This window comes from Haliotis asinina, chromosome 9 (genome assembly GCF_037392515.1).
Source record: "Haliotis asinina isolate JCU_RB_2024 chromosome 9, JCU_Hal_asi_v2, whole genome shotgun sequence".
In the NCBI taxonomy this organism is placed as follows: domain Eukaryota; kingdom Metazoa; phylum Mollusca; class Gastropoda; order Lepetellida; family Haliotidae; genus Haliotis; species Haliotis asinina.
This window is the reverse complement of record NC_090288.1, coordinates 57125377-57374471: the sequence shown is the minus strand read 5'-3', so window position 1 is coordinate 57374471 and position 249095 is coordinate 57125377. Positions and strand designations below refer to the sequence as shown.

Here is a 249095-nt window from a genome sequence, read left to right as displayed (position 1 = left end):
GAGCCATTGGAATGCTTGAAACCGGAACACCCTAGGTTTAAGTTGTACAGCAGTTCACGCGTGTAGGGACACAAAACGCCGTCGTTGCAAACCGTGCCCGACGTGGCCGTCCACCTGTAACCACGACACATAACGATCCCTGATTCCGAACCATACGTATGCACCTGTTGCCACGTGCGCCAGTTCCTGCTGTCAACAGGATATCGCCACGGGACATTCGCCGGCGTCTGGCTGCATACAGTATACGTCCTTGAGGTCCTTCCAGACGACACATTTTGTCATTGCGTTACTGCAGTGGTGCACACAACATCTGAGCTGGAGGACACTGACTGGAGATATTTTCTCTTTACTGACTAGTCCAGATTCGTCTTACACCGCATGATGGCCGAACCCGAGTTGTCTTGCGAGGTGGTGACCATTATGTTGGAAGCCGATGAGACCGACCGTTTGGTGGAGGTGGAGGAGTCCTGGGGTGGGATAACGACGTACTTTGCTTGTCATCAATGGGTCTTAGGTACAGAGGCGGCCGGAATTGTTAATCCAGCCGAAATACCGTTCTCCAGCCAAAGGAGAACAACGCCAGACCACCCCAGAGTGATTCATCGGTTCTTAGCGCAGGGCCATGTTTACGTCCTTTCCTGGCCCGCTTCATCCCGACATCTATCCCCTATCGAACACGGAAAGGAAACTAAAATAGATTGAAACGGTGGTCAAATACCCAAGTCACGCCTCGGGAACTAAGCCAGGTGTTTCCACAGGCTTTCATGTCATTTGTCGAAGCATCTGGCGACGTTTGACCGGCTCTACGTATATGATACGCTGGTGCATGAATACTCATGGTCGACATACCAACAGTTAATGACTGACGTGAACGTCATTTTTGAAAATTCTGTCACTGTGATCTCTTTAGTATGTGTCTTCCAGAAAAGATAAAATCTGCTATTGGCAATCCTGTTCAGGATTAATGTCTCATCATAAAATGTTGTTAATTCACATATCTAACTTCAAGTCAGTCACAATAACTCTTGCGACCAATATTAGCAGCTTATATAGGCCATTTGGTTTTCATTCAAAGTGGTAACATAAGGGGCGATTTGTTATTGTAAGCGTTAAATATATATATAGGCCGTCAAAAGTCGTATTTCATTTATTATAAGATAATTTTGTAATATATTTTAATGACAATTTCAGATGCTTCATCTGCCTAAACATACAGGTATGATTAGGAGGCGTTCTCAACGCTCCAAGGCTACGCCTCAGAGAAAGTGATAGATAGTATCTAGTTTTGTAAATGGCATGCCCCACCATACACCATGGGGCCGAAATAAGATTTTGTGCGGATCAGTGACCCGTATGAGTGTAGAAGATTTCTCTACTCCCGTCCCCACTTTGAACAAGAAATGACTTTCAACAAATGAACTGCCTTTAAGCATAAGCATTAAGCTTTAAAATATTTCATATCTAGCAAGAAGTTTATATCAGAGTCAGAAATGAGACCTAATAACTTGGCTTACTTGACATCCTTGATAGGTGTGCTATTTAATGATGGGTCCGGGTCTTTGAATTTTCTGTAAAACTGTATACAATTAGATTTTAATTTTGAAAAAAATAATCCATATCAAGGCATCCTCTACGAATTGTGTTGTGGCAGATTTGTAACTGTCTCTCTATGGTTCGCATATTTTTACAACGTCAAGAAAAATTAAAATCATCGGCTAAAACACTTAAATCCTTTCAAATAATATACAGAAATTACAAAACGAGTGGTGTTGAATGTGGGAAATATTCCAACGAGATATATTTAAACATTTCCAGGAGTTTAGTCATCTATTCATTACACGCAGGACGCGCAAACACTAAGACCCATGACAACCAATCAGGCCGACGATACCGGGTGTAAACAGAACGAACGGATGATAACTCGGTCACTATTATTATATAATATTTATGACAGAAGTTAGATATTCAGCTGAAACAAAGCACCAATCCCAAGGATACCGAAGCTGAAAATGAATTATTCACAAACCAAATGTTTTGTTTGTCATTTTTGGTAAAAACTGCTTGAGTGGAGTTATAATATTAATTTTGAATTAGGTGGCAACGGAAAGTTCAGGATTATGACATTTTAATCCCTTTCTTAGGTTATACAAGACTCGTTGGATAACTTTCATCTGGTTACACAACATCTCTTTCAAATAAACGAAAAGATATTCAGAACACGTTTGTGATAAATATACTTATACCAAATAGCATGACAGACAAAATACTGCCTTGTGGAACACCGTCATCCTCATAATTATGATTAGACGGGGTTGGAAAAAGTGTGATATAAGATGACGTAAACGACATTTCAAACCAAAATAATGTAATTCCTGTAAATGCTAATAGTATGTTTCCGGACAGTATCATATTCTTTCTCTAGATCAAAGAAATCGTATCTTCTTACTAAATGAGTAATAGCACTTCCACTTGTGCGGATAACATAATCATATATGTTTGTAATTATATGTTATTGGTTTCCAGATACCAAATTAATCTGTTATTCACCATTTGTTCCATGGCTTTAAAGACACAGCTGGTTAGAGATATGGGTCTGTGATTTGATGGATCTGTATGATCCCGAACACGTTTTGGTATGGGGACCAACACCATAGGTTTCCGTCGAAGGGTGTAACTAGATGCTGGAATCATCATTAGATACATGAAATATTATCAGAAATAAAATGTTCAGTAACCTTGCCTTACTCATTTATACTTGTACTTAATCAAAGAGGGTTTTGCCCGTTTAAATCGGCCATGATGATCCATCATCCGGTAGCTGATCATACAGATTCTCAAGATGAAATTGTCGAAGAGCAATGCAATGTGCAACATAAGGAGAAAAAAAAGCTAGAAGATGGGTATATAGATGAACATCACTAAGAATAGTATTCAGTCTAACGCATATAATAGAGCCTCCAGTCGCTTTAACATCCTGAGGAGAAAATAGGCGATGGTATACTACTCAAAAAAAGAAACGCATAGCTGAAAATTGTTATCAGTTTATACACGTAAGGTTCAGTAATAGAGGACAATCATGAAGAAAACCTGAATGAACATTAACGGCTCAATGCTGCAAGAAACTGTACGTCACAAATGACAAGTGTTCCAAGGTCAACGTCGCAGAGCAGGCAGGTCGCTTGGCATCGGCGTCCCATAGACTGGATCAGATTCCGGATGAAGTGCCCGAGAATGAGTTGGTACTCCTCCCTCAAGGCCACAAACAGAGCAGGTAACGTCTGTGGCTGAGGGTCACGCTGTCGCACACGACGAACCAATTTGTCCCACAAATGTTCAAATGGTCAAGACCAGGTTATCGTGAGGGCCAATCAAGAACCTGAACGTTGTTCTGGGCAAGGAAATCCCTGGTTATTCATGCAGTATGCGGCCGAGCGTCATTATGAAAAATGACGTTCTGGTGGTTCATGAAAGGGAGGAAATGAGGCCTGATGATTTAATCACGGTAATGTCGAGCTGCGGTGATTACGTGTTAACCTGGTAGCGATGACAAAGTCTTGCTATGGTACTCTGTGACACATTCAGATGCCTTGCAATCATAGACTGAGACTCCCCTGCCCCCAAATGACCAATCGCATTGCACTGAGCCTCAGCAAGTCTAGGCATGACTTTGACACCAAATTTAAGATTAGCTGCTGTCGCTAGAGCATTGAAACTCCCCGACTTTTATAGGAAATGATGGATGGAATATTCGTGCAAAAAGAAACGCATGAATTTCTTCCTGTTCACAATTTATTGCATTTATTGAGGAAAACAGATTTTGATGCGTTTGGGCGAGTTGTCCTCAGTTACAATGGATTCAAACTCGGAAATGTTTGCAGACAGCGTTCACCATAGATATACTGATTACATAGACACCAATATTCAAATTTCGAAAAGTTACATGGAAAAATACTACCTATCCGTTTCTTTTTGTGTTTGTGTAGTTTATTTGTGCGGCCTTAAATCAAATGTTTCCGTATGTGTAAGATATGTCTCTTGGGGATAGAATGCTGACGGTTTAAACTCTTTTAGTATCAACTATATCGCATCAAATTTCTCCTCTGAAATTCCATGGAATTATATCAGCTTAATTACGGATGGTTGTTCAACAGGTGGCCTCTCACGTGAACGTGATGATGAAGAACTGACAAATCTCTGACGATGTGGTAACTTCAATGCTTAGAGCACTATAGTACGGAAGCGCTGAAGGGACATGAGCATGAGAATGAGTACGATATAATATAGCGTGCGCACGATATACGAAAACGTGCGCACGATATAATATAGCGTGCGCACGATACACCAAAGCGTGCGCACGATATGATAAAGCGTGCGCACGATATAATAAAGCGTGCGCACTATATAACATAGCGTGCGCACAAAATGAAAGGAGACACGTATTTTTAAATGTTAAATCGTGCGCACGAGATACTATAGCGTGCGCACGGTATAGTATAGTGTGCGCACGATTTAACAAAACGTGCGCACGATTTAACAAAGCGTGCGCACGATTTTACATAGCGTGCGCACGATATGATATAGTGTGCGCACGTTTTAGTATCTCGTGCGCACGAAATATATATTAAACAAATTCTCATACTCATGTCCCTTCAGCGCTTCCGTACTATAGCTGTTCTGGAAAGACATCTCTGAGAATGCGACATTCCGTGGGAACTGTTTCCTATTAAACTATTTTCTTTGTTAAACATAGTTATTTTGTAGCTTTTATAAGATTTGTAGTGGATTGAGGACTGCTAATGGCTGTATCTTACACTGCGCAAGATGTTCGAAATTGATATCTCAGTAAGATAAAGTTCGGTGGCAGGGGTAGTTAACAAGGGTCGAACAGATTTGACGTATGTCTGCACAGTCTGACATGACACATATAAAATCTGAATTGACCTCGTGACATCAGGAGAAGAATACGAAGTTCATTTAGCGTTGAATGAGAGTTTAAGTGTTTCTAGCTTCTCCAAGTGTGGAGTTTTTTCACAACTTTTTGGTCTGTTTAGAGGATACCATGTGTTGTCCATCATAGTTGACACATTTCATGACCTGTTAGCAATCAAGCAAAGCATAGAGTGATTCAGGTTCTTATGACCATGGCCAGTATAAAGACGGAGTGGCAGATGCTTTGCCAGAGGTTGCTACAACATGGCCAGGTACTGATGTTGTCTCCAGTACTGTTTCATGCAATCACAACAATCACAGAGACCACTGGGACAATGAGATTGGTGGCGTAGGAGTGGTAACCATACTTTGTTGATGTTGTCTCCAGTACTGTTTCATGCAGTCACAACAATCACACAGAACACTGGGACAATGAGATTGGTGGCGTAGGAGTGGTAACCATACTTTGTCGATGTTGTCTCCAGTACTGTTTCATGCAGTCACAACAATCACACAGAACACTGGGACAATGAGATTGGTGGCGTAGGAGTGGTAACCATACTTTGTCGATGTTCACGTTTTTATCCATTCCGCTCATATTGTCAGAAAACTCTCGCCATTTGTATTTTTCAGCAGTTTGTTCAGGAAGTAATATAATGTTACAATCACCATTATTATTACGCTGAATTTGGTTCCAAAGGATTTGAACAAATAACATGTGTTTTCTTATACAAAGATTAAATGTGGGTGGTGCTTGATAAATGCACACCTGTCTATGTTCAAAGTTATCCACGGGGATAGCTAAAGGTAGTTTTATTCATATCATTTATCTATTCTGATGAGTGACAGTCTAACCTTATCGTGAATATCGGATTTCCTTTTAAATAATTTAAACCTAACAAGCCATGATGTAAAAGATAACAAAACCTGATAAAACGTGGTAGACCGCCCAGCTACATGAACAAAGAATTCTGCGCCCTCCGCCAGACAAGATGAAGTTTGTTTGGGTGGCTGTCGTCGTCTCCGCCTTGCCTTTGGTCGGGGCCATCTTTACTGACGTTGGTCCTTCAGCCAGCTTGAATTGCTCAACACCGTTTCAGATCATCAGCAGAGAATCGGACAATCTTGCCTCATACGTTCGTTGTCGTTTCTACATTCCCCGTCAAGAGACGTGTCCTCGACATCAGGTCTTAAGTCTGCGGGCTAAGCGATGCGTATATCCTTCAAGCCTTGTCAGGCTGTGTGATCGTGAGTACCAGTTTTATTCTTCAGTGAATTTCATATTTGAGTGATTAAGTGAGCGAGTGAAGGTGTTGTTAAATTGCCTTTCGGTATCCAAAGGAGATATCACAACACAGGGCGCCAGAGATGCGCTTCACACATATGCCTATGAGGAAATCGAACCTGTTTAGTCCGTATGACGAGTGAAAGAATCTAACAGCATGGCCATATCAAAGTTTTTAGCATGCGCTATTGCCAGTAACCCACTTCGTTGACACCCCTATACTACACGGTTTACTGTTGCGAGGAGCCATTGTCTTCTGAGTTTTATTGGTGAAGACATTGGCTGTGGGTGTCCAAGTCAGAGTCAAAAAGTGTGGTCCGTGGATGTCAGTAGGCGTTGGTATCAGTGTTGGTGTCGCAGTCTCGTCAAACTGTGTAGGCGGAGATATAGATGAGAGTGGCCAGAGATAATGTTATTACGATTATATTATTATCAAACTGGATATTGTAGCCTTGCGTACAAGTATGGGTTAAAGTACGCCTGTGCTTGAAGTAAAGATGTTTTGTGCTTAAAGTAGAAGTGAAGGGTTTTTACTTCGTGTCTCATTTTTTACAGCCATTTACAAATTCCATCCACCCATGCCTAACTCGGTCATAGGACGCACCCCAGGGATTGAATGGAAAGGGTAACGGATGACACAGAATCTTAACTGGGCCCCTTAATGCAAACATGGATCCTTACCTGATGGTACCTCTTATTCACATTAATCTGTTGGAATATCACAGCTGCTACATTGTATTTACTGTTGTTGTATTGTGTTGTATTAAAGTAATCCAAAATCCGAAAAAACGTACGCCACCTTTACTCTTGCGTCAGATAACATCCGGCGTGTCTTTATTTATGGTTCCATGCAGTGTTTCAGCGCCTGCTAGCACTCAGCATTTCAGCACCCACTAGCACTCAGCATTTCAGCACCCACTGGCACTCAGCATTTCAGCACCCACTAGCACTCAGCATTTCAGCACCCACTAGCACTCAGCATTTCAGCACCTACTGGCACACAGGGTTTCAGCGCCCACTAGCTCACAGTGTTCGAGCGCCCACTAGCATACAGGGTTTCAACGTCCCTTAAGCTTAGCACAAAACAAACATGCACTTCAAGAAAGTCTGCAAACTTACAATTGGTCTGGGCCAATCGTGAGGCCTTACAGTCGACCAACAATGCGTCTACGAGGATGTTTTGTGAAGAATAGGACGGGTTTGAAGAGGAGAACGGGTTTTCGGACTGGAGATTCTCAGTGACAAGGGTACACGAGATAGAAGGTTTGACACCAACTCCTGGAGTTTGGGAGGAAATAGGTGTAATAGAGTAAACTGCATTCTTATATTATTTGCTTTTAATCCACTGGAACCATTTCACAAGCGGCATTAAAGGAACAATGTCGCACACATTCTACAATAATTTGACTTATGATATATACACATTAATACATTAATATAATATCACATCACATCCCACCCGAACCCCTATAAAAGTAACAAAATAACACGATATAGGCTAAAGATATATCGATATAATCTACATCTGCCAGTGAATGATGGTACTTCTGTCCTGTGATGTATTTACATGAAGATCACAAACAGGTATATACGGATAGTTACTGTTTACAAAGACATGTTTCCATTTGTTAACAGTTGTACAAACATTGAGTATACATTCAAGACATATATTATCACCTAGGGAGATACACTATTCCTTTGGAAGCACTGTGAGTAGGAAACATAGTCAAATATTTACCAATGTTCCAAAGGCTAGACATGAAGATCACAAACAGGGATATACGGATAGTTACTGTTTACAAAGACATGTTTCTCCTTGTTAACAGTTGTACATACATTGAGTATACATTCAAGACATATATTATCACCTAGGGAGATACACTATTCCTTTGGAAGCACTGTGAGTAGGAAACATAGTCAAATATTTACCAATGTTTCAAAGGCTATAAAATGCTCTGACGTCTGTGGTGGACGTCTTGTCAGTTCGCAGAGCATAAATAAACATCTTTGACAAATCGTAGCCAAATGTGCCACACATACACTCATTTGATTCAGTATGCACAGTACTGATTTGCATCAAGTTTGCAATGCAGAGAAATAGACCAGGTCGTAAAACAGACACTGGCTATAGTCTATGTATATTCCGACCTCGTACTGAATAGTATGCTGATATTTTTAGCATCATGAATTGTTTTCCTAACATGGATATTCCATTTTCATTTACTAGGGAAGCTAGCAGACACGATTCATGTATTTACATTTATTTATTTGTTTTCATGGCAGCATATGGTAAGTAGGTGACGTTGTAGTTTTAGCTCCTATAACATGAATGAATTAGGTACTGACTAAATCTGTAGTGACTATGTTGACTATATCTGCACATTTTTTACTACAAAGTTACTTCTTCATAATTTGCCAAGGATCAGAAGGCAACGTTTTTCTATGTACGCCTGTGCTGAATCAGTGACCATTGAGAGAGACCCTGGATATGTTTACAGATTGTTTCATGTATTTTCCAGTATGTCATAATGTTTAGATGTTAGTTTACACCATAGTTCACAAACAAGCACTGCACATGGTGACATAAGTCTGCCCCATACTTCACCAGCAGACTTTGGGTTTAGACGACCAGTGAACAAACCATTTCAACAGTTTGTGTTGGCTAACATTCTAAGTTTATACAAAACATGCAGTGGTTATGCACAAGCATACAAAACACGATCTTTTTGTGTTAAAGTTTTCTCCTCAATGACAAAGGATGGACATTTTGGGGGTATTACCAAACAGTAGGAATACACTTTTGTTGACGTTGTATTCAAGATGCCATTCACAGAAGCATTCAAAATACACATGTAATGCGCACTGTATTCTATCTATGGCTCCACTTACAACAGTCATCTGCTAATAAGACACATGGCATATTACCCCATGGAAGGATTAAATCATGTTGTATTGTTTCCAATGCGTATACTAGGTCATTAATATTCAATGAAATTAGACGAGCTGACAAAGCGCAGCCTTGACCAATACCCTATTTAACAGGAAATGATGAAGATTGCATTGTAGTATAGCTAGTAAGTAAGATCAGCCAAGGTTTACCATTTATACCAAGGTAATGGAGTTTGAGTCATACTCTATCAAAAGCCCTTTCTTTGTCTAGAAAGACAGAGTACATAGGTAAGATTCTTTAATTGTAATAAGTCATGCTTTTTACCGATGGTAATGCAGCTGTTTCAGCGCCAGCACCTTTACGGAATCCAAACTGATTCTTGTGAGGGAAAGGTTTACCGCCACAGCACCAGTATTCTAGTATTTCTAAGATGTCACATTGGAATACTTTGCTGAAAATAGGGATTAAACTTATTCCCCGGTAATTTGTACTTTTACCTTTACCCTTGTGAATGGGGAGTATGAACCAACTCAGAAACTAGATATTTATAATGAGCAGATATTGTACAATGCTTCAACTATAGGTGATTAATAAGACATCTACCAGCGTACATGTTCGTTAACAATACCATCGGATCTAGGTGACTTGCCACTCTCACGTCCCCGAACAGTGCATAACAGTTCATCAAATGTAAAAAAGGCACTGGATCAATTTAGAAACGTCATCATGAGTATGACCGCATGAGTATTCTCATGTTGAGACACAAATTTATTTACACTGTCAGTAAAATCTGAATAAAAATTAACATGTGAACATGGCATAGAGACGTCTCTGAAATATTTAGCAAACAGATCACACATACCTTCTTGAGTATTATTACTCGATGTGTGTTTGTAAGAGAGGATTTATGAGTGAGGATATTTCTTTTAAGCTTGTGTGTTTTGGTAGCTTTAAAATACTTATATATACATTGTCTCATATATGCTTTTGAATTTATTTCTTTGACTGACGATGTAGTTTTCTGGGCTTTAAAATATCCTTCTGGAGAAGTGTACTGGAAATATTCCAATTCAACATTTCTAAAATAATGTTCAGTTTCATAGTTGCAATGAGAGATCAACTTGATTGGATTTTCGCCACTTGAGAAGTGTACCACCGTGTTGATGGGCAAATGGTGAGACACAGCATAGTTTATGTTATTGTCAATAGCATAACCCATGAACTTTGTCTCAAGATAGTGAAAAAACAGTTATTAAAATTAGTACTTCGATGTACTTCCACTGACAGTTGTCATGAGGTTATACACAGACAGATACTACATCCTACTTGTTCGCCAGACTGGTTCTCTGGGTCTGTTGCGCCTTCGTTACGTAACGGAGGCGCAACAGACCCAGGGAGCCAGGCTGCTTGTTCGCTTCCTTGTCTTGGTTTTCAAAAACGTCGTCGTTGTACCAGTCTGTTTGGAATCCAGTCCCTGCAGTTTACGTCTTCTGGCCAGAAGATCTCGTCGTGATATATAATATCGGAAATCGTCGTGACACTGTTATTCTGATGGAGTATGTTGGATTACGTCCCCTTTCCAGCGTTTCATCGGTCTTATATTGGAGATGTTAAAGATCACATATACTCTAGTAGGGTAAAAATACAACATCACTTGCTGACATCGCTATAAATGAAACCCAGCCATTAAAACTACTCATTTCGACCTTTAATTAACTTAAATCGACCTTTTTGTCAACAGTGCACAATTCTCAGCCGCAAACGAAATTTCAACCAATCAGAGCGGCGCGTCTCCGTGACGTAATTGTAGGTATAGAAATGAGGGTCTGTGCAGTATTCATCTACATTTCAGGGGTTAAACTATTTCGTTTACAGGTTTGTGCAAACCTGAAATCGCTAAAGCTGTTGAGAAAAATGAAAGCTATATGTTCTCACAGTCTACTCTCATTTAGTTTTGCCTCCTGCTTTGCCTAGTTTTCGAGTTACAACCCTTGTTTTCATAGACGATTCTGTTAAGATCACTTGGCGTCGCTAGGTTCTATTCCGTGTTAGGTGGTATAAACCTACACGTTATTTGTCATCATTCACTTGATGCTCAGTTAATGAATTTATAACAGGTATAATTAGTGGTAACGCCACTTAAGGCCCCCCATTTGGCATTTCTTTTGTCTGGATCGATCAAAGGATTAACCGATAACACGCTGATTGATTAATTAGTTTCATGGGGATTTAAATGAGGGATTTGTCAAAAGGTAATGTTTATATATGTACATTTACTAATCCATACTGGATGCACTCTGTCGTGTCTGTATCTATGTACAACACCCTTCTTTCAAAGTATTAACCGCCAATACATTGATTGATTGCTGATGGATGGCTAACTGAATAACATTTTTAAGAGAATGACGTACATTATGCAATCAGTTGCCAGATGTGCTGTCTTGGGTGACCAATGAGACTATACAGCGATGAGAAAAACCTGAAACGATACATCACGTTTTCGTATGTTAGACTGTTAAAAGACACATAGCTTGGGAAATCTGCAGATAAATTATATATCACTCGTTTTTGTGGATATTGATGGATACATTCCTCGAACAAGGTAAAAGCCTGACATTGCTCCTTTAACTTTAATTTTAATATTTGCATTTTTGTTTTTATTAAGTTGTCGTAGCTTTCAACAGAATCATTGTTTTGTTTGATTGGCATTACTAGAAGCTGGTAAATGATAAGAGGGTAAGATTCTTTATGGACAGGGATAAAGTAATAACAACATGTAGGTATGAATCAAAGGTGGGGGGTTAACAACAACAATGGGTGGTAGTAATGTATTTATTTGTAGGCAGTTGGGATGAGATATCCCTGATCTCTGTTGATTGGCTACAACACATGTCTCTATCGTGTTCTGATGCCCATAAACATCAGAATCAAAGAACACTTATCATCTACAACCAAATCAGATCGGAAATCTGCTATATCCGACCACATCATCAAATGTCCCAATCACAGCATAATTTGGGACAGTGTAGAGATATTATCCACAAGGACTTCACCCAAAGAAAACTGGCAGAAGCAGTTCAAATCAGGAGACACAAGCCCTCAATCAACAGAGATCAGGGATATCTCATCCCAACTGCATACAATGAACTCATAAAAATAACAGATTAAAGCTCACCAGCCACCATTACTAATTACCCTATCAGCCATGTATACTTTGTCACAGCTACAGCCACTATTGGCTTCCTCTTATTGTCTCATCATACTACCACCCATTGTTGTTGTTAATCCCCCACCTTTGATTCATACCTACGTGTTGTTATTACTTTATCCCTGTCCATGTATATAAGTCTGTTCTGTGATGTATTACTCCACTCTTGCTTGACAACGGTATAAGGATCCATACCGAAACGTCGCATCATATGCAATAAAGAAGTTGTTATCCATAAAGAATCTTACCCTCTTAGAATCATTCTTTTCGTCGTGAAGTGTAATGATGCAGACGACATACACTAGGGCGTGCGTGCGAATTATGATTCATATCGGCAAACTATGAAATGTCTACATATTATATTCCTGTTATACATTCGCAGATCGCTTCTTTCAAAATGCATACAAGTATGATTATAAAGTAATTAGGATTCTGAGACCAAGTATAAAGACGTATGTTGACAAGGGTCTACATACTGGTGAGTGAACGTTACAAACCAAGTAAATTTAGCAAGTGAAGAAATTTATCGCGCAGTATTTTTACTTCGACACCGCCCTCGTTAAGGTTGTGTTACAGGTTGTGTCATGCAAACTCCTTCTGGTAATGATTCAAATACATATTTATGTAGTTTTGATTTTCTAACTTGATGAAAACAAACCATAATCTCATTAATTCAAATGGATTTGACTTCACGATTTTCAAAAATGGCGGCGCCCTGTCTTAGGATGAAAGCTATTATAACATAACAATTTCACTCTAGGAAGTGAGGTGGAGGTCAAATTGATATTGCTTGCAATATAAATGTCACTTCGACCCCCACCTTGCTTCCTTGGAAGAAGTCCTTATACTAAATGTTGTGTCATGCAAAATCCATAATCTCAATAATTCTAACGGACTTTAGCTCGTGACTTCACGATTTTCAAAAATGGCGGCGCCCTGTCTGAGGATGAATGCTATTTGTTTTCACCTTACAAAATCAAAATTGCTTTTCACCGGTAGTAAAATATGTATTTTATTGATGGACATTAGGATTTTACATGACATTGCTTATAACATAACAATTTCACTCTTGGAAGCGGTCAATGTAAGAGGTCAATATAATATTACTTACGATAATATTGTCACTTCGACCACAACCTCGTTTCCGAGGAAGAAAGCGTTATATCCATGCAAAATCCTTTTGGTCAGCAATGTGTAGTAAGCAGTCTTGATTTTATAAACTCGATGAAACTTGAACTCCATTTTCTCTCCTGGAAGCGTGGTAGGGGACGAACCATCCGATTTAGTATATACCACCACTACAAAAATGACTTGGTTTCCAGAAACCTGGAAACCATCCGTAATGTGGGTAATTGCGGAATCCAGTTGGTTTCCATTCCCTGAAACTCACTAACTGAGTTTCCAACTAGATTCCATTTTGGAAATGTGATTTTGGTATTCCTGTAAATGGAAACCAAAATGAAACTAAGTTCGGGGCTTTCTTGTTGGTTTCCATACCTGGAATCTGCAACTCTCAGATCTCACTAAATGGAAACCAACATAAAAGTAGAAAATGTAGTTTCATGTTGGTTTCCATTGCTGTTTTGAACTAAGTAACATAAAATGTGTAATTGTTTACCATCCTGACATCCAGTTGGTATCCATTCAGTAAAACTGGGTGACCTAGTTTCCAAATAGAATCCATAATGGATACTCTAAGCTCCGGTGGTGGAAACTGACATGAAGCTATGGTCATGTGTTGGTTTCCATTCCTGACTTAGCTTTCACGAGGTGTTATAATTCAATCTGAATGTGCCTGGGGAAGGAATAGTAGATTCGTATCATTGCTTAGATGAACAAGACAACAAAAGTAAATTGTTGACGCATCATTCTTTGGATATCACAATATTAAATGTGGCTTCAAACTGATGATACAAGAACACAAACTATACACTTTTTTTCCTTCACATTCTTGTTTATTCGTAATGTAATGAAGCATAATATTCCAACTACCATGCACACAACACAAACTTCACAATAACCGTACTAAACATGCAAATGGTGAAAGGAGGTGAAAGGACGAATGGCTATAAATGGCCTTTGCCCAGCTATGTGCGCGAGGCACACTTAGTTCTGTTTCTCTAGATTGGGATGAATGGGGCAAGTCCAGGTTTCTGTTGTCTGCTTTGTCAAATTGAGAATCATACGCTTTCTTTATCTGAAAAGAAATAATAAAACAGTGATATCTATATACAAGAATAAAAGGTGAGTTGACTCTGCATAGAAACATTGCTCAAACTTTTATTATATATTACTTATAACTTATTGGATCATTGAGTTGTGTACGGACTTGTATTCCTTTCATATTGTATTGTATAAAAATAAATAAAATTAAAGCCACTTTAGCAATAGCAATAGTTCAGATATATATTAATAATTAAAAGGTAAATGATGCAATATATATAAAACAGGCTATAGACTGCCAACTCCTTGGAATGTGAAAGAGTATAAGCATTTAGGAAGATTAGTATAAGTCATTAAAACAATTGTCAGTTCGGTACTTACATGATGCTATTTATGCAGAATATACGTGAATTATACAATAAACTGAGGCAGTGCGTAAAGTTTTGCGTTAAAAGCATTTATAGTTGGCATACTTTGACACTGAGTTCAAATACTTGACAACTAATCAGTGTCAGGTCATTAGTGTGTCGGGGTTCGTGTGTCGGCTTCATTGGGGCAGTCCCCACTTAACAGGCTCCTATTATCAAAATAAGCTAAGCTGTAAAAACAATAGAACTTACCTGAGTTAGGTGTTGACAGACAAAACCGGAAGTAATGAACCGGTAATCCATGGGCACGCGAACTCGTGACATTTTATAAAAGCAACAGTTTTATGTACTGAAGTGGTGGTTTTCAGTCTTTGTCTTAAATCACATCCAAATTGGGTCAGAGAAGGATTTCGTGCCTGCCAATCGAAAAAGGATCAGGTATTTCTTTTTACCCACAATGCCCCTACGCACGGTTGCCGCCATTTTGTCACTTGATCCCAAGTTGTTTTGAGACGACTATTTTGAAAGCAGTTCTCACCCGGTATGTCCAGTAACGACGACAAGGAAGTCAACACAGTGCAGTCTTCCTACGTTTGCCCGTGTTATCTGATTCAAGAGACTGGCAATGAGATTTACAATAGAAGCTTTGGAGATTCGGATACATGAAAAATTGAGAACAGCAGCAGTCGTCGATCGCAGCGGGAGAAAAGGAACATTCCACGATCTGGTCAGGTACAGTGTTATTTTCTTGAAATAAGCAATAGCACATGTTATTCGTAATGGTTAACGTAAATAAGTAACTACTACAATACATATGAAATTTTAGACTTGATGGACCTCGGTAAACAAAGGCGTGTCGAATTCTTAGCAAGAGAAATGTATGGCTTCCTTCACTCAGCACTCGGTTAATTCAAAAACTCAATATTACTGTGATTTGGATCAGCTCACACACGATTAAAATGGTTCAATGTGTTAATGAATGAAAAATCATCTTTGCAAGAAAAAAATAAATCACAAATATCTCTAGCATATTATTGCTTATGTGCTTGTTACGACTCAAAATAACTTCAAACGTATTTATAAATGCGAATATTTATTTAAGAAATCCTTTTCATATTGCTTTTGATATTTGCACCTTTGAAAACAATGTAGTTGGGGATAGTGTGTCATTTTGCATTTGTAGGTTAGGGATTCTCTGACCAGATTTGGTGCATTGTTTGAGCATGTTGAGTGAAATTTCAAAATTGAAATTTCACAATGTTTTGAAACTAATATTGAATATTTTTATATTATTGATTTATGAGATAATTTAGATTTGCCATCTGTTGTAAGTAGTGTTATGCTTATCATATCAAGATTTAACGAACTCTGAATGAAGAAATGTGGATTGTGTTAGTCCCACAGAAAAGGTTACGAAGAGTTTTTGATAAAAAGAATATATGGGTATACAATGATGGATTGCCAACCCAAAATAGTATATGAATTTGCTGACCTGGATTCTTTTCATCTAGCATATTCTACACTTTGCAAATTCATATTTATTGTTATTCGACACTTTATTGTTATCAAGAGTGCAATATGACAAGTTCCTGACTTTTTTTAATGATGCATTTCTACGTTTCCAGCATAATGGAGGGCAGTGTTGGAAAAACTGAAGAAGGCAGTCAGGACCAACTCATTTTGACATACAAAAGGTATGTATAACCTGAACCGTCCAGTACATAATGTACATACAACATAACCAAATAATGTAAATCTTAGGAATCAGTAAGAATGCATGGCGCATGTCACTATTCTTGTAACCTCCAACTGGAAACATGTTTCACTTATAGTTATGCATCATGCACATGTCTCCTTTCAGAAGCTTTTTGATGGGTTTGGATGAACAAGATGGATCACTTAAGAAGGTGTGGGGAAAGCGGAGGCCCACGGCTTGTACGCAAAGAAAGGCAAAAAGTTCAGAGTAAGTAAACGTATTCTAGTCATTTTACATCTTGCAGAGATTAAACATTTTAAGGAAACCTTTACAATATCAAGTTAATTTGGATTCTTTCTATGTACATTAAAGGAATTTCAAAATGAACACTGTTTAAAAAGTGCAATTTATCCTTTGAAAAATACAGCTTAAAAAGTTTTAAATATTTTGCAGCACATTATGCTGCAGCGTTTGCTTGTGACCCCATATTCATAGCTTGTCTGGATGAATGACTCCACGTTATTGGTTAAGAAAACATGTCTTTTCACAATAACGGATAAATCGTAGTTCTATACTCATAATGTGCATTGTAAGTAACATTCAGAAAATAAATTATGGCTTTCAAAGGCGGATATCTTCATGTCTCTGCACTCTATCATATATCAATAAGCTGTTCTGCGATTGAAACTTTTGATGTCAAATGCTCAGTTTATACTTTTTGATCTCTTCGCTTATCGGACATGGGGTTCAGTGTATTTCACCTCAAGCAATGTTTGACCGTTTTCTTTTCTCTAGCCATGGATATCGTAGACAAATGCTTGTTTGTACTGATAGTTTGTTTTCTAAATTTCAGAAGCTGGAAAGGAGGAAGGCTGTGAAACGATTGACTGGCCGGAGGAGAAGAAGCACACAATTATTCCTCTCTTGGGGAAATAGCTAACATTTTTCAAACTGGGAAGCCAAGTGATATGGGCTGGTCTACAGTGTGTTTAAGAAAAATATTCTGTATTCACTGCTAATTATTCCCTTGCTTTTATTTCATTTACTAACTTGAATAGTCCCCATATTATTTGTTTACAAACATATTGTTGAATATAAATAAACTTTTAATGAATTTATGTTTTATTCTGTTGTTTGTCATCCTGAAGCCTTTTACCATTATGCAATTGTATAAAATACCTGATTTGCTACATGTGAGACATGAAACAACATCTTTTCCGGAGGACCGGGTAAAGGGCCGACACGAGCAAGTTTCAGTTCATGGAAACTAGGTATTAAACTAGGTTGGAAACTGCAACACGGAAACCAGGTTGAAACCTACAATAAACTCATACATGGAAACCAGGTTGAAACCTGCAATAAACTCATACCTGGAAACCAGGTTGAAACCTACAATAAACTCATACATGGAAACCAGGTTGAAACCTGCAATAAACTCATACCTGGAAACCAGGTTGAAACCTACAATAAACTCATACATGGAAACCAGGTTGAAACCTACAATATACTCATACATGGAAACCAACTGGATCCCGCTTGGAGTAGTGGGTAATGAAACGAACTGGAAACCATCCTGAAATGGTGCAGTTTCAGTTGCATGGAAACCACAATGAAACTATAGGAAACTCCCTGGAAACCAACTGGAAATGTTGGTTTCCATGACGTTTCCACTCGGTTTCAGTGTTCCGGAAACCAGCTTATTTTTGCTGTGCACAGGCTTCCACAACGCTCACTTCGCACACACTAACAACAAATTTAAGCACAAACTACGGGGTCCGGTGGAAATCTGTGCACAGTGAAACCATCACCCGACCACAAGGAACAATTGACGGCAACACAACAATTCGGCATGTCTTTGGTGACTTCGAGAAATCAGCAAAATGACGAGCTTCCTACACATTTTCTATACATTTAACTGAAAATCGTTCCTACTATGACGTCACTGTAGGGCTCTGGCGACAGAGTTACGTAACCTGTCCGCGGTTTCGTTTGCGGGCGAGAGAGAAGCAGACGGCTTTCTAGCAACTTTTGAGCGCTTGGTATTAATTGACCACAAGGTTTTTTTAAAAAAAAATATGGTGTTCCGTTTATGACTAACCAGAAGTCTTTCATATGCAGTGATAAAAAGAGTACCAAAAATTGAATTTAGTTGTTCTTTAATGCCACTTTCTTTTGCATATTCACAGATGACTTCGTAAGGTTCATCAGCACGGACATAAACTCAGCATATGTTTCTATTTAGGGATACTCACGAGAAACGTTTTCTTCAGTTAATGAAAGTTACATTTCTTCTGTCTGTTGATTGGTTTAAACACCGTAGAACCAATATAAACTGTTTGGGACTACTTGTGGAAACTCAATCAGGAATGGCAGAGAACTTAAGGTTTAATTGCTAGTGTTAAGAGGGACTGGCAGTTTTATATGTGCCAGGGGTTTCTACATCAGGTACTGATTATCTCGCTAGTACTGTTTCGTACAATCACAACAATCACAGAGAACGCTGGGACAATCAAATAGGTGGCGTAGGAGTGGTAACTAGTATTTCCGGCATTGTCGATGTTCACGACTTTGTCCATTCCGCTCATATTGTCCGAAAACTCTCGCCAATTGTATTTTTCAGCAGTTTGTTCAGGAAGTAATATAATGTTAATACAATCACCATTATTATTACGCTGAATTTGGTTCCAAAGGATTTGAACAAATAACATGTGTTTTCTTATACAAAGATTAAATGTGGGTGGTGCTTGATAAATGCACACCTGTCTATGTTCAAAGTTATCCATGGGGATAGCTAAAGGTAGTTTTATTCATATCATTTATCTATTCTGATGAGTGACAGTCTAACCTTATCGTGAATATCGGATTTCCTTTTAAATAATTTAAACCTAACAAGCCATGATGTAAAAGATAACAAAACCTGATAAAACGTGGTAGACCGCCCAGCTACATGAACAAAGAAATCTGCACCCTCCGCCAGTCAAGATGAAGTTTGTTTGGGTGGCTGTCGTCGTCCCTGCCATGCCTTTGCTCGTGGCCGTCTTTACTGACGTTGGTCCTTCAGCCAGCATGAATTGCTCAACACCGTTTCAGATCATCAGCAGAGAATAGGACAAATCTTGCCTCGCTACTTCAACAAACAATGCTGTGCCTCCGCCTGTCAAGATAACTGTCGTCATCTCCACAATACCTTTTGGTCGGGGCCATCTTTACTGAAGTTGGTCCTCCAGCCAGCGTCAGTTGCTAATAGTCTGAGGGCTAAGCAATACGTAAATCCTTCAAGCCTTGTCAGGCTGTGCAATCGTGAGTACCAGTTTTATTGTTAGAAGAACTTTATACTTGAGTGATTTAGTGAGCAAGTGAAGGTGTTTGTAAATTTCCGTTCGCTATCCAAAAGAAATATCACAGCACAGGGCGCCAGAGATGCGCTTCACACATATGCCTATGAGGAAATCGAACCTGTTTAGTCCGTATGACAAGTGAAAGAATCTAACAACATGTCCATTTCAAAGACAAGTTTTTAGCATGCGATTTTGCCAGTAACCCACTTAGTTGACACCCCTATACTACACGGTTTACTGTTGCGAGGAGCCATTGTCTTCTGAGTTTTATTGGCGAAGAAATTCGCTGTGGGTGTCCAAGTCAGAGTCAAAAAGTGCGGTCCGTGGATGTCAGTAGGCGTTGGTATCAGTGTTGGTATCTCGGTCTTGTCAAACTATGTAGGCGGAGATATAGATGAGAGTGGCCAGAGATAATGTTATTACGATTATATTATTATCAAACTTGATATTGTAGCCTTGCGTACAAGTATGGGTTAAAGTACTGTTGCGTTATCTTCTAAAAGACGTTGATATAGATAGGATAGTTCTGTGTTTAAAATGTTTATCGCTTAGAGTGCAAGTGAAAGGATTTAATTGGTGTCTCATTTTTAAAGCCATTTACAAGTCCCATCCACCCATGCCTAATTGGATCATAGGTCGCACTCTAGGGTTGAATGGAACGGGTAACGGATGACACACTACCTTAACTGGGCCCCAACGAACACGGATCCTTAGCCGATGGTATCTTTTAGTCATAGTAATCTGTTGGGATATCTAAGCTGCTGTTTTGTGTTTCATTGTGTTGTGTTAGAGTCAGTAGTCTACGGGTAAAATCTAAATAGCGTTGTAAGTCACATGTACTCACGCATCAGAGAACATCCTGATTGTTAATATTCGTATTTCATGCCGCACTTCACAGTGGTTGAGCCCCACTAGAATAAAACAAACAAGCGCTAAAATTATTATGATCGCCATAGTCGCCAAGCTAAGATGTTTGCAATTCTCATGCAGTGGGAGATGAATTTCGTTATCTGTTCAAGTGAGATGCTTTGTTACAGTATAGACAAAAATATTCAACACGTCACAATTTAATTCTGGACTCACAATAGTCCAGAAACTCTCCGCACTGTGGCCGCTCTCTCACAAGAGATTTGGCAAAAATAAACATGCAGCTATTATGAATATGTGCTAAGGATGAAAAATTAAATTTTTTTTTTTCGAAAACTGAAAATTTAAACTCGCTCGCCCATGGGCACGCCCATGGGCTCTTGTCATTTTAGATTAAGAAAGAATGTTCTCCTTACCTATAGTAGGTGTCAGACACGGTTTTGTCGGTTGGTAACGGCACACACCGACTTGTCGTCCATTCGGGCTTTTTGCTTGGTTATGAGCATTCCTTCAAATACTCATCAGGTACGAATTCAGTATCCCTGTGGAAAGTCGTCAAATCTTGCTGTGTACATTAATGTAATATTTAAGTCTACAAAGATATCTTAACGTTTGGCTCTTTTTCGCTCTTTATCTGCCATCTTTTCAATATATAATATTTCTTTGTATTCTCATGTACCACCGTTGGTGGTGTTTTGAGTAATAAAATAAAAATTGTAAGGTGCAAGCAGAACTTACAATTGGTTTGAACCAATTGTCAGGCCTTAAAGTCGACAGTTTTGAAGGAGGTCAGGGTCGACTTATTTCAGACTGGAGATTCTCAGTGACAAGGGTAGATGGGATGGCAAATGTGGCACTACCTCCCCGAGTTTGAGCAAAACAGTCGTAATGGAGGACACTGGATTCGAATAAATACTATCATATCCACAGGAACCATATCACAACCAGTATTAAAATGAACTACATGACAGAAGCTGGGTGAGTAGATGGAGGGATACTTACACTTTAAACGAACACAGTTCATTGGTCAAATACATTCCGTTGGGACATAACCAAATTTAGCTCCGTAAGAAACAGTATATAACTGTTATAAATACTCTATGATACATGGAGGTCTTTTACTGCATAATCTGTACTCTGAGCACTGTGCCAGACAATGTGCAGTTCTCAGACCCTTATTCCCTTCCTCACATCATGTTTAAGTCCCATAAATGTGAAGGAATGCTCATAACCAAGCAAAAAGCCCAAATGGACGACAAGTCGGTGTGTGCCGTTACCAACCGACAAAACCGTGTCTGACACCTACTTTAGGTAAGGAGAACATTCTTTCTTAATCTAAAATGACAAGAGCGTTAACAAATGCATAAATATATGTTTATATTTTGAGATATGCCTGAATACAAATATATTTATATGAATAGGTTACATACGAACTTAAATATTTTTGTTTACACTGTCAGCAACGAGACGTATTTTACCTTAAATAGTAAATTCTACTTAAACGTACTTTATTCACAAAAGTGTCAAAGGATAAGGCAAATAAAATCATTTATCACAAATTGTGAGGCCCCTCTTTACAATCAATACAGTTAGGTATAACAATGCACAATAGGGATCAGTAGCTTCACATTAGGATAGTTGCAGGAAAGTCTTAAATACGTTTTTGATCACATGTATTTACGCCTTGTGTAGTCTCCAAAAATCTATTAATAGATTCCATGACAATAATTTTAGTTTCAAATATTTAATTCAGGTTCACTAATGTTGTTGCCTGATGGTCTTGTACATGTCACGACTGCGATAACAGCCTTTCCGTACAGACCTCTGAGGCCTCCCCTCCAGCCTTTTGGAGAATCTACATTCAAGAATTACCACAAACTCTTCCTTGCTGGGCATTTTATTTCCTTGAGTTTTGCATGATAACAACACAGGAGTCTTTATCGAAACGTCGCATGTTATATCAAAGAACTTGCATATCCATAAAAATATCATCATTCTTCATCACGTTAACCAAATGCCATTATCAAATACCACATTTACCCATTACGACATATTGACAATAAACATATACCTCACAAATCGCAAGAAAGCGACTATATTTTACGAAGTAACTTCTTAATGTAATGCATTTCAAACATGCACTATTATCAAAGTGAACAGTTTGGTTAATGTGTTTGATCTTCTTATATCTATGCATGCAGGTTCCGGTTCCTAGTACCGATGGTAAGACAGTAACTATTAGAATTACACAGCGGTACTCAGACGTTGAAAGAACATTTGGCGTTCTAAAATCAAGATTGAGATGCGAAATACGTGTGAAAAAAATAATTCAAATTTCTAATCCGGCCGACAATGATTTCTCAAATCTAGATTTCAAGCAGTTTTAGAAACGGAACAGATCTAGGCTAGTTCTAAGACAGTTCTTGGAGACACACTGAAGACTGTTCTTGGAGATATAATGAAAACAACTACAAGTAAAGAGTGAGTGAGTTCAGTTTAAAACCACACGCAGCAATATTCCAGAGGCTTTCTGTAGATAATCGAGTCTGGACCGGACAATCCAGTGATCAACACAGTATTAGCGCAACTGGAAACAGATGACATGTGTCAACCAAATCAGCGAGTCTGACCACTCGATACCGCTACGAGAAGCATAAGATCACTTTCCATACACAGACAAGTTCTATTAATCACGCCTGTATCTGCTGACTCATGGACCAGCAAAAATATTCTTTTGCTATGGGTAATACTATCAAATTATTTTAAAATACATTTAACTAGCGTGAGTTTGTTCGATGTGTGCCCTACATCGTCTCATACCGCCAATTCATTGGTACTGCCCCTAAAATAGAGAAGTGGCAATTGTTTGATGACGAAAGGGTTTTTTTTTAGTTTCTGAAAAGGTATCTGCTTTTGTGAAAAGAACCTCGATACAGCTCTATAGAAATACAATCACGCTGTGAAATGTTATGCAGACTTATTGTTTCTGTTCCAATTGTTCATCACTGGATGGGCTGGTTCAGAACAGATTAGCTGACAAGTACCAGCACCTTAAACAATCACTAGTTGCATGGATATCTATATAAATATCCTATGATAATAAATATCATTTAATAATCTGTATTGTATATACGGTGCATTTAAAATTGTAAAATGTAAAATTCCCTCAAGCCTCGGTTTCCTAACCTGTAAATATAAGCTGGTTGTTTTATCACCTCCACCCTTGAAGAGTTTGATTTTGGCTAATAACCAGCGTATTGTGCGTATCTCGATACTGAAGTCACGACACGATACATATCGCGATGCATAACATTACCATTGTTACCATGATCGGATATTGTCTGGTGTTGAAACCATAGTTCTGGTAGAGATTTATAGTCATGAGCACTTGTCTACGCATTTTTGATAAATGACATGATTCACGTGAGACATCGAGATTTTAGTCTCAGGAAAGAATAGGGTTTCTCCGAGACTAGTTCCAACCCTCATCACGGGTATGTCATGCTGCCAAACGGACCGAAGCAGATAACTCAATTCGAGTCTTCCCTTGGGACAGATTCTTGTCGCTGGGACGCTGGGGGTAGTCTAGTGGTTAAAGCTTTTGCTCGTGACGCCGAAGACTCGGGTCGATTCCCCGCAATCGTAGAATTTGTGAAGCCAATATTTGTCCTCCCTAACTATACCCAGTCAGTCTCGATGTAACGCAACTTAACAATGGTATGTTCTGAAATTTTAAACAATGTATATAACTGTTTGACAAAGGACATACTACATGAATAAGCATATGCTGACACGAAAGAATAAACTGTGGCATACGCCGCAAGCAGTAAAAGAGGAAAGGTCATATCTGTTTATTTATTGCAGCTAATAAAACCTAATGTGCCATAGTATCCAAGATAAAACGTTTCCATAAATTTGCCAGTTACCTTTACGTGGCGCATTTCCCCACCCTACCTTCAAAATGAAGTACCTCTGGGTGGTTGTCGTGTCCGCATTCTCTGTGGCTGGAGCCATCTTCACTGAACCGCCGCTAATGGCCAACATGAATTGCACAACACCGTTTCAGATCATCAGTAGGAACCCGGACAATCTTGCCATGTACATCCGCTGTCGTTTCTACATTCCTCGTCAAGAAACGTGTCCTCGATATCAGGTCTTAAGTCTGCGAGCTAAGCGATGTGTTTTTCCTTCAGCCGGAGTCAAGCTGTGTGATCGTGAGTACCATTATCTAGTTGTATTCTTGGGAAAGTGAATCAGATTTCAGTAAGTGTAGCACTGAAGACCGGGTTCGGTTCCCCACATGGGGAATTCTCTTGAGGTACCAGACACTCAAGTGATTTATATGTATTTTTGGACCCCAAGAATCTCTGCTGACAGCGGAAGCCATTGTATGTATCTTAAACAGGAGTTTGTGCGTAACAATGAAACACCTTTTTTTCTTAATACTTTCACTCTGATGACGTTGAAATAGGGCGGTTTGGTAGTTCGATTCCCCACATGGGTACAATGTGTGAAGCCCATTTCTGGTGTCCCCCGCCGTGATGTTGCTGGAATATTGATAAAATCGGGGTTAAACCATGCTCACTCACTCACTCACTCACTCGACGTTGAAATTGTCGTGAAAATATGTCATATGTACCTGTGTTCTATTTTACAGCTAAATTCAAGTTTAACCCACCAAAGCCTAACTCGGTCATAGGACGCCTGGCAAGGGCGTACTAGTGAAGTGAATGACTATCAGGCCTACCTCCACCACCAACAGAAAACCATGATATATTGCATACTGCCCAGACACCTGTGATTATCTTCAGCTGCTACCCTGTATTGTGTTGATATAAAATTGTTTTACAAACCTTAGTCCATTTTAAGAGTCTGCTTTGCGGCTTTTTTCACGAGTGTGAAAAGTCAATTTGTCGGATTCATTGACGTGGATCGTTGCGTGTGCGATCAGCCGTAATGTTCCCGCTAAATGGCGACGATCTGTAAATAATGAAGCCTGGACCAGACAATCCAGTGATCAAACAACATGAGCATCAATCTACGCAGTTGGGGATTGCACTTATCCCGTTATTCGTCAACCACCAACTCGGATCTTCACGCTCTCTAGAACTTTGGGGCAGCAGCGTCGCACTGTCGACTTTGCTTTGCAAACATATATATTTAAACAGGGGTCTTGATTAATAACTTTAAGTCTGAACAACGGAAAATACTAGATAATACATGCACAATGGATGCTGGGGTTGTTCTCGGGGTTGAACGACCAGAAAACGTTCACCATGGGACTTACTGGGCGTCGTCGCTTGTCCTACAGTTGTTCACGACAGCCCCACACCATCGGGTTAGAGTGAGTGAGTGAGTGCAGCTTTTTGCCACTTTTAGCAATATTTCAGCAATATCACGACAAGGACACCCAAAACAAATGCTACCCATATGGAAAGTCGGACCCTGGTCTTCCGCGTGAAGAGCGAACGCTTTAACTCTGGGATGTAACCCAGCCAGCGCCTTCGGATTAAAATTTGGATCAAATTGTCACGTTAGTTGACTTGGTTGATAATTGTGGCTGTGTCATAGACTAGTGATTAAAGCGTTTGCTCGAGAATCGTTTGATCGAATCCCACTTCTGCACTTTCCCGCCTCGATATTGATGGAATGTTGCTGAAAGCGGCTTAAAACCATGATCATTCGCTAGTGATGTCATATCTTTGTCTCCGGGAAGCATTGTTCGTCGATCATTTCTCCAATGGATGGTGAAAATATTCATAGCTAAGGTTTTGCTGATTGTGGTGTTGTGGTGACTGTGTTGTGAATGGGTGATTTAACTACACGTTTACGTCACAAACGCAATATTTCAGCAATATTTCCGACCAGAAAACGAATCTGAATACTAAACGTAGTATGAAGAAGAATCCCGCCATGGAAGACAGTGTATAAACTAGAATATCACACAGATACAACTAAAAGTCATTTGATATCAGTTAAACGAAAATTTTATTCACCAAAAAGACGATGTAAAATGGACTAGTAATCGCCAACAGCTGAAGGTAGGCCACCATACTAGGCAGTCTAAATAAACTTAAACCCAGTGTTTTTCCTTACACTCCTACGCTCTAACAAAACCTAGTAGGAGGTCGCGTAAGGCAACCTTTGAGCAACCTATCACCGTCCAATCAATTGCAAGATGGCTAAACGGATTTAACCAATAAGACAATGACTACTGTTTAGGGTTTGGTAGGACTTACAAAATACGCCGGTCACTGACAATGGCCTCTAAACAAACGAAAATCCGCATATAATACTGATATTTGACCTGCAGTATTTGATCCGCATATAACACTCAGTCTGATATTTGACCTTTTCGGTTTCTGTTGACATGGTTATCATTAACTAATATTTCCGCTGACGCTTTGGATATTGCCAAAAATGCTATTTTCAGCGACTGTTTATCCAATGGTGTGGCGCATCACCTGGAAGCGATCATAGGGAAAATAGCATTCGGAATCGTTCGGGTAAAAATCTTTGCGTGGGTAAAAGTTCAAAGCTGTGCTCTGACTGATCCACCTCTAAGGTTACCTAACGCGACCTCCTACTAGGTTTTGTTCGACCCAGTGTAGGAGCGTAACGAATACCACTGGGACTAACTTTACTTACGACCTTAATTCCTCAGTGCAGAGTTTCGTCCCTTTTTCCACGGGGACGTACCTCTGCACAGAGTAAAACTGAGGTTATCGTTTCTGAACATTGATTGACCCTGTTATGTGTTTTGTTTTGTTGGTTGTTTATCGTTCATTAAGTTTACTGCAGTATTCTCAGTCTGTTAATAACTGAGTCTGGACGAGACAATCCAGTGATAACCAGCATGAACATCTATCTACGTACAGTCCGTTTGAATCAAAAGCAAAGCAGTGAATTTCAGAATTTAAGCCACAAATTACAAAACGTTGTTGAACAAACTATCATTAAATCATTGACATAGTTCAATATTTGTTACGAGGGGGATTGCAGCGAAGGGGACATCCAGGTTTGCCAGAAAGGATGGAGACTCCACAGCACAGATTAAAGCCCTCTTACCGGCCCGACCTCGTAAAGCAGGTCGTAGACCACCTCGTATTTTTTTACCCCGTTCCACAAAGACCTCGTACATTTACAGTGTGTCGTAAACAGCCACAAATGCTTTAGGAGGTCGCAAACACTACTAGTACAAAGATGATTACTATGATTATTTGATTTAAAAATAACATGCTAACGATCACTGATATCAGTTCTTCATGTTATCTCCAATGATAAATCTGAAATGCAGCCGATGAACCTAGAACCGGTTGGGCTGCTTTCGAAACTATACTCACGCGAGTATATGCGCTTTCCGTCATATTGGATAGTGTTTACAAAATCTCGTTTCGCGAAGGCCGGAATTAGCCTCCTATTAAATCACGAATATTCCACAGTCATCTGCGACAAATGCATCACTGAATTACCGACACATGTTAACATGATATTACATCTGGTTTTTGCCACCAATACCAACAGAGACAAAATACAACGAAACATACTGGGGGTGAAGACAAAGACAGGGCTAATTTGAAACGTAAACAAACAAAAATTCCGATTTTACAGTGTAGCACTTTATAAACAAATTCCGACATCCAACCGGCTCTCAATTTCCTTGAATGGCTCAATACCTGTATGCATAGAAAGAGAAGCATAGCAGGAAATTAAAAACAGATACAATTCAAAGATTTGATACTTCATAAGTAATTGTCAAAATTTTCCTGCAGCGTGACGCCATAACAGAAACAAAATTACGCAGAACAACGGTAATTATCAGTGTTTCTGGCATCTTCTCTTGCTTACAGTGAAAACGATGAAAACATATAACAACACACTGATAGTTAGAGTCACGCTGATTACTTACATATCACATTTATGCATAAACGATCCCATAAATGAGGAAAGTGTCCTCACAAAATCCTGTGTACCCTTGTCAGCGAAGCCGCCATTTCGTAAGAAATCGGTCATTGGTTGTGATGTCATACGTCAACATTGTTGTACATATTAGGCCATTTCTTGGAGGTGAAGGTCGGATGGACAAGACTAAACAAAAAAGTTTCCGAAAACACTTTCAGTACTATGAAGTATGTTTAGCGTATGGTCCAGATATGTTTTCATGAAACCAGTATCTACCTTTAGCCTTGTTCAATATCACAAATATGTGGATATAGGTTTTACGGTTTTATTCTTTGTAAGTTTTTAATTGATTGAAACAGTTGACACGTTTAGTGTAACGGACCACGGTTAAACCTTTACACAAGACTAGTGTTATTAGATCAAACGTAGACGTAACGGCAACATGGTTAATGGACAGCGATTAATTCAAACCTTATACTTAAACTGCTAATATTAATGGAACTGATTTATACATTTTATCTTGTAATTTTCAATGGAATTTAGTGAGAGAATAAAATTATTACGATAAGATAATCTGCGCTATCAATTAAAAACATGGCATTTGCACTGTTATTGAACCTGTGTTTCTATTTTGAAATACTTCGGGAATAACATCATACGCAGGTGCCTCTTTGGTCTCGCTGTATGCGTTGCTATGCAACAAAGTACATCTTAAACGATGTATGACATGGATGTAGGACCCCGTGGTACGACATGGATACGACGTCTTTGTGAAACGATCGTAAAGGAGGTCGGAAGAGGGTCGTAAACAAGGGCGTATGGGCTACGACCTCCTGAATTTAGGAGGCTTTTGTGAAACGCAGCCCTGGTTGTCCCTTCCTCTGCTCTCCATGAAATAGGTGTTCAGACTCATGAATTTGCTACCACTACTGTGTCAGATACTGCACATATACCATGAGGTCATGAGGCCCAAGACTGAATACAGGCCACTTCCATTTTCGTCTGTATACTCCAGAGTCGTCACTCTGATTAAACGTATTTCCGTGCACAATGTTCATAATTGAAACACGTTGTCTCCACCTATAACTATAGGGTCCTACTATAGTACCTACAGCGGTGTGGTAATTACTCTAGAAACTTGATCAAAGAAACATACATTGGAATTTTCTTTGGGAATATATCATCAGTAGTTTGTTTAGAAGTGCTGAAAATAATTCAACACACGTCTAAACAAATATCGCTTATTTCTGAAAAAGGTTTTCTCCATATTTGGTCATGTTACCTAAGAGCTAGTCTGCAGTAGCTTGAATTAATTTTGAAGATTACAAAGTATAGCACCGTTACCAAACTACAGTTCATCAGGTTAATGGCAACATGAAAGTGGAAGTAAAAACGTAACGTGTTACAGTTTTACTATTTTATTACAAGGTAATACAACAAACAAAACATTCAGTAGCAGCAGAAGATATCACAGTTCTTGCGGAGTACGAATAGCATCAGATGGGGGTGATCCTCTCTTGTGCTGGGGCCATGTTGCCCTTACCACTTGGCGCCCCCTATGGCAGAAATCGGCCTGGCAGAATGGGGCTGTATGGGGCTGTAAAAAGAATTTTGCAGAATTTTGTTTTTGTTTCTAATTTTGTCGCTTTTCACTTCATCAAAAGTGTAACGCAAAGATCAACATTGCAAGAACGTATTTAAGGGTTTACCTGATTCCTATCAGATACAACCTGTATGGTGAGTTAGGTTTCGTCAGTTGCAGCAACATTCAAGTAACCATGACGACAGGGGACACTAGAAATGCTGGAAACCAATCGTTTCCGTTGATAATTTATGGCTAGGGATGATTATTTTTATTGAAAAGCTTGTAGAATGTGAATGCCACCCTAAAATGTATGCACAAAGTAAGTGATCCCCATTTGCACATCCTTTACAAAATCAACTACCAACCAGCCACACGCACGCACACGCACGCACGCGTGCGCACACCTTCCCTCAATATTCAAGCACATTTTCTTAATTCTTTCATAGTTTCATGTACAAAATTGCAGATCCCTCTACCTCCTCAGAAGAAAAAGGGCGAAAATCCTCCATCCTACAATCACCACCTCCCCTGACCCCCTGCCTAGCCATGAATTATGAACGGTCCCCTATCAAATGTATTCAATCATAAAATGCCATTTCATTATGTACACAACATGTGAATCAAGATTTGTGAAACTCAGTTTCTTTAAGAACACACAGAGTTCTAAGAGGACCGGAAGCAGCCTTCGTGTATGAACCTATGTTGTAGTCCTCCTGTTGTGTCTGTATTTCTTTCATCACAAGGGATAGAGAGTGAATTATCTTCACCTTGTATTATACATTAACCACTGGTGTAATCGGTAGTTGGTTTACTTCGATGTACTTCATTTAAACCTCCTTGGGTGTCCCATTGCTAGAACAAGAATATACCGAGTAATCTTAGGTCTATAGTCAGTATAAGGTATTAGAAGTTTTGTCACAGATTTGTTGAGTGTTGCTGATGCAGCAAAGTCGGTGTTACTCGTGATTCCAACATGGCTGGGTAACTAACGAAAAAGGCACTATACTGTCCAGTAATACGATCATTCTACATTCCAAAACTATCAGTTACAACTGGATGTCTAGACGAAACGTTTCTAAATATGAACTGCTTTTTAGACTGGTTATTTAATTTACAATTTTGAATTTTTCCAAATTGTGAACTAAAAAGATTTAACTATGCATGGCCTTTTCCTTCCCTTCCTGTTTGCAGTCATGGGTGAACCATGTTTTTCGAATGTGTGGACCTGTCGTGGTGACATTAGTCACCAGGTAGCAGTTAGTTGGTAAGCATTAAGTGAGACAGTGTCTGGCTTTCGCCGCTTTCATCAACATTCCGGCAATATGAGGAACACCAGATATGGGCTTCACGTGGGTGTCCATGTGAGGAATTGAACGGGTCTTGGACGTGACGAAAGCCCTATAGCATCATGGTGAGAAGTTTGTAAATTCAAAAGGTTCAGGGTTTAAGTGTGGTACAACCTAATGTTCCTTTGTAACGCCAGTTAGCTTCCCTCATGAAGATTCTGTCCTCGTGGTCTGACCACTGATATTTATTCAGCAGGTTTGAGTCTGCAGCATGAATAGGTTCCTGTGCCAAGATGGACATGTCAATCCTGTAATTGAAGCCATGGGATAACATGTGTTTATGAATCATAGTTAAACAGCGGGGATACCAGGTGTTCGGGAAAAGGGAACTTTCGGCTAACCTTATGGGTAAAGTATTGCCACGTTGCAATTTGTTCCATAAAATTTGTGGATATCAACGAATTTCAGAATGTATACTCCCAAATTTTTTGTTGCATACAACTTGTGGGAAGCGAAGAACAATTGATTGCATAGCAATGATACACGCGCATACTCACGGCCGTGTCGCGAGACTTTATTGCAACGGCTACATCTATTCCATTTAACGTGTTGTACGCCACAAATTGCACCGTGGGAAAGCGCCGTGCTTAAAGTGTTCGCTCGTGACGCTCAAGGCCATGGTTTGATTCCCCTTACTGGGACAATGTGTGAAGCCTATTTCTGGTGTTCACCGTCGTGATGTTGCCAGAACATTACTAAAAGCGGCGTTAAACCATACTCACTATGTGCGAAAAGGTGCGGTACCCTGCCCCACCGGTTAGTACTCGTCAAAACATTTACAAAGGTCTGACGACTGTTCACCTGAAAAATATTGTGAAAGCAGCGTGTAAGGTACGACACACTGTCACAACATGGAGATATCAATAGCAAGTGGAACAAGTTTATGGATAACATTGAAGATCATCCTGTTACCCTATCACTCTGAATTCTGAATTTGGGTCAAGTTCGCCAAACAAATGATTCCAGTGATTCTTATGTTGTTGATATCCGTTGTTTCAAAACAAGATAGTATTTAGAGAAAGATGAGTGATCTCCCTGACATTATTAAGAATCCATGTAACAATTTTCTATTGTTTGTCTTTTCTCACCACAGTAAGTGCACCTAGATCTTTCATCCTTGGGATTACATCATGACATTCAGACATTTCAAGGAATAATCAATGGCTGTTTCTATGCTTTTGTTTTCTTTGAGCAGTGGCTGGGAGGAGAATAGCGACTTTTAGTAGGTGAGATCGTGGTCAAATGTAACATGGGGCATTTGTAACAAGGGCGAATACTCTAAAGGTTTTAGTTTAGCACAGTGTAGGTGAATAGATATATTTCCCCTTGCTTTCCTGTGGTACAAGTTCAGTCGTTTGTTCAGCTGCTCACTCATGGCGAGATACAGTAGAGGAAACAGTCGTTTTTCACATCGATAAGTAAATGTTTCACAAAACGGAATAATACCTTCTTAGTGCAATAATTCCTGCCATGCACGAAATTAACCTTTCAAGTGTAAAACTGAGATACTACGACACATCTTGAAGTAGAAATACTTGAGAATCCCACTGCAGTTAGCATGTGACGTGGCATGCAATATGGCAACAACCATGGGGGGCAATTGTAACACTGTAACAATTGCCTCTATGCAGCTTGATGATGCAAATTAGGATGAAACTTATATAATAGTTATTCACTAGTTTCAACACAGTAGAACATTTTCAGTGTTGTGTACAGTAGTTTTAGCCCTCGGGTTAAAGTTGGTTAAAAAAAGATATATATCAATTTAAATTCAAATAACGGGGAGGATTATGATGAATTATTTTCAGCTCAGGAGCTCTATAGCACTCTTGGGCAAGCTCATGGTATTTTGTTGACTTTCCAAATCACGTTGCTTTTGCTTTCGTCAGCACTCAGACACATCTGTGGCCCGACTCCTTATTTCCTATAGTGATTATAGGCCTGTAATGACCTATTACATCCGTCGTCTGGTACAGAATTAGTGTGATACCCAGGTAGATGTAAATAATTTACATGTATCTACATTAATTAGCATTAACCCTCGGTTACATCTTGGCTTCAGTTCAGCTCAACCTGATGAGGGGGCTAGGATAAACCCCGAAACGTCGTAAAATAAATTCAAGAAGTTGCTATCCATAAAATTTGTCCTGTAAGTTTTGTTTCGACCGAAATTGGTCTTTTCGGGAGCAGAACTTTACATCCGTTCAATATTTCTTTACCAGACTTGGCACATACATAGATCTGGTGGTGAACTGCTTTCTTTTGGTGTTTTTGGATTTCAGAATAAGACATTTGTATGCGTTTCCATGGATATATTGCTATTTTTGTCTATGACACGTGCAACGTACATCAGTGAAAATGATGTAATAACGATGATAATAATGATGTTCCGCAGAGCTCGGACGAAGTGTGAGTAAAGTTTGTTTATATAAAATGTATCCTACAACTGCATAACTGCCCTATGTCAAGTCTCAATAATGGCGGAAATACTCCCGAGGTAACTAACATTAGACTCTCTCACCGTCTGGCCCAAACCAGATATTCATGCACACGAGTACTATTGAAAATGAAACGTTACAATAATTTTTGCCTCTGACTATGAATCCAAGGGAGTATTATGTTGCATCTGATCTACCCATTCATGATAAAAGATAATCTTGAGTTCATAGCTACACAAATCAGCACCATCTATGAGAATATCCAAGAGTTGGTATCGTATAGATTCACAAGGATAGAACCACATAAAAACCCAACAATACTCACGCTTGCACAGTCTGACAGCTGCTGATGGGTTCACGCATCTCTTGGTACGGAGACTTAAGACCTGATACCGGGGACATACTTCTCGACGGGGAATGTAGAAGCGGCAGCGGACGTACGAGGCAAGATTGTTAGTGTCTCTTTCCAGGATCTGAAACGGCGTAGAACAATTGAATCGTGCCATGTCACCTTCATTGAAGACGGCCCCGACCATAGATATGGCGGAGAGTAAAACAACCACGCTCAAACCCTTCATGGTGAAAAGGAGAGAATGAAGCTGTTTTCTGGTAGCATAGATATTTATATTTTCAGCTGTAACTAGTTATCTTGTGTTCATGCTTTCTTAGGTTTGGTGTATTTGGGGGATTTTTTTGTACCCCGAGGTCATATATTCCTATTTGTACACACCGCTGTACCACTCTAGAGAAACGCCTCACCCATGGATTTCAGATAGCGTCATTTTTTTATTTATGCTCTTTCTAAACAAAGCAATGAAAAAGAACATAATTGGTTCCAGGCAGAGACTAAATGTTCCAGACAGGGAATAAATGTTCAAGACAGGGAATATATGTTTCAAGACGTACGTACATCGCAGATCTTTGTCAAATGTAACCAAAATGACAACTGCTGTCTGTGAAACAGAGGGGCTAATGTCTTCCGTGTAACAAGATTAACTGTGTTTTGCAGGCTATTTTAACTAGCTATCATGCAACGCTAAACCAGTAGCACTGGTGTTTTTTTTTTAAAAAAAGTCAGTAAAACCAGCAACTGAAGGCTGAATATCTGAATACCAAAATCAGATAATGATGAGATTCAACTATCTGTATTTAATTAAGTGGTATAAAGCACAGAAACTGAAAAGTGATGTAATTTGGGTCATCTAGGAGGAAAGATTTGATGCAAAGTCTAAATCAGTAATCCGACTGACAAGCATAGATCTACACCGGAAGCCACGAGGACAGTCCGTATGTAACATCCCACCCACTAACTCCTGTGAGGTTCAAACCGACACTGTACACTTAGAAAACCAAACCAAGAGCAAATAAGTAAGTTGATAAAATTGCTTTCCTTAAGATGATTTATAAGGTAAGATGGTTCCAGACGTTGTGGAATGAATCTTAAAAGCCTCTATCAACCGTTGCTGACCTTTAGGTCGGAAGTGACAGTGTTGTGTCGCTATGTTAATGTCTGTTCATTAAAGATGACCCCGATTACAGAGATGCCGACGGCTAGAGACTTTATGATATTCGACAACATCTCTTTGCAGGTAGCTGGCGTATTTCTAATTTATGCAAAGTCTCGCGATCTTAATGTAATGTATATCTCTGCCACTAGGCTCTGAACTAATATACCATGAATGTGTTATGATCCAATACATTATATACATAATTTGATAAACCCCAAGGTTATACACCATGTGCCCTCCCATGAAATAGTGAGTGAGTGGTTGAGTGAGTGAAGTTTCAGAGTGATTTGGGCAGTGTTTGAGCTGATATTATCTGCTCTTGCTATTTGTAATTACAAAACTTTAAAGCGCTGAGTATGGATTTGAACTTTTATCTTGACCTTAGGCTATGTAATTTCATTAGTGGGAGTAAGTTAGAGTTACCTCCCCTTTGTTTTGCTTCCGGTGGACGTTGTAAGCTAAGGGATGATTCTAGTGTAGTAAGACTTGTGCTAGAAATATCCAGAACTGTATAATCGGTATATAAGGGGTTGTTGACGGGATGTATTGAGGGACTACTTTGGATTTATGCTCATCTGTCTGCTAACACCGACATTTCAAGACCATCCCAAGACTCCACGTCTATACCGAACTGACAACAAACTTTAGTCAGTACTTCTTGAGGAATCACGACCATAGACATTTAGATAATATGTCATATTTGTGACCCGACAGTTTAAAGGGAACTGTCAGTAATTTCTAACCCATAACAATAATTGACGGCTCACCCAGAATAGAATTCATTTTACATCTGAGACCTTTTGTGAAACATATATTCAGATTTCTGTATTTTTGTAAACGAGTTATTTGTGAAACCAGCCAAATGTTGTTTAAACTGGAGGAGTTGCCCAGGTTTCCTACCCCTGAGGCAGTCAAATTGCAAATTTCAGCGCATATCCAAGCTCAGGCCAAACTTGCTATGTTCATTTTGAAAGTTGTGCTAAATCACCATATTGATGAGTAAGTTTTGAACAGTAAATTTTGGTTAGAGAAGACTATCATTACAATCGGGAAATGGAAAAGAAACAGTTGAGGTTCAGTTGGAACCAACAGGCTCGAAAAAGAAATAGTAAAGAAGCGAGCTGAAAATTTTGCAAAAGTTGAAAGAAGTAGCATTTAGAAAGCATATTACATTTGAAATTTGAAAAAAAGACAAAGGAAATTGAACTGGACAGACTAAGAAATCCAATCCTTCTCAGACTTGTACCCCCTTTCCATGTAAAGAACTAGATACGATATGATATCTTGCGCCATTTGTGTCAAGATTGTTTTAGTTGAGAGTTAGAAAAGGCTTTCAGTCGACTAGTAGAAATAACAATAAAGAACTCGCAGGTGTCATGAGTGGTGACTGATAGACCAATCACCCATGATTATGTTTAGATGAAGTTTTAATCGACTGCATGCGATGGTAGTCGGGGGTCGTCTCAAAATCATATGAAAAAAATCTTTAATCCTCTCAATGACACAAGCACGTGGTGGGATGTAGCAAATGCCATGTGCAGAAATGTCAAGGTGACACAGCAGTCAATATCCTGTGTGACAGCCATTAGCATTAATGGATGCTTGGCATCTGTGGTTTCATCAAATAGATCAGAATCTGGAGGAACTGTGTGGGGATTTCCTGATATTCTTCCTGCAAAGTCCGAAAATAGCAGCTTAAGTTTATGGCTGCGGATCACACATCAATTCAGTACTTCTCACAAATGTTAGGTGGTATTGGCTTTGATTTTGAAGGATATTTTGCCTTTTTCTGATGGGTGAACTCGGATATTTGGCTTCAGGGCATAGGCAGTTCTTCTGCTTCTTTCCATTTTGTGAATTTGACTTCAGATCTGATTTCTAGTGGGGTAAACGTTGGTGTTCTTGACTGTCTCCTAGTTCCGGGTGTCAGAAAATCCCTACCACTCCTTTAAAACCTGTACCAACTTTTGTGGAACCTTTCCGTTATCATTGATTGTGTTGGTCCTCTAAGACTAAGTATGGTAATCAGTATCTTCTCACGTTTCACCTTAGTTATTTGCCAGATGATGTTCAGTCTGATCAGGACGAAACTTTTTTGTGATTGGTTTTTCAAGAAGTTATGTACAGCTTGACCTGGTCAACGGAATACTAATGAGTGAGTGAGTGAGTGAATGAATGAATGAGTGAGTTATCTTTTATTCCAGCTACATGGCACCGGTCTGTAAATAAATGCGTCTGAACCAGACAATCCAGAGATCAACAGCATGAGCATCGATCTACACAACTGGAAACCGATGACATGTTAACCAAGTCAACGGGCCTGACCACTGTTTCCCGTTAGTCGCCTCTAACGACAAGCATAGCTGTCATGTGTAGCAAACATGGGTTGATGGAGACCTATTCAACCTAGTGCATTGCAAAACCGTTTCACAACTGGCGGGGTCTATTTTTGTGAAGGGGTGCACCTTTGTCGCCTCTTAACAATCTCTGCTCCCCTGCTCTCTGGTGTACTAGTTGGGTACTGAGCATTTTACGTCTTGTGCTTACCATCCAGAGTTACAGGGTTCTTCAGAGAGGTTTCAAATGTTGAAGAATATGATCAATAGTTATTGTATTGTTCTTTTGTTGCTTTTTGGTTTAGGGGTTATTCCCCTTGAAACTTGCATCTGGTCATAGTGTGCACGGGCCACTAAAACATCCAACAGAGCAATGGCTCAATCACAGTTCTCAGATCAATCATTTGGACAATGTTTCTATATTTCAGAACACATTCTCAAAGGCATTTGAGTTGGATATCAGGGTCCATATGTTGATGGCAAAAAGGTTAATAACGTTCGTCGTAAGCATGTAATCATGATTAAGAAATGCCATGACAGGGTAGAAACCAAACATGTCACTCTCCCCAGGTACTGCTTGTGCTGTTGTGAACATGTTGACAATGTTGATGACCATATTTGCTCACGTGTTTATCTCAGTAAGTGTTTGAACCGTAACACTAGCACGCAGCAATACATTTCTGTATACAACAATACAATATAGAAACCTGCGATTCAGTGCCAACAAATGAAGGTAGATTACTGTAGTAGACTCTTTGACTCACGATTCGCGGCACATCATTAAAGTATTCATTAGACCAGCTGTTAATAAGTGTCTCTGATATAATTTAAAGATATTAGCACTGCTAACAAAATGTTTCGTCACGCATATGGTGACATGAAAACGTACTGTTTTATTACAACACATCACAACATACAAAAATATTTAGTAGCAGCTGAAGATATCGCAGTTCTTGACGAGTATCAATTGCATCAGTTGGTAATGTTCGTCTCTTGTACCGGGACCTTGTTAAAGTTGTAAGCTACCATCCTATGAGTGCGTTTGACCTGGATAGGTAGAACTTGTGTATGGCTGTAACAAATATGTTTGCAGAATTAAGGTTATATGCATCTGGTTCATTTTGTCTTCAGGATTGCTGCCAAAACATTCGACCCGAAAACCATTATTACAAAACTGTATACAGTAATCTGTTTTTACAGGGACATCTAAATGTTGTCCAAAGATAACAATGTTCTAGATTTCCTCATCGATACAATCTATGTAACATTAAGGGATTGCATGTTTGGCCATTCATCTCCATAGGCACGACTGTGAGTTTCTGCTCTGAATCAAAATAAGGAAATATGTCCAAGCGATTAATTCTATCTACAAATATCTTGACACAGATTCAACATACCCAAATGATCTAGACATCTAGACAGGTGGCAATTCTTATAAATCGGGAAGGTGTTTGGAAGGGAAGAAGTATGTTCATCTATCCTTATATCATAAACGCATCCTTCTATGGTATGATGGTATGATGATTGGCTACTAGCTAGACAGGTATACTGTAACAACTGGGATAGCATAGATTCCCAAGAATGGAAACACATGAAAGCACTGCAATACTAACGATTGCACTGCCTGACTCCGGCTGTTGGAAACACGCATCTCTTGACACGCAGACTTGGGATCTGATACCAGGGACATACTTCTCGACGGGGAATGTAGAAGCGGCAACAGACGTACAAGGCAAGATTGTTTGAGATCATTTTTAATTTATGCTCTCCCTAACCGAAACGATGAGCAAGAACTGTATGTGCAGTGAAACAAAAATATGGCTCTAACTTGTTATTGTTAGATGCTAGCTATGGTAAAACAGTTATTACTTATGGCAAAGACAGTATATTAGTAGCGTAATTTTTTTCCTCTTTGAATTTATGATCGGGGCTCAGCATATGTCTCATCATGGCATAACCCCCTATCATCAAGTTCTAAACCTTATAACCTATTCATATTCTCTTTTTAACGTGTTAACGTTTTTTTCCGTATGTTAGTGTAATTAACATTAGTAAATGTGTTGTTGTGGTTCCCATCACCTAATATTAAAACAGATAGATACACAAATAAACCTAGACATCACAGGTTACGTAATATGTGTGATAATTGATATACTAAAAACAAGTATCAATTTCTTTTAGTGTTGACTGCATTCAGTTCTTTCCGCATTAAAACATTTCTGGCACGTTTTATATAGACCATTCTTTGCCACATTTCAAGATATAGATGTCCTTAAACAATACTTCTGTAATAAGAAATGTCGCCTTGCTTATTTATTATGCTGGAAAGCATTAGTTGTATAGAAGAGTTTAGCATCGTTCAAGCGTTTACTGATAGTATGACTGATTTCAAATGGCTATTTCATGAAGATTCCTGCATAGTATTGGTTCTCAGTTCATGAATTACACTGAAGTTGTTATCCCTTGTTAATGGCAAATCAGATATAGCTTTAAGTAGTATTTGTTTTACATCAGATATAGTTCTGGAATTCGATGTACCTCAATGAACTCATCCATACAGCGATAATCATCTTAAAATATTCAAATAATTGTTCAATATATAGTTCAATATAGTTATATTTAGATCAGTCAATATTACTTTAAAAGACATCTTTTCTCTGTACAGAGAAAATGACTGCGGCAAGTCGAATGCACGCAGATATTCCAAATGACATTCGGCATCCACCAGACTGTATACTGGATGGTACACTTGATAATTGTCTCACCGCCAATACCTGTAAAATTGCTGATGGAACGTTAACCCGTGAAGATCCGGGTTATAACTGATCTCCAGTAACCCACGCTTGTTTTAAGAGGCGACAAACGTGATCTGGTGATCAGGCTTGCTGACTTGGTTGACACGTCATCGTATCCCAGTTGTGTAGTTGTGTGATCAACGTTCGTGCTGTTGATCACTTGATTGTCCAAATTCGGCTGTTTACACACCGCCGATATATAGTTAGGATATTGCTGATTGCGGATAAAACTAAACTCACTCAATCTCTGATGCATCTTTAAGCAATTCCCCTTTCAGCCGACGTGCAGTGTGTAGATAAACCGAATATTTGAAACCTCTGGGCGTAATTATTAAGTTTACAACGCTGATCCTTTTTTATTTGGGTCAGAAGGTTATCAGTCTTCAATACCTAACAACCGATGACTTGTTTTTACCGCGTCATAAATATCCCTGTAACTCCAACCTGACAGACGTCAGTGACAGATTTCGTGCCCGTGTTTGCTAGTCGGTGTTACAAAGGAGTGTGACTCTCTACGCCCAGTGGAAGATCCTACTATGAGACGATCGATCAATACCAAGCTGGACTCGTGTACACAGACCCCGGCAGCAGAATGGTACGTAGTGCCTATGTTGATCAGCTGTAAGACGAGTGTAATTTATCACAGAATGCAGATATTTGTTAATCAAACTAACGCCTTATGATTTACAAACGGTGTATTTGCCGCCGTTCATTTTTATGACAAGCATTTTGAAGTGAAGGAAGAGCACGCTTTTGTTTACCACTGTTTGCCTGTTACCCAATGAAATATATCTTGCTGGACAGTTTAAACTGGGTATTCTCTGATGTTGATCTCACATATGTCTATTACTTGTACGTGGATATTGCGACAACCGATATACCGCTTGTATGCTACATTTCAAACAGAACTAAGTTTTCACATAAACAGGTTGTCATGTTTACTTACTCTCTTCCCACATGGGTACAATGTGTGAAGCCCATTTTCTGGTGTCCCCCGCCGTGATATTGCTGGAATATTGCTAAAAGCGGCGTAAAACTAAACTCACTCACTCACTTACTCTCTACATCTACATTGTTAACTTCCTTTTTCTATTAGAAACATTTAGCGTTGAGTAGGCTCACACGTTCATTCGTTGCAGACGGACCTACCGCCTCACCTGGCCTCCCATTCGTACACAGCAAAAAAGACGGTGGCAAAAGGTTTCCTTGACTTAGCCCTGTTACTAGCCAACACGTCTCAGCTGAGGTCAGTTCTCGAGGTACCGTCTGAGCAGAGGACGTGGACATTCTGGCCGCTGGTGGTGATGCTTGGGCTGTCCCTGCTGCTGCATTTAGTGACGGGAGTCATCATGTACGTCATGGAGACGATGATGACTGATACCGAGGAGGATGAGAAGCGGGCTAAAACACTCAACAATGTATCAATCGGTCTCATTGCTACTATAGCCTTCCTCAATACCTTTATAACAGGATTCGGGATCACGTTTACTGAGGACATATCAGAATAACACATACAATGAAGATATCTTGAGACATGACAATAATCGGGGCATGTTGACCTCTTAATAGTCGGAAAGTGCATATCAGATGAAATCGAGTTTGAGCTGGTCCGTATGTACATCGACGTTAAATGGAATATGTTCACGAGTTAAAACGCTGTGTACTCATTTTTCAGTTTCTTGATATGAACAAGATTCATACACTCGTATGTTCAGTTTCACAATAATATCTTCCATGGACGATATGATGTATATTCATATATGAATCTCATGTAAATAATTAATCAATATCTAAAATGCTGTATATGTTCATCAATTTCACATTATCATGCCAAGATAGAACCCACTGGATTTCAGATACAGGCATACGTATCAGCAGGAACTGTAGGTCATTCATACCAGTCGGGGTTATAATGACTGATGAAATATGTGGTCTTGTTTTCAATTAAGTAATATCTCATTGCTAAAAGATACATTGTATTATTTTAATTCATACATCTCTTTTGCATAATTCTCGTTTGAATGTGTACATTGAATAAAACATTACATACAGTGAAATGGGAACTGGTGTCAGCTTTGTGGAACATTTCACCAATTAGCCTATCTGAATTGTAATTCTGAGATCTCGTGTAATTTTACAAATTTTACCAAATTCAACAAAGAATGAAACCACGGGTTACATATCACGGTAAAAGCAATACATCAAGACGAATAATCAAGCCCAGTAAGAAATATTCCTGTTCTTCTATTACTTCAAGAGGGCAAACTTTGGGTTGGATCAGTGGAATGAGATTGGCCATGGAAGGAGCATCATTTACATGTGTTATTTGCATTGTTTATGGGCTAAGGTAAATACGCTCAAATTGCTGCATGTACATTTGATTGCCATACGGGGCGACTAGATGGATCGGGTTGTTAATCACTCAGTAGTTTGTATTGTCTATACGCTATTATTATTGATGCCTGGAATATAGCAGAGCGTGACGTTCACCAGCCAATAATATACCTGCTTCCTAGTGGTGCTCATAATATCACCCATTGATGTGTTTTGTGCCGACACATTGCTTGAATGTTTTGCTGTATTCAGACAATGCAAGGAGATTTAGCATTGTGCGTCCATGGAGATTCGGATTAGAACTGATCTTCGACGTAAGAGACGATCGGGTGGTCAGGCTCGCTGACTTGGTTGATGAATGTTACCGTATAACAAAAGTACAGATCGATTCTCATGATATCAATCATGGGGTTGTCTGGTCAGGACGGGATATTTCCGTATTGTCGCCACATAATTTGCGTTAAACAATCTTGTTTTTTATTTGTATTTACGGCAACATTTAGCAATATTACAGCTAAATTTATATGCCTGGAAACAAATTAAGCAAACAAAAAAATTGCAGAGGACGATGACTGGCGATTCAGATCATAGATCCATACATCACATTCCAGGAACAACAAACGAAACAACAATGTTAAACATTATAAAATTTTGAATTACCAAAATAGCTGAGAGATAATGTTAGTCGACTGAGAGACATTCCAGTCCTTCAAACTGTACATCATACTGCCAGTCTGTTACTAACGCGTTGTCTATTCCATGATCCCTTTAGCTGGACCAACGTACAAGTGTTTTATTACTTTTTGGTTTGGTGTAACCTCCCGAGGGTCACGTTGTAAGTTTCACATTGAGTGAAGGAATGCCTTCAGTTGATGACGAAACCCAAAAATACCTGTCACGTGATAATCATGGTTACCTCACCATCAGTAGAAGCATAACACATGACAGTGTTTGACAAAAATACACCACCGCAGCCACGATCGATGAAGACGACAACACGTAATCTGATAAAGGAGAAATTTATGACAACACTTTGCCCTGCAAGAGAATTGTTCATATAAATCTGTGTTATCAGCAGGGCACTGAGGGGTGTAAACAGGTCAAGTCTACCCCAGATTTACAGTTTTATCTCGCCCACTTTCAACAGTTTCGAACTGAAGCTTTACATTGCATGTAATGTGTAATTTTAGCAGGCCTGTATTTAGCGACAGGGTGTAACAATCTGTGATATCACCTCGTAAGATCAGGAGTGTATCTGTTAAATGTCGCCTTATTGATCTGAAACAAGGTTTCTTTCGTGTGAAATTTTGAACCACTGAGAATAATTCAAAATCAAGAAGTCAGTTGAAGAGGTTCACTGTGGAAGAAAACCTGTCCGGAATTTAGATAATATTCTTATGATTTCCTGATGGCAACAGTCGGAGCACCGGATCTGCAAGGCGATCAGAAGGTACGTCAACGCTCGGAATTCTGGGATTCTCTGTAATACCTGAACTGACATTCAGTGTCTGTATAAGTTAAACATATTGCATTTGACCAAAACAAACTCGAGAGATTTGGCTGTCTTGACACGAGACAGGTTTGTGAAATAAGTGGGAGTAGCGCATACTGGTATACTATGTCTAACATCCAAATGTTTGGTTTATATGTTGCCGAAGTGTTTGTATACATTTTCACACCGTGATATCTGAAGGTAAGGATATGATCGCTGTCCACATTCTCTCTTTGACATATATACGAGCATAGTAATGTGTCTTTTAGTACCATAACATATATAACGTATCTGGTAGTTCAGATGTAATGTATATTTTAGTAGTAATGTATATTTTAGTAGTAATGTATATTTTAGTAGTAATGTATATTTTAGTAGTAATGAATATTTTAGTAGTAATGAATATTTTAGTAGTAATGTATATTTTAGTAGTAACGTATATTTTAGTAGTAATGTATATTTTAGTAGTAATGTATATTTTAGTAGTAATGAATATTTTAGTAGTAATGAATATTTTAGTAGTAACGTATATTTTAGTAGTAATGTATATTTTAGTAGTAATGTATATTTTAGTTGTTAAGTGTGCAGATTATACAATATAACAGATGCTAGACTTCCTGAAAGATAACATCTGTTTCACGTTTGGGGACATGTCATTTAGGCGATTAAATGCGGTCCTTGTTTGTTTGTTTCTCTACATATTTATCGGATTGTCCTATTGACCTGTTAAAATCAAACCGTGATGATACAGGTCGAACAGACAGTCAGATCCGTCTTCTGCATACAGTTTTGTCACTCTTAGTCGTTGTTAGTTAGGTCTTAATGTGAAACATGGATGCTACATTTCCAGCTCTACCCGTGAAGATCCGGGCTAGAATTGGTCTTTAGCAACTAAGTAGCCACTAACGGATCAGATGGTCAGGCTTGCTGACTTGGTTGGCTCATGTCACCGTATCCCATCTGCGTAGATCTATGCTCATATTGCTGATCACTGGATTGTTTGTCAATATTTTTGAAATTGTGTCACTCTTGATAAGTCAACAGATATTGTGACGACCGAGTCCAGTTGCATTAGTTTACAAGTCTCAAATAATTTTAGTGGCTTTCGTAGATTAGCTGTCTCTGTATGTGCATTGTACCTGAGGGTTTCATGACTGAAAGTAACAGATTACAGTTGCCTGCATGTGTTGAGGCTGAGGTAACAACGTACCGTGGTTGGTATGTATCAGGGGCGTATCACACACATATTTACCTAGCTGTCCATGCTGATATATATCCTTAACGGGTGGATATATAACGCCAGTTTTCATGTTGTAGATCACGATACGCCACGACTGGTTTGTTTACTGTCTACTTGACAGCATCAAATCTTTACTTAATTAATCGGTTGATTGAAAACACTGAGATATATATCAATGCAATATTCAGATAAACGCAAATCTTATTTTATTTAACAACATACACAGTAAGAAGTTGGCCTCTGGTAACAAAATCGTCGTGCAGACTGAAACTAATTTCACTCTCTCACTCATGCACCAAACAATTCCCCATTCCCCCGACGTGCAGTTAGTTACACCGAACGTTTTGAAACCACCAAAAGTATTCACAAAGCTGATCCTGTTTCATTTGGGTCACGAAGCTTATCAGTCTTCAATACCTACCAAGCGCTCCCACATAGCTGGAATATTGTAACAAACAAACAAGGTGTACAAGCTGATATCTACCACTAACTCTCTGTCTCTTCAGATTGGTGATGTACCACCCGGGTACACAAAGCGAGCTTACGCGACAAGGAAGACGGTGGCAGAAGGACTCCTTGACTTCGCCCTTCTCATGGCAAACGCAACCCAGTTGAAAGCACTGTTGGATCTTCCCGAAGGAGACGCCCGTAACAGCTTCTTCTACACTACGTTGTCGTTGCTGGGGGTGTCTATCGCACTGCAGGTCATCACTGGCATCATCATCTTCGTGCTGGGAACGATGGAGGTGAAAACTGAAGAGGAACAGAAGAAGGCCAACTCTTTGAACAATGCCTCGGTGGCCTTGATTATGTTCATTACCGTAGTCAATGTGTTTATTACGGCGTTCGGTATCAAATACACAACGCCAGTTTAGGACACGTCCTTGACGTGATACTTAGCAAATCAAGAACATTAAGGTACTATGAGTTTTAGTGTATTTTTCAAACATGTGACCATTCAGCTGTCAGAAATGTACATACGAATGTCACACAAGAGGCAAGAGAAAACTATAGACATTGTTATGTTCATAAACAATCGATCGGATTCCGGATGAGTATGAAGGCATATTAATGCAAATTATTTTGAGCATTGGCAATAACCGTTTATGGTTACATGTGTATACACTGTAAGCCCTTATTTTTGTGAGTGATCTTGTTTCCTTGAATGTTTATTTGGGAAAATTGGTAAAAATAGTAAAAGGTTTCAACAGCATTACCTGCAACCCAGTGATACCGTATCGCATCTTTTGTGCTTGTGTCGAGTTAGTGAGCGAGTGAGTGAGTAGGTGAGTGAGTGAGTTTAATTTAAACATTTAACAGAGATTAAGTTTTTTGTGATTATCCAGAAGGGGGGCATAGACTCGTGTGAGATGGTTTTAGGTCACATTAGCAATATTCCAGCTTTATCACGGAAGGGGTGGCCAGAAATGGGCCTCACACATTGTACACATATCGGGAATAGAACCGGGGTCTTCGGAATGACAATGGAACGCTTTAACCATTAGAGTACCCACAGCCCATCATTCATTATGATTTGAGTAGCCGTACGACTATGTTTCGTATTTATTTGGCATGTTGCCTCCGTTATCTTATTCACATTTGGTTCGTTACATATTGGAAATGACCTCATCGAACCGGTTTATTCTGAAATTGCCTTGGAATATTTTCGTTTATATAAATTAATAATTGAATGAAGAAACTGTTCTTGTACATCATTCTGCAATCACATTTTTAATCCGACAGTGAAAGTGTCTTGCTGTCTGTCAGTAACGCGTGAAGATACGAGTGAAGGAGAGTGTCCACGAGAGAGTAAAAAAGAGCGACGACACCCCTTATCATCCATATGAGCATATTGTACAGCTCCGACAAATAGTTATTATACCAGATGTTCAGGAAACGATGAGCATATCTGCCTGCCATCGACAAACGTCATAAATACATGCAAAAATTTGTCAATGTTTCACAGTGATGTGCGAAAGTACGTGCCTTTCACATATGATTCTCTATAACGAACAAGTGAATCGTTTTTTCCAAAAGGGAGAATGAATAACACTGGTTCAAAATCATATTGATATCCTGCCACGCATACTCAACTCATGGTCTGTCAGTTACAGTCTCAAACCTACTGAATGAATATGAATGGTCAATGCACGACGACTTAGATGACAAAGACCTTGGTGACATTACAATACGAAACTCTGAGAACCCTTCTCATGTTCTCATCTACAAGATAAAATTTAACAAAAATGCTTATTGGACCTTATTTGAAACACGGATTTTAGAGACTTAAACGCGAACTTAATAACACTGCTAATGAGTTAATCCCTAGGTTCTCCTCAGTTGTAACCATACAAACACCAAACACCATGGATCCACGATGACTGCAAGCCAGCTGAGTAAAAACAGAAGTACCATTTAGTGCATTTGAAATAGTTTGTCAGAAGTAACACAATTTAAAAAAAACCCCAGAATTTAGGAGAAAACACTGCATGGAAATTTGTGAGTTTAAGCGATTTACACAATTTGGTATCGCGGGGACGTTTGCTTCAGTTTTTAAATGACAAGAGGCCATTTCAGGTACAGGTGATTTAACCCAGTCTTGTCATCATTATCAGGGATCCCACAATCACATTACTAACCATAATGAAATATTGTTTATCAAAGGTGGTAAACGATTCAATTGATGGATCGCTGTTTGAGGATAACTTTAACATTTCTTGTCGCAAAAACATGCATACTACTAAAAGGCAACTGGAGTTGTGATAAATATTAAATTAAGTTTAGAAAATGGATTCAAATTTCCAAAATGTAAACTTTAACCTATCCGCATTTACTTTTGCCAAAATTATAACCATCACAAGAACCCGATGCTTAATTCTAGATGGTCGCCCAACTACAGTTATTGAGGAAGCCAAAGCCTTGGGTATTCGGCTATTGATCTTTCGTCCAAATATGAAACATAGTCGTTAGAAGGCATATAATATATTACAGGTTGTTTCCACCTCATGCAAGTGGAGTTTATAAGCAAAACCCCCACCCGATGTAGAGAGCCTGGCCCATTCTATACTTGATAACACCATTTTTGTAGGAACTTGTTAAGCAGTTTAGAATAATTAAATGGAGCCTTCAGAACATAACCAATTTGTGGTTTACAAGTGGGGGTTTTTGAACCCTCACTAAACCTGCGCCGTCTTAATTTATCTTGGCAGTATGTTTCGTAATTCACGTTCTACTGAATCCAATCCTGCATCTGATAGTGTTTTTAATCCTCTTTTAAATACACCAGCTGTTCCAATATTTTGAATGTGATATATCTCGATATAATTGGGTTTAATAATATAGCTCCATCTCGTCTTTTCTCTTCTCGGCCATGTCAGTTACTAAGACCAGATGTGGACCAAACAATAACTAACTTAAAACAATCTGAAACAATCAAACCTATTCACCAACAACACTAAAAGAGCAAAGATAATGAACTAAAAGGAAAACAGATAATGAACTACAAAAGTCCAAAGATACTGAACTCAAAAGATCAAAGCTAATGAACTGCGAAAGATCAAAGATAATCAACTAAAAGACCAAAGGTAATTAACTACAAACACCAAAGACACTGAACTATAAAAGATCAAAGGTAATGAACTACAAACACCAAAGATATTGAACTACAAAAGACCAAAGATATTGAACTACAAAAGACCAAAGATATTGAACTACAAAAGACCAAAGATATTGAACTACAAAAGACCAAAGATATTGAACTACAAAAGACCATACTGAACTACAAAAGACCAAAGATAATGAACTACAAAAGACCAAAGATATCTACAACTCAGGTTTTCACAAATGGCTACAATAATGGGGATACAGTTGCTAATGCTCGAATGATATTTTAATATTACCAAATGACAGCTCCATTTAACAGCTATATGATATGTAAATAACCACTTTACATACACAGAGGTCGTCCTATTTTCCTATTCTCTCTCGTGTCCTCGGACTATGTAAATCCTGGGATAATCTACACAGTTAGAGTCTCCCGGTACAACATAATATTTAAACATCCACTTTTATTTGAAGTTCTTGAATTATTTGATGGTTTTGGTACTGGCAGATACGACATCGTATTTTGCTGGTTACCCAGCCATGTCAGAAACTCGAGCAACATGCTAAAGCAGCACCCAACAAATCTGTGACATCACTTCTCATCCCCTACACAAACTGCAAGACAATCATTAGAAGTTACATCAGGGATCTAATGCAAACTATGTGGAACATGCACGTAGATCTGAACATGTTACATCAAGCTGAACTACTTGTCACAAGTGCTTGTGTTGTCAATCTGGATTTGAAGAGGTCACGTTAAGATGAAACATTGCCATATTGACCATTCTCAATACACTCGATGATTTTATGTTGAATGGTAAATATCATCCATTTTGTATCCCTTAATTTGTGATGGAGGAATTACAAACAAAAGTGTCAATCTGAATATATGATATTTTAATTCCCTATGGAACGGATGATGTACATACAGCATGCTTTAGGGAGAACGCTAAAGTAGGGTAAGTCTCCAATGTTTCTAGTATGACGATATACCTCTATTTGCCAGCGATCCATAGCCCGTTTTCATAATTGTCGTGCACTGAAATATTGTTTTATGGCCACTCGATAGTTTTAAACGTAAGTCTGTAATTTTTGGACACCGATATTTACATCATCTAAGTTCGTTTTTTGTTTTGTTGTTTTGGTTTAGCCTTCATTGTCACAATATAACTAAAATTATGGCAATGCAACTTATATCCTAACACACTCATTCCAAAGACATGTCTTCGAATTTCAGATACTTGCATAAATACTTATTTCTAACATTATTCATCGCATCGATTTCATAAGCTTCGCCAAATCTTGTCTTTTCTTTGCATATTTGGCTATTTGTTTGGAAAAACCAAACAGTTTTCGCCTATTATTTTGATTTTGAGTTTATTTAAATCTAACCGAATATCGATATCACATTCCATAATGACGTAATGTTTATTCACACACGAGAACAGCTAGAAGCCTAACATTCTAAAGAACCAAATCATCAGCCGGAAAAGTGCAATCACACACATATGTATCGAAAAAGGCAGCTAATACCTTTTGTCGTAAGGAAAGTCTAACCAAAACAGTCTCAGGGTCTCATGTCGTGTAGATAAATATCCTTTTATTTTTTTCCTAGATATAACACAAGGTTGACGAATGTACGCCTCGCTCCTTCCATAGCAAGCTTAAAGTGTTGCGGTTTTGCAGACTTGCAGTGTATTTAGCGATCACATTTTAACATCTTTACAAGTCGTCGCGTCGCGTGATACAATATGGTTTTCATGTTTGGCCTCTCTTTACTCATGTGTTTATCGGGATTTCTCCAGTAGTCTAAACAAAGCGACTGTGTACATGCACTTGTTGTTTCAGTTTGCAACGAAAAGTAAATATTTTATCATCAGCTGTTGTCTCCCTTTGAATGACGAAAATAATTGGGTTGCTGATTTAATTTATTTGTAGTTGTTTAGGCTGAAGTGAGCGATGCTTAATCGCTAAACTATCATGGTTTGGGGTTTATTCCTCGTGGTTCGGTCACCATTATCACTTAAACTTGCAATGGCTCCAGAACGCAACGTAGAAGCGGGCACCTCGAACAGACGAAAGTCGAATACAGTAAGTAAACTAGTCAGTAACAGCAATCGGCGACGACTGTGTAATTGTGTACGTGTATACAGGATACAGTTTGTTTCATTGTGCTATAATGGGTTGTAATATCTATAACAATCATAAATATAGGAACTTGATAGTTATCTGACACATTTCAACTTTAATCAACATCAAGCTTGCTAAATGTAGCGTACGTTAAGATAAAGGTTTGGGAACGATCTTATAAATGTTAAAACGGTTACCATGCCAGAGGCTTATTAGCTGCGAGGTAATGACATGTACTTGTCACTAGCTGTTCATCCTTAAAGATCATCAAATTTCTCCTGTGAGATTAACTTTCCTCTAGTTCATAATCCAAGATTTGTGCGACGTCGATGTCAAACCTTGTCTCTCTCAAACAGACTGAAACACTTACATAAATATGTAGTAAACACTTAAATAAGTTTCATTATTTGAGAAAGAAATATAAAGGACATGGGTAACGAGGATTAGTTTAAGAGAAGCGTTTGTTTTATAAGAATATATATTGTTTGGTAATGCAGTGAGGTAGCAGGGCATTTACAAATATTTTGGCGTCATAGCTGAAATGACTCAAACAAATTCACAGGCGTGAAGGAGTGGGGGTGAGGGTGAGGGTGAGGGGTGGGGTTGGTCGTCGTCATCAAATACATATGGAGCAAGTGAAACGAAAGTAATTGAATCAAATCTTTAGTGATACCTCAAATCGTCTTCCCCTAGTCTACAATAACACATTATAAACATTATTGACGGCTTGAATATTGAAACCTTGATCTCACGATGAAGCATAGAAGGTTATGAAAACAACTTCTTGTTTGTTGCATAGATCATAGATCGGTCTGCATGCTTCATCACAGACTCACCAACTTCAACAATGCCGATCTAAAAACTTGATCAATAGGTATATGAACAAAAGTCACTTTGTAATTTTGATAGAAAGAGCATGCCCGCTTCTATCTAAACCGCTGTGAAATGTAGACACAATTGCTGCGGGAACATAACACATCAAGTGAAAGCTCACTGGTAAGATATAGTCATTCCACTTGCAACAGTGTTGTGAGTGTCTCGATGGTATAATGGTATTTAAGTAACAAATGTGGCGATCTCGCTGGTTCTCTGTATGAACGTGTGTTTATGTAAATCAGTCGAATCATTATCGATCCATGTCAGATCATCTATACGCCTAAAGCTTACCACAGAGTAGTATGATTGGGCTTTGTCTATCCTGGCAGAAATTCTGATAGACATGGTTGAAGAAACAGATTATCACGAACGAGAGCACAGTAGACGCCCGTGGGGCTGCTTACTACTTCCTTAAATGTCTTAAAGCCTGAAATATATGTTTTCACTCAAGACGAAGAGTATTTCACATATAATTTCTCAGTCACTTTTACAGCCAATAATAGGCCAATAGGTTACCTTGCGTGTGGTACGTATGAGCATCGTCAGTATTCCCGGATGTGGCTGCGTGGTTTCATTGTAACACCAGGAACAGGTTCGATTCCCAAGTTAGACCAGGCGACTAAATGACTTGAATGAATATTTGGAAATATATGTAAACAAAATAAAAATTGGGAATGTATTCCAAACGTGTAATCTATTATAATACGGATGACGTATGGCACGTGCGTTAGGTTGGCCTGGGTTCAGTTTCCATAGGGGATAAGAAATGTGAAATTTGTGTTAGACGCCATGTGTTATTGCTCAAAGTCAGGTTAAAACCACTTGTTCTTGCTTCAGAAAACAGTTTAATCAGCAATTACTTTCACATGTTTCTCGTTAATTTAGCTATTTCTTAAAACAAAACAAAATCAAATAACCTGCGGCCAAAAATCACATTAATGGAATATATGATCTCTGAGCGACTTATCAACACACTGCGTTGACTTCAACAATTTCTTTCCACGTTGACTTCAACAATTTCTTTCCACCATCAAACATTTCTACTTCATGTGCCATACGATTAAATACATGTTTAACAGGGACGCCGGGAAAGGCCGATCGTTGTTTTACACCACCGTGAACCGGCTGTTTGTAAATATGACATCACCAGTGTTTTTACCCTCCCAGCGTTCCACTGCAAATACACAAGGCCTTTTCGCTGGTGCTTGAAGTATTGATTCTGTTGCTTCGCCATACTCCGTCTTCTGTATCATGTGTCACTTGATGAGAGGAATGATGAAAATGTTGTATTGTTGGTTAACATCAGCCAGGGAATCTAGTAGGAATCGTGAAAATTCAGCCGCAAACAGTGTTGAAGAAAATCGAAATCACGCGGAGTCAAAAAAAACCAGAAGGTTTGTTCCAACGTTCCCGTTACACGGATGTTTATAAGACTTTGTACGAGTTTGTTGTTGTTGTGAAAAAAATGAAGTAAAATAGTGGAAGAGGAGACTGACAAAAGGATATATTGGAAAGGTTCAGATGTTATTTTTTTTCAGTTCACACAAAAACATATTCCCGACGCTTGGCAAGAACATTATATTGGGAAATGGAAAGGATTGATATTTGTACTTAAACTTTTGACGTCAGCAAAGAATATATCTCGGGCACTGAGTAACATGTAGACATATTTTAACTCGCTCAGACACACACACACAGAGAGAGAGAGAGAGAGAGAGAGAGAGAGAGAGAGAGAGAGAGAGAGAGAGAGAGAGAGAGACGGGGGCAGAGGCAGACACAGACATACACAACGGGTGGTCAGGCTAGTAACTTTACCTCGGGCATAGACAGAACGAGAGAGACAGACAGACATACAGAGACACAGACAGACACAGACACAGACAACGGTAAGTCAGGCTAGTGTTACGGTTAAGAATTTACCGTGACAAACTATTTCAGAAATCCCCTTGTAAACCAGCAAAACAGAACAGAGACAGTTCGTTTACGTTCAAAATTCTGTTATTATGCAGTGAGAGCAAGGTAGACAAAGTCACAAGTCAATATAACAATGCAGATTTCAGGTACAATTCAAGAGAAACAAAATCTAAGTCAGTGGGTCGCACAATATGTATAGTAGCAAACGCACCAAAGTCTTGGCGTGAGAGAGAATCAACTATGGCAGAATGTCAGCGATCGGTGCGACAGCAGATAATGTAGGTCTGGCGTTGACGGGATTTCAAGCGTGGCAGAGATGTAAATGAGTGTGAGTGTCCCCCTCAACACGGCTACCAGCCTTTATACAGATATTTAGGCACTTCCCGAAAGTTCGGGCACAAACGAACATCGTCAACACTGTAGAATGGTCTCGAAACAGTATCCCGGAAGTGAACATCGAAAACTAGGAGCAGATAAATTCCGAAAACCAGAATCATAAAAGTGTTGACCAGCTGTTAAAACGAAATGTGACCCATCATATTTAATATTCAAAACACTAAACACTGTGACCCAATAATAATTATTACTTAATTAATAACAAAAATATACAGAAAATACACACTCGTAACACTAGTAACGTTACTGTATGGCAGAGTCAATGTTCCTGATGTCTATCACTGATTGTCTGGTCTCCAGATATAGCCGGGATATTGGTTAGAGCAGCAAAAACAATTAACAAACATACACACACTCTATCTCACCCACAGGCACAGACAAAGAAACACAAATTGAAGTTAAAATGGGCGTGCATATATATGTTACATTGAAATTCAATAAACATTCACGATTCATGAGACCCGTTATGATCCGGGGTAAATAGGTCTTTTATGCCATAAAATGGTTGCCATGCTTGTGACAGGTTTCTAACAGGATCGGTTGGTCAGGCTCGCGGACTTGGTTGACACATGTCATCGGTTCCAGTTGTACAGATCGATGCGCATGCTGTTGATCACTGGATTGTCTGGTCCAGATTCGATTATTTCCAGACCGCTGCCATACAGCTGGAATATTGCTGAGTGTGGCGTAAAACTAAACTCACCCATTCATGATTGTTTGATAGAAATTCGCAAGAGTATGTTTCTTATGGTGTGTATTGTATAATGGACTCCCCTAGAAGAGATTCATTAGTACCATGGGAAGAAGTCTGTTATTTGTAGCTGTCATAAGCATTAAAGCGATAAAACCATATCCATAGTGCAGAGTCATAGTGCGAATCACATTATGTTATGATCACCCGTTTAAAGTTCCCTAGGCCTCCAAGAACATCCTGGGCCATGGCTTACACATCTTGTTGTCCGCCAGCACGTGCAGTAGCGATAAAGTTTTGGCAGATTTGTGAGTTAAGGCGTCCTCTGGCTCTTACAGATTTTCAGCTCAAGCTTCTTCAAATATTGTGCTGACACGCACCTGGTTTACACCGTGGCAGACTCTGTATTCAGATGGAGATAGCTTCTTGTCTTCCCCACTAACAATAATTGTAGTACTTTCGGGTAATCTGGTTTCTAAAGCGTTCACAGACGGGATTAGATGCACTTGTTCAACGTACAATGGACATTTATAACAGCCCCTGCTCACGAAACAAAAGGGTTGACAAGGGTTGATTCTTAGTTGTCGATGATATAGAGATCCATAGTGATTGACTACAAAACGGAAAAATCAGCTGTGACCCTGTTTGACCAATGATTTAAGCGTTCATCCTGTGTGACCGATGGTTTAAGCGTTGATCCTGTGTGTCCGGTGGTTTAATCACTGATCCAATGTGACCACTTGTTTAAGCATTGACCCTATGTGACCGTTGGTTTAACCACTGATCATATGTGACCGGGGGTTTAAGCATTGATCTGGTGTAACGATGGTTTAAGCAATCAGTATGTAAGAGATGTAAGGGTTTACAATCCACTGCGACCAATCGTCCTTGAATGTTCAACCTTTGTGAAACCCTGAAAGCCTTTGTGTCTAGATCTGTTTAGGGAATTTCAAAGATCTCCGAATGTGTGGGCCTAGAGATGGAAATGGGTCCACCTGTGGTTCGTTGGTTACGGTGGATTGAAATGTTACCTAAAAACTACAGTTGACAGTGGGATGAAGCATATCCTCAGCCTTTGATCAGACAACATATTTGAGAAGTGTGTCCATCTTCTGTCGACGTCCAGACGCCATCGTGTAAAAAATATGGTTAGAAGCAGATATCCCCCCATATTTTATACTGTATTTGGATGAACGCATTCTCTCAGTTGATCCGTTTTCCTCAAAAGTTTAGATAGAGAAAAACTAAACATTTGCAAAGAACAAACGGAACCGAATCAAAGACACGATGTTTGTTCAAATAAAGATGTTATTTGTGGGTTTATGATATACATTACGAAAGCAATTTGTACTGACACAGCATTACCGCCTCAAACTGGGGGAATTCTATGGAAAAGCAAGGCAAGCCGATGTAACATAATACACCTTGGGTTTATACAACGACGAATACAATAAAGTATATATATTACATATGTCGATATTGGTTAGAGAGCTTTGATTTTGTTGTTTGTTTTGGGGGCGTTTTAAAGTTCATGTCATCAGCTTTGCACCTTGGGCACTTCTACGGTCATGAAAACAATACCAGTATAAATTTCATATTGGTACGAAAATGAATATATTTATGCATCACACATGAATACACACACACACACACACACACACACACACACACACACACACACAAACGCACGCACGCACACAAACACACGCCACTCTACAATATTGCTGGCGGGTTGCATATAGTAAACATATGCATAGACAATTTTATATGCAATTTTATGTCGATGTCAAGCCAGAGACTGATGACATGGGAGAGACATGTATTAAATCACACGTTTTGTTTTCGGAGTTCACGTTGTTGGGGTAGATAGTAGCTTTAAACAGATATGTTGCGTTATAGCAGGTTTTTAAAGTGCCATGATGTTTGGAGTCATTCTGTTTAGACGGGAAATACATGTAAATATCTTTAAAAGTAGGTCATTCAAACATTCATGTTATACAATTGTGTACACGTACTTGCTTGACAGGTAAAAACATGGCTGTTACTGTTTTTACATGTTGACATTTTTGTTTATTAAAAAAATGTATATGATAACCCATTAAAATATTTACATGCTTAAAGGTCTTTTAAATTTCTTGGTCATTTCAAACTAATTTTAATAATTTAGTGACTTTTGACATTAATAGTTTTCTATGAACCATCAAAGATAAATACAAATAATTGTATAGTTTATTTATCATATCCACCAGAAATATGTGTATTTCTGTTCCTGTCATTACAGTCTGGACAGACGGTGTTAGCCTCTAAGACATACACGACCCGGAAGACGGTCGCTCAAGGCATGCTGGACATTGCTCTGCTTCTTGCCAACGGTTCCCAGCTGAAGGCGTTGTTACAGACGCCGGACAGTCACCGCGACGTCCTGTACGTGCCACAGTTAGTGCTCATCGGGCTGTCGGTGACGTTGCAAATATGCGTGGGCGTCATCATCATCATCCTCGGCAATATGGAGGCGCGGACAGGTGAGGCACAGAAACGGACAACTGTGATGAACAATATCAGTGTGGCTATGATCCTCTTCATCACCGTCATCAACGTCTTCATCTCGGCGTTCGGGATAAAGGTGTCTGGGCATGAGTTGGTGTATACGAACGTGCCGTCAGCGACGACACAAGAGATGGACCTTGAGAGCATCTTTGGTCAGGTCACATCCGGGGCACAAATGATGGCCTAATGGACGGTTTGGTAACCAAACTAACTTGACTGACACAAAAGTTTTAGTTCGAAACTTGTTGAAAGATTTGATTATTTTCAAAGTGTCGTCTTTATTGAATTGTCATCTTGATTGATTTCTCAAGAGATTTCGTCACGATCATTTAATATCCCGGCCTTGTTTCTCGTCGTTTCATCGATGACACTACAAGATATACGAATATCCAGCGACCATTACGTCAGAAGGACCTGTTTGTGTCGTAGGGCTAGTGGTCTGTGCGGCTCTGCACAGATCTGTGTGAATGCCTTTTTCTATACATTAACTACCTTCATATCCGTCTGTTTTATTTGTGGAAAGAGCCAGGCGCGTTAGTGGAAATCAACATATTTTGAGATTCGAATTTCGCATATTTGGCTATAGTTAACCATAGATATAAATAAATACGCTTTGAACATATATATGTAGGGAGTTATTAAATTATTACTAAAATTATTCTAATTATTATTTGTATCCAAACTATCACACAAACTTTTAGTACCATGTTCACAGTAGGCTCGAACCTGTTACATTGCAAATTGACAGACAAATGCTTGAAAGTTGTACGGGTGGTGAGTAAAGCGTTTGCTCGTCGCGCTAGAGGCTCAAGTTCCAATCCCCACATGAGTGAAATGTGTGAATACCCTTTTCGGCAGTCCCGGGGGTTTACAGCTTTAAAGGACGTCAAACCTTACTCACTCACCCTTAACTTGTATATATAACTGAAACAAATATCTCTTACACTGGAATACGTTATGACTGTACATTATTGTAAACTACACGGTATTATTTAACTGTACAGTTACCCGTACATTATCCAGTGGGCAGCACAGACATAAAGATATGATCAGGACGAACCATTTCTTTAACTTACCGAATGGGTCCCCAGGGCGTATATTTGAAAACTGAATCCTACATTAAATTCGCCTGAATTCTGAAGATGAAGTGATTAGAAGTTGGATTTGTTATTGAGATTCGTTCCTGTATTTATATTGGTTCATTTCACTCTATCGCTATAGAATATATTATATGCGCATGTTTTTTCGATTAGAGTGCTTGAGTACGTATTACACAGTATGCAGGATCAATTCGATGGGCGCCCCCTTGTGCAATTGTTATATTTCAGAATCGCGTGATAGTGTAAATACCAGCTTCGTTCAGTTGCAGCTTTAAGTCTAATCGCTTGTGGTTGGAAAGGTATTGCAATAAGACAGATACAGCCGAAAGTAACAGTACACATACAATGTGCAAGAATATCAGCTGTTATTTCTGGCATTACTCGTTGTCCCATGTCCAGACGTCCAGGATGTTACAGGTCAAATGTACCAGTAAAGTGACAAACATAAATTGTTTCCTGAAATGTTTCCATTCAGTTTTCTTTTTTGAAGAGCAACCCTTTTGGACCAGAGGCTCAGCTAGGTAGAAACTCAGATTGTTTCATGAAATATTTCCATTCAATTTAATTGATGTATATGCGCATTACTAACCAGTCTTAAAACACAACACCAATACTATTATTGAAATGACATTCTTGTTAAACGAATAGTAAAATTCTCCAAATTTTCCAGTGCAAGAAGCGAATTATATGCTGTGAAGACCCAGAAACAGACCCAGGCTTTGGCCTAGGTCTAACCTTATCCCAGACCCAAACCCGCGCACTCAAACCTCCATTATGTGCCATACTTTAAGCAGCAGTGATTGTCATCTGTCAAAACAGTGTTTGTAAATAAACTGCTTCTTTCTCTGTAAATACGTCCGTGTGTTCAATTAACAACCTCATCCACATGCACATCAAACATAACAATATCATGTCGGTGTAGATCGACATCAGAGGGGTGTAGACATCAATACTAGGTAACTGGCAACGTTCACGAAATTGCCATTAACAGATAAACATCCATAATTGACAGAGGAACTGAAAACACAAAAAGGAGTAAGAAGAAATGATTTATTATCCTTCGGTGTCAACCTCTTAACCTCTTTCCATGGCAAATATTTTCAGCGATGGCGGTGAACATGCAGCGTATTGGTGAACCTGCAGGCCTTTCGGGGCGTGGGGGAAACCCCGCAACGCAACACAACGCAATGCAACGCAACGGAAGAAAGTTTCTTGGACACAACATGCATAACTAAACTACCTCTATAAAGAACCAGAATATGAGTTCACTCCAGTCAAAAGTAGTGAAATGCGTCTATCACAATTGTAATACCGTCACTACGATTTAAAACTTTGAATTAAAAAATACACCCATGTTTATTCACTAATTAACTAAAAATAGAATCTTGAGTCAAACTGTAACTAATCGGTGGTATGTACAAATCATAACATTAATACATTTCAACATAAACAGGTATGAGAGTCACGAGGTTAATCTCGGCGTGGTGTTTCTTCACTAAAATTACGGCTGTGTTCACATATCCCCATTTGGTTATTGATCTCCAGACTGAGTCCTGCTGGGCTAATATTTGTCATTTCAAGTTCAACACACATGGTAACAGAGACGGCTGGTTTGTGTAACAGTCTAGCTTAAAACTCAAAAACACAACATCCTTGTGCCAGGGCACCATGAGCTCTTCATAAACCTATTATATACACATAATGGTGGGAGACTAGAAGCCAACATTGATCACAGGAAAACAGTAACGGTCATCAACACTGACAGTAATGTGATTACGTAGTGATGTCATGATGTCATGATGTCATGCACTTATGTCATTCCCTAACACATCACCCTTACACATCTTGGATGACATTGTAATCTTACCCTTGTTGGAACCCTGCTTTTAACACTTACTGACACCACATAACATTAAACATTAGAAACATTACACTTTCTATGCCATTAAACAAAAGTAGGGGACATTCCATTTTGTGAGCATACCATTAGCCAATGCATATGAAAAACCCAATATATGTGTCCAAACAGATGAAACATATCTAAAGGAATGAAACTAAGTGTCACATTTCCCTCCAATTCTCTTCATCATCTGTTTCCTCCTTGGCTTCATCATTTGCATTTTATCAATCTTGTCAATCCAATATCCCCTACATATATGAATGGTATATATTATTTTTGGGAGGATTATCAACAATAACTGAGGCATTGATCTTCAACAGACATGATGTATAACTGTATAATCAATGATAAGAGTATTATACATTGTGCATTCTAGATAATTCTTGAGTGGAGGATGAAAATTGATTGAAGCTTTTCACAGTTGATAACTATATCATAATCACAAAATGTTTTATCGAAATACGAGCATATGAAGTTATATGTCACCTCCAATTTCCCATAATGCAGATGCATAGACGCTGTAACTGTAATTGCCTTTGAACCCTTGATTGTAATGAATAAACAAACAACATTTATGATTTGTATTGGGCTTGTAACAATTTAGACTCATTCAGTTGTTATACCATACAAAGCTTTAATATAGCTTTCAAAACATTCTATGACAGACTTGTGAAATAAATTTCCGATTTTGCTACATCACTGGCCAATTTCACAAACTGGAAACATTTCGACATGGATTCTTGTACCCTTGACATTCCGTCTTGACAGCAGCAAAAGAATCTGTATCAAAACATCACACTCTGGTATAAATGAAGTTGTTATCCATAACGCTCATCACTTTGAATTTCCCAGCTTCTATACTGCCACTCAAAGAGGCAATGTACAATACTATGCCTGATGCAATTCCCTGACTTGACATGTACCAGATGTGCCTGTATCTGTTCCAGAGAACAACTGCCTTGCCTTTTCATATCTTTGTTACCGGGGACACCTTGTGCTTTGGAGCCAGTTAATATTCTCTCAGTAACTGTATACAATGTTTGATCCTGATCCTGTGTAAGACTCACTACATGGACATCGCTGAACACATCGTCATTGGACGTTATTACATCGTAAACACCAAATAAACATGGAGTAAATAGTGTGGCCTGGACAGTGCCAAAGTCATCAAAGAGGTACCTTATAAACATGATAACAACATTCAGCTCTGATATCCTCTTTGAGCTTATTCCGATGTTTTCATTTTATCATTTTTTCATTTAACAATGTCACACAATTTTCCAAACTATTTGACAATGGAATGTACATAAGTAAAGAGGTAAACCTTCGAATAATGTGACCTTATTACATTGAAACACTTCGCAACACATCACAGGGAATGTTCTAGGACTACCCACAGAATAGTATTCTGTGTTAACATGTAAAATGGATGGACAATGAATAAACCTAAGCACCACTGTCAATACCTAAACAAATGAAATCATTTTTGATATTTTGATATTTACTTGATATTATTTGTGACCTTTGGGGGAATGAAAACATTTACCAGTTTTGATACTATTCTTGTATAGTTTGTCTTCACAATCAAGGAATGTTACATCACAGATATGTGCATACTCAATATCGTTTGTGACCATATTGATGTATATTGTCTTCTGATTGTAAAAAAGTAAACATATACATAAAAACATATAATCCAAAACAAACAAAACTGTTACATAGTATGGATATGTATATATTATACAATAACAAAGCAACGATAACAACTTATGTACAAAAAGTCACCTCTATCAAGAAAAGTAGAATACACCAGTATGCAGTCATCCTACTGACTGAGAGTGATACCCACATCGTAACATTAAGAACATTATATACCTGTGGTTACAAAATGAATTTAATTTGAATTTAACTACATTATTAATTTTTTTCATTGTTCTTAATCATTTGACTGAGATCAACCATTGTCAATACTTAAAGGTCTGTAGACACTCGGAATATTATGGAATATATTGTTTAATACTTAGAATAACTGATGATTGTGATGGGGTATGATATGTTGAAAGCATGCTCTAGTTTCCTCTGTGTTAAATCACCTGTAACCATTATGGCAGATTGTTAACACTAGTAACATTACAGGTAGTGTCAAGTCAGTCAGGACACCCGAGTTTCAATATTTCATTTGACATATTCCATTTAAAAGGTACATTTGTACTTAAATTAGTATGATGACCTGAAGTTTTGACTTTTTGCCAGAATTAATGTTCGGATGTAAATGACTGGTCAGGATTATATGCAATAATAGAATGGTTGCCTTATGATAGTGAGTTAATCTGGGGAAACAGATCACACGTCTGATAACGCTGGTTTAATGTAACACTATATGCAATAATAGAGTGGTTGCCTTATGATAGTGAGTTAATCTGGGGAAATAGATCACACTTCAGATAACGCTGGTTTAATGTAACACTATATGCAATAATAGAATGGTTGCATCATGATAGTGAGTTAATCTGGGGAGACAGATCACACTTCAGATAACGCTGGTTTAATGTAACACTATATGCAATAATAGAATGGTTGCATCATGATAGTGAGTTAATCTGGGGAAACAGATCACACTTCAGATAACGCTGGTTCAATGTAACACTACATGCACTCTACAACAACAACTAATGCTGTGAATAAGTAGCACAACAGCATTCCGGGAACACCTTGCACCATGGAAACACTCAATTGGAATGCTTTGCAAACTCTATGAGAAGACTGGAAACATCACATAACTCTAGCTAAGGAACACTTTTAAAGCAGGAAGTATTTAACACAATATGAAAGCAATCACTACTCAGTACTAATACATACTGTATCAACACATTTCATACAAAAATAACACATGCTGTTAAAACAGAGCAAAACACTCATCAACTTTGTCAGTCGTTGACACCATCTTTCCTTATTTACACAAAGTTGAAATGAAAATTGGTCAAATGTTTGCATAACTTGTCAACTGGACAGCTAAAAATGAAACATCTAGAGGCTCAAATATTACAAGGGTGTTCAGCTTATTAAGTAGTCTAACCTCTATTAAGACATCGACAATGACATGCAACGGTGAAACCTTCATTATCAGATTTTGACATTATTTGCAAATAAACTGTAACAAAATTATACAGAAACATATTTAAGTAGTTTGTGATATTATGTCATTATTTATGGAGTACCTTCACAAATTTTGTTTAGGATCAGGTGATGTTTGACGCTTATGGATGGACAAGCGATACTGGGAGTCGTGGAGGATTCTGTGGCTACTGACCTTGACCTTTACACAGATGAAGGATGAAGATGAACCTTGCAGTGACCTCCTAACATGTAACACTGTTTACATACATTGCTTAATATTTATTATCTAACACATTGTTGCAATTCATTTTTGTTTTATGACAAACTTATTTCAAACAATTTTAAAACATGTATGCAACAACTCTGAAACATGATTCTGTAACAAATATCTGCATTAATGCACCAATTTTCAATTTTTATCATAAAGATATTAAGAAAATTAAAGAAAAGGTGAAGAAACTTTTTTAAATGTGAAACCAAAATGTTCACATCATTGCTGGAAGCAAATTCTTTTCATGTTTAAGAATGTTGCTAAATGATACAATAAATAATTATGAATATCCTCAAGTAAACACTTCCTCTGATAAGTAGTGAGGGTTTCCAAAGTTTTCTTGCACAAAATGTTCGAAAAAATTTATTGCAAGAGTCCACAAAAATAAGAAACGAATATTAATTACTACTTAATTACACATTTATTATTGAAATGACAACACTTACGCTGTGTGTTAATAACACCAATGGTTCTTACTCTCAGCATCTAATGTTACAACTAGTGCTGTCTACAACTACATTAGGAGATAAGAAATCATTATGAAAATTGATTATGAAAAGATGACATATGAAATAAAATGCACATGACCACATAAATATTTACAAAATATCTCGAATCAGAATATACAACATGTGAATGCAGACAACTGAAGTATCTATTTTGCATATATCTAATCCTAGTCAACTTCTATATAAGTTCTATGAGCAAAGATTAGCATGTTTATATACACTGCAGGGTTCAATTCAAGATACAAGGAAACAAACTGCTTTTTGATTAAATATAAGATTCATAAAAACTAATTAGATTTCATACATATTTGTCTTTTATTAACTCTGAATCTTTCCACGTGTCTTTTACAGTAAAGCCTTTTTCTGTGGGGCGTTGCAAGAGTTAACTCCCCTGTACTACTGCTGACTCAACATGTTTTAAGGTGGGATCTCTGAGCAATTGATTAGTACGGTTCATATGCCACAAATGTAATCATGTAATTGTATATCACTAAACCATGCCAGTTAGGAAACTAAAATCCTAATTGTTTATTGTTAATGGACGTAGTAGTTATGTTCTTTGAAGAAAACATATTTTACCTCACAAAACTGACCAGTATTTATAAATCATTATAAGCAAATTTGAATCAGCAGTTGAGAATTCAAGAATATTGGTGTTCACAAAATGATCAGTTTTACTACTGCCTTATCAAAGTAACTGTTTCAACAATATAAGGTCTGCCTAAAGACTTGTTTTATTGACAATTCTTAAAAGTTGATGGATAATGTAGATTATATTAATTTCTCTATTACACTATAACAGAAGACTTTCCAGATCAATCCTACAGGTACCTCAAACCAGTAAATGGGATTACATTATATAACTGATGGAAGGAAAAGATAATTCATTTTTTCAAAATGATACTTTCTCAAATGATCTATACAATGATAATAATATATCATGTTAAGTTTATGGACCTCAAGAAAAGAAAGCTTTCACAAAGATGGCATAGTAATATCACAAGATATATGTACCTTCATTTGCAAATGCTAACATGAGATTTCCATCTGTGTCTCAGGAATACTAGGGGTGGATTTTAGTTGTAACTGATACTCACTACAGCATCATGTGTAACACATACTGCACCTACACACGTGGAGCTGGTGTACGCCTACGCCATACGTTCATCTACTTCACCATTGCCTTCACACTTAAACTTTACAGTGAAGACATAACAATTCTAGTTCAAATAAACGTCAATTGAAGCACCTTGATCAAGAATGTATTCCTCTAAGAGACACATCCACAATTATCATACTGACATCCATACACATTGAAGAGATGTTGTCTGAAGTGAAGTTCTGTAAATACATTTGAGCTAACTTGAGCCTTGAGGAATAAACAAAATTAATAATCCTGTTTAGATGGTATCACATGACCTGCCATGGTTTCTGATCAGCTATGTGCACTACATTTTATAAGTTCTTTCATTAGGTTCACAACAATTTTCTGCCAGGAATGCAGCAATATTTTGATATCACTGCATCACATTTGACGCATTTTCACGATAATATCACAAGCTTTCACAATAAAACCATGTCTGACCATTGCAAGACATCGCTACAACATTCCGCACTACTTGGAAAGAACTTACATGATGTAGCTCACCTGGAACTAATTACATGCAAAAGGAAAATTTCCTTCAAAGATGCGATTTAGAATTTGAATTTTGTAACAAATAAGCTGTAACAGGTTACAGTATAGAAACAGCAAGATGGGGAGAAACCCAGTAAAATTGTGTGACTATGCTAATCCATATGGAATGTTGACATATTGATCAGTTCTACAAGGGCTGAGACAGCCCCCACGTAAAGATTACATCTTGCAACAACTTCAAAACTGTAGAGATTCTATACTACATGATCAGTTTGTATCTGAAGGGAGCCTTAAAGTTCACCTTTCAAATAACCATTTTCATCTCATCCTTTGTATTCACCTACATATGCAAGAACTGTTTGTTTGCATTATAATAAAGTTACCACAAAGGTTCCAGATGAAATGAAAACATTTGAAAAAATACAACTTTGAGGATATCCATGGACTATATGACTACATCAGTAATACATGCTAGTCTAACACAACTGTTACACTGAAGATCAGATAATCTGCAGGCTCTGATGCAGCGGTATTGCAGCACAGTGACAGTTCCAGTGCAGTGCTCCAACAGAGCTGTTCCTGTGCACTGCAGCACAGGCTGAACACTTGTGAATCAGCACTTTTGAATGGCTGTTGTGCCAATGACTGTTGTCCCGGTGCAGGTCTGTTAAAGGACTGTGACATAGTCCCATTGCAGGTCCTTTCAAGGAATGTTGTTGTCCCAGTGAATGTCTGTTCAGGTCTGTTATAGGACTGTTGTTTTCCCAGTGCAGGTCTGTTGAGGTCTGTTGAAGGACTGTTGAAGTCCCTTTGCAGATCTGTTGAAGGATTATGTTGTATGCCTGTTGCAGTTCTGTCAAAAGACTATTGCAGGACCATTGTAGCTCTGTTGCAGCACCATTGCAGGACTGTTGCAGTGTAAATGTGACAGTTTGTCTAGGGCTTTTCTTCATGTATGCCTGGTGGACTAACGACATACTGCTGTGTAAGACTAGTTCCTCTTCTTACATATCACCGAAGATTCCTGTCAACAAAGAAACAGAGGAAATGCATAAGTGTAATAAAATATGATAGCCCCTGTGTTTAATAGCTGCAGAATGTTTTGGGAGTTTTAGGGTTGAGGCTACGTGGGTTTTTGTTTGTTGTTGTGACTGAACCCAAACTAGAATCCAGTGATTAATATTGTGAGCAATGATCGACATCTGATGACCCATCCATTACATGCCACTTATGCTACAATACTGAGGTACCAGAAGTCATTTGAAAAGACCCATGAATGGGTCACCAAAACCATACGGGGTAAGAAAGGGAAATGAAAGACATTGATTTTGAATGAGCCCATCCCTTGCGATTGTTTCCCCTTCTCAGACAAGGGCCCTTTTCACAGCACATGCTGTTTCTGTGAGGATCCTGGTACTGTGGCCAACTTTTAGTAATGTTTCTGACCTATTTTCCAGTCACCATGGTTTAGTGTCTGCCTTTTTATTAGTGAGTGAGTACAGTTTTATGCCGCACTCAGCAATATTCCAGTCATATGGCGTTGGTCTGTAAATAATCAAGTGGGACCAAGTGAGGGAGTGAGTTTAGTTTTACGCCACACTCAGCAATATTCCAGCTATACGGTGGTGGTCTGTAAATAATAGAGTTTGGACCAGACAATCCAGTGATCAACAACATGAGCATGGATCGGAACTGATGACATGTCAACCAAGTCAGCGAGCCAGACCACTCGATCCTATTATTTGCCTCTTATGACTTGCATAGTTGCCTTTTATGGCAAGCATGGGATGCTGAAGGTCTATTCTACCCTGGACCTTCATGGGTCTCAAGTTGGACCAAACATATTAATCCAGTGATCAACACCATGAGCATCGGTCAGGTATATGATGACATGTGTCAACCAAGACAGTGAACCTGACCACTCGATCCTGTTAGTCGCCTCTTACTGTCTTTTTATTAACGCTTCTTCCAAAATACGAGTTTCCTAACTTTGGATCATGTAGCAACCCCAGGACAGTAGTGTTTGAAATAAATGCTGGACCAGCACTGGTTGCTAATTTATCAGGCTGGCAGTTCCACATATTTGCAGGCCCTTGTGGCCTTCAGTAAATTATTTTTTCTTAACTGTAATCTTTTCCATGTTTTATTCCTTTATTAACATTCAGAAATCAACCATGATCCATCATGTTACGATAACAGTTTAGCTTCCTGATATCTAAGCTATTTGCACAATGAATGTCAACAATGGCTTCAACAAATAAATAAACTTGTAAATTCTGCTCCACAGGCTTTGCTAATTGACTTTTTAGAAACAGTTTGAAACTGAGTACAGCAACAAATTGGGCCTGCAGATTTCATTTAGGGCCTATAAATTTCAATGCCTGCAGCAGAAGCAGGCACTGATGGCCAACTAGCAAATTAAAGTATTACACTGATGGACAGGACACCCACCTGCAAATGTCTTCCTTAAGTTCTTCATCGTGTCTTCTTCATCCATGCTTTGGTTTCGTCCAACCTGAGGCACCGGCATGGGGGAGGAACCCATCTGACCTTGACCTCCAATTGGCATCATTCCTGGTCCTCTGGCATTGGCAGGATTTCCCTGTGGACTAAATAAACACAGGGAACATGAGGGAGTTGTTTGGGGAAACTATCCTCTATATCTCCATGGCTGGCATAAACCTGCATTAACCTCTTGATCCATTCCCACTTACTATCTCAAATTATCTGCCCCTTCATCAATGAAACAAACCAATCAGAATGTGAGTTACAAACCAGCCTTTGTTTTATTCACAATATCAACAGTATGACAACCAGTACTTTTTTTCTGATCAAGAAAGTTTGCTATAAGACACTGATTTGCATAATCTTTTGAGTAAGGATGTTCCAGTCTTTAAAAACCAATGGTACATTTGAATTCTAGGAAAGACTAGCTACCTTACTTGACCTCTTCCTTTTTATGGAAATTGGGTGGGTAATTTGTGACCAGAAGCAAGCTAGTGATTCATGGACTACAGTAGGTTTAGAAATGTAAGCCCTTGAGAAGTACAGGATGAGAGGAGATCTGATCCCAAAGTCTGGAGTCAATATGCTTGCAAGAGCTTGAGAAACCATATTTTTCCTGTGCATTTAGGAACTGCAATCACTAATCAGTTCATTGGAAAAGTGTTGTTTGACAGCCAAACTTGCTGAAGCTATTTTGTTTTATTATGTGAATTTTTACTTCGGTTTGAAAAATGTTTGAAAGACACAATATGCACTACTTTCATACACCAATTAGAGTTACAAAGATATGTCAGTTTCCTGCCACTGACTTGTTGCCTTGTATCTGGGACATCTGCTGATTCTGTTGCATCTGCTGCTGTTGTGGTGGCATCTGTGGGGTGGGACCCTGGCTGCCGTTCATAGCGTAGTGCATCAGTCCTCCTGTACTTGACGTCTTGCTGCCAACAAAATACACAGGCATGTAGCCAGTACATGCTTTCCATTTAATTATTGTGATCCCCAACAATACAGAAGATGACCCTTACCCTCTAAATAACCCTATCCTCCTCTCCTCCCACTACTGCACACTTCGACTTACCTCATTGTTGGCGTGGGTCGACAGTAGATCTGCATTTTGCCGAGGACCAGCTCGGCTATGTGTCTGCGGTCTTCCTCTTGTGTCTCGCCCAGCAGGGTCATTGATGACCCATTCACCTGCAGAAAGTGTTCCACAAGTTACCACCATGTTATCTAGTATACAACACACGGGTCTTTCTAATATACTACCTACAGAATGGAATATTTTGCAATATTTATTTCAGAACAGTTGCCTGAATTCAGTGGCTATATTTACACTAGTGAGTATGAAATTTTGATGGTTAGTATGTACTCAAATGTACAAATTTCAAACTGAATAACATCCACTGACCATGATGCACTCTCACATCATCCTCTATCAAGCAATATATTTCTCTCCCTCCAGCTCTTTTCACATATGAAACACAATCTACAATGCTCTTCCATCCACAGAACATCAGGTAACACTTGCTAAGAGGTTGTACAATCAAGGTTACAATGTTCAGAATGGCCTCAGAAATCACAGAGTATTATTGCAGGCATGTGCATGACAATTCCAATTTGATACATATCACTAACAGAAGAAGAAAGTGTCCAACATAATTCTATATTGTCACTAATATAACATCTTCCTATGTTTTTCAGGTGAAAAACTAATATATCTTTGCATTTGTATGTAATGACTGCTCATGGTGGACAAGATACATGCAACACTTGGCATTATCACTACTTGATGGTGACTAATAAACACTTGCTCATTGGATATTATCAGAACTGTACAGTCCAACTCACCTTTGGCCACAGATTTGTCATTGGTTTGGAAAATCCAATGTTACTTCTATAAATGAGTTGTAGGTTTTTAAATGATATGCTGAAATCTTACCTGTACAAAATGTTAGCTCACTCAAATTACTTAAAGAGTTAATCTCATTGATTATTGAACTGCTATGATAATCTCACCTCAATGATGTACTCTTTCCCATCCTTGCCTTGTATTGCTTCCACGGCCACCATGTCCAAACCTCCAAACATTTCTGCACATTCATCTGCCCATGTTTTGAATCTACACAAAGAACAGACACATCATCTGACATGTCTTGATCTAAACAAAGGGCATACACCCAAATACTGAACCTACTCTATGGACAAATGCATTAATGTAACCATAATTTGAATCTACTCAGAGAATGCATGCAATCTGTTGTCATGCCAACCAACCTTACATTTATAGGCATAAAATTGCAGGTGTAGTATGCCAACAGCTTGTTTTTGTTAACAATCTCCACCAATCACCTAATAGCACTTTTTATATCAGGATTAGGAAGCTCCTAAAAATTTCAGCCAGACCACAGGGCTGGTTTGATGTAAAACTTGCCAGCCCTGACCAAAACTTACCTGTCCTTTAAATTTACAAGCGGTGTAGTTTATTCTCCAACTGGAATTCATCACTTAATTTTACAACTAAATTAATAATGGCTTATAATCCTGAAATGTCAGGAATATCTTCATATACATGTCTAAATTTTAATCTGACGGTCGGGCAAGTGAATTTGAGAAACTGGCAGTCCATGTTGAAAAAAAACATCTTGGTGGTCGGACAGGTAAGTATTTCAAACATTGGTTTTATCTTACATTACACATCCCTCACCTCTCATTCATGGCAATCTGTTCTAACATGGCTGATCCTGTGTTGGCCTTCCAGTTCCCTGATATAGACTTCCGCCTGGAGACAGGAAACACTTGGTTAGTGGAAGCAGTGTTCAGATAAACAAAACTTGGCACAGTGAAACCATCACAGCAATGCTGCACTCAGTACTTGAAGAAAAAGTTTACACAAGACTGGCTTTATCTAATAGATAGTTTTAATTAATGCGCCACTGGTCTAATCCCATGTACACTGGATGACACGTACACACATCCGCTGTTGTGCAACTTTAATCTCTATTTGTCACTGGAGTTATCAATGGAAACATTTTCGGGTTAAATTAATAAACAATGCAGAAACTGTTTTAACAAGTTTGTGATACTTCCAATAAACTATATATGTTTCGGTTGAACTATTACAAAAAATATTCTACATAAACTGACACTTACTAAAACTGCAAATAACATGAAAACGTGACATAATTATGAACATTATTTAAGACATTATTGTAATGTCATCATTGCTAAATATCAGACGACATTACCGTAACCATTTTTGACATTACACTGATGATATTACAGGATCATTTGTCATAACATCTATCTTATAACATTTATTATTCAGTAAACTGAGGCATAGGAAATATTCATCATATGAAATCAATCTGGGTGAGAAAAAAGCGATGAACCAAGTCTCAGCAGATCATGCAAACACATTGATGTTGAAAGGATTAAACACGTGTGCAGTTGAATATGAATACAGTGACGGACAATGGGATTGATGATAGTGATGATGCATTACCATAGCAACTGTGAAACAGAGAAGTAACAATTACATAAACAAACCAACAAACAACAGCAGCAATGTACTATTGCCTCTGCTCAAGAAAGAGCCGTTACAAATTTATTTGTATAATGACATTCATCATACAATTTAATATCGTTAATGATACTGTTAATCTCCCCAAATTTTGTCATGCCATTAATAACACCTTGAATTATCATCTCATATTCACAAGAGAATCTGCCTTTGTGGGATCACTAGGAGATATTGCTGAAGTGAAATTCTGATACAAATTATAATGTCATAGGATACTATGATGTAACAATCAGATGACATCACCTGTACTTTTCATGCTCCAGTTTGAACCTTGTAAAGGGGAGGTAACTCCTCACACGTCAGCAATATTCATCCTGGAGCATATTCATGTTATATGGAACTGAGTTTCAATATTTACTCTGCTCATAATTGCTTTATATCAATTCTCATGCCGATGACATGATGTAATATATAGCCATAAGTCTGCATACATCACTGGCTACCAAGGGTCTGTTCTTCTCCAGAATCCAAAAAGTGGAAAACATGTGGAGCTGTGGGCTTATTCGGCCCTACATGAGCATACAGGAAAGTGGACCTGTTCTGCCCTGAGGATCCCATCGCAAGACAATTGTAGAGGACTAGTAACCTAGATTCTGTCCTGAAGATCTCACAGAGAGTTAAGCTTAGAGGAAAGGGATAGATCTACTCTACCCTAAGTATCCCACAGATAGACAAGCATGGAGAACAGGGGACATATTTTGTTCTGAATATCTCACTGAGAGATGATCTTAGAGGGAAGGGGACCTATTCTACCCTAAGTATTCCTCTGGTAGACAAGCACAGAGGAAGGGACATGTTCTTCCCTAAGAATCCCATGGCAAGACAGGCATAGAGTACAGGACATAGTCTGTCCTGAGGACCTCACAGGTAAAAGCACAGGGGGCAGAGGATCTTCTGCCCTGAGGATGCAAACAGAAAGACAAGCATAGCAGATTGGCTGCTTTTCTAAGGATTTCCTGTTTCAGAATCCTTAAGTGACAGGGGTGAATAAAAGCAAGCATGTATTGTCATCTATCAGAATTTGTGTGACATTCATGCACTTAAGATGCGGCATGCATTTGATATTATTTGAAACGTTATAATTGGGAATCACGGTAACATCATTATCATACCCATTACTTTATCCAGAATTTGTTCAAAAACACAAATACCAGATAATTTGTTATGTTTCTACCCAACTGTAACTAATAGTGTTACAAGCCATCAAAGATTTAGATGGATGGTGAATGTTATCAGAAGTAAATACCATTTATACAGGTTACAGTCAAGTGTTTGACTGACAAACAACTTCCTCTAGTCTAGTGGCACCACAATGATGACTGTATTCTGTCCAACAAAGCTATGTGAACTACTGCTACACAGTGCATTCAGGGACCACACCAATAACAGGCAGCTAGAATGGTGACCGACCTTGACCCTTGTCATAATTATCATGCATCTTTAGCTTTTATGTCAGGAATGAATGACTGACAAATACTTAGTCTGCATATAGTAACAGAAATACCCAAATGACAATTGAATGTAGGAAAATGTTAAAAAATGTTACATAGTGTAATAATGATTGTATTATTCACACAGCTCTATTACCAGCATAACATGAAAGTACATGTACCATTTTGTTAAAAAAAATCAAGGTTAAACTGAATACCTTGCACAAACAAATATATTTTGATGATATAAAAACTGATAAAAAAAGTGTACAAATAGTATTAGGGATTGAGTTCAGTTTTCCTGTGCTTTCAGCGATGTGGCAGCAAAAACATGGTGGGAGACACCAGGAATGAGTCTCACATATTGTATCTGTGTGAGGGAATCAAACCCATGCCTTCAGTGTGCCAGGCAGATGTTTCACCCATTAAGCCACCACACCATACCACAAAAAGTATTAAAGAAAAGAATTTAGCTAAATATCATATGTGAGTGAAATATAAAAAATAGAAATGGAAACTTAATTTCTATCACTAATTCAATATCCCACCTGCATGTAGGTCTACTTATGTATGTCATAGGTTGTTTGTTTTCCTTTACAATGGAGTTAGTCCCCTTAACCAACAATTTCGTTTCATCCCATATGTTTTAACAAACATGACAGATATTGTAATGTACTGTAAAATACAGATTACATTATCTTATACATTACTTTCCCTTTAATTTGTGCTTTGAAATCAAAGAAACCATGCTGTACTTACATGCAAAAATAACCAATAAACAGAATACATATTCAGTTAAAGCCCATACATTGTGCATTAATATCAAAACAAGGTCACTTTAGGGTCAAGGTTACATAAAGGTCAGGCCCTTTCACCATGTAACTAGGTCAAACAGTCATGGGACTTACATGAATGCCTTGTACTTATTGCCTATCTTCTGAATGTGAAGGTCGTATTTGCTGTCAATGTAGGGTTCTGTTGTGGAATAACAGGAGGTAACAGCTACCACCCCTGCTATGTCTTGAAAATCATAATGGCTGCCTAGTCTAACCTGAGCAGAGAGAAGGCATATGGATGTAAAAGGCAAAATAATGAAATAAAATCCCATGCACCCATGCAAAACTTGGGAAAAGCTCTTGGGATATGTGATGCCGTTTTGGAAGTAACAGACCTGTAACTCATACAAGTCAACATATAAGTCAATATTCAGTATTGGATTAAAGCCAAAGAAAATTTCATGAATGAACTATCATTTTAAATTGACCTGTTTCAAATGTCTGAGAGATAATGAAATAAAAATTTATACATACTGATGACAAGGTTGAAATTACAGGGCTGTATTATCCCATCACACATCCACAACATACTGCACAACTTCTGTCACAAAGGTGCACCAATCGGATCAAAAAGGAAAGATGGAAGCACCAAACGTCCTATCATGTCTCTATATTTTAGTCAATATAATAAAAGAAATCTGATGAAATTTTTGTTCAAAATTTTTAAAATTTTCACAAGTTGTCAAAATTGTTAAAATAACTGTTCATATGTGAATGCTATGAAATGACATTTGATTCTTCCATCTTTAACATCTGGTGGTGATAAAAAACAGTCATGGAAAACACACACTGGAGAACTTACAAGTAGGCTTTGTAATTGTTTCCAATTTTCTGAACATGGATATCGTATTTGCCTTCAATAAACTGTTCAGTAGTGGCATATGATTTAGTGACGGCCACCACGCTCGCTATATCTTGAAATGAATGAGGAGAGTCTATCTTCACCTAGGCAATAACAGAGCAGTAATTGGTTAAAAAGAGGGGCTGACAGCTGTCAGAAATGATAGTAATTACTTATAAATGTCTTTGGTATAATAACCCTTATTTATGTTCCCCTACTGCATCCAAATGATGAACAACTGTAACATCCATATAACGAAAGTAACACCATTGATGTCTTCGATTTATATATTCTAAAATTATATTGAGCATTTTGTGTGTTTTTATCCTTGGTTCCTACATTCAACAATATGCCAACTATATGATGGTGGTCTGTAAAGAAGTCTGGACCAGACAATCCAGTGATTGATATCATGAGTATAAAAAACAAATCACCACTGGCCCATTTCATCACCTCTTACAGTTTGTCTGTCTGTTTGTTGTTGAACTCCACACTCTGTAATATTCCAGCTATATGGTGCGGGTATGTAAATAATTGATTCTGTACCAGACAATCCATAGAACCTCTTACAGGAAGTATAGGCTGCTGTGGTCAGAAGGTCAAACCTAGAATGACCATGAGATTAACAGATGACCATTACCAACAAAGAAAGATTGCAAACTTTCAGAATTATTTAAGGGACTTAGAAAATAGCCTGTCTAAGTCTCAATATCCAGCCATTTAACCCATCACATTTTGATGTTGAGAATAATATTTTTTCTTCCGAACAGAAACCAAATGTAAAACTAAAATGTAAACCTTTTTTAAAAAAAATGCCTCCTTTTAAATAATATTTTCCACATCACTTGCATCATTGCATTGCAATTTTTCAAGAGTGAAGAGTTCAAACCTCGAATCACAAGACTTTGGAACGTAAAAAATATCCTTTATCCTTTCATTATTGTAGTTGTTGTAAACGAGTGGTAAAACTCATGCCATGTATAGAAGGAGCATGCATGAAAACAAATGTAAAAATTCTGAATTTGTACATTCTTTGAACTGTTTTGTTTAAAACATATTCATTTATTCGAATATGAAATGGATTGAGCACTAGTTATCCAACCCAGGAACATGCTCTACCAGAAGTTACACATTCATTAAAATCCAGTGAATTTTTTTCTTGAAAGCTAGAAATCTTGGTACTGGGATCTATTAAAAAATGAAGCCATAGTAGTATATTTAAGAATATGTTACACATAAACTTTGCGTAGTTTACAATACATTCTACAGGGATGAACCTACCACCAGTATGAACCTATCACAGCTGATCTATAGTCAGAAGCTGGGAATATTTGACAGCAATAGAGTAAAAGACACTGCAGAAACTGGGATTAAACTTTTGAGAAAAACACCAAAAACTGCTTTTCAAGTATGCCTCCCAAACATTTCTCACATATACTGTGCACATTATACATCTATGAATAGGATAAACTTGAAATAGAATAAAGAAAATTTCAGCTTAATACCAGGTATATGTTAAGACGAGGCTTGAATCATTGTGAACCAATGAGCATCATCTATAGTTCATGAGTGACTGATTCATATTATAACATGGTTTTATTGATTCAAAACTCCTGCATTTTGACCATCACAGATATAAATCGATAGCAATGTCTGAAAAGAAACACGATAACTATTGATTATTGATTTGGGTATTTTTAGATTCTAACACACGTTCCTTATTGAGCTGCTCTTCCATTCAATAGTTTTTCCAATTAATCTTCACAATCGACTTTGGTAGTGACAGTAATGCAGTTGTAAGACAACAGCTTTGTTGCTTTTTCACATTTGCTTTTTTCAGCTTTTGATACAGATATTGGGATATTTACAGTGGTATACATTTTTTTTAAATACGTCTGTTTTTTGGAAAGTGAGTGTGCTGAGTTGAAGTAGTATTTCAGTCACATCACTGGATTTGTGAGTGATATGTGAAGAAAGCCTTAAATGTTACTACCTTGCTGAAAGCTCTGTATTCTGCATGAAGACCTAAAACTGGTGGTTTTCTAATGATCGAAAATAATAGAAACTCAATAGAAGGAAGGATTGAATATGATTATCCATTGCAAAAAACATATATGAGAATTTTGCTGTGTTAGTATGAAACAACTGAATGAAGTAAACTAGCCATTAAATTGGACAAATATTTACAAACAAACATGCACTCCACAGTGTAAAGCTATGTGCACACTGTAAAATTTTAACCATTTTTATTGTTTAATTACAATACTAGCGACATCATTGCATTTCATTGCATGACAGTATTAGTCATAAGAACATTAATTAGATAAAACTAAAATTAAAAAATTAAAATTTGTGATTGCATCAAAAATGCATATATTTCAATTATAGTCAATAATCGTTCACCACAAGTTCTCTGATATCGCACTGTGTATTTGGTTCTAAATTCTAACACTACCTAAAACCTAAAACCATGAACAGTCAAACTTACTATGACATATTTCTAGCATGGCCAAAGGGATGTTACTCTGCTCTGAGAATTCTGGAGTCTAGAAAATTTGAAATAAATCCGAAACAAAGTCAATAAAATGTTATCTTTTAAATCATTTCTGCAACATCACCACACTGATACTGTTTCCAATTTGATGATCAAAATAACTCTAGCAAGAGTTGAGTGCTATTATATATTGATAATTGATTTACCGCATGATATTATCAAATATGAAAGTGTATGAACCAGGGGCGTGTATTATTTTGTTTCAACACTACCATGAAATGATGTACTCCAGGACAAGCTTGATTTCAAAATTTATACCATACCCTCAAATATTACAGTACCAAGGCTGCTTTTTGGATACCAAATCATCAGTTAACAGATAAATATAACTAATTAGCAATAACAAATCTAATGTTATTTTCAGCTATTTCAAGAGAAGTTAGATGTAAAGAAATGAATTCTGAAGGCAAGGGTTTTTTTTGTATCTCACCTTTCCCAGGCCTGAGTGGGCGTGGCCTATTTTCACAACCACCGGGAACTTTGGCGTTATGAGCTGAAACATACAAAAATGGTAAAAACATCCCAATAACAGACTTTTATCTGGAAGAAAAGAACACAATTACTGATGTGCATTACTTCACATTCAAAACATGAGTTACATTTTCTGACATATATCCATGCTTGCATTCCGACTACGAAGCTTCTGATCCAAGGATGGCAATCTTGGTCACATGACCAAACAGACTATCCCTTGTCAGCGAAATGACATCGTAAGTATGCCATTAGTTTATATCCCCATGTTCAGCCACAAATGTGTTCAAGATTATTGCACTTATATAGGTGACATGTCTACATGTGTGTATTAGGCTGGAGGGAACCCAGGTTTGTAGTACTGGCCCCGTCAGATACCATGCAGCAATTTAACATGGATACCCACACTAGACTGACACCAGTCGGAGCAATATTTGTGTAATACCATTAATAACTGTGAAGCACAGAGTAAAAACAATAGTAATGCTCTATCGAATAAACCATTGAATAAAATGGACAAACACTGTATTTGAGTATTTAATAATATATATTAATATTATTGAAGCATGTTTCAGTTTGTATATTGTTCATACAACAAAATGATACTGATTTTGGAAAGAATCAAATACATTTGATGGTGTATTCCATATAACCTTCTTTTTCAAAGATTTGCCTACTGTTGTCTTTTCTGAATATTGGAATATTGGATAAAATAGATTTTGCCAAATTGTTCAAGTATCCTGTGATTACAATGCACACTGGTGATATGTTTCCATCTACAGAACAGTGGAGGTTGGTGAAGTGGAGGTTGGATAACTTAAACAATCTTAGCAATGGCAACATGGATGTTTGTGTGACTTGCTGCTTGTTTAACTGATGTTAAAACGGCAAACTAACAGTGATTGCAGCTCTTATTAGTCATGTACATGTATATTGTATAAAGCCTGTCACCATAGCTAGCAATTAACTCATGCAATAACTTTATTTTGTCAAAGGACGCACACGTTGCATTTTAAATTTTGTGCAGCAGCCTGATGTTAAAGTGTTTGCTTGTCACTCAAGACTCGATTCCACACATGGGTACAGTGTCTGAGAGTCCCACCATTGCGATATTGGTGCCAAAGATGGTAATATAGATGGTGTAAAACCATACTCAGTCTCTGCTTATTTTGCGGTATGTGATTGTATCTGTATCAAGTTCAACTGCACAGAGATTCTGTTTTGTGTTATATTCTATTCTTCAACAATGGTGTCTGTCTCTCATCAACAATGGTGTCTGCCTGTCACTAACAATGGTGTCTGCCTGTCATCAACAATGGTGTCTGGCTCTCATCAACAATGGTGTCAGCATGTCACTAACAATGGTGTCTGCCTCTCATCAACAATGGTGTCAGCATGTCACTAACAATGGCGTCTGCCTCTCATCAACAATGGTGTCTGCCTGTCACTAACAATGGTGTCTGCCTGTCATCAACAATGGTGTCAGCATGTCACTAACAATGGTGTCTGCCTGTCATCAACAATGGTGTCTGCATGTCACTAACAATGGTGTCTGCATGTCATCAACAATGGTGTCTGCATGTCACTAACAATGGTGTCTGCCTGTCATCAACAATGGTGTCTGCCTGTCATCAACAGTGTTGTCTGCATGTCACTAACAATGGTGTCTGCCTGTCATCAACAGTGTTGTCTGCATGTCACCAAAAGTGATGACTGATGGTCATCAACAATGGCATCAGTCAACAGTAGTGTCTGTCTCTCATCAACAATGGCATCAGTCTGTCAACAGTAGTGTCTGTCTCTCATCAACAATGGCATCAGTCTGTCAACAGTAGTGTCTATCTCTCATCAACAATGGCATCAGTCTGTCAACAGTAGTGTCTGTCTCTCATCAACAATGGCATCAGTCAACAGTAGTGTCTGCCTCTCATCAACAATGGTGTCTGCCTGTCACTAACAATGGTGTCTGCCTGTCATCAACAATGGTGTCAGCATGTCACTAACAATGGTGTCTGCCTGTCATCAACAATGGTGTCTGCATGTCACTAACAATGGTGTCTGCATGTCATCAACAATGGTGTCTGCATGTCACTAACAATGGTATCTGCCTGTCATCAACAATGGTGTCTGCCTGTCATCAACAGTGTTGTCTGCATGTCACTAACAATGGTGTCTGCCTGTCATCAACAGTGTTGTCTGCATGTCACCAAAAGTGATGACTGATGGTCATCAACAATGGCATCAGTCAACAGTAGTGTCTGTCTCTCATCAACAATGGCATCAGTCTGTCAACAGTAGTGTCTGTCTCTCATCAACAATGGCATCAGTCTGTCAACAGTAGTGTCTATCTCTCATCAACAATGGCATCAGTCTGTCAACAGTAGTGTCTGTCTCTCATCAACAATGGCATCAGTCAACAGTAGTGTCTGTCTCTCATCAACAATGGCATCAGTCTGTCAACAGTAGTGTCTGTCTCTCATCAACAATGGTGTCTCCTGCCATCAAATATACAGGCTGCTGAGGCCTACACATTTGCCTCTGAGCTGGATGTATTGTGTATTGATGCATTCACAAGATGTCGAGAATTATAACCATTCTAAGTAATATAATACTACTGCACAGATACTCGATGTCCTACATACTGCGATGTTAGACAAGATACTTGTCATATCCTGCACCAGCAGATATATGAGTATATCCTGTATGCATGTGCCCACATCCTGTATGTTTGTGTTCCCACACTCCAGAAAAGGAGTGATGTCTCTCATAAACGTGTCTACATGCACGTGCTACACATTCCTCTCCTCCTGGCACTAAAACTGTCTATTCTTGCTTCTTGTTTTGACTTTGTAGAGGAACAGAAACATTTTCAGATATATCTGTCTTCATCCTGTTTCCACTATAAAAGAACTTTTTGGTTTAATTCAACTTAATGTGGGTGGAAAGTATGAAATGACCTTGACCTTGATGAAAGTGTTGAGCACAAGTATGGTGTGGGCAAACCAAAAGTAATCAGGGCTAATATTAATGATTTTGGCCACGGTATCTCCTTTGCACATACTACTATCTATGAACAGATCTAAAACCTTAGAAATTATGAAAATACACTTTTGGTTCCATGTGAACTGATTGACAGAACAGCTTTATACATCATATATACTTTAACACCAACTTGCTGATATTATCTCAAGAAGGACTGCATCTCAGCCATGTTTTGTGGTTGATAAACCCACTTCCTACTTCCTCACTATGTAGCTGTCTCCAGGCAGTGTGGGGGGATAATGTAGTGAGTGGGAGCTACACAACAGCATACAATCTCTCCTCCTCCTCAGTTCCTCAGATCATACACAAGGATATATGGCTCCACTATAATTCCTGTTGAAGTAAAACTATTTCAATAATTTCCTTGTCATTTTCTCAGAAGTAACCATAAGTGTACATAATACTTTCAACAATAAGTAGCATTCAGCATCACAGGCGTTGTTTGTGGTACGTTCACAAGGATCAAATAATAAGAGCCTTGTAGGAGACAGATCTATAGATGTAATAATGTAATTCTATCTCGCAATCACACACTAACGTTTGTATTTCATCTCACCATCACAGACTAGCAATGTAACTCCATCTCATCATCACAGACTAGCAATGTAACTCCATCTCACCATCACAGACTAACAATGTAACTCCATCTCACCATCACAGACTAACAATGTAACTCCATCTCACCATCACAGACTAACAATGTTTGCATTTCCATCTCACCATCACAGACTAACAATGTAGTTTCATCTTTCCATCACAGAATAACAATGTTTGTAATTCAATCTCCTCACTGCAGACAGGTTTTCTAATTCCATCTTCTCATTGCAGACAGCAATTTTCTTCACAACATTCAGAACTCACAGATGGACAACTCCATCCCAACATAACATCCTTATGATGGTCATAACTCCACCTTATCATCAGAGTATTATGATGGTCAATAACTCCATGCATCATCACAATCTTATGATGGTCAACAACTCCATCTTATCATCATAGACTTATGATGGTTGTCAGGTCCATCGTATCATCACACACCTACAATGGTCATAACTCCACCATATCATCACAGACTCATGATGGTCAATAACTCCATCTTATCATCACAGACTTGCAATGGCCAATAACTCCATCCTATCATTACAGACTTACAATCGTCGACAACACCACCCATCATCACAGACTTACAATCGTCAATAACTCCACCCATCATCACAGACTTACAATGGTCAATAACTCCACCATATCATCACAGACTTGCAATGGCCAATAACTCCATCTTATCATCACAGACTTACAATCGTCGACAACTCCACCCATCATCACAGACTTACAATGGTCAATAACTCCACCCATCATCACAGACTTACGATGGTCAATAACTCCATCCTATCATCACAGACTTGCAATGGCCAATAACTCCATCTTATCATCACAGACTTGCAATGGCCAATAACTCCATCTTATCATCACAGACTTGCAATGGCCAATAACTCCACCATATCATCACAGACTCATCATCACAGACTTGCAATGGCCAATAACTCCATCCTATCATTACAGACTTACAATCGTCGACAACTCCACCCATCATCACAGACTTACAATGGTCAATAACTCCACCATATCATCACAGACTTACGATGGTCAATAACTCCATCTTATCATCACAGACTTGCAATGGCCAATAACTCCATCCTATCATTACAGACTTACAATCGTCGACAACTCCACCCATCATCACAGACTTACAATGGTCAATAACTCCACCCATCATCACAGACTTACAATGGTCAATAACTCCATCATATCATCACAGACTTGCAATGGCCAATAACTCCATCCTATCATCACAGACTTACAGTCGTCGACAACACCACCCATCATCACAGACTTACAATCGTCAATAACTCCATCCCATCATCACAGACTTACAATGGTCAATAACTCCATCCCATCATTACAGACTTACAATGGCCAATAACTCCATCTTATCGTTACAGACTTGCAATGGCCAATAACTCCATCTTATCGTTACAGACTTGCAATGGCCAATAACTCCATCTTATCGTTACAGACTTACAATGGCCAATAACTCCATCTTATCGTTACAGACTTACAATGGTCAATAACTCCACCATATCATCACAGACTCATGATGGTCAATAACTCCATCTTATCATCACAGACTTGCAATGGCCAATAACTCCATCCTATCATTACAGACTTACAATCGTCGACAACACCACCCATCATCACAGACTTACAATGGTCAATAACTCCACCCATCATCACAGACTTACAATGGTCAATAACTCCACCATATCATCACAGACTTGCAATGGCCAATAACTCCATCCTATCATCACAGACTTACAGTCGTCGACAACACCACCCATCATCACAGACTTACAATCGTCAATAACTCCATCTTATCATCACAGACTTACGATGGTCAATAACTCCATCTTATCATCACAGACTTGCAATGGCCAATAACTCCATCATATCATCACAGACTTACAGTCGTCGACAACACCACCCATCATCACAGACTTACAATCGTCAATAACTCCATCCCATCATCACAGACTTACAATGGCCAATAACTCCATCTTATCGTTACAGACTTGCAATGGCCAATAACTCCATCATATTATCACAGACTTACAATGGCCAATAACTCCATCATATCAGCACAGACTTACTACATTCACAACTCCATCATATCAGCACAGACTTGCAACAGTCAACAACTCCACTGTATCAGCAAAGACTTGCAACAGTCAACAACTCCATCCCAACATGACACACTTATGATGTTCATAACTCCATCATATCATCACAGAATTACAATGGTCAATAACTCCATCATATCATCACAGACTTGCAACAGTCAACAACTCCATCCCAACATGACACACTTATGATGTTCATAACTCCATCCTACATCATGACAGACAAAACATAGTGGACAGGAAGCTGCTGGTGTCCGTTGTGAAGCCATACAGTATTACCACCAGGCACATAACGTCACTTGACCTGATACGGTGTGATCTGTGTCCGCATTCATTTAGAGGCTCTACATCATACTTAGAATTACAACAGATTTGTATCATCAGTTGAAGATGTAAACATTTTAATCATTCAGTGAGACTGCTAAATAATATGTCGAATATATTATCAATTCCTTTAACAACTATCAAACTTGAGTCTTATCAATATCTTTAATATCATTTATTTTTATATAAATGAACTAAAATGTAAGCTCTTTGAAATGCAATCAAAACCTTTCATATGGGATCTTAGAGAAAACTGAAATGGCATAAGAAATGGATAATGCCAGACCATATCTATAAGAAATATTACTCTTTCTTGTGGGTCAGAACGCGAAAAATCAAGTTGGAGTGAGTGCATTTAGTTTTACACTGCATCATCACTGTGGGGAACACCAGAAATGGGCTTCACATGTACTTATGTACAAAACATGACCGTCATGAATTAAAGTTTGATAAAAACTAATATTTACTTGCTTATTATATTATACACTTACTTTTTCACAACTCTACACATACCCTTTTAAAAACTTCATGGTCATTTTGCACTACACATATATATCCATATGACATGAAGCAGAACCTTTTGTACAAATAAATTTCATTTTGAAGTACATCAATTCATCCTCTTAACCCTCCTGAAATGCACTAGGACATTTCCGAGACTTCCCAACCAACCACAGCCATCCCCCCAACCCCTCTCAAATACCACATACGCAAATATGTGATGTACACAATGGAAGGGCATGGAAGGTGGGCGTTGATGTGACCAAGGAAGTGCTGCTGTCTATACCAGGATTATAAATACTGAGCCTGATTTGTTGAGTGGTAGTGAAACATTGGACACTCACTCGACAGAAGGTATGTATGTTACCGTGTCAATTTACTTCCTTAAATCATTACAACATTTTCTTTAACACAAAAATTGAGATAACCTTGTGTTGTTGGAATCTTCTATTTATTTCACTTTAAAATGTTTTGGGTTTTTTAAAATGAAGTTCTCCACCATGCGGTTTTCAGTAAAATACAACATGTTATACATACATATCTATATTGTACTTTCAGTCTGAATATGAAATGTTTAAAGTTTGTGAGTTTAAGGTTACCCTAAATGGTAACTTTCTTCCATTCTTCAAATTGTTTAATCAAATATTCATCTTGATTGAAAAGTTATTTCATTAACTGATAATTGATATTAAAACTGCATCCAGGTTGTCTACTATTAACAACAGTTCAAAATATCAAACCACTCTTAGTCATCTCACAGTGAAATAGCCACTAATGAACACATGGCATATAAATCTGTCACAGTTGTAGTGTTCATGGATCATGTATCTTTCTGTATGCATCGGATGTGTTTCAATTTGAAGGCCAGTCCAATTTTATTTCTTGTTTTATGGAGTTTGGTCCTCAGAAAACCTAAAGGCAGGAGGGGCTAAAAAGACAAAAAAAAGTAGTATTCCTTTTAAATGCTAAAATACTTGGCAATTTATGAAGTGTAAATGAGGCAAAGTACAAGAACAATGATGTCTTTTGTAAGTTTTCACTTTTTGCCAATAAAAACTCCAAGATTTTATAGTGGAGGGACTTTTTTTTTATTTACTCTTTATTGAAAAGATTTGTTATTATTATTTACTATAACATATTTATACAGCACACATATCCAAGCAACAAGTGCTTGCTCAAGGCTCTGAAAAGATATGACTAGAGGATTCGTAAAACATGAAAAAGAATTAGCTCTGTCCAACTGATGTTCATAATTCAAAATGCTGACACCTGAGTGTAATTAACTTAAGGAGTCAGAATTTTAAGACAATTTTGTTTTGTATTTCCAGCAAAATGGAGTTTTCACCAGCTGTGCTGTTTGTGATGGCAATGCTGTCAGTTGTCATGGAAACTGAGGGGTGTATGTGTGAATTCCAGCCTCTGAGGGACTACTTCTGTCGAGCCGATTTTGGTAAGAGTTTGAAACTATGCTGCAATGAAATTAGTGCCTTGATTGAAGTTTGTTTGCTGTATATGTATAAAACCAAGCCAACTAAATCTGTGAAGTCTGTGACTGCATGTCATATCAGCTGCATATATATCAATATTCATGATATTGACCCCAGTCTGATACAAACTTGATTAATTGAAGACTATCACCATATTGCAGAAACACAGCCATATCAAACAGCAGCAAATTCATTACTTTTTGCTTTGCAACTTCCTTACATTTTGCTTTACAACTTCAAGCAACCATAATACTTAACATAAAGTCAGTTTAAATTTCAGAGTAATGATTAAGCATGTTATATATATCACACTTCACCAGTAAAGTCAGTGACTTAACCCATTCAGGCACAATGGCTTCCACACAAAAATGGAGAACTGGTCATCTAGATCACATGCTTTGTGTACTCCTCTGACATAAATGAATTAAAAAATGCATTAGGACAGGACAGGAAATTGAATGATCCCAAATATCTTTTTTCAATTTAGACAGTCATAATACTTCAGCCTGATTTGGAAATATACCTACCCTCTCACAAAAACCAGAGACATTCAATGCAACAGACCATCAAACATCCTCAATTACATCAAGAAATATCCAGTTCTAAACTCAAGAAATAAACAAATATATTGTTTTTCTCTTTATATCTTCAGCATCCTTTACTGTAAGGAAAACCAGTTTGAAGTTTAGAGCAGTGATTAAATGTGTTATATTTGGGATTGAACTTTCTCATTTAAGTAAATGTATATTTCTTATGCTATGTTGTCACTGACTGGATATATTGTTTCAGCAGTAAACATGCTATGTTGTCACTGACTGGATATATTGTTTCAGCAGTAAACGTGCTATGTTGTCCATGACTGGATATATTGTTTCGGCAGTAAACGTGCTATGTTGTCCATGACTGGATATATTGTTTCAGCAGTAAACGTGCTATGTTGTCCATGACTGGATATATTGTTTCAGCAGTAAACGTGCTATGTTGTCACTGACTGGATGTATTGTTTCAGCAGTAAAAGTGGTATGTTGTCCATAACTGGATATATTGTTTCGGCAGTAAACGTGCTATGTTGTCCATGACTGGATATATTGTTTCAGCAGTAAAAGTGGTATGTTGTCCATGACTGGATATATTGTTTCAGCAGTAAAAGTGGTATGTTGTCCATGACTGGATATATTGTTTCAGCAGTAAAAGTGGTATGTTGTCACTGACTGGATATATTGTTTCAGCAGTAAAAGTGGTATGTTGTCCATGACTGGATATATTGTTTCGGCAGTAAAAGTGGTATGTTGTCCATGACTGGATATATTGTTTCAGCAGTAAAAGTGGTATGTTGTCCATGACTGGATATATTGTTTCAGCAGTAAAAGTGGTATGTTGTCACTGACTGGATATATTGTTTCAGCAGTAAAAGTGGTATGTTGTCCATGACTGGATATATTGTTTCAGCAGTAAACGTGCTATGTTGTCCATGACTGGATATATTGTTTCAGCAGTAAACGTGCTATGTTGTCCATGACTGGATATATTGTTTCAGCAGTAAACGTGCTATGTTGTCCATGACTGGATATATTGTTTCAACAGTAAATGTGCTATGTTGTCACTGACTGGATATATTGTTTCAGTGGTAAAGGCTATCCCATCCAACTGGACCACTGATAATGAAGGACACAGTGCCAGGTCGACCTTCACTCTCCAAATCGTTCACACATACAAGGTGAGAAACCTCTCTAGTAACTTAGGAAGCCATTGCTGAACAGATATTTCTCTTTGGTTACATCTGAATCAGTACAGGTGACCGATGCTTCTGCACTTTCCTATCTTGTCCCTTACTGCAATCCTGTCATTCTCTACTTAGTCTACCTTAGTCTACATGTTCATACGCTCTTCCTTACTCTACTCACCCTAGCATTGTCTACTCACTCTACTCACCCTTGTCTACTTCCCCTAGGCTTGTCTACTCACTCTACTCACCCTTGTCTACTGCCCCTTGCCTTGTCCACTCAAGCTCTCCTTGTCTACTCACCCTACCCTTGTCTATTACCCAATCCTTTTCTACTCACCCTACCATTGCCTCCTCACCCTACCCTTGTCTACTCACCCAACCCTCATCTACTCATCCTACCCTTGTCTATCCACCCTATCCTTTTCTACTCACCCAACCCTTGTCTATCCACCTTATCCTTGTCTACTCACCCAACCCTCATCTACTCATCCTACCCTTGTCTATCCACCCTATCCTTTTCTGCTCACCCAACCCTTGTCTATCCACCCTATCCTTGTCTACTCACCCAACCCTCATCTACTCATCCTTCCCTTGTCTACTCAAACTATCCTTTTCTACTCATCCTTGTCTACTCTCCCTACCCTTGTCTATTGCCGGATCCTTTTCTACTCATCCTACCCTTGTCTCCTCACCCTACCCTTGTCTACTTACCCTTCCCTTGTATACTCACCCTACCCATGTCTATTCACCCTATCATTATCTACTCATCCTACCCTTGTCTCCTCATCCTACTCTTTTCTACTCACCCTACCCTTGTCTACTCACCCTACCTATGTCTATTCACCCTACCATTATCTGTTCACCCTACCCTTGTCTACTCACCCTGCTCTTGTCCACTCACCCTACCCTTGTCTACTCACCCTACCTATGTCTATTCACCCTACCATTATCTACTCACTCTACCCTTGTCTACTCACCCTACTCTTTTCTACTCACTCTACCCTTGTCTACTGTACCCTGATCAACTCACCTTACCTTTTCCTACTCACCCTACCCTAGTTTACTCACTCTATGCTCTCACCCTCTTCTGAATAAAATAAATGTATTTAATTTGATTGGCTGATGTTGCAACACTCATATCTTATATCTTGTATAAGCATGCATGTTTTTCCTCAGATTCCACTTTTCCTGTCCAATGAGACAGAGCTCACAGTCAACTCCTGGGCAAGTGATGGACTCTGTGGCATTAACCCTGGTAGACCATCACCATATGAACAAGAGCATCCACGGCCACAAAGACCAATCTTTATTACAGGTAAGACTTGTTTATCATGTCATAATTTTAACTGCATCCCATTTACTCTCATTGACAATGAGTTTGGTTTTATGCTACATTTAGCAATATTCCAGCAATATCGCGCCAGGGGACACCAGAAACAGACTTCACACATTTTCTACCAATGTGGGGAAATTAAACAGAGGTTTTTAGTGTGCTTTAACCTCAAGGCTATCCCACCATCCCAGAGATAGATAAAATAATTGATAACAAAAAACCTGAATTATGAAAAGAGGAAATAAGATTTTGTACGTGTTGGATTGGAAGTTGAATATGTGATACGACAACCCTTAATTTAACTGATAATTATCGACAATATGAAATTTCTAGTTTTATACGATGAATACCACTGACCATATCTTCATATATCCAAAACAGTCAGCAGGTAAATAGTTCTAAGACAATAGCCATATGAAAAGATGAGGGAGAGTATCATAACAACCTAATTTAAAATCACACATTTCATTTCAAATTAATTTTAGCACCTTCATGCTCCTCCCTGACTTAGGTTGTAATATGTTTTTGTGATCTCCCTCCTTCAGTTTGTCACTTTTTCATGCCTACAATGGTCCTGATTTATCACAGATCTATTGAGTTGAATCTTGTTCCTGGGATCAAATCTATCTGTAATTAATATGTATGTCTATAAGAATCTGTTCTCTTGCAGGCAAAGTCATGGAAGATGGTTCATTATGGACAGAGTTGTGTGATCATATTGCTCTGTCATGGAGATGGCTGACAAAGCCAGAAAGACGCATGATCCGGAATTTTCCAAACCTGACATGTTGATAAGCCATTCGGATACAAGACCTGCAGTGCTTGGTTAATCAACATCAGTTACCCTGTATGACCTTAAATGCCAAGAAAGGCATCATGGTTTAAATGCCAGTGTAACAGACAGAAACCTGGACTTGTCAACAAGGTGAATGTGCTACTCTCTTGTTATTCATGAAGACATTGCACCAACCAATACACTCTTGAAGACTGTGAACATGTTGATGTGTTGGTCAAGTGGTCTGACTAATTTACTGGCTGTGTATGGATGAAGTGTGTATATAACGAAAGGATTGATTATATCACACAACCCTTTGCTTTTTGAATGAGTAATGCAGGAACAAAGGACATACTCATGTGTCATGTCAACAAAGTGTGTCGTGACAGAAGTTGACTGAAGAGAGCAGTCACTGATTACCCAATCATTACTTGCATTGCATGATGAGAATTTGCAGGAAATGTCAGCTGAAATCAGTACAAACTTCTTTAAAAATATTTGTTAACTGTAAACAAAATGTCATATGGATCAAAATTTCCTGTTTTTACAGATTTAGAGACACAAATATTTGAAATGATGGAAAAAGTATTCTTTGATGATTCTTTGTAAAACATTCATCTCATCATAAAAATATGTTTTCAAATAAAAGACTTCCACATTATGATGAAGTTTGTAATGACTTGAAATTGGCTTTTCAAATCATCTTTATGCCCTGCCATGCGAACATTTAGAGCAGAAATCAAAGTATCCTGTATGAAGATCTGTGATCTTTATCTTGAACAAAATAAGAAAAGGTCATTTAAGTAACAGCAGTTCGATATTTTTCTAGCTGTGTGCGTGATATGTTGAATTCAATATTTTGTTTCATTCTGAAGCCATTTGAAGAGAAACCAGTATGTGAATGAAACATATTGCTGAATAAAGTTGAACTATTTTTTCATAAACATTTTTTACTTTCTTTTGAAACATAAACTACATGAAACTATTGAGGTGTGAGTGTGTGTGTGTGTGTATGTGTGTGTGCGCACAAGAGAGAGAGAGAGAGAGAGAGACAGTGTATATGTGAGAGAAAATGAAAGACTATCGATAAAGGGTATATGTGTGTGTGTGAGAGAGAGAGACAGAAAGAGAGTCAGTGTGTATGTGTGTGTGATTGTGTGTGCGAGTGTTATTTGTGAGAGTGTATGTTTGGAGGTATCTACTGTATGAGGCAACATATGACCACTCCCTGCTTGTCCCTCAACTGACAAGTGTCAGGCAAAGAAAACCAAGCAACATGTTCTAACAACTTCAGTCTGCAGAACCTTCTTTGTGTTGACAGATACTCTGATCTCCCTGGATACCAGTAACATTGGTTTGGTCTATCATACCACAAAATAACATGTGTTGATATTATCCAACATATAATTTTTTCATGTCAGTGTATATTTCATACAAGATTTACACATAAATATGAGCCCATATGATGTGTACACTACCTGCTATCTATTCTTTACAAGTGTAAAATCATATGTTACTGCATATTATCTAAAATAGGTTGCTTCAATCTGTCTCTAATCTCCCTGGATACCAGTAACATTGGTTTGGTTGATATTATCCAACATACTCTACCCTTCCCAGCTACTCTACCATACTCTCCTTATCTATCTACTCCACAATATTCCACCTATATAGTCTACAATACTCTACCCTGTCCATCTAACTCTAATATTCTACCTAGCTAAGTTACAATACTCTATCTATCTACCCCTACAATATCCTATCCTATCTAACTACAAATTTGACAAAGACAGTGTATACATTCGATCCAGAAAACGTAAATCCTGGTGTTAGGTGTTAAGCTTAATTTCTTATCAGTTCCTTATTACTTAGATAAATTTGTAATATGTAATTTTGAAATGAAGTATAATGGAGTATGCATTGTTTCATCCAGTTGCCAGAGCTAAGATCCTAAATATAAGGAAGGTGAATCACCATGTCTAAAACTGCTACTGTTACTTTACATTGTAAATGTATAAGAATGAAGATTTTTTATGGATATCAACTTCTTTATGAGAGAACACAACGTTTCGGAGTTAATGCTTACTCCTTCATCAGGTGATTGAGAAAGGGATACAGAGGTGTATTTATATGTACAGGTAAAACAATAACAAAGTAACAAGTGGAATGAGTTAACGAAAGCTAGTATAAACAAGCACTGATAGGAAGCCGATAGTTAAGATAACAATGATGGAAGCCAATGGTAATGCATTACAGTTGATGATTGGGGATAAGGATGGAAGCCAATGGTGATACATTACGCATGATAGGATGATGTACATAACACACGATAGGGGGTGAGCATGTTACATGAGGGTTGGTGATGTACAAACACAAGTATGTACTCGGGTAGATAGGCTATACATGAATTACATAGATAGAATGTACACAGGTAGATGAGATTAATTTATCAATAAGTCCCAGGCACTTGGTAGGTGCACTCCTTGGTCGCGGTTGATGGCTGGTTTCTGTCTCCGGATCTCGATGGCCTCTTGCAGTTTCCTTTGGCGCCAGTTGTTGTTGTTGGTAGATAGTATCCTAGTGTCCTCCCATCGAATTGAGTGTTCAGGGTTCTTGAGAATGTGTTCAGAGATGGCCGATTTCTGGTCGAGTTTCCTGACTGAGGTCTGATGTTCCTTCATTCTGGTGTTGATTGGTCTCAGCGTTTCTCCAATGTATAGGTCGCCTTTGGTAAAGGACCCAGCTGTGAACACCCTAATCCGAGAGGATGCATCTACCAGATCCCTTGCAACTGTGGCGACCTATACATTGGAGAAACGCTGAGACCAATCAACACCAGAATGAAGGAACATCAGACCTCAGTCAGGAAACTCGACCAGAAATCGGCCATCTCTGAACACATTCTCAAGAACACTCAATTCGATGGGAGGACACTAGGATACTATCTACCAACAACAACAACTGGCGCCAAAGGAAACTGCAAGAGGCCATCGAGATCCGGAGACAGAAACCAGCCATCAACCGCGACCAAGGAGTGTACCTACCAAGTGCCTGGGACTTATTGATAAATTAATCTCATCTACCTGTGTACATTCTATCTATGTAATTCATGTATAGCCTATCTACCCGAGTACATACTTGTGTTTGTACATCACCAACCCTCATGTAACATGCTCACCCCCTATCGTGTGTTATGTACATCATCCTATCATGCGTAATGTATCACCATTGGCTTCCATCCTTATCCCCAATCATCAACTGTAATGCATTACCATTGGCTTCCATCATTGTTATCTTAACTATCGGCTTCCTATCAGTGCTTGTTTATACTAGCTTTCGTTAACTCATTCCACTTGTTACTTTGTTATTGTTTTACCTGTACATATAAATACACCTCTGTATCCCTTTCTCAATCACCTGATGAAGGAGTAAGCATTAACTCCGAAACGTTGTGTTCTCTCATAAAGAAGTTGATATCCATAAAAAATCTTCATTCTTATGTATTTTCACTTCTAAATGACATTCAAAGACCTGATTGTAAATGTACATCATATGTATAATAAATAAGGATTATCATAAAAGTAAATATAAAAGCTCATATTAAAACTGGCATGAAAATATCAAACTTGTAATAAAAGTGAAAAAGGCAATATTCTATTTAGAATAGAAAAGATAAAACGACAAATGTCATGACATTTAGCATCAAATAAGTCAAAATAAACATTCTACCATGACACTTTAGAATCTCATTTCTGCATTGTATACCTGAGGTGTTTAATCTGTATTGGACAATGATCTAGTCCGATTGTGTGAACACCTTACCACAAAAGAAACCAGTAGTATTCAGCAGCATTTCTTTCGAAAACCAAAGTATCAAAATGCTGATTTTTCTGATGAAAAAGTTCAAAACTTCTCAGTCACAGAATCTAAGCTTATTACAGCAAGAGCGACAAGAGAATTCAGATGGAGTGAGTGAGTGAGTGAGTGAGTGAGTGAGTGAGTGAGTGAGTGAGTGAGTGAGAATTTAGTTTTACACCACTTTCATCAATATTCCAGCATCACCATGGCAGGAGACACCAGGAATGTAATTCTGGTGGAAACATGATGAAGACACATACCTATGACTAAACTCAGCAACATGAACACAGTTTGACCTTTGATCCTACTCGATGACATGCCATGACGTGACATGACATCATCATGATAGGACTTCCTCTCTGAATGACTTTCAGAACTTTATGACTTTTAAATAAAGGTGTGCACTTTAGAATAATATCTCACTGAGGTTCCTTTGCTTCATGGATGTAGGTTTGAATAATGCTTACCGGATAAGTGCTTATGTGATTTTATTGCCTTAAAAAAGCTGTCAGTACAACATATGGTAAAAATAATGGTTGGGGTTTATAAATCAACCACATGCTGAGATATGACTTTGGTAAATCAACTAAACAGACACATACAAAACTGTTCATCAGAGAAAGCAGCTTTTTAAAAATACACCCAACTAGTATTAGGCATAACGTATTCCTCATCACTAACTATATCAGCATTAGCTAAAGGATTCATTTTCTGTCATGGTAGAAGGAAAATAAACACAGAGTGTCTTAAATTTAGATGTTTCAAACAAAGATTCAACTATGTTAATCTTCAAAATCAAAATCTAAAGCTGTCGTGTTTGATTTCAAAACTTACAGTTTTAATCTTCATATCAAAACATCTAAATTGAATAAACACTATGTTTATCTCTTAATTGTGAAATAATGAACTAAAAACAAGCAAGATAAAAAATATCAAATCACAATATTTACAAAGACATAATAGTATTACCACAGAGCTAGTTTACATTCAAACCAAGCTGAAAAATACTTCTAATCCAAAGTGAAACTATTCATAAGAGAATTATCTCCCTTTTTCTGAAGCTACTAGGAATAATCAAATTCAAATATTGAAAATGAAATAATAAATACTGAAAATACGAAAAATATAAAGAAACCAATTTTGTTGTATGTGTTTGTAAGAACATGCCATAAATGGTTGACTTTGTTACAGACAAATCACCAGATGTGCTAAGTTTAAACTGCCACAACACATAAAATTGTGAGGTACACGTAGTAATGAGTTTGCCCAAACAATGGTTGTTTCTCTGCTTCTCAACTCCAAACAGATAACTATTTGTTAAGAATATTGATCTTTTACAACTCAAGTGATTATATATTACAATAACACCCAATCCCAAGAGAGCTTTGACTAGTAACAATGTTGGATCAAAATATGTTTACTAAAAATCATAAGAAATATGAAAAAGTATGCAAAGCATCATACTACATGATAATGAATTTTCGCTATCATGCAAGGACAATCACTATATATATCATGTAAGAGACAAAGTCTGGCATCAACAAAGTGTATATTGGTTTATCAATCATGATGTGGAAATGATATCTTTGCACCATGCAAGGTTATATGTGTCCATAAATTCTGGAACAGAAATAATCTTTGCATACATATATCTATTTAAAACAGATGATACAAAAATAATCATGGGTGTCACTCAAGGATATATATATATTTATAATGCAAGGACATACTTGTATTTATTTATAACACATGATACACAAATACCCTTGGCATCATGCAGTGATATATTGTCCATAATGCATTGATATATTGTCCATAATGCATTGTTCATAATAAAAATAATCTTAACATCATGCAAAGATACATCTGTGATTGATTTTCATATTATACTCAAACACGTCTCCATAGCATATGATTGTCAAGACAACTTGGTATCATAAATGGATGAATCAGCCTAAATATTAAAAGCTTGAGAAATCGTCATGGTCATGCTGAAATACATCAACAAGCAGTGCATGACAACACTAAATTTAGACATTCCTTAAAGAAATAACGGTCTTTAAGTCTCAAAATAATATCTTTGTATAGGGCTTGGCTATATCTACTCATACTATGTACTATGGAAGTATATAAAATAACCATGACTATATTAAATAACCATGAAATAATGTTGGTATTATATACCAATATCACAACAAAAAGAAATGACCTTGGCATCATGACGGCATGCAAGGACATGTGGTACCAATATGGTAATAATCTTGGTATATGACATGCAAGGTATTGGTATATGGCAAGCAGTGTATTAGTATATGGCATGCAAGGTTTTGGTATACGACATGCAGTGCATTAGTATATGGCATGCAAGGTATTGGTATACGGCAAGCAGTGTATTAGTATATGGCATGCAAGGTATTGGTATACGGCAAGCAGTGTATTAGTATATGGCATGTAAGTTATCATACTCTGATGTTGCAGTCAGTATGAAATAACATGGAATTAGTCCTAATAATACTTGGTATCATTCAAGGTATATGTCAGTAAGTGTGGCATAAGAAGGAAATTGTCTTCAAAGATCATGACATTATGCAAGTAAATGTCAGTCAGTATGAAACATATGATATAGAAATAATCTTAATTATATCAATGTATCATGCAAGAATGTATCAATCAATATGAAACATGTTATAGAAATAATGTTGGCACATCATGGAACATGCAAGGATATATATGTCAGTTTCACATGAAAGGGAAAACGTGTTGATGTCATCTTGGTATCCTGCAAGGATATTTCAGCCCACAGGATGTGTTGGGAAATATGGGTGATTATACCATGGGATCATGCAAGGATATGCCACTCTAAGAGCAAGACAAGACAGACGAATAATTTTAACTATTTCAAGGGACCATGCAAGGATATGTCATTCAATATAACAATACAAGACAGGGGCATTACCTTTATTACATGTATTTCATGGCATCATGCAAGGATATGCCATTCAATGTAACAATAACATTGGACCATGCAATGACATAAAAGTTTACAACATGAAAACAAAATTAATATTTCATGTTAATACACCAATATATACTATGATGAGAAAACACCAATGGTGATCTGTAGCTCAACTTCAGTGCTTTGCAAAGTCACCTTTATTAGATATTACCCAGAAGGTGCTGACATTGTTAAAATATGTTTTAAAGACCAGTCAACATCTAAAAAGCATCTAAAGTGGTTGATGGTACGATCATACCCTCACCACCGTAGTATATCGGAATTTGATAATGGACACAACTCTACTCTCCAGACATTACTATCCATGTCTCATACCATGCTATGATCAAACCCATTTTCCTACCAGTGCACATTTTCCATTTCCCATGTTCACATCACCAGCTAAAATAAAAAGTTTTTTCATTCTATCAGCTTTTTTGTCTGTTTAAGGCAACACACACTTGACCTACATAATACAGCAGTGTATGAAGTATGTGGGTCTAGATTTGACAATCCAGTGATTACAGGACAAATTTTATGGATAGCAACTTCCTGAATTTATTTTACGACATTTTGGGGCTTATCCTAGCCCCCTCATCAGATTGAGCTGAACTCAACTCAACTCAACTGACAGCTCAACTGGAAGGTCAACTGAACTGGTTCAGTTCAGCTCAACCTGATGAGGGGGCTAGGATAAGTCCCAAAACGTCATAAAATAAATTCAAGAAGTTGCTATCCATAAAATCTGTCCTGCATTGCTACGCCAACTTCTAAATGCCTTTGAAGAATCACAGTCAAGTGATTGATCTTCAGTTTCTTCATTAATGCAAAAACCTGCGTGTTTCATGCAAATACATCTACATTTCATACATGATATTTTCTACCTATGTGTTCTGAACGTAAAGCATTTTGTGTTCTGGGAACAAGTACCCTAAAAACATATTATCCCCAATATATTATTATAATATATTATTATGAAAATAATGCATCACAAATTTAATGCGAGTGTGAGGGTCTAATAAAAAATGTGTCATGAAATCAATGTGAGCGGAGAAATCTGTGTTGATGATAAACCGTGACATTGTGACATCTTTGATGTTAATTTTTACACTTATTATGTACCAAATAACCTGAATTGGGGTTGTTATGTAATAACTGGATATGAGCTGAAGATGTTTTGATTATGCTGTCATGTTTGATTACGTGATTTGCTTTCTACACATTGTCTTATGACAACAAATGTAATCTGATTTGAAACCCTTCAAAGGTGAGCAATGATCGCGACATAATCCTGCGTGATTGGAAAATGTGTGGTCTGGCTGATGTGCTTGAGTGACCTTAAACAATGACCAGTGATTGTAACCAGTGATAATTACATGTGACCTGAGATACCTGTAAACAGGGAGTCACCTCTTTTGGTGTAATGTGTAGTCTCAACACTTCCATTATTGTTACATATTAGTAATTTGCCAATGGATATCAATTACCGTCATGGAAATTAGTGTTCATTTGTCAACTGATTTTATGAGAGATGTCTAAATTGTGGTACTATTCTGTATTCTTGTGATGAATGCTAACCTAAGACAATAAAGACGACAAGAGTTTAACATTTTTTGTCTTAAAGTTGTCAAACGTAGACTTGGTCAGATGGAAATGCCTCTTTGTAATAGTGCAAGAAGAGTAAAGATGCATTTTCTGCACTAATAAAATGCTCACATTGATTTCATGATTTATAGTATATACATACTGAAAGGCAAAAGAAACGTAAGATTGTGTAGACGTCCAAATGGCTTGCTGTTGATCTCACGTTAACCTAGCCATAGCTACTGTGTTCAGAAAACAAGTTAATGGTTGCTATTCAGCTGGCAATTTATGTCTGAGTGCATGCATGATGCCCATGTACCTAGATTTCAATGTTGTGTTTGTGTCAACTCTTCCTTTTCCACAAATAAAAAACATTTCTAACCTCAATCCCAAACAATTTTTATTGGATTAAACAGGTTATATTACAACTGTTCATGATTTCATCAAACTTGACTATATTCAGTGGTATATATTAAAAAACATTGGTTCACACTGTTACACTGTTGATACTTACAACATTTCTTTGGCCTTTCAGTATATATTTTCAAGAAGAAGTAATAATGCTTACTCAACTCAGGGGTATTACAATGGCTTTTAGTGAATTTTGAAGCCTTGTCAAAGCCTTTTGAAGCCTGCTTAAGGATTGTATGGAAGTTTCACTAAGTGACAGTTAGTGTCAGATGAGAGGTAGTCATTGTGTCATTTGCCACACGTGAAAAAAAGACCATAACTATTGGACAAGAAACCATCACATTTGCCCACAAAAACCGTTGGTTCCAGTGAGGGAAAAGAAAAAATGAAATTTAACTTGCTAAAAAAACATATTTTGTTTTGAACATAATTGAATCTAAAACTTATTAAAACAAATAAGGGTCTTTGTTATACTGCATTTCATGAAACATAAACTGTTACGGAAATAAGCTCTCTTGGGGTTGTGGCTGTAATCTGAGCGAGAGCTGCAGCCACCAGCCTCCTTCCATCACACTACTGTACATACGTAGGCTGCAACTACAATGCCAGTTTGTACAGAAACATCAGCTCCAATCACAATTCAGGATACTCAGACATAGCACAAACTTGGCATTCAATTTTCTCATGAAATCAACACTAAGTTGCAATAAAAATACATTTTCAAAATGCAGAGGTTGTGATTATAAGTAAAGAAAAATACATTTTTGTGGCACTTATAAATGTTAAAGTAACATAAAATACCATTTTAGTTTAAAGTAATATAAAATACCACTGTGACAATATTTCACAAATTGATGATTTCTGAATTTGAATTTGAACATTTTCACCAAGTGACAGTGTGAAAGCTTGGGGTAAACAGATTGATAGTGTTGTTCTACGAACTGTACTCTCCTCACAAAGTAGTATTGTGGCTGCAGTGGAGTATCTGTGGTGATGTGTGGAGGGAGGGAGGTGGTCTGCAGCTCCTCTTGTTTTAGAGAAGAGAAGGAGAAGATGTGAAACTCACCCAGAGGTTACTCACCATTTCCTTGTGGTTGGGGTAGTATGCTTGCTCGATCAGTGGAAACATCTCTTTTCCCAGCCTTTTCTGTATCATTATCAAATGTGCAAACTGAAATGGAGACATGTGGAATGATTGCTACACTGCTCTGAGCGTTACTCCTTCTATGTCATGTTGAGCCAGCAGTGTGAAACTGGAAAAATAGATGCTGTCACCGATACTCGTATTTAGTGATTTACAGAGAGCATATTACTGACTAATACCATGACCTAAGTATTGTCAAGGTGGATTTTGATACACAGCAATTATCAAACCAGAGGAAGAGGGTGGAGGTGGTGATGATGATGACGATGACAACGATGACAACGATGATGACGATGATGTCAAAGTTAAGAGGGATGGCAATGCTTTTGATTCTGTTACAACTGAATAGTCATGACATTCTAGAAAATCTCCAGTGTTTCGTGGTGCATCATAAAAGTATTTATCATCATATGTCACTGGCTTTCACGAATTCTTTACTTGAGATCTCACACTAATTTATCCAGAATGACCGGAGACCCAGAGGAGAATGTTTATCAGGTAACATGTTAACAAGTTGAGACATACTAATGTAGCATGCTCTGGTATTAAAACTATAATTGCAAAGAATTTGTTTTCTAAAGGATAATTAATCTGAGAATATATGTGAAAAAATACAAAAAACAATTCCTCAAAGTTCATAATGCTTAATATGTTTTGCTCAGTTTAAGACTAAACACAAGGCATCATCAGTATGGTGACAAAGGCATGTCATCATGGGAATGTGGGGAGATGGACTCTCCTGCCGTACCACTACGTACCACCCATGGCTTGTCCAGGAACTGATACTGGGAGTGAAGGGCATTGATGCTAGGCACTCCGCCATACTGGAAGCCTAGCAACAGATTTCTCCAATCCTCGTGTGCGTCTCTGACATGTTGTCTCACCAGCAGGAAGTCTGGTTTGAAGGATCTGTAATGAAAATCATGACTTTGACAAACATGTACAACACCAGAAGAACATTGCATTGTCACCAAGCGAGGATGTCATGCTTGACTTTTCTGATTCACAAGACACATGACTCCCAAAGAACATGTTGTTCAGATGAGATCATATCTTGCTTGACTGTCTGCAATAAGACCTGTATCATAGAATTATGACTGATGAGCTTAAATAAAAGCCATGCTTAAAGTGATCTAACCAAAAACCTATCCAATACTTAGGTACTGGATGGTTAACACTGGAAATTCAATCTCATCCCACCCGGCACCCATCTACAGCTGGGTGAATAGTGGCTTCCCAAATATACCCATATCCTGCAGTGTAAATCAGGACTAAAGGTACAGAAAATCCCAGGAGGAGACAGGGTCCATACTGCTTAACGTTGCTTGTCTTTTGGTCTGTGTGCCATTCACAAGATAATGTGCTTTTCACTAGGCCATGTGTTGATCACTAGACCATGAGTTGATCACTAGATCATGTGCTGTTCACTAGACCATGAGTTGGTCAATAGGCCATGTGCTGTTCACTAGATCATGTGTTGATCACTAGACCATGTGCTGTTCACTAGATCACTTGTTGATCAGTAGATCATGTGCTGTTCACTAGATCATGTGTTGATTACTAGATCATGTGCTGTTCACTAGATCACTTGTTGTTCACTAGACCATGTGCTGTTCATTGGAGTATGTGCTGTTCACTAGACCATGTGTTGATTACTTGACCATGAGTTGATCACTAGATCATGTGCTGTTCACTAGACCATGAGTTGGTCACTAGACCATGTGCTGTTCACTAGATCATATGCTGATCACTAGACCATGTGCTAATCATGTGTTGATCACTAGACCATGTGAGGTCTAGTTTCATCTCTGATCACAAAGGTGTAACTGTATACAACTATGACATTTGGCACCATTATGGTGAACATGTAAACTATACCAGATCTTCACGTGGTGGGCCTGCTGCATCATTTAATTACATGTGATCAAACATATGCTAGGAATACTATTTAGTAAATTAACAACTATTCCATTGTTGGCTTCAGTAAAAAAATTATGTGGTTTCACCCAAGGTAAGCATGTTCATAAATTGTTACAGTTCACCCAGCAGTAAATGGGTACCTTGTGGGATAATTCATATGACTGTTAGCCTTCTAAGGACTGAGTGAGTTAATATTTGATGTCACATTAGTCATATTTCAGCCACAGCGTGACACCCTCTAGTGCCTCACAACCATTTTAATCATGTGTCACTGTCTTGAGCATGCATAAGTGTGTGGAAACAGGTGCTTTATGAATAGGCACTAATTTTATTAGCAATTAATATTACATGCTTAGGCCACACCAATTTTATTAGCTGTTTTATGGATTTTTGTCCTGGAGAAACTAAAAGACAGGAAGGTAGTTTTGGTTTTTTAATCACCAAAGTAATATTCCTTTTAAATACTAAAATTATCATATTTTTGGCAACTAATGAAGCATATATAAGGCAAAAAACAATGAAAAACAAATTATGTGGCAAGTTTACATTTTTGGCCAATGAAAACATTAGGATTATATTTTTTACTGGAGAATTTTTGTCTCTTTTTCTTATTCTTGAAAAGATATGACCGCCAGGAAACATAAAAGAAGAAAAAGAATAGGTCTGCCTTATTCCCAAATTTCCTACCTTGTCAAATGAATACCATGGGCATTTCATTTAAGCCTCAAACCAAAATTCATTAGAAATTATTCTAGATATAGAACTCACACCACTGAGATTAACCACATCAAAGGGACAGCTGGCGTAATCACTGTTTGTTTATTTTTTCAGTGAACACACTTTGTGGAATATGTTGCTCAGGATTCCTGGAACACTCTTGCTGGTGTTATAACCTAAGGTAATAGAATCAAAACACCGGTAAAAAGGTTCCAAATAGTAACGATTTTATGTCGTCTCCTATTAAGAAGATAAAATTAAATCTGACTGGTCTCCTGAATGTTATAAATTACACAGTTAAGTCCATTAAGCTGACGGAGGACAGCAAGGTCGCCTTAATGAAGAGATAATCAAAGCATGTTGGTGACACTGACTAAATACGTTAGACTCCCTGGGGGATAGTGGTCAGGAAGTGTACTGAGTTGGGAGGAGACACCTGAGGAAGGTAATTAATATGACACAGTGGCTGCTGAATAAGAGACAAATCCTCCACCGCCAGCATCAATGAGGCGCTGCTGGGGACACCATGCTGCAGTTACTGGCAACATTATCCCAGCTGCTCTTTTAAGCAATATGGTTTTGGACTAATTACTTACTAATTTTATTTATTTTTATACTATGATTTCTGTTGTAATTTTAGTGTTGTAAAGACTTTACATACATAACTTAGCTCATACATGTCATGCATAGAATTCTATGTATTCTTTATATTTTCATTGATGATGTAGCCAAACTTTTTTATTTGAAAATAAAGTATTTATCATATGTTATCTCAGCCAAAATTCCATTGAATGATATTCTCTTCCTGTCATTTACATTGTTTCAACACATGAATAATAACCACGAAAAGCACAGGACAGTTGTATATTGGTTGATGTTGACTTATTTGACATGCAGAGTTACATCCCTTTGGTGTGCTAGAATGTAAGTGGTCTTTTAGTATCAAATAATGAAGACTAAGGGAATGTTCATGATGGTGTTTAGGGGGTGGTGATGTGTTGAATTATTTGACATGTAGAGTTACATCCCTTTGGTGTGCTAGAATCCTGTGATATATCTGTAAGTGGTATTTTAGTATCAAATAATGAAGACTAAGGGAACGTTCATGATGGTTGGGGGAGGGGGGGTTCCTGATGATTCTTACGGAGAAGCACTTACAACATGAATGACTTCATTGAAACTTTATGTGCAGATTAAGTGATCCCTCCCCTACATGTCATACACAAACTTATTCAGCACCCCCCACAATTCTTTAAGTATAATTTAAAAAATATTATTATGCACAAAACTGACCCCTTAGTATGTGTACAAAATTGATGCCCCCTGCCTCCCTAGAACAAAATGGTGACCCCCCAACCCATCCCTCAAAATCATTATCACCTTCCTTAGTGAGCCATACATCACAATTGTAAGAATATAATCAGTTGAAATCCACAAGTACCAAATCTGCTTTTTTCGTCTCTCAGATACCCATGATGTGATTGAATCAATTATGTACTCTGTATATCATTACTGATCTGTTTCCATACACCTGTCTCAGTTCTGACATGGTTTCTCAGAAACGAATGAATAAGAAATAGACACATTTTTTTTACCCAAATGGAATCCCTATGTCATTATCCTGATGTTCACATGAAAGGTTTGTTATTATGTATTGTGAAAGGGCTATCCCATAGACACTGTAGTACAGCATTCCTAAAACACAAGACATGTGAATACTATCTACTATAAGTTTATAGAATATGAACTGGTCATCAGAGGTTTCAAATCATAATAACACACTGTTAGGTAAACTGTATGATAAACTCCATCATTTTTCATGACTTGACCGATTTCCAAAGGAAGTATCCTCAGCATAGCTCTATGACTCCAACACAGTAGGCATCTTAAAATATCAGCAGTACCTATAAATATTTATGCACTACTGATGATCCAATAACTATCTTTCATTGGACAGAATTCTTAAGATAGCCAATGAACACTGATACATCCCTTGGGATAACCAATCTATTCCACCCAAAAAGACTTCAGGCATCCTCTGCTTTTGTAAGCCGATCAAAACAGCCTCTCTTTTAATTATACCAATTAATGCCCTTGCTATTGATCGAGACAAAAGACCAGTTTTCTAAATGAAATGTTGACTGCTGTTATGCGGTAGCCAGGGTGATATTTCAATTCCCTACTTTTCAGGACCTATTTACAAATAATTCAAAGTAATGCTATTTATCTAGGTACCCCTTGAGATCACATTTGCATGCTGAGACTTGTGGCTATCATCTGGCAGTTAAATATCTCATGTTTGGTATTTCATACACAACAAGTGCACACTGAGACACGCTATTGTCAAATTTTATGTGCTATCCTGATGTTTCACAACGAAAATACTGAATCAGGTGGTGACCTTGACTTGGCCTTCAGTTCATTGAGTGATAACCAACCTTTGAAAATTTAATCTGTTCTTTCATCTTATATTGATTTTCTAAAGGCTGGAACAACCACATGAAACCTTTCTGCTTGAATAGTCTCGGTTCTGTACATTAACCCTATTTGGGCTAGGAACAGTCACATAAAATCTTTCGGTTTGAACAGTCTAGGTTCTGTCTAGGTTCACTCATATTGAGAAGAGATTCACTGTAACGTGTGTCATAAGTTGTATATGTTGTACATGCTATACACATATATTTTGTACATAGGCCACTGGCCTTCATGCAATATAATGATTGATCGATCGACTGACTGACTGACTGACTGACTGACTGACTGACTGACTGACTGATTGATTGATTGATTGATTGACTGATTGATGTACCTTAACCCTCTTTGGGTTTGGAATAAACATATGAAACCTTTCTGAAGGAAATATAGCTTCTGTACATTAACCCTTTTAAAGGTAGGAAAAAACACATGAAATCCTGCTGTCTGAACAGTCTAGATTCTGTACATTAAGGCTTTGGGCAGCAATAAACCCATGGAAAGCTCCTCAGCTCTGCACGTTATGAACTGTGAGAGTAACAATCTTTCAGATTTTCAAAGCGTTTATGTGAATTATTTTGATAAGGAGGAATTACTGTTTATGAGACGATATCAAATTTATCATCAAATATCACTCTGCAAACTTTGTAGTTTGTGAACTTTAAAAACCACAGTGATTTAGGTGTAAAAGATACATCTAACACGCTTTAACAGCAGACACAAGTAATGCCATTTGATTCTTTTGCCATGGTAATTAATGATGTCACAATGGCCTGCAGAGCTTATAATTATAGAAACCAACTTATTCTAAACATCTTTGCCCTGTAACATGTATTATATATGGACAATGCTGGATAGCTTTTAGACAATACTGATGCCTAAACACGAAACATGACAAACTGAGGCTTCCTTTGAGAGTGCATGTTTTGCATTGCTATGTGTTCATGTCAGTCAAGAGTGGCCTCACTTTACTCTTCATGGGCAACCTCAACAGCATGGCCTACAGTTTGTGATGTCATTTGAGACTGCTGAATTACTCACTAGTACAAAATCTAATAAATGCAACAAAACCAAATTTTGCAGTAACATGAAATCAGCAGACCAACTCTGATGATTTGTCTCACAATTTTGGACATCTGAATAGAAAAATGTTCAGCAAATGATCATTAATTTGTTGTCACATTTCTCTTCTTCATACAATGAGGGACCACATGCTGGTAGAACATTCATGTGTGTGAGTTGCATGTGTGGAATTGAAAATTCACCACACACACTTGTTTTGTTGTTTGTTTTTGTGTTCGCATTTATGTGAGTGTGTGTGCGTGAGCGTGTGTGTGTGCATGCATGAGCGCGCATGTGTTCATTCTTTCATACATACATACATACATACATACATACATACATACATACATACATACATACATACATACATACATACATACATACATACATACATACATACATACATACATACATACATACACAACAATTTTAACCACTTACACTAAATTTTAGGCAAAAATGCTGTAAACCAATAATATCATTAGAAGGCCTATACGTCTTACTTAAAGTACAGAGCAACATGTTGTAAGCTCCATATAGTGCCTCCGTGCCATCTACAAATTAAATAATACCCAATCTCTGCACAGTGTCATCCAATTCCCAGCTGATTAGATGTCATGAAAGTGTGTCATGAATGACATGCTGTCTTTCTTAATGCATCTGGGGCATCATGGCACTGCATTGGATAATTGATCCAGATAGAAAACAGACTTGAAAATAAAGAATTCATGCTCAAAGTATTTGTTAAATGATTATAAAAATTTTTTTTGCGGTTAAATTGTCCTGCTATTAAATTATAATATCTATATGTTCAGCAAATAACTGGTGAACACAAGATTTCTCAACGGCCATATAGGAAATATTATAATTGCTTGGGTTATCACATATTCTGCTGTTATCTGCTGTCTAGTTATGTGTATGTACATGTTCATCAAACGTAGACACACCAATTCTCAGTTGCCACATAAGAAATGGGATGATAGTTTGGGCTAACACATCTTCCACCATTATTGATCAACAAAACTTCCATTTACACATTTAAGAATCCATCATGTCGAAAGACGTTTTGGTAAATAAGTAATTGTATTGATAACAGCAGCTTGACCAATACTCTTGAGACAAAATAACTTCCCGAGACTTCAAGCAATTTGTTTGTGTCTTTTTTCCTATGTACAGTTCCGCCAAAGTCAAAGAAAAAAAATTTCCAGTTGAATTTTTTTCATGAACTCTGAGACAAATAATCACTCACTTGAAAAAAGATTGTCCTGGAGGTACAGAGGCTGACCTATATTCATTTTTTTTTTTTGCTTCTTGTTTACTGCTGAAGTCAGCAATATTCCAGCCAGATGGCAGTGGTCTGTAAATAACCATGTCTGGACCAACAACAAGGAGGGTTCTATGGATATAAAACTTCTTTAGTATAGTTATTATGAGCAATGTTTCTGTGCAGCTACTAACGTTGTTATCAAGCAAGTAAAACCAATGGAATACTCCTCATTGTTCAAAACACCAACTTCTAAATGCCACTCAGCACTCAGAGAAGTAATCTGGACTAGGCAGTCCAGTGATCAACAGCATGAGCATCAATCTACACAACAGGAATATGATGACATGTGTTAATAAGTCTGACCTCCTGATCCTGTTACGCGCCTCAAACAAACATCTGATGCTGAATCCTAAACCAGATCTTCACAGATCCTTTATTCAGCAATCTAACATTATAGTGAGTGAGTGAGTTAAAACAAGGGTTTAATGCCTCTTAGAACACTATTCCACTCATATCATGGTATGTCAGATTGGAAGTGAGATGAAGAATGTTTACCCCTTTGATGAAAAATAGGATTTGGGTCAGATGCAAGTAGAATCATAATAATGGATCACTGGATCATAGGTTTCTGATCTGCCAAAGGGAGGCAACCCTGTAAGGTGACTTAGTGAGCAGTCCTTGGAGTAACATATGAGTGAGTATGATTTTACACCGCTTTTAGGCAAAAATATGTTATGGTCCCAATTACTGAACTGACCTTTGAATTCTGGTGCCAATCTAATTTTTTTAAAGCGGTACGAAGAAAATAAGCTTTCAGATACCATTGTGTTTCCACAGCACCAGCGGATGTCGGGCTTTCTGATAGAGAAAATTGACATGATGGCCAGAAGCTTGCTTGAAAAAACAATTGATAACAATAAATATGCTATTAGTCCATACTTTACTTCCAGAATAAAAGGTAACAAAGAATCCTACTTACTTATGATAAATTTAAAGAGGTGTAATCGAAATCACAACATTTTTACTTGGTTTTTGCAATATTCCAGCAATATCACAGAAGAGGACGCCAGAAATGGGCTTCACCCGTGTACCCACGTGGGGATCTGAACCCGAGCCTTTGGCATGACAAGCAAATGCTTTAACTAGTAGGCTACCCCACCGTTTCTACAACAGATGATGATGATGATGATGATGATGATGATGATGATATTTCAATCAGAATATTTTGAATAAAAGGCACATCACCTGTCAGTTTGATACAATGTTGCTTTCTCAAAATGGTGCCCTAAGAATATGTTCTAAGAATATCATTGTTTGAATGAGATCTGGTTGTGAAACAAAAATGAAAACAAGCCATTTAAAAAATTGAAAAAATATTCTATAGACTTTGAAATCAAATCTGTCCATGATAAAAATATCACAACACCTTCCCAAACGGTTCTGAATCAAGATCTGACATTTCATCGACCCGTGGCTGTCTATGTTTTAATGCAGTGTTGCAGCGAGTAACTGGCAGACATGTTTAATGTGGCATATGGTCTGCTGGTGGTCTTGTTTCACAGATCAGTGCCTCCTGCCGCATGCCTACCTGACAACTTTAGTCCCATTCCTGTTGACTTGAATATCAACCATGCACCCTGAGTCAGTGTAGGCAGCAAGGTTTATTTCAGAAAATTCAGCCTGCAAGTGAAGAAAATTCATGTTAAGCACAAGTAAAATATACTTCATACAAAACATAACAACATAAATCGACACAATTAAAGAACTCTTACATCTTGTATCAGTGTAGTTGTAAAGATGTATTTCAGAAAATTTAGCCTGCAATTGAAGAAAAGAATTCACAAGTTAAACAAACATAACATAAAAGCATAAAATTAGATAAACTTCACGCATCTTCTGTCAGTAAAGGCACTGGTTATTTTCAGAAAGTTCACCTTGAAAATGAAGAAAACAATTCATGTTTATCACAAGTTAAGTAATTCATCATATACCCATACAATTAAATAAATCTCATACATCTCACATCAGAGAAGGACTGGTTATTTTCATAAAATTCAGCCTGGAAGTGAAGTAAACAATTCATATTAATCACAAGTAAAGTAAACATAATGTACTTTCCCAAAAAAGTAACACATATGCGATCTGCATTTTAAACATCTATTAATTACCTATTGTCATCAAACAATCGTCAAAATATGTAACACATGTATTGATAACATGATTTTACACAATTGCACAAATAAAAAATCAGTTTAACCAGAAAATGTTGATATTGATGAGAATTTTTACAAGGATTAGAATGGCATTACCACAATGCACCAGAAATCACCTTCCAGTTGACACTGTGCAACAAAGAGCATTCACTGTCTCATAATGAAAACCCAGATTACTTTCAGAAATTGGTATTCGTTTTGAAGGAGTTTCAAGGTCAAATCACTATGTTGGACATCTTGACTCTGCAACATGGAACATCGCCATTGCAAGAATGCATGCTGGACATTGCCAATATTCTCTTGCCAGGCAATTGAATGTTAGTCTGAGCACCTTGTTGCAACCAAACAGGTATAACAAATGACTGTCCCCGTACAGGTAGACCTCGGGTTACCACTGCAGCCCAAGATCAGTACATCTGGGTACTGCAGTTTCGTGATCATACTGACATGGTTCACACCACAGCAGCCAGGGTGCCTGGACTTCAGAGAATACCCAGTCAAACTGTTTGGAACAGGTTGAAAGAGATTGGTCTGAAAGTCAGGAAACCTGACGTCGGGATCGGGCTATGTTACAAGTCACCATCGTGCTCATCGTCGCCATTATCTAAAAGTATACACTTGGTTGTATAGACATTACATTCTTCTAAGCTGGTGTAAAATTTTATACACTTAATAGTCTATTTGTGGATGAGTTATACATGCTTGAAAATACAACATTTTCACAACAGATTTCTCGTCTACATGTGTCTTTTTTTTGATAGTATATAAAACATACAATTAAAAAAGCCTCAGACATCTTCAGTGACTGAAGGCAGTTATTTCTGAAAATTCAGCCTGCAATTGAAGAAAACAATTCATGTTAATGATAAGTAAAAATGCATCACATAAGTCCATACAATTACATAAACATCATACATCTCATGTCAGTGTAGATACCAAGGTTATTTCAGAAAATTCAGCTTGGAAAAGGAAACAGCAGTTTATTTTGATGACAGGTATAATCAGCATTTGTACTTGTTATTGCCAGAGCAGCAAATTGAGAGTTCACAAGTGAAGAACCAGCAGGATATATAATGATAACAGTGACAGAAAGCCTGAAGATATAGATTTCTCAGATGTTTACTATTTTGGCAAAACCAATAAGCCCTAATAGTGAAATCAAAACCTAGAAACATAATCTGGGCATACCATGATTAGAATCTATAATCACAGGTACAAGTCAACCACATGGGGAAAAAACAACATCCTATACACCTTGGCCACTTAGATCCCCAAATTCTGGAAATACAATAGTTATGTGTCCATTTATGTAGTGCCTAACCCCACAATAGGTATGCTAACAATGAATAGCACAGCACATTATTACCCTGGATAACCCAAGCTGGCTGTTTGGGGCTAGACGGTTATTGTCACATGACTTATTCCACAGGTACGCATTTCTCTCTGAGGTGAGACCACATGTATGAAAAACAAGCAAATAAACAGAATCATTTTGATATTAAAATAGATACTGCTCTTCTCCTCCTTTTACCAAACCTAAACTGGGAGCAGGGGCAAAGCAAGATGCATACTTATGTCGCTGGTTTTGAGTTAAGAGGGAGCTATCAAGTGATACCCAAAGAATGGAGTATCAATGTAATATGTGACCTGAATTATTACAATTGAATTTCCTCTATACACACTGCACAAGCCTCATGGTTTCCATTCAGTTGTGAGTTACCTTTATTATTCATGTTTATTTTTGGAAATGGAAGTTAAACAGAAAGTGGCTGTCTGCATAATTAATAAAAGGCCATATCATTCAACAATTATCTCCTCTTAATAAGGAAGCAATATTGCTAATGTGAAAATGAATTTCAACAGAGCATTTAATTTCATTTCAATTTAATCAAATATTTTTTCATATTTTCACAGATTTGGGAAAATCAGAAAGTTCTCATGCATCTTTTTAGCTGCGTAGTGATGCATGGTTTCACGATATGATACACACCTTGACATTAACTATGAAATCAGTGAAATACTAGATATCATATTGTATGTGTTAAATACATGACAGTACATATTTGTAACAAACTATAATAGAACTAATAATCTAAATGTAGCAATCATTGTACATTTGTGATACCATGGCAAGACACCTGAATGAATTATCTACACACAATGACGTTTCATATCCTTCACAAACTATATGTACCTTACCCTGGGGTGAAAGTGTGTGCACATGTCGGGAAACGCACAATCATGAATGTTCTTGAGCTAAATAAGGCTTAAAAACATCTCCATTTAGACAGTACCTCCAATGAACAGACAAAATGGCAACTTGTGATTACAACTGATGGTATGTAAGTATCCATGGTTGTTCAATTACAATGTTGTTTCACTGGCCTCATGTTTGTATTATCTTTTCAGTCTTCAACGTTGTTAAACAAGTTTTCTCTGTTGTGCCTCTGGTATGTATATATATACACCCCCTTGATTTTGACATAGCTTGGCCAACTGGTTAGCTAAAGTTGGAAACTATTTCGCATACTGACTGAAAGCACTGATTATTGCACAATTCTGACTGTGCCATAAGTATACAGTTATAAATATCAATTCAACAGTGGCCAATGTGTTAAAGAAAAACTAAGCAAATCCTGCCTCACAGATGGGATACTTCATAAACACATGCACAGGCAAGTCAACTATACAACTGACAAACATGTGAACATATGGTAAATAACAATATGGTATCTGTCAGACTTATTCCTTTAACATATGCATAACATTTGTGTCAAGACCTTATAAACAAAACCAAAGATTATCTAAGGCTAGCCATATGTGGTACACTATAACATATCTGTGAATCAACCATTATAGGCGTTTAGACTATCTGAAGATATCAGGGAGCAATATAGCGATTGCTATATCAACCATGATAACTATTTAGATAAATTGTTGATGGCTATAAATGTCGTGCCTTATCAATTTGTTTTCTGTCAAATGCCAAGATGACAATTTGTCAAAATGAAATGAGCGATTGATATGCCATGAGGGTTGATAGGGAAATATTATTGAAAAAGTAACATTTCAAAATGAGATATTTTCCATCACATAACACTTTGTTTTTCATAAAGGATAGGTTCCATCACACCCGAAATAAGAAAAGAAATTAATTGATCTATATACTATGAGAAGCAGCATTATTATCAACTTACCTGTTCTACACGTATATCCCAGTCTCCAAATATCTTTTTACCTCTAAAGTATTTTGACCTGCAAGTAAAATGTCACCTATTAAAACATTAAATAAAACGTGATGTAATGCGGATATGATAATACAAACACAAAGGAACTGATTGTCAGAATCTCATATATGTCATTCCTTGTAAAATATTCTATAGTAACAAATATCATTAAGACCTAGTTCTGGACAAACAAAATCAAATATTTCCTTCAGCATACAAACATACACTGTCCAGACAATGGTTTCCAGCCATCATTTCATCTAATGTCATTTTAATGTCAACGTACCTTTGCCATTAAACAAAGAGCTAAAGTGACGGTAGGCAGAAAAACTAAGAAAAAACATACTCCAGTTTCTCTTCAGACAAGTATTTTTACATGATGGAAATCTAGAATCAAATAGGATGAAAATGATTAAGTGTCCCAAGCTCAAATAATGTTCCTTTTACACTGTAATGATCTGTGGATTCATATTTTCAAAGTCTCACACCAGCTGTGCGTCTTGTTATGTTACACTGTCGAAAATTACTGTGATGCTCATGCTGACTTAATGCCATGGTTTCAGCAGGCAAAATGGAGTATCGATACTCAACATACTTCTTAATTTCAGTGTATGACATGTGGTCAGTTTAAATGTAAATACTATTTTGAAAATAATTCATTCAAAGTTCCAAATATTTGTTTCTTAGTTTCTCCACTCCATGAGTAAAACTGTTAAATTCCACATGTGGAATAAATGAAGATATAACATCTACAACACAGGATTAACTTGGATGCACTTGTTCATCCTGAGGAAAACACGTTAAGCCACTAGCAAGGGGAATGACAAAGGTAAATAAGCATATTGAGAAAATAAACTTCCATTTATTACCTTAATTTAGACATATACAATCATAAATATTTTGTTGATTGTAAGTCTGTCAAATCTAAGAATGCTGTGATGCTATATCACTTTCCTAAAATGTGGGTAAGTTTTCAGTAATACTGTAATGTTGAATGTTGATATCAGCTGACCCACTGCAATGTTGAATACCATTAATAAGCTGACCAGCTGTAACACTGAATATCTATAAGCTGACCAATTGCAATGTTGAATATCAGATATCAGCTGACCAACTGTGATTTTAAATATCAGCTGACCAACTGTGATGTTAAATATCAGCTGACCAACTGCGATGTTAAGTATCAGCTGACCAACTGCAATGCTAAACATGAGATATCAGCTGACCAGCTGAAATGTTGAATATCTGATATCACCTGACCAACTGCAATGTTAAATATCAGATATAAGCTTACCATCTGCAATGTTGAATATCAGATATCAGTTGACCAATCATTAACCAACACAAAACTCAAACGAGTCTGGTCAGAGCACTGACATTTGTCAAGCTTTATATCATTTTGAAGATGTAAAACTTTTAAAGGATTCCAACACAAAACTCAAATGAGTCTGGTCAGAGCACTGACATTTCTCAGCATCTCTTAATACTGCACATAGCAAAAGTTATCAGAGTCATAAATAAATATTATGACTGTAATGTTGAATATCTTATATCATCTGACCAACTGTGATGTTGAATATCAGATATCACCTGACCAACTTTAATGTTGAAATCAGATATCAGTTGACCAAATGTAATGCTGTTATCAGATGACCATCTGTAATGTTGATATCAGATATCAGTTGACCAACTGTAATGTTGAATATCAGATATCACCTGACCAACTGTAATGTTGATATCAGACATCAGGTGACCAACTGTAATGTTGAAATCAGATATCAGCTGACCAACTGTGATGTTGAATATCTTATATCAGCTGACCAACAGTGATGTTGAATATCAGACATCACCTAACTGGTCAGGGCAACAATCTGAACATCACTGCTGTTCAACAGAGACTTAAGCACAACACATGTCCACACTGAAGTGCATTACTCTATCTCCGTCTTATGAGATATTCATGCCTGGACAATTACATTGTAAAACAAACATTTCCACTTTCCACAAAGCACTTGTTTCTTACAGATAAATAAGTACACTGAGTCATGGAACTACAAACATCAGGTAATTCTATTTGCTTTTGGATTAAATCCATCAGGTTGGTGTTGAATTGTCTCGACATGAACTGAAGAAATCAATAACAAACACAAAACATTCCTTTTTCTCTCCAGGATCTATTTCCATAGAGACTTGACATAAATACGTTGCTCAGTGAAGATCAAGGTAGTTACACTAAAGACTCATTTGTATTTTGAAGATCAATACACCACTTCTAAAAGTCTTCCACACTTTTTCATCAACATTTCACTATGTTCATTATCCATTTACCATATCTGTTAAGGAAGAGCAGGAAGGCCTTAAACATGCACCTTACCACCACCTTATGTCCCAGAGAAGTTAGATAAACGAATTTAATGTTAAAGGAGAAATATCAGATTTCTGAATTTTCAAAGCCATACTTGTGCCCTGTAATATTTGAAAACTATGCCATCATATAACTATATTTTGACAAATTTGTAAAATTTAATGCATAACACATCATCAGGAAGGCTAAATTTTTCAGATGCCCTGGGAAGACTATTATAAGTTTGTCTTTTTCCAGGACAGCAAATTATGGGAGTACCGCCAAAGTTAAGATAGGGAGCCAGGAAGCATAATCCATGTCGGGAGTAGAGAGAATTCTTTTCAAAACATAGTTCCCTTCTTTAGAACTTTATACTTAAACTTGTATACTTTCATAAACCACCATTGGTGGTGCAAGAGCGAAGAATATACAATACTAACAAATGTAAATAAATGTAAACATGCGTCATGATGATGCGTTGTTTACGTAACAATTTATGTCAGTGAGATAAAAAGTGATACTCATTAGCTAAGTTTAAAATTGACAGGCGACATGACCATGTTAATTGTTGACAAATTGGCCCAATTGGGATATTTCTGGGAGATAGAAATTCATCACTAAATAAATTACAGGTACATAGTCTACATAGGCATGCCATGTTCTTTCAACCATAGCATCGTGTTAGAAGCACTGTGAAAGCTACATGCATTGAAACGATTTTAGCCTTCCCGGTCATGAACTTCATTCGTCATGACAGATAAACTTGATACAGCGGGGGTTTTCCTCTATTTAAAAAATGCTGCTATAGCAGTATGCATTTAAGTGTGCCACAGGGCATTCAAGAAGTTTAGATATGCCCTTTTACATTTAGATGTGGCAAGGAGAAAAATGCATTCAATTCATTTTTCAAGTCAGTAAATGTCATTTCATCAAACATCAAAGAGTTGAGAAAATGAAATGAAGAATACAATTATTAATTTTGGAATGCAAAAGAAGTACATTCTGTGTGCCATTCAGTTCAATAAGTTTATACTCAGAGCACATTTTCACTGACTATAATCCTTATCATTTAGTATTCTGGAGTACATGATTTCAAATTGTAAGCTAGTGAGTTAGTTTAGTTTTATGCTGCACTCAGCAATATTCCCGCTATATGGAAATAATCAAGTCCAGATCAGACCATCCAGTGATCAACAGCATGAGCATCTATCTGTGCAACTGGAAACCGATGACATGTGTCAACCAAGTCAGCGAGCCTGATCACCCAATCCCATTAGTCACCTCCTACGACAAGCATGGCAAGCCTTTTATGGCAAGCATGCATTGCTGAAGGCCATGATTGATTTCACCTCAAATTGTTCTTACCTCAAAGGGAATCTATTCCAATTATGCCATCAAGTGTATAACAGCACCACAGGCACAATAAATATATAAAAAACATGCTACAGGAGAACTAATTTGATTATCAAACAGATTCTAGTGAGCACTAACTGAAAATAGAGTATCACTGTGAAGACACGCGGTGCTCATGAAAATGACAAGACACCATGACATGACACTAGAATAGACATGACATGACACATGGTTAAAGTAATTTCCAACACTGAAATGTCATGTGCTGCTAGTACTGCCATCCTGTTTATGGATGTATTGCGATGCACCACCATGATCTTGCTCAAGTGCTGCAAGTACTACGTTCCTGTTCATGGATGTATTGCAATGCACCATCACAATCTTGCTCAAGTGCTGCAAGTACTACCTTCCTGTTCATGGATGTATTACAATGCACCACCATGATCTTGCTCAAGAGCTGCTACTACTGCCATCCTGTTTATGGATGTATTGCAATGCACCACCATGATCTTGCTCAAGAGCTGCAAGTACTGCCATCCTGTTTATGGATGTATTGCAATGCACCACCATGATCATGCTCAAGTGCTGCAAATACTGCCGTCCTGTTCATGGATGTATTGCAATGCACCACCATGATCTTGCTCAAGTGCTGCAAGTACTGCCGTCCTGTTCATGGATGTATTGCAATGCATCACCATGATCTTGCTCAAGTGCTGCAAGTACTGCCGTCCTGTTCATGGATGTATTGCAATGCACCACCATGATCATGCTCAAGTGCTGCAAGTACTGCCGTCCTGTTCATGGATGTATTGCAATGCACCACCATGATCTTGCTCAAGTGCTGCTAGTACTGCCGTCCTGTTCATGGATGTATTACAATGCACCACCATGATCATGCTCAAGTGCTGCAAGTACTGCCGTCCTGTTCATGGATGTATTGCAATGCACCACCATGATCATGCTCAAGTGCTGCAAGTACTGCCGTCCTGTTCATGGATGTATTGCAATGCACCACCATGATCATGCTCAAGTGCTGCAAGTACTGCCGTCCTGTTCATGGATGTATTGCAATGCACCATCACAATCTTGCTCAAGTGCTGCTAGTACTGCCGTCCTGTTTATGGATGTATTGCAATGCACCACCATGATCTTGCTCAAGTGCTGCTAGTACTGCCGTCCTGTTCATGGATGTATTGCAATGCATCACCATGATCATGCTCAAGTGCTGCTAGTACTGCCTTCCTGTTCATGGATGTATTGCAATGCACCACCATGATCTTGCTCAAGTGCTGCAAGTACTGCCGTCCTGTTCATGGATGTATTGCAATGCACCACCATGATCTTGCTCAAGTGCTGCTAGTACTGCCGTCCTGTTTATGGATGTATTGCAATGCACCACCATGATCTTGCTCAAGGGCTGCTAGTACTGCCGTCCTGTTCATGGATGTATTGCAATGCATCACCATGATCATGCTCAAGTGCTGCTAGTACTGCCTTCCTGTTCATGGATGTATTGCAATGCACCACCATGATCTTGCTCAAGTGCTGCAAGTACTACCTTCCTGTTCATGGATGTATTGCAATGCACCACCATGATCTTGCTCAAGAGCTGCTACTACTGCCATCCTGTTTATGGATGTATTGCAATGCACCACCATGATCTTGCTCAAGAGCTGCAAGTACTGCCATCCTGTTTATGGATGTATTGCAATGCACCACCATGATCATGCTCAAGTGCTGCAAATACTGCCGTCCTGTTCATGGATGTATTGCAATGCACCACCATGATCTTGCTCAAGTGCTGCAAGTACTGCCGTCCTGTTCATGGATGTATTGCAATGCATCACCATGATCTTGCTCAAGTGCTGCAAGTACTGCCGTCCTGTTCATGGATGTATTGCAATGCACCACCATGATCTTGCTCAAGTGCTGCAAGTACTGCCGTCCTGTTCATGGATGTATTGCAATGCACCACCATGATCTTGCTCAAGTGCTGCTAGTACTGCCGTCCTGTTCATGGATGTATTGCAATGCACCACCATGATCATGCTCAAGTGCTGCAAGTACTGCCGTCCTGTTCATGGATGTATTGCAATGCACCACCATGATCATGCTCAAGTGCTGCAAGTACTGCCGTCCTGTTCATGGATGTATTGCAATGCACCACCATGATCATGCTCAAGTGCTGCAAGTACTGCCGTCCTGTTCATGGATGTATTGCAATGCACCATCACAATCTTGCTCAAGTGCTGCAAGTACTGCCGTCCTGTTCATGGATGTATTGCAATGCACCACCATGATCTTGCTCAAGTGCTGCTAGTACTGCCGTCCTGTTCATGGATGTATTGCAATGCATCACCATGATCATGCTCAAGTGCTGCAAGTACTGCCGTCCTGTTCATGGATGTATTGCAATGCACCATCACAATCTTGCTCAAGTGCTGCAAGTACTGCCGTCCTGTTTATGGATGTATTGCAATGCACCACCATGATCTTGCTCAAGTGCTGCAAGTACTGCCGTCCTGTTCATGGATGTATTGCAATGCACCACCATGATCTTGCTCAAGTGCTGCTAGTACTGCCGTCCTGTTCATGGATGTATTGCAATGCACCACCATGATCATGCTCAAGTGCTGCAAGTACTGCCGTCCTGTTCATGGATGTATTGCAATGCACCACCATGATCTTGCTCAAGTGCTGCTAGTACTGCCTTCCTGTTCATGGATGTATTGCAATGCACCACCATGATCTTGCTCAAGTGCTGCTAGTACTGCCTTCCTGTTCATGGATGTATTGCGATGCACCACCATGATCTTGCTCAAGTGCTGCTAGTACTGCCTTCCTGTTCATGGATGTATTGCGATGCACCACCTTTTACATGCTCATCATGCTAACATACTTGTTTGAGCTTTTCATATATTTCCCTGTTTGTGCAATAATTATTTACAGTTTGGGGTAATCAATAGTGACATATTTGGATGTGGTATTATATTTCAACAAATGAATTTCAGATAAAAAGGAATGAAAAATGTGTGTCCATTTAAGTTGACAGTTAAGTTCTGGGCACACAGTACTTGTCAACCTGGAATTGAAGGAGGCTTGGCACTATTTTCTTATCTCTCCCAACACAAGAAGATCAATGTAGCCCTGATACATGGCAGCTGACTGTGCAGATTTCCGATCCTATTTAAGCCATACCCCTAATCTACGATTACCTGTTTGAATCCCAGTTTAAGGAGCCCATGAAGATCAAGGCTAGAATTGGTCTTCAGCAACCCATGTTTGTCGTAATAAAAAGAGGCGACTAATAAGACAGTGGTCAGGCTCTGACTTGCTAGAATATTGCTGAATATGGTGTTAAACACAAGCCAGCAATAATTATACATGCAAATAACCAACATCCAAACTAGTTCACATCAGTGTTGTTCCATGTTCATCAGTGTTACATTCATAATCATGGGTTTGAGTAAGCCGCTAAGGCTGCCATCAACTTTGGCATGGTGCCCACATCAAACAGACTTGCTGTAATGCTACAGGAATATTGGTAACAGCAACCCAAACTTTGACGCTTGAACAGTAATCCGTAATCAAAGTCATTACTACTGCTGTCCTTCAGACCTAACACAACTAGCACTTTGCATTGAGGTTCATTTATGTTCACCAACACAAACTAAAAAGTGTAAGAAGGCTGATAGTCTCTCAACCTAGGCTGTTGGGTTGTCAGGCTCTTTATCAGAGCACTGACATTTCTCAGCACCTCTTAATACTGCACATAGCAAAAGTTATCAGTTGTAAATAAATATTACTGATCCTTTTTACACAGGGGAGAGAGAAAGAATTGAAAGTCAAACTGAACACTCTTCATCAATTTGTTGGATTCATTAGACCTTGCCACTTTCCATACTTGAATCAGGAACTGGATTATGCAATGCTCTTGAAGATGATTAAGATTAACTGTGGGCCTGAACTGTATCCCATGTGAACTAAATGTCAGCAAGTAATAACCAACTCTCGGTAGAGCGCAATGACCAATCAAACGTGCCACTCTGCCATAACAGAATGCATGGCCAACATTAACAGAGACACAGAGAAGCCAGTCAATGCATCCCAAACTGATGATTTCCACGAATCAATTTGCAGCACAGCCAATGTATTGATTGGCACAAGGCAATCCTATTCGAATGAAATCAGATATCTTCAAGGTAACTGCTTTCAAAATTAGGGGATAATTTTTTTTCAGAAATTGAGAATTTTGTCTTTATAGAAGTCTTTAAGTAGATTTTGTGGTGTTACAACATTGGTTGAAAACTACACACCATCTCTGTAAGTTACACCTGACACTGCACTTGGGGATCAGAGAAAACATACAAATTTGTAACAGCTGAAAGGTGGGTGAGCGTGTAAAGAAACACAACAAATATTTTGGGTGTATGAAAACATGTCTGCTTTATTTTGGTGGAGTGAGAGAGTGTTGGCTTTCCACCACTCTTAGCAATATTCACAGTGGGGGACACCAAATATGGCTTCACATGTGGGAAATCAAATCACGGGTATTCAACATGACAAGAGAATGCATTAACCACTAGGCTACCCCACTACCCCTATTTTGATGGAAAGAGTTGCAGGTCACAGAAATGTACCTGTGTAGGAACCATGAACACTGGGTGGTACATGTTGACAGATGAATGGTCATAATCAGGCCAAATCTTGGATTCAAACCTACAAAATAGGATCCAAAGTTACATAAATAATGTGCCTACTATGACCCAACAATGAAGTAGGATAGGTACTGTTATTAAGCCTAGTTCTTCAAGGGAAGTAGTGATTGATTTCCATCTTACTGCCATTGTAATGAAGAAGGAGGTCACATTGCTACAATAAATGCTGCATAAAACTCTACTAAATCATTTCAAAGAAAACGATTTTATTTAGGCAACCAAAATAAATGACCCAGTCCTAGCCAAATTCCTTACAAGCCAGTCATCTGAGTAAATGTATATTGAGTCTTACAGTTCTGTCAGAACAATCCAAGGTGCCTAGGATCTTAGACAGAACCACTACATACTTCATGAATTCATGCCAAGAATGCAGTAAGGTCATGCATAATTCCTGTATGATCAACACATATCAAGAGGAACAAGTGACTTCTCCATCAAAGGTGCTTCGATTGACCTTTGAGAGTTGTCTCCCTTGGGAATAACTGAATCCTATGGTTGTAGGTTTGAATCCCAGGCAATGACCTTTGGCTTATAATTACCCATGAGATACACTGACCCCAAAAAGAAACGCATAGCTGAAATCTCATTTTTAAAGTAGATTTTTTCGGAAAATATGGAATGGAATGACAATTAATGTAAATATTAAGTGTTTTTATAGTCAATACAACCAAAACAGACAAACAAACACAACCTCTGGTGATTATTCGCCACACCACAACACCTTGAAAACGCTTTGTATAATCTGCACGTGGGAAAATCTGAAAGCATTTTGCACGTGCAAATGCAGGATCTCAATCTTGATTATGATGGCTATAAAAGGGGACAGGTCCTGTTGCGATTCATTCTTCGAATTTCTTTCTATGCGACGCGAAAAATGCCAAGGTTAAATGAAGAAAACAGAAATAGAGCCATTGGACGTCTGGAAGCTGGGGAAAGTCAGTCATCAGTTGCCAGACGTCTGAATGTGAGGCAGAGCACGATTTCCCGTCTCTGGCAACGATACACGCAACACAACTCGACCAGAGACCGTCCAAGGAGTGGGAGACCAAGGGTGACAACTCCAGCACAAGACCGCTACATCCGGGTGCTTCATCTGCGTAATCGGGCCGTCACTGCTACGTATACCGCTGATCACGTTCCTGGGCTGCGTAGAGTCTCTCCACAAACCATCAGGAATCACCTAAGAGAGCATGGAATTCGACCTATGCGACCTCATGCAGGACCTGTTCTGCATCCCCATCACCGTCGTGCACGTCTTCAGTGGTGCAGGAACGTTCGGGCATGGAACCTCTTGAATTGGAGGAGGATCTGGTTCAGCGATGAGTCACGTTTTCTGCTCTACAGACATGATGGAAGGATGCGTGTTTACAGACGTCGAAATGAGAGATATGCTCGACAGTGCATTCGTGAGGTCAACAGACACGGTGGTGGAGGTGTAATGATGTGGGGAGGCATATCTATGAACGGCAGGACACAGTTGGTGCATGTGCAAGGGAATCTCAATGCTGTACGCTACCGGGATGAAATTCTGAACCGTCATGTTGTTCCTACAATTGACGCTAGAAGGGAAATTTTCCAGCACGACAATGCAAGACCGCACACAGCACGCATTACCACGGATTTCCTTGCCAACAACAACATTACAGTTCTTCCATGGCCCTCAAAATCGCTGGATTTGAACCCAATTGAACATTTATGGGACCAATTGGGTAAACGGTTACGACGTCGACAGCCGCAGCCACAGACACGTCTACAGTTGGTGAATGCGTTGCGAGATGAGTGGAGAAGAATCCCACAAAGGCGGATACGACGTCTTATACAGTCAATGCCCAGGCGATGCAGAGCAGTGATTGATGCCCGTGGTGGTCACACCAGATACTGACTTTCTCACTATGCCATGGAAAATAGAGACGCTTAATACCACTGTGAATGATTGTATATGTCTTGACACACATTTGTTAATACCCGTGTGAATTATCATTGCTCAAGTTCCATTACTTTTTGTGCAATTTAAGTTAATAAATCATCTCTCATAACATTGGATTTTCACCTATGCGTTTCTTTTTTGGGCCAGTGTACCTATTTTGGTGGGTTTTGCCAGAGTGGAAAAATTCCGGCAATAGTTCTGGATTCTTGTTTTTTTCCTACATTTATCTTGCAAAAGCTGAGTTGAACTTGGATGCTGTTGAAGGTGGCATAAAACCCAATTCATTCTCTCACTCTGATTTCAGACAAACATCTCTTGTGCTTACTTCACAGAGAAACTATAACTAAAAATGGTTGCGGAACATTGTCAGGACATTCATCTGACTTTGAATCAAAATGTACAGAAGGAGTTTCTTGTTGGCATATGAATATGCTGATTCAGTAAATCTCAATTTGATACTGATCCACAAACACGTGCCTATGATATAGTTGGAATTATCAAGCCTGCTTATATAAGAGATTTCTGATGCTTGTGGAAAGGTTGTTTTAAATTTACAACACATGATACAACAGTAACAAGACACATTTTCATAGCAATATGGCAAAATAAGAAATAGATCCTTTTTCATGTCACAAGGATTGTGTCAGATAAAACCTATACCCACAGAAGGTCATTGAACACTGTCAGACATTCGTCTGATTCCAGATCACAATCTTCAATCTGCAGTCTCTGGTTTGCTTCTCCAGAACTGTATACAATCAATGAAGGTGACATAAAAAGACCGACATGTGATCCCACTGCACGGCATCATGTGCTGTTATCTACAAAGGGATGGAGATGAAGACAATTACTCCCTTTGTCCCTACATAGACATTAAACTGAGACAGGAAAATTCTTGCGTATGTCGGAGCATGGGACTCCTGAAACAAAGGAGGCACATTTCTTGTGATGTATGCACCATTGTCTGGCTTTGTGTCTGCAGCAGAGACACTAATCCTCTGTATATGTTGTCCATAAGGAAGATATATAGCGCTTTCATATGTGGAATTTAACCCAAATGAAATCCTTCATCTTAAAGTCATCCTCAGCAGTCAATAGACTGATTTGGTATTTCTAAGATAGATTTCACTGAAGAAATTTTGCTAATGACAACAGCTCAGATCTGTTGTAACTGTCACCAGAGATAGTTCTGGCAATGAGAATATTGGTGTAATTACCCATTTAATATTTGCATAATTCATGATAAAAAAAATTGACAAAAACATTTCCATAATCCTAAGTAAGCATAAGAATCCACTGAACAATACCAACGTTATTGCAAGCATGTGTTTATGAATCATATGAATATCTCAGTGGGTGTTGCCTATCTTAAATAAAAACTCAAAGTAATTGCTCACCACAAAATTGAATGAGTTTAGTTTTAAGCCACACTCAGCAATATTCCATCTATATGGAGACGTTTTGTAAATAATTGATTCTTGACCTGACACTCCAGTAATCAACATCAAGAGTATTGATATATGCAACTGGGAGATGACGAGATGTCAACCAAGTCCATGAATCTGACCACCCAATCCTGTCAGCTGCCTCTTACGGCAAGCATGGGTTACTGAAGATCAGTTCTAACCTGGATCACCCAAAAAGAAAACATACGAAAATAGAAAGAATAAATAGCACCAGTCATCCTCATAGTTACTCATGCATCTAATTTCGAGGTGTCTTTCAAGCATCTTTCATATCCTTTCACAGTCATAAGACACAGCAGAATATCTGATAAAAATCTCCCACTGACAAGACATATTCTGTCTTAAGTCTATCAGTTCCAGGTGAATTAGTCGACACTTTCCATGTAACGAGTTATTACATGTGTAGATCAATATAGTCTGCGTCCATGGCTCCCTGTCAATACAAGCAAATATGTTTGGTAAGCGAAAATTGTGTAACAGCAAGAGACACAATGCTTGTGGCATGAACAGAATACATTGCTAAATTTGACATATTACCTTGAACAAATGTGTCATATTACTGTTATGTGTATTAAATGTGACAAACCTTTCCACATGCCCAAGAAATCACTGATAAAAGCAATGGGGACAATTCCAACTGTATGGCAAGCAAGTGTTCATAAATCACTATCAAACAGTCATGATACTAGGTGTTGGCAAAAAGGTGAGCATATCAAAGACCACAGGTGATATCATTCATAAACACACAAAGCCTAGCCAGCTGTTCACCTGGACATAAATTGGAAATGTACGGTACTAATCAAAATTGGGAACTGCACTAGACATTGTCTGTTACTGACACATGGAATTTTGAACTTTTTGAAAACTATAATTAAGCCTTGACAAAATCCCAGAAAAACGAAAAAAGGCCATCAAAAGCCTTATCTTTATGAAATATTTCCCGGTGAACAACTGGTCGATAATACCATCCAAACCAATTTCTTGACCATTCTTCTCTTAAACAGTGCCAAATAAGGAAGGAAGAAGTCACGTGACTTACATGTTAATGCCGTACTTCGGTGCCAATTTGTCTGAAGCAGCTGAAGGGCTAAGACCATCTTCAGACTTACAATGATTCCACAAACTGTGCCATGTTCTCTATCACCCATAAGGTTAGAAATTTCAATGTTCACAAAATCGTATGTTTGCCAAGAAAAAATATCACATCAAGAGATACTGTTTACATCATCTGGACGGCAAAGCTGACATCATTCATATCATTACATAAATTGTAATGATGTGAAATCTCATAGTTGAAGACTTCATTTGGCAATTGTAACTTTCTTTGATATCTGCCATGATCACAAGATGTTTTAAATGATCACAAAAAGATTAAGAACTAATGAGGAATACAGAAATCCAACATTGGCATTTGTATCAAAATGACGTAAGAAAATGCAAGAAGTCGTTTGCTACTCTCTTGTGTGAAATTAAAGATTTCTCTGACACTTGTTCACTAAAATCAGCATGACACACAGGTTCATATAATAAATCACCTTTTTTATGCATTAGGCTTGCATAATAATAATCTCTGTATATTGTACCACATGTAAATGGCTAAAAAGGTTTTGTGCATTGCCCTCCTTATCTGCTTGATGAAAGTCACCTTGAAGGTAGATAGTCCTACCAAAGACATCTTCATGTGGGCCTTATTTAATAACTGTCTTTGTTTGAAATTATGAACATGAACACATACCTTGTTTAAACATCTAAATATAAAACTGAAATCAAATAAATAATTCATAATAATTACAATCATTTGAAACAAACACAATGATATTATGTCAAATATCATTCATGATACATACCTCTGCACACTGTACTATTTCATGACAATATTTAACCAGGACCATTGTATTTCTCAAATGTCTAAGTAAGCATACAACAAAAACATGAAATATAATTCAAGTTTTTCCCAAATGACAAATATGTATATATACTTACAATGCTGACATATATTTTACTACAAACGGACTGTTTTATATTTTTCAGACATCAGTAACATTTACAAGAGCAACATGTAAAAAGATCCAGTTTTAGAAAACACACCAAAATGTCAGATGTACTAAAAGACAGTATTATTTTGAAACAATGTCTGCTAAAAACATAACTACATTTTTCAAAGTTTAAGCAACTGAAATATGAAATAATGTTAAAAAATTCCTGAAAAGATGAAATATTCAAACAAGAGTCATCAGAAGATGGTCTATCCCACATGTTTGAAAGGACAAATCATCTGACAGTTACTCACTGTTTTTTTAGACTAAGTTTGAATTGTTTCCATGGAATTCATGAAAATCATGAATACCATATATCTGTAATTAGCAAAGTCACAATTGCAAAATCTGTCTCATATATCTGCTAAGATCTGTTTAAAGGTATGAAATGGTTTTTGAGTTGTGCTCAGGGAATGAAGCCCATCCCTCCATTTTGAGACTAAGTCTGAAAAGTTAGAAAATAATACATCACGAAAACCTTTAAAAACCAAAATGCACCACTTAGGGGTCTGCCACACATATCTGCCAAGTTTTACTGACAGATATTAAGAAGTTTTTGAGTTCTGCTCCGGAAACGAAACACCCCTCTCACTTTTCAGACTAAGTCTGAAACATTTCCATGGAAACAGAGAAAATAATAAATCACACAAACCTGTACACAGCAAAAGGCACCACTTTTGCTTCTGACTGATATATCTACAAAAATATTGAATGGTTTTTGAGTTCTGCTCCAGAAACAAAGCCCACCCCACCATAAGACTAACACCAAAATGTTCCATGGAAAAACAAACAAAAAATATAAATGCCAAAAATCTGTAAATAGCAAAAGGCACAACCATAGGCTGAGATTACTATATCTATCAAGTTTGGTCTAAAGTTATTGAACGGTTTCTGAGTTATGCTTATGGACAGACGGACGGAAGAGGCGTTGGGATAGTATGTACTGAATTGGGTTAGTCCTAGCTTAACACATATGAAAGTTGCCTGACTATAATTGCTCTTTAATTCCAGCCTCCCCACATCTTGGCATGTTGCTTGTCAAATAACTGGCACTTCTCAATCTCTCCTGGAGATGCTGCCCCACGCAATGTGTCTTTAGTCACACCAGTGTATATTTAACATACAATTCATCGATCAGTGACTTCAAGTCCGACAATAAAAGATGAAAATGTCAGAATATACTAAACTTTCATTCATCATTTCACCATAACATTTTCTTTATCTCTTAAATGTCTTGAATGATGCGTGTTGTTTTCTCAGTAAAAAACATAACGTTAGAGTGACTTTAGGAAAATCATGATCCACCAGAGAAACAGTTTGACTTCAATCTCCTTGTGCACAGAATAATTGCACTGATGATTGCAATAACTCAGAAAACTGAGCCTTCGGTCTTGGGAATTAAAAGTGTAAAAGACAATTACTTCTCTGTTATAACTGGCCACAAGTCAACTCATCACTGAGTACAGTGTTGGATCCAGTTCCAGACTGGCACTGACAAATCATGATTTTCTGAAAACTTTAGTTTGACTGTAACAGTTTCTGAATGTTTATTCCTAATAAGGCCAATCTCAAATTATTTGACTGATTATTCAAAATCTCCTTCAGGCAAGTTTTACAACTCCTCAATAAGTGGTCAGTTGAATCCAGATTCTACCATGACTTCAGTAAATACTGGATTGTGATTGGTTAATCAAAGCCATCCAGAGGTATTTAATCACGTTATATATCTCTGATTTTCCAACATGTTAAGTATTTGTTTAAAATCTGAATAACACGGTAATGGTAGAATGGAGATAAACGTATTGTGTTGGAAAATCAGCGGTATATAACAACATTATAATAGCTCTAAATTTTGTATTTAAAACCTCACGCTATGTGTTCGGTTTTAAATCAAATTTAGAGCTATTATAATTTCGTTATATATCGCTGATTTCCCAACACAGTATGTTTATCTCCTAATTAAACTTTGACTGTGCAATGAGAATGAAACATACAAAGGGTTCTCAAGTAAATCTGATGAAAACTTTCAAGATCAGGTCAATTTTTCTACCAGCGTAACTAAACATATTTCTAAGTACACAAGAAAAGCCATACTGAAAACAAAATCATTAGTTAACAGTTCCCATATGCCTGCATGTTAATCAGGCATGAAGTTGGTATGGCTTGACTATAGACAACATTTTCTTTCCAAATAATTTGACATACTCTGAATTACAAACTAAACAAATCTCAAAATTTGGAGTTCAAAATCTCTTTATTTGCACAAGTTCAGGTCAGCTGGTTTAAATTTATTCTCCATTAGATTCGTACATCAGAAATTTTATGACTTGCCTTCACTACTGAAATATTTTATGAATAAAACCTTCTCTATTATTTGAAGTAATCTTTCAGGTCTATTCCTTGCCAGTCATGAATTGAAGGCATCCTTCCCAACAAGGAAGTAATTACCATTTCCTTATGTTAGAACTTCTCAGTGCCTATCAGAGAGCAATGATTGTTTTGACTGGTCAGAAAGTTGCCAGTCCAGAATTTTCATGTTTAAGGAAAATAAAAAGAATGTAAATAAGAGGAGGGAAAGTAAATATGAGGACAATCTGGTTAATGTTTTCAAATCTGTTTCAGTCAAAGCTTTAGTCATTATACTCAAAGTCAGATTTTACCAAGGCTGTTTTGAAACTGACCTTCCCTTTGCAAAACAGAACATCCCCAACAGTCAGGCAGGCAGGAGTTTGCAATGCTGTTTTTTTCTGTAAACTCCATTAGACTATCATAGTGTTGTTACGAGAGTGTATTTTCTGTAAACTGTATTATTGATTAAGTGATAATTCAGTGTCTGTCTGTCTGTCCACAATAATTATTTGGGTCACAATGTTTAAAGTGCTGAGTGATAATAAATATGGGTCACATTTTGTATCATAAATGTCCAGTGCTTTTCATACTTTGACAGCAGGCGTTAAGGTAGGGTTTTAGAGTTACATCCCTTTTAGTATGTGTTTTGATTAGTCATGCACACTTCCAACAGACTCGAAAAAATCCTATGTTAATGGTGATGGTGGCACACGTGCTTGAATATTCAAGAATCGGTGACTGTCTATATAAAGGCTGGTTACTGTGTTGCTGGACACACACAGATTTACTAAAGTACATCATGGGGCCAAGATCAACCTGCATTTGTCAACACTTGACCTACATAAACGCTGCCTGATGGCTTGCTGTGTAACATTCAGTAATACTGCTTCTTACTCTCAAACCAACATTTTGGTGAGTTAATATTATACTTGTGAACCACTACTTAAGATATGACTCAGTTGCATTGTACATGAAACCTTTATTGTGAATCTTTGTATCTTGCCTTTGATTTTGTTCAATACAAAAATATTGACTTGTCAGTGCAATATTTTGCTGGTTCTGAGGGGACTTCTTATTCCTTTTGTCACAGCAAATTTGTAACCGTAACAGTGTGGGGTGGTGAGGTAATCCAGTTTTTAGAGTATTCGATTGTTATGCCAAGACCCAAGTTCAAGTCCCTGTTTCAATATAGCGTGGGGGTGTAAAGCCCACAAAGAAAGGAAGAGAGGGATAGCGAGGTTCGGCTGTCAGCCATTTATCAAACCGGAAGTATCTTACAGTTTGTAATCCGGACATGCCAGAACTCCGTGCATCACACTGATAACCGGGCAGTGCCAGTTATTGTAACATCCTCCCTTTTTTGTAAAACTTTAAACTTGAACGTACAAATGAACAGCCACTCAAATCACCACTTATACTAGTGATGAGTGAAATGTTTAAGAATAAAGATGAAAGTTAATGAACTTAAAGAGTTATTGCTTTTTAACTGAAATGATATCCTGTAAGTGAAGTCAAATCTGAGTCCTTTGAAGAATCCTTACACACTGAACACAATTATCAATTAACAGTCTGTTTGAACTTGTATCTCAGGATCATCAGTTTACTTCACGGACACCTCAAAGTCTTTGAGGTATGCAGGCAACCTGCTCTGTCGGGTAGATCGCCTCGGGCTGTCTGGAACCTCAGGTATGGGTTTTACCTGCGATGTGGGTGTGTTGGTCTTAGGCACTGAGACAGGTTTGGGTGACACCATAGGTGTCAAATGTTGAGTCACAGGTGTGACGTCTGGCCTTACACCAGACTCAACTGCCTTTAGCTGTTTCGGCTTATGTGTAGGAGCATCAGTCTCACTTGATTTCCTCAAGTGAACCCTGTTTCTTCTGTAAGAACCATTCCCACTCTCAATCTCATAGGAACGTTCATCTAGTTGTCTCGTCACAGTTCCTTTCTCCCACTCTTTCTGTCCAGACGATGTGGTTTTATGCGGACAATATCTCCAACTTCCAGGGGAGATAAATCTTTTGCATGACGGTTGTAAGACTGTGCGTCCTTTCTCTGGGCATTCTCAATCAATCTGCGATTGTTTAGGTAGTCACTCTTATCTCCAGGCTTCAGCAGTTGTTCTGACATTGGCATAAGAGATCTCGTCCTGCGGTTAAACAGTTTCTGGTTCGGACTGGTCCCGGTGTTCTGGGTCGGAGTATTCCGGAGCTCAAGCAAACAGAGATAAGGGTCCATCTTGGATCTCTTGCACTTACTCATCATGGTTTTCGCCGCTTTCACACCAGATTCAGCTTTGCCGTTGGCGTTCGGGTGTCTTGGAGAACTGGTACAGTGGATGATGTCCCATGCTTTTGTGAATGATGAGAACTCTTCACTGATGAACTGTGGACCATTATCCGAGATAAGCTGGTTCGGAATGCCATGTCTTGCGAAGTGAATTTTCAATGCTTTAACCACTGCTGAGGAGGTAGTCGATGGAAGATAGTCAACTTCCCAGAATCCACTGAAATAGTCAATGGTAAGAAGGTATTCACGATCCTCGAACGTGAACAGATCAGTCCCTACTACTTCCCACGGATGATTGGCGATGATATTTATCAGAGATTCTTTCTGCTGTGTTTTACAGTAGGTCTGACAAGCATCACAAGATTCTGTGATCTGTTTGATCTGGTCAGTCATGCCTGGCCAGTACACACACTCTCTCGCTCTTCTCAGCATACTTTCTTTTCCAAGATGAGATGAGTGAAGGAGTGATTTGATTCTAGTTCTTATGTTTTCAGGTACAACGATGCGTTCTCCTTTGAACACCAGGCCATCATGGACAGTGAATTCATCTCTAGCAGAGAAGAATGGAGCAAGTGATTCGTGTAAGTCTTTCTTGCTTTCAGGCCATCCCTTGAAGATTACAGATTTGAGAATGTTCATTGTCTCGTCTTCCTGTGTTGCCTTTCGTAATTCTTCTATTTTTTCAGGGCTGACTCTCAGGTGCCCAACTGCATTCACCACTGAGAACATATCCGGTTTGTTGTCTCGAGTGATGGAGTTGATGTATGCTCTAGAGGGCATATCAGACAAGTACATCTGCTTCCCGGGTCTGTACACCACGTTAATGTCGTACTGTAGGAGTCGCAACATCATGGACTGAAGTCGCTTGGGTGCCTTGTAGAGAGGTTTTCGAAGAATAGCCTCAAGAGGTTTGTGATCTGAATGTATGATTGTTGATCTGCCAAATGTATACTGGTGAAATTTCTCCAGAGCGAAAACAATGGCCAGACATTCTTTCTCAATCTGTGCATAACCACATTCAGTGTTGGATAGTGCTCTACTTGCATAGGCTAGTGGTCTACCTTCCTGTAGCAGGGCTGCGCCCAGTCCCTGGCTGGAAGCATCACACTCAATATGTAGGTCCACCCTAGGATCATAGTACCTCAGCACAGGTGCCTCAGTGAGAAGTTGCTTGATTTCTGTTAATGCTGTCTCTTGTTCATCAGTCCACTCCCACTGAACTTCCTGGTGGGTGAGCCTTCTAATTGGTTCCATTACATCGGACAGTCTTGGGAGGAATTTAGCCAGATAATTGACAGTTCCTTGTAGGCGGCGAACTGCATCAACATCATTTGGTGCTTCCATATCCAGAATTGCTTCAACTTTCTTCTTGTCTGGTTTCAGTCCATCTGCAGTTATTTCATGTCCCAAGAATTCAATGTGATCAGTCTTAAAAACACACTTTACTCTGTTCAGTCTAAAGTTTCTCTCACTACACCTCTGAAGTAGTTTCTGGAGGTTTGAGTCATGTGCTTTGTCATCTTCTCCGTGCACCAACACATCATCTGCTACACAGAAAACACCTTCTAGTCTTTCCAGATTCTTGTGCAGCATCCTCTGGAATATCTCAGAACTAACCTTGGTTCCGAAAGGAAGTCGTAACCAGCGGTATCTCCCGAAGGGTGTTATAACCGTGGTAAGATAGCTGCTCTCCTCGTCAAGTACACAGTGCCAGTAGCCGTGAGTCAGGTCAACTTTACTGAACACCTTTGCTTTTGCAATCTCTGGGAGTGCATCTTCTATAGTTGGTAACGGGTATATTTCCCGTTGCAGAGCATCGTTGAGAGATTTGGGATCAATGCACACACGTAGTTGTCCCGTTTTTTTTACCTGTACAGATATTTGAGAGCACCATTCAGTAGGCTCTGTAACAGGTGCTAGCACGCCCAGCTTGACCATCCGATCAAGCTCTTCCTTCAGCTTGGGCTTTATAGCAATGGGAACTTTTCTTGGTGGGCACTGAGACGGCATAGTTCCTTCCTTCACATGAAGGTGAACAACTCCTGGAAAAGTACCTTGGGAGCCTTTGTCGAAAACATCTTTGAAGTTTGCCAGCATATCTTCTGTGGTGATGGCGTTGATTTGTTGAAAGTTGTGATAGTTGACCGTGATGAGCTGCATTTCTTCTGCTGACTTCCTGCTGAGAAGAGGTGTCAGGTTTTCCTTGATGACTTGGAATTCAATGTCATATGTTAACTTGGTCTCTGGGTTGGTGATCATCAGTGTGCACTTTCCTAGTGGCTTTGTGATTGTCTGGTTGTACATTCTCAACTGTGTTTCACTGTTCTGTAATACACTGTCCACAAACTTGATAGGGATAATGTTCACTGTCGATCCACAGTCAACTTGGAATGTCACAGTGTTCTTGTCTTCAACCACCATGTCGGCTAGTATGAGATCATTGTCTGGTGTCTTAACCTTGTTAACATCTTCTGCTTGTGTTTGTGAGAGAGTGAATACATAACTATCTTCTGGTTGGTCACAATCACCTGAGCAATTTTCTTGAGCCTGAACCCCATGTACAGGTTTCTGATTGGCTGTACAACATATGTCAAAATGGTTCTGTCTTTTGCATAGTTTGCATGTCTTTCCCCATGCTGGACAGAGTTCTTTGCGGAATACATGTTCTCTGCCGCAAAATTTGCAGGTGTTTAGACGAGGTTGCTGTCCCTGGTAGTTGTTTGACCTTTGACTGTTGGATGTGCTTCTGTTATTGTTGTTATGCTTTTGTCTGAGATGTTGTTTCTTGTCTCTGTGATCACGTGATGTGCGTTGTGTTTGTCTTGTGACTTGGTTTACTTCTGACTGTGCTGCTGTAATAACTTTCAACTGAGAAGGTGTGTTTTCATGACTTCGACAAATGTCTATGCATTTAGCTAGTGTTAGCTTGCGCTCCTGAAGCAAGCGTTTCCTAGTATTTGCATCCGATATGCCTAGGACTATTCTGTCCCTTGTAAGAGAATCTCTAAGGCAGTCACAAAAGTTGCAGGTTTTCACTAGTTGCTTTATGGCTGCTACATAAGAATCAACATTCTCGTTTGTTTGTTGGGTCCTTGTGTTAAATTTGTATCTCTCAAAAGTTTCGTTGCTTTCCCCTAGAATATGAGAATCTATCTTTTCAATAATGTCCTTCACTGCATCATTCTCTGAGGGATCGCAAGAATTGTAAACCTGTAGTCCTTCTACTCCCATGGTAGAGATTAGATACGATCTGAATATCTTCTTGTCGCTAGTATCATCGCTCCTCCCGGTGATTACACAATAATGTCCCCACATTTGCTTCCATAGATTCCAGTTTTTGACCGGATCATCCGCTAACTTTAGAGGGTCAGGCGGTCTGATATGACTCACATCATTTTTGATGGGTGCCACGCTTTGGCTAGAAGTGCCTTCCGTTGATTCGGCAGACGACATTGTCAATTTTCAGAGAAAGTTCATGCAATGTTCTTGAATTAATATTTTCAGAGTGAGATAGTAGTATAATGTTGCACAAGTATCACCAGTTCAATCAGATATCACAAGTAAGCTCCATATTCGTGACTAAAGTCATGTCACTTGTCCCACGTGGTTTTCACTTCAGATACTCAAAGTCACGCGCTATCACGCACCGGTAGAATGTTAAGTTCATGTAAAATTGATAGTTAATTGTCAATGAAACAAGGGTTTCAACACAAACCGGGAGGGTAGATTCGTTGCTGAATCCGCTGCCACCATGTTTCAATATAGCGTGGGGGTGTAAAGCCCACGAAGAAAGGAAGAGAGAGATAGCGAGGTTCGGCTGTCAGCCATTTATCAAACCGGAAGTATCTTACAGTTTGTAATCCGGACATGCCAGAACTCCGTGCATCACACTGATAACCGGGCAGTGCCAGTTATTGTAACAGTCCCCACATGGGTACAACATGTGAAGCCCATTTGTGAATTCCACTCATGTGATATTGCTAGAATATTGCTAAACTAACATAAAACCCATCCTACTCAAGAGTATGCACTCACACTGGATAATCAAGAGAGATTTTACTCTCTTAAATGTTACATCATGGTAGTTCAGCAGAAACCATGTCAAACAGCACATCTAAACACTACCGACAATAGGACACAAAGTGTTCAAATACTATGTTCCACATCTCAAAGATCAAGGCATTGTCAGTGAGGCAGTAAAGCACAGTAAGACATCACTCCCTGTCATCTCCCAATGATGAAAGCATATTATACATCCCTACACAATCTTCTTCCAGACCATTTTCTCAATTAGACAGCTACACCCAACCTCAAAGGTTTTACAAGTCCTGCGGGTTCTGGAGAAGGCAGTTGTGGGTGAATTACAGATGCATCCTATCTAGGAATCTTATGCTTCACTGGACAAGCGGATGGATCAATATATATATTACTCAGTCAGATACAGGGGGGCAGAGAAGACTGTATACTCTGACATCAGGAGTGTATGAGGGCAATGCAGGACAGAATGATTATCTGCTCTCTGTAAAGGAGGTATGTAGAATCTTTCAACCAGATTTTGCAGGCGTTTGCAGCAGGACTGTTTCTTTGTTGTTTAATGCTGTATTCAGCAATATTCCAGCTCTAATCTTCAAATACCCATTCTGGACAAGACAATCATGTAATCAACATCTTAGCATCAGTTGTGACATGATGACATGTGTCAACCAAGTCAGCGGTCTTGACCATCTGATTCCATTCATCGACCCTTACAGCAAACATGCATAACTGAAAAGCTGGATCTACATGGGTCTAGAAGCAGGACTGGGATTGTAAACTTGCCATTCAGATTCATGTTGGTCCCGAGAAGGACCCAGGTACCCACACAACAGCCGGGTGTTGTCGTCTGTCATGTACTATACATATATACTGGGCAAGGGCAATAACCATGATCACTCAACTGATATTAACAATTCTTTCTGGATACGCGCACATTCCTTCTGACTTTTTCTTATGTAGAGTGCTATGCTTCAGGCAATTTAAGTGTATGCTAGATCTGAAAAATGTATTAGTGTTTCAAAATAGCTTATCTGAGAAACAGTCTACAGTAATTTCCAGTCCAATGGCGCAAACTTTTTTCAAACACTTTCATGGACAACTTCCTCTGATTAAAATATATCCTAAAACAAATAATTTCATCAGACTAATTTTTATGGTCTGTCTGACCATGTGTATGTCTTGAGTGGTCAGTTAATTACAAAAGCTCACAGTTACTAGGAAATGTGAACATCTAAAGTGCTGCTACTCAAACAGCAGTCATTTAAGAATCATGAGATCAACTAGTCAGTGGAAAGGTGGTTTGTCCCTACAATCTTTGGATCATTCTGTGCCAAAAATAACCCAACATGTCTTCAATGATGAACTCTGACAAACATCCTTTCAGACATTCTGTGAGGTCCCTTTATTCCACTTGGCTCCCCATATTTACAATGCAGTGAACAAGTAGACCACTATCACGTCGCCCACTCTCAAACGCCACCTCCAGACATCTTGTTAGTACCGGTCATAGACGACTCCTTCACATATTATTTCCATTTAAAATACATCTGTGGCAGTGGTATTGATCCATTAGGCTTCTACAATACAAGTCTTTTGATGCTGACCAGCTTCCAGATGGAATGATTCTTTGACTGATTATTTTGATTACTGCCATAAAACACATTACAGTACCTATATGAGATTAGATTGTCTCTAAGAGGCGACTAACATGATCGGGTGGTCAGGCTCGCTGACTTGGTTGACACATGTCATTGGTTCCATATCGATGCTCATGCTGTTGATCACTGGATTGTCTGGTCCAGACTCAAATATTTACAGAGAGCCACCATGTAGCTGGAACACTGCTGAATGCGGTGTAATACAACCCACTTACACACTCACTAAGATTGTTCGATTCGAGATACGTACAATGTGTGAAACCCATTTCTGGTGTCCACATCGTGATATTGGTGGAATTTTGCTACAAGCGGAGTAAAACTAAACTCGTTCACTCACTCACTCAACTCATATCATATAGTTTTACCTCACCTTGACTCGTATCAACTAACTTTACCTCACATGAGACCCACTTCATCTCACTTCAGCTCAGTCCATCTTATCTCACCTAACCTACATATAGTGACTACTAAAAAGACAATGAGAACCAATGGCATCATTGGTCTGCCTTATCTAAACAATATCAGCAAGACAAAAGGTGGCTCTCCTGGAATAAGGCCTGACCACTACTTCTGTCTCTAATTACATCTGTGCTTTGAGCATATGAGAAACCGCTACTGTCTTTTTGTGCTGATTCAGCAAACTTGCAAAATGGACACACCTTCTAATGAAATAGTGTTACAAATCACATACCAGTTAATAAATATTTCACTCCTAATGTCAGGAATTCATAAGTTGGAAAAATGTCAATCATGGAATAATACTTCAATGCGCAGCCTACTTCCTCACACTATTCAGTAATGGGCAGCCAGAATTAAAGACAGGGTCCTACCTCATACAATCAATATTTCCTCTGGTGGACAGTATAATGCAATGCTTGTACCATAAATGCAGGCCAAGTCTCTGTCGACTACTTCATCTTACTTAGTTTATTACAAAAAGCTCCAGCGTATTCTACTGAGACGGTTAAGGCTAGTCTCATGAAACGTAGTGTCTCCGTCTGTCATATTCTGTAGGATTACATCTCAAACACCATGTGCTTTTTTATGAGTGGGCAGTTTTGGTTTTATTTTGTATTTTAGCAGAATCCTGCAAAAGGGTTTCCCAACAGGGTGCTCGGTGTGATCAGTGAATACTCTAGACTTTGCTATGTCTATGTGTACCAGTTTAGTGATAGTTATAGTAATCATTCGCTTACATGGCGCTAATATCAAGGCCTGTTGGCTGCTCACGGTGCTACGTAATCTACGATCATTGGTCATTACAGGGACATTATCATGCTTTCCGATACTTTTTCAAATCCCTGGGGACCATACAGCCATGCTTCCTGTTAGCGCAATGGACTAAACACCCACACTGCCAGTACATCTTTATGGGTACCTACTTTACAGCTGGGCGAACTGAGACAATGTGGATCTTACTATCTTGTTTAATACACTGCAAACCTCTGACCCATACCTAGGTGCCTCTGCCAGGGATTCTACCTAGGCCTCCAGCGTGACAGGCGGACTTCTTATCACTGTACTACTGCGCTCCACTAATTACCTTCCAAGTGCAAAAATATGTTGTAAACAAGAAGCATTGTTGATTTATGATGCATTTATGATACATTTATGATGCATTTATGTAGTGTCTCTGTGTGCATCAGTTGCGAATACTAAAATACATGTCTGTAGGAATCTGTGTTCATGTGAAACATAAAATGCTTTAAGTCTTCTTATTTCCTGCCTGCTTCTGATATAACAGAAATAAATCTCAGCCTGTGTGAGCAATAAATAACATAAATAGAATACAGTTGTCCTAATCAATGCCAGTCATACTGTACACCATACATCAGTCATAGAACCCAAGGAACACTGAAGTTTTATGTTACAATTAGCCTCTGCATCAACTACCACAGTGTACCAGTAATGTCTGCAGACACACATCCTGCCATATACAGCTACTTGACACTCTGACCTGTTCCGTAACCTCATGCCAGGTAAGACATTGATTAAACCACAAATACACCATTCTATGCATACTCGATGAACCCACTCTCTGAACCTGCATGAGAGAATGGAAAAAGATTTATTTGACTTGCAGGCGCTCCCAATGCCATGGATCTTGGCAGGTGGAGCTAAATGATGGATACTGACTTTGTGTTAAGACTGGCACAGGTTGTCAATAATGAGAGCTGAGTTGATGCTGGTTTTTCATTTCCAAAGAAGAAGCAGATATAAAGTCATTAATATCACAATGAATTCATTACAAGGTATTTCTTAATGGTTGAAAGATGACAAAGCTGACAACAACTATGGACAACAACTTCATCACTGTGCTGTAATAACGATTTATTGGCTTAGATCCTTACACTGTTGTTAAGACTTCGACAACAGTGTTGCTTGACTTGAAGGTCAGAAATGGCTGTTTGTGTTCATGATTCATAGTTTTGGGCCTGATGAATGTTGGTGAGATTGTACATGCAGTGCTGGAGGAACATGGTTTAACCACAGAGTTGAAATGTTCTGTTCCTTGTCATCCAACATTCTGCTCAGTATTTGGGGGTGATTGTAAACTTTGATATGATCCATGTCTTGATAACTGGTTGAAGCTGTACCAGACATGTACAGTGTAGGGCTATACATCGTAACGCACGATAAAAATATCCAAACCAGAAGAGGCTCACAAAATAGAGCAAATTGTAACAATGTCTGTCATTCCTAAATCAGAAATTGACACATTATGACGCTTCTTTTCAGTGAAATGTAGTTTGCATATTTCATATTTTTAATTAATAAACATTCAAATGCTTTTAAACCATGCTAGATCTGCGATAGCCTGGTAGTCACAGTATGAATGGGCACTCAATGTTTCTTCTCATATCATTTCTGAATATACAATCCACGCAGCCAAGGTATGAGGTGCAACTCACATGACCATCTCCTCCTACAGTTTGTTTGAATCAGAAACGGGAGACAGTGTATGTTCCATTTCTGCAGTTTCACTCTGCGGCGACAGGTAACAACTTTTGGGTTTTCAATGATGATAGTTTCTTAAACAACTGTTTTGGTGGAGTCTGAAAACTGTTCAAATGTCAGAAAGCTGTTGGGTATTTGTAAATGATAAACATGTGTACTATGTATGTTTATGTGGTAATTTTCTACAATGATAAAATTTGCAAGTCGTCGGTCCATTTCTGACTCAAATAGATTGTATAAAGAACCCATTTACTGCTAAGTGAACAGAACCCTATCTAAATAATGTAACAGATCTAAGGATACACCACATGGGTTATATGTGCCTCAGCCTAAGAAATTCTCATGATCCAAGCTCCTGAAAAAACACAGTGCAAACACAACCAAATCTCCTAATAATCTTCAGAGTTTGGTACTTTTACTGTGATCTGGCAACATTGATGGAATAAATGAAGGCAAAATAGTCAAAAAGTAAAAAACGTCCAGAACCTGTTTATATCAAATTTGAGCAGCTTAATCCCCAGCTATTGCCTACATCAGTTGTCCAGTGAATGATAATGAAAGCAGACTCTCCTTTGTTGGCTTCCATACAAACAAAGTGAGGTATTACAGATGTGACAATCAAACACCCACCCAGGGCCCTAATTATAAGTCCTGTGAGCAGAATTAAGTCTTTAATCATTTTAGGAGTTCATGATATGCATACAAAATCACAAAAAGGGTAAAATGATGGACAGACTGACACTTTGTGACAATTTTTCCCTCAACTGGTCGATGACAAGACATTTCACCAGAGGATGACAGGTTGAGCTACGATAAATCCTAATGATCCTGAGAACATTATGACAAGGATGAAACAGACGTCTCTCTTGTAATGTCAAAAATACACCTCTCTTATTGTTTCATCGATATCCAATTAAGCACAGGCAGTCAACAGAATTCTGCTTCATCCTCTACACACTGCGAGATGCTAATGAAGACGGAGGTTGGTGACAAGACTGATTATTATACCCAGGGTCTTTCTTCCAGCTAAGGCTTCCTTAAATGCATTAACTATGGCCCCTTGGGTAGCACTTAACCTTCACAAGTCAACATGTGGTAGGAAGCTGATGTGTATTAAAGACACATGGTCTCTTTAGTATGTTGTCTTTAACAGGCTCATTTCTTCCTGACCGCATATGGTGACATTTTTTTCTCAGGTTTTATGTATGATGTATGAGAATGATTTTCTGGTGTTCAAATCCAGTGTCACTGGGATACCAAGAGAAGGCCTAGCTTCTTCTATCCACTACTGATGAAGGCCTGGATCAAAATGGGTCTTCAAGTCTTTCAAATCAAAGGAATTGCATTTACAAATGTACATTTCACTTCGAACATTTGCCTAGGGGTATAAAATTAGGGAGCGGATACTAAATTCATATATGTCATACATCAATAACTGATACAAGAAAAAAGAATATCATCAGAGGTCCAGATTCTTCTTCTTGGCCTGGATCTACAGTATGAATAAGATACATAGATGAATATGAACAGTGGGGTTCAGTTCAGAAGAAAGGAACTCATTTAATGTATTTATGATATTGAAGGCAGTCGGAAGGAAAAATTGGGTGTATTTACTCAACCCTCTCCATAAAGAAATGTCAAAATATGTACAGCAACATATACTATTTGGTGTCACTGATGGGAACTGACCAAAATGGCTTTTTCAATGACAGCAGTATGGAAGTGTTGTAGAGACCCAGTTTGTTTTTAGGGACTGTTTGTACAAAGACGTTTTCAGCAAAATAATAGAAAAAATCTGACAATTTGTCTACAGTTATTTGATTTACTGTTTTGCATGTTAACCTTGAAAGTTGAAAGTCAGAAATGCAGATTAATGATGTTGTCATTGTACATGCTTTAGCATCAGTCTTGACATTTATTGTTACTACTGTTATAAGTTTTATTCGTGTTCTTCAATGATGGCTAGTGTATGAACCAAATAGATGAAGGAATGTCTCACAATAGGCAGAAATTCCAACATGGTTTACCATCCAAACTTTGTTTTGTTCATATTTTAAACAAGTAGATATTGGGTTTGTTTTAAAACCCAATTTTTGTTGCGTAGACTTTATCTAGAAAATTTGAACACACGGCTCAGATCATTTGACCTTTGATTCACAAACATAAGAGGAATTCACTGATTTATGCGTTACAGTTGAGTTTTCAAAATCTTGTTCTACTGGCATACATATAAAGCATGGTTTTGGAAACACAATAGTGGTTCACTTCTAGAATGGTCACTTCGCCATCTGTGGCTGGGAACTTTCTACAACATTTTAACCCATTCTTGTGCTACTCTCAACATTTTAGAATGACCATTAGTGATTTCAGAAAAACATTATATACCTGTGATCATTTATATGCTTTTATCGTTTATTTATATTCACACAGTATATACTTTCAATATTTATATCACAATACATATATGAGTTTTCACCCTGAATTGTGAACTTTGTATATATAACATACTGAAGCATACAATGTACCCACTTTTCAAGGGTAGTTTTGCTTTGTCTTTGTCACTGAAAGATCTCAAGGACAGAGAAAATTTCTGCCCGATTCATAAATGTGATGTGAGTATGAGTGGTGGTTTCAGAACTTCATTCACGCTTAAAGTGGGGAGTAACAGAGGCCATGTAATAGATTATTATAAGAATATGACATATGGTGAACAGATGATCACCTGAAGTAAGGGACATAATTCTGTCTTGTACTCACCAATCCGTATGACAGTCATCGATGACCAGCAGGGTCTTGCACCTATCTCGGTTGTATGTGGGTTTATTTGCCGAGAAGAATCCCCGTCCAATACCAGGCGCTGATGCTGTTTTGGAAGGTGAGCTCGGGGCACTTGGCGACGGGCCTTTCCGAGGCGCCACAGGTGGAATGAAGTCTTCATCCCGTAATTCTCCTTGTAGATCTCCCGAGCTGAACCTCCTTTTCAGGAAGTTCATGCCCGTGGAGAAATTATCTTTAAATGTGTTGAACGAAATTTTGGCGGTTGGGGGTAAACAAACACTGAACTGTTATTGTCACGACCTTGGTGACGATAATGACCTTAGAGAGTGGGTGACGGTGGTTTTCTCTTGTTAATCCCACCTCATGTGTTTGAGGTTGTAGTTCTGAAATAAACAGGGTGTATTCAAAATATTAAAATGTGAATATTTGCATTTTGTTCATAAAGTGACTTAGGAAAAAGTCCTAATACAGGTTTCACAAATCTATTCAAACACAATGTCTAAACCAAACGGATTACAAATATTTGGCTTATCTTTTGTTTGTTGTTTAACATCACAGAAGACAATATTTCAGCTGCATGATGGAATTCTAAAAATATATGAGTATGAAGTAGACAACCCAATGATTGACATCATGAGCATTGATACAGCTGCGACACAGTCACAGGTATTAATCTACCAGGCCTGTAAGCCTTACCATCCAATCCTTTCGGTCACCTCTTGTGAGAAGCATGATGTAAATGGAACAGAAACAGTGGGCAGGAGGGCAAATGGTAAGTTATGGTGATTGGTTGTATTACTGACATTCTCACAGCGGGGCACCATTTAATAAACACAATAACTTCTTGGCAAACATTATATTTAAAACATTAACCATAAACTATACGTAAACATTTCAAGACTGGTTTTGACCCAAAATTGCTAATGTTTTCAAAACATTACTGGGATGACAAACATTTCTAAAATAGTGCAGACAAAAAATCCAATCAAATTGATGGTACCTATAAGAAAGACCAGTATCTTGTTTGTTTTCTTTTTATCTTTTTACAGACAACATTAATCAAAGGTGTTTTTTGTTGGACTGGCAGTCAAGTTTTTATTCACAAGGCATACCTGAACGTATGTAACTGAGGTCCCCTCACAGTCTGACAGTAACTCTACCGCTCGATGTGACTGACGGAATGTTCAGATGATGACTGACCAATTCCACATCTAAGGTGAGTAAGCAGCTTCACTCACACATCTCAATCAATCTGTGAAAAGAGAATGTCATAAACCATCACATACATACATGGCAATCAGAGCACATATGACAACCAATACATATGCATATGACAACCATCACAAACACATGACACTGATGACCGACTACTCATGATAGTGCTGCAAACATTGTATGACATCTAGGTACAACTCAGTCTCCTGTGTTTCAGGGCAATGATGCTGAATCAATCTTGTTCAATGATATCTCATTATCTCGGGTCTAAAGGGACCATGACAACTAGGTCCAGTTATCTACAGAGACAAACGGCCTGATGGTACAGAGCCACAGCACAGATGACCATTTTGTTGTGATCATTTAGCGGATTATCAATACAGCGGAATCAACAATATATTGATGATGTACGGTCAAACAAAATATTGATGAAGTGGAGTGAAACAATATGTTGATGAAAAAGTATCAAGCAATATATTGATGAAGTAGAGTCAAACAATATATTGAAGAAGTGATGTCAAAGTACTGATGAAGTCAAACAATATATTGATGGAGTGATTTCAAACAATATACTACTGATGAAGTGATGTTAAACAATATACTGATTAAGTGATAACAAACAATGCATTTATGAAGTAGAGTCAAATAATATATTGCTGAAGTGACGTTGAACAGTATACTGATGAAGTGATGTCAAACAAAATATTGATGAAGTGGAATCAAAGAATATATTGACTAAGGAGAGTTGAACAATAAACTGATCAAGCCAACATATTTATATGGTGGAATATAACAGTATATTGATGTTGTCATGTGTGAATGTGAACAAAACCCTGGTATAATTTAAGTAAACAAGTATACTGACAAGGTGGGCGCGAACAATATATTGATGAAGTGGCATCAATAAATTGGTATAGTGGAATGAAAAATTATCAGTCATGAAAATATATTCCTCTATGTACACTTATATGCAGAAAACAGGGCATCACTTTCATAATTTCAAAACAGCAAAACCACTATTTCTAACATAAATGCCTTGCTTCCAATCATTTCTGATTTACAGCCTTATTATGAATCTTCTGGCACACTTAGTCAGGCACTTATTCTCTTCTAAGTACAAAGAACCCTTTCTGATCAATATCAATTAATTATTAAGCACAAGCACCCTATAAACCTACATTTCCAGCTAGGATCAGGTTTACATAATTGATGAACGATGTTGCCCCATCTTATAGCTGTTGCTGTAACCACTATAATCACACAAATTACCTGTTACTATGTGCATGTGGCACACTTCTCCTTCAATCACCAGATTCCTTGAATTTGAAAAATTGAAAGACTTAACATCAGGGAAAATACGGTAGAAAAGATCTTGAATTAGCTACAAAGAACATGAACCACTGAAGCTTTCACTGAAAAATGCATCCTTGTATTTATATCTTCATGTGCCCCCAAAAATTGAGTCTTCACAAAATCAATCTTTGATCGTATTCAGCTCTTCTTCAGTTTATGAATACATAACATGTTTTATGGATAACTTAAAACTGTTATCTTTAACTACCATACCATTAATCATTAATCCCAGGAATTGTGCCTAACTGGTATTTGCCTTTTCAGGTTTGGTGTTGTCAAAGTGTTGGTACTTCAAGCTCATGTGTACATGTTCCTATTATGTTTTACAGAATTGATTTAAGTGACACTGGCAGCAGATTAGCCTGTGTTTTGACTTAATTAGAGAATTGTACGGGACGAGATCGCAACCTGGTTTTGTTGCATGCAACTTTGGTGTGTTGGATGCAACTTGGTTTGGTTGGGTGCAACTTGGTTTTTGTTGGATGAAACTTGGATTGGTTGGGTGCAATTTGGTTTTTATTTTCACATGCACCAGGTGCAAGTCCAGGTTCCTTAGATCAGACTCTGTATTGTGTCTTGCTGTACAAATAATTGAATTTTCATTTTGTCATCAACCTGCATGCAAGCACAGATTGTATAAAACACGAAAACAGTAAACAATAACATTAAAGCAATGCACTTTGGTGAGAGTGCCTAGAAATAGTAATATTTGCTATTGAATGTACAAACTAGGATGTGTAATCATTGTCACTCAATGTCAAATACTTTATCTCAGAATATATTACAATAGGTATCCTAACACAGACACAGAAACACAACATTGCAATACAGTTCCCCACCGCCTTGCTGAGTAATATCAGTGAGTGTAATGATATATTGCAATTTTCAATTTATACTGATGATAAGCTTCAGGTTTGGAGATTCTAAGGTGACCATTTAGATTTTGATAGAGCTAGTTAACCTAAAGAGAAACTGGTCAAAGAATTATAGCAAATTTGGCATGACTTTAATAAGATGTTATCAAACAGATTTGTTTGTACATCAAGTACCAGATTGACTGATACTATGAGTGAACATTTTCTGATAGCTGCGTATATGACACCATCTTGAGGTCAAGGTCACAATCCTGATCTTCACATGACCTTCACAATTACTCTACAAAATTACTCTAGCAAATGATATCATTCAGTTACTCTAGGTAAACCAGCAAATGCAGGAGACTTGTTTTGGTGATAGGTCAGTATCACATATTGACCTTCACAAGCCTATGTCATAATGATCAGCCCTGAAACCAACAGACTAACTGGTTATTCAAAACAGTATCAGCAGACTCTTTGTCACGATGGGTCAATGTCAAAATACTGACCTTCATATGACCTTCCCAACTTCATAGCATAATAGAAATATTAGCAAACCCAGACCAACCAACAAGCTGGCCATACATCAGAAAATCCCCAGGGCATAATGAAGGAACAAATTGACAATGTCACAAACAGACCTAGGCAGGAAACCAATGGACAATACCCAACACAAACTAGGCATGAGTTGCTTGAAGCAATTGATCCCAAAGGGAAACTCAGGTCTATGTATAAAATTATGATCCTCATGCATATGTCATGCTGTCAGTCAATGCATACATCATGCACAAAGTTAGACCTCCATTCTTTCCACAAGGTTCCATTCACGAGCATCACAAGGACAGTTTTTGTATAATTTCCCGCTGGACCCGATCAAACGATGAGAATGGTGTGACTGTCTCAACACAAGTGGAATTCCAGGACATCAATACATGCTCAATCCCACAGACAGTACTTCATTAATGATTCATGGACACATGTCTATGATGTGGTTGGACTTGTGCAAGATGTCTTACAATTATGGAATGCATTTTGTTGCTTCCATTTACAAATATCTCAACAGTCTTAATGAGATATCAGTTATGTGGTGATACTCGTCAACGTTTACTGTCAAACCAAAACTTGATTTAACCACAATGCTTCTCAGATTAAGATTTATTAATCTTATTTGTAATAATGAAAACAAATTTGAAAATATTGTATTTATTAAACAGCACTGCAAGAAGATTTCTGTTTGAAAACATTTAGAAATCAACAACAGCTTCATAGCAGTATTAATACCATAAGGAGTTATGGATAAATGAGGTGTAATGACAGCTAGAAGACTACTGTGCTAACATATTGCAGGTGTACAGAAGCACAGGTGTTGCAGGAAAGGTAATTTTCAACATGAATGTCAGATTCTCAAATTCACCTGTCTGATGGTCTGGTTAAAATTTAGACATTAAACATTGGACCTCTGACATTTACTTAAAAATCAAAGAAAGGTCCACTGAAAATGACAAACTGGTTATATGTTGGTTTATCATTCAATGTGCCCTTGTAATCCTGTATAGTGGGGTGTTTCTGTTGATACAAAAAGAGCTTTAATCTTTATGATTGTTAGATGTGTTTGTCAATAGCACTTAACCATGGACCACTTACAAGGTGGTTAAGACAGGGTCCCAGATGTGGGACAAACCTTCCAGAGGAAGAATATCTCTACTAAAACACAGCACATATGGAGGTAATAAAGTATACCATTAACTGAGACTGAAATGTTAGGCCATTTCTTTGGTGCCATTACTTGATTGATTGTAAATACAAACCAGAACAACAAAGGATCACGTCAGCAGAACTGTATTATAGCCAATTTTATTATAGTGCCAGGTCACTGAAAGACCTTGCTGCAATTCTGACATGAACAAATCACTCCCAGTCTATCTACAGTATTTGTTCTGTCTTGTTATTGCACTGTTAAGGCAATAACAGGAAGGATCTTTAAGAGTTGTATGGTTTGACATTGACTGTGATATATCACTGACGTTCTGCCATCCAGACTGAGACCATAATCAAATGGTGCTGTCCAAAAGTGTTAAAACACAAAGTCAAAAGTCTGTCTATACAAAATGTGTAAGAGTTCATAGATTTGCTTTTGTTGTACTCTAGTTTAAGGATTGGGATGACACTGGTGGTGAAGTGGTCATGCAAAAGACCAGGGTGTAATTCCTAAATCAGATATAAAGTCAATAGTAAGTGTCAACTGTCACATGGTGTGAGGATTGAATAAAACATTATTTGACAAATGACTGGAGTGAATGAGTGAGTTGGGTTTTTAGACTCTTACACCGTCACAAGGAACACAAGGAACACCAAACATGGACTTCGCTCATTGTACCCATGTGGGAAACTGAAACCCTATCTTCAGTATGATATGTAAACACTTTAACCACTCAGCTAGCTGAAAACCGCCCCTGAAAACACGGGATGTTTTACTTAATAAAACTATCCAATTTGCGGTTAAGAGGCAGCTGTGTAACGTGTTCATATCTTTCTACAATAAAACCAAAGGTAGAGCTGGTGCTTTATGCCTTGTGAAATTTATCACATGAAGCTCCAGACATTCTCTTACATATTAACTATGTGAAACATACAACCATTACCCCATTCCTTCATATGGTTGGAGTATTATAGACTCCAAAATTAGCCAAGAAATACACAATTAGTTCTTCACACAAACTGGATGAGTACTTGTCGTGCTGGACAAGGTCACTCTTTTCACAAACATTACGCCATCACTGTAATCCCAGGTGAACCAGTCACGGATGTTTCTCGTTTTTTCAGCCTTTAACACATAGTATAAGTTTTGGAAGATAATCAAAGCTGACATTCCAGCACTGATGTTTTGAATTTTAAACTCGTAGTGAAAGTGTGACACTTGATCCTAGACCATTTCAACCTATGTGTTGTGCACCTGTTTGTACATGAAATTTTGTATACAGTGACATCTTGATCATCCAGTGATACAGAACCTTCTTATGAAAGATTTAACTGTGTAGTGATGTTTAAAAAAGAACATGCATTCCCATGGGTAGTCATGGTTCCTGATCCTTGTGATCCAGAGTGTGGCATTTCACTGTATACTACTCAAAAGAACTCTAGCAATTCCTCATTCTTTTATGTTATAGAGAAAATCACTGACCAGCAGACAATGGAGGTGGATAATGAAAGAACCAGTTTAAATAAAGAGTGAGTGAGTGAGTGAGTGAGTGAGTGAGTGAGTGAGTGAGTGAGTGAGTATAGTTTTAAGCTGCTGTTTTGCAATATTCCAGCACAATCATAGCAGGGGACACCAGAAATGAGTTTGACACATTGTACCCATGTGGGGAATTGAACCCAGGCCTTTGGCATGACAAGCAAAAGCTTTAACCACTAGGCTATCCCACCCACCCCATATAAAGAGAAATAACTACAGCAGTCTGAAAGATTTTGATGTTGAAGCATATCAAACATTATACATTTGGTGCACAAAGTGACCTTACAACAACACTATGAAAACAATGTTTTGGCCACACATTTTCAACAAAATTATTTGATTATTGACCACCAAATAGCCATAAAGATATCTTCTTGATGAAATGATGACAATCTGTGTTTGGATCTAACCAATTCCTGAAATTATCTTTCATTCTGAGTGAGTGGCTGAATACCACAGCTTCAGAATACCTTCCAGGATGCATGTATTCCCCTATCTTATGTGCCCAAGGCACTCTCAAAATAGAATTCCACCTCAAGAATGTTCCAACTAGTTGTATCAATCACCTTCTCCATCTATCCAATAAAAATCCCCTCTGGCTAAGAATAATACCTTCACTTCATTAATCCCGAATCCTTCGGTCTTCTATGAAGGCAGATGTAAATCCAGCACATCCAGTGTCATGAATACTATGGAATAAGTTCCTGAAGTAAACTGTCCCAGCTTCAAGGTTATTGTCTGATCATTGGTCAGATGACTTCTACGACTGTCCAATAGCCAGCTGACAAATAGCCATGCAGAATACCATTGACAATTGTTCTTGTATTAATGATTCAAAGGTTCACAGCGTGTTCTCTCTTCATAGTACACATATTCCAGCACAGGAAGAGTCCAGACTCGATTCAAGGGGAGAGAAATCAATAATTTCCCCACAAATCACAGGCTGGATCTGACAAGTAGGAAGAGGGAGTGCCATTTCTCCTCTCAAAGGCTGTAAATGTGTAAACGATAACTCTGAGATCCAACACCCCAAAACCTCTAAATGTTGAAATTCTTGTACAGCTGAAAGGTTTTCAACATGATACTACAATGTTTAGCACTTACAATGAAATACACATTAAGAGATCATTGATTTTATAGGGAGCCAGTGGACATAAACCACAAAAGCTCATAACAGAAAGTCCCATATCATAGGATTAACTCGTAAAATGAGATGAAGAAAAGTAATGACATGCATGGTAGTGCTGACACCATCTTCTAACGGTATTCAGGGGTTTTATAATTATCTTGATAATCAGCCCAAGCTGGCATCTGACAAATTAGTTGTTAGAATCATATTGGTAGATCAATGAAAATAAGCACTGACACCAGGTGTAAATGAAAACGGTATTAATAAAGACTAAGAAAGATCAAAGATGACTTTCTTTACTAACTTAATGGAACCAACGCAAACTATACCAATGAATTCTGCAAAGATCATGAACCAAACTGCTGAAAACCATATTAAAATATGCATATGACAAGCTGTGTTTATGTGTAAAGTATTGTTAAGAATTCACTAATCTTCACTGAGTTTCATCATTTATTGATCACATGACAATAGCCTTTACCATGTTACGAATTTGTTTTATGTCAGTTCAGGTGTAAACAGTGCCTTCAAATGGTAAGGAATATTTTGCAAAATTTAATTTAGAATATTTGACTGAATTCATAAATTGGCTATATTTACACCAGTGTCTTCACTTTTGATGGGTAGTATCTTGGTCAAAGGCAAAATTACTGCGTGTTCTGTACCATAAAAATATTGATAACATCATAGATCACCAAAAGGCAGAAATATCCTGTTTCATTGTGGAACCGTGACAAACATGAGTTTTTTTCACTGATAAGGTTTGAGGAAACATCCTACATGTGTCTCCTACATATTACAGTGGAAGCTGCCAAAAACCAGCATTGGTCCAATCCAGAAAGTTTGTCAACACTGGCATAAAGTCTCAGTCCCATCCATGGCTTGTACATTTATCATCAGCTCTACAATCCAGCATATTGTCTACACCAAACTATTTCTTCGGTCCCAATGACTGCCTGTTAAGATAGCTTCCACTGTATCAGAAATATTTGCTCCTGGAAGGCTTGGATCGTGTCAACCCACTTCAAACAACACATATAACTCAATAACATTTATTTCCTAAAGTGGACATGTTGTCTCACCTTAGGTCATCAAGTTTCTTCAAAATTGCCTCTGTTCACCCAGCAGTGAATGAGTACCTTGTTAGACAAGTCATATGACCATTAACCTTTTAGTGCTCTGCACAAGTCCCTGTATACAGGCACTGTATGAAAAGCCATTATTGTCATATTTCTTTTTCCTCAAGTCTTATGGGAATTGCCAATTATTCTGCAGTAGATCCATGTTATATTTTAAGTCACACAGGAGAAAACCAAAGACGGTGTGAGTGAGTGAGTGAGTGAGTGAGTGAGTGAGTGAGTGAGTGAGTGAGTGAGTGAGTGAGTGAGTGAGTGAGTGAGTATAATATGAAGCTGCCTTAACGATACATTTTGTCAAGGCAGACCATGAATAGTTGTACGCAACTGTATCCTATTCTGGAATAAAACCTTGTAGTCATAGCAACCAATAGTTATGCAAGGGGGATGAATTTATGCAATGAATATAGAAATTACTATTGCTCTGATTTATTTATATCAATATTTACGTAAACCCTAGAAAATAGAAATGCGTTTTTTAAATAAATGATTAATCAACTTCATCAGTATTATCCCTTCAGCATCTAAACAGGGACATTAGCATATATACATGCAGACATTCACATTACAATTTTGATTAACTCTGCTGAAATAAAAATACAAGTATTCTCCTCTCAGATCTTGTCAGGATGTAAACACCAATTAAAATGCATCTGTTGGATCAATATAGCCTGAGAGAGTAGATAAGCCACAGATAGCAACTCTTTTGTGGGTCAGCATGGCAAACATTAAACATGATCAGCTGTACGAGCACTTGACAAGGATTTCATCCCCAAATTGCATTCTGAAGGGCATGTGCATGACAAACTTTCAAATGAAGGGGTGCATCAGTGTCTTGTTGTGATTGCAGACTACATATGCAGACCTGAAACTGTCTGAAACCAGTAAGCAGTTTAGAGCAATACAGGAATCTTTATTAAGTTTATGAACATATGTTGTTTAATAAAAGACAATTTAATGCTGGATTCAAACCCACACATTCAGCAAGAACCTCCTCACAAAGTCCAAATCAGCCAATAAGGCTTCAACAAACATGGAAATGTAACAACTGGTAGTCTAGATCACCTACTTTGTGCACCTAACTGATCTGTGTGCAAAGCTTTAATCGGACCATACCTTTAAGAAAATGGTCAATGAATCAATTTGTGTATGGGTATTACACGTTAAGATGCAAGTAGATCAAATAATATGAGGATTACTTCTATCATATCTAAAGATGACATGCATAGTAATGTTCTGTCTGATGTGAAATGATCAATTTTTGCTTAGAAAGATGATTCCAGCACCGCTACCAGAAGTCATACATCATTGAAAGCAATGCCTGTAAGCTTGGTAGACTGTCCTGTTACTCCTATGTTTATCTGGTCTCTGTCTGAGGGTCAAAATCATGATGGTTGATCATGCTTGGCCTTAGGTGAACTGATGGTTGATCATGCCTGGCATTGGATGCATTGATGGTTGATCATGTTTGTCCTTGGGTGCACTGATGGTTGATCATGATGACCTTGGATGCATTGATGGTTCATATCATTTTTCCTTGTCAACTTATCATTGACCTTGGTTGTCCTTATTTGCATCAATGGTTAATGATTATTTTCTTTGTCAGTAAATAGTTGGACATGTTTGTTTGTTTGTTTGTTTGTTTAGGTGTTGATGGTTCATCTTCTTGTTTACCTTAGGACGTGTTGATGGTTTGCTGAGGAGAATATCCATCACTGGTCATTTTAATGATTCTTTATAACTGCCCTTGGAAATGTTCATTCTTCACCATTACATTAGTTTTTGTTGCACAATATTGTTTTAATCTTCTCTTCCGTTAGAAAGGACACCATCATGTATACTACTTTATTACAACTGACTAAAACCTGAAGATTTCCTTAACTATCACACGTGCATATTGGTTGGCTTGACCTCAGATGTCTAAAAAGTTAGAATAGAGACATCAACGCTTTTCTCCTATAGAAATCTTCTACCAAATCCATGATGCTGAGCACATTACTATTATTGTTCTGGGAAACAGCAGTGTATGATCAAAAAGAACTGTATCGGTTGAAAAAGAACCAGGGTCCTATCCTTTAGGCCCACGGGTTACAAATGTTCCAAGAAAATTACTTCTAAAGCCATTGACTTACTTGTATTACATTTGAAGGCAGAAAGCTAATTCCCCATATCAAATGACTGACACTACACTGAAAAAAGGGAAACAGGTTTCAGGGAACAAATATCCATAAAACAAAAACTTAAATTGGTCTGGCCTTACATACAAATGTATCAATCCTCTACAACAAAAATGGCCTGAAGCGAATGACATCTGTCAGAAATTGGTAATTAAAATAACATATGGAATGACTGTTATTCCCAATGACACTGACAGGAGAAGTGTGTCAATGGATCCTGACTCAGGTTGGTTTCAAGACTAAACACGAACAAACTCACTTTCTGGCAAGAAAACTGTTTCTCACATAATTACTCTTCACAAGTTTGTAATAAAAAAATTCTTATTAGCATGCTCAAGCAATGATCAATGATGACTGGCAGAAAAATAACATCAGGTAGATATCTCAAGATATATATTAGCTTGGTCTGATAATGTCATCATCAAATAATGTCAAAGATGCACAAGGGCTTAGCAGAAGTTTCTAGAAGATGTCTGATATCAATTATTTAGTCAGACATCAACAGCAATGTTCAAATTATAACTTCAAACGTTTCATAAGGCTGCTTATTAAACCCAGATGACAGTAAATTACCAAATCTCTAACCTTGAAGACTACTGATAAATTCCACAGATCAGAATTGCTCATTTCATGAACCACTTGAAGACATGTCAATAGTTTTCCAATTCTTCAAACATTCAGTTAACATCTAAGAACACTATAGTTAAAGAAGGACCATTACAAAACAGGACATAAATAACTCATTTCGTGTTTGACATTTTGAACTTGCTAAGTTGAAACATGAACTGAGAAGGCTGTGATGTTCAAGCAAGATTAGACTGTCACCTCAATATCTGCAGACAATGTAGGGGCATGGCTGGAGCATAATGGCTTTCATGTTTTAAGCTGTTTATCATATCTGATAATGCTATATGTGATCATCAGTGATGATGTCTTGAATGTCAAGCATAATATAAGGATTTGAATATACCATTCTCACTACATCAAGTTTATTGTGACATTTGACTCCCCTCAATGTTTTCATCTGAATTTTGAAATCTGACAACTTTAGAAATTAAAGCATCAGAAAAAAATAATACAGTACAAGTCATCAAACCAAAATCAACACAATATTCACCTTGTGTTATCTTAAACATGATAAACATTACATTTTTAAATTTTGTATAGCATATTTCATACCTATGGTACATCATAACAGGCATTTCAACTGGAAACATTAATATACATTCACTAAACCAATAACATCCTACTGCTGCCATTAAAACAACTCATATTATGTTCGCATCATAAATTCCAACTGAGCATCTCATCGTCTCAAATCAGTTATTATTGGAAGCACTGTTGAAAATTTAATGCAATCAAGGACATCAGGGACCACATCATCATTTTCCCACATTTTCACTTTGGTCGGAGATTACTTGGGAAGGATTTGGCTTAGAGATTATTTGGCAGGAAACTGAGCAAAGAGGCATATTGATCTGGAAATGGCCTGGGTAAGACTGTTATCACCCTCTCCCAGTGTTTGTTCACAGATCAATTGCAGTAACTTGCTCACTTCCAGACCATCCTAGAAATTGTCTCCTTGAACACATCAACACCTTGAGGTCTTGCACTGATTGTCTTGGGTGCTTCTTCTTCCTGTTCCCTCTAGGAAATATTTGTGTATTTAAAGACACTTGAACAAATAACACTGGTGCTTTAGGTACTGAAGCTCACCCAACTATGAACTGGTGATATATCAAAAGCAGTTTTATACCTGGAGTTTTTGTTAAAGACAATACATCATTATATTCCTGTGTAATTACACAAAAACAAACAACACCGATGCATTAGGGACTGTCGTTGACATAACTGTGGGCTGTATCATAGTGGTCATAAGACTGAATTATTTGTAAAAGACAGTGTTTGTTTGTTTTGTTTGCAATGCAGCTTAACACCACATCTAACAATATTCCAGGTATTTGGTGGATGTATGTAAATAATCAAGTCTGGCCTCGACAATCCAGTGATCTACAGCATGAGCATCAATCTAAACAACTGGGAACCGATGACACATGTCAACCAAGAAAGTGAGCCTGACGACCCGATTGTCTCTTGTGACAAGCGTGTATGGTGGAGGAAGAGACATGGTGGAGGAATACATGAACTTGTCCTCATGTGAATAACCAATCCTATGACTTACGCATGACAAGGAAACACTTCAGCCACTCGCCTACACAACCACTAAGTACTTCTACATGATATCCTGGTGTAAAGGTACAGGGGATAATCGCTAAATACAAACTTATTCAAAAGTCCATCACATAAAGGTCAGTATCGATTGTCAGAGTCAGATAAGGTATAGCCTTCAATACATATATTCACTAATGAATTAATAAGTAGAAACATTCTTAGAGACCATTAAAGAAGAACAAACAATACATGTTAAAAACTTAATGAGCAGATTCAGATGCTTCACGATTACCACTGATGACAAAACTCCAGTCAACCTGACCACTGTTGAAACAAAATGTAAACAAACTTTTAACAAAGTGAAATGGGAAGTCATTAAGAAACGACAAATACATAAAACATATGAAAGCTGTTGTTTGTCTGTTTGTTTGTTTGTTGACTGTGCTTATGTAAACAACCTGACAGCTAAATCTGGATCTGTGTTTGACATTTTAAAAGATGATGAGCAACAAAAAAATTTAGACTCTTCTTGGATGACAACTTCTTTATTCTGTTACGATGTGACATTTCAGAATAGATCCTTATACAACGTCAAGCAAGTCTCTTGACAAAACAGAGAATGGAACACTGTGGAACAAAGAAACAAAACATTACCTCATTACAGAATATAGAAGTTGTCATCTATTGAGTAAAATGCTCTTATTGCTAAATCATGTCTTGTAAATATTTTGAAAAACAATAATGGCACAATCAATAAGGCACCAAACTGGCACTTATGCAATTCAGTTAACACAAACACACGTAACATGAGACCTATTGGTGTTTAAAGACACAATTAACTATGTCACTAACCTGTCACCACTGACAATCACAAGCTACAGAAATAATCTGCCACCACATAGATGTGATAAAGCCATTCAAAGCAGAAATGATAAGAATAGTTCAGCGAGAGCCACTTCTACCCAAAATTCCCAAGAGTATGCAAATGAGGTAACTACTTCGCAAAGCCAGAGAGGTAATGGCTCAACGACACAATTATCACTGCATATGACAAATAAAACTGCATAACATATTCATTACACTTACAATTAACATGCTATCATAAGTCTTAAATTAACTCCCTTGTTCCAATAATGGATTGGTGTTTCATCAAATATGCAGCACATTGTCTTGATAAGCATAATTATCATCCAAACAGACTTCTACAGGAGATAATGGCAATGGTATTGCATCTCCGTGCATGGCAGACCTCTGTGTCATTTGACACCAAGATGGTGCAATTATGTGACATTGCCAAGCTGTTGACCAGTGTAACTAGTGGTGCTTTGTGTACTCTAGGGACAAATTACTCCAAAGGTTGGAATCAATATTTTGAATGATAGACAAAATGTCAAAATTCTGATATTAAACATATCCACACAAGTTAACAAAAAATTCCTCTCAAATCTTTAAGATCAACATGCTTGACATCAAAGGCATATAAGTAAGAATTTCTATCAATTATTCAACAGAAAATTAGGTGAGAAACGTTGAATGTTTTATGTTTTTCTAGATAAAATTATTTTTTAGTTTTAGGAAAGACACTTCATCATAAATGCTTTTATCTGGGAAAGACTACTATCACCCATTAAAACTAAACATGGATCATGATATTTCTGACATTGAAACACCTCATGCTAAATACATGGTGCAAGCTGTATTAGGACCATGTATGTTGTTTTCTTCTTACAAGTGCATTGTTGAAATAAAGGCAACTCAACTTTTTCATTAATAATATGAAAGAATTTTACTGAAGTAAGCACTAGTATACTACAACTTTCAAATGTCATAAATGTCATTAACTCCAAAGTTCAACTTTCCAGGACGTCTATACTCTCATTACAATGCATCAGTCTCATAATATTTGACACATTTTGTTTGTTACTTTCCATAAATATCTATAGTCACACCATCAACTTTCAACTTCATACAATAATATCAATGTTTAGAACAACATTCCCCCAAAATTCAAACCACATTACACATCGCTGATATTGTATCAATTCAGCCTTTTCTTTCAGGAGGTTCCTTAACACTAAGTAAATTCACTAAATTTCAAATGATCATTAAGAGTGAGTTAATGAGTTAAAAGTTAGCATCACATCAGCAAACTTTTTGCAATATCGGGATGAGTAATCATCAAGTTGTGGAGATGTAAACAATGCCTGTTAAAAAAAAAACGACACTATCATAGTCTTCCATTGCAGTTCAACACAGCACATACAACATCTGAAAAAGAAAACTTAGGACAATGGTAAGATCTTCGTACTTGGCAAAGAACAGAGCTTGAAGTGAACAACTATCCAAAAACTAGAAATGAATCAGCATTATCACTGGAGAATTTGGCTGCTTTATTCAATCTTGGAAAGCCTTGATCAATAAAGTTGTTAGGTAACAATCAATCCTAATTGTATTCCCTTGCAATAGCCAAGTAAACAAGCCTGTAGAAGAATATCCCAGGGCAAAATCAATTACTGATTGCCAATGTTAATAAGTCGTTGTTTGACAAGCGGTATGTCTCAGATTCGGAGAGAATCATAGCAATTCATTACATCATTTGGAGAGTGATTTATTACTGTTAACAAACTTTTCAGAAATATTATCAGTAAGTGATATCACTTTGTTTCTAATGGACAAATTAATAATGTGTTGCAAAATGCTGTCAAGTTGACTTAATAAAACATTATCCTCTTGCATGGATGAGGGACTCAGTTCACAGACTGTTTAGCAGAAATTATTATTGCTTAGCTGAAAGCATTAAGGAGTCAGAATGCATCCATCATACTTCATGTTGTTATCTTGTTGAATGATACTGCAATAAATGAGCACTGCATCAATTTATCCCCCAAAGTGTACAATATGAAGTTGCTGACAAGATGCCCAACTGGATCACATGAATATTATGTTCACATCTTATATGAGAATGAGAATGTGTCTAATAAACTCAGGTTGATCATTATGATTCATTTATTTTTTCATTTAGCCACACTCCAGCATATTCCAGTCACATCCACAGGAGACAGAAAGATAGATGTGGTACACACACACACACACACACACACACACACACACACACACACACACACACACACACACACACACACACACACACACACACACACACACACACACACACACACACACAGAGGGGATACACACACCTAGAGACAAGACACACACATAAAGACCCATACACACAAAGACACACACACACAGTGGAGACACACATAAAGACACACACCGAGACACACATAGCTAGAGGGGACATGCACAGAGATGTGACACACATATCTAGACCCATTCACACCTAAAGGAGACACACACCTTGAGGAGACACATGCACCTAAAGGAGACCCATTAGACCCACTGCTGTGAAGAAACCTCTCGGAACCTTGGAAGATCAATGTTATGACTGACATTTCATTAAAAAGATGGTTTGAAATTTTAGTTCTGAAAACTCAGTCTTGCAGAAATTCTGCGGTATTTTGATTACATGCCAGTCAAAATGGGGAAATGAAAAAAACTTCTTCTGAGAGATGGGCCTTGAGAATGAGTAAGTGAGCTGTGATTGTTATAAACATTAAAATATCACTCGAAAATAGTTTCTGATTTAGTCCAGCATAGAAGAGATCTTTAGTCTCAACCCACAGAGGGTATGTTCTGTTCAGGATGATCTCATGAATCAGCAATCAGTGGTATCTCACACATCAACAATCTTGCATGTCAGTAATCAGCAGTTTCTCACTATTCAAAAATATTGTATGTCAAGTAATCAGCTATATTCACAGACCTCAGATGGGAAAATGGACAATATGTGATATCCGTCTGAAACAGGACTGCTAATCTCATAGCACATTATGTGGTTGACAAATTCTTTCTTGTCATGTTTCCCTTTTTTTAGGTGACAAGACATATTGGAGCTTCCCTTACTTCCCTAGGCTGGACAAGCAGGTAATTAAATTGTATGTATACACCCAGATACAAAATCAAATCCAATAAAATTAGATATGTGATCTTGCCTATTGTTAAAGTGTCACAGTAAAGTAACATTGTGTGTTGTCCTCACACTGATGACATCCTAAACTCATCAGGCTGCTAATGAAGTTATCGCACTGGCCATTTTAAGCAATCTGCACATGTCGGTATAAGCTTGGTGTACAAAGTTCAAATGCTTAAATGTCAGGCCATAATCACTTATGTATGTTACAGGAACTGTTTTACAGAACACTGCAGCACAAAAGAAGTATATGACTGCCATGGTTTTATCATTGAAATGTGTCAGTTTCACTAACTTCAATTGCAAATCAGGCTTATCTTGTGATTTGGTTTAAATAAGCGCCTCCTTTATCCAAGCTTCTTCAAATTCTGGACACTTTTTGACATGAATATGGTTTTCTCTTTGGTTATGTTAGAAAGCCATACAGGCCTGGATCAATCTGTGGGCTGATTCTGAACAAACGACTCATATGTACTATGACCACTATAGTATAACAATACATGACGATATTCAGCTTTAAAGGACAGCAGATCATGTTGTCTAAAACTACACAAACAGTCTGTTTGCACTCTGGGGGCCAAAACTTGGGTGCAAATAATGTCCTGTTCATTTATTTTTGACTCTTGTGATCTCATTCATTTTACTCGAATTGCTGGTATCCAACAGACCCCACAATCAGTGCCAATCACTCATTATTCCAAATATACCATCACTGTACAAGTGTTTATAGTCTTGCCATGTACAAAATCTAGCCTCAGCAACTGGTATTGATCTCAAACACTGCTAGCCTGTAAATTGGTAGACAGACACATTTATTTGGACAAGAAACTAATGGCGATTTCTAAGCCATTTCACAACAAACTCTGTTCCTTATTCCCCAGCTTTGCAACCCCTTCATGACAAACATCTAAACAAACCTAGTCAGCACATTCTCCAAGTTGCAACTACCTTCTGACTATATTTTTCTGATACCCAGATTGTATCTGACTAATCAATACATGAGCTTTATTCAGAAACTTGATTACTGTTCCCTAGAGATGGGCGACAGAGTCGAAATACAGGCAAGAAAAGTCCAGTACATTAAATATATTCATGTTAAAATCTTCCATGAGAGACTACCAGACAAAAGGGTTTGATTGTTGCATTTATGCAATAAGATGAGGTTGAAAACTTGGATGCAGTACAAACAACCAATTTACATTGCACAGAAAGTACAGCTATTGATTTTATATAAACTTTTCAATGGTTGTCCCATATATGGTTGTTTAACACAAGTTGCAATGTTACACTGAATCTGATGCCGATATCAGAGTAAGAGGATTAATAGTACATGTACCTCATAACTTTCAAGGCTTCGGTAATCCTTTCAAAATGTTTTGTTGAAGAAAAGCTTTGCATTTGTAAGTGATGGTGCCAGTCACTGCACAGGATGTTCTCACCTTTTGCAAACACCTTTGTCACCCCTATCTGACGGTGATTTATTAACACATGTTCAGGATATAGTTCAAATCCTACAGTCACCTTTGCCTTCAGTAACTATGGAATGTTACTTTTTGGCTTTTGCTAAATAATGAATGAACAAAATCCAAATGATACAAGTTCTTATTTGTACGGGTACCCAATTTGACTTCAGATCACTGTTTCAAATGGAGCTTATTTTCCACCTACTGCACGCTGAAATTAGCTTGATATTTTTCTCCTGGAATGGTCCTTAAATGCCTGCATATGCCTCTATTACATCCACACCACTGACAGTATCCCTTAAAACCAGGTGGTCATGGCTAGCTAATCACTCTTAACTGAGAACAAAGTGTCTTGAAGCCAGCTCTTACATATAGAAAAACCGTCAGATTTTCAAGAAGCGCATTTGTGTTTTTATTTATACAGCCTCCAAATTTACAATAGTACTATACATAGTCTTCAGGTGTTTTGATGAATGCACAATGAGGATAACTGGATGTCAGTTTTCTTTTAACGAGTTAAGAACATTCCTGGGCTCCTCGCTGCTAGCAGTTTCACTTTAAGCAAATGAGGATTAGTTTGTGCTACGGATAATAACATATGGCAACAACACATAAAAACGATTACATGCAGCTGAACACCAGTATGTGAAGCATCACATATGTCTGAACACCAGTATGTGAAGCATCACATATGTCTGAACACCAGTATGTGAAGCATCACATATGTCTGAACACCAGTATGAAGCATCACATATGTCTGAACACCAGTATGTGAAGCATCACATATGTCTGAACACCAGTATGTGAAGCATCACATATGTCTGAACACCAGTATGTGAAGCATCACATATGTCTGAACACCAGTATGTGAAGCATCACATATGTCTGAACACAAGTATGTGAAGCATCACATGAGGCTGAACCTTGGTATGTGAAGCATCACATGTCTAAACACTGGTATGTGAAGCATCACATGTCTTAACACTGGTATGTGAAGCATCACATGTCTTAACACTGGTATGTGACTCATCACATGTAGCTGAACCTTGGTATATGAAGTATCACATATGGCTGAACACTGGTATGTGAAGTATCACATATGGCTGAATACTGGTATGTGAAGTATCACATATTGCTGAACACTGATATATGAAGATTCACATGTACCTGAACCTTGGTATAGGAAGTATCATATGTAGCTGAACCTTGGTATGTGAAGCATCACATATGGCTGAACACTGGTATGTGAAGCATCACATACGACTGAACCCTGGTATGTGAAGTATCATTCATAGCTGAACACTGGTATGTGAAGCATCACATAGAATATTGCCTGCACACAGGCGTATGTTATTAACGGCAGCTAGCTCTGAGTCCAAGAAAACCAATACTTCTTATATTCGCTTAATGATGAACACAAGGCAGAAAAACAGCAAGCCATAATGATTCATCTCCATGTTTGGGTAGGACATGACCTGGGAATGAAAAGACGACCTTCACCTCTTGAGGCAGACGCCATATCTGCTAGGCCATGGAAGCAGCCTCTGTACTAAGATTGTACGTGAAGGATTGTCATCCAGATTCATGCATTAAACCCGTGTACTCCACAACCTGAACAAACCCAGACACAGCACTCAGACACAAAGAAGCCATGAACAAGATGGCCATCTACTGATCCATGATATAGTGCTCATCCACACCGAGCAGATTTACATCAAGTATTCCTCTTTGAGCAAATCAATAACCAGATCTCAATATCACCAACAGTGATTACTAACAGATAAATTTTTCATACCACATAAATAAATCCCAATCCCTGAAGGATTTCCATTGAGTTAGTTATTAAAAAAAACCTGTAATATCTCCTGGTTATACAGCTAAGCTTCTATCACTGACTGGGGTATTATTGTGTGACAAGAAAATACTGAAATATTGATAAAAATAATTACAGCATCATTCACTTGATGTTTGATTACAGATGGCTCAAGAGAAATACAATATACATCATATTACTGGTTGTAGTTGGAAGGCTGTGCTATGCCAATTTTGAGGTGTATTCACTGACATGATTATCTTGCCTCACACATGAATGTTGTATTCCTATTCACTGAAATCCATTCAATTACATTTATATGTTCCCTACACTAATTGCCTAACTGTCTGTTGGTTTTACATGTGCAACATACCAACACCAATTTTCTATCAATAATTAATTTCTTCAAGCTGCTCTTGGAAATTAACTTTTTCCAAATAAACATATCTATTGAGAATAAATCAAAGTATGTTTCCTACCATAATCTATATTTGCAGAACTGTATTATTTTAACAATCTCAGAACAAAGTATACATGCATAATAAACCCTGCAAGATAATTCAGTGTGTTGGAGGATAAATCCATAGTCCAATGGTCCCTTAGTACTATTTACATAGAGAGAAATAAGCTGTTCCACTGAGCCCAGTAGACATGTAATGTGCATTGGCCATACATGTGGTGCTATAGCATGTTGCCTGAAGATGTCTATTGTTCTTGATCAAGTGAAGAGGTGCCCCTTCGGGAATCAAAGCTTGACCTTCTGCATGGTAGCATTCCATTATTTTCCATGAAAGAGAGATACATGGAATGTCCACTGCTACCATGTTACAAAATAAACATATTTTTTAAATTTTAAAATTTTGAAATTTACTAGCAGTAGAGTATCTGCAGTGGTAGAAGTATTTCAAATGGGCAAAACTGTCATCAGATAATGGCCTATCATGACACTGGAATTTAGGTCTATCACTGGATTGCCTTATTTGTTTCTTTCTTGCATGATAAAAATACAACTTGATGTGCAGAACAGAGCCAGGTAATCAGCAAACACTGTTTGAAGCAAACGTTGAGTTTTGATTGCTACTAGAAGAGCACGATCTGTTTACATCTTTCGACAAACCCCTGGTGCCATCTCTTCATGATCCATTCACATCATTTTGCACTAGTATTCACTCCTTTACAATGATTGGAATAAGTTTTGGCAGAAAAGTTTAATTATTCTCAAGTCATTATTCACAACCATCATCTCCTGACATTACTGTGCCTTTTCCACAAAATTCTCAGTTGAAACAAAACGAATGTGACTTCTTTTACAATCTTACTACCATAGTTTAAAAAAACACAATTTGTTTCTGTATAAGAATCTAATCATACCAAAGTAATGCCTAATAATACGTTCCTTGTTTGTTGTTCAATGACGCACTTCCATGGAAACATTTTTAATACTGTTACCTTCAAGTACCAATGGGTAAAGCACACCTGTCTGAGGTGATTGGGGTGAAACTGGGATTTGAATCAAAAGACAGCAGCACATAGACATGAGTAGGAACAGAGCTACGTTGAGATTTTCAAAGTGCCTTCAACAACTGTGCAGAGTTTTTACTGTATCTATCACAGACAGTCTAAGTAAACTTAGTCTCAGTGTTATTCGCTACATTCCACCACTGAGTCTAACAAACCCTAGAAGGTTGTGTCAGGTAACCTTTGATGTCCGTCCAATCATACGTTGCTCTGTTGACATGATTACCATTAGCTAATATTTCTGCAAGATGACATCCTTAAATATTACCAAAAACACAATTTTCTGTGACTGTTTACTCACCGCTGTAATGGTTGTAATGTGCACTGTGTGCATCACCCGGAAGGGAACATATGCAAAATAGCATTCGGAATCGTTCGGGTGCAAACCTTTTTGACATAAAAAGTTCAAAAGGTATGTGCACTTGTCCACTTTCGCGCTTTGGTATTCTGTGTTCTGAATGGTCAATCTCAAAGGTTATCTAGACTTAATAGTGGACCGTAACGAAAAGTACTGAGGCTAAGTTTAAATACTCACAGAAAATACAAGGATGATTGCGCAATGTCAACAAGTCATACAAATGAAACAAGCACACAGTTGACAATAACAGCAGTGCTGCAGCCAGGATTTTCTTGGAAGGCCCCAATATTTAGAAAATGTGGGCCAGTAACTAAAAGAGGATCTGTAATCCTTTGCTTTGACATTCTAACAGCCTAAATGATTTCTGTATGTCAAGTCAAGCTTTGACAACAAAAACAAGCTCATTCTTATTACATCATATCACTTAGGAAGATTTGCTTTGAATTCCGGAAGCTTTGATATTTATATTATAATTTCCGATCGCTTTCAATGAAAAGTGTCGCATTTTGAAATAGATTACATGCCTGATATATAAAAAAAACATGTTATGATTTACAAAGTTGAGCCATAGTTGGCACATCCACTTATACATAAAGCGATAAGGTAAGTATGACTAGAAGGAATCCTGCTATTACGAAGCCTAGCTAAAGCACTGTAAATATGACCAATAAAGGAATATGGACTTATTTTCCTTCAAACATTACAAGGAATTTTTACCTATTTGTAAATGTTAGTTAAACCTAAGTCATTTGGTCTCATTCATTGTCACTGACACTTATAGTACGTTAATTTCTAAATCCCCAGTTTCCTGTTGTGTTGTGTCCATTAAAGGTCACATGCAACTAAAAAATCAAATATAAAAAAAACACAATTATCTTTTATTCATGACATGTAATATACATTGCTGCTTATAAAAAAACAAATAAACAAAATTATACATGTACAATCACGATTCAAAAGTGCAATATTTTGTACTTGGTCTTACTTCCCTCGAAACGAAGCCTGAGGGAGACCGAACCCAGTCACAGCGGGTAGGTGTGCACTGAATTGTAATGACAGCTTCTGGCTGGCTGGTTCATTTGCTGATACGCTGAGGGCTCATAGTACATACAGAAAGATGATCCATTTGATGGGCATTTTAGAAGTATGGCATGTCACAAGAAAGGAAGATTCTTTATGGATCTTCTTTCATTGTACATGATGAGTCGCTTCAGTGTGGATTCATATACCGTTGTCAAACAAAATCATATACTAGAAGTTGTTATCCATAAAGAATGTATATAGAGACGTTGGGTTTTGTAAATATATGTTCTCTGATTTTGCGTTCGATCAAAAATCAACTCAGTAGAGATGGTGAACTACCAAGTGGCCGGAAACTGTCATTCATCCAAGTACAAAGCAGGACAAGAGTTTACACCAGATCCACTCATCAGAAACAAATGGATGTAGTTTGCTGGCAACCCATAGACATAAAAACATGTCAAGTGTACAAGTATCACACCTGCCTAATTACATAAAGTGGCAGAGACAGGACTCGGGTGCACGGGTCATAAATCAATTTATCTTGTTTATGGCATATAGTCTGATAGGTGTTAAATTCAAATTGCATGTGGTCAATGATTGAAGCTGTGTATTGCATATTGTTTTTAGCAGACAGGCAGGCAGACATATAGGTATACAATAAACCAGACATTGACTTTTCTCTGTGACAGAGGCTGCTCACCACAATCAAGAAGTTTTTTTATGTAACGAGTAGATTATTAACTTGTTTGTGTACACAACCAAAATGAGACTGCTCACGACCTCATACTCCGGGCATGCATAGTGTTTCAAGCCCTGCGAACATATTCACTGCGCATGCATGATGCGCACAGTGCAGGACAGCTGTTGACACCACTTTTTCCCCTTGTGCAGGGGGAAAGTTAGTGGATCATTTGAACTCCAATTTCACAGGCTTTTTTTTCATTACGTTTTTTACAACTTTATAGGTTGAAATGGCATTTTTGACAATCTGTTTCTAGTTACATCTAGTGGAAGTTCATTCACTACTGTATCTAAAATGGTAAATTATGCCCTTTGGTTGCTGGGGATTTACTTTAATAATACCTTTTAGATTTAACCATAACTTACACAATACAATACAAGGAATCTCAAACCATGGTCACTGAAAACCCACTTTGAATGTATCAGTTGTTAATTATCACTATCAATCTATCAGCTACCATGACAACACATGACCATGACCATCAACACAAGTATTTCTTCAGATATGTGGTACCTGTGGGAGAGCGTAAAAAAACTGCATAAGCCTAAACTCTGGGAAACGACCAAAAGTATTTGATTTGCCTTTCCATTTGTTTGTGACCAGGTCAAAAGGTGGCAGGATAACTTACACAAATACCTGATAGCATCACAGTCTGATAGTGGTTTACAAACACATTCTCATGATATAGTAAATCATGGCCTTGTTTATATATGCATTATTATGTACTCAATTTTTGCCACAAACAATGAGTACAAGAACAAGTGAGTGAGTAAGTATGGTTTTAAGCTGCGTTCAGCAATATCCAGCGACATCACCAGGGGACACCAGAAATGGGCTTCAAAACATTGTACCCATGAGGGGAATCAAACCAAGGTCTTCAGCATGACATGTGAACCACTTATCTACCATACCATCCCCAATACACCGGCGAACCAGGGCTAGACTCAGCACCCTAAATTAAGGTCAACCGTTTACAATTACGTGTTCAACCATGTCAATTGTTTTTAGCAGCATGAGCCTTCTGTTATAAAATAATACGAAGAAAAGAAATACCCTCTGATTGTTTTCATGAAGTTAACCTCACATAATATTTGTCTGCCTATAGCTATTTTGACCTAGCGATCAGCATTGCTACAAAACCACTTTGAAGGGAGAAGACACACCAGGTCAGTATGGAATGAATGAATTCCCTAATGATCAATCTGTACAGTTCTAAATATAGCCACAGTGCCATAATGATGTTATTAACTGGCTGTTTCAGTACAAATGGATTAAGTATGGCATTATGCTGCACAGATTAGCTCCTTCCTATTGATTGCACCTGGGAACATTGCTGCAGTGAAATACTTCCCACCTGGTGGTGATAATCTCCACTCCAAACAGTCAATACAGGAATGGCTTGTGGATATTCTGAAGTAATGAGAGTCTAGAATAGCAAAACAGCAGGTTAGGTGAGGTCCAAATGTTCAGACGACATTTCCAACCATGAGCAAGGTAATGTCCAATGCAGTTCGGCACTGTTGGACAAATGTGTGAAAACCAGGGTTAGAATTGGTCTTCTGCAAGTCATGCTTGTCGTAAGAAGTGACGAACAGAATCAGGTGGTCAGGTTTGCTGATTTCGTAAATATATGTCATTGTATGCCAACTGTGATTGATTCTCATACTACTGATCACCAGATTGTCAGTCTAGACTGGACTATTTACAGACTGCTACCATAGAGCTGGAGTATTGGAGTATTGGAGTGTGGCATTAAACAACTAACAAACATAGTTGGATTAAAGGCATGTCTTTGCAATAGGGGCCACTAGAGCAGCAGGACATGCTCTCCTTTATCACAAACACCTTGCATCATTCCTATTTGATTCTGATATATACTGGACAAAAATAGTTAGGGATATTTGATAATTTTGAATGACATGCTGATAAAATATCAGACATAAAACTACAAATATCCCTAACTTATTTTGTCCAGTATAAAAGCACATGCTTATGATACAGTCTGTACCAAACAATATCCTGTAGTAGAGATATCTTTTGTCTGATAATGGAAATAATCTTTTGTTTTCAAATATCCCTAACTTATTTTGTCCAGTATATAAGCACATGCTTATGATACAGTCTGTACCAAACAATATCCTGTAGTAGAGATATCTTTTGTCTGATAATGGAAATAATCTTTCTTTTTTCAATTTCAATGACATATAAAATCGGACTACTTGCCAAAAGTGACTATGTTTCAGTTCTAATAACAGCACCTTTCACAAATGCAACAATTTCAATGTTATCTATACATATCATTTCCTGTACAACATTACCCCACAGCTATTGGCTATCAGATGGTTTTAGTGGATGTTTTCTGCACCTGGAAGTGTATGTTAACACGCCATATTTGGGGTTACACAATCTAACCTCCTCAGACACCATGTCTTTCGAAGAAATTGTAACTTGGATCTATATTTATGTTTAAAATAACGAGCAAAAAGAATGCTGCCAAGTCAAAATCACTGATATTATAAAACGACAAACCAACACTGTGAAAAAGGAAAATGATTTTAATGATGGGCAAACCAGCTATTAAAATGCACTTTAAATTTCCTTTTTCGCATGGTGGTTTGTTGTTTCGTAATATCAGTGATTTCGACTTGGTACCATTTCTTGGTCAGTCAGTCTATAACAACCGGCACCAGACACAGATCTATAATATCTACATTGATATCATCATTTACAGTGTCCCCAACAACATAATATTACTAACAGTGGCATAAAACTAAACTCATTCACCCATTTATATCTGGTCTAGTGTTCTTGTGGTTTGTTATAGTTCAGTCTACTGGACATGTTATACCAAAGGTGTTGAAAGATACTTATTGAAACGCTAGCAGAACTATAGAGGCAGAAACAAAAATATTGGCTGCTGGGAGTTAAGTCTTGTGTGTCTCACTGGGGTATCCACTGGGGTGAAAATTCTAATATTCAGCAATGTTCAAATGATATCATTCACACTGAAAATCAGTAGTTTCTCTGTTTTAAAATTTTAAACAAATCCAATTTGATTTTTGCAATGCTTACCATCTGTGTTTCATGAGATTCGTTTACGTAAAAATACAGCGACAAGTCTGTTTTTTTTCTGTCTGCTGGGAAGCAATTAACATTTAAGATAATGTTTTGTTTGTTATCAAACGATATAGTTCAAGGAAAGAGATGAATAGGTGGTTTTTTTGTTGGAATTGCTTTAACATTTCTGTTTAGTTAAACCTTCAGTGCTCTTAAACCACTGCCATATACGCTGACAATGGGTGTGTACTGGAGACTGAAAGTGTATCACAATATACTGTACACACAAAGGCATACTCCTACATTCATATTGATACACTGTATCAGTCTCCGTTTTGAATTCAGAGGCAATCAGAGGCATCACTGCATAAAGTGAGGTTCATAAATATATAACTGGGCAAATGTTAAACAGCATCCACTGGATTTTAGTATACTGAAATTCAACTATCGGCTTCATTGATTAACAAAATGTGAACTGAAAGATGTCAAGATAAGGGTGTTGTAGTGTCATCACAAATGACACCTTGAGACCATAGATCAGTATTTTCTTGAGCGAAATACAACTTTTGCATACACAGTAAGGGGCCATAACTATGGGCACAGAAATCTTGAGTTCATTTTGTCATTTCAGAATGACAATGCTACATGATGATACAAAAAAGTTATCAACATCAATTGTCTATAGTCATTGTATTAACAACTCTCTGATGTTTCCAACTCTCTTGCTCATGGAAATCATGTCTTGTGGGATGTTGATCCCCTCTACATGAAGCCACTTGCCCAATTCCTGAATGGTTTCAACAGGAGTGTTCATGGCTCTCACACTTCATAAGTCTGGTTTCAACAGGAGTGTTCATGGCTCTTACACTTCATAAGTCTGGTTTCAACAGGAGTGTTCATGGCTCTCACACTTCATAAGCATGGTTTCAACAGGAGTTTTCATGGCTCTTACACTTCATAAGTCTGGTTTCAACAGGAGTGTTCATGGCTCTTACACTTCATAAGTCTGGTTTCAACAGGAGTGTTCATGACTCTCACACTTCGTAAGTCTGGTTTCAACAGGACTGTTCATGGCTCTCACACGTCATAAGCGTGGTTTCAACAGGAGTGTTCATGGCTCTCACACTTCGTAAGTCTGGTTTCAACAGGACTGTTCATGGCTCTCACACTTTGTGTGTCTGGTTTCAACAGGAGTGTTCATGGCTCTCACACTTCGTAAGTTTGGTTTCAACAGGACTGTTCATGGCTCTCACACTTCATAAGCGTGGTTTCAACAGGAGTGTTCATGGCTCTCACACTTCATAAGCATGGTTTCAACAGGAGTGTTCATGGCTCTCACACTTCGTAAGTCTGGTTTCAACAGGAGTGTTCATGGCTCTCACACTTCCTAAGTCTGGTTTCAACAGGACTGTTCATGGCTCTCACACTTCGTAAGTCTGGTTTCAACAGGACTGTTCATCATGAAGTGCCTGGCCCAGTTCCTGAAAGGTTTGGACAGGATTGTTCCTGGTTCTCACGATTCATGAAGTGCCTGGCCCAGTTCCTGAATGGTTTGAACAAGATTATTCCTGGTTTTCTCTCATTGTCCAAACTGCACCCTCAGGTGCTTGATTTCGATTGAGGACACGACTGCTAGTCAGCCAGTTCAAACTGCTGATGACATTTCAGCATAGATGGTCAACTACAGCTGGACTTCTGTGTGGGCTAGCAGTGTTATCGATAAAGATCGGATCAGGATGTAGTTACTGGCTGTCAAAATTGGCAATTACTGATGCATCAAGTATGTCAAATACCTCTCCCAATTCAGATTACCTCTGTTAAAGGTCCAAACCCTTGACAAAATCAGCGCCAAATGCTTTAGGGGATAAATGTTCGGTTCATCATATGCTGTATTGCAATATCTGAACCGTCTGTCACATGCATGAGGTACTGATTTTTGTTTGAGCAATGGATTGTCCTCCATGACTGCAAGTTCCAGGTCTGCCTTGCTCTACACTACATTGAACACTTTTGGCAATGTCCAGGTACCAATTGTATACATCTGATAGTCAACATCCTTGAATCCAGCAGCCCTTCAGGATTGGCTGATGATAAATTCTTGTCCAATGGCATGAGTCATACACTGGTATATACATACCTATGATTTGCCACTTCATATTAACAGACAAGTGGTACAAGTCCTGGCAGTGTACATCATTCAATGTTATAAGCCTGGCACTGAATTTTGAAAATGCATTGTGTCACTCTCTCAGACATTGACTACAGTTGTGAATGCATTACCTGCTTCAACTTTCCCAGTTTATAGGTGCCTGTTGTTAACTTTCTCATACAATTCATTTATTTCAGTTGTTTGGTGCATAACCTTTGTCCTGATGCATAGAACAACACAAGATAGTGGGTATAATGACAGACAATATTAGCTTCTCTGAGACAGGGATGTTGTTGATGAAATGTAGGAAGGGCCATGCACATATGGGATGTTGCTTATTATCTTTGCGGACTTGTGTCTAAGAATTACAGAAACATATCAAAGGTGTTTGGAAGGTGTTTAACATTAAACACTTGCTAAAAATCACTCTTTGAAATGACCCAGCATGTCAAGCTTTCAAAGACAATTTCATGATACGTATCATACAAAGATAATACCTTATCCTTTGAGTGAGTGAGTGAGTGAGTGAGAGAGTGAGTAATTAGATATGGAACTCAACTCCTTCCTCATATCATATATCCTCTGTAGTATTAAATTTTATTATATGGTCAGCAGCTGTAAATGCAAGAGTGTTTAAAATCAGTGTATGAAACTAACTCCTAAAACAGACAGGAAGCTGATAACTGAAAAGTGTTGCTGGCACTGTAAACATGTATCCAGCCTTCTACAAGAAACTGGAAACTGAGGTAAGGTGTTAAAATACTGTTATCAAAGAATTCCTCACAGTGAGGTAAACTTAAACATATGCAACAACAAAGTTTACAAAGCATAACTTGGTGGTCCCTGTTGATTCATTCAGTGTCACTGTTATCTGAATGAGACAAACAGGCAAAGTCAGAATGATCAGTATCTGTCATGTTCTTCATGCAATGAGCACAGGGGATTTGTAACTCTCCTTGTGAAAACTAAATTGCGCAACAGTAAATTTAACCAAAACGACTTGGTCACTGAAATCATTCTTTTAAGCAGCATCATGTTTAGTGTTAGATAAAAGGATAGACTGATCTGGGGAAGTTGATTGATCATGAACTATACTTACAGACATCATCTAGCTACCACAACTGTAAACTCTTTTCAAAATATCACCCGTAGTCAGTGACATTGTAGAATATATACCCATGGAAAATGGATTGGCCCACAGGGCCAGCTATGAAATATAGTTGTAAGCTAGTAAGCAACGGGCCGCCAGGCAGATGCTATTTCATACACTGTTAAGATGCCTGAATACAGACATTGTATAGATGATAATTTATAGATTCCATTACAATACAAACTTTACAGAAACTATGGCATCTGCAGTCAAGAGTTACTACATACTACAAACTCACATCATTAACCTTTATAAGTAAAGGTTGTCATCAACACGTCTTTTTCTAAAACTCCTGTACCTCTGATAGTCTGGCTACATCCATCCAATGCAAGTGAGGCTAGTTTGTCAACTTGTACAGTGTTCCCAGAAATTATTGAGAAAATCTTTGTTTTTTTCTAATGATGCTAAGATTGGAAAAAGGGCTTTCACTATGCACTAAGCATACTAAATAAGGGAGACAACTCTTGAAGGCTTAGAAGGTAGCTCAGTACGTCAAGAGTTATCTCCCTTGTCTGAGCAGACGGCTTCCTGTGTTGACATGGCAGAATTTACAGCAAGAGAGAAAAGAAAGCTCATTCTAGATGATTTTGAAAGGGGTGAGGCTGATGCTAAAGTGTTAGCTTGTAGACATGGTATTCCTCTGTCTACAGTATACAGAACTTTGAAGAATATTCAAACAGGAACCGGGGTAGAGCACAAAGCAGGGGCAGGTCGGCCTAGGAAATTCAGTGTTGTGGATCGCCCAAGACTTGGGCAGATTGTGAGTAGGGGCAAATTGAAAAGTGTTGAGAACATCAGAAATGAAATGATTAGCAGAGGAAGTCCTAAGGTATGCAATGAAACAGTTAGGCAGGAATTACAGAGACTTACTTGGGTGAAAAAACGTGGAATTCCCTCGCCGTTGATGAAAGATGCACAAAAGGAAAAACGTTTAAACTGGTGTCGGGCTCATGAAAATCAAGATTAGGATAATGTTTTCTTTTCGGATGAAAGTTCTGTTTGGCTTTTCCCTAATTGTGTGAAAATTTGGACCAAAGATACTGTCAAACCTATCTACCAGTGACCAAAACATAGCCCGAAGTTTCACATGTGGGGTGGCATATCGGCTCGCGGAGTGACGCCATTGTGTGTTTTCACGGGAAACTTGACAAAAGAAAGATACGTTGACATTCTAAATGGTCACCTTCTTCCGACAGCACAAACATTGTATGAAGATGATTGGATTTTCCAGCATGATAATGACCCAAAACACACTGCGCGCTACACAAAACAGTGGTTGTCGGGCGAAAATGTTCAAGTTTTAGACTGGCCCAGTTACAGCCCAGACCTAAACCCAATTGAGAATGTGTGGGGAGTCATGAAGGACAGAATAAACCAAAAGGGACTGAGAAATATTGAAGATATGAAGGCCGAGGTGGTCCAATATTGGGATACCCTGTCACACGATTACCTACAAACTTTGATGGGTAGTGTGCCTAGGAGTATTCAGGCATGCATTGCTGAGCGAGGAGGTCTAACAAAGTACTAAAACAAGACTGAGACTGTAAAAGGATGATGTTTTAACATGTTTATGTAAGTAAAACGCCAGAAGTTAATAAACGTAATGAGTTACATGACGCAACATGATTCTCAATAATTTCTGGGAATACTATATTTTATCTACTACCCTACACTTTCTCCCAACATTTATTGTATGTCAACACTAACAACAAGGTCTTTCAGCATGATATGGCTCGTAATGGTCCATGTTGGAATTTATCCTCAGTAACACACGTTTGTCATAAGAGGCAACTAAAGGGATCGGCTGGTTAGACTTGCTGACTTGGTTGACTCTGTCATTGTATCCAAATTGCATAGATTGATGCTCAAGCTGTTGATCACTTGATTTTCTGGTTCAGACTTGATTATTTACTGACTGTTGCCACACTGCTGTAAAATTGTGGTGTGCAGTATAAAACTAAACTCATTTCATGATGGTCTCTGGAAAACAATATCATGCAACTGCCAGGTAGTGGGGAAGCTGAATGGTTAAGGAACATTGATAAAAGCAGCACAAAACATTACTCACTTACTGTGATGCAACTGCATCAAAGTTATATATCCTGAGGGTGATAGATATGTCTTTATGCCCCTCTTAGGGTTCCTGACAATGATTAATGCAATGTCTTCCAGGGAATACCCACAGAGACTTACCCACGCGCTGCAGGTTCCCACAGGCTTATTTCACAAGAATCAAAGGTCCTATAGCTGCCGTGCCATCCCAACAGCCCACATCTGCATATGCATGTTGTTTACATCTGGGTCTCTCACTCAGGACCAAATACAGACGTTCAACAATGGCAAAATCTCCTGTGTGCCGAATGCTTGTAATTAGTGTTCCATACTGATGATACTGTGTTCAAAAAATGGTGAATATACCCTTTCCCACCAGTGCTAGACATGTTTCTCTTAAAGTTTTCTTACTATAGACATTTCAGTCTTTTTGAAACAGATATTTTTGAAAATTACACTATTTCTATACTGAAATTAACACTTTGAAGTTTCAGCTCAGTCAATATGGCCATCAAACTATGGCTACATTGAATTTAACACTTTGAGGTTTCAGCTCAGTCAATATGGCCATCAAACTATGGCTACATTGAATTTAACACTTTGAGGTTCAGTTCAGTCAGTATGGCCACCAAACTATGGCAAAATTGAATTTAACACTTTGAGGTTTCAGCTCAGTCAATATGGCCATCAAACTATTCTTATATTGATTTAACTACCTTGAAGATCCAGCTGTGTGAGCTGGGTAGCTGTGCGCATAAGGCTTGGCATGATTAATCATGACAGATACTTTCATAATTTGATCACCTATTGTCCATAATCACAAGTGGATGAAATGGTTCCTCCAAGTAAGAGAGACCTTTTTTCTTCTTTAATGCCATGTCATGTTTTCAGAATATGCTGTCTTGTGCAAGTTTAGTTGGTCTTACACTTCACATGCAGTTAGCCCAATGTTTGCTTTAGCTGTCACATGGTTTGGGTTTTGTTTGTGTGTACTCAGCAGTGTTCAAATTACATGGCCATGGTCTACAAATAATCCAGTCTGGGCCTGACAATCCAGTGATTGATATCATGAGCATCACTTGAAGCAAGTTGGGTATGATGCATCAAACAAGTCAGCATCACTTGAAGCAAGTTGGGTACAATGCATCAAACAAGTCAGCAAGCCTGGCCATCACTTCTTATTACAAGCATGGGTTGCTGAAGATCAATTCTAACCTGGATCTTCACAAGTGTGTTGTGATAGGTGAGAATAGCACTGATTCAGATTATTTATCTTATTGTTACTATTCATTACTGTCATTGTTATTGTATGTCCATGGAGGGAAGCCATGGTTATAACTGGGTCAAGGGGGACAATGTACAGTGCAACAGGTACAAACCTAAGAATCACCTATGTCAATATGGTCAACCTTACAACTATAACTAGACCAGACTCATCACCTAGAAATCACAGTGAAATATTTAGAGAATCAGATGACACAGTACTGGAATGTCAGTTGTGGACATTTTATATGCTTGTTGTTTCTCAACATCATGGGTTTTCATTCAAGAAAATATTTGAGTTCTGGGTGACTTTTCTTTCAGTAATTTCCAGATGATGATGGAAAAAAGGTTCAAATCAAGCACTAAATGTTCTTTCAACATTTATCTTTAACAACTGCCAAAAGATTGTTTGTAACATGTAACACAGAGAATTCTACCATGACTTCAGTAAAAAATTCTGTTGTGATTGGTTAATCAAAGTCATTCAGAGGTATATAATCATGTTATATACCTCTAACTTTTCATCACAGTATGTATTGTTTATAAATCTTAATAATGCTGTTATTCTGTGTTGGAAAATCAGTGGTATGTAACAAAATTATAATAGTTCTAAACTTTTTATCTAAAACCTCACACTAATTGAGCATGTTTAGTTTATGCCACTTTTAGTGATATTCTAGTAATATCATGGCAGGGGGGGGGGCACCAGAAGTGAGCTTCACACATTGCACCTATATGGGGAAACAAACCTGGATCGTCGGTTCAACGAACAAATGCTCTAACCATTAGGGTACCCAACCACCCTACAGCATTGTATGACCTTTCAGATCTCATGACAAGAACCACTATTTGAGGTTCTGACACCACAGTATTTGCCACTGGAGGTTTGTTCTGATTCAAAGTAATATATGATAACATGTTACCAAGGTATGTTATATCTTATAACAGATTCGATCTCATGGTGTGTAACATTGTAAAATGGTTCTCATCTTCTGGTGTATAATAGTTCTCATCTCATGGTGTATAATATTGTATAATGGTTCTCATCTCATGGTGTATAATGGTTCTCATCTCATGGTGTATAATATTGTGAATGGTTCTCATCTCATGATGTATAATATTGTATAATGGTTCTCATCTCATGGTGCATAATGGTTCTCATCTCATGGTGTATAATATTGTATGATAGTTCTCATCTCATGGTGTTTAATATTGTAAGATGGTTCCAATCTCATGGTGCATAATGGTTCTCGTCCCAGGGTGTATAATGGTTCTCATCTCATGGTGTATATTGTGAAATGGTTCTCATCTCATAGTGTATAATGGTTCTCATCTCATGGTGTACAATATTGTAAAATTGTTCTCATCTCATGGTATACAACATTTGGAATTGGGTCTGATCAGGTACACATCTGCTAATAATGCTCAGATCTATGTATAACATTCTGACCTAATGAGGTATAACCTTACTTTGCCCTATCCTGGCACATAATGGGGTGGCCAACCACGTGTGAGTAACCCGTAGAGTAACAACAGATCCAAACGTACTGAGTCCAGAATTAGTGTGAATAGGCTATCCCAACAGATAAGACACTTTCATCAGCTAACTGACAGGCATCCAAATGACCTAACAGGTTATCCTCTGGAATCTAGTGGTTATTGATCTTGATGGAGGTGAAAGTAAGCAGGATTGCTCAAAACTGAGGGAATGTCAGTGGTTGAGGATACCGGACCATGGCAGGAATTCACCAGTGCAGTCCCCAATCAATAACTTATCTGTTGCTATGGTGACCAGTTCCCCCTCTCGTACCCTTAAAATTCAATACAACCCCAAGCCGATTGATGAAAACGGTCTGGGAAAGCGTTCCACATATTGCGCCGCTGAGAACGTTTGAGTCTTCCTGGGCGCTGACGACACTCCTGTCGGGCAAGTTGCACGAGGGGCACTACATAACGCTGTAGACTGCCGACGGAAAATACGGGATATCCCTCCGCTTGGAGGTCATTTTCATAATAATCCTTTACAAAATAAGAACAACAGCTGGAGGGACTGTCCTTCATAGTCTTTCTATCAAGATACTTGGGAAATTTAAGCGAAACACGTCGTTTGGTGAGTGAAACGTTAGGAAAATGGAAGCTTACCTCAGATCGGTCCGATCCCCCGATGACAGCTGCCTTGGCAGAGCTCAAACGATAGGGATTGATTTTTCCTGACGCAAGCTTCTCTCAGATCCAGCCCTGTCTTGGATTGGAGCCTTCTCCCTGCCCATTGCCCATGCAGAAATGTTGCCATCCATGGACAGATCCATTGTCACCAGGGGGGTGGCAGATCGATTCCGAAACAATTAGACCAAAGCCTTTCGTAGATCAAGATCGTTGTTGCATGCAACTGCGTTAGGGATATAGAATGGAGAATTGCCGTCGACGGTGTTGTAGAAAGGTCTGTCATTGGGGAATATGCGAAGTAAAGCGTCCGTTTGAACATTATGTGCTTGTTCGGTGTTTCCATTAGTATCTAGCGCCGTCGACGAACCCAGTGATCGCATTAATAGATTCCTGTTCGTAGATGCCTGCTTTTAAAAACTCATCCTAAGAGACGAGTGTGTGGCTGCACACATTGGCGTACCATCAGGTGTTAGAAATCGACATGCTGAAACATTCATGTTTGGTTACATTCGTTCAAAATGTTTTATCCCAAAAAGGATTCATAAAGTAATTTGAATTTGAACTTAGGGGAAACGCAAAAGATATATTTCAATAAAAAAAGCTCAAACAAATATTCAGTTTCTGGTCATGGTCACATCAGTGACAAATGGGATCTCACCAAACGTTACACACTAGCTCCATAGTGATAATGCCGTAGAGATGTCCGTGTTGCCAGACTGAACAAAAAAAACTCACGTAATCAGTGCCTACATGCGTCCTGACGTATCCCGAAGGAGAAAAAAGCTTTAGGTGCCTGGGTCCATTATGGAACATGGGTGGGTGGGGAAGGGGTGTGTCCAATGGGGCAAAGTCCCCCAAATGTATTCAGACCTATTAATGTCATTTGAAGAAGTTAAAAATATATTTTTCGCATAAACCCAGTTTGGAGTGCGATTTGAGGGTGTGACGTAATGAAAACGTGAGTCTTACGCCAATGGCGTTGTGTTAGCACCAAAGTGCGACGTAATCTTCATCGACCATGGTACGGACTGTCTATGACATGCGCTGCCTCTATGGTCTGAATACTGTTTCATGGCGTGGAGACCACATTTCGTAATACTGGACAGGTGAAGGTACGGGTCAGAGTTGATCCCCAGTAACCCATGGTTGGTGTTAGAAGCCACTAACGGGATCGGTGGACAGGCTCGCTGATTCGTAGATTGATGCTCATGCTGGTGATCAATGGATTGTTGGTCCAAACTCAATCATTTGCTAATCACAACATTTTCTGACGCGAATACCATGTTTTGGCGTGCCAACAATTTATGCACGCTTGCCAACGTAAATTACCTACCCTGTACATGTCATTCTGAACACGATATATATGTGCCGCACTGGGAGTGTCCGCCACCTCAAATGCATCTCCCATTTAAGTACAGAATACATCGATGACAGGGAATGCAAATCTAATTGTGGACACGTCAAGATTACAACAGTTGATAATGAAGAAAGTTAGAACGTTTAAATCCTAAAGGGTCTCTGATACACTGAGTGTGGTCAAGCGTGCCTTTATCGAATAATTAGTCCTACCTTAGCATCTATACATTTCACACCGTTAGAATCTAAATCCATCGCATGACTGCCTACTTTCTGGATTGAGTTTGGGACGCAACAGTGAGATTTGAAAATCTCATATAATTGAATGTGGTCGTCAATATGTGCAAGTCTAAACATTAAGGAATGGGTTGGTTCGGGTGACATTTACTCTCTGTCTGTCCGATTTTGTTATCGATCGATTATATCGTTCAATACCAAGCAATAATTCCTCAACAGTCGACGGCAAAATTTGAAACGAGTTATACCAGTTTCGACCACAACATATTCCAACCATTGTTCCTTGTGGATCGGTGCTACTTGCCCGCTAAGAATGTGGTCAATCAATACTAGATAGGTCCCCTTAAACTGCCCACGATCGATATCGAAATCTCTTCCTAAACTTGACTGAATGAAGTATGGCTATTATAGGACAAGATTCAGCACAAGACATTTTGCTTGTGCAGAGGATTTTACTACCGCTTCCAATAGGCACTTTATTAATGTACATATCAACTTCGATTGCCAAGAAGTACGTGAAGTGGATTTTCGGCCGCTTTCAACAGTCGATTTAAACCACGGCGTGAGTTTGATGTGACAGGAGTGCTGTACGTCTTTGGCGATTCAAACTTTGGTAAACGCTCTGACACGCGCGTGTTGCCGTTGCCCATTGTACAAAACAACTATAGTGCTAAGATGATCGTAAATAACAGACCTTAGCATAGAGCTACGACGTCACCCAAAGGAATTTACCATAGCACCTCAAGAGACGCAACTTTTCACAGCTTAGATGATTGGGCAGCATGCATCGTTATAAATGTACGGAAAATAGAAAGTTTTTACGACGGAATATAACCTGTTATTTGGAGTTCCGCTTGAGGACATGTTAACCTTCTGTATATTGATCGTCCTGACTGCACAGTGAAGCAGGGGTGAGGATCTGGAGTGTATCCCTTAACACTGCTTTTATCCCTTCTGTTTAAATTACACCCTCCCCCATTGTCTATAGTGGGCAGAATGTGTGGTGGGAGAGCGGCAGATCGATCCTTCTTCGTCAAACCAGGGGCGATAAAAGATGGTACTTCTTGTTCATCTGCCTGGCGTTTGGCAGTGATGAGTGACGAAAGGTATGACGTGGTCAGTGAGTGAGTGAGTGAGTGAATGAGTGAGCGAGTTACTTTTACGCTGCCTTATAGCAATATCACGGAGGGAGAATGAGCGTCACACACTGTAAATCAAACACACACAAAAAAGATTTCTTTCTTTAGTCCTGTACATTGAATAAAGAACTGCTGAGATCTTCAGCTCAACCTGTTGGGATGGCTTCAACAAAGCATTACTTGCCCGTTTACCAATCACCTAGCACTTGGCTAGTGGACCAGTAGGTATATCGAATGCCGTTCCCAACACACACGCACACACACACGCACACACACACGCACTCAAAGACACACATTCACACAGTTCGTCGTGTTTCAGACTCCAGTTCATTGGTGTGAAAATCCACAACGCCAGAAATTCTCTATGCAATAAACAAGTTGTTTATAGCTAAGGTTTCTGTGTGTATGTGATGTAAGCAATATTTCATTCAAGAGAGGAATGGATCATCAAACAGACAGTCTGTATACGTTTTATTATTGGGACAGGGAACATAAATGTTTGTTCTTTTTACACCAGGAAATTAACTTTTTTTATTTTTCTGGGTCAAAAATATTTCCTTTGCGAAATCAAAACATCCCCATTTCGAGATAGCGACGATATGCAGTTTGTTGTATAATCTGGTTTTTGTTGGGAAAGCTTAATTTCAGTCTAACTAAGCTAAGACTCGGTTGTAGCTTATACGGTATAGCAGTGTAACGAATACTGCAGAATCCAAGTTTGCCTAGACCGACTTACGTTTGACCTATCAGTTTATGTTTTGATGTCCCTCGAACAAGTAGTTATCAAAAGCACTGTGTAATATGTCAACATTTGACACAATTTATCTTGAGAAAACAAACCAAGCGTTAGAGTAGAAACAGTGAAAGGTCACGATAAGAAGGAAAATAAAATGAAAATATGCTCCTTGATTAAGATTCACATTTGAGACATCATCAATATTTGGTTCATGGTTCATTGAGTTTCAATGCCCATATCGTCGCATCTTATGCAAATGTTGTGTTTCGATTATTTCCGAAACCGTTATGTAGGTGTGGTCGGTATAAGCCGATCAACTTAATCACATTACACTGTACTCGGCACACACTATGATGACAAGCAACAGCCGAATGAGTGGACAGTCTGTGCAGGGAAGGGGAATAACTCTGTTCAAGCTTGATGCATTGTATTTCCCTTACGGCTGTTTACAAAACATAGAACTTTAAATAACACTCTGTGACACGAACTTCTGACGATTCAAGGTACTTGTATCATGTCGAATCTAACGTATTCTGTGTGATCCGTACGGTCTGTGATACTAATTAGTGAGGGAGAGGACGAAGAGCAACCTATTTTATTCAAACACAAGGCAAATTAATGTGGCTATCGACAAAATAATCTGAACGATTTGTCTCGAGGGTTTGTTGAGCTACATGAAATATAAGACAGTTTAATGATTCGGACATCATGATACTGTGATTCATGAAGACTAACGCTGGTTAAAGTTACTTGTTCTCATTACACAAGCATAGTGACCACGCCTTGAATATAAAACGTAGTGCTGCTCATATAGACGTGCCTAACTGAAAGGAGAAGCCTTTAATCCATACAAATGGAATTTTCCCATATCGTTTTAATGAGTGAGTGTTGTTTTACGTCACAGTATCCCAACAACATACCAGCGATATAATCGACTGTGGATACAAAGTACACGATAGCTGTCACTTTCGACACGAAGTAAGTTCGCTTTACCCCCTTGTATATGTCTTGGGCCTGTCGTAACGTTAACACTTGCGTTCGGGTGATTGAACGTTACATTAGTTCATGGTAAAACTGAATTTTGTTAAACAGCAAACTGTTTTGTTTCTTGGATACAAAGTTTAATACTTACCGACGACTGGTCTTCGGCTCAATACAGATTGAAAAACAACGGTGACGTAATCGTGAATCCTCTTCCCAGGCATATCTGACGTTTTATTCTATCGATGTGTCTGCATCTGTGTTTGTGTTACTTCACCAGTCATACAAATGATAACAAGTTTCAAGACTGTTAGGCTCAGATTAAATACCTCATGTTTATTATTTCGATTGCATGTGTGATTATCGTAAACGTGGACGTCGGATTTTCCTTCTAATGTAATTTTAGATGTGTCACGTGGCAGGCCAAGAAACTTTGTGGGGTTGTGGACATGTCAAGCTAAGTGTTAATGTGAAAATGTGAAATATACTGGACAGAAATAGTCTGGGATAGTTGTACAGTTTTAAATTATGAATAATTGTGTATTTATTCACTGACATACTGATAGAATATCAGTCATAAAAATACCAATATACCTAACTTATTTTGTCCAGTATATACGAGAACGTTTGCGCTAAGCCCTCCAAAGATTTCAAGTTTACACTTACGCGATGTATAAAGATTACAGGTAAGTTCTACCGGGTACCCAAACAAACAATATGAGCTGGTCGTGAATTTGAAATAAATATACGAGAACATTGTTAATAGGTCATTAAACAAGTAAACTGCAACTTGATGTATGGAAATAAAAGCAGTTCCTGACAGATGACCTCATTTTTATATTTTTCGGGTCGTTATACCATGTTTATACGGTCGATTGATAACATTGATATCCATCGTATATATATATGGACTGACTTTAAAATACGTCATGCAATCTCAAAAGCGTAATAATTCATCGACACTGTAGACAGTAGACTGTTGTTGTAATTTGTATTTGACTGTGTGTTACTTGCTAGCTGGAGGACGGTTTACTGATCAGACTAATACAAAATTCTGTTTATATTACGTTTCATTATATCAAGTATTTTCAACCATTTCAAATTTAAACATGTGCAACCGCTGTAGATTATCCCTGGTGCAACTAATCTTTCAGTAGCGCATGACACATAGCAATAGTTGCCTGTTGAATATTACTAGTGACGTCACTGGAAAGCTTTTCCAAATCCGCCATTTTGTGCAGGTACGTTTGACATTATTTACATCAAGCTATTCCACGTTTCCAAAATGGGGAATGCTTTCCTTAAACTCTTCAATAACCTGTTCGGAAAGAAAGAGATGCGAATATTAATGGTTGGTCTTGATGCAGCTGGGAAAACAACGATTCTATATAAGCTGAAACTCGGCGAGATCGTCACGACTATTCCAACCATTGGCTTCAACGTGGAAACAGTCGAATACAAGAATATCAGCTTTACAGTGTGGGACGTCGGTGGTCAGGACAAGATTAGACCGCTGTGGAGGCATTACTTCCAGAACACTCAAGGTTTGATATTCGTTGTTGACAGCAACGATCGGGAGAGAATCGGTGAAGCTAAGGAGGAGCTGAACCGAATGGTTCAAGAAGATGAATTGAGGGAAGCTATCATTTTGGTGTTTGCTAATAAACAAGATTTGCCAAATGCAATGACCGTGAGTGACATCAGAGACAAGCTAGGCTTGTCCAGTTTGAAAAACAGAGAATGGTACACTCAGTCAGCGTGTGCTACCAGTGGAGATGGATTATATGAGGGACTTGATTGGCTTTCAACTAAGTTAAAAAATAGGAAATGAGAAAAACACTTCAACATTGTTTTATTTTCCATGTGTATATGGTGTTGTCAGGAGCGAAGATATAGGGACCACACTCTCTTTGACTTTTCATCTGTAACAATTGACTCATATGACCTAGTCATTTTCATGTGTGAGAAACCCTATGGAAAGTGAACAGTGTTGAGAATCTCAGTGCAATGAGCCTTTTCTCCTGTGTCAAGATCTGCACCTCAAGAAGACGAAGGGATTGGAAAGAGTATCATTATTTATTGCATGGACATTTAGAAAGTTAAAATTGCTAATAGTATACAGTTTGTCTGAAACAAGATCTGATTAGATGTCCACTCACACCTTCTACCTTTGCTTTATCTGTTGTAGCGTGCGATCATATTTGTGATGGGCGATCTTTGAGTTGATCATCTGTATATTTTTAAGGTGATTAAGATTCAGTGTTTGATTTGATTTGCCCAGCAAGCTGCAAATGATGTTCATTCTGTTTGTAACATTCAGATACAAGCTTGTCTTTGGGAATATGTCCTGTGAGAACTGAATTCTGCAAGATACATCTTGCCTAATCTCTGATGAAAGGGAACTGTTCTCAACAGCTGTGTGGAAAAATAATTTGATAATAGTATGAGAACATGTATGCTTCCACTATTTATCTACCAGTCAGAAATTGTCTGAGTTTGAGATTTTGATACAGTCCATATACATTTATTCTTCCTATCATTCCACTTCTTTGCCAGCTAAAGGTGTTTGCCAAATGGGCACATTGATAGAACTCTTGTGTGTATAGTATACACATCATAACAGCATCACGGGAACCAAGATTCTGAAGTAGCAAGAAGTCATTGTCTACAGCTAGACTGAAAGGCAGCTTGTTCCTTGACATGCTATGTCATCAAAGATCGCCCATTCCCAAGGCATATGCAGTGAATCTCTTTTTGTGTCCCACAATATGTATATAAGTGTCAGACTTGAAATAACCAAGGAAGTAGAACAACTCTTTGCAGATGTATATATTTGTTCTTTTCATATGTAGTACAAGTGATTTATTGGTAGTAACTTGTCACTGATGATACAAAGGAAATTTCACTATTTTAGATGCCAGATTTTTATGGATGTCGATAAGACGTGTCAAGCATCAAGAAAGCCAACTGATTTTTCAGTGTGATAATCCAAATGTATTATGTATATTTGAAACCTGAGGGACTGAAATTATGGAATAAATGGTATGTAGTATTACAATCAGTACTGTGTTCTGTTTTTGTGGTGGTGTTGGAAAGAAAACCTTTTCATTGGAATCATCTAGACCTGCGGATATGCTATTATCCAGCTCAAGGTCTGCAACAGTTGTTGGTAATACTTGCCTAATGAAAAATTAATGGTTCCTATTTCTTAAAAACAGTTTAAACGTATGTGATTGATTGTTTGGATTGAGTTAAACCAGCAAGAGGCTTAACTCTAAATGATTGAATTCAGTGTCACAATGCTGTGTTAAAGCAGCTTTGAAAATGAAAGACTTTAAGAGGAATCGTGATTTTGAAACACATAACTTTTTTCCTCAGGGTGCTTGTAGAGTCACAGGACATAGATTGAGATCTAAGTTTAATACAGGCCCTCCAGATCTGTTGAGTACTATGAGTGGCATGTTTAGAAGTTGGTGAATCAGTCCCTGTCTACTAGCTCCACGCCAAAGTGGTAAACCTGCCTCACTATTGCCATGTTGGGATTTCCTTGTGCATACCGGGGCATCAGTGGTCGGATGGGTCCTTCAGTTCTTTGTGCGAAGTTGCATTCCTTGGGCATACTAGAAATCCATAATAATGGGTTTGAATCACAGTTTTCCACAGTTAGTTTTGAGGTCTGTTAGCTAGGGGTACCTTCTATACCTTGTATAATGCTGTATTTTGACTTCAGTTTGGTATACTAGAATTAATTTAGTTTAGTTTTCTTACCGTCAAATCTTTCTAGTCATAAAGTGACAGTTTTGGTCATTCAAAGTAATTCAACAGTGTGAGGTTTGGCTCTTGTCAATTTTCTGCATTATGATCATATCTTATACGCCGAACCGAGCTTGCCGTAAGAGGCGACCAAAGGGATTGGGACTTCAGGCTCACTGACTTGGTTGACACATACCATCGGTTCCCAATTGCACAGATTGATGCTCATGTTGCTGATCACTGGATTGTCTGGTACAGACTCCATTATTTACAGACCGCTGCCATATAGCTGGAATATGGCTTAGTGCGGCGTAAAACTAAACTCACTCACTCACTCACCCGAACCAAAACAGACCAAACCCAGATCGTACTCTTAGCACCATGTTCTAAGCAGTGAAATTGCTTCAGTGCATAAGGGTATTACAGTTCTATGCAGCATCTCACCCACTGCACTCACAACTTACTTATAGAATTGATGAAGATGAGACAAGATGGCTCAAGCACCTGTTTTCTATTTTACTTAATTTTTCAAAAAGGCAGGGTTGATGTGTGTTGTGTTTTTTCCTAACTTAAGTTGAGTGAACTATGTCAATACTGTCATCTGGCTTTCCAGTCAACACTGACTTAAAAATATATGGCCTTTGTAAATAGTAAAGATTATACTTGGCAGTTATACATTGAGCTGTGAGAATACTCACAGAAGTCTGAGCTGCAAAGTTGGAAATAGGTATGCCTTATACAAAATATCTCTTTTTACTCTGCTTTTATTCTGTAGGTTAGGTTGAAAACACAGTTTTTCACTAATCATGGGAATATTTGTGAATACACTGCCACTTAGAAAGTGGTCAAATAAAATGCATGCTATTTTTTGGATTACACTTTCCTAGTAAAGTAGTTTCTGGTGCTTTTATGAGGTTGAGTCGGGCACCTAATCACCAGGACACAAAGTCAGCCCTCTAACCCACTCAGCCACCACTGTCTCCAGAATATTGAAGTAGTAGTCTAAATTACAGACTTCGTGTACCTGTCTGACAAAGGTTACTTGGCACAGATCCCATGACCTAAAGTGCAAATTGAGTGATCTGAGTTTCATGCTGCTCTTAGCAGTATTACAGCAATATCATGGTGTGTGTGTGCGTGCACCAGAAATGAGCTTCACACACTGCATTCACATGATGTGTGAATGCTTAAACCACTGGCCTACCTGAACGCCCCATCATGACCTTGGTTTGATTTCCCACATGGGTGAAAAAGTTGAAGCTCTGTTCCTTTGTACTGCATGTTGCCGTATCCTCTACTGGGTGTGTATACATATTCATGTGGTCATCATCTGGTCATTTACCAACAGATTTGTGGATTCTTTTAACTGCACAGGGTTGTGTATTGTATATTAAGGGTTCTGACAACACTGAAAGAGTTTGCACACAAAGTTGACTCAAGCTTGCTGAATTGCTAGCCTGGCCCACCACACCCATTATCAGATTTCCTCACACAGTGATATTCAAAGCTGCTGGTGAAAACTGAAAAATATTGAAGGAACACTTGAATTTTCATGTGTTCCTTTTTCGTTTCTTTCTCTATATCTAGTGACCATGCTCTGTAAGTTAGGTTATTTTTTAACTTCTCTCAAGTTATGTTTTTGAAAATCCTTAGTATGTATGCAGAAAGGATTTGAATGTCAATGCTGCAGTAACATCTGTTGAGATTCTCTCTATTTTTATTCAAGTTTTAACAGTGGAATTGTCTGCATAATGTATGTTTTTGTACATATGATAAGCATGGAAACTAATCTTCACCCAGAACAGAAACAGTTTAAGCCTTGGACTGTGAGTGAGTTTAGTTTTACACCTCTTTTTAGCAATATTCCAGCAATATCATGACGGAAAATGGGCTTCACACATTGTACCCATGTGGGGAATCGAACTCGGGTCTTTGGCGTGACGAGTGAATGCTTTAAACACTAGGCTACCCCACTGCCCCTAAGAGTTGAGGAGGCTCTCAGTGAAGGTCTTGTTTCAGTTTCACTTAAGCCCTGATATTTGTCATGCTTGTCAGTGTCACAATAGACTAGTGCTTACACTGTCAAAAACACAACTTTGATAGAAATGAATTACCCTGTGTAGAAAGGAAAGGAACCCCAGTGAGATGGGAAATGTCTGAACCCGACTTGTGTCACTAAGGCTGTTTGATGTGTGAACCTGACTTGTGTCTCCAAGGCTGTTTGATGTGTGAACCTGACTTGTGTCTCCAAGGCTGTTTGATGTGTGAACCTGACTTGTGTCTCCAAGGCTGTTTGATGTGTGAACCTGACTTGTGTCAGTAAGACTGTTTGAATTACAGGCAGTGCTGGGCAGGAGGGACAAGAACGTTTCCGTAGACTGTGATGCAGATATCTTTAGCCTGGTACCTCCGATGAAATATCCAATACCAGTAAACATGTTTGTTGTAGAGATAAATCAGGCTCTATCTCAATCTGGTTGCCTGTGTTTTGAATGACATACAATATTTTGTACTGTTTGTTAATCACAAGTAAAATTACTGAAATATTTCGAATTCCATAACTAACAGGTCAATCGTGTAAAAATATATTCAGGTAGCAAATATGTATACCTGTGAATTGTAAATGTGGTAACCATGGTAACTGAACAACTGAAACTATATTAAATATTCTAACCATCAATGATGCATAAACATGCAATGAATATGAACTGAAACTGTAAATTGTTAAACCTGCTTTAGTTGTGTACAAAAACAGACTGCATAATGTATATACCACTACTCAGCTAAGGATCGAGTAACATGGAGGTCAGCAGGCACACATGATAGACAATAATTCTCAGTTCTCGCTGTGTGTGTGTGTGTGTTTGAGAGAGAGAGAGAACTTGCTTTCAGCTATATGTGTATTGGGACTAGTTGTTTAGGTGCAATGACCAGTTGAGTGTACACGGTACAGTGACTGCCTTACAGCTATATGTGTGTCATATCATGTGTATATTCACTACACCGCATGTATTTTCAGATTACAGCTATGTCTGGATATTGAGTATATGTGTGTATTTTCAGATTGTAGTTATATATGTGTAAAGACCAGCTGTTTGTGTATATTGACTAGTTGTGTGTGTATATTGACCATCTGTGTGTGTATATTGACCAGTTGTTTGTATAGTGACCAGTTGTTTGTATAGTGACCAGCTGTCTGTGTATAGTGATCAGCTGTATGTGTATGTGATCAGCTCTGCATGTATGTTGACCAACTGTGTGTGTATATTGAGTGTATTGTTACCAGCTGTGTGTGTATTGTGACTAGAGTGTGCATAGTGACCAGCTGCATGTGTATGTTAACTAGCTGTCTATGCATACTGACTGGTGTGTATATTGACTAGTTATGTGTGTACAGTGACCAGTAGTGCATGTATGTTGACCAGCTGAGTGTATATATTGACTAGATGTGTGTGTAAAGTGACCAGTTGTGTGTATATCGACCAGCTGTTCGTGTATATTGACTTGTGTGTATACTGGCTAGTTATAAGTGTATATTGACCAGCTGTGTGTGAATAGTGACCAGCTGTATGTGTATATTGAACACCTGTTTGTGTGTAGTGACCAGTGTGTGTATGGACTAGTTATATGTATATTGCAACATATGTCATATTTGGGATTTCACTTTCTTAGTAAATCCCTTTCTTAGTAAAGTACAAATTCTAGTACTTTTTTTCGGTTGAGTCCCATCCGGGAATCGAACCCGCACCCTCAGAGTCAGGCACCTAATCGCCAGCACACAAAGTCAGCCGCCTAGCCCGCTCAGCCACCGCGACTTCCACAAAAATGAAAGTTGGACAACTGGTAGTCTAGACTACGTACTTTGTGTACCCCTCTGATGAGTGTAAATTGGCACGGCTCCCACGGCCGAAAGCTTTGATTACACGATGCCATTTAGAAAGTGGTCAAATGCAACATATGTCATATTTGGGATTTCACTTTCTTAGTGAAGTACAAATTCGAGTACTTTTTTTCGGTTGAGTCCCATCCGGGATTCGAACCCGCACCCTCAGAGTCAGGCACCTAATTGCCAGCACACAAAGTCAGTCGCCTAGCCCGCTCAGCCACCGCGACTTCCACAAAAATGAAAGTCGGACAACTGGTAGTCTAGACTACGTACTTTGTGTACCCCTCTGATGAGTGTAAATTGGCACGGCTCCCACGGCCGAAAGCTATGATTACACGATGCCATTTAGAAAGTGGTCAAATGCAACATATGTCATATTTGGGATTTCACTTTCTTAGTAAAGTACAAATTCGAGTACTTTTTTTCGGTTGAGTCCCATCCGGGATTCGAACCCGCACCCTCAGAGTCAGGCACCTAATCGCCAGCACACAAAGTCAGCCGCCTAGCCCGCTCAGCCACCGCGACTTCCACAAAAATGAAATTCGGACAACTGGTAGTCTAGACTACGTACTTTGTGTACCCCTCTGATGAGTGTAAATTGGCACAGCTCCCACGGCCAAAAGCTATGATTACACGATGCCATTTAGAAAGTGGTCAAATGCAACATATGTCATATTTGGGATTTCACTTTCTTAGTAATTGACTATTGTGTATAGTGACCAGTTGTGTGTATATAGTGACTAGCTGTGTGTATAGTGATCAGCTATGCATGGATGTATATTGACTGCTTGTGTGTATAGTAACTAGGTGAGTGATGAGAGTGACTTTTTCTGTGTATAGTGATCAGCTATGTGTGTATATAGTAACCTGCCGTGTATGTATATTCACCATTTGTGTGTATATTGACTAGTTGTCTGTATATTCACCAGCTGTGTGTGTATACCTGTTGTATGTATTTTATGGATCAGCTGTATGTGTATTGACTAGTTGTGTGTATAGTGATCACCTGTGTGTGTATATTTACTAGTTGTGTGTGTATAGTGACCAGCTGTATGTGTATAAAGATCAGCTGTGTGTATATATTCACTAGGTGTGTGTATATGACCAGCTGTGTGTGTATATAGACTAGTTGTGTGTATATAGCGACAAGTTGTATGCGTATAAAGACCAGCTGTGTGTCTATGTTCACCAGGTGTGTGTATGTTGACCAGTTGTATGTATGTTTTGGACCAGCTGTGTGTGTATTGACTAGGTGTGTGTATACTGATCAGCTGTGTGTGTATAGTGACCAGTTGTGTGTGCATATTGACCAGCTCTGAGTGTACATTGACTAGTTGTGTGTATATATAATGACTAGCTGTGTGTGTATAAAGACCAGGTGTGTCTGTATTCACTGGATGTGTGTATTTTGACTAGTGTTTTATGACCAGCCGTGTGTGTATATTGACGAGCTGTGTGTATCTTGACTAGTTGCATGTGTATAGTGATCAGTTTTGTGTATAATTACCAACTGTGTGTATACTGACCAGCTTTGTTCATACTAACCTGTTAACTGTTATCAGGTTGGTCATGGATGCGTTATACAAAGACTTTCCTTGTGTGTTCATTTTCTTCCTGTAGATTTGTAGAGCAGATGTTTTCCTTCTGGTCAATGTAGAAATGACGCCGGTCTTGACTTTAAGGGGATGGTTGGACTTGTAGTGGATGCATTGATCCATATGGGTATGTTATACCTACACGGATGTTTGGAGTTGGTTGCAGGTGGTATGGGATACAAGGACATCGAGGAAAGATAGTTGGATGTTCTGCTCTGTTTCAGTGGTAAATTTGATGCGGGGATGCTGTTGAATATTAACTAGCTGTGTGTGTATATTGACCAGTTGTATGTGTATTGTGGCCAGGTGTTCATGTATATTGAACAGCCGTGTGTGTGTGTGTGTGTGTATAGTGATCAGCTGTGTGTATGTTGACCAGCTGAGTGTGTATATTGACCACCTGTGTGTTTATGACTAGTTGTGTGCATAGTGGCCAGCTGTAAGTGCGGCGCAATGTAACCTGTTTACCGGTATTTACCGGTTCAGATAGGTAAACGATACATATTCCGATCGAAAACCGGTATTTTGACATGCATTCCGAAATTTCGTAACATTCGGAAATCTTCGGATATTTCCGTTTTTGACATCATAACGTATGTGAATGTTGTGAAATGGTGACACCGCACAGCAAACAATATTACTTTATTTCTTAACATATACGTTATTTTGAACATATTTTACAGAAGGGGTTCCCAAAGTTGACAGACTAGTTGGACTTATATTGTATTTGCGTTAAATTATCACCAATTACCGCGTTAACATATGTATTTGATACCAACTGTTGGTCAAGTATATGTTTTGGTTTCCTACATGCGCAGTTTCGTTTTGTGGCTAGCGTATACTGATATGACAGTGAATCATTACCCTATTTGCTCAAAAACAGCGTCCCGAGTTTTGTCCTTAGCTCTAATTACAGTGTCTAGACAGGAACCAGCACTCAAACCAGTGGCGCTCTTGGTAATCACGAGCCTTATGGAACCTCAAAAAGGCACTTAATACGTTCGTGATAACCATGGAAACAAGAGATAGTAGGGAGTGGAGTTGTATGCCATATTCCGGATCATGCGATGTGCTTGTACGTACATGCGTGACTGCCAGCATTCCTTGATTGGTTCCCGAATCTTCCGCTTGGTGTCTCTGCTCTTTGCGCAGTTCGACAAGGACACTTCATAAGGATGCTCTACACATCTCACTGACTCAGAACCGACCACAGGTTGTCATGTTCAGCAAATTTTTGCTAAGCTATCGACTAAGTCGGAAGTAACGTATTTTCACGTCTTTTAGTTTAGCGCTGCCAAGGTTCAACCAGTGAACTTCCTTTCCGCGGATAGACACTCTACCCATTAGACTACTCGAGTAATGAGTAGTGAAAGACTGGATGTGCTCACTGATTACTTTAGTTTTACTGCACGTCTGCGGATATTGTTCGCAAGGTGACAGTTGCATGGGAGATAACTCTTGATTTACTGTAGACCACGTTGCCTGTTTTGTGTGTTGGTTCAGTCATCAGTAGCACGCTTTACAAATGATATGCTTGTTTACTAATACTGGTGCATGGAATGTGTTCTTTCGTCAGAACCTCGGACTGTGCGAAGTGTTTTAGTTGTGACAGAAGGCAGCAGTGATGTTCGTGTCAGTAGAGAGACCACAGTAACGAAGCGGACGTAAAATACATCATCTCTCTCAAGTGGCGTCAAAGAAACACGACCGAGAGCGCCGTCTTAGCGACGCTCTCATTCCCCTTGCTTGGAATAAATAGTTTGTGCTGAGATGTATACAAGAGAAGGTGTTGTACGTATTTTTGTTACTCACCCGTTGAAGAAATCACTGTTTAATTATTCTACACTATTATTACACATACTAGTACCTCAGTGACGACAGTATCAGACCTTACTCGACTCAGAAAGCGTTGGATACTCTACCCAGGAAAGAAGTACTTTTCTCGAGATTACCTTGCCAATGAGTAATGAATAAAATACTTAACGATGTCCCGTGTAATATGTATTTTTGAAACTCGTGAATGGTATTGGTATCGAATTCGCTTTCACTGGTTCGATACCAAACCATTCCCTCCTTTTATAAATATGGTATTACACTGGACGTCGTTTAGTATTCCCTATCAATTATATCACGGCATGTCAGTTTGCGTCCGAAACTTAATCACTTCAACAAAACAAAAACTAAAAAAAACCGCGAGTCTGATGCCGACAAACCTCGAAACAAACTCATGGCGACCAGGAGACGAACTGCTACTCATGCACACGGAACTGACGTAATTGAATTTGTTTCGATGCCAAAGGCGACTGGGTGAGGTTCTTCCTAACAGGGTTTAATATACCAGGGACGAGGCAACATTTACTAACTTACTTTACCATTTTTTTACATTGCACTAAGGTTACCTTAGTGACTTACTATCACCTTAGTGCCTTGTGAAAGAAGGCCGTGGGCTGTTAGCCCCTGAGTCTGGACTACCCCGGTAGTTGTTGTACTGACAAATAGAGATCTCCTGGGTAAGGGAGGTTTTAGGAGACTGTTTGAAATATGTACCGCTACCTGTTCATATCAAACGGTTTTAGAAGACTGTTTGTAATGTACCATTACCTGTTCATATTAAATGCTCACATCTGTTTGTAATGTACCGCTACTTTTTCCTGTCAAACGCTCAAATCTGAATCTGCTACCTCACACGTATAACTGTTCAGTCACTCTTGCGTTACACGAAGACACATGTTGTCTACCTTTACAATTATTTATGGTTAGTGTGATTTGAAATCTATGACGAAAATGTTTCTTTTTCAAAATCGGCTGTAAGACTGTGTTTTGCATCAGCTTTGTCCGTTAACGCCGGGTACACCGGGATATGACGCACGGTGATGTGAAAGGTAAAGCGAACGAACATCATGATGACACGACGGGTTATGGTCAGTTCTTTAGATCTTTCGAGAGTCTGAGATTATCTGCCTTCTCTAAAACCAGTCCTTCTTGGATCTTCCAACTAGAAGCTTTTAGATGTCTTTGAAAGGCATTTACAAAGGGAATCTCGAATAGTCTTATCCTCATCATGGTATGTGCATACAATGAACTAGATTTATAACGAACAGGTATGTAACAAAGCGATAGATACAATGAACATTTTGGTACCTGGATTATTGCCAAGGACAACATTGAACAAAGAATGGCCACGTGTACACATTAAATTTCTGAAGTTCTTGCGACAAGTGGACCGCTGCTGTATAAGTGAGGTATTGTCGAAAACAGCGGTAATCCTACCTGTGTGTGGTCTCATTTCAGTGGTGGAATTCTAGGATATTTGTACGTATGGATTTGAAACCAAATGTGCTAATACCCCAACTGTAGTAATATGACGATAAATGTATCAACACCTCCAGAAGGTGCCCAACGTACAGTGTGTTATTACCATGGGGAACAATGCACAATGTAACAGCATCTTCTAAAGGTGCCCAACGCACAATGTAATATTACCATCAGGAACAATGCACAATGTTACAGCATCTTCTAAAACTGCCCAACGCACAATGTAATATTTTATTTTAATTACCATCAGGAACAATGCACAATGTAACAGCTTCTTCTGAAGGTGCCCAACGCACAGTGTAATATTACCATCGGGAACAATGCACAATGTAACAGCATCGTCTGAAGATGCCCAACGCACAATGTCATATTTTATTTTAATTACCATCGGGAACAATGGACAAAATACAACTTCATCTGAAGACGCACAACGCACAATGTAATATCACCATCAGGAACAATGCACAATGTAACAGCTTCTGAAGATGCCCAACGCACAATGTAATATTACCATGAGAAACAATCCACAATGTATCAGTTCCTTCCAAAGCTGAGCAATGTGCAAGGTAATATTACCATGTGGAACAATGCACAATGTAATAATATCACCAGGAACAATGCATAATGTATCAGTTTCTTCCTAAGGTGAGCAATGCACAATGTAACAGCATCTTCTAAAGGTGCCCAACACACAATGTAATATCACCATCAGGAACAATGCACAATGTAACAGCTTCTGAAGATGCCCAACGCACAATGTAATATAACCATGAGAAACAATCCACAATGTATCAGTTCCTTCCGAAGCTGAGCAATGTGCAAGGTAATATTACCATGTGGAACAACGCACAATGTAATAATATCACCAGGAACAATGCATAATGTATCAGTTTCTTCTTAAGGTGAGCAATTCACAATGTAACAGCTTCTTCTGAAGGTGCCCAATGCACAATGTAATATTACCATCGCACAGAATGCCCTACGAAACATTTTCTGAAGATGTACAACGCACAATGCAATATTAGATCGTGGGATACATTTCATTGCTACAAGATTATATAAAGGCACGAGTTATCCCAGCTAAAGGTCATCTCGCTAGGGATGATGGGAACTGTCAGGTTCCTGCAAGACACTCCAACATAATCAGCTGAGATGCTGTTGCTTGTGCACGATGTAAGCCAAAGTTAAAAGCGTCCGGGGATGAGTTGGCTTAAAATACTGCCACATGATAGTACGTGATTATGACAGTAGCTGCATGTCACTCAGTGGGACAATCAATTTACAGTACTTTAGACATCAAGAAAATATTTCAATATGGCGCATAGTTCATCAATTTTACTTTTCTTTACACACTATTAGTAAGTCAGTAAGTGCTATAAGGGCTATTGTCAAACGATGAAACATTGTTTGAACTGCCAAAAATGTTTATGTGTCGTCCTTTGATAAAACTATTTTAAAAAGAGTAAAAAAAAAAGAAATAAAAAGGTATATATAAAATATAAAAACAAAACACCCCGGTGGAATTAAACTAAACTCACTCCAAAAACAGACAAAAAAGAAAAAAAATGCAAACCATGCCATTGAGATAACTCCATGTTGGAAATCATGAAGCCTGTTTCTAGTCAGGGGAAACTGCAAACTCAGTTTTAATTCAAAACTACCATGGTCATGAAAGTATGTTTGCCATTCTGATGTACTTAAATGAGAATAATTGTTCATTGTAGAAACCCGACTAAACTGAATATGCTTATCCCCCAAATTCAGATATTTGCTGATATTAACAAGGCTCCAGTAGGCATCATTGTCCTATATGTTTATGGCAAAGCGCTGAAGGGTGTAAGTTAAATAGGTGCGGTGAAGTAGAGAACCGGTACTTTGTCAGCTCATTCCTCCTACATGACTAATGTATTAGTGATGTACGGTTAGGTGGAACGCATTAAGGTACAGACCATTTAATCTGCCATGACTGTATATGGTACGATATTCAGATCTACCTAATGGACATCCTACGATATAAACTGAAAATGTGACTACTGTCCATATCAAAACATGTATGAAATACGTTTGACTAAATTACATTGAATCAGATTGAATTTCGTGTAATGAACTCTGTGTTCGGGGTGGATATGCAGGAATAGACAAACGTATTTTCTCTTAACTATGCAATGATATGGAATATTTTAAGACGTGTGTCAGAACGAGACAATGAAAGCGGCCATCTTGGAAGACAAATTGGCATATGGGGTCTTATCTAGAGTAAGGCTTCGAACAATTATAACTCTATGATGCGGTGAAGAGGAACAGAGGTGTTTAGACACCTATGTGCGTGTCAAAGCAAAGAACGCTAATAGGTGGCACTTCTTGTTTCTGTGCCTGGCACACGCCAGTAAGGGGAATGAGGTCTAGTTCGGACATCTAAGTGGAGATCAATGATCAGCTTCGTCACATTATCTCAGAGGGCTTACAACAAATGACAACAGACAAGTTAAGAGACGCCACAAGTTAGTGTACGCACACACGTACACACATTTTGCCATAACCTTACTAAAACGATTTATCAGGCAGTCTGACTTCGCCTCCTTGGAAAATTTCCCTAAATGTGTTCGTGTTCATGTGCTGGTGTAACTGAAACTTTCCGTCTGACACGTTAAGGAGGCGGTGCTATGACATTAAGGGTTGTGATCTGCACGCAAATCTTTTGACAATGAAGTCTGCATAAAAGGATAGCAACTTTCCTAATGAAACAGTTACAGATTTGTTTGTTTGACGCTACACTCGGCAGTGGTCCAGCTGTATACGAGTCTGTAAGTGATCGAGTCTGGACCAGATTAGCACCATGAGTATCGATCTACGCCACTGCGATAAGACGTCATAGTATTGTTTGGGCATTGTGCAAAATCTACTGTCAAAACACAGTTTTGGATGATAAATGAACACGTGAAAATCAATTGTAGATGGATGCATGCATGCATGCATGCAGTATGTTTACATGAACAAATGGTGCTCCACATATTTTCACATGAGGCTTTACTACCAAATTTACAAAAGTTGCATGTTGAACTATCCAGTTGAAAGCACTTGCAGATTAAGCAGTCATGGAAAGATTGTCGTGTCCAGTTTGTCAAAGTCAACAGTGTGATCGGAAAGAGGAGTGTCCAGAGTATTGAGGTTCCAGTGTTCTCATCACGCCAGGTACAGTTTGATACACACAGGCCAAAGCGTTACGCCCTGGCGTGATAACCAGGAGTAAATCCCCTCTACATTCTTAAGGGCTACATACGTAATGGCTGATAATTCTCCCCAGGGTGCTCGACATGGGCTTATTTATGAGAATGTCAGTTCTGTTATGAGTGTGTCACCCCTACCTCCTGAACGCTAAACAAATGTATGTGTCTTGGTAAGCCGACACATAATCGGTTTTTGAGAGGAACAATGTCACTGTGGGGTTTCTCTCACCTAGAGATAGCACTGAAAGATCAACCTTAAATCCTGTTAGCTTCACCTCGATCCGGTGAGTGAGTTTGGTTTTACGTCGCACTGACCACTTAACAATACCCCAGCAACATCACACGTGGAACGCGAGATATGCCACACACGTTGTACCCGTGAAAGCGAGAAATTCAGGAAGAAACTGATTCAGTGAGTGTTTTTTCGCCAATTCTTTGCAATATTCCAGCAATATCAAGGCGGTCCGTGTGTTATCTAGCTGAGTGAAAGAGTATGGGTTTACGCCTCATTTGGCAATGCTCCAAAATAATCAGGGCGCGAGCCACATCAGTTTAGCTCCACACATTGTATCCATTCTGAAGAAAACATACATCACAACGCTAAACCACCACCCCTAACTGATTGATCATGACCGTGGGTATAGATAGTAGCTCATGCCATCATACAATTGCTGGTATTGTGGATTATCTGAAGGCAGTCGGCACGCATCCTTATTTGTGCCTCAGACAACATTCGTGGACAGAATTACACGTTATGTCAATCGTAGAAAGGGAACTGTCAGTCGGAGGCCTACCTTGGAAACGGCATGCACACTCAGCAGTATTTCAGTTGTATGTCGGCGATCTGTAGATAACCGAGTCTGGACCAGACAATCCAGTGATTAACATCGCAAGCAACTCAAGTTGGATAATTTGCATCAGTCAAGTCTGTCAATTTCATACGACAAGCAGGTGTGATAGGTGAGTGAGTGGTTGAGTGAGTATAGTTTTATGCCGCTTTTAGCAATATTCCAGTAATATCACGGCTTGGGACGTCACAAATGGGCTTCACCCGTAGGGAATCGAACTGGGTCTTCGGTGCGATGACCGAACCCTTTAACAACTACCCCGCCGCCTTCATGGGTTGATGAAGATCAGATCCTACCCGGATCATAGCGAGAATGTGAAAATGTGCCCCAGTTGCCTTACGCCGTATGCCCTATTGTCATCTGCCATCAAGTGTAACTGTTCTTCATAAATCCTTCTTTCGCAGCACAAAGGAGGGTTCTTTTCGGTGTATTGTCAAACCCACACAAAAGAAGTTTAATAAACATCAACGTTCTATTTGACTAAGTAGACATCGACAACACTAAAAGTAGTAATTATGAAAGTAATGACATTTACTTTCCACTGAATCACTCAGTCATTGTGAAACTGACTGGGTAAAGACGACAGGTCAATGAAACAACTGACCTCTGCACACTGACGCAGGTACCCGTGTAGACCTGCATTGAGAGACGGTGTATTGAAGTGAAACTTTGTATGTATTTGAGTGGACGGCGTCTAGACCGTTTTATGACAATGGCGACGTGGTGCAGCCGCCGTGTGTACCTCGACATACCTGACAGGCGATGACACATAGACTTACTTCAGATACATTAAGGAAATATATTAAGAATGTGGCTCCATTACTGAGAATTTTAAGTGTGTGGTCTGATTATGTATTGTGTTTGGTAGACAGGTAAAGGGCATTTCCAAATGGGACCGCCTATTGGTTCGATTCTCAACATGGGTACGGTGTGTGAAGCCTTTTTCTGGTGCCCCCACCTTCGTATAAGGGGCGTAGCTTCATTTATAAGAAATAGCCCGGGCTTACACATGAATTTGAAAATGAAAGTTTTGTTCAAGCCTAAATACTATCTATATGTATATCTATATGTATAGCTTTGCTACCTATCGGGCTAACGCGACAAACCATGAGCTTGCAACGCCCCTCCATGTATCCGGAATATTGCTGAAAGCAGCGTAAAACTAAACTCCTTGTATATGAAAGTTGGTTGGGTGGTTGCTGTTTAAGGCTGCACTTTGCAATATTCAAGCTATATGAAATCTTTCTATTAGTAATCGAGTCTTTACAAGACAATTTAGTGATCTTAAACATGAACATCGATCTAGCCCATGAAAATAAATCAATATTTGGTATTACTGGAGATGGTTTTGTCACTAATACTAAGACTCAGCTACTAAGATACACCTCTAATATTCATGAGGCGTTAGCGAAATATCTGTACTGAGTGAGTGAGTCTGTGGGTCAGTCAGTGAATCAATCAGTGAGTGAGTAAAGATGGTTCTACGCCACGGTAAGCACTTAACCACGTCGGTGACGTAGGATACCAACAAGTAGTCCACACTTTGAAATCAAACCCAGATTATCTGCAGCGACCGCTTTGCCCACATGGCCACCAATCTCCCCAAATTGCCAGACAAGAGGAAAGAACTGAAGTGTTATCCATAGACTCAGTGCATAAATAACAAAGTCAAGTCGACACCAAATCTCGAACACATTTAGACCAAAAGCAACCCACCACCACTGTCAGTTATACAAGGAATCTTGCAGCAAGTCTAGGGAGCCGATGATCCAGCCGATTACCTCCTTGAAGTTCATAATGATAGAGCTGACATACGCCGAGATGCTATCTCCCTGTAGAGTACCTCCAGTGTGTTCATAAGGGTGACCCCTGCTGCCTGCACACCTGTCTGTAATGCAAACTGAAAGCTGTCTACCTGACATGGTAGAGCGGGTATACACAGACTTCAGAGTTGTGTAACCCACACGCTTGTGATGGTGTTTCATGTTATGATAACCATCTTAGCAAATATTTGACTTTTGAATACTTTGTTTGTTTGGAATTAAGGTAAGTTTTTCTTTTTTTTCTCTCTCCTTTGATAGTTTTTCTTCTGTTGTAAAATATGACAATTTCAAGTACGATCACCCATTTAAATATTTTATTTTAGTATTATGTCAATTCATCTAACACGATTAACTCATTATATTTGTTTGGTTTTTTATCCTCGTAAAAATACCTTCGACTTTTTTAACGTCAAACTCGATCAAATGATTAGCAGTACAATCAGCTATGACACTGATTGAACTGAACCCATTTATCAGGCGTTGTCAAACAGACAGATCCTCGATGACATGATAGATTCTAATAGCTGGTATCGATCCCGCGCTTGTTGTTCAGTACATGTTATACAAAGAAAACAATACATTTACCGAAGTACGTAGCTATTAGTGTTAACGTCTTACGTCTGAAGTTGACTGTTTTTGACCAGAAAACATATTCGGTTGTACCCAAACATGTAATAGCGAACCTGGGAACCTCCATGGGAAGGTAAGAACTCCGTAATATTAGCAGAAATTCTAAACAATGCAGATCTAAACGCGCTATCTCTATACCAGTGCAAAACGTGGTCTAGCTATATATTTAAGCTGTTTGCGTTAGTAGTTAAAGATACAACAAACACACTAGGTAAATAATGAGGAACTTAGGCCGATGATTTCGTTGTCTGTGCAAGGGGCGAGATGAGGGTGGGGTGTTGCCAGAATATCATTTGACAAAATTGTACAGTTCAAGAGATTACATAACATTAAATGGGACTCATCGTCCTGTTACCTTACCCTACCACTTCACAAAACCTGACGATTTCACAGACGATTTAAAAAAAAAAATGACATACTTTAATATGTTTAGAGAGGTGGAATAACATTAAACCTATACACACACACTATATACTCTTTTTACAGGACAGAAACATTACTTTGTCAGAATCGTTTAAGTCTGAAAGGAATTTTATGAATAGGTTTACATATAGCTACGAGGTGAATTGCTTACTTTTTGGAAATGATAAACATTTCAAAATAAACCTTTTTTTTACAAGTTTTCAGTGGAAAACTGCACGAAGTCTTTAAAGGACCCTTTCATTCAGAAATGTCTAATTTCTCCCTACACGGCGAGACACTATAGCACATAATGGTACATCTTAATTTTATAACGCAACAGTAAGTCCTCTGTATATTGGATAGCTGGAAATAGACTCAACGATAATTATCTTTGAGTTAATTACCCTGAACATACCTATTACCATGGCTTCGATTGTACGGACATGTGTTGATAAGAAATTATGAATGAGGCCATTATGTATCTCTTTCAAGTCACCGACGTGTAACAGCGCTGACACATGTCGTTATTGTAACTACCATATACCCCTTTGTTCAAATGAACGCGAATTTTATTAACGGGTGGTGTAATTATGCTTGGAACAGTCCATTATTAAATACAGGTGCTTGCACCTGCACCTCTAAGGCTGGCAGTTTAAGGGTCAGGCTGGCGGTTGGATGTGATATATTATTGCAGATCAGATCCTCAAGGGGTTCTTCCATTTCAGGCTCAACACCTGTAACAGACTTACCTGGCCGGACCTTTGATGTCAGGGGACGCTGACCCCCTACTATGCTAAGTGACCGATGGTCAGTTAAAGGTGCACGAGCCATCTGTCGCGTGGTATTACTGAGGTAGTTTCAGTTTTGAAAACTGAAATCCAACAAAGTCCCGATGAATGACCTGCTGCTGACACTGAAGGAAGAGGTGGTAAGTAGCTTTGTGTTTATCTTTCCACTGGATATTCAGTTACGTTATCGATCGTGCATCGTCGGTATTATAGGTCTTCAAAGAAATCCAACTTAACCCATCCCTGTCACCATCATCCCTTCCCCTAATAATTATATACTGAACCAAACTTTCGAAATAATTTATGAATTGTTTAAGAAAATGACCGCAAATATCAAATGACGTTCTGTCAACTTATGTCGGCAATGGGGGTCAAACACAACACTGGTCACGTGGTTGTCCAGCTGAAAAATCTATTCACTGTTTCTTCTCTTGCAATAACAACTGTGCTGAAACATAGTTAATATTTTTTCTAAGAAAGGACACGATCACTACAGTATTGAGAGGAAATTCAAACGAAACAACTTATGGTTGTCAAAAGTAATTATATTGTATTCCTATTTAGGTCGATTAGACATAAAACGTCATGATTATAATATCTATGCATTATCATAGCTAAGCATTTTCAAAATCCTCACTTATATCTCATGTGTACACTTTCGTATTTCCGGTTACCGTCCAGAGCGTCCTCAAAATTGAATATTTACAGTATGTTGAACGATATCATGTTCAAAGTCATGATACGTTAACAGAAATATGTTTGAAACACAGCAAATGTCACTGAAATGTGATCGTTCTTAACTGCAACGGGGAATGATCTAAGACTATTTCATATCAATGGCGAAACTTTATGGAGTGCGACGTTTTGGAGTATATACTTACTCCTTCACAATATAATCTGATAAAAGAGTAAGAACATATTAAGGAACGTCCTGTGTCTGGTGTTTATATACCTGCATGGTGTGTAGTAATAATAATAGAGTATTTGTATAGCGTCTTTCCACGCTAAATACCCTGCTTAAGGCGCATAAAATGTCAGCAGAAAGCTTGTTGAAAGAGATGAGTTTTCAGGAGACTTCTGAATCTGAGATAAGCAGAGCAAGACTGGATGTGGTCATTTGTTATCAAGTTAAGCAACCACATACAACATAAACATCATAGATTGGAAAACAAATCTGCCTATTGTCAGTTCAAGAAAGAAGTGCATGATGATATAATGTTGACAGTGACAACGATGAAAATCACTATCACCATCGTCAGTAACAGTTAATACTAGACTGGTGTGACTGAGGTTGGTTTGACGCAATATTCCAGCAATATTCCAGCAATATCATGGCAGGGGATACCAGATATTGGCTTCACTCATTGTACCCGTGTAGGGAATCGAACCCGGGTGTTCGGCGTGACGAGCGAACGCTTTGGTTGTCGAACTCATTGTTGAACAGCATCTCACTCATATCAGATTTATCGTTTTAACGAGGTATTATGCTGGTATGAGGCCTTGGCCAGTTTTGTATCGTTTTAACGAGCTAGGTATTGTGTAATTATTAGGCTTGGGCCAGTTTCGTGAGCCTACAAACATGCTGCTGGCGAACCTGGGAACTCACGAAATTATATCACGACAAATGGACTTAACTCTGCATAGCGAATTGCGGCCCATATTGGGTAACCTCTGACCTTTGCTGAATTCTGGGTAACCTTGGTTAACCTCTGATTTGTTACTGTGTATCTGTACGAAGTACGTTAACGGGAAAGTTGCGTTCAGTTTACAGGGACATTCACTCACACAGCATCATAATTCATTATCTGATACGTATATCTCAGTGTCTCAACACGCTAAGATAAACGTCAGTAGATGAGTGAGTGTGTTTGGTAAAATTCCACATTACATGAGGTATATCACGACATGCCACTTTCATGTTGGAGGAAAACTCGAAGTGGTGTTTTTGACGAATTAGGTGAAACCAAACGGTAAACAACGCGTTGGTGGCGAACCGAATCGAACCAATCATATGCTTCTTGCTTGCCAAGGGACGCAACTCTGATGCAAATCAAGACAACGGGAACGCACGTGTGCGATATGAAATAACGATGAGAAGTGAAGTTTTGTAAAGTAGCTAAAGACGCCTATTCCGAAAGGCATAAGTGGCTAGTTACAAAGTTATGGATAATTCAGCTTTGTATAAAGGCGCCATGTGATGTGTTCAGTCCATTCACGAAAGGTTTGTAGGGGCTTATGCGAAAGGTTCGTGGGGGCTTATGACTAAATGAATGAAAAATAGATTGTCAGGGTATTCATAGTATACTGTAACAGTTATAAAACGTATCAGGTGTATTTTCAAAGACGCCTCGGGTTCCAGCGTTTTTATACGACATTAATGAGAGGGGGGCATTTATATGGCTGCAATTGATTTGAAGGCCGGCGTCGTGGTCGGCGCCGTGTGCATAAAGACTAGGGGTACCCCACACTACATGGTTCTTAACTTGGCGCCGAGTTGATGCTCTGAACCGTTTTCCTGTTTTACTGTGTATTCAATCCCATGAATGGAGACAGTAAGGCAAACTGACTGGGACATGGGCGGATCCAGTCGACCCTCTCCCCCAAACCACCACAACCACTTTGAAAATCACTTATGAGCACACTGAAGAATTGTTTTTGCGTTGGCGGAGTCGGGGGTGTTCAGTGGGTTCGAACCCCGTAATCTTCCCTAGACGCGTGAAGATCCGGGATAGAATAGGCAACCCACGCTAGCTCTAAAGGGCGACTACGCTTGTTGCAAGAGGCAAGAGGCAACTAACGGGTTCGAGTGGTCAGGCTCGTTGACTCGGTTTACACGTCATTGGTTCGAAGATCGATGCTCATTCTGCTGATCACTGGAGTGTCCTTTCCAGACTCAATTATTTCAGTACAGGCCGCTGCCTTATAGCGGGACTATTGCTGTGTGCGGCGTTGGGAAACAATCAATCAGTCAATCGGTCCCTGGCCCTGTTCCATCAAGTTTTGTTGTTATTGTGCCTCCCTCAAGGGGATATATACAAGGACTGGTAGGTAGGAATGAGCATATCCTGAACAGACTATTCACCGAGTGGTCTAGCACTATGAAACCTGCGACAGACCCCCCTGTACCCACTACTCGGCCACATAGTCTGCAAATGGTCGGACGCCGGCCTGGCACGTTCATGTCCACAGATTCCAAAGCTTTCCACCAGAAGTCTCCAGTTGCTTGCACTGGTATCAAAGCCAGGGCTGAAGCTCGTCTCACAACCTGGTTCACTGATGGTATGTCTTTGAAATCTATCTGCAGGCCGTGTCGCTGGGTACCTTTCCATATTGCCTGTCGAAAATTGAACATGCAACCCTTGATGTCTGAACGCGATGTTCAACCCCACTTCTCTCCTCATTGCACCACGGGCTGTAGTTTGTCACCTCATACCCTTGAGAATAAATTTAAGAAGGAGTCCGACTGTGGTCTGGAATATTTTGGCAAGTCTAAATTCCCCATAAGCGCTAGCATGCATTTAAGTATTTTTAAAGTATTTTTTGATTTTATAAAAAGTATATATAGTTTTAGATAAGATAACAATTTTAACTAAATGTTACTCTACAGAGAGTTATTGTCAGATTAAGGATTCTCCTCGGTGTTCACAATAGAGTCTTTCCGGTGTTTGTTGTTCTTAAAGATGGTCTTTCTGTCGCCTTGCCCGACACCTGTGTAGTCAGCCATGTATTTATATCGGCCTATGTCAGGGGCATTCCTCAAATATACGGCACGCTCAGGTAGACAGATTAAAGGACGCTATCGACCGATTCCCATAGCTTGGAAGGCGTCTGTGTCATGTAACCCATGACCTATATATGAAACACCCAATTTTCGTTCCTGTACATGACATCAGAATGTCCTTAAGGCAGAAAAATCAAGTGATGATAAAAATATCAAAAACCACGTAAACCACGTTGGGCTACCTCGGATCCAAAATGCTAAAGGTTGACGGTTTTAACTTCGACTAGCCGCACGTGTACACAGCGGTCACGCAGTTCCAGTAACTTTACACAGGGAGACAACTGTAGTGTAAACAACAAAGTAATCCAAATGAATATTAATAGTATTGCCGTTTCGTTAATATAAATTAAACGACTCCTATTAACGATGAAATTGCCTGATTTTTTATTGTCAAGTTTATGTGTTTGGCGGAAATATGTCTTTTGTTGGCCCACGTCGCCCTAACTAGTGAGATATTCACGCCAGTTTTGTATGATATTCACATGTAATATGGTGAATGTTTGCTACAAAATATTTAAACTTGATACCACAATATCAAGATAAAGATTTTCATTATATGGACAGAAATGTTTATAGATAGATACTTAGTAATGCCAAATGCGCAAATCACGCATATTTACGTGATCTCGCATTGCACGAGATCACGTTTCAGCAATAGTACTCTAATCGTGACCCTCTTTCCCCCCACACCCCACCCACTTCCCTACATACACACACTCGACCCCTACACAGGTACTGCCCCAGCAGGCAAACATGCCCACTGCTAAACACACAAACAGCAGGTGAGGTTACCTGCAAGTATGCGGGAGTTGAACCTGTACTTACGTGATAAGGTTTATATACCACTTCAGAACAGAGATTGAATAACTAGGAATATAATGTTGCTTGATTTATGATACGATTGTACTCATTTCTTTCGCAGGTATGCGTGTTTCTTTGACTGAAGATATTTAACTCAAATTGCAGTACAATAACCTGTAGCGTTGACGTGTCGTAGGGTTTACCTGAGGCGACAGAGAAACATATTTCTGAATTCAAGTGGAGAGTTTAAAGTGTATGTGTCACTTACTTACGATATCATAATATGAATCAGACTGGTGTGAGACTTTAAAGCTTCACATCAGCTGTTCATTGTGTGATTGGAACGGTGGGGTAGCCAAAAGGTTAAAGCATTAGCTCGTCAGACCCAAGACTCGGGTTAGAATCCCCACGTGAGTACAATGTGTGAAGCCCGTTTCTGATATTCCCCGCCGTGATGTTAGTAGAATATTGCCAAAAGCGGCGTAAAATCAAACTCAGTCAGCCAGTCATTGTGTGATTATTATTGTTGTTATTATTATCAATGAATGGCGCAAAGCATTTGGTTACTAGACACACTATATAAGTGCAACAGGTCGTGATTTCACCTGTTATATGTCTAGTTGCCGATGCCTTGGAAATCTGAATTTGATTCTTTAAAGTATCGGCCTAAAACGTAGGTTTCCGTTTGATTATTAACATGTACGATTGGGATAGCTGAAATGTTATATATTTTCAAAGAGACAACGAAAACACCACCTTGATATCGTCTTGGAGAGAAATATATCAAGAGTAACATCAAGGGAATCAGGAAGATTAAAAAGATCAATGAAGCGTTCGTACAATATATTCAGACACCCCCGAAATACCTGTTGAGTTTCTATCTCCGTTCTCGGTCAGTAACCTGATCGCAGATATCATGTCCCGGACAGTCCGTTGGTTGACATTAAGAACATCGATGAGGGAAAGTTCAAAAGTACAGTGAATGAAATGTGTATCAATGTGACTTGAATAACATGTTTCTATCTGACATGTCTCACGTGTCTAGATCTCCGCAGCAACAGAAGCGTCATGTACATTAACGCTGACAATCTGGACAATCGATCGCAGATGCCCCAAATAACTTTGTGGATACATGTATATCGCTATTAACAAACATATGTTGTCAGGTTCGTTTCATTGACGCTAATGGCACATGCCAACACTGAACAAAACCCATCGCGCACCTGTCTATTTAGAAAAAAATAGAAATTGTTGATATGAATATTTTGAACTGAAAAATACTTATCGACCCCTCATTTTTACTAAATAAAAGAAACTTATGTTGACATGTTGACAATGAGAGGACTCGTTCTACCCCTAATATAGAATCTCCCTCAAGTGAATATGTTACATGACTCACTCACTATTCACAACTAAATTATCCCCTCGCGGATTTTAAAGTTTAACAATCACTTAAACTCAGCGGGTTGTTGAACGGCTATTCAGAACCCAGCCTTGGCAAAATGAGTAATTACCCGAACATACCATAACACGGACAAGCAAGACATATACCCGTAACAAAACCGGTCACAGAACGAGATGAGTTAAAAAAGAACCGATCTACCCCATTGTACCCGGATTAGCTCGGGCTCTCCTTTCTGTTACTCCATATACCCGGTAAATTCGCCTTGAATCGCTACCCGTGAGTTGACGACAGGTGCAGGGTTGAGTTTTTTTCAATGTCGGCAAGTGCCATTATTTGGATATATTGTGCTGCGGTAACATAAGCACCCCACTTTCCCTGTCGTCACGCTAATCTTATATTTCTGCCGCTTTCACAGCAAGATTCTAGGAGCATGTTTACAAAAATACACTGAGGTAGTTGATTATGGTTTTCCTGTCTGTCGTCACTGTCGGTGGTGGCACGTTAACATAATTATAGTCATGTTTTACTTGGGTCAGCTTCTTAAAGGGTTGCATACCCCAGGCTCTTTACGAGGCAAACACACAAATATTCAGTTAGATTAGACTTAAATTATTTTCTTGTATTTTAGTTTGAAGATCATAAATTTAAATGACCTCATCGTTTCGTGTATATTTTACAAAAAATGCCCTTCTGGGTTGTCTTTAAATGCTGTTAGTAGTAGGAGCGGTATGGTAGCTTAGTGGTTAAAGTGTTCGCTCGTCACGCCGGGGACTCGGGTTCGATTTCCGACATCTGTAATGTGTAAAGCCAATTTCCTGAGTTCACAGCAGTGCTATTGGTCGAATATTGATAACAGCGGCTTGAAAATGAACTCACTCACTTTGTAATAAGAACAGGTGCGCTTTGGGTTCCAAACATAAAAAGACAAAACACACTCTGTCACAAATACGCACATGTGTAAACTGTAGAAACTGCACAGCAAACCTTAGAAAATTGACCATAATCTTATTAATCAAATGAAGTTCGTCTGTTATCTGCATCGTCACGTCGAGATGGTATTGACAGGTGATGATGGCGTGCAAGAGACAGACCACGGAAAGACCTGTGACACGTTCGTTTGATCTACAGAGAGACCAGAGTGAGATATGCTAGGCTGCGACAAACACATTCAACTTGAATCTTATCACAGCCATAAAACATGTGGCGGTTTGATATTAGAGGGCTTGAGGTGTACCCCTCCTCACCATCATCCTACCCCAGCACCTCATCCCCTTCTTACCACGACCCCCACCCCACATCACAATATCCCATCCCAACATTGGTCCCCACTGACCAACAAAGCCAGTCACCAAAGGTTTAACGACATTCTTTACGACATCAAAGACCAACATGCGGTAATCTTCTGCAACAGTTTACAACACCAGACGGAGAAGCGCCATTGGTGACATCCCCTGTAATTCTGCCCGATCAGTGCAGTAACCCGGCGACATGTATCTGCGGTATGTCGTTGGATGCCGTCGCGCCTGACAGACAGGTATGCGATAATTGGTCCGAGGTGGCTCGAACTCCACATTACATCACTGAATGACGTTTCATCAATGTATCAAATAAATTGCAAAACATCCCCAATATATTAAATGTAAAATTAAGATCATGTACATTAAAAAATTGCATACTTGAGATTTTGAATGTTATTTATCAGAGCTAAATTTTAATCTATAAAGTGCGCGATATAGATTCATCACGCTTTCTAGGTTTGGGAGAGTCCTGCATACTTCTGAGGTACGTTAGGGGTCGAGGTCTGCCCAATATTCCGTGTTAAAATAGGTCAACCAATACCCATTGTGTGTTAGTAATAGCCGGAAAAAAGATATTCGAGTCATGCCAGAAGACACCAGAATTGAGATTTGCATGTTATGCTGATTTGGGAAATCGAACCCAAGTCTTTGACTCTTAAAGTGGAAGAGTCTATGGTTAAAGCGTTCGCTTGTCACGCCGAATGCCCGGATTCGATTCCAAGTCTAGTGTCCCTCTAGTGTATTATAATGGGGAATAAATATGCTTATGACATATTCAAATATGAACAGTTTGCAAGAGAATATGTTTTATTTTCCAAACGCGACATAACGTTACCGCATTACAAATTCCTGATTGGATTTTGTCCTCCAGCGAAACGTTTCTTTTTAAACAGACACAACGCGTAAAACAGCGTAACGTTACATCTCTAAGTAATGAAATGACAAAAGGACTGACGGCTTAATAATTTCCACCAGATGTACATCAAAAGGGGACCGGTAAAGGCCTTACGTCACCCCTCATCCAGACACGAAATCGTCCACAAATGCGAGACACTCTAGGGGTCTGGAGTATCACGGATCGTAAACCTGAACAAATACTTCATAGATGAGTATATAGACTCGGATAGATACATCAAGGCAAGCTCGTTCCCGCCGCTTAATGCCCCATACTGTTGTACGCCGAGGAGCTCCCGGAGCAAATGAAAAAATGGCCCCTCCGGGCGATATAACAACGCATTCAGGTGTGTTTTGTGTCCTTTGTTGTTTGCTAAGCGTGTAATTGTTTTCTTCCTTAAGGGATGGTGTTTTGGTGCTTCATGTTAGAATTGCGTGTCAGGTTTAACACGAAGTCGTGATAAAGGTACGCGGATAACAGTATAGATGACACATACGGTCAACACTGATGGTGCTGGTCTTGTGTGTTTGGTGCGCATATGACACCAGGAATTATTCGTCCAGGTTTGATTGAGGCGAGCTGGGTATCAATGGAGTACTCGGACACCCTTTTGGCGTTACACGTCACAGCAACCAGTCAAATAAACAACGGCACACGTGGTGCTCGAATGTAGTGTATATATGTCTCGTTTCACAAAGCAAACTCCTATCTTAATATCATTGTCGTAACAACATCTTTAATACGAGACACGACGACCGACTCATGAAAAGCGTAAGTCATTTACGGTAACACAGACACTTTCGGCAGTAGCAAATGTTGGATGTTACCGTAGATTTACGACAATCGTAACTCATTTAGTTCACAGAGTCTCTCGAACGTCGTGACATCTGTACGTTAACTGCTACGTGCGTATTTGAACTTTCGGCGCTGCACCGTAGTAGTTCATGGAAATCTTGGTTCTTTCAAAACGGAACACCAGCTCGATGATCACACATGGAAGAATGATCAAGAAAAGAAAAGATATCAACAGATTTTTTCAGTAGGAGAACAGATTTGCACTAGTTCCAACGAACAGATGTAAGAACTAACAATACCTATACTCCAGATTCCCTACTCGAGATTCTATACTCCAGATTCGGTCAAAATCAAAATAGGTCGTAGTGGTGTTAAAATATAAGAAATGCATTTTGTCGGTCGGGCTTCTTTAGCAAACAAACTATTTAAGACCTTGACCAGATCCAGTCTACATCAATGTTTGGTGGTTCGGTCAGGTTAATACATGCCTTAGACTCCAGCAACTGACTGCAATGTTGCTGAAAAAAATCACAGCAACAATTCCCCGGTCGCACCCAGGGTGGGCTCTACACTTCGTAGGCACACACAACACCCTCTGTACCTCACCGAAACAGTTGACAACACGTTGACATTATCCATTTTACATTGTGCATGTGTCTTCGATACTTACATTAACGTTTCTTGACCTCGACAGGGGAGATTACTTCAGACATGGTCCTTCAGGTGAAAAAAGAACAACAAAAGAATTATATTTAGCGAGGTGTTATGTACAAAGCACATTTGTGTCGAACGTTGATGTATCGAACATTACGGTTGCCCCGAGATATATACTTTTCATGAATTTTCATTTCGTAGTTTACGTCGAACCTTGGCTAAGTCGAAGTATTTGCACAGGTTCCTTCCACACAAAGATGTTCGACTGTATTTGCAGTAAGGTGAAATGCTTTGTTGTGAACTTTGACACCCATGAGGTTACCGGCTTTCATTACTGTTATTGCATAAGCAACGTAAATATTCCCTGGCTTTTGCATAACGTGTGTGTATATTTAGACTTAGCACATTCCACTATTTCTCAGAGTCAATGTCACAAGACATGTCCTTAAAATCCCAGCTCAAATATATCCTCGGCCTGTCTTTTGTTATTTATCGCGAAAGCCGCATGAGGGACTTACTGTGTTGACCTCTTGCGTGATAAGGGAATGTAGATAGTTTGCTTTTGGAGATGTGAATCTGCTGGAGAGCTGTTGACTGATCATTATACCCCAGCATACACACTTCCAGGCGTGACGTCATCTGGGGTCGCGCCAACACCTCTCTTCGGAGTATTCGTTTTCAAGCCTTAATTGTCTGTGTTGCCAGACGGGGTGTTATACAGGTAATGTGCAGTTTTTGTTTGATCAGGGTTGTATTGTATGTGGGTCGACTCTCGTTTTTTCGAATTCGGTTGTCTCGATGTCGGTTACCAATGACGCCATGAAGCATGATAAGCTATATTAGGGTACACCTTGTTAAATGTAAGTCCTGACACTGTCGAGTGTATGTTTGCCTCTGACGACTTAGCCATAGGACCGGTATTTATTCTTTCAGCGTTACATTGTCCTCAAACGAAACATTGAGATATAGGCGTTAACGAATGTCCTGTGGGAGACCTTCACACATTTGGTCAAAGCCCAACGCAGTTTGATATACGCTACTGTCTTAGATTATACGAACTTTAATTAGATTGGAACTGAATTAGTATACTGAGACGGTGGTTTAACTGTACCCATTGTGCTAACGAGGTCAGGGAAACAGGTGTCATTAACAAATTAAGGCACCATCATTGAGTGTTTAAAATAATGTTCGCTCAACATTCACATGAGATGGGAGATTAAGAACATGGGGAAATCTAGACTTCCTTCATTTAGAGCTTTGCAGAAAGGGTTGACTGGAACAACAATGCAGTTCCGGGACTCTGAGACAGACTAGATGACCATAAGTATTGACTCATTGGGAGCCTTAGTCGCAGTTAATGTTAAACCAGTATCGTGTTGTAAGTACATGTAGCTATACGTTCTAGAGATGCATGCACCACTCTGCGTATAATGATGCTATTAATAACATACACATTTTTGGCATGTCGCTACGTTGGGATTGTGCCTAATGCAGATCGCAGGAATGTAGATCACAGAAGAAGTGTTTTAAGTTCTGTGTTCTCGAGTCTGTTCATTCTGTGTTTAGGTCAAAGTTTTGTTCAAAGAGCCATGTTTGTTTGTTATTTATCGCCGCACCTATCAGTATAACTTGACAAGGTGGTCAGAGACAGAGATTTGGTTGGCACATGTCATTGTATCTCAGTCGTGCAGAGCGATACTCATGACATCAATCACTGGATTGTTTAGTTTAGACTCCATTATTTATAAACCCCCGCCATACCTGAGTGCAGCATTACACAACAATGAAACAAAAGACACGAGGTAATAATCATTAGAAATAAATACAAACATGCCTTTGAACATCTTGTGATTGAATTTCGGACCACTCTAGAATACTAGATCGACACTCGTGTCCTCTATTTGTCATGCAGTAAGGAACTTAGACGTCTTCATAAAGAATTCTGGTGGAGCGCGAATATATTAATACGTGTAACGGAATTCTTATGTGACTACCATACAACCCAATACAACATTACGACACTCTTGACCTGATTAAAAGCTTAAACCTGGTTCGTTAGCTTTCTCTGGACGTCTCTACCTAATTTTAGCCAAGGAGCTAAAGAACAATAGCAGGATGTGTTGTTAAATAAATAATCTGTTATCGTTAATAATGCAAATGTCTCCTCTCTCTCGGTATAAAGTACGCAGCGGAATCATCCGATTGGGAACAGTCCATTGTGTGTGTATCTTGGGTGTGATCAAAGTGTCAGAAGTGTATATTTTTCATCTCGACATAAATAAAGCCCAGCTGACCTCCCGCTGACCACATACTTGCACACACTGTGCACATCACCACGACATCGTCGACGGTTTCCCGTTCGTATTGCCACTGACACTTAAACACATAAAAAATGGACGTCTATCTTTTTTATGGGGAATTGTCTGCTGATTTAGTTGTTTGTATTGTAGAGTACAGGAAATCAGAGTGTAAGTACATCCGGCTCGGTCAGTGTTCTTGATGGACGCCATTGTTCAGCATATCTCGTTTTACTGAACACATTGTGTCGGGTATTGTCCCTGTGTCAGGTCAGTCGTGATATACCTGTAAATCTGTAAGATACCTGATCAATAAGTATTGGGAACTGACACTTGATTATGCATAGACTTAACGCTGGCCGCAGTATTTATGTTTTATGGGATCTGATCGGTGCGTTAATAACCTTGTTTGATCCCATCAGGAACACTGCGATGTGGACGTTCCCCGAATTGGAGGGTCATGCCTTGGCCTTGTCACGTCTGTCTTATGAGAGATATCTTCCTTGAGTTCACACTCCTGTCCCACCCCACGCACCCATTCTGCCCTACTCCACACGTCCTATCGCCGCAGTCACCACACCATAACAACACACATTAGATCCACACACCCGACAACATCTGAACGTCACGCTAAACGCACAAGGGAACATACACGCCACACCACACCATGCCACACCACACCACATCGACACACAGGAACAAACACACCACAATACACGCACGAAATACATACACAGACAACATACCCTACCCACCCACACACGAATCTCACACCCGACACACCTACCCAGACTCATGCACCACATGCACGGGCACACGTCACACCAACCATTGCCGTGGAACATAGTGCAATATAGAAATAATAACATACTGACTTCGGGAACGTCAAAAATAGGACTTTTAAGGCTGCATGAAAGTTAAATGTTTCTCGGGCACATTTCTTTCAAAGGATACGAGGGCGGTAGGGTTTTTAAAATATTTTTGATAGAAAAAAGTGACGGGGAAAGAACACATTTCTGGGTTTTTTTTCCTCTCAGAAATACAGCTTGGGAACTTTAGCACGTATTAATGACTTGTAGGTTGAGTCACACTCGCTCTTCCAGACACTCATTCTTATAGTGAACAAATGGATTATCTGGACGCAGCAAAGTCCATATTAGTTTATATAATGGCAATAAAAATCGTTACGAGCACAAATAAAAGTGATGCGCCGATGCCTAATCCTTCCAACTTCATGCTAACCCTTTGTGAGCAGCAATCTACACTGTCTGTTCAACATAAACATCACCTGTATAATATATTCAGAAATGTTTAGGAGAGGTTTGTTGAGACCCCTTCGCCGTTTTAAGTAGCCCTGCATAGCGTGCCATTCGGAAATATGTGTAGCATTGACCACTTAACTACCTGTGTCCAGGTGAAACTTACAAGTGGTCAGCATTCCTGTCTCTATAAGGGCATGTCAATAGCAGGTGCTCTCGACATGACGACCTGTCAATCATCCGTGAAATATACAGTGTGGGAAATGTTACCATGAATGAAATGTTAATAGAAACAGACTGGGTGTAGAGGTATACAATTGTTTCCTATGTTGGGCGACAGTGTCAATCAGTACTGCAATGTACACGAGTCAATATCATCGGTAAACATAACACAATCGCGACAATGTGGTTACGTCTCACACTTCATAGTTTGGGTACACCTCTTTTACGATTGTATGAAAGAACATGCAGTCGGGGCTGCAAGGCGTAGACATGCAGCCCCGGTCGAGTGTAATATAGAAGTGGCTTTAGTGTACATTTCTTTAGGATGAGTTGGCAATTGCATGAACTATGTACATATTATGTTTGAGTAAACAGTTCAGAAATCAAGTGGGTGATGGAGTAATGCATTCTTGGATGTAAGTACATGTAAATAATTCTACTTTTTAGCTTTATATGCTGAGAGGAAATATGTTTGTAGCGGTTACAACACACAAACTGTTTATTCGATGGTGATGTGTGTGACACGGGAATGATAATGGTGATTCTGGGCCCTAGGTTTCCTCTGGATCCTAGGTTTGCTCTGGACCCTAGGTCTTTCTGGACACAGGGTTTGTTCTGGACCCGAGGTCTTTCTGGACACAAGGTTTCCTCTGGACCCTAGTTTGTTCTGGATCCTAGGTCTTTCTGGACACAAGGGTTGTTCTGGACCCTAGTTTGTTCTGGATCCTAAGTCTTTCTGGACACAAGGTTTGTTCTGGACCCTAGTTTGTTCTGGACCCTAGGTCTTTCTGGACACAATGTTTGTTCTGGACCCCAGGTCTTTCTGGACACAATGTTTGGTCTGGACCCTGGGTTTCATCTGGACCCTAGATTTGTTAAAGAACAACTAAACTCAATGTTTTGGTACTCTTTGTACCACTGCATATGAAAGATTTCTGGTAAGTCATAAACAGAACACCATTCTTATACCAAGCGCTTAGAAGTTGCTAAAAGCCGTCTGCTTCTCTCTCGCCCGCAAACGAAACCACAGACAGGTTACGTAACTCTGTCGCCAGAGTCCTGCAGTGACGTCATAGAAGGAACGAATTTCAGTTAGTTGCCACCGGACCCCGTAGTTTGTGCTTAAGTTGCTTGTTTGTGTGTGTGAAGCGAGCGTTGTGGAAGCCTGTGGTATATACTAAATCGGATGGTTTCCCCCCACCACGCTTCAAGGATAGAAAATGAAGTTCAAGTTTCATCGAGTTTATAAAATAAAGACTGGTTACTACACATTGCTGACCAAAAGGATTTTGCATGAATGTAACGCTTTCTTCCTTGGACGCGAGTTTGTGGTCGAAGTACCAATATCATCGTAAGTAATATTACATCGAGCCCCAGCTCGATTCCAAGACTGTTCGAGCTAGCAACGTTTTGAAAATGTCAGTACGTTTTCGTCAAATCCAGTGTTACAGGGTATACTTCCTCTTACCATTCCTGAAGATCCATACTAACCGTAAGAGGCGATTAGCGGGATCGGGTGGCCAGGCTCGCTCACTTGGTTGACACGTGTCATCGTATCTCAATTAAAACGACACTGATGCTGTTGATCAGTTGATTCTTTGGTCCAGACTAGGTTATATACAGCAAACCGCCATATAGATGGAATATTGCTGAGTGTGGTGTACAACGAAACTCACTCACTCATTGGTTGACACATATTCGTATCCCAGTTGCGATGCTCATGCTGTTGATCACTGGATTGTCTGGTTGACCCTCATTTACGCTATGTTGCTGAGGTCGGCTTTAAGCAACACGCAAGACAAAACTGCCTCCTGCTAGGCATACCGGTCACGGAATACTCGTTAGCTGTATATATATTATGGAATCAGTACTTTACAATCACATCAGGCCAATCGATCTCGACATAACGAAGTGTTCACTGTGTTTCAGACTGGGAAGAGTGATTTGTCGTTTAGGTGGTGCACTGGATGTAAGATATTGCCCAGTAGTATATGATGCATTATGATTCAATCATATTAATATTATATATTTAGTAAAGTTGGCGTTTATGTTAAGTTCACCTAATTCAACACACTCTAGCCATCAGAACAAATGCATGATCGGGTACGTGGCATAGTCAAATGATTTGTGGTAAGTAATATTTCTGAATACAGAAAACAGATACTTACACGCAACTCCATTCCCAGAACAGTTATGTCCTTTAGTCGTGTCAGGATCCGCTGATCATGTATAGACATCCTTGATTCGTCAGCACCATACCTGGCAAACCATGACCTATGTTTAGCTTTCCCTCTGCTGATGCCATCAATGACATCTGGGGCAAATACGACTCCGAGACTATCAGTGAGTGAGTGAGTGAGTGAGTAGAGTGATCAATATATTTATTAGCAGTGTTCCAGCAATATCACTTCAGGGGACACCAGAAACTGACATCATATCTTGTACCTGTGCTTGGAATCGAACCTGACTGTTCGGCAACAGATAACCTCTAGGCTAACCCAGTGAATATTAATTTCTGTAAATATCAGGTCGAATGAGACAGCAAATAGAACTGATCAAACTCAGTGCAACGTTTCCTCACTGAAAACGATCTTTGGGTAATATCACATAAATATAGCAATAATACCTACCTTTTACTTTACATTGATTAGGAAAATAGTCAGGTGTAGTAAATCTGTTGGTTTTCCCATTCACACAGTCGTTAATCTGTTTCTTTCTTTATGTCTTTTTTACCTTTTGTTGATGACAGTTTTATCACACCTGCCATAAACAGAACTTCGAGTCACATTATTTCTTCATCTTCCACCTGTTACTCTGACAGATTACCGAGAAGTCGGAAAGAATAATTGTGTCACCTTTCTGGTAAATAACCTCCAATTACACTAAACGGGGTTTAATTGTCGTGTCATACCTTTATATGTCCTCTCTCCTGCCATATTGGACACAGTAAAATTGTCTTATTGCTGCTGAAGTAAAACTTAAGCCAGAAAATAAAATATCCTACCAGATACATTATCACCGGATGTTATGTAATACCCCAGAGATGAGACTTACATGATTTATAGGTGAAACAGGGACGCCGGCTTCATAGAGTACCTATGAGTATTATGCATTGTGACATCATGTAATTGTCCACGCACTGAGATTCTGATTAAGTTAACCTTAAGCATGTAATAAACGCCTTTGTACCGTGTGAGAGCCCATCATGGGTTTATAACCCATATATATCTTTCACAGAATATGTCCCACAATGAGGGGCAACAGAAACGCTTGGATCATTGTGAAGATTAATCTTTTTTTCTCGAACGAAAGATTCTATCATAGACTTGATGTCGACAAGTGCGATTTCAGATGAGAAGAAACATTAAGATGACAGCCCGTTTGTTCATGAAATAAATTTAGGGGAACGCACTAAAGACCATTTTGAATTAGGCTGGGCGTAAGATTGTGTTGAACTTCAATATGAAATGTTGGCCACACAGCTTGATAGGATGCATGCCCCGTCGAGTCAAAACAGACATTGCTTCTTCACTGTGAACGAGACTGCGGTTTAAACCGATGCGTTAAGGTAATTAATCCGTGTCCTCAGTGACGGTATATGTTTCAGAAAGGAGACCGGTGTAAGGAAATGAACCTAGAAAAATATATGTAGCGTGACAGAATCCATAGGGTGTATTCTGTCTGCTTCAGATGTCCATGCAGGGATGAAACGTACTTTTGATACAGGTGGCAATAGTTGTGGTGAGGGTAGTATCACAACACATGTTCTGTTTTCTGTTGGAAAATGTCACTTCTGTAAAAGACGTGTATGTAGGATATTCTCCATGATTTGTCTGATAAGGTCAGTATGATGTAAAGGATGTATCTGACGAGATTGTGTTCATGTGAGGAATAAGTCTGGGAAGAACTCAATTTTGTAAAGGATTTGTGTGACAAGACTGTGCTAATGTGAAGAATTTGTCTGGAAAGACCTCAGTTTGATAAAGGATTTGTCTGGTAAGGTCAGTATGATAAAAAGGATTTGTCTGACGAGACTGCATTCATGTAAGGGGTTGTTCTGTGAAGACCTCAATATGGTAAAAGACTTTGTGTGAGAAAACTGTGCTTCAGCAAAAGTTCTGTCTGAATATGCAGGGAAGGATTCGTCTGACAAGAATATGCTCATATAAAGTATTTGTTTCAGGATACTTTATTTCGGCAGAGGATTTGTGTATGAAAGCCGTTCTTCAGTGAAGGATGAGCGTCGAGGTTATGCTCCTTGAAATGAGTGGTCTGATAAGGTTAATATACAGTGAGGGATTTGGATGACAACATTATGCTCGTGGAAAGATTAGTTTCTTGTAGGTCAATCAAGGATTTGCATGAATAGCTATATGTCGGTAAAGGGCATGCTAATGATCAACCTGCAAACAGATTACTTTGGATTATCTTGTCAGCTTCAGAGGGTATGCAAACATTTGGCTTTACTATACACGTTTTGTTAATTCAGTTTTCGCAGTTTTAAATTGCTTTTCGTGTTGTCTGAGTTTTAGACGAAAACTGTTTTTATTTGGTAAATGCAAATTTTGAACAAATGTTGTTGATTATTGTATATATTTAGACTATATTTTACTTTCAATGCTGCACCATCAACTCTCTTGATGCCACAGCAACCAAAATGCTGTGCAACATCATCACAACATGTTGGTCCAATGCTGGAATAGAATGTCTGCTGGTTTCATGCTGCAGGAAAGATTGTTAAAACAGAAAATATGCAAAATGGGTTTGTATTGACTGGATTAAGCCTAAAGTGACAAAGGAAATCGTGATAACACCACATTCAGTCTTGAATTCAAGTTACAATGTTTTGGTTTGTTATAACTTGAGGGGTCTTTCGTCATGAAAAATCCCAACACAATGTTACGACAGAATCATAAATATCAACAAAAACAAATATGACGTAACTTGATCATGCTGGCATTTTTTCAGGACAGACACTACACTGACCAGTTTGACCAGTCTCCAGTTAACAATACATACATATAGGAACATCGCTTGACCCTAGTTAGCCTCGGCAGCCTTGCCTTCCAACGCACCTTGTCATGTCCAACAGGCAAAACGTAAAGAAAACCGATTGCTGCGAGTAATTATCCATCAACTGTTGACAATTAAGTGGTTAATTGCCGTCAGACCATTGACGGATCACATTGTAGAGATGACCAATTAGCCCGAAGCGCTAAGAAGACCTCGACGTTAACCCTTGAGGCGCCAAGGACCAAACAATCACCCCATAGTGACCTGTTAACGATCACCAGAGGTATCCCCTAAAATCAAAGATACCGACAGCCAGTCATTTTATCTTTTTTGATAGAATGGCTAATAACAATCTATTATGCTATCGTCAAATTATCACGGATTTAGGTTGTTCTTTCATTGTTAGATTGTTTGGGATCAACGACCGTGACTGCAGAGATATGTAATCTAACAATTAAAGTTACCTCGGAACATCTTGTGATGTTGGCATTTCACACACTACATTGCAATTAAACTCTGTATTGTGCAGCAGCAAGATAGAGAAAGTGAGATAATCTAATTGGTTTATCAGTTACGGTATCGGGACATCAATGGTCTTTGAAGTAAATCCAGGCGACCGTCATTGCTACAATCTGTGATGCATTATTCTGAATTAACAGCTTTCCCAGATGTACCGTTGTTTGAAGATGCTAGTCCGCTTATCCTGGACAAGAGGGTTCGGGAACATGTGCACGTTATTTGCTACTTTGGTCCTGAAAGTGTCTGTTTAATTCCACAGGTTTTTGCACACACGTGTTTCATATTTCCGACTAAGAAGATTTACAGGGACACTGTATGAACACATGTGTATTCACTAGGAAACATGAATAGAGGCAATTAACTTATTTTCATGACGGTGGAGCTGAAATGTCTTTCTCTGTAGTAATACCAGTGCATTCGGACCTGAATATTCAGGTCATCATAACAGACAGACTGGATATTACAAGACCTGACATAAAATATTTACATTCTAAAGTACGCTGCAAACTGTTAAAAACTAGTCATTTGTTAAGATTTACGGGAGACAATGATGCGGTGTTAAGAAACATAAAGACATGCTTTGAAATTTATAACATACGTGTTACTTTATATCTATCTGTCTGACTGTCTGTATTTCAACCATATCTCGGGTGTTACAACATACACTTCATCAATAACAGGAAAGAGCATGTCCATGCCGAATGTGAACGGTTTCACAAAGTTCATGATGGATATCTGATGGTCATTATAGACAGACTTTACGGATAACAATGTCTTGCACTCTCGTAACACGGAAGTTTGTCTGTGTGGTACTTGCCAGATTCTAACATGACACTAAAGGAAATGTGAAGGTCATTTCCAATTTGACGGATCAGTGACAAAACTGACGTTCAGTGCAATGCAGGTACCATGACATATTTTTGACATCTGGTGAAATCAATGTTCGAAAGTGCTTGAAGGACACGAGTGATATTGATGGAGCGATATAACGAATATGGCAACATTTTTCTTTCTCAGAATAGGTATAATATTTACAAATGTACCATTGTAGCGTTTAGTAACGAGCCAATATAATGTAATCTGATATTTCACTGTGTTCAGGCATGTTACCAGATAAAAAAAACGTGTTATTATTTCGCTACAGGTGTGACGTGAATAGGTCAAGTTAATATCATGACATTGTATCGTGAACTGATGTAGTTTGGTCACGTTGATTGATATAGCAATGTATCGCAAGCTAGTGTAAAGTATTGTATTGTTAACGTGCCAGGCATTGCAACATCCTCTGGTGTACCGTTGCAACGTGTTTTGTCTTAGCGTTGTGGCGTTAACTGCCGTAGCATTTTAACGTTAACTGCTATAAGACAGTAATGTTAATAGGGTCGGTATTGCAACAGTACCAGGTAGTGTGACGTTAACTGACGTGACATTGTAGCTAATCCAAACATTGTTACAAACACGCCATAGTGCTACGTATCAGTCTTGGTTATATGTACTTTTGACAAACCATATTTTGTTTCGTACAGTTCACAAATGATTGTCTGGTACAGTTGACAAGGAGTCGCTAGGTACAGTTGACAACTGGTCGTCATGCTATTGTTAAGTTGATGCCACATACGACTCATGAAGTATTTATTTAAGGAATACTTGATCGAAAAATAAGATCAATTTTACTGAGATGACATATCGATGGATTGATTACCCCCAGTCCATGTCACAGATAACGGCACTAATATGGATGTGAACATTGCTATGAGGTCAAAACGTTTGATTTTCTATATGTTCCACAGTCATGTGTACTCAAAACTCCCGTTATCATTTCTGTTGTATTATATGTCAGACACTTCACACGGATGCCGTACTGGTTGTAAAACAGAACTTCTCGTATATAATTGTGTTTCATTTTTTATTCACGAACGTCTACAACATGGATCAAACAAGAAGAACAGAAACCTAGTAAAATATTTTTCTGAGTCTATACACAAGTCTGTCGTCAGAGCCTGAAACAAATACACCCAAACCATACGCAGAATTTGAGTATCACTGTTTCATCTGGGCATTTTCTTTGTTATATCAAGATAATATAAGAATGGTTTTCACCGTAATATGTTTTTTCATAGACAAGAGGTTAATCTAATCAATCTCTCTTGGGCACGGACTATTCTGATATTTAGTGGACCTTCCTGTAAACAACATCTTTCCTGAGAACAGACTATAAGTGTAATCATTAATATGTTTAAATGATGCGTCAGAATGCATGGACATGTGCATGTTGTTCAACATGCCAGTGTGCTATAATGCCCACGTGTTACAAATGTCTTTTTGTTATGAATGAACAGTTACAAAGGTGACATCACAATGGAGAAGTCCAGAAGGGTCCACCCACCGTACCTTTACCTACCAACAACCGATACTACAGTAATCTTTTCATAATTAACTATTTATTGTTCAAAAAGTACTGTTTAACGAAAAGTGGCATGTTGCTTAACAGTAAGTTGGAACCAAGAAAATTGGGAACAAATATCCACCTCTCTTCTCCCTACAGGGCTATTCGTTTTTCGCAGGTTCCTGAGAAATTCCTTTGTTTGGTTTTAGTACAGTTCTAATCAAACCCTTGTGTTTACTATCGCCTCCCTTAGAAGTGAACATCATAAAAGAGTATCAGGTTGTTCCCATCCTCGACAGGAATGCCGACAGATGCTGAAAGTGTTCCTGTACATTAAACTCATTGGTTGGAAGGCGACAGATGTTGGTACCGGGGTGTCAAGGCCAGAGAACGGTACACAAACAACAGTTGTTTCCAGAACAATTCCGTCCTATCTGCATCCGTGACTGGTTTGTAACCTTTGTCATCCGACAAAAGATCCAAATGATTGCTTCTCATACACTGACCGAATGACCCGCGACAGGTGCGCGTGTCCGCGCGTGCCTACCTCGACCCCCACAGCCAGAGCGTCGGCATACCCGCCCCGTCCCGCCTCTACCCCCAATTACAGAGGCTGTGTTGAAAGATGCATTAAGCTAAACCTCTGAGGCAAATATGGTGAATAGGATCCTTGATGTAACCTCCGAGCGGATTTCAATAGAGTTCTAGGTTCGTGGCCTGTATTGTGCGAAGCCCAATAGTAATGACCAGACTCCCTGCAGCGTCTAAGCTCTGGATAGGCCACCATTACAGATCCATGACAACGTCTTAACGCAGTCAACGTCAGCAGACAATAGACTCTGAATTATGGTAAAATGATTATGCCGGGTTTTATTGAATTTGTAACGTCTTATGAAGGTGACAGGTGTTATTCAAGTTTTCACACGAAAGAAGTAATCGTTGAGTGTGAAGCGGTAGCCATATGTTTGCAAACGATTTTTGATTATTTATAACCACTTTTCCTAAGAAACACATTCTCATTTGAATTGAAGGCACTTGGTGCCCTATCAGTAGATATCAATTATAGATGTGAAAACCGATAAATTTATGGAAGTAATCAATTATGAATCTGAATGTCAAACCTCAGAATAGTTTGTTCTCGTGAAAACAACTGTACAAGAGGTGATACGAGTGAGTTTAGTTTTACGCCACACTCAGCAATATTCCAGAGAAGTATATAGCATTATGATAACTAAGATGATTGTATACCCTAAGTTGATTGGCATAATCATCATCATAATCATCATCATCATCGCCAGAACCGGTAACAGCAGTAGTAGTAGTACAAAGCTTTCTCGGAGGCGAGGTTCACGTTTGTTTCTATCGTTTGTGTAAAATACGGGTAACAGATTATATACTCTGTAGCTAAAATTGAAAACCAAAAACAGCTGATTGGCAGTCGACCCTGGAGTATCAGATGGGAATATCGTCATTTTGTTTTTGTTTTAGATCGTAGGTTTGCATTGTTTCAGTGACTTTTCTGCCTAGAAATGGTCATGTTCCTCCAGTACCCAGTAATGGTTGAGTTTTTATAGACAATCGCGTGACGTTTACATAGTTTGGTCAAATCTTGTAAACAGGGTTCAATGACTGTAGTTAGTTCGAGGGATAGCTGCTGAAGGCTTAGTCTATTATAGGATTCTAACTATACTAAAGTCATGTGTTTGTGCATCACAGTGAAATAGCAGCCACATCCGGTACTCTCGGATCCTGTCACACTAATGGCAACTTCGGAGTCGCATGATGCGACTTCTTAGTTGAAAATACACACTCATTTATACCTCATAACTTGATAAAGAAAAACGGCAGTAGTGACAGTTTCTGGAATAAAGCTCGACATGTAAAATTAAAGTCAACCGTACGTCTAGCACCCGTGAAGATCACGGTTAGAATTGATCTTCAGTAACCCATGCTTGTCGGAAGATGCGACTAACGGGATCTGGTGGTCAGGCTTGCCTAGTCATTTGACATGTCATCGTATCCCATTTGTCAAGATTGATGCTGATGTTGTTGATCACTGGATTGTCTAGTTAAACAATAAACAAAAGTGAGTCTTTTACAATCCCAGCACCATATCATATATCATTCTGACTATCCTGTCACTTTTCCAAATGTCCGAAAACATGTACATTTCTTCTCCAGATTCTCACCTCATTAGGCCTTCATTTTACTTATATGCAGCTATTTGTTTCTGTTTTTCAATATTATATTTTCGGAGACTAAACATCAGTGCCCTTTTGTCATAAAGTCTTGAGGAGAGATTGTTGTTGAGGAGAGTATTGTTTTACTGTGGATTTTTATGTTCAGATGTGAATGTGAAACATAGAAGACGAACCATGAAACCGTGAAACCATGAAACGATGAAACCTTTGTCATTGTTGTAGTTTGCCACGTTGACACATATCCATCACAACGTTCCTGCCTTGAGAAGCGTGACAGAGGTCGTCGTGAACTTAAGACCGCAAAGCTATTACATTTAGCCGAAAATGGCCAAGTTTTGAAAGAAGACATTAGTACAGGTCTTTCGTCAACTAAGAGCGTTGATAACAGGTTATCTATGTCTTCGTGCCCTTAGTTCTCTCTGGCAGAAGACGTTAACTCTCTTTTACTTTCGAATAAAACCCCACTGGGGGTCTCCACAATGTTAATGGGTAACTCTACTCTCAGCTAGGGGTCAGCGGAGAGTCCATAATTAATGGACAAACGAGGGCACAAATCTTAACGCTCATAGATATGTGGTATTCCATGTACGAACTGGCCGTTTGTGACATATATAGGTGTCGTGAGCGATCCCTTCGTCTTTAACACAGTCCCTGAACTTAACCATGTTACTTTCCTAAGCCCTTAATGAAAAACTACACAAACAGTATGTGAGATATCTAGGTGTCGTGCTCAAACCCTTCGTCCTTAACTATGCTATGTTACTTTCCCTGAAAAACCATAAAACTGTGCAAAACAGGTCAGGATTTTTTATCCCAATCAACTATCTCACGGGGGCTTAATAGTTAGTTGAACAGATCGACTGACATTTGTTAAGTTAAGTAACTGCAAGATACACATTGTTGACATATTTTACCTGCTTTTATTATACAACGTTTCTTTGTAAATCGTTATACATTGGTCAAGCAGGACTTCCTTACTCTCTTACTTACATATATATCTGTTCACTTTTGTCAACTCTTGCTTGACAACAACTTAAGGATAATGAATGCATAGCTGCTTGTTTCTGTAAAGCATGTCATTTTGACATATTCAGTGACTAAGCGTTAGTTTAGTCCGCCCCTCTGAGACTGGACAAAGCTGTCAAGTCCCACAACCATTACGCTTTCTGTACGTATTATATATAATACCTAATAACGTCAAAATATATCCACAGCATATGAATTTGAAAGTCGTGTAATGGTAGGCATTGTGCCGTTAATGGGTCGTTTGTTGATTGTATATTTGGATTGATTTTAATCTAATCTGCTTAACGGATTAGGATTGTGGTAATTGTCGGGTGTCAGTTGTCATGCGCACAGGCCAGCAGCACTGTCTCGGACATGGCGTAGCGGTGGCATGTGTGAAAATTATCACCTATTTGTAAATGGAGTTTATCAGCATGTGTGAACTTTGACATCCGCACGTGAAACAACGATGATGTGTTATTGATAATTGAAAACATGGCTGATTGGCACCGGTGATTGACAGGCAGTGATATATACACGTCACCTCCCTCGTGCATGTTGCAGTAACTGTCTCGAGAGGAACCTGTGTACATCTCCCCAATGTAAGTACACACGAGTTGTTGTGGATTGTTACATTTTCTTGCATTCAAGACTCCAGGGTTTGAGCAGGGTTAAGTCTGTCTCATGGTCCCCGAACCACATTATGTTCCCGCCCTCTCTGCAATGCTAACGCCCTTCATGAAGCAAGTCTAGATTTCCCCAGGTTCTGAATCTCTTATCCCACTGGAGCTCCTTTTCAGTTTAGGAGGAAGTATTTGTTTCTGTCAAAATTATCGATAGTCAGAGACAAAATGTTAGTCTAGATCAGGACCTAATTACTCAACCTTCGCCAAAAAAATAAAATAATTTAACTGATACATGTATTTTCCGATATTAAATCACTCTTTTTGAGATACGTTGTTTTAATCAGAACAGTGAGTAGGGAAGATGTTCTTCCACTACAACGCCCAGTACAACTGTACATATAAAGTGTGCATCAAACAGTATATATCCAAGGTGACATAACGTTTATATATACCGTAAATCTTCATCAGATTGGGACAACTAGATGTCAAGTACCTTGTTACAAAGAGAACATGGGTACTAGATCCTGCATCGTGTGGTTTCTGATGCTTTAGTATCACAATGACACTAGGTGTCACTCACTCAATGACCATGCCAATGCAAGTGACACTATGTCTGAATATCATTGTGAAGAGAAAATGTGAATTTAGTTTTACGACGCATTCAGCAATATTCCCTCTATGAGGAAGCGGAGTGTAAATAAAGTGTGAAAAACAAAGACTCATGCCTTAAATAATGTCTTTCCCTTATTTTTTTCTCATCAGTATACTTCTTTAAATAATGCTCAACACATTACTATAAATTCAGATTAGCGTCACCTCTTAACGAAGACAAACCTGCATGATTGGTTCACAATGCTGAATACTAAACCATTGATCCGCTTACGTCACATGACCCGCGGGGGTAATTATTTTGATCTCGAGAAACTGACCACGTGACAATATTACATCCATAATAGCACTGGCCCATAAGCTCTATTTCATACAGTTTCTAAATGTAATATACCAGGCAAAGCTTAACTGCTCGCTGTATATGAATACATATATTCAGTGTATGGCGTGTAAATGAAGCAATATGTCTCAGTTTAGCGTACACGCCCCGTGTGTCATGTGCGACCGTACCTCTTTGATATCAGGTACGTTTACTATTTTAGGATCTGAACTATCCTCAATCTCATTTAATACGTTTTTGCGTTCCTACAATGAATATCTGGTTTGACTGCCAAAGTGAAGAATAACACGCTGGTACCCTTATCTTCAGATTAATATGCTTTGGAATAGGAGGCCCGTAATTGAAATGGCTCCATTGATATGGCGTTCATCTTATTAATGTTTATAACATCATCTCAAGCTGGAGCATGTTGGAGTTCTTTGTTGTGTTATGATTAATGCAGGATTTAGAGTGACTGATCTTAGTAATAACGTACACCTATTGTAGTAACTTGTTTGATTACAAAACGTCAGCTGTATTATAGAGGAGAGTAAATTTAGGGGATAAACATTATGTGCTAAATATTTTGGTATTGTTGGGTGTTTGCATGCACGGGAGTTTTATTTTGAGACGGCGGTGTTAGTGGTAGGTTACATTCTTGCAGTGTCCATAATTTTCTGTGGTATTCTATCACTACATGAACTTCTAGTAGTGACAGGCATGACGTTACGCTGGATGTCAGTACGTCATGATGACGTCATTAACTCGCGTAACAAGGTATCGCGTCTGTTTAGGAAACTGTAGACGTAAACTAATAGGTCAGCGCTGCTTTCACAATTATTGCTCGAAGGAACTGTGGTAGATGTGATATCCACTTTGCTAGAACGATTTCTGCTTCCTGTTCTTTTCGAATTTGGTATTGAGGTGTAAATAAAACATGCACGTCAACAAACGCATTCATATGCAGCACGCTTGTTTATTCAGGCGATCAAAGATCGTGGAAGAATATTTCGAAATACGATGGGGTAGATGCAGTGGTTTCTCTTAGATTAAAGGATCAGCTGGCCTTAGGTTCGAATACCAGAATTGGTTTAATTATGCTCCTTGTTTTCACAAGATGCAAGTGCAGGTTGCTGGTGATAAAACCTCACTCTTCACTGGAGCCGTAAGACGTGTCAGGTATCTGTCGATATTGGTACAAGTAATTCGAAACATTAATATTGCACCTACGCAAGGGTTGTCGCTAACCTCTCATTATGAATAACTTACAATCGCCAGCACAAGACAGTTGCTATTGTAAAGAGATTTCCGATAATGGAAGCACAAAGTGGAACTATGTGTATGGTTCAAACTCCAGTCCAACAATACTTCTTGAAATTAACACAAAGCTCCACCAGACGGCAACAACGTAACAAAAATATATGGATAAACAAGCAATTATCTTTATAAATATTTAATATCAGTAACGATTTAATAACTATAATCAGCATACTTGTATATTGCATTTGTCGAAATCTGTCGTCCATAGTATCATTAAGTACACACGTCAGACCTGATATCGGGTGTACAGTAGTGTATTCTTGCGTACTCTGGTGTGTAGCCATGCAGGTCACTCGTTCACTTGTCTGTCGCATTGATTTCCATCTGTCATTTGTGAGCCTAGAGTCAAGCTAGTTTCCCACATATATTATTTACTCACAATCAACACTGTATACATCCGTCTTTGAAGTGGCCAGGCAGCTAGCTTTTGGATGTCTCCTTTTAGTAGGGACGAGGGATTATGACTGCAAATATTTAAGTCAACATAGTATGTGGTGAACATTCCTGGTTTTGTAGGAAACAGACAAACGTCTGTACTTGCTTCAAGCTGATGGTTGTGTTTAGTTGTAGATGTGAGTCACAGACGCCGATAGATATAAGTACTGTGAAGGGGTCTTCTGTTCCCTCATTTATGTATTTTATTGAATTCCATTCAAGGACACCGTCCCTATGATAAGCAATAGCTAGGTGTACTAAAGGCAAGGACGTTCTTTGTGAGAACGTGCGTGTGGGAAATTTAACATCCATATTCTACCAGTAGTTCGTGTACAAATCAAAGGTGTCTTACTAGACGAGTCGGAATCAATTTTCACCTATTACATGCATTTTGCATATAGTAGGTTTGGGTTTCGTAACGAAATAAATCAACAACGTGCACTGTACGTTACGTCCTGGGTGTTTAGTTTGTGAGATGTAATTAGACCTAATATTGCTAACACCAGGGATAGTCTAGTCTTTCGTCTGTTCTCCCAGGTAATGCGTTATATGTGTGAGCAGTATTGAGACTTTGAGTGACAGTAAGAAGTGATATATCCAAGAACGAAAGTTTACGGACTGTCGACAGGTGGAAACTCACTCTTCCTCATTACTAACGGAAAGACGTCCATGAATACGCTCTCTTAGTAATTGTGAGTGAGTGGGGTGTTTTAGTCACACCCTCATTATTTCAGCATAAAAAAGAGATTATGATAAACCTGGACAGTAAAAGCAAACAGAATGTCACAGACATAAATGTTTTAGCACATAACCTTAAAGCTATTTTACTATTGGGTGCTATAACATGAACGTGCTATAGACCGCCAGCAGTTGAAGGTGGATCACCATACTAGAGACTAGTATGTATAGTCTTCATGAATGTTGTTACATGATTTAAAGTTGAAAATACATATTTTATTTGACCATGATAACTTTAATGTCACTGAAATTCTGGACATTTCGAAGCTCACTCATCCAATCGTGTCGGCAGTTACCACAAGCGCTATACAATGAAATGTACAATTGCTTATACTACCTCGAGTGGCGGACTTGGCGTCCTGTCTGAAAGTAAGTAAATGCATACCCAAGTTTATCACATTCCGACATTGTGAAGGTCGTTATGATTCAATTTTAAACACAAAACGGGTATACATTTCTACCTACCTCAGTGAGCTCGGGGTTATGTGTAATTATATTCCCCCCGTATCATTAAACACGTGTCACAAGCCGACAATTGGATGTTGTCAGGCAATACAATAATGACGGACGGTGTGACACTGTTACTGTGTGTTAGCTATGAACACGTAACACGTTGTTAACTAGATGCATTTCTGTTGTACGTTTCAGGGTGTTATCACAATCATAAAAGTGCCCTTCGCGAACTTCATTACACGTTGTGGCCTAACAGAGGTATTTAACGTACATCTGTAGCATGCTAATGAGGTGTTGTGACACGGGACGCTTGACTGACGTGTGTACATAGCATGGTAAAGTCATCTATTTCACCCGGTCGGGAGTCTTAAGTTTTACATTTCTCCATTGTGTTGCGGGATTGGTGGGCGTGGAACTTATCGTTGGGAATAGTGGCATTATTTGTTAGGCCAGTATACTATTTACTGGGTAACGAGGTCGATTTGAAAGTTCTAATTACGTCATAGGAAGCAGAACATAATTACGTCCTTATAGCCACTTTTTGTTGTGTTTTGGTCGTCTAAACTATGTTTATCTTTGTAACGAGTGTGCAACAGAACGTGAGCTAATTTGTGAAGAAAGCCCACGCACGTCTACAATATGTGGCGAGTCTAGATTGTAAAAGCTTCTGAAATGAAAAAAGTCTCAGGGCTCTTTTTCATTTTATGTCTTCTATTAAAAACTGTTTTTTCTGTAAAATATGTTCATGTCCGAGGCTAGCTCTTAGTCTAGCCCACTGTCAACATCTTCCATTATTGCTAGACTGATTGCATGTGCGTGTAAGCATGTAACTTGATACTCCATTGCTTATCATAAATCTATGTCATATGTTTACAAACAGGTTTTCAACAAAGGACAGACAGAGAGGTCTTCTCCAACTCATTTCGGGAAAAAATGAATCAGGCCTGGGATAAAAATGTACCAATGTCTTAGTTCCCAATACTTATCTTCCTTTTGAGGTCGTTAGAAAATAGTCTTTTCTAATATAATTTATATTTTAGTGTGCCATACGAAAGTCACATTCGCTGTAGTCCAAACTTGCTTTAGCGACATTATAATGAACCTTTATGTAGTGTGATGCTAGAGTCAGATTAAACTCACCATCTTGATGTCATCCCTTTATATATATAGTATTTGGGCTTTAAATTCTGACAAACCTTTATGTAGTGTGATGCTAGAGTCAAATTAAACTCACCATCTTGATGTCATCCCTTTATATATATAGTATTTGGGTTTTAAATTCTGACAAACCTTTATGTAGTGTGATTCTAGAGTCAAATTAAACTCACCATCTTGATGTCATCCCTTTATATATATAGTATTTGGGTTTTAAATTCTGACAAAATATTTGAAGAAACTATCTGCAAAAGTCTGAACCATCTGCAATAATAAAAGCTGAAAACTCTATATGTATTTGTTACCATTATAATTATCACAAAGTTGGGTGTATAATGATTTGAGAAGGAATGAAATGATAACACTCAGATGTTATCGTTACCGTAACTGATAGACTAGACTAGTGTGTTAAGCATATTTGTCCGTCCTTCTATCTGCCATCTTAATCCAGTGCCTTTTGTTCCTCAATATCATATCTTATCTACACGTTTTTATCCAGCCATGTCTCCGATTTCGTCATCTCGATCCCCAACTTCGACGCTCCTAAGACAATATTATCACAACCTCCCAACCCCGCCCTGCCACCACGTTTCTGACAGGTCTTGGCAGGTCTAGCGCGCTACTGATGGTGTTGATAGTCAGGATTAGCCGTAGCCATTCTGTCTCCAATTAAATTAATTATTTTTTTTAGTGTCGTGTCTGTTACACATTTCAACACATAAATGATGAAGTATTATTGGTTGTAAGGATGAGCGATTAACGAGGGGTAGCGTAACAAACGGTTATAATAATATTGATATGTTATTGATTGTTTTTCAGTTAGACCTCCGAGAGCAGAGTGGTGCGCTGACGCGGCAGATGTGGTTGTTGTACGTTACATTTGAAGACGTCATTTGTATCAACCATCCACACCGTGCAGAAACACTGTTGGCTACATCAGTCGACATCGATCACTACCTGCATCGTCCTGTAGGTGGAAGAAGTTTCCCACCCGTTAGTGGAGATAACAGAACTGGGATAAGAAGGAAAGATAACGCTCTCAGAAGGAAGAGGATAATTAGGTGTGATCATCAAGGCTTGAAAGGCACAGTAGGGCGCCATCCTTCTAACGTTTGCCGCTCTGATAAATGTGTTGCATGCAGATGTGGTCTTGAACTGAATCAACAGTCGTCTGAAAGGTCTTGTTTAGATCGGCAACAGATTGCCAGCGTAGGACTTGTTTCATTGGACGTTTCCGCGTCTTACGGAACAGATTTTGAATATAACGATCAATCAAGTTGTTTCGTTGGATGTAAAGGGTTTGGTGTGGATGGACATCGTCCTGACTTAGGGCACGTGGAGTGGACAAAAGGGGTAATACGACGCCGAACTGTGGGTAGAGGTTCGTGTAAAGTGACAGGTGATACTACAAGTGGGCTCTTCATACAAGACCCTAAAACAAATGACCTCGATCGTGGGCGTGTTATCAATGACCAGCTAAACAATAGGACCACTGGACAGTTCCTGAACAAAGAGAGTAAAGTTACTGGACACTCAGCTCTAATGCGATCGGTCAGCGGAAAGAGGACTGGCCAATTTGTGGCCGGCAGCTCATTGGTCAGCCGGGCAAATCGCCACGGTCAATCAGGTCACGCTTCATTACATGACGATTCAGCTGGGGGATTTGGGTCGGCTAAGGAACAAAATCGTAACACTTTCACCAGCCACGGCAGCGAGATGAAAGGAGGCCCAGTGGCTGTCCAGCAAAACGCTTGGCACTGTAGAAATGATTATAGTCTAGCAAGGGCTGTACCCGGTCACAGAGTGATCCAGCCAGTGTCCCAAACACCCACAAGTCCCGTCTGTAAACTCGACTGGAGCAGACGACCCGCCGAATCACACCGAGCTGCAGTTAAGGATCAGGGCAGCTATATGCATCAGATAAAACAAACCAGTCCGGGATACCAGTCGGATATGTTGTCAGTGATACCACAGACGGGTTTCTCTCGTCAGGTGCAAAACAGGCCCGACACTGTTTACAGATCGGATCGTGCTGCACGCAGAATGAACGAGCGCAGAGCAGGGAGGAAATCGAGCCCTGTAGCAGACGACACACAACTGTCACCAGTCACCATATCGAGCGGGTATGAAAGCGACTCGATTCCGTCTCCCGTTCAATCAGAACTGGACAAGTTTAAGAGCAGTGTCAACACGGACGATGACCACACGGACTATTTCTCTCAATCGGACACTTACCCTAAGTCGGATACACGGGATAATCAAACACAAGAGGCCACATGTGGAACATTGCCATTGAAGGTGAGATCTAAACAAGCACCATTCGCACCAACTCTCGGTAAATCACGCTTTGTGAGATTTAGTCAACATCATAATGTCATACTTCCCGACTGTCAACCCGGGAAGCACCCTTCAGTATGTCATAAACAGAGTCACAAGTTGGCTAAAGTGACGAGATCTATGTATGCGATTATTCATGATCTTCAAAACGAGAATGCCTCGAGGAAGATGAGGAGGCACTCGTGTGACGCAGTTAAGGAAAACCGCTCATGTGGGTGTGAGGATGGAAGAGCGTCAATGTCACCCATATTCAGCCCTGAACTTCGATCTAGGGCAGATGTGCTTGTAACTCAAAGCGAATCTGAAGAAAATCTGCCTGTGAGATACCAAGATTGTACAGCAGACGACACCCCCACACGTCCTGACTCGGCGTTTAACAATAGGAGCGTAGTTTCATCCAGTGAACGATACTCCCAAATCAGGAAGCAACAATGTGGTTTGTCAGGTGTAACACAAAGGTTATTCAATATGGATATAGGACAACAAAGTGCTTTTGAAGATGATAGCACTAAACCAACTGATCGAGCAGACGATAACCAGCAGCTTGATCAGGTCATGCGTGGGTCGCCCAGGCAGGGAACAAAATGCTCGAAAACCAGTGGAGCGCAAAGTGACAATGAACATATATATGAAGTTATTCCGGGTGACGAAAGCGTGATTAGTCCACAGGGATTGGTATCGTGTGAAAACACCAAGCTCGCACTCGCCAAGTGGACGACTGTGGGTAACTTGGAGACGTCCTCGGATACTCCCCCGGCCCTTCCGGAGAGAAAATACACGTGTCAGAAAATAGACCCTCCGATCCCTCCAAGGAGCGTGAACATGTGTAGTAACAGTGCTTCAAAAAGTGGGGAACGTTCCCTCGTTTTGTGTGATTCTTCAAACCAGGACTACGCGATTGTGTGTAAAAAGAAATCGCTTGATAACGTGTCTCTCGATGGATACATGGCTCGGCTGGATGGCTGTGATGTTTTGTCGGACTTAGACAGTGAGTTGTACGCCAGCGTCTGTCCACCTCGACCCAGACAAAGGAACACCTTTGACTTTTCCGACCTAACTTCAGAGACATACTGTCGTTTGGACCCCGTGAAGCAGGTCCGGGAAATAGACCAGTGGTCATCTGGTGACGTCCTCAACTTCATCGATGGCATCCACGAACATCACACGCCTAAAACCAGGGCGAATATCTACACCCTGCTCCAAAACAGCAAAACGAGAGCAAAGTTTTCGGAGTCATTGGAAATAGAAACCCAGTTATTACATAAAGGATTATTATGTAACCCTTGGATAGAGGTCAGTAATGATGACATAAAGCCGATGACGTCAGAGTCATTCAAACGTGATTTCCGGCATGAGATTCAACCTTCCTATGTATAAACTCTAGTGGATTGATATGATGTGTATTGACTGTGATAAACTGATCAGATCTGAATCCACCCACGAATCATGGAACATCTGCATAAACATGATCTGTGAGACGCAGACATGATCTACCTGTGCTAGTATTTATTATTGATTGTGTATTCCGTAATCCACTTCTGGGGCTTGTGATCCATATAATCAATGTATGATTTAACAAATGTCTGAACAGCGACCTGGTATGGTTGGTTGGCGTGAATGTCACTGAGCTTGATACATCTGAGTGATCTTCGGTATGAATGGTGTACTCACTGGGGAATCAATACACCATATGTGTATGATTGGTGTACCCTGCGGAGTGATCTCATGTAAGTGCCACCTCTGTGAGAATTGTGAACTAGTTACGCTATGGTCTGTGTATTGTCATTTGGTGCCTGATATCATGTATGAATGTGATACCGCTGTGTGATACCAGGTATGTATGGATGCCCGGAAGATGTTAAGAGGATGCTTTGTATGATTTGCTTTTAAATGTCAGTAAACTATACTTTCATAGAAACGTGTTTGATTAATTTTGTCCGAGGTTGACGAGGTTTAACAACAATTACGGATGAAAGGTTTTATCCCACTTTCAAGAACAGTCCACGGGCAATGTCACCTGAAAGAGTCTTCACGCTCGCTATCCGTGTGGAGTCCGAACCCGTGCCTTTGTCGTGATGAACGAACGCTTTAACCACTAGGCTATACAATGCAATTGAGGTTATTTTCCCAAGCCAGTTTATTGGCTGTCTAATATTTGACACTGGCATTTTGTGTAGGTTTACACTTTTTCGCTAAATTAGGCCTTGGTTATTAAGTAAACTTGGGGATGGTTTTTACGCTTTCATGCTCATTTAGGGCATGTAAATAGTAGTGCTGGCATATCATGCTCACATGGGGAAATAGAATCTAGTCTTCGAGTGAACGCTTTAACCACTGGGCTACCGACCAATACCTATAGAAGAGCACTAGATGACACAATTGCACAGGGGTAGAATTGTCACTACCTTTCATAAAGACATAATGACGGTGTTTTCAAGGAGCCTACCCGCGAAGACCCGGTTTAGAATTGGTCTTCAGAAACCCATGCTTGCGGTAAGTAGCAACTCGGATGGAGAGGCACGCTGACATAGTTGATACATGTCATCGTATCCCAACTGCAAAATCGATGTTCATGTTGTCAGTCACTGGATGCTGAGGTACTACTTATTTCGGTGTTAACAAATAAAAATACTTAAGGAACCACAGGTACAGTAATCGTAAGGACATAAATCTTTGTTTCCATATGTCTGTTTATTAGATACTAATGTCAGTATATCAAAAGTTTTATACGAGAGGGCTGTCTGACGTATTTTCAATCATTCACATTGCAGTACACACTCATTTTACAGAGCTCATTAGGGGCTGTGGGATAGCTTAGTGGTTAAAGCATTCACCCATGAGACTCGGGTTCGAATCCCCACGTGATATTGCTGGAACAGTGCAAACAGCGGCCTAAATTCACTCACTCACTCACTCACTCAATCACTCACTCACTCACTCACTCAATCACTCACTCACTCACTCACTCACTCACTCACTCAACAGAGCTCATTAGGACAGTTGTCGGTAAGACCGATGGATTTCACTCCTACAGCCCGGTAATATTAATGTGTTTGTTTTCAAATTGGACACGACACGATGTACACTGGCCCCACTGAAGAGTTCAGTAATGGGAGATAGATTGACGGACCGTGATACAACGGGAAGAGGAGTGCAGGTGTTGAGATGGGACCCTGAGAACCAGCCTGTGCGCTGTATACTTTTTTATCTACTGTTAAACAATCGTTGTACATTTCTCCGTCAGCTGTTCACTGCGCTGCTGTTTGTGCTTGTGTATCGTGAACTATGGTTTCACACACCTTCTGGAGGGATTAAAGGCTTAAGCTTAGTTTTCTCCTCGGATTATCCACCTGTACAACAAGTACTGGCCTTGGGCTTATAATCAAGAGGTGATTACGGTTTTATGATTTGATAACAGGTTTAGTTACATCGTGAAAGCCCTTCACATTAATTGTATTTTCATAAAATCACTGTGGTCACGGTTGTTTTGGGACAACGGTGGCCTGTTGTCTTGGCAGCCGGGGGATACTGTAGAGAGTTACCTCTCTTAGGGGTGTAAGGATGATGTAATCGTGGGTTCTACGCATCAACTACTTATGGAGGGAGGCACAGATATGAGCTTCACTGACTGCACTCACGTGAGGAATGGAACTCGGGGTTGACATGCAAACACTTGTCCACTCGGCTACCAAACCGCCTTTTCTGCAAAGCATCTTCCTTACTCTCATTTAACATAGGATAGAACTCTGTGCAACAGTCCCTGAGCCACATTATTCCCCTTCTCCCTAGCACTTTCATGCAGTGCTAAAGTCTAGTCTGTCTCACAGTCCCTGAAACACATTATTTTGAATACTGCCTCGCCCTCCCTGCAATGCTAAGCCCTAAATGCAGCAAATCTGATTTCCCATCAGACTGGAGCTCCATTTTCATTTCAAGGGTATTTTCTCAAAATTATATATATTTAGAGGGTGAGCGTTAGAGTATGCTAAATCCCTACAGCAAGTCTAGACCTCCACAGGTTCTTTAGGATAGTCCCAAGGCTGTTGGCTTTAATGGAGTCTGACCTCGGGTCTTACGTTAGGCGACCTGTGTCTGTAGCAGCCCCTGACCCTAACTGTGTCATCGCGTTCATCCATCATTTATACTGTAAGGATGATACCGGAACATCCGAACCTAATCGTGACCTTAGGTCGTCGTTCTCACAGACCCCGAAGTAGGGTGGCCTCAAGAAGAAAAAAATGAACCTGTCAACTCCCCAGCCTGTTTGTCACACAGCCCCTGGGCGTATATTCGATACTCTGTAGTAGCGATAGCCTGAAACTCTCAACATCTTATCTGTGATACTGTATTATACGAAAAAACAGTTAAACGACCGCATTCCGAGGGTGATGATAGTCCTGGGACCAGGTCGTACCATGGTGGTGCGTCGCAATGAAGCTTAAACACCATAAGCAGTTCAAGAGTTCGATGTCGGATAAAAGTCATAATCTACCTGTTGTGGTGTGTCCGGAGGGGAGAGGAGGTTAAGTCAACTTTTCAATTCTTAAGCAAATGAATGAATGAATGAATGAATGAACGAACGAATGAATGAACGAATGAATGAATGAATGAATGAATAGCTGATTCAATTGTCATACACTACCAAGCACATAACTAACATTACATTCCAAGGGGGAACGAAATTAAAATGAAATGGTAAATTTAGTTACAAAGTTATCTTAGTTCGGCATTTGCGGTTTTTTCCCTAAACATGAGTGTGTAAGTTCAACACACTTGTTGATAGGTTGGTGTATATGATTATTTTCAAGACGTATTGCGATTATCTTTTCGAAGATATCTGGCAACTTATCCACATTTTGATATTGTTTTTGTTATTCTACATATAGCTTCCTGAATGTCCTTTGCTCTATTCGTGAGGCCACTTGGCATGTTTTCATTCAGCTGTGAAGCATGCGCCTGGTCATTTGGGGCATTTAGAAGCTGATTTGATCAACAGGAACGATTGGTATTGATTGACGACGTCGTTGCTGCAGTGGATGCGACGTTTCGGTGTAGAGTAAGTGACTTTAGTTTTACGCCGTACTCACCAATATTCCAGATATATGGTGGCGTTCGGGGTAGACCCGCTATCATGCAAGTGATCCACAGCGTTATTCTAATGAAGAATATTCTATGGAGGATATTTGAGTTTATGTATTTGAAGAGACTGATGTACAGGGTCATGATAACGATGCAATAACGATGCAAAATGTTCCTCTTCTGTCTATACGGGGCTGTGGGGTAGCCTAATGGTTAAACCGTTCGCTCATCACGCCGAATACCCGGGTTCGATTCCCCACATGGGTACAATGTGTGAGGCCCATTTTCTGGTGTCCCCCGCCGTGATATCGATGGAATATAGCTAAAAGCTCACTCACTCATTCTTCTGTCTGTACCGAGAATCCAACTCAATTCCTTAAAGATTACACAAGTTATGATAGCCACAGCCCTATGAACTGATCTGGGCTCTATTTGTATTCTATTGTCATAACTATTTTCTTTTAGATACATGTATTTGTGTATTTAGATAAGATAACTGTATTTCTGTGGCTAAATGTCAGACTGGCATGTAACGTTCGGTCAGAGAAAACACTCACGGCCTCAACATATACAAGTACCTAGATATGCCTGACCAGCTGTACTACATAACTCTCCCTGGTCGATCCCCTGTCATCTACAATGTTAACAAATAGCAGCGGCAACACTGGTAACTTCGATGCTGGCTGAACGCCGACATGTCAATTAATCTAGCTTACTCTCGTAGTTTGGACATACACCCTTCGGTCCTGGGAGTGGAGAAGATTAAACAACTTTCTTATCTGTATGATCAATAACTGTAATGAAAGTTGCAGAGTAGTAACTGGCTTAGTGGGTGGGTGAGAGGTTGGGTGGGCGAGTGGCTGGTGGGGTGAAGTTAGCTGGGTAAGTGACTAGATGGGAAGTTGATTGGGTAAGTGACTAGATGGGAAGTTGTTTGGGTAAGTGACATGTTGGGAAGTTGGCTGGGTAAGTGACTAGATGGGAAGTTGTTTGGGTAAGTGACAAGATGGGAAGTTGGCCGGGTAAGTGACTAGATGAGAAGCTGGTTGGGCAAGTGACTAGATGGGAAGTTGATAATGTAAGTGACTAGATGGGAAGTTGAAGATATTGGTCCTCACCATGCGTCTAGTGCGGTTAATTAACGCTTTTACCAATTGAAGCCTACCACATGCTAAACTCGTTCAGCTACCCGTGGGACATATATTGTCACAGTCTTTTCAAGAGGACACTACCAAAAGACACTACCCGCACCCACTGATCTATGGGACCTCCTAAAGTCTTCTCTAGGTGACAATTAACATCCACAGACAACACTGGTCCAGTGACCTATGGGACCTGCTAAAGTCTTCTCTAGGTGACAACATCCACAGACAACACTCGTCCAGTGACCTATGGGACGTGCTAAAGTCTTCTCTAGGTGACAGCATCCAAAGACTGCGCTCGTCCAGTGACCTATGGGACCTGCTAAAGTCTTCTCTAGGTGACAACATCCACAGACAACACTGGTCCAGTGACCTATGGGACCTGCTAAAGTCTTCTCTAGGTGACAGCATCCACAGTCACTACCCTACCCGTGGGACCTGCTAAAGTCTCCTCTAATAGACACCGCCCATCAGCACTAAGCTAGCTCGCTAAGTACCCTGAGAGATTTTGTTACAGCGAACAACTTTATATATGCTTTCCATTTTTGATTTCATGACATTGTGTCATATTTGTGTTTGTTGTTCAACGTCGCTCTCAACAATACCCAAAGTATATAACGAGGGTTTATAAACAGAACAACAATCACGAGGATCGATATAAACAACAGGCATGCGTCGACATGTTTCAACGGAGTCAATTTGCCATACACCCGGACCGCCTCACTCCCTACTGACGGGTTCCAAGTCCAATTCCTGTGCGTGTGCACGCGGTAGAACTTAAAGAATATATATACATTTTACATGTTTAGCGTTAGATTGTGTTAAAATGCGTTAATGAATAAAACTATATGAACTTTACTTTATTTGAAAACAAACGTTAAACCCTCTTTTGTAATCTCTAGAAAATATATTTTGTTTCAAGTTATCGGGTCGACAATAATGCAACGTAATGACATATTTCCTGCGGACGGTTCAACTTGTGGTCGTTATGTAAATGTAAGGCTTCTGGCGTCACGCAGCGGGGAGAGCCGGTCATACGTGCGCACACAGGAAACTAGTAGGAGGACACAGTTATTGTGAAATGATGCATCGGGGCCCCAGGCGCATCATTACAGGGAGGTCTGGTCGGTGAGGAGTATTTGGGTCATGGACGATCTACCCCCGGGGTGTGAGGGGCGGGGTGTGGGCGGATGTTAGTCAGTCACGCGGGTTGGGGATTTCGGATGATATGGGGTCAGGGGCAGTATATGCCACGGTTCAGAAGATGTGCTGTCGAGAGTTTAGGGTAACAAGGTGGAGAGTGAGAGAGTGAGTTTGTTTTTAGCAATACTCCAGCAATACCACGTCGGGAACACCAGATATATGCTTCACACATTGTACCCATGTAGGAAATCGACTCCAGGTCTCCGGCGTGACGAGCGAACGCTTTAACAACTGGGTTCCCTCACCGCCCAGAGAGGGAGTAAAATGGGAGAGGAAGAGAGATGGCGGTGGGGGGTGGGTGGTGGTGAAGAGAGAGGAGAGAGAGTGAGGGGAGGAAGGGGATGGGAAGAGAGAGGAGAGAGAGAGGGGAGGAAGGGGATGGGAAGAGAGAGGAGAGAGAGAGAGAGGGGAGGAAGGGGATGGGAAGAGAGAGGAGAGAGGGCAAGCAGGTGGACTAAGTGGTGTCATGCATGTGTTCTGTTTTGATTGTACTGTATTACCATATATTTGTACTTATGTTGCGGACCAAAACTTTGATTTTTTAACTTCATTAAGGTAAAAGGAAATTTATAATCCCCCATATCTACTCGTTTCACAGACATCGAGGAGATGGGGTAAAGTCGGAGAGGGAGAGATAGAGAGGAGAGAAAGTGGAAGGGAGAAAGAGGCAGAGGGATAGAATGAGAGGGAGAAATAAGGGTTGAGAGACAGTAAACATAGTTCTTAAGTGATAAATTAGGCAGCTGAGTAAGCATTCAGACAGACAGACAGACAGACAGACAGACACTTTATTCGGTAATATACGTCCTTATGGCCCATTGTGCAGTTAATATGTACTGTATTTATCATGTCACGTGAGCACTAATTGAATAACAGCTTAAGAGGCTTGACATGCTAATTGTTTACAAGATACTGACATTGACAATCTAGAATATATAACTAATCCTAAATTCTTATATGTCTTAATTTCTAAAGGAACATGATATGCCCTGTGTTCATGCTCAGCAATTTTATCTTTATTTCTGAATGCAATGACATTTGTTTTTTTTTTGTTTTTTGTAAGTTGACTTCTAAACCCCATTTCTTACCAAAGGAAGACAGTACATCAAATTGTTTCTGCATGCCATTAGACTAACAGCTAGTCTCTGAAATGAACATATTTTACTGAAAAAACGTTCATAGTGAAAAAAAATAATATAATGAAATGGAGCCCTGAGACTTTCTTCATTTTCAGAATGAAGCTAAGGAAATCTAGACTTGCCACATTTTCTAGACTTGCGTGGGCTTTCTTGGATATATATACTTCGGGGTCTGTACGACAGACTAGCATGCCATTAAAAGCATGTGAAAACAGGACAACATCATCAGCAAAAATAAGTAACAGTAAATCAACAATATCATATGTTACAAATACATGTACAATACAACTACATTCTTTATGCACCTCTGTTACAAGTTCTTTAATGAAAAAGACAAATAAAGTCTGGCTTAATATGCAACCCTGCCTCACATAACTAGAAGTGGAAAACCCTTCTGTTTTACTAGATGAAGTTTTATATACCTGCCTTAACTGAAGAATATATATATCACGAATGACGTTGAACAATTATTCCTGACAACCTTTAGTAAGCAGTACATATAACAATTTCTTACTATCAACGTAATCAAACGTTTTTTTTAAAAACGACAAAAGCACAATAGAATGTATCTGTCGACTTATAAATATTTAGAACGTAATACATGCTGTATGACTAGATTTTCAACAGTTACATAATTGTACCGGAAACCAGTTTGACATTCTGATATTCATATCTAACCAAATTCTAAGGCGCGTTTCTATAACAATAGTTAACAATTTAACTGTAACTTTCAACACAGTCAAAATCGTTTAATCAACATTTTGAAATATCGGATTTAACAAATTATTGAACTAATCGTACCAAATATTAGGAGACGTCGAATACTTGAAACATTTCCACGAGTAACTTCCAACAAATTCTTACAATCTCCTTGTTTGGCCGCCATAACTCTTTGGCCGCCATGTACTTGGGATATTGCTGAGTGCGGCGTAAAACTAAACTCTATCTCTCTCTGTGTCTCTCTTTGTCTCTCTCTCTCTCTCACACACACACGCGTGCACACACACGCACACACACACACACTCAGCATAACTTTTTGTATCACCACATATTTCAGTATTATAAGAACGCTTCTTTTCACAACATTTTTATATTCAGTTTTGGCATCAACATACAACGTTCAAAATCACATTTATATCTTCTGAATTTGAACATAGACTTTGAATTCTAAATAGTAAATATCTTTATCAAACCAAGATGGTTGAGATTTCAGGCAGGCTATATCCTAGGCTCACTCACTCACTGCACAGTGAATTAATAGCTCTCCTGCAGCAGCATAAATGCTCTCCTCCAATGGTAAAGTACGAGTAAATGTGTAAAACATATCTATGGCATGTTTACTACGAAAATAATTTTGATACGCGATTTGGCATTCCGGAAGAAGCCTGTAACTCATCCTAAAATATGAATCCGTTTTGGGTGAATTCGAAATCTTTTTATTCCTTACTGATGGGATAATATTCTCAAAATAGCACACCAATGGGAGGCGGTCCGAGTCGGCGCACTGACAAAGTTTAACTTTCATATTTGCAATATTATATCGAATGCATTTGAAAAAAATAATAAAACAGTCAACTAGATCAGAATGAGATATATATGGCACGTTTCCAGCGTTATATGATTTAGTTCTTCCATTAACAGTATGGATACCGAGTACCTTACAGACATGTAGCGGGTTTAAACTATATTTTTAACGTCAGTATCTAGCGAATATCGGGGGCAAGAGAAGTCTTCGGATTTATAGTCATAAAGTCTGTCTTCCACATACATTTTGCTGTTGCGATTCGGAGTTTGAATGAAATGGTGATGGTGTGTTTCAGCACCCTTGTGTTTCGCTGTTTTGCCAATGTTTCGCTTCATTCAAACCCATGTTCCAACATGTCGTTTAAAGGGTTCATTAAGTACACAAAAAATGCATTTACCTCAGAATATATATGACATCACCACGTTTAAAAGTTTGTATATACTTTTTGTTTGTTGTGTAGATTACCGGTTAGGGTTTTTTTCATTATAGACACCAAATTACAAAACCTGTCATCATGTGCGCGTTTAAGTTACATATTTCAAGTCCTCTTTCATCAATTGTTTATTGAGTGAATTCAGCCTTTGTTAAATGAATGTTTACGGGAAGATATACACGTTACGGATGTTAGCTCCTTAAATCCGACATTCACAAAATCCAGTTCTAATGCGATGCTACAGATATATAATTTGTTATGTTGACATGAACGCTAACAATATATATTCAGTGACTATTCCTTAACCCTTCGGAATGAGAAATGCAATTACTTCTAGTTGAATGTTGAAGTCATGGGTGATAATTAAAACGTTATGTAGGTTAGACGAGTTTTGGCGACATGAAAACGCCTAGAAAATTTTGAGTTTGGTACACTACTGTGGAACGTTTTCAGGAAGACATTTAATATATTTATCTCTAAGAAATAACATGAAATTCTGACAATTCCAACAACAGCATTGTAACATACCTTATTTAACTACAGTGTATACAAATTTACTGGCGACATTGAATTTTAAGTGTCTTGAACTTGACAACAACAGTACGGAAACAGTTTGTTTTTGTTTCCGAGTCAGTCTTGCCTAAACAACAGTTAAAGTCCCATCAAAGCAATTTTTTGTCTATCTGAAATGTGCATTCTCAAATAACGTGTGTATGTTGGCAACATGGATAAACATCAATGGGCACCATTTTGGTAGAATGATTGATCTGTGTCATCATTATACAGAGTAGATGAGGAGAGTGGAGTATCAAGCGTGACGTCAGGAGAGGAGTTTGTTGAATCAGGAGAGGAGTTTGTTGAAGCTTGAGTATCATCACGGTCGAAGCTCACTGAGTTTGCGGAGTCAGTGTCAGTGGAGTGAGTGAGTTGAGTTTTACGCCGCACTCAGCAATATTTCAGCTATCTGGCGGCGGTCTGTAAATAATCGAGTCTGGACCAGAAAATCCAGTGATCAACAACATGAGCATCGATCTGCTCAATTGGTAACCAATAACATATGTCAACCAAGTCAGCGAGCCTGACAACCCGATCCCGTTAGTCGCCTCATACGACAAGCATATAGTCGCCATTTATGGGAAGCATGGGTTGCTGAAGGCATATTCTAGCCCGGGACCTTCACGGGTCCGATGTCAATGGAAGATCTCATAAGATCTCGCACCACCTTCTCTGTCCCACTTCACGTCTCATATCGTCCCTGTGTCAAAACATGGAAAATGCGGTTACCTTACCTTGCCAGTTATCTGGTGTTGTCTTCATATCAGAAATTTGTGTTCCTAGCATGTCGTGTTCCTCCGGATATGCGGCATTTTTTTCCTGACGTCGTTACGAAACTCGTTGAACTTGTCACTTGACGATGATATCTGAGAATGAGTGTCTTAACTAGTGAGGTCACAAGGGTAACCCCAGCGTCTGGAGTAACAGACTGATTTGTGACATCAGAAGAGAAGTTATTTGGATCTCCAGCAGAGTGTGGTTGGGAATTAAAGTCGCTATTTATATTATCATCGTTATTACTCTATGCAACTTTGATATTCAGACAGTCAGTTTCACTGAGGCCATAATCATATTCATATCCAGTGTGATGGCTAGTCTCGTCTGTAGCAAGATTTGATGAGGCCCAGTTACGATGCTTCCCTACTTGTCTCAAATCAGACAGTTCATGGTCACAGACATACACCATGCTATCTATAATGACCTTGTCATAGATCAGGTATGACACTTTCTGATCATCCCGTGCTCTCATCATAAACGGAAATAACTGATATGTCGGACACGACCAGTAAAGTCCTCGGACACTCTGAACTGTTTATTTCGCTTCAAAATGTTCTTTGCTACATCAAATATATCTGACTTGTCTTTGAAGAGAGAATACTTGA

General features: G+C 38.8%; 7 protein-coding genes and 1 long non-coding RNA gene across 11 annotated transcripts; 7 read left to right on the top strand and 1 right to left on the bottom strand.

Annotated features, from left to right (window-relative positions):
• The first annotated feature begins 15510 nt into the window (after positions 1-15510).
• LOC137297411 (uncharacterized) lies at positions 15511-17436 on the top strand. Its single transcript, XR_010957689.1, has 4 exons — positions 15511-15575; positions 16469-16537; positions 16705-16806; positions 17393-17436. It is a non-coding gene; the product is annotated as an uncharacterized lncRNA (long non-coding RNA).
• Positions 17437-41164: 23728 nt separating this feature from the next.
• Positions 41165-42711, top strand: LOC137296822 (ninjurin-1-like). The gene is made up of 2 exons (XM_067828687.1): positions 41165-41249; positions 41794-42711. Exons 1-2 carry the CDS (start codon positions 41247-41249, stop codon positions 42160-42162), a joined length of 372 nt encoding a protein of 123 aa, XP_067684788.1. The 5' UTR covers positions 41165-41246; the 3' UTR covers positions 42163-42711.
• Positions 42712-44133: 1422 nt separating this feature from the next.
• Positions 44134-47419, top strand: LOC137296746 (ninjurin-2-like). The gene is made up of 2 exons (XM_067828587.1): positions 44134-44438; positions 46227-47419. The coding sequence occupies exons 1-2, from the start codon at positions 44397-44399 to the stop codon at positions 46593-46595; spliced, it is 411 nt and encodes a 136-aa protein (XP_067684688.1). The 5' UTR covers positions 44134-44396; the 3' UTR covers positions 46596-47419.
• Positions 47420-51357: 3938 nt separating this feature from the next.
• Positions 51358-58064, top strand: LOC137296461 (ninjurin-2-like). The gene is made up of 2 exons (XM_067828250.1): positions 51358-51414; positions 57612-58064. The coding sequence occupies exons 1-2, from the start codon at positions 51358-51360 to the stop codon at positions 58062-58064; spliced, it is 510 nt and encodes a 169-aa protein (XP_067684351.1).
• A 1949-nt stretch (positions 58065-60013) lies between these two features.
• LOC137296197 (synapsin-like) lies at positions 60014-179426 on the bottom strand. Of its 4 annotated transcripts, none has more exons than XM_067827928.1 (15): positions 179375-179426; positions 144447-144586; positions 143314-143717; positions 113394-113451; positions 109572-109663; positions 101304-101454; positions 100468-100572; positions 78587-78649; positions 75564-75706; positions 71620-71694; positions 70932-71034; positions 69994-70109; positions 69725-69853; positions 68862-69019; positions 60014-67434 (listed from the first exon to the last, which is right to left on the bottom strand). In XM_067827928.1, exons 3-15 carry the CDS (start codon positions 143547-143549, stop codon positions 67415-67417), a joined length of 1449 nt encoding a protein of 482 aa, XP_067684029.1. In that variant the 5' UTR covers positions 143550-143717; positions 144447-144586; positions 179375-179426; the 3' UTR covers positions 60014-67414. The 4 variants fall into 4 exon arrangements, with proteins under 4 accessions (XP_067684029.1, XP_067684028.1, XP_067684032.1 ...); XM_067827927.1 differs by lacking the exon at positions 75564-75706 and adding an exon at positions 74834-74976; XM_067827931.1 differs by having other exon boundaries at positions 100483-100572.
• LOC137296631 (uncharacterized) lies at positions 85436-91497 on the top strand. The gene is made up of 5 exons (XM_067828444.1): positions 85436-85586; positions 86561-86682; positions 88345-88436; positions 89622-89760; positions 90449-91497. Exons 2-5 carry the CDS (start codon positions 86565-86567, stop codon positions 90568-90570), a joined length of 471 nt encoding a protein of 156 aa, XP_067684545.1. The 5' UTR covers positions 85436-85586; positions 86561-86564; the 3' UTR covers positions 90571-91497.
• A 5617-nt stretch (positions 179427-185043) lies between the features above and the next one.
• On the top strand, positions 185044-186908 carry LOC137295753 (ADP-ribosylation factor 1-like). The gene has a single exon (XM_067827285.1). It carries the CDS (start codon positions 185133-185135, stop codon positions 185676-185678), a length of 546 nt encoding a protein of 181 aa, XP_067683386.1. The 5' UTR covers positions 185044-185132; the 3' UTR covers positions 185679-186908.
• A 17310-nt stretch (positions 186909-204218) lies between these two features.
• LOC137297343 (uncharacterized) lies at positions 204219-238549 on the top strand. The gene is made up of 2 exons (XM_067829351.1): positions 204219-204254; positions 235120-238549. The coding sequence occupies exons 1-2, from the start codon at positions 204219-204221 to the stop codon at positions 238012-238014; spliced, it is 2931 nt and encodes a 976-aa protein (XP_067685452.1). The 3' UTR covers positions 238015-238549.
• Positions 238550-249095: the final 10546 nt, after the last annotated feature.

Coding starts and splice junctions, on each gene's coding strand:
- LOC137295753 (XM_067827285.1), top strand. CDS start 185,133: ATGGGGAATGCTTTCCTTAAACTCTTCAATAACCTGTTCGGAAAGAAA.
- LOC137296631 (XM_067828444.1), top strand. CDS start 86,565: ATGGAGTTTTCACCAGCTGTGCTGTTTGTGATGGCAATGCTGTCAGTT. Junction 86,683..88,344: donor CTTCTGTCGAGCCGATTTTG/GTAAGAGTTTGA, acceptor ATATTGTTTCAG/TGGTAAAGGCTATCCCATCC. Junction 89,761..90,448: donor AAGACCAATCTTTATTACAG/GTAAGACTTGTT, acceptor GTTCTCTTGCAG/GCAAAGTCATGGAAGATGGT.
- LOC137297343 (XM_067829351.1), top strand. CDS start 204,219: ATGAATGACCTGCTGCTGACACTGAAGGAAGAGGTG. Junction 204,255..235,119: donor TGACACTGAAGGAAGAGGTG/GTAAGTAGCTTT, acceptor ATTGTTTTTCAG/TTAGACCTCCGAGAGCAGAG.
- LOC137296461 (XM_067828250.1), top strand. CDS start 51,358: ATGGCTCCAGAACGCAACGTAGAAGCGGGCACCTCGAACAGACGAAAG. Junction 51,415..57,611: donor ACAGACGAAAGTCGAATACA/GTAAGTAAACTA, acceptor CTGTCATTACAG/TCTGGACAGACGGTGTTAGC.
- LOC137296746 (XM_067828587.1), top strand. CDS start 44,397: ATGGCAACAGTCGGAGCACCGGATCTGCAAGGCGATCAGAAG. Junction 44,439..46,226: donor ATCTGCAAGGCGATCAGAAG/GTACGTCAACGC, acceptor CTGTCTCTTCAG/ATTGGTGATGTACCACCCGG.
- LOC137296197 (XM_067827928.1), bottom strand. CDS start 143,549: ATGAACTTCCTGAAAAGGAGGTTCAGCTCGGGAGATCTACAAGGAGAA. Junction 69,854..69,993: donor CGACCCACGCCAACAATGAG/GTAAGTCGAAGT, acceptor TTTTGTTGGCAG/CAAGACGTCAAGTACAGGAG. Junction 67,435..68,861: donor CTTAAGGAAGACATTTGCAG/GTGGGTGTCCTG, acceptor CTTTGTTGACAG/GAATCTTCGGTGATATGTAA.